Below are 288,358 nucleotides of genomic sequence, written 5' to 3'. Positions count from 1 at the left end.
TAAGTAGTGGTCCAGTTTTCTTTTTTTCCAAGTAGACACACGGTTGTTGGACCACAGTTTGTCAAATGAATAGTCTCCTTATTTCCCACTGATGTGCAGCACTGCTCCCATCACCCGTTTCCATGAGCCCAGGGGCTTGTGAAGTCTGTTCCTTCAGCCTGTTTGTTTCCCCTTTTCTAGCACATTATTTGATATACTCTGGCACTGTGGTAGTTTTGCAGTATCTGGTAAGACTGACTCCCTTCATTGTTTTTCTTTTTTTGTTTTCCTTCTCTCTTAGTCCTTTTTGTTCTTCTTCAGATTCCCTGTTTAGGATTGTGCCTGGGATTGCATTAAGTTTGAACAATGTGATGAGGTCTGGCACGTGTCTTATTAAATTCATCTCTAGATATTTTAAATCTGTGGAATGCTAGTATGATATTTTCAGAAATCTATATCTTCTGCTTGTTTCAAAGAAATTGCTTTTAACATTCATCAGTAAACATGTTTGCTACATTTTTTTTTTTTGGTAGATGCTTTTCTCACATTAACTTGTTTCTATTCAGAGATTTCTAGTGTTTTTCTTTTCTTTTTTTTCTATTTCTATGAAAATGATCCTGTGCTTTTATTATGCTTCAGTTTTTAAGTATGGTAATTGTTCTAGTATTAAACTGACCTTGTACTCCTTGGATAAACCTCACTTGGTTCTGAAGTATTTTTTTAATATATTGCTTCTGTTTGTTTAGGATTCTCGCGTCTAAGTTCAGGCATAGAACTGGCTGTGATTCTCCCTTTCATAGTCTGCCCTTGCCCAGTTTCAGGCTCCGGGCTTCATAGGGTGAGTTGCATGGTGGGAGGGGCTCCCTTTCACCCTCTTCTCTGGAATCATGTGTACATTTTGGCATTATTTGTTCTTGGAAGAGCTGCTGGATTTTGGATCTCTTCTTAGATCACCTCTAAGAAGAGACCTTAGAGGTCAGCCTGTCCAACAGCATTGTTCTCCTGAGGCAGAAAGAATTAAATGCTGAGGCTCCAGTCCAGAAGGCCTGGTCCACTGTCTTAGGACTCAGCAGCCTCATCATTGTAGAAGCCCTAATCCCGACGTAAAGGTAACAGCCATTTTATTACCTGAGAGAGAGGGCACAAAGCCTTCACATCAGAGTCCACACAAATTCATAGGGAGACTTGAGAATCATCCCATCAGTATGACAAACAGGTCCCCTAGGTTTCTAGGGTCATCGGATTAAGTTAAAGAACCGAGAGGGGAAAGGGAGCCTTGGGCAGCACTCTGACAGCTCATGGAAAGCTGTGGGGAGCAGGCAGAGTCTTCCCTGGCTCCACTGTTAGCAGCTCTGTGTAGGAACAACTCAGCAGGCCATTAATGCATGTATTGCCCTTTGTGATGACAGGTGATAATTTTCACCTGGAATATCAAATATTCACTGTATGGTGTTTTTTTTTATTAAAGTCAAAGATTCAGTGTATTTTTTGGAAAATTTCCCAGAAACAGCAAACATAAAATAGTGTCAGCTCCTGTTTCAGGAATATTTCTTCATCCAGCAGACTCTTTTGAGCACCTTCTAACTTTGATAACCTGCTCATTCCAGGATGGATAAGTGTGCTTTCACCCATGTTTGGAAAATAGCAAATTGGGTTCATTTTATGCTTCAGCTCCTCCTGTAGTTCGTTTCTAGCCCCTGTGCATAATGCTGTAGTGAGGCAGAGGATGTGTGCCTTATCTAAAGGACTTCAGCAGGTGTGCAGGCTCAAGGTCTACACAGCTGCTGTCCAGATGCGTTATGCGCTTTATCTTGGTGCCCGGTCACATAGCATGATGGTAATTAAATTGATTCAGGCCACATTTGCCTTAGCTGTGGAGTCCCTTCCTTCCTTCCCCGCACCCCCCCACCTCTTCTGTCTCTTACCTTTCCCTCTATTTCTCTTTCTTCGATGAGCAGGAGAGAACCACCCTCCTGCAGCCTTGTTTGAAGTCGTGCTCCGTGTTGGGAACGTCTGCCTTGGCCAGGGGAACAAGGACATGCCTACCTTGGCAGCCCAGTTAGCCTTTGACCTCGCAGTTCTGCAGGGGACAGATGATGCTTGATGGCTCTCAGTGAGGTGACCTGACTCTTCTCCTGCCCTCGATCTTCAGCTGTGAGACCCTGGCCTGATCCCCCAAGTTCTTGTTGGGGGAATAGATGTCAGGCCTGGGAATAGATGGTGTGTAAGGGTGTCTTATAGTTCTAAAATTGTTAGTTTTTTGAGATTGCAAACACTTTGGGAACAAGTGAAAAAAAAATTGCATTGAGAGGCAGAATGCCACATGGTATTAAAAATGGGTTAAAAATGAAAGTAAAGTTATACAGTTGCTTTTTATTTATTTATTTTTTGCATGCAGTCTGTTTTATACTAGAGATCATATTATTTCATATAAAAATATGCCTTTCAAAAAGAATAGAAAAAAAAAATAAAAAAAATATGCCTTTCAGTTCTGGATTCTTACAGATCATATTTTTGAGACGGGGCTTTGATGATGCTTTTTGAAGAATCCAGATCTTAAAACATAAATGCAGCTGCTCTTGCTTTACTGATTAAAGGGGGGAAAAATGAGCATTTTAAGAGTCAGCTGGAACCTTATTGTGAATTGAAAATATAACTTTCACTGTAATATAGCTCTTAATCTATCTAACAGCAGATATGGTCTAAAGCCTTGTAATAGTCTTCTGTGTGGGCCACCTGTCCTTCTGGAAAAGGAAGACATACTGGAAAACCAGTGTGTAATTAAAAATAATTAGGTCGCACGTGCTTCAGATTTGGTTGGATACTTCTTGGCAGTACTCTTTTCCCTGTTCCTCTGTCTAGCTGAACTACTAGTATCCTCTAAATATCCCCAGAGAGGGACTCCCTAAATTCTTAGCAGAAGTTACTCAAACCTGATTTAATATATTTAAAGGAGCTGACTGTGTGTTTATCTGGCTTAGATAATACAATGTAATTTTAAAGATTTAACTAGTTTTCAGAACAACCTTTATGGATGTTGTTTTCAAGCACATGTTCTTGACTTTCTAGAAAGTTATTTTTTCCATTTACACCTCTGTAGAAATGGGCTTGCTAAGATGAACATCATTAAAAAACATTCTAAAGCATATGCATTGCATTGTTCAGGGAACAGAAGTGAATAGATGAAAATGAAATTAAAATGATTTAGGGTTTGGATAAAGAAAGATATTTTTGTCTATTAAAAAATAGAATCAAAGATTATAAGATTTTTTAAAAAATTTCCCATTGACTAAGTAATAACTGTTAACACTCATCTGGGGCCTACTGTTTATAAATGATGAGACTGTTTTCATGTACTTAGTCCTTTCAATAATTTTAAGTTAGGTATTGCTACCCCTATTTTATAAATAAGGAATCTGGGATTCAGAATAAGTGCTTTTCTTCTTTTCCATTATGATTTATTGCAGGATATTGACTGTAGTTCTCTGCTGTGCAGTATCATATTGTTATTTCTCCACTCCAGGTATGCTGGTTCGCATCTGCTAATCCCAGAGTCCCAGGCTGTCCCTCCCCAGCCCTTTCTCCCCACTGGCAACCTCCAGTCTGCTCTCTGTCTGTGAGTCTGTTTCTGTTCTGTAGACAAGTTCACTTGTGTCATATTTTAGATTCCACATGTAAGTATTTGTCTTTCTCTTTCTGATGTACTTCACTTAGTATGATAATTTCTAGGTCCATCCAAGTTTTGCAGATGGTATTATTTCATTCTTTCTCATGGCTGAGTAGTAGTCTGTTGTATGTGTGTGTTGGAGAAGACTCTTGATTCTCTTCCCATCCCTCTCTTCCCAACTCACCCATTCCCTCAACTCACCCTCCTGTACACATACTTTAAAATCCTTTTTTCAACAATGTCTGAAATTTTCCAGTGATATATGCCCTTTTATGTGTCTGTTTCAATCCTAAGTTTTACATGTTGGTACTTTTGTACTAATCCTTTAGTTTTTCATTTATTCTCTCTTATTTTTCATCTTTATTATTTCTGAAGTTCCTGGATGACTTAGTCAGCTTTATCCTTTGGTCCATTAAGGTTTTAAATTTCATTTATCATAGTTTTAGTTGCTTTCCAGAAGCTCCTTTTTATTTATTTATTTATGTTTTAATTTATTTTTTTATTGAAAGATAATTGCTTTACAGAATTTCGTTGTTTTCTGTCAAACCTCATGAATCAGACATAGGTATACATATATCCCCTCTCTTTTGAACCTCCCTCCCATCTCCCTCCCCATCCCACCCCTCTAGGTTGATTCAGAGCCCCTGTTTGAGTTTTCTGAGCCATACAGCAAATTCCTGTTGGCTATCTATTTTACATATGGTATTGTAAGTTTCCATGTTACTCCTTCCATACATCTCACCCTCTCCTCCCCTCTCCCCATGTTGAGAAGTCTGTTCTCTATGTCTGTTTCTCCATTGCTGCCCTGTAAATAAATTCTTCAGTACCATTTTTCTAGATTCTGTTTATATGCATTAGAATATGATGTTTATCCTTCTCAGAAGCTCCTTTAAAAAATATTTATTGATGTAATATCTTCTATCCTGCTGATATCAGTGAAAGTGTCTTTCTCCTTGAATAGTCTGGATTTCAGCCAAGTAGTTTTTTTTCTGTTTTACTTTCTTTCATAATAGAGTTTTTCCTTACATGATAGATGATTTGTCTTTGTTTATGTGTGTGTATTTGGGAGTGGGACACTAGGAGATGGAAGTTAGTTCTGCACACAGATGTGGGGTTTGTGGGTGCGGCCTTCACTTTAGAACCATCTGTCTTGGTTCCTTGGGGAACCCCTGATGTCAGTACTTTTAGATCCAGTTCCCTGAAAGAGGAGGTTTCAGTCTTCTATTTGGAGACTAAGGCAGGATAGAAGGGTGTGTTAGTCAAGCTTCTCCAGAATGAATAGAAGATATAAATGCACACACACGTATGTATATATACATGTGTTTATTAAAGGAGTTGCCTCATGAAATTTTGGAGGCTGAAAAGTCCTACGATACACTGTATGTAAGCTAGGGACCCAGAAAAACCAGTGGTGTGATTCAGTCCAAGTCCAAAGGCTCAAGAATCAGGAGTGCTAATGTCCAAGGGTGGGAGAAGATGGATATCCCAAATTAGATCTTGAATTCATTTTTTCCTCTATCTTTTTGTTCTATTTTGACCCTCAGTGGATTGAATGATGCCCACCCACATGGGGGAGGGTCATCTGCTTTACTCAGTTCATAAATTCAAATGGTGATCTCTTCCAGAAGCACTCTCACAGACATAATGTCTGACAGTCTGTTAGTTATCTGGGCATCCCTTAGCCCAAACAAGTTGACAGTTAACTATCACAAGGGGCATGTGAACTGCCCATGAATTTCTCTTTTTTTCAGTAGGATCAGATCAGATCAGATCAGTCGCTCAGTCATGTCCGACTCTTTGCGACCCCATGAATTGCAGCACGCCAGGCCTCCCTGTCCATCACCAACTCCCAGAGTTCACTCAGACTTATGTCCATCGAGTCAGTGATGCCATCCAGCCATCTCATCCTCTGTCGTCCCCTTCTCCTCTTGCCCCCAATCCCTCCCAGCATCAAGAGTCTTTTCCAAGGAGTCAACTCTTCGCATGAGGTGGCCAAAGTACTGGAGTTTCAGCTTTAGCATCATTCCTTCCAAAGAAATCCCAGGGCTGATCTCCTTCAGAATGGACTGGTTGGATCTCCTTGCAGTCCAAGGGATTCTCAAGAGTCTTCTCCAACACCACAGTTCAAAAGCATCAATTCTTCGGCGCTCAGCCTTCTTCACAGTCCAACTCTCGCATCCATACATGACCACAGGAAAAACCATAGCCTTGACTAGACGAACCTTTGTTGGCAAAGTAATGTCTCTGCTTTTCAATATGCTGTCTAGGTTGGTCATAACTTTTCTTCCAAGGAGTAAGCGTCTTTTAATTTCATGGCTGCAGTCACCATCTGCAGTGATTTTGGAGCCCAGAAAAATAAAGTCTGACACTGTTTCCACTATATGCTGGACCTGGTATTTTCCAGACCAGAGATCCTCTGTCTTACTTTCTCCAGAAAATAATTCTCTAGGCTTCTAGGCAGGGTGAAAAGAGCAGTTGCCTGGCTGTAAAAGGTATAAGAATTTGATTCCTTTTTATAGCCAAATAATATTCCATTGTATGTATATATCATATTTTGTTAAGCATATAGCGATGTAAGCTTACCTCAGAAAACAAGAAAGATCTCAGTTATTCCATTATGTTTACCCATTCATAATTTGATGGGCATTTGGGTTCTTTCCACCTTTTTGGTTATTATGAATAATGCTGCTATGAACATTCCTGTATAAATGTTTGTGTGGACATATGTTTTTATTTTCCTAGGTACATATATAGGAGTGGAAGTGCTGAATCATATGACAACTCCATGTTTACCTTTTGGAAGAATTTCCAAATTGCCAAATTATTTTCCAAAGTGGCTGTAACATCTTACATTTCTCACCAACTATGTATGAGAGTTCTAATCAATCCATATCTTTGTCAACACTGTTGTCTGTTTTTTGTATTTTAGCCATCTTAGTGGGTGAAAAGTGGTGTATCATTGTGGTTTTGATTTGTATTTCCTCAATAGCTAGTAATTTTGAACTTATTATTTGTGCTTATAAGGCCATTTGAATATCATCTTTGGAGAAATGTCTGTTCAAATATTTGGTCCATTTAAAAATCAGGTTATTCATCTTTTTTTTGTTGTTCTAAGTGTTCTTCATGTTTTCTGGACATGGGTCCCTTACTTGAGATGGGACTTGCAGATATTCTCTCCCATTCTGTGAATTGTCTTTTCAAGTTCTTGATAGTGTCCTTTAAAGCACTCAAGTTTTAAATTTTCATGAAATCTGATTTAACGTTTTTTTTTTTTTTCTTTCTTTCATGACTTGTGCCTTTGGTATGTATCTAAAAAATTATTGCCTTATGCAAGATCAGTGATACACTGGTAAAGAGCCCACCTGGCAATGGAGGAGATGCAGGAGACAAGGGTTTAATCCTGGGTTGGGAAAGCCCCAGGGAGGAGGAAATGGCAGCTCACTCCAGTATTCTTTCCTATGAAATTCCATGGACAGAGGGGCCTGGCAGGCTATAGTCCATAGAGTCGCAAAGAGTTGGATGCGACTGAGCATGCACATATGTAAGGTCATAAAAACTTATGCCTATGTTTTTTTCTAAGAGTTTATAGTTTTAACTCTTAGGTTTAGCTCTTTCATCCCTTTAGAGTTCATTTTTTATATAGTAGAACATAGGGGTCCAACCTTATTCTTTGGCATGTGGATACTCAGTTGTGACAGAACCATTTGTAGTAAGGACTGTTTCCCCATTAAATTGTCATGGTATATAGGTTAAAAATCAACTGATGATAAATGTAAGGATCTGTTTTTGAATGTTCAGTTTTAGTCCATTGATTTATGTAAGTTTTATGACAGTATGGTACCACCCTATTTGGATTACTTTGTAGTAAGTTTTCAAATGGGGAAGTATAAATTCTTCAGTTTTGTTCTTTTTAAAGATTATTTTGCCTACTACAGAGGTCTTATATTTTTATACGAATTTTAGGATGAGATTATCAGTTTCTATAAAGGTCAGCTGAGATTTTGATGGAAATTATGTTATAGATTGATTTGGGGTATATGGCCATGTTAACAAAATTATTAAATGTTCCAATCTATGTATATAGGATATCTGTCCATTTACTTAAGTTTTAAATTTCTTTCAATAATATTTTATGGGTTTTGTTGTATAAATTTTATTGGGGTTTTTTTGTTAAATTTTTTGTAAGTATGCTGTCTGACATTATTTTAAACATACTTCTTTTCTTAATTTCCTTTCAGAATTATTCATTGCCAGAATATAGAAATGTAGTTAATTGTTTAATATATTTACATCTTATAACCTTAGTTCATATGCTTTGTAATCTAGTAGTTTTTTTAAAAAAAATATTTAGGATTTTCTACATATAAGAACATGTTATTTGTGAACAGAGATAGTTTTATATCTTCCTTCCCAGTCTGGATGTCTTTTATTTCTTTTTCTTGCCTAATTGCCCTAGCTGCTGCTGCTGCTGCTAAGTCACGTCAGTTGTGTCCAACTCTGTGTGACCCCATAGACGGCAGCCCACCAGGCTCCCCTGTCCCTGGGGTTCTCCAGGCAAGAACACTGGAGTGGGTTGCCATTCCTTCTCCAATGCATGAAAGTGAAAAGTGAAAGTGAAGTCACTCAGTCATGTCCGACCCTTAGCGACCCCATGGACTGCAGCCCACCAGGATCCTCCATCCATGGAATTTTCCAGGCGAGAGTACTGGAGTGGGGTGCCATTGCCTTCTCCAATTGCCCTGGCTAGTACCTCTGATAGAATGCTTTGTGGAAGTAGCAAGAGCAGACATCACTGTTTCTCCTCCTTAAGGAGAAAGCATTCAGTTGTTCATGATTTAGTATGGTTTTAATAGTGGGTTTTTAGTAATGGATTTTCTTTTTTTCTCTTTTGGATGCACTGCATGGCTTGCAGGATTGGAGCTCCTTGACCAGTGATTGAATCTCAGCCCTCGGCAGTGAAAGCAGAGTGTTCTAACTACTGGGCCTTTAGGGAATTCCCTAGGTGTGAGTTTTCTATAGATGTTCTTTACAGGTTGATAATACTTCTTTCTATATTCCTAGTGTGTTGGATTTTTTGACTAAAAACTGTTGGGTTTTGTTATTTATTTGAGATAATAGTGTGCTTCTTCTTTTATTCTGTTAATATAGCAAAGGTTGCATGCTCTTCCTTCAGATTTATATATAGTAAAGAATGTAACCATTTGGGGTTCCTGGGTGGCACAGTGGTAAAGAATCCACCTGCAATGCAAGGTGCGGGTTCCATCCCTGGGTTGGGGAGATCCCCTGGAGTAGGAAATGGCAACCCACTCCGGTATTCCTGCCTGCAAAATTCCATGGACAGAAGAGCCTGGTGGGCTATAGTCCATAGGGTCACAAAGAGTTGGACACGACTTCCCACCTTGATGATGATAGTATGTTATACAGGTTAGTTTTCAGATGTTAGACCAATCTTATATTCCTGAGATAAATGTATTGTGGTCATGATATATAATCCTTTTTATATGTTGCTGGCTTTGGTTTGTAGTATTTTGTTGAATACTGGTGTGTAGTTTTCCTTTCTTCTGATATTCTTTTTGGTATTGGTGCATGTGTGCATGCCAAGTTGCTCAGTCGTGTCTGACTCTTTGCAACCCCATGGACTGTAGCCCTCCAGGCTCCTCTGTCCATGGGATTCTCCAGGCAAGAATACTGGAGTGGGTTGCCATGCCTTCCTCCAGGGAATCTTCCTGACCCAGGGATTGAACCCACATCTCCTGCATTGGCAGATGGATTCTTTACCACTGAGCCACCTGGGAAGCCCCTTGGTATTGGTATTAGGATGTAACTGGCCTCTTAGAATGATTTGAGAATTTTTTTTATGTTTCTTTTAAAGGATCTGTGAAGGACTGATATTAATTCTTTAAACATTTGGTACAATACATCTGGGCCTCTGCCTTTCTTTGTCAGCAGATTTTAAATTGCTAATTCAATATAATATTTTTGTTAAGACCAGTTATAAGTGGGCATTCATCTTATAAAAATACATATTGATATTTGATTCTTTAGCCAACCTTTCTCTGATATAATATCCAAATAGAAAGAAATTTTAATATACCTACTTATAACTTTCTTTTTTCTTTTGTTAAAGGTCTGTAATTATTCCGGAACCAGTAAACCATGGCATCAAAGAAGTTTGCTGTTAAAGTAAGTGTTGCTTAATAGCTTTCTTTAAAATGATTAATCACTTTCTAAAATAACCAAGCCCTGTATTAATTGAAAATAGAAGCCCTGAACTTTCCTTTTGCTTTTTAAATTTGGGAGACCACTGAAAACTTGAAGTTGGTGATTGAAAATGAGAAAATGAATAGTTCATACGGTCATGGCAGTTTCTTGATTAAAGTCTTTTATAAATGCCTTTGGGGCTAACTTGGTCCTTAATGTTAAAAATTACAATTCACATTGCATGCCCATGACATGATTTTTGATTATGACAGAGCAGGCAAAAGAAAAGAGGCAGGCAGCCCGTGCCGCACCCGAGTGAATAGCAGGAGCTAGTTCTCCTGCCTCATGGCCCTCCTTTGTTTTCCTCTCATAAGCTTCTCTTCTTTATCTGTTGATGACTGGGTCTGACCTTTGCCTGTGAGGGAAGGGTCACCTGAGAGGGAAAAGAGAGGAGAAGAATTGATAAATAGTGACTATGATTGACCCTCCAGGTTGTACAGCCAGGGGTCCTGCCTCCCAGCAACTACAGATTCAGTCTCCCTGGAGGGACCACTGCATGAAGGATGCTTTCACATATGCGTGCTCTTTAGGGCATGTTCTCTATGCTAGTGTTTCATTAAGCAGAAATTGAAAACATCAAATCACACGAATTCTAGTGGTTGTTAACCAGATCAGATACTATATAATATTGTAGTCATGTCTTACCTTTATGAAGTCATTGCTCATTAGATTTACAACCTATTTATAAATTTCATCACTTACAATTATTTCTAGTATTTGTATATTCTGTATGTAGTGTTTCTTTCTGTGAGAGATTATAAGGTGAACTTTCACTATTTGTCTGTCTAGAAATGCATTTGGTTTTCCTCTAGAGAGTAAAGTTTGTTTAGAATTTCAAGTTGCACATCATTTCTCCTCAGCACTTTAAGGTATTTTCCCTTGTCTTCAGAAATCTCTTACTGCAAGTGAGAAATGTTTTATTATCAATTGATACTAAAAAACCACCTGAAAATATAGTGACTTGAAACACAAGCCATTTTACTCTCAGGATTCTGGAGGTCACCAGAAAAAAACCGGGTTGGTTTTTCCGTTTGCGGTTGACTGGGGCTGCAGTCATCTGGGGCCTCAGGGCAGCTGGTGCATCGAAGCTGACGACTCTAATGGCTGACTGTGCTGCAGTCTCACCCAGGCTGTTAGTGCTGCCCTTCAGTTCCCATTCAAGTGGCTGCTCAGTATGGCTTGGGCTTCTCCTAGCTTGGTGGCTGAGTTTTGAGGGATGGGCTCCCAGGGCAAGAGTTGCCGGAAGAAGGAAGTGTGTAATTCGTCCAACCCTTGAAGACCTGGGCTCAGAAGTCTCAGATGCATTTCCTCCACATTCAGTTGGTCAGGGCACTCAGAGGTCAACTCCAGGGAAGATGCAGCTCTTGATGTGAAAAGCAGCTTGTGCTCATAAGGAGGGGAGCCTCTGAGGGTGCATCTGTGGAGACCAGTCAGCTCAGAAATCTACTTGTGATTCCTTTCTCTGTTACCTTACTTATCAGGCTATCTTGGTTCTCTGTAGTTACTTTTAAGGTTTTATCTTTGTCTTTGATAATCTACAGTTTCCCTGTGAAATCTTGAGATATAGACTTATTTTTATTTATCTGGCTCAGGATGCAATGTACATCTTCCTTTGGAGGAGTCAAGTCTTTTGTCAATTTTGGGAAATGTTGGCTTTTTCCTCTTCAAGTACTGCTCGTCTCTGTTCTCTCTGTTTTGTTCTCAAAAAACCAAGATTGTGGCATCTGGTCCCATCACTTCATGGCAAATAGATGGGGGAAACAATGCAAATAGTGACAGACTTTATTTATACAAAATCACTGTGAACGGTGACTGCAGCTCTTGGACATTTGCTCCTTGGAAGAAAAGCTATGACATACCTAGACAGTGTATTAAAAAGCAGAGACATTTCTTTTCCGATAAAGGTCTGTCTAGTCAAAGCTATGGTTTTTCCAGTAGTAATGTATGGATGTGAGAGCTAGGCCGTCAAGAAGGCTGAGTGCCATAGAATTAATCGTTCTGAACTGTGGTGCTGGAGAAGACTCTTGAGAGTCCCTTGGACAGCAAGGAGATCAGGAAATCAACTGTGAATATTCATTGGAAGAACTGATGCTGAAGCTGAAGCTCCAATACTTTGGCCAACTGATATGAAGAGCTGACTCATTAGAAAAGACCCCGATGCTAGGAAACATTGAAGGCAGGAGAAGGGGATGACAGAGGATGAGATGGTTGGATGGCATCATCAACTCAATGCACATGAGTTTGAGCAGAATCCTGGAGATGGTGAACGACAGGGAATCCTGGCGTGCTGCAGTCCTTGCAAAGAATCAGACATGACTGAATCTCTGAAAGACAGCGATTCTTCTGGAACTCTTAAAACTTGTGGATAGTCCTGTGTAATTGTTTCTTATGTGCTGGAGGGTGATATTAACTCATCCAAGTCTGAGCCCTTGCAGGCTGTCTAATCAGAAAAAGACTAGGCCTCTTGCAAAGCTTTACCCAAACTGACTGATCCATTTGGGCAGACAGTACTCATCAGGTGCAAAGCTTGGGCCCCAGGCACCTGATTATGTCAGAGTTGGTCTGTTGATTTCCAAAGATACACACTGCTGTGACAAGTTCTGCTACCAGATTGCTCCATCTCACAGCTGCACCAGGTGGCGCTAGTGGTAAAGAACTGGCCTGCTTGGTCTCTGGGTTTGGGAGGGTCCTCTGCAGGAGGAAATGGTTCTCCACTCCAGTATTCTTGCCTTGAAAATCCCATGGCCAGAGGAGCCTGGCGGGCTGCAGTTCGTGGGGTCGCAGAGAGTCACAACTTAGAGACTGAACAACAGTAACAACAAAGTATTTTCAGAATCTTTAAAAAAAAAAAGATACAAATGAGCATACTTACAAAACTTAAGCATACAGACATAGACATATTTCCACTGTTACTTAATGTTTGAAATACGTGGTGGGAAGACCTACAAGCCTGGCCCTGCAGAGCCGTGGAGTGGTTTCAGGTTTACTTCTGCTGGACCCATTGGCACTTTGGTGGTTTTGGACCAGGTTTATGTTCATTTCAGGGCTTGGAATTCCACCACCTGTGGGCAGTCTGACTTTGTAGCCGACAACCAAGTGTGGCACAAGCTTCGTGCTTTCAGTCTTTTCCACTCTTGTTCTCACTCTTCTCCTTCCCCCTTCCCTTTCTCAGAACCCTGGGTCGGGGGCAGGCTTCCATGCTGCCTCCCTTGGTCAGGGAGCAGAGAGGTTTTTGCATTTTCATGAAGGGCACAGTTTCTCAAGAGAAAGAAGGAAAAGCTCTCTTGAATAGCTTTTATTCCAAGAAATTGTGGACAAACTTATCCACATGAACCAGAGTGTATTATATGAGATATCTCCAAATTGAGTATTTATTTCTATAATATTTCTGTTTCAAGCTTTGTATTATGTCTTGAGCTGTTATGAAGAGCTGAAAGTTTTCTCCACAACTCCTGACTTAACTGGAATCAGTTTATTCCCAACTCCTCTCTCTCCTTTTCCTACCCTCTTTGGGCATTAGGATGCCAGCTCTCAGCTATCCTGGCTTCCAGATACTCTGACAACCAGGCTTGAACCTTTCAAAGGCATGATTATTTTTTTTTTCCAGCTTGATTGAATTATTGACATAAAAGCCTGTGTAAGTTTAAGGTGTACAGTGTGTTGGTTTGAGAAACATATACATTGCAAAATGTTTATTTACCATAATGTTTAGTTAGCAAACATAATCTTCACTTAATTACTGTTTTCTTGTTACGGTGACAACATTAGAGCTTTACTCTCAAGTATACGGTACAGTGTTGCTAACTATAGTCACCAGGTTGTATATTAGCTCCCTGGAACTTTGTTGTTTTTTAGTCAGTAAGTCATGTCCTAGTCTATTGCGACCCCATGTACTGTAGGCTGCCAGGCTTCTCTGCATGGGATTTCCCAGGCAAGCTTATCTTATAACTGAAAGTTTCTACCCTTAAACCAGTATCCTTTCATTTACCTACCCCCTCAACCCCGTACATCCACCACTCTACTCTGTCTCTGTGAATTCAAAGGTTAAAGATTCCACATGTAAGTGAAATCGTACAGTGTTTGTCTCTCTGTAAGGTACTGCACTTAGCATAGTGTCCTCAGAGTCTATGTTGTTGCAAATGGCAGAATTTTCTTCTTTGCTATGGCCGAATAATATTCCACTGTATGCATATACATTTTCTTTATTCATTCGTACGTGAATGGACATTTAGGTTGTTTCCATGTCTTCACTGTTGTGAATAATGCTGCAGTGAACACAGGAGTGCAAATATCTCTTCAAGATAGTGATTTCATCAACATTGTTAATAGGCTATCCCCCAATACAAAATAAAAAGTTAAAAGTAGTAGTGATAAAAAAAGATAGCAATTTCATATTTCATATCCTTCAGATATAATCCTGGGAGTGGGATTGCTGGATCATATGGGAGTTGTATTTTAAAATTTTTGAGGAACCTCTATTTTCCGTAGTTGTGTCACCAATTTACATTCCCACCACCCGTGTACCAGGGCTCCCTTTTCTCGACATTCTCACCAGCATCTGTCTTTTTTCATAATAGCTACAATAGCTTGTGTGGTTATAGCTCATTGTGGTTTTTAGTTGCCTTTCCAAAGGAAGGATATTGACTAATACTGTTAGGGATTTATTAATTTTATTATTCTTTTCAGAGAACCAACTTTTGGCTTTGAATTTTTTTTTTTCCCTGTAGGGTACTTGTTTTCTGTTTTATTGATTACTTTATTATTTCCTTCCTTCTATTTTATTTGAGTAAATTTGTCCTTTTTCTAGCTTATTAAGGTAGAAGTTTAAACCATTGATTTTGAACATTTTTTTTTCTAATATATACACTTAAAGCTATAAATTCCAAGCACCTACTTCAGTTCGCTTGTTCAGTCATGTCCAGCTCTTTGCGACAAATGGACTACAGCATGCCAGGCCTCCCTGTCTATCACCCAACTCCCAGAGGTTACTTAAACTTATGTCCATCGAGTCAATGATGCCATCCAACCATCTCATCCTCTGTTGTCCCCTTCTCCCACCTTCAATCTTTCCCAGCATCAAGGTCTTTTCCAATGAGTTAGTTCTTTGCATCAGGTGGCCAAAATATTGGCGTTTCAGCTTCAGCATCCATCTTTCCAATGAATATTCAGGACTGATTTCCTTGAGGGTGGACTGGTTGGATCTCCTTGCAGTCCAAAGGATTCTCAAGAGTCTTCTCCAACACCACAGTTCAAAAGCATCGATTCTTTGGCGCTCACCTTTCTTTATAGTCCAACTCTCACATCCATACCTGACTACTGGAAAAACCATAGCTTTAACTAGATGGACCTATGTCAGCAAAGTAGTGTCTCTGCTTTTTAATATGCTGTGTAGGTTGGTCATAGCTTTTCTTCCAAGGAGCAAGTGTCTTTTAATTTCACAGCTACAGTCACCATCTGCAGTGATTTAGGGGCCCTCCAAAATAAAGTCTGTCACTGTTTCCATTCTTTCCCCATCTATTTGCCATTAAGTGATGGGATCAGATGCCATGATCTTCATTTTTTGATATTGAATTTTAAGCCAACTCTTGCACTCTCCTCTTTCACTTTCATCAACAGGTTCTTTAGCTCTTAAACTTCACTTTCTGCCATAAGGGTGGTGTCATCTGCCTATCTGAGGTTAATGATATTTCTCCCGGCAATCTTGATTCCAGCTTGTGCTTCATCCAGCCCAGCATTTGGCATGATGTACTCTGCATGTAAGTTGAATAAGCAGGGTTACAATATACAGCCTTGACGTACTCCTTTCCTGATTTGGAACCAGCCTGTTGTTCCTGTCCAGTTTATTAACTGTTGCTTCTTGACTTGTGTACAGATTTCTCAGAGGGCAGGTCAGGTGGTTCGGTATTCCCATCTTTTTCAGAATTTTCTGTAGATCACAGTTTATTGTGATCTACACAGTCAAAGGCTTTGGCATAGCCAATAAAGTAGAAATAGATGTTTTTCTGGAAGTCTCTTGGTTTTTCGATGATCTAGCGGATGTTGGCCATCTGATCTCTGATTCTTCTGCTTTTTCTAAATCCAGCTTGCACATCTGGAAGTTCATGGTTCATGTACTGTTGAAGCCTGGCTTGGAGAATTTTGAGCATTACTTTATTAGCATGTGAGATGAGTGCAGTTGTGTGGTATTTAGAACATTCTTTGGTACTGCCTTTTTGGAATGAAAACTGACTTTTTCCAGTCCTGTGGCCACTGCTGAGTTTTACAGATTTGCTGGCATATTGAGTGCAGCATTTTCACAGCATCATCTTTCAGGATTTGAAATAGCTCAACTGGAATTCCATTACCTCCACTAGCTTTGTTCTTAGTGATGGTTCCTAACGCCCGCTTGACTTCACACTTCAGCATGTCTGGCTCAAGGTGAGTGATCACACCTTCATGGTCTGGGTCATGAAGATCTTTTTTGTACAGTTCTTCTGTAGATTCTTACCACCTCTTTTTAATATCTTTTGCTTCTGTTAGTTCCATACCATTTCTGTTCTTTATTGTGCTCATCTTTGCATGAAATGTTCCCTTGGTATTTGTAATTTTCTTGAAGAGATCTCTAGTCTTTCCCATTCTATTGTTTTCCTCTATTTCTTTGCATTGATCACTGAGGAAGGGTTTCTTATCTCTCCTTGCTAGTCTTTGGAACTCTGCATTCAAATGGGTATATCTTTCCTTTTCTCCTTTGCCTTTCGCTTCTCTTCTTTCCTCAGCTATTTGTAAGGCCTCCTCAGACAACTGTTTTGCCTTTTTGCATTTCTTTTTCTTGGGGTGGTCTTCATCCCTGACTCCTATACAATGGCATGAACCTCTGTCATAGTTCTTCAGGGACTCGGTCTGTCAGGTCTCACCCCTTAAATCTATTTGTCACTTCCATTTGTTAAGCACTTGCTTCCATCTGTTTGTCAAGCACATACTTATTTGTACCCTTTTGCTTTCATAAAGATGCATTTCAAGTAGTAATTTTGCTTTGATTCATATCAAAATATTTTCTAATTTTCATATTGTTTCATTTTTGATTAATGGATTAGTCACGTGTGTAGCTTCTAAGTATTTGGAAATTTTTCAAAAATCATATTGTTATAGGTGTTTTGTATAATTCCTCTATTTTGGTTAATATTTTATAAACACTTGAATAATCTGATGGTTGTTGTGTACATTAAACTATGTATCTGACTCATGTCAAGTTTGTTACATGTGTTGTATAAATTTGCTATGTGTTTACTATATTTTGTTACTTGTTTAATCAGTTGAGAGTGCTGTGTTAAAATTTCCATCTATGATTTTAGATTTGTATATTTGTCCTTTTGTTGATATTTGCTTTGTATATCTTGAGGGCTTCCCTGGTGACTCAGTGGTAAAAAATCTACCTGCCAGTGCAGGAGATATGGGTTTGATACCTGGGTGAGGAAGATCCCCTGGAGAAGGGAATGGCAACCCACTCCAGTATTGTTGCCTGCAGAATCCCATGGACAGAGGAGCCTGGCGGGCTACAGTCCATGGGGCCACAAAGACTCAGACACAACTTAGCAACTAAACAACAGTATTATCTTGAGGCTCTACTAATAGATATATACAAATTTATCATTGCTTTTTCTGTTGAATAGAATCTTTAATCAATATGAAATATCTCTTTTTATTTCCAGTCATAGTTACCCGAAAGTCTACTTGTCTGATATTAGTAGGGCCTACATTTGACATTCTCCAACCAAATAGCTGGGACCCCACTGGATTCCTGAAGCCCAGTAGTCATTCAGTGCCACCCATGTAAGGAAAGTTTTTAATTAGCATTTCCTTGTCTGTTCTTAATTATGAATGGACAAAAGATACCACCATAGATGTAAGGATGACTTGAGAAACAGAGTTCCAAAGAATAGCAAGGAGAGATAAGAAAGCCTTCCTCAGCGATCAATACAAAGAAATAGAGGAAAACAATAGAACGGGAAAGACTAGAGATCTCGTCAGGAAAATTACAGATACCAAGGGAACATTTCATGCAAAGATGGGCTCAATAAAGGACTGAAATGGTATGGGCCTAACAGAAGGAGAAGATATTAAGAAGAAGTGGCAAGAATACACAGAAGAACTGTACAAAAAAGATCTTCATGACCCAGATAATCACGAAGGTGTGATCACTCACACTCACCTAGAGCCAGATATCCTGGAATTGAAGTCAGGTGGGCCTTAGGAAGTATCACCACGAACAAAGCTAGTGGAGGTGATGGAATTCCAGTTGAGCTATTTCAAATCCTAAAAGATGATCCTGTGAAAGTGGTGCACTCAATATGTCAGCAAATTTGGAAAACTCAGCAGTGGCCACAGGATGGGAAAAGGTCAGTTTTCATTTCAATCCCAAAGAAAGGCAATGCCAAAGAATGCTCAAACTACCGCACAATTGCACTCATCTCACACATTAACAAAGTAATGCTCAAAATTCTCCAAGCCAGGCTTCAGTAATACGTGAATCGTGAACTTCCAGATGTTCAAGCTGGTTTTAGAAAAGGCAGAGGAACCAGAGATCAAATTGCCAACATCTGCTGGATCATCAAAAAAGCAAGAGGCTTCCAGAAAAACATCTATTTCTGCTTTATTGGCTATGCCAAAGCCTTTGACTGTGTGGATCCAATAAACTGGAAAATTCTGAAAGAGATGGACATACCAGACCACCTGACCTGCCTCTTGGGAAACCTGTATGCAGGTCAGGAAGCAATAGTTGGAACTGGACATGGAACAACAGACGGGTTCCAAATAGGAAAAGGAGTATGTCAAGGCTGTATATTGTCATCCTGTGTATTAATTTATATGCAGAGTACATCATGTAAAATTCTGGGCTGGATGAAGCACAATCTGGAATCAAGATTGCTGGGAGAACTATCAATAACCTGAGATAGCAGATGACACCACCCTTATGGCAGAAAGTAAAGAGGAACTAAAGAGCCTCTTGATGAAAGTGAAAGAGGAGAGTGAAAAAGTTGGCTTAAAGCTCAACATTCAGAAAACTAACATCATGGCATCCGATCCCATCACTTCATGGCAAATAGATGGGGAAACAGTAGAAACAGTGGCTGACTATTTTTCTGGGCTCCAAAATGAATGCAGATAGTGATTGCAGTCATGAAATTAAGACACTTGCTCCTTGGAAGGAAAGTTATGAACAACCTAGACAGCATATTGAAAAGCAGAGACATTACTTTGCCAACAAAGGTCCGTCTAGTCAAGGCTATGGTTTTTCCAGTAGTCATCTATGGATGTGAGAGCTGGACCATAAAGACAGCTGAGTGCCGAAGAATTGATGCTTTTGAACTGTGGGTGTTGGAGAAGACTCTTGAGAGTCCCTTGGATAGTAAGGAGATCAAACTAGTCCATCCTAAAGGAGATCAGTCCTGGGTGTTCATTGGAGGGACTGATGTTGAAGCTGAAACTCCAATACTTTGGCCACCTGATGCGAAGAGCTGAGTCATTGAAAAGACCCTGATGCTGGGAAGGATTGAGGGCAGGAGGAGAAGGGGATGACAGAGGATAAGATGGTTGGATGGCATCACCGACTCAATGGACATGAGTTTGGGTAGACTCCAGGAGTCGTTGATGGACAGGGAGGCCTGGTGTGCTGCGGTTCATGGGGTCGCAAAGATGACTGAGTGACTGAACTGAACTGAACTGAGAAAGAAAACTGAGAAAGAGAGGGGAAGAAAGCAAATGAACCAACTAGGGTGGGGTAGGGTGATTCTAGTGAGTAAGAAAAGACTTTGAAAAAATTTGAAATTATATCTTCCTAGCAAAAAAGGAGACTGTTAAAACTATCTAACAAGTTCTAACAATAAGCATGTTATGAATAAGGGAAATTCCCCAGAAAATGTAAGTGTTCTTGTAAATTGAAAATACAATAGAAATAAAAATTTAGTAGTGTACTGGACAATAGATAAATATCTGCCCAAATATAGAGCAGAAAGATAATAGATAAAAAAAATAGGAGTATACCATGGGGACTTTTTTTGGTGGTCCAGTGATTAAAACTCTGAGCTTTCACAGCATCGAGCATGGTTCAATCCCTGATCAGGGAACTAAGATCCCACATGCCATGTGGCAAAAAAAAAAAAAAGGCCGGGGGGGGGGGGGGGCGGTGGAGGATAGCGGAAAAACATTAGAAATTAGAGAGAGGTATAGTCTTAGAATGAAAAATTAGCATTCTGGAAAGGAAAACAAAAAAATGATGGAGAAGAAAATTATGAAGAAATAATAAAATTACTAGAAATGATAGCACAAAGTTACTATTTGAAAATTTCTGTGAGTGGACACCTAAAAAAGGCAGTGAGAACAATTTAGGCATGTACTTAGGCATATTGTGCTAAAATTTCCTAACAGTGGGAACTCAGAGAAGATCCTGAAAGGAAAATAGGTCACATGCCGAAGATGAGATTCAGAGCAGCCTCCTCAGCAGCCGGAGCTGGCCAGTGGAGCAGGGGCTTCGGTATTCTGAAGATGATGGATTCCAACCCTGAATTCTTCCCTCAGCCCTGTTTTAGATCACATGGTCAGCTGGAATAGAAGTGTTTTCAGACTTGCAAAGACTAAAAAAAGAGTCCTTCTAATGTACTCAATTTTAGGAAGGATGTGATTTCTCCCAAATGCAAATGTGAACAGAGAAAGGATTGGAAATAGGGAATCTAACAGGTGAGGGTCTCAGCAAATCCCATAATGATCAGCTATGTCTTATGCTTGGAAAGTAATGTTTGGAACAGGACAGATGGTTCCATGGACAATCTCCCCAACAAAAAATGAAATAAATAAAATAGCACATGTATTTAAATGTATCGAGAGGAGTTTTGTAGGCCTGTCAGAGAGTGTGGGAATGATTTAGTGCTAGAAATAAGGGAACCTAAACAAAAGGAAAGTGACGTAGCCCTTCATTCTAAGCAAGCAAAAGACTATGCAAGATAGAAAAGTAAGCATAGTATACTACACTCCTCAGCTTTGAACATTTCCTATGTTGTGGTCTCCAAATTTTGGAAGGCTGGCAAAAGGGATGTGTGAGAGAGTGGGTTGTAAGCATTGTGTTTTCATTTTCCACAGATAGTGCTTACATTTGAAATAATAAGAGGTTAGAGTATAAACAAAATATCTAGAACTATTTAGTAAATACGAGGTGAAATGTCTAAAAGTTTTCAGTGTGATTGCTCCTAGTGAGTGAGAGTTGGGGTGGGGGTGGAGGCAGGATGGGGCAGAAGAGGCCTGTTTTTTATATTTCATTTTAATCTGTGTACATAAATTGCTATGACAAAAAATCAAATGAATAAATGTAAGTTAAAAAGAATTAACCTATGCACATTTTCATACTGATGCATTTACTTTTGACGCTTAGGGTTGAAAAATACCTGGATAGAACATGATTTCCAAAGTAACAGAAAACCAGATGAACACCAGTTTGCCACTTGCACCTCAGGTGTTTATTCTTACTCCAAATAGTATTAATTATCCATGCAGACAGATTATTCTTACTCAAATGAAGAAAGGTTTTCTGACCTTACTTTGAGGAAGAGGGCTTTTTTTTTTTTTTTTAACTGCTGTGACCCTGGCCTTGATCTTTCTTATGACTGCTACCTAGGCTAGAATTCCAGGAAATGGCAGCAGTGTATGAGATGAAAAAGTCCTTGGAACCCCAGCTTTCAGGGTCTCAGGGCAGGAAGACATGTCCTGAACTGCAGTGAAGGCTTTCTTAGCTGAGAGTAGTAGTGGCAGCAGACACATGTCTTCCTGGGGCTCTTGAGTGATCCTAATTCTAGCTCTGCAGCCTCCCCATTATTTCAGAACTTCCATAATTATTAGTTCTTTAGAGAACCGGGGGCAGCAAATTACATCTGACACAGAGGAGCTGCCTGTTTTTGTAAATAAAGTTTTATTGAAACACAGACACTCCCATTAAAGCACCCTTGCTGATTTTATGCTATAATGGCAGAATTGAATAGTTGCAACAAGAGCCTTATTGGTGCAGAGTCTGAAACATTTATGTATTATATAAGCTGATTTAAGTGTATAAGTGTATCTCTCAAGGCACGTCTCAGTTCCTGCCAGCCAGCTTTCAGAAGCTCAGTATTCACACGTGGGTAGTGGTAGCAGCTGGATTGGACCACTCGGATCTGAATCAGTGCTTCCTTCTGTACTCCTGCTTCCTTGTATCTTGTCAGAGTAGGCTTTCAACGAAGATACCTTGGGTTAAACTGGCTGCAAGGGCTGGGTAAGTTAGGAAGGTCGGGGCAACGCCATTTCCTTTGCAAGTGGAAGCAGAAAATAGACATGGACATATAATGTATTCAAAGTTTATTAAGAAAATAAATCTAAATAATAAACTGCTGTTGAAAGTGTCAAATCAGTATTCATGGCATCTACCTCTGAAAAGTTTAGGGATTGATTCCACTACAGGACTGCATGCAGTGTCATCAAGTCTCATTCCCATGCAGTTATAATTACAATCTTATTTAAAGTGTTCAGCTTTGGTTCCAGCAGAGCAGTACTGTGAAAGGTTCCTACTTCATTGTCTGTCTCTGTTTGTAGATCATTTCCTCTGCTTCCTGCATCTGTTTTCTTGGATTAGTTAGGTATTACACCAAAGTCTAGAATTCTTTGGCTACAAAGCTTGCTCTGCTGTTCCCCTCCCCGCAGCCCACTTTATTGTGGGTGGGAAAATTTTTGTTGGGAGGGTTTGATTAATTAGAAGGGATTCCTGGCTTCCCTAGCATTGGCAGCCTGGGAAGATTAGAGCCTGGCTTAGTGACAGGCCAATCTGTATTTAAGGAAAAACTCGGACCAGCCAGATTTCCCTGGAATGTGGATCTGGCTTTGTCTTCTTCCACAGGGAGTGTGTAATGACCACCGCCTCCTCCTTCCCACCCACTCCAGGAGACCTGATGCTTTTACTTTTGTTGATAGTTCTCTACTTTTTATTTGGCGGAGGGGGGTGGGGAGAGCAGGGGTGTGGTGTGTTAGACTACAGTTTAGGAAGGCTGAGTTATTTTCTAATTCTAAAAGTAACAGATTTAAGATTTTATTAATGTTAGCACAGAGAGGAGAGATTTTTACGTTTAAGAAAGTCTCCTTGCATCTTTACTACCAATGTTTTTCTTTCCACTCCTTTGTAGCAATTATAGTTTTATGTGTTTATGTCCCCTCTAAATTTCAATTAACCTTAATCTCTGCATTCCTAAGAAAAACTGCAAAAAGAGAAATATGTCCAAGAATTGACAGTAGTTCTCCCTTTATAGTAAAAGTGAAGAGCAACTCTTTGAACTTCCAGAGAGAGAAAGTTTATGAATAGCAAGTAGCAAATGGGCTTTTGTCTTGTTGGTTTGCCTCAATGAATAACTTAAGTTCTGTGTCCTAGGTTTTTCAGTTACCTAAAGGGGAGTGCAGTACTTTGTCATCAGTACTCAATGCAGAAAAAGTTATACTGATGTTATGTATTGAAAAAAGATTTATGCAAATATTTTCATACTGTTTGAGTTCTAGTTAATGATGTTAAGTTTTAAGAAAGAATAAAACTGATGTGTTGTAACAAAATAAATCACACAAGTTTTCAGGTTACTTTTTCCCCCCAGTATTTATTTATTTATTTGGCTGCACTAGATCTTAGTTGTATCGTGTGGGACCTAATTCCCTGACCAGGGATTGAACCTGGGCCCCCTGCAATGACAGCTGAATCTTAGCCCCTGGACCGTTAAATGGTGTCGTCAGTCACTCAGTCATATCCAACTCTTTGTGGACCCATGGACTGTAGTCTACCAGGCTCCTCTGTCCATGTAATTTTCCAGGCAAGAATACTGGAGTGATTTCGAGTTGCCATTTCCTATTCCACAGGATCTTCCCTACCCAGGGATCCAACCCACATCTTGCATTGCAGGCGGATTCTTTACTACTGTGCCACTTGGGAAGCCCAAATGGTTACATTCTTTACTAGAAATAAATCTAAAGGAAGAGCATGCAACCTTTATCCTTGAGAATGTTTTTCCAAAGGAATTTGTCTTTGTGAAACTTTTCAAGGTGAAAGAAGTACCTCTGTCCTTCTCCCAGTACTTAAAGTCTTCATCTTCCAGTTCCTTCTTAATTCTGCCTATTCTTTGGGCAAACTTGAAGTTTTAAAGACATACAGGATCCCTATGAGTTTGCCTGGTGGAGGATGACACACACCAAGTTGGCTGCTCTTCCTTCCCCACTGCACAGTAGCTTGTTCTGTTTCATTGCTCCTGGTGGGAACTCAATGTGTGCTGAGTACTTGATCTGGAATAAAATTCATAGACGTTCACCAGCTATCACCCAATTAAATTCTGCCTCAGGCTTAAAGCTTTCAGGGACCTTCACATTCCAGTGAGAGCATTTGTTCTGCGTGTTGATGACTTTGAAACCAAGTTCTTGTTGGGTCTGAAATGAAACTTCCAAGTGTTACCTCTGCCTCTCTGGCCAGACACCCAGTTTTCTGGGCTTTATTTCCCCCATTCCTTCCCACATGTGTCAGCGCATCTTTTCTTTTGGTTGGGGGGGTGGGGGTGTGATTAGAAAATGTTTATATACAATCCTGGCTTCTCAAACCCTCTTTTCAGTTTCAACTTTCCACCTGCCTGCTGAAGTCTATGCCTAAACTGATCCCTGAAACTGCACACTAAAAATTCAGTTTATCCTATTTTCTTCTAAATTGGCTTTTGCCTTGGATGTCCCTGGACCAGCAGCCTACGCTGTCTCCTGGTTCTTCCCTCACCGTCGTGTGTAATGCATCCATCCTTAACAAAGTGTCCTGGACTTGCTTCTTCTCTCTCCTTTTCTTATAATTCAGCCTTTATTATCCCTGTTGTTTATATTTCTGCACTGATCTCAGCATGATCTCTATGCCTTTCTTGTGTTGCCATTCCAGTGCCTCTAGAGAAGTGCCAGGATAATGTTTTCTTAACACCATTTTCACCATGTTATTTCCTTGCTTAAGCGATCAGAAGTAATTCTTTCTGTTAAATGAGATCTAATCTAAACTTGCCAGCTGACTTCAAGCCACTCTGATAACTCTTTTCCCTTTCCTCTTTAACTTTGACCTATATTTTCATCTTGAAACTTGGGAACGTGTCCACCTGTTTCTATGAAACTGATGAATTTGCATTTCCTGCAGTGGTCTGGCCTGTGGTTTTCTGTCTTCCTGTGCCCTCTCACCTTTTCTTGCATAGTCTGTGGCATCAACTTTTCCCAGGCTTGACCAAAGGCTTGCTTTTATTTTCACACAAGATCTAAACCTTTCCTGCGTTGATTACCCTCTCATGTTGTTCCTCTGACTACGCACAGTTACACCATCATGTGTTATATACACACACACACTCTCTCACAGCATATTGCTCTTAGCTACATTTCCCAAGACAAAGGACCTGTGCTCTGCTTCTTGGGTATCTGCCTTGAGTAATTCGGAACTTTTCTGAGGCGCCCAGTATCCCTCATTTTCCTTATTACAAAGATGAGAAATTTCTTTCTTCATGTCTTACAGAGAACAGGGAAGTCACTCCAGCTTAGAGTTATTTCATACTGGTCTTTTTTCAGTCCCAAAAAGGAAATGTTATAATCTCCAATTTTATTTCTTTTCTTTTAAAAAAATTTCATCTCAACCTGTTTCTCCTTTTAGGAGTTCCTCTTTGAAAATATTTTAAGTTATTCTTTTGAAAGTAATCTTTGTTAATAGCTAAAATGACGTTGTGTAGAATTTGCTTCTATGAGGCCTTTAGGAAAGTAAATTGTTTCAGTACAGTGATGTTAATTCTTTGGACATCTTTTTATTTTATTTTAATTAGGACCTTACTGTTAGACTATGTAGACTATGGTACTTAAATTTTTTTCCAACATGCATACAAAACACATGTATATTATTAACTTATGCTAGTGTAAAAAAAAAATCTTAGTAGAAAAGCAGATTCAGGATGTCTCACAGATATAAGAGCTCATTCTGTCTCTTGAATTCTCTCTGAGGGCTGTAGAGGGCATCATTGTTCCACGAGTAACTCAGTAGACATGGCGATCCAAGAAAGGACAGCAGCCCAAGTGCTTTTAAAATTGCTGGCTCGTTCCTACATGATCGTGACATCCTAAATGCCGATGTTTGTTAGCCTGGGAGTTGTGTGTTCACCCCCACCGATAGCCTGCTAGCCCGTGGATGTGTAGATCGCTGTCTCATGGACCTCCGGACCAGGAAACACAACCGTTAACCACAGCAGTAGGAAGCAGTCAATCCAAACTATCCACAGAGGCCTCGGAGAAAGCCTTCTCAGTGACACAAGACTGCCTCTGGCGTGCCTCCCTTCCAGATTCTGGAAGCAGAAGCAAGGGGCTGAGGGTAAGGGTCCTTTTGGTCCTGGGAAGGCTTTGGGACCCCAGCCCAACCCTGGTCCTAGCAGTAAAGACCGGAAGGATTCGGCTGGGACAAAGTCCTTGAAGTCACAGTGTTATTATAGTACTGTACTTCCTACTCACCTTTCCTTATTTTTATTGTTACGTGAACTTTGGAGATGTGAGGCTGAAGAAGTGAGCTGTGGGGTGGGGACTCACAGAGGGTCGTTGCGTTCCAGAGCCCCTGGGAATGGAGATGATACTTCACTGAATGGCCCACATGTGCAGCAGTCCAGTCATGAGCCCAGTGATCTAAAGATGCACAGTGTCCATGTACTCTTATTGTCCTCTTCAGGGCTTCTCTGGTTGTAACCTCTTGGAATACCCATGATTAAGTAATATAGGAAACTAGGCCACTGCATATGTCACTTTTTTGCACGTGAGTAGCATATGACAATAACATTCTGATTTTCAGACTACTAGAAACACCAAAGAAGGAATGAGTTTGTAATAGTTACTCTACACAGCAATAGGCACATGCTATGTTTTGTGAGTGTGGTCTGAGATAAGGGAGAGTGTTACGCCATTTGTTTCACAGAGATTTGGTGTCATATAGGTTCTGCCAAGGCCTGTGCCAAGTCTGACATCCTAGTTCTCATGACCTGAAAAATGCACTGTCTCTTAGGGGTCAGTATTGAGATCATGTCTTATAAATTTCTGTGATTCTTTGTATCCTTTTCATGTGACTCTAGGTTCTTTTACAGTACATTTTGAAATTTAGATCCTCAGATTTTTGAGGAAGATATCCTAGAAGATGAAATTAGCCTCAGACTTTCAATCAGGTTTCCTGATATCATGTCATGGCCTCACTTGTGAAACGTGGATGACTGGGTGAATTGTGTTTACCCCTCTGAGCATCCATTTCTTCAACTATGTGGAAGTGCTGTTATTCCTGTCTGTTTAACAGAGTTTCTTATGGGTATCAAAGTAATAATTAAAGACAGTGCTGTCAGAGTGTTTGGGAAAAGAGCACTTTATGCGGTAGTTATTTTACAGTGACGTTCTGTACAGTGTTAGAGGGACTTGGCCTGGATGTCTTACTTGTTCTTGTTCTCATAATTCTTTGGAGTGAGGACTAGTCTAATTCTTTTCATATGTGAGGTGTCAGTTAGCAGGTCTTCATTTATCCCTAGTGTGCAAGGCCCTGGGTTAGGCACTAGAGACACAGACAAGGGTGATGATTGCCTGTCCGCCTCCTCAAGGTGGTTTGTAATGAGAAAACGTGTCCCAGTTTAAACAACAGTAGTTAGGTGACACAGACACTGCCTTGCAGAGCTGAGTTGTGAACGAATGAGTACGGTGATTTTGTTCAGGTCTCTCTCTTAATGCGACATTGTGACAAAACCATAGGTCACTCAGGTTTTGGGGTGCATCATTTGTGTGTCAGTTTCCCTGGTGGTGGGTAGCCAGGACCAGAAACCAGAGGGCTTAGATTTCAATCCTTGTTGTTGGTTCTTGACTATGGGCAAGTCAGTTAACCTTCTGTTTCAGTTAGCCACAGCTGTGTAACCAAGCAGCCCCAAACTTTTCATAATTCCGTGGGTCAGAAAGTCTAGGTGGACAGTCTCTCTGCTTTACATGGCATTGACTAGGTCACTCATTTGGAATGCATTCAGATACCCACTGGGCTGGAAAGCTCAAGAGGACTTCACCCCCATGTTGGTTCCTTCTCCCCAGTGCCTTTCTCTTCCCAAGGTGTCTTGTCATTCAGTTGTTTAGCTTGAGCTCCCTTACAGCATGGTGCTGGCCCTCCAGAAGCCATGACGCTGGAAGCTTCTCGGCTTCCTAAGGGCTGTGTCTAGAGCTGGCAGACTGTTCCTTCTACCATACTCTAGCCATATGCATGTGTGCTCAGTCAGATCCAACTTTTTGCAACTCCATGGACTGTATAAATAGCGATGGTCATGGAATTTTCTAGGCAAGAATACTGAGGTGGGTTGTCTTGCCCTCCTCCAGAGGATCTTGCCAACCCAGGGCTCAAACCTGTGTTTCTTGCATCTCCTGCATTGGCAGGCATATTCTTTACCGCTGGCACCACCATATTCTGTTGGTTAGCAAATCACAGGGTCTGGAGAGAGAAAATAACCTCGTCCTCTTGGTGGGATGAGCAGCATGCTTGTGCAAAGCGGGGAGGATTGTTGGTGGCCATCTTTGGAGACTGTAAAGCATTTCTTTGTATCTCTTAGATCTTATCTGTTCAGTGAGGTATTGAATTACTGAGTCTCCAAGGCCCTGTCTGGCCCTATATTTTTATAATACCATAAATTCTTACTGGAGGAATTTTTTGTGTATGATGCAGTGGAAAGAATTTGGGCTTTGGCTGCAGAAAGGCCTGGGTTTGAACCTAGTCCTCACCACTGACCTGCTCTTTGGAAAGTGATATAAGTCTTTGTTCCCATCTGTTAAAAAGGGTTAATTAATTAGTGTTAATATAAACTCCCTTCTGGGTTAATTGTCCATCTCAGCACAGAGTCATCACTTAGAAATAGTTAGCATTGTTTCCCCTTTCACTTCCTCCTTACCTGATAGGGGCCTTTTCAAAGCCAATATTAGTTGAAGACTTTAATTGCCATTCATTTTGCTTAATCTTGATATAAAGATGATTAAGTATTTAATCTTGTTTTGCTAGTACAAGGGAATTTTTCTAGTTCAAGTAAGACTGTTCAGTTTATCTGTTGCGGTTTTATATATTATTCCTATAACACTGTTGCTCCTTAGAAAGCATATTTAAAAATAAGTATTTTGAAAATACATTTTAGGTCTGTGAACAGCTGACTTATTTGGCACCTGTATGTAGTATCTTTTGTCTGGAAGAAACAAAAGGCCATGTGCAGTGGCCAGCATTCAGTCTGCCTGTTTGCACTGTTGCGGTGCCTGGCCTGTGGACCGGCACTGGTGTGTGAGGATGGGACATGCAATTCTGTCATCCTAACTGGATCTGAAGTGAAGCTCAGAGACAAAGGACAAGAAGAGAAAAGACAGAGTCTGGTTTTCAAAATATGTTCCCTGGGCCCAGCATAAGCATTTCTAGTGCTAATTGGACTATTTTTATATCAGTGGTATTGTGAGGGCTAAATGAAATGATGGACTTCGCGGTGGCTCAGACGGTAAAACGTCTGTCTACAGTGTAGGAGACCCAGGTTCTATCCCTGGGTTGGGAAGATCCCCTGGAGAAGGAAATGGCAATCCACTCCAGGACTATTGCCTGGAAAATCCCATGGACAGAGGAGCCTGGTAGGCTACAGTCCATGGGGTCGGACACAACTGAGCAACTTCACTTTCACTTTCACTTTTCACAAGTGCTTAGCAGAAGTAACCATATTAATAAAAGTTAGCCACTATTTCAGTAGTAATCATCATCATAACAAAAAATATGTATTACTGAGATTAACTTTTTTCTTCCAGTGTTTCATGAAGCAGCTTGCTGGGTTTTCTTTTGTTTTTTTTTTAAAAGCTACCAGAGTTCTTATTTATCCTTTAAAAAAATTTTTTTATATAAATTTTTTAATTTTAATTGGAGGCTAATTACTTTACAGTATTGTATTGGTTTTTTGCAACTGATCTCAGTCTAAGAACATTTCATGTTGTCAAGTAAGTAAAGTCTTGTTTAAGCAGTGTCTGAAGGTACTTAATAATTCTGAAGATAATCCTCCATTTAAAGTGATGTTGAGAGATCATATAACATAGCTATGCAAATATATTCAAAGCCTTAATGTTTGTGGGAGTAATTAATGCTATTGAATGAGTCCTCAGGCAGTGTCTGAACTCTGGTTGTTGTTTGCTGTTAAAAAAAAACCTCTTCTTTCTCTAGACCTCCTTTCTTCATTTAGATAATCTGTATCCTTAAAAGTCCACGTGGAGTCATTTTCCTTTCCTTTCCTTCCTTTTCTCTTCCTTTCTCTCTGTCTCTTGTTTCTTTCCTTGATTTGTGGTCAAGTAAGGATCATGGTTAACCCCAGAAGGAAGGCCAATAGGGCCGCGGGGGGCCAGGACCCAGCAGGACCTGGGCCTGGGGGCCCGGAGCCTGTGTGCCCGTCAGCCTGCTGCCTCCGCTGCTTCCTCTTTCTCTCGCCTGTAACCACTGTGTGTAAGCCAGATCCCCAGATGAAAGCTGTGCGTTGGTCTTTGCGGCCTGCTGATTCAGAGGCATGGGTGCTTCTGGGTGTCAGTGTCTGACCGCGGAGCTGTCGCTGTCACTTTCCTTGGCCCCGTCTGGCGCCTCCGTCCAGCGGGTGCCCTCACCGAGGGAGCCTTGGGCTCAGGGTGGCCACGGCAGCTGTCCTGCCTGCGCTTCCTTGTCTCGGCTTGAGGCTGGTCTCATCGTCTCGTTTGTCTCCTTTGGGCCAGCATGTGGAGAGGCTAATGTAAAGCTGCTCTGCCCTTGGCGGGTGGGATTCTGGGCAGAGCCAAGGGCCCCCAAGAGCGCTGTGCTCTGGGGTTTGTACAGCACCCTCCGGGAGTGCGGCCTTCCAGGGGAGTGAGCTGGGCCCTGGTCCCAGCCCCATCCAGGTGGCTCAGCTGCCGTGGCTTTGGTCATTGGGCCTGGCACAGAATTTAACTGGGAGCGGGGCCAGGGAGGGAGAGATGGCGTAGAACACACTGAAAAGCATGATGTAGTCCAGTTCCTTCACAGACAAGGTGAGCATCCTCGTGGAACAGAAGGTGAGGCTCTGAAAACTTGCTCAGGAGAACTTCAGTTCAATTCAGTCGTGTCTGACTCCTTGCGACCCCATGAATAGCAGCACGCCAGGCCTCCCTGTCCATCACCAATTCCTGGAGTTCACTCAAACTCATGTCCATCAAGTCGGTGATGCCATCCAGCCATCTTATCCTCTGTCATCCCCTTCTCCTCCTGCCTTCAATCTTGCCCAGCATCAGAGTCTTTTCCAGTGAGTCAACTCTTCGCATGAGGTGGCCAAAGTATTGGAGTTTCAGGTTTATCATCAGTCCTTCCAAAGAACACCCAGGACTGATTTCCTTTAGGATGAACTGGTTGGATCTCCTTGCAGTCCAAGGGACTCGCAAGAGTCTTCTCCAACACCACAGTTCAAAAGCATCAATTCTTCGGCACTCAGCTGTCTTCACAGTCCAACTCTCACATCCATACATGACCACTGGAAAAACCATAGCCTTGACTAGACGGACCTTTGTTGGCAAAGTAATGTCTCTGCTTTTCAATATGCTATCTAGATTGGTCATAACTTTCCTTCCAAGGAGTAAGCGTCTTTTAATTTCATGGCTGCAATCACCATCTGCAGTGATTTTGGAGCCCCCAAAAATAAAGTCTGACACTGTTTCCACTGTTTCCCCATCTATTTCCCATGAAGTGGTGGGACCGGATGCCATGGTCTTCATTTTCTGAATGTGGAGCTTTAAGCCAACTTTTTCACTCTCCTCTTTCACTTTCATCAAGAGGCTTTTTAGTTCCTCTTCACTTTCTGCCATAAGGGTGGTGTCATCTGCATATCTGAGGTTATTGATATTTCTCCCGGCAGTCTTGATTCCAGCTTGTGCTTCTTCCAGCCCAGCATTTCTCATGATGTCCTCTGCATATAAGTTAAATAAGCAGGGTGACAATGTACAGCCTTGACATACTCCTTTTCCTGTTTGGAACCAGTCTGTTGTTCCATGTCCAGTTCTAACTGTTGCTTTCTGACCTGCATATAGGTTTCTCAAGAGGCAGGTCAGGTGGTCTGGTAATCCCATCTCTTTCAGAATTTTCCACAGTTTATTGTGATCCACACAGTCAAAGGCTTTGGCATAGTTAATAAAGCAGAAATAGATGTTTTTCTGGAACTCTCTTGCTTTTTCCATGATCCAGCAGATGTTGACAATTTGATCTCTGATTCCTCTGCCTTTTTTAAAACGAGCTTAAACATCTGGAAGTTCATGGTTCACGTATTGCTGAAGCCTGGCTTGGAGAATTTTTTTTTTATATAATTCAAGATATTTATTTTTTTAATTTAATTTTATTTTTTAACTTTACATTATTGTATTGGTTTTGCCATATATCAACATGAATCTGCCACAGGTATACACGTGTTCCCCATCCTGAACCCTCCTCCCTCCTCCATCCCTGTACCATCCCTCTGGGTCGTCGGAGTGCACCAACCCCAAGCATCTACTAGCGTGTGAGATGAATGCAATTGTGTGCCTTATTTAAAGAGTAAGGACTGTATATGTTAGTCACTCAGTTGTGTCTCACTCTGTGACCCTATGGACTGCAGCCCGCCAGGCTCCTTTGTCCTTGGGATTCTCCAGGCAAGAATACTAGAGTGGGTTTCCGTGCCCTCCTCCAGGGGATCTTTCCAACCCAGGGATTGAACCCGCATCTCTTACATCTCCTGCATCGGCAGGTAGATTCTTCACTACTAGTGCCACCTGGTGAGCCCCTAAGGACCATATAGGGCTGGTGCTAATCAAGGCTTTTGGAGGAAGAAACAAGCATGTGCAAACTACCGGAACTGGAAAGGGTGCTTTATGATAGGGAGGTGGAGTGTCTCAGAACCCCGGCCCAGGCTCTCTGGTTGAGCCCGGGAGGGTCTGAAGACAGCCTCAGGCTGCCCGTGGCAGCTCCCTGTGGGCCTGTCTTTGAGGAGTGGAGCCCTGTTCACTGTCTCTGCTTGTTACCCATGCTTTGCTCTCCTGTGCATGATGTGCACCATCGTGATGGTGCCTCACCTCCCCAGTGATGTCTTTTATAAGCCTGCAGTGCATTCCACCCCAGTGCAACCTTCTGGAGGGAAATTTGGGTAGGCGTCCATCATTACTCCAATGACTGTGGCACAGGGGCAGGGTCACCTAGTGCGTCATGACTGTCCATGCCCCTGCTACTCTTGGGCCTGGCAGTTGTCAGGATTAAAGGCACAGATGGCTCTAAAAGTTACACAGCAATATTTTAAAGTTTAGAGACTTCACTATAAAGTTTCTCTTGGCAGTTCCATAGAAGGCCTTTTTATAGAACATAACAAGTACTTCAAGTATGTAGTGAGGCCTCTGGGGCATCCAAGAGGTAACTGGAATAATCTGACCCTTGAGAAATTTCTCTTGGTTACTGAGGATGAGGACAATCATAATTACTGCATTGGCTCAGACAGTAAAGAATTCGTCAGCAATACCAGGGACCTGGGTTTGATCCTTGAGTCAAGAAGATCCCCTGGAGAAGAAATGGTTACCCACTCCAGTATACCTGCCTGGAGAATTCCATGGACAGAGGAGCCTGGCTGGCTGCTGTTCATAGGGTTGCAGAGAGTCAGTCACGACTGAGTGACTAACGATATTTACACTTTGCAACTTGCTTCATTGTTGATGTGCCTGTTGAAGCATTTTAGGGTCTTCACATCCTCAGTGTGTATATGTGTTATAACAGTTAAAATACTGCAATAATCAAGTCAAGTACCAAAGAGGGTGTCATTCTACCAAAATTTTTGAGTATCTACTCTATGGTTGGCATTCTGAATCAGGACCCTCAGTAGGATGCATCTGGCCTTAAATCTTGAGTTCTGAAGCACTGAGTGCATTCCAACAAACCCCTAGTTAGCCATGAGTCTCATATTTGTCTCTGACTCAGCATTCCATTGTACTTCCCCCTGAGTGCAAAACTATAGAAAGTGCATTGTAGCTTCATTTTTAATTGTCATCAAGCAGTGCTGCATGCCTCTGTGCAGTCTCCCAACAGCTGATGAAATGCTTACTCTTTTAAAGATGGCCTGATGGAATCAGATGGTGCCGCATCATTTCCGACGCTGCTGGGGTCTGTTTCACTTCCTACAATGACTGATCCTCCATCTGCCATGACAGTGCATTCCTGGGCTGCTGCCCCTCACTGGGTTGGTGGCTGGACTGTTTATTTTTAGGAAAAGTTAAAATTATCCAGAGAAGGATGTCTTCTGTAAAATTTACATGAATCAGCCTCTCCCTGCAGGGATCTTGGGAGGGGTGTGTATGTGTATAGACTAAAAAAAAACATTTTCTGGAAAAATTTAAATCTATTAAAGGGGAAGGAGTATAATGAACATAGAACCCATCTTCAAAATTGTGGACAGTTTTAAGTAATATTCAAGCTAAAGGCTGGTTTAAGAATAGCAAGTGGTACCATGTGACTCCAACACTCGTGTGTTTAAGCTGACTTTTCCAAATTTCAGCACTGTTTGTAATTCTTCTCTACAAAACCAGAAAAGCCTTAGTTCTACTGTCAGTCTTTGGTTTAAATAGTATGAGAAATATGAGATCTTACTGGGGCATTAGTGTGAGTTTTCTCATGACAAAAGCAGCCACCCAAACATTTTGGTGACCTTGGTTCTGAAGATGCTAATATTCCTTAGATTTCTGAGTTTACTGTGAAGGGAATTCTTGTTGAGATATCAGTGCATAGTGGTTAGATGGGCCCACCTCTTTTCCTACCTATGGGATCCTGATTCCTCCTCTCCAGGGTTGGGATGGCTTCCCCCATGGCTCAGCAGGTAAAGAATCTGCATGCAGTGCAGGAGACACTGGAGACAAATGTTTGATCCCTGGGTTGGGAAGATCCCTGGAGGAGAAAATGGCAACCCACTCCAGTATTCTTGCTTGAAAAATCCCATGGGTAGAGGAGCCTGGCAGGCTACAGTCCGTGGGGTTACACAGAGTCAGACATGACTGAGCGACTAAGCACGCAGGGTGGGGATAATAAGTGCCAACCTTCACATTGTTGTTACGTAGAAAGTATCTAATCCAGTGCCTGGCAATTGTTAACATTCACTAAATTGAGCTCTTAGCAATCAAGTTAAAGATACCAGCTGGGAGAGATTCTTACATTGTCTCGTATCTTGGGATCCATTGCCTATTCCAGTTCTTAAGTTATCTTCCTTAAGGATGTGTCTTCCTATTAAGTAATTTTTATTTGCTTTCCTTGTTTATTAGGTTTTCTCTAATTGTTTTAATCTCCTTGTTTCTTATATTTTTCATTCTGAAAAATGAGTATAGAAACCATACCACAGTAAACATGGTCCTAATGTATAGCACAGGGAACTATATTCAATATCTTGTAATAAACTATAATGGAAAAGAATATGAAAAGAATATACACACACATACATTTAACTGAACACTTTGCTGTACACTAACACAACATTGTAAATTAACTATACTTTTAAAAAAATCACACCATGACTATTGAAACCTTTTTACTGTCAGTTCATCGATATTCAGGTTCGTCAATTTCTTGACTTAATTTCACTTATTTATTAATTCTGTAATAATACTGATTTTGATTCTCAATTTGTTTCCTTATTTTCCCCCTTGATAGTAATCTACTATTCTTTACCAGATTACCCCAAAATTTAGACATTAAGACAACAAACCTTGCTGACCTAGCTAGGTAACTTTTCTTCAGTATCTCTCACAAGAATTCAGTCAAGATGTCAGCTGGGCAGCGGTTATTATCAAGGCTTGATTGGTGGAGCCTTATCAATACTTCCAGGCTCCTTCAGTGATCCTGACAGGAGATCTCAGGTACTTACTTGCTGTTGACTGGAGACATCTACACATGGGCGTCTCCACAATGCAGCTCACAACATGACAGCTGACTTTGCTCAGAGAGAGCAAGAGAGAGTGCCCAAAGGGAAGCCACGGTCATTTTGTGAGCTTCCGTCAGAGTGACATCACACCATCACCCCTGCCGTATTGTTTGCTAGAAGCAGATTGTTGAGCCTGGCCCACACTGAAGAGAAGGGGACCAAGAGATGAGGACGACTGGAGGCCTTAGATGCTGCCTGCCACACCCTCTTTCTCATGTTGTTGCGTTGCGTCTGTCTTTGGGCTCTTGAGTTAGTGAGTTTAGCTCCTAACTGCTATTTCTCACATTGGGTTTTATTTTATTTTTTAAATTTTTATTGGTGTGTAATTGATTTACAATGTTGTGTTAGCTTCAGGTGTGTAGCAAAGTGATTCAGTTATACATATCCAATATCCGATTATACATATACACTCTTTTTTAGATTCTGTTCCCACATAGATCATTACATAGTATTGAAGGGAGTTTCCCGTGCTATACCATAGACCCTTATTATCTATTTTGTGTGTAGCAATTTGTGTATGTCAATCTCAATCTCCCAGTTTCTCTCTCCCTCCATTTTCCCCCTGGTAACCGTAAGATTGTTTTCTACATCTGTGACTCTATTTCTGTTTTGTAGATAAGTTCATTTGAACCATTTTTTTAGATTACTTATAAGTGATATCATATGAGATTTATCATTCTCTAGGGACAAATAAGTGACAAGTGAGTGACTTACTTCACTTAGTATGACAACTTCTAGGTTCACCCATGTTGCTGAAATCACATTGTGTTGCCTTTTAGGTTGGCCTTGTACCTTTTGTTCTCCTCTCGTATTATGTTTTTGATAGAAACGCACTTAAAACCGTGCCATTTATTTCAGTCTTGATCTCTTGGTGGTTCTACTCAGACATTCTCTTTGCTTTGGTGTAGTATGAGTGACTTTTTAATATTCTTCCCTCTGTATCTAAAGCCAGTTTGATTTCCTTTCAAGCTGTAGTTTGAGAACTAGGTATTTTGGCCAGCCTACTTTTATGTAGCTCTTAAGGATGGCCTCTGGAGGGAGGAAACAGTTGAGGTGAGGAGGTTAAACACCAGAATACCTGGATTCCTCCTCTCTTCTGAGGCCTTGTTAGCCACCCTGTGTTAGAGTTCACCTCTAGTCGGGGAGGGCTTGGGCAGCTCTGGATCCTCTTCCGTTGGGACATCCTGTTGTTAACTCTGCCCCCCAAATGCTCATTTACCATATTTCATAGCAGGAAGTTCAGTTCAGTGCAGTCACTTAGTCGTGTCTGACTCTTCGTGACCCCATGGACTGCACCATGCCAGGCTTCCCTGTCCATCACCAACTCCTGGAGCTTGCTCAAACTCATGTCCATCGAGTCGGTGATGCTATCCAACCATCTCATCCTCTGTCATCCCCTTCTCCTCCTGCCTTCAGTCTTTCCCAGCATCAGGGTCTTTCTAATGAGTCAGTTCTTTATATCAGTTGGCCAAAGTATTGGAGTTTCAGCTTCAGCATCAGTCCTTCCAATGAATATTCAGGACTGATTTCCTTTAGGATGGACTGGTTGGATCTCCTTGCAGTCCAAGGGACTCACAAGAGTCTTCTCCAACACCACCTCAAAAGCCTCAGTACTTTGGTGCTCAGCTTTCTTTATAGTCCAACTTTCACATCCATACATGACTACTGGAAAAACCATAGCTTTGACTGGATGGAACTTGGCTGGCAAAGTAATGTCTCTGCTTTTTAATATGCTGTGTAGGTTGGTCATAGCTTTTCTTTCAAGGAGCAAGTGTCTTTTAATTTCATGGCTGTAGTCACCATCTGCAGTGATTTTGGAGCCCCCGGAAATAAAGTCTTGTCACTGCTTCCATTGTTTCCTCATCTATTTGCCATGAAGTGATGGAACTGGATGCCATGATCTTCGTTTTCTGAATGTAGACAAGCATATTTCCTGGAGTGGGTAAGTGGGCTGAGGAACTTTGGGGGTAATGATAGAATCACTCTAAAATTGAATTATGATGACGGTAGAACAAGTCTACAAATTTACTGAAACTCATCAAAGGGGGAACTTAAAACAGGTAAATTTTATGATATGCAGATGGTTTGCTACTACTGATTGGAAGATATGTAAATGAGAGTCCTACCTAAAAATGCAAATTTGATTTTAATTACTTTCTAACTGTAAAAGAAACCAGTAGGAAAAAGGTGGAGAAAATGAAAGTAATGCCTTCCTAAAAGTATTCTGTGATGAGATAGCCTTTTATTTATTTTATCCTAATAGTAAAACATGGAGTCTAGTAGAGTCAAATCTTGATGGGCTTTAGATAACAAAGATAGAAATAATGTGGCTGCTGCTGCTGCTGGTGCTACTGCTGCATCACTTCAGTCGTGTCCGACTCTGTGTGACCCCATAGACAGCAGCCCACCAGGCTCCCCCGTCCCTGGGATTCTCCAGGCAAGAACACTGGAGTGGGTTGCTATTTCCTTCTCCAATGCATGAAAGTGAAAAGTGAAAGTGAAATCGCTCAGTCGTGTCTGACCCTCAGCGACCCCATGGACTGCAGCCTTCTAGGCTCCTCCGTCCATGGGATTTTCCAGGCAAGAGTACTGGAGTGGGATGCCATTGCCTTCTCCGAATAATGTGGCTGAAGGAATTAAAAAATAACCCCCACTTTTTTTAGCAGCAGCGTCATTAATATAGCTAAGGAATATTTATTAGGGGCTTGTTACTCTGGTGATCAATTAGAAAGACACACAAAGAAATATGGCAAGCTTCCCATCAGTCAGCCTTCGAGTAAACAGATGGGCAAAGACTTCTGTGTGCTTGTCGCTGTGTGAGGCACCACGGGATGTACAGAAATTGGGAGGTCCTTAGGGGGAGGGCTGTGTCTTATGAATTCCTTCTTCCTGCTGCGCCCCATGGCATGTGGGATATGAATTCATTTATATGTCTGTGATTCTTCATATATAATAGGTGCTCCGTGGATAATTAGCACATAAATAAATGAAAGAATAAGTAAGATAGAGTCCTTATCCTCTGGAAAAGTGTGTTCTGCTTAGCAGGCTAACCCATGTAAGGGGGAATGGTCCCATGTCAACCCCAAGTGCTCATGTTGTCCATGTCGGGCCTGAGGAGGAGGAGCTGGCAGCCAGGACTGCTCAGCAGAGCCTGTGCAGTGAGTGGTACCCAAGTGGGTCCACCTGAATCCTTGACAGAGAATACATTTGAATGCTGTGCATACACAGGCTACAGGGTAGAAAAGAAGTTGGTTTGCGGGAGACCTCAAAGAGCAAGTGCTGACTCTGTTTGTAGAGGGAAGAACTGGAAGTTGAGTTGAGTGTCGAGAGTGGCTGCAGACTGCCTAGTGCCCAGGATTTGAAACCCAAAATGAGATTGGGTTTGTTTCATGGGGCATAAGGGAATTGGTGGTTCTTGAGCCAAAAGTGATTAGATTAAAATTTAGAAACTTGCTGTTAGAGTTATTGATGGACCAAGTGGGCAGTTTGGCTATTTTCACATCTCTTTTACCCAAGATGCTTATGTATTTAGGAAAGTTTGTATATTTGTTGTGATGTGTTCTTTTCTTTTTTTTTTTTCCTGGCAGCTTAAGCAAAATAATCATCAATTCTTCACTTTTTTTTTTTTATTTTGCTAGATAGGAATTCTAACACTGTCTTGTAAGAACAAAAATGTTTTATCTGAAACATTCAAGCAGAAATTCTTTTAGGGCATGTCATATATAGGACACCAAGTGCTGCCTGGAGGGTTCAAGTGGAGCTATGTCCACACACAGGCAGAGCAGACAGTTAGAAAAGTAGCTATGTGGTGTCACTAGGGTTGAAAGGAAGGAGGAGCCAGGAAGGAGAGGTTTGGCCCATGCATGTGCGAGACACTTTCCCATGTCTTCTTTTAATCCTCATAACATCTCAGTAACGTTTTTAATCCCTACATAACAGAGAAGAAATGAGACCCAGGGCCAGTGTTTATGGACATGAGCATTTCAGGTATCAGGTATATGCTTGGGTGAATTTTCTGATAGAATTATTTTTTGTCTGTTTTAAAATTGATTTTTATTGGGTATAGCTGCTTTGGGCTTCCCAGGTGGCACAGTGGTATAGAATCCACCTGCCAAGCAGGAGACATGGGTTCAATCCGTAGGTTAGGAAGATCCCCTGGAGAAGGAAATAGCATCCCACTCTAGTATTCTTACCTGGGAAATCCCATGGACAGAGGAGCCTGGCGGTCTACAGGCCATGGGGTCGCACAGAGTGGAACATAACTTAGTGACCAAATGGCGGCAGCAGTCGCTTTCCAATGCTGTACAGCAAAGTGAATCAGCTATGCATATATATACACACATACACATATACATACGTATACATCCCCTGTGTTTTGGGTTTCCTTCCCGGTTAGGTCACCACAGAGCACTGGGTAGAGTCCCCTATCTTACACAGTAGTTGCTCATTCGTTATCTGTCTTACATGCATATCAATAGGGTGTGTGCATCAGTCCCAGCCTCCCAGTCCCTTCCACCTCGCCCTTTCCTTTGGTACACATACATTTGTTCTCTACATCTGTCTCTCTACTTCTGCTTTGCAAATAAAATCATCTATACCGTTTTTCTAGATTCCACATACATGTGTTAATATACGACTGATAGACTTGGGTAGGAAAGGCAGTCAGGTCTTTGAGTCTTGTAAGTCAGCACTGTTACATCTTTGCTGGGATGGATGATCAGGCAGACTACGTATAACCAGGGCAGCTCTGTCTATGTCCCTGTTTACAAAATGTTAGACTCTCAGATAATAGTCCTTCAAATATTGCTTAGAATCGAATTCGTTACACTAAACATTCAACCCTAACATTTCTTGGAAGGTTTAAAGATTGAGCCCTTTGGAAAGATTGTAATCTGAAAAAAATTTCTCCTGTTGGAACAAACTAATGCTTGAATTTCAGCATTCAAACTTGGTTTCTTTTGAATCATCAAATGAAGGGTGCAATTAAGTGTTAATTTAGTTTGCTTGATCACTGACTTTGATCCACTTAGCGTGGGCCTTAGTTCCTACTCAGTAAACAGAGTTTTTGGATTAGAGCAGCCCTAACACCCTTGCAGCTCTGAACTTTCTGTCCTGTACTGTAGAAAACTATTTATTCCTTAAGACAGTAGCTCTTTGAGGGTTAAAAATGAAAACAACAACAAGAAGGAAAGCCACATCCAGTCTAATCCTGCTCTGCTCTTATTTACTCAGACATTTTTGGGAACTGTAATAGCTTGTTAGATCTTGTGCAGTAAAACATGATTCCAAATTTTCCAAGCCCAGCTGTAGATCAGGATTCTAAAGGCCTAAATGGAAAAGGGTGGGTGTGTGTTTGTCAAGAGGCCACTTAGGGAAATCAGTTCCGTGTAATTTTTAATACAGTTCTTTGGATAGACTTTTTTATGACTCAGTGTTACAGATGTCATTAATTTATAATGGAAAATAGTGAGACAATATGAAAATTTTCTTCAGCCTCAAGAACACTTAGGCAACAGGGTGAGTGATGGTTGAACAGTTTGAACAGAGGCTGCTATGAAATACCACTGCTAGGCACCAGGCTGAAGGGTCAGTCTGGCCTCTGGCCTCTGACCCTGCTGGGTTGGCAGCCAGTCCCTGGGTTACTAGGGCAGCAGAAAGAACCAGTCCTGTTGGAAATGCAAGGCTCTCAAGGTTTCTCACCAGAGGAGATTCTACATGCATTTCTGCTCTGGGCAAGCTAAGAAAGGTAGTATCGGATAAAATAGGAGAGTGGGTTTAATTTGTCTTCCTTCAAAGGCTTGTTTCCACACACTCACCTCCTCTGAGCAGTAGACACTTTAGAGATGAGTACTGAAGAAATATTTTATGCATCTTTGTGAGGGAGGAAGTTAAAATATCTTGGTGAACGTCGATCAAAGGGTAAGATGTTTTCCTTTCGCTGGTTTTGAAGGTTTCATTGGCTTTTTCAAAATATCAACATATTGTGGGTGACTTCGTAAGTAGGGACTCCATAGCCTAAGCTAGAAACAGAGAGAATCTTGTGAACAAGAAAGGCTGCTGTATGAAATTGTGAGACTTGGGTGCAGCTCATATCATAATCAGAGTTCCTCCTGCTTAGTCCTTGTTCTGGGTTGAATTGTGTCCACTCCCCACCCACCAGAAGATTTGTTGAAGTTCTAAGCCCTGGTGCCCTAGAAGGTGACCTTATTTAGAAACAGTGTCAGTAAAGAGGTAATCAAGTTTTAGTGATGTCATTAGGGTGAGCCCTAATCCCCTTATAAAAAGGGGAAATTTGGATGCAGTCACAGGCAGAAAGAAGGCCATGTGAAGATACTGGGAGAAGGCCATCTTGCAAGCCCAGGAAAGACTGAGGCCACCAGAAACCGGGTGAAGCCTGGAACAGCTTCTCATCACAGCCCTTGGGAAGAATCCACCCTGGGACAACCTTCTTTGCAGACTCCCAGGCCAGAAACTGTGAGACAATACATTCCTATTGTTTTAAGCCACCCAGTTTTTGGTACTTTGCTACAGCAGCCCCAGGAAATGAATATAGTTCTGATCCCTAAAAGGCACAGAACTGTGAGCAAGAATCTCAGTGTCCTGGGCTTCAGCTTCCCTATTTGTAAAGTAGCGGTCTGAGAGTGGATGACGTCAGGACCTTTGTGCTCTGACACTTGGTGATTAATTCTTCAAAAAGTGCACTTGATTTCCAGCAAAGTCACTGCTGTTGTATTTCCTAATGTAGCTTTAAATATGCAACAAATACATTTTTTTTTTTTTTTTCAGTTCCCACTTTTCTTCTATTCACTCAGGAGTCATTGATGATACTTCCCTTAAACTAGATATTGGGCAAGGCTGTCCTTCCAAGTTAACCCACTAGACAAATGACAGCATGTCTAGTCTGTATAGAATGTGTAACCAAAAGCATTTAACTATCATCTACTGCCTGGAGGTTAGAGTATTTTGAATGTCAGTTCTTTAACTTTTCATCCCTAGATTTGTGGCTTGATTTCTTTCAGACATCCACAAACATAGTCTAGTTTTCCCAGAGGCGCCTGCCACATAGATACAGGACACTGCTCAGCTCCATCATCAGTAGTGTAGGCAGCGAAAAGGTAGTAAAATAAAGGGAAAATGGTGTTACCTTTGAACCTTGTTTTTTCCTTTTCTTTTCCTTAATCCCTATATTACTGTGGATAATTTTTTTAAATGTGCCTTAAACTTTTTAAGGAGAGATAAGTAATATAAAATTTTCTTCTCATTCTAAAAGAAATCATTGTGTGTTAGGGTCAGAGTACAGAAAGGACAGGTCATGCAATGACTGATACCACTTGCCCTCCTGAGGTTCTCTCATGGTCTTCCTGTTTCCCTCAGAACCCTTTTAGAGCTTCTTCCTCTAGAATATTCGCTGTCCTCAGTCTGCCAGCACTGAGAGACCGAGGGGCCAGGTGAGGCCTAGGGAGAGAATTTTAAAAGGGGATAGGAGGAGCCCTGGTGGGCTGTGGCTGGATGGGCCTTCATGGCCCTGTTTTCTCTGCACTCCTTAGTGAGAGGGGTAGGAAATGGCTAATGAGGACAGTTTCACTGTATTCAGCCAAATTAAAGGTAATGATTTTATTCCCATGTTTAATGTCACTTGTCTGGTTCTTCAAGAATTGCTATGCCATCTTCTGAAGTATTTTAACACATGCCTTGCTTTCATGCCTTATGTCTTCCTCCAGTCTGACTTAAATTTTCTTTTTCTTCTTCATATAATTCTACTCCACCCCAAAGATAAATAATCTGTCATAGATTAAAACACTGGGAAGGGCCTAACATTAAGGTCCTTAGTGTTGGTGTCTATTCTAGCGAGGCTCCAGTGAATCACCGGTATGGGTTATAAAGAATGACACACCTTAGGAAAACATTGTCACCATGAGAGGCCTCAAGAACAGCTCTGCCATCTGAACCTAAGACTTGTGTTTTAAAAGGAGATATTTTTAATATTTAAACTAATGAAACTCTGTTTTTTAAAAGATTACAACAATCTTTGTTAAAGTTCTATGCACAAATTATTTATGACTGTTTGTAATTTCATTTTGTGCCTGAACAAATTATAATAATTAAAATATTTCCCTTCCGGCTGTCTCTTCATGTGGTTCTAAGCCTCTGCCCTGGGCTGGGTTTAGCAGATCAGTGGAAACAAAGGAGTTGTTCAGCTAAATTGTGCATGTGGTTTCCTGCAACATTTTTTCTTCTTATGGTGTTAAGTGTAGATTAAAGATAAATAAATCTCCCCTTTTTATATTAAGATTCATGGTGTCATAGATTCCTCTGACATCACATTGTTGGGTCTAGTCATTCATTAAAATTTTGTGAATTTTACCAGCTCTTTGATTCCAGTGCCTTTTTTTTTTTTCTGGAGAATAGTGTTTTGGCATTTTATTTCTTCCTCTGTGCCTTTTCTGAAAGACTCAGTGAAATAAAGGAAGGATTTGAGACTCAACCAATCTTTGTTGCTACTAGTTAATAGAAGTTGAAAAGATGTAATGGGTTTTCTGCAGCTTAACATTACTAACCAAAAAAGTGACTTAGATTTTTTTTTTCCATTGCTGTTTGATCATTTATCTTAGTGTGTCTGTCGATTTCCCTTCTCCCTCTGAACATAGCTTCTCCTGGTAAGAGTCCAGTTTGCATTCATTATTTGATTTGAATGCTCTGATTCAGTGGTTCCCAACTTGTTGCTTTCTGCTGCCACACAGATGGCTTTCACATGCCTCACATGCTCACAGGGGTGTATCCAGGGTTGTGCAGAATGCCAAGCAAGCTCCTTGTAATTCCGCCCCTCTCTTTCCCATTCAGCATGGTACAGAAGGAAGCAAGTGAAAAAGAACTGTTTTGTCACATGGCCGTCAGTTGTTCCACTTTTTAATAAAGCAAATTGTTATAAATTCTGGTGCTTGAGATTACTGTCTTGCCTTATTCATTTATAGGTTCAATGGCTTCTTAAAAATAGTTCTATTTGAAATACTAAATAAAATGAATAATAACAGAAGGGAGCACCTCTGTACTCTTTCTCCAGATTGAACATTTCATGACATTTTCCCAAACATAGTATCTGCCACTTTGTTTTCTAGATAAGAAAGGAATTAATACTTTTTCATTCCCCCTCCTTCTCCCTTGGGTTCCCTATTTTTACATTATTTTTTTTTCTTTTTAATTTATTTTTTTATTGAAGAGTAATTGCTTTACAGAATTTTGTTGTTTTCTGTCAAACCTCAACATGAATCAGCCATATGTCCCCTCCCTTTTGAACTTCCCTCCTATCTTCCTTCCTATCCTTCCCATCTAGGTTGATTCAGAGCCCCTGTCAAGTTTCCTGAGGCATACAGCAAATTCCTGTTGGCTATCTGTTTTACATATGGTAATATAAGTTTCCGTGTTACTTTTTCCATACATCTCACCCTCTCCTCCCCTTTCCCCTTGTCCATAAGTCTGTTCTCTATGTCTGTTTCTCCATTGCTGCCCTGTAGATAAATTCTTCAGTACCATTTTTCTAGATTCCGTATATATGCATTAGAATACAATATTAATCTTTTTCTTTCTGACTCACTTCACTCTGTATAATAGGTTCTAGGTTCATCCATCTCATCAGAACTGACTCAAATGCTTTCCTTTTTATGGCTGACTAATATTCCATTGTGTATATGTACCACAACTTCTTTATCCATCTGTCAGTGGAAATCTAGGTTGCTTCCATGTTCTAGCTACTGTAAATAGTGCTGCAGTGAACAATGGGATACATGTGTCTTTTTCAATTTTGGTTTCCTCAGGGTCTATGCCTAGGGGTGGGATTACTAGGTCATATTGTGGTTTTATTCTTAGTTTTTTAAGGAATCTCCATACTGTCTTCCATAGTGGCTATATCAATTTACATTCCCACCAACAGGGCAAGAGCATTCCCTTTTCTCCACACCTTCAGCATTTATTGTTTGTGGACTTTTTGATGATTGCCATTCTAACTGGTGTGAGATGATATCTCATTGTGGTTTTGATTTGCATTTCTCTGAGAATGAGCGATGTTGAGCATCTTTTCATGTGTCTGTATGTCATCTTTGGAGAAATGTCTGTTTAGGTCTTTTTCCCACTTTTTGATTGGGTTGTTTGTTTTTTGGGCATTAAGTTGTATAAGTTGCTTTTGGAAATTAATCCTTTGTCAGTTGTTTCATTTGCTATTATTTTCTCCCATTTTGAGGGTTGTCTTTTCACCTTGTTTATAGTTTCCTTTGCTGTGCAAAAGCTTTTAAGTTTAATCAGGTCCCACTTGTTTACTTTTGTTTTTATTTCTATTACTCTAGGTGGTGGGTCATAGTGGATCTTGCTTTGATTTATGTCATGGGGCATTCTGCCTATGTTTTCCTCTAAGAGTTTTATAGTTTCTGATCTTACATTTAGGTCTTTAATCCATTTTGAGTTTATTTTTAAAGTGTATGGTGTTAAGAAGTGTTCTAATTTCATGCTTTTACATGTAGCTGTCCAGTTTTCCCAGCACCATTTATTGAAGAGGCTGTCTTTGCCCCATTGTATATTCTTGCCTCCTTTGTCAAAAATAAGGTACCTATAGGTGCGTGGGTTTTTCTCTGGGCTTTCTATCTTGTTCCATTGGTCTGTATTTCTGTTTTTGTGCCAGTACCATACTGTCTTGATGACTGTAGCTTTGTAGTATAATCTGAAGTCAGGAAGGTTGATTCCTCCAGCTCCATTCTTCTTTCTCAAGACTGATTTGGCTATTCGGGGTCTTTTGTGTTTCCATATGAATTGTGAAATTTTTTGTTCTAATTCTGTGAAAAATGCCATTGGTAATTTAATAGGGATCACATTGAATCTGTAGATTGCATTTGGTAGTATAGTCATTTTCACAATATTGATTCTTCCTACCCAGGAACATGAAATATCTCTCCATCTGTTCATGTCATCTTTGATTTCTTTCATTGTTGTCTTATAATTTTTTTTGTGTACAGTTCTTTTATCTCCTTAGGTAAGTTTATTCCTAGATATTTAATTCTTTTTGTTGCAGAGGTGAATGTGATTGATTCCTTGATTTCTCTTTCTGATCTTTCATTCTTAGTATATAGAAATGCACGTGATTTCTGTGTATTGATTTTGTATCTTGCAACTTTGCTAAATTCACTAATTAGCTCTAATAGTTTTCTGATACTATCTTTTGGGTACAGTATCATGTCATCTGCAAACTTTACTTCTTTTCCAATCTGGATTCCATTTGTTTCTTTTTCTCCTGTGATTGTCATAGCTAGGACTTCCAGAACTGTGTTGAAAAATAGTGGCAAAAGTGGACATCCTTGTCTTTTTCCTGAGCTTAGGGGTTATGCTTTCAGTTTTTCACCATGTGAGAATGATGTTTGCTGTAGGTTTATCATACATGACTTTTACTATGTTGAGGTAGGTTTCTTCTGTGCCCATTTTTTGAAGAGTTTTAATCATAAATGGGTACTGAATTTTGTCAAAGTCTTTTTCTGCATCTATAGATATTATCATATGGTTTTTATCTTTCAATTTGTTAATATGGTGTATCACATTGGTTGATTTGCATATATTGAAGAATCCTTGCATTCCAAACCCAACTTGATCACTATGTATGAGCTTTTTGATGTGTTGCTGAATTCTGCTTGCTAAAATTTTGTTGAGGATTTTTGCATCTATGTTCATCAGTGATATTGGCCTGTAGTTTTCTTTTTTCGTGTTGTCTGTCTGGTTTTGGTATTAGGGTGATGGTGGCCTCGTAGAATGAATTTGGAAGCGTTCTTTCCTCTGCAGTTTTTTGAAAGAGTTTTAGAAGGATAGGCATTAGCTCTTCTCTAAATGTTTGATAGAATTTTCCTGTGAAGCCATCTGGTCCTGGGCTTTTGTTTTTTGGGGGAGATGTTTGATCACAGCTTCAATTTCAGTGCTTGTAATTGGGTTGTTCATAATTTCTATTTCTTCCTGGTTCAGTCTTGGAAGATTGAACTTTTCTAACAACCTGTCCATTTCTTCCAGGTTATCCATTGTATTCCCGTATAGTTGTTCATAATAGTCTTTTACGATCCTTTGTATTTCTGCATTGTCTGTTTTAACTTTTTCATTTCTAATTTTGTTGATTTGATTCTTCTCTCTTTTTTTTTTTCTTGATGAGTCTGGCTAAAGGTTTGTCAATTTTGTTTATCTTCCAAAGAACCAGCTTTTAGTTCTATTTTTCTCTACTATTGTTTCTTTCATTTCTTTTTCATTTATTTCTGCTCAGATCTTTATGATTTCTTTTCTTGTACTAATTTTGGGAGATTTTTTTGTTCTTCTTTTTCCAGTTGTTTTAGGTGTAAAGTTAGGTCGTCTATTTGATTTTTTTTTTTCTTGTTTCTTGAGGTAGGATTGTATTGCTATAAATTTCCCTTAGAACTGCTTTTGCTGCATCCCATAGGCTTTGAGTTGTCGGGTTTTCATTGTCATTTGTTTCTAGAAATTTTTTGATTTCCCTTTTGATTTCTTTAGCAATTTGTTGGTTATTTAGAAACATGTTGTTTAATCTCCATGTGTTTGTGTTTCTTACAGTCTTTTTCTTGTAATTGATATGTAGTCTCATAGCATTGTGGTCAGAAAAGATGCTTGATATGATTTCAATTTTCTTAAATTTACTGAGGTTTGTTTTGTGACCCAAGATGTGGTCTAACCTGGAGAATGTTCCATATGCACTTGAGAAGAAGGTGTATTCTTCTGCATTTTGATGGAATGTCCTGAAGATATCAATGAAATCCATCTCATCTAATGTATCATTTAAGACTTGTGTTTCATTATTAATTTTCTGTTTTGATGATCTGTCCATTGGTGTGAGTGGGGTGTTAAAATCTCCTACTATTATTGTGTTACTGTCAGTTTCTCCTTTTATGATTGTTAGTGTTTGTCTTATGTATTGAGGTCTTCTATGTTGGGTGCATGGATATTTACAATTGTTATGTCTTCCTCTTAGATTGATCCCTTGATTATTATGCACTGTCCTTCCTTATCTCTTGTAATATATTTTATTTTAAGGTCTATTTTGTCTGATATGAGGATTGCTACTCCAGCTTTCTTTTGCTTCCCCTTTGCATGGAATATATTTTCCCATCCTCTCAGGTTTCAGTTTTTATGTGTCTTGAGGTCTGAAGTGGGCTTCTTGTAGACAGCATATATATATGGGTCTTGTTTTTGTATCCATTCAGCCAGTCTCCGCCTTTTGGTTGAAGCATTTAATCTGTTTACATTTAAAGTAATTATTGATATATATGTTCCTATTGCCATTTTCTTGTTTGGGGTTGATTTTGTAGATCTTTATTCTTCTCTTGTATTTCTTCACTATATAAGTCCCTTTAGCATTTGTTATAAAGCTGGTTTGGTGGTACTGAATTCTCTTAACTTTTGCTTGTCTGGACAGATCATCAAAACAGAAAATTAATAATGAAACACAAGTCTTAGCTTTTGCTTGTCTTTTATTTCTCCATCAATTTTGAATGAGATCCTTGCCGGGTACAATGATCTTGGTTGTAGATTTTTCCCTTCCAGTGCCTTTAATATTTCCTGCCATTCCCTTCTGGCCTGCAGAGTTTCGGCTGAAAGGTCAGCTGTTAATCGTATGGGGTTTCCCTTGTATGTTACTTGTTGCTTCTCCCTTGCTGCTTTTAATGTTCTTTCTTTGTGTTTAGTCTTTATTCATTTCATTAGTATGTGTCTTGGCGTGTTTCTCCTTGGGTTTATCCTGTATGGGACTCTTTGTGCCTCTTGGACTTGATTGACTATTCCCTTTTCCATGTTGGGGGAATTTTCAAGTATAATCTCTTCAAAAGTTTTCTCATACCCTTTCTTTTTCTCTTCTTCTCAGACCCCTATAATTTGAATGGTGGTGTGTTCGATATTGTCCCAGAGGTCTCTGACACTATCCTCAGTTCTTCTCATTCTTTTTACTTTATTCTGCTATTAGAAGTTATTTCTGCCATTTTATCTTCCAGCTCACTTATTCATTCTTCTGCTTCAGATATTCTGCTATTGATTCCTTCTAGAGTATTTTTAATTTCAGTAATTGTATTGTCTGTCTCTGTATGTTTATTCTTTAATTCTTCTAGGTCTTTTTAAATTGATTCTTGCATTTACTCCCTTTTGTTTTCAGGGTTTTTGATAATCTTTACTATCATTATTCTGAATTCTTTTTCAGGTACTTTGCCTATTTCCTCTTCATTTATTTGGACTTCTGTGTTTCTAGTTTGTTCCTTCATTTGTGCAATATTTCTCTGCCTTTTCATTATTATTATTATTATTTTTTAACCTAACTGTGTTTGAGGTCTCCTTTTCCCAGGCTTCAAGGTTGAATTCTTTCTTTTGGTTTCTGCCCTCCTAAGATTGGTCCAGTGGTTTGTGTAAGCTTTGTATAGTGTGAGATGAGCTTTTGTTTGTTTGTTTGTTTGTTTTTCCTCTGATGGGCAAGGCTGAGTGAGGTGGTCTGCTGTTTGCTGATGATTGGGTTTGTATTTTTGTTTTGTTTGTTGTTTAGATGAGGCGTCCTGCACAGGGTGCTACCGGTGGTTGGGTGATGCCGGGTCTTGTATTCAAGTGGTTTCCTTTGTGTGAGTTCTCACTATTTGATACTCTGTAGGGTTAGTTCTCTGGTAGTCTAGGGTCTTGGAGTCAGTGCTCCCACTTCAAAAGCTCAGGGCTTGATCTCTGGTCAGGAAGGAAGGTTCCACAAGTGGTTTTTTATGGCATTAAGTGAGATTAAAGCAAATATCCTACAACGAGAAACCAAAGATGAACCGCAGACAAATGGCAGTTACAGAATCAGGCAAATAGCAATTAAAATAATGGAATGTACACATACACTCATGAGCAAAGTCAAAACAGTCCAACAAAGATAAAGTAGAATAGATTGACTCGGCAAAAAAGGAAATCATAAATTGTATTTACCAGTTGAGAACAAAACTAACTTAAGCACAAACTGGAAAACAAAACTAAAGCAAGGTGCCAAGTGGAGAATAAAGTAATGAAAACAAAACTAACAAATATATTGAGAGGACAGGAAAGAAAGAAAACAAATAAAGAATAGATATGCAAAGTTAAATAGAGGTAGATGAAGAAGATTTACATACATTAAAGATTAACTGCAAGGGGAAAAGACCAGTAGGAAAGGCAAACAAAGGTATAAATGTATAACAAATATAATAGAATTTTAAAAATTAAAATTACAAAAAAGAGAAGAGAGAAAAAAAAGGAAGACGAAAGAAAAAAGGAAAACTCCACAGAACTGCAAAAGCCCAATGTAGAGGCAGAGGTTTATAACAACAATAAAAAGTGTGACTGAATATACTCATATACACCCATAAGCAAAATTGAACAGTCCAACAAAAATAAAGTACAATAGATTGACCCAGCGAACAAAGGAAACCAATAATTATGTCACCAGAACAAAACTAACTAAAGCATGAACTGGAAAACAAAACTGAAGCAAAGTGCTAACTGGGGAATAAAGCAATGAAAATAACAAATATGTTGAGGGGAAACAAAGAAAGAATAGATATGCAAAGTTAAATAGAGGTAGATAAAGAAGATTTATATACATTAAAGATTAACTGTAAGGGGAAAAGAACGGTAGGAAAAGCAGACAAAGGAATAAATGTAGAAAAAATAATAATAAGTTTTAAGAATTAAAATTAAAAAAAGAGAAAAGGAAAAAAAAAAAAAAGGAAAACTCCCCAGAACTGCAAAAGCCCAGTGTAGAGGCAGAGGTTTATAACAACAATAAAAAAATGTGACTGAGAAATATAAGAAGAAAAAAAAAGCTCAAAAGCTTAATTAGATTTCATCAGTTCAGTTCAGTTTAGTCACTCAGTCGTGTCTGACTCTTTGCAACCCCATGAATTGCAGCACGCCAGGCCTCCCTGTCCATCACCAACTCCCGGAGTTCACTCAAACTCAGTTCCATCGAGTCGGTGATGCCATCCAGCCATCTCATCCTCTCTCGTCCCCTTCTCAATCCTGCCCCCAATCCCTCCCAGCATCAGAGTCTTTTCCAATGAGTCAATTCTTCGCATTAGGTGGCCAAAGTATTGGAGTTTCAGCTTTAGCATCAGCCCTTCCAAAGAACACTGAGGACTGATCTCCTTTAGAATGGACTGGTTGGATCTCCTTGCAGTCCAAGGGACTCTCAAGAGTCTTCTCCAACACCACAGTTCAAAAGCATCAATTCTTTGGTGCTCAGCTTTCTTCGCAGTCCAATTCTCACATCCATACATAACCACAGGAAAAACCATAGCCTTGACTAGATGGACCTTTGTTGGCAAAGTAATGTCTCTGCTTTTTAATATGCTGTCTAGGTTGGTCATAACTTTCCTTCCAAGGAGTAAGCATCTTTTAATTTCATGGCTGCAATCACCATCTGCAGTGATTTTGGAGTCCCCCAAAATAAAGTCTGATACTGTTTCCATTGTTTCCCATCTATTTCCCATGAAGTGGCGGGACCAAATGCCATGATCTTTGTTTTCTGAATGTTGAACTTTAAGCCAACCTTTTCACTCTCCTCTTTCACTTTCATCAAGAGGCTTTTTAGTTCCTCTTGACTTTCTGCCGTAAGGGTGGTGTCATCTGCATATCTGAGGCTATTGGTATTTCTCCCGGCAGTCTTGATTCCAACTTGTGCTTCTTCCAGCCCATCGTTTTTCATGATGTATTCTGCATATAAGTTAAATAAGCAGGGTGACAATATACAGCCTTGATGTACTCCTTTTCCTATTTGGAACCAGCCGGTTGTTCCATGTCCAGTTGTAACTGTTGCTTCCTGACCTGCATACAGGTTTCTCAAGAGGCAGGTCAGGTGGTCAGGTATTCCCATTAGATTTCATAGTGCCTATAAAATTGACAACTACAACTGAGCGGGTGGGGGGAAGAAAAAACATCAAAAGCAATCTACAGAACAAGTCAAAACATAAGAATAATAAATGTTTTTCTTGAGTCACTGCTGTCAGAGTCCTTTCCCTTGCTGGGGGTCAGGCTACCTCACCTCCCTAGGATGCCCTCCAACACTGCTGATCTCGGACCTGCTCTGGGAGCAGCTCAGATTCTAATCTGGTCCTACTCCTCTGTGTTCTTGCCTTCAATGTCCACAGCTATCAGAACTAGTGAGTTTTCTTTTGTGGGAGCTCTCAGTGGCCTTTTATATATTCCATAGACACAGAGTCTGCCTAGTTGATCGTGTGGATTTAATCTGCAGCTTGTACAGCTGGTGGGAAGGTTTTGGGTGTTCTTCCTTAGCCACACTGCCCCTGGGTTACAGTTGCGGTTTTATTTCCACCTCTGCATGTGGGTTGTCCACTGGGGTTTGCTCTTGAGGCTTCCCTGGAGGACTTGGATTTGCCCCTGTGAGGGCCAGGTGTGGAGGGGGTGCAGCTGCTCGGGTCACAGGGGTTCTGGCAGCACCAGGTACTCAGGGGAGTTGGCAGTGAGGGCAGCAAGAAGTACAGCGCTCTAGAAGGGTATGGCAACCAGTATTGGCCAATATGCTCCAGTATTCTTGCCTGGAGAACTCCCCTCCCTGACAGAGAAGCCTGGCAGGCCACAGTCTACAGTGTTGCAAAGAGTCAGACACGACTGAAGTGACCCTGTACACATAGATGCAAGAGTTTTTTTGCCTGTGGCAACTCTGCCCCAGTGAGGGTTGAGTTTGAGGGTGGTGCAGCTGCTTGGCTTGTGGGGACCCTGGTGGCACCAAGTGTGCAGGGACATGGACTGCCTCAACCCCAGGAGTTGTGGCCCTATCAGAGTCTTTTTTGGAGCCTCTTGTAGCTGGTGATCAGAAGGCCTCTTTGGCCAGTCTCTCCATAGCTCTGCCACTTAGCTCTCCATAGCTCAGGCACTTAGAGGCCTCCCTTGCCTGGAGTCCATCTCTGTTGTTCAGTGCATCAGGCATATAGAGGCCTGCCCCCTGGCTGGGGTCCTACTCTGTAGATTGGCACGTCAGGCACTTAAAGGGGCACCCTGGGTGGGGTCCTACTCTGCAGATCGGCACATCAGTCACTTAAAGGGGCACCCTGGGTGGGGTCCTGCTCTGTAGTTCAGTGGGTCAGGCATTTGATGGGCCAGCCTCTCTACTGTTCAGTTGCCGATGCTGGCGTGTTGGGGGAGAGAGGCTATGGAGATGGCTCCACCCCCTATGCATGACTCAGCAGTATCGCCTTGCTTCCATGGCTGCCTGGCTTTCTTCCACAGGCACTTCCCACCACAATCTCCTCCCTCACATTCCCTCGATCCATCTCTCCACAGTCAACAGCAGCCCTCACCCTGGGATTGCTCCACAATCCCCAAACTCCAGCTCCCAGCCGTTGTGCCTTTTAGGGGACCAGCGTCCTATCTGGGGTCTGTAGGGCTGCAGCAAGGTCTGTCTGATTCTCATTCTGTTTAGGTTGCCACTGATCAGTTGTTTCACTCCCAGCCTTAAATGTTTCTCCTCAGACTCAGACAGTTGCCCTGATGTGGGGATTGGACCCCTGCTTCAGTTCCCCCGCCCACTGAGGTCCAGTCCTACTAACACTCCTGTTTCCCCCCTAGTTCCTTTGTCCTACCGAGTTTTGTGTGGTTCTATATATTCTTTTCCGCTGGTCAGGTCCTCCTGCCTGCTCTCAGCTGGTGTTCTGCATGCACTTCTGTGTCTGAAGGTGTATTCCTCGTGTGTCCGTGGAGATGTATACTCCATGTCCTCCTTCTCCTCCACCATCTTGTTCCTACATTATTATTTTATCCAACTAGATTTTTTATGTTTATTCTCTGTAATCCTTTTTATGACACATTTTGTTCTTGGTTCTTTGTGTAAATGGGTTTCATGTTTATCGCTAGGCCCTTCTCCCTCTCTGCTTACCTCTCAGTGGGCTGGGGTTCTTCGAATTAGAGAATCTTCAAGAAGGGCTCCTGGATATTATCTTCTCTGAGGTTTTTGGTTTTTATTCCTACTTGACATATGCCTTCTTGTCAGGTATGTTGGGACCAGTGACTTGGATGGATGGATGTTCTTGGGTTTAACTTTCTTTCCTTCAGAGCACTTAGACTTTGTACCATAGTCTTTTCCATTAAATGATGTGGAGAAACCCTTATGACTGAATTTTCTGCGTGTACAGCTGACAAATTCCTGAGGTCTGATATAAACAGCTTTTTAGTGATTATGCTCTACCAGTTTTCCCCAAAACTTGATGTATCTTTTAGATAACAATAATTTTTTTCCCCTTAACTTCATATATAGGTGGTTTATTCTGTTACATCTTTAAACTTTTGTATTATGTGATAATGTGATCAGATCAGATCAGTCGCTCAGTCGTGTCCGACTCTTTGCGACCCCATGAGTCGCAGCACACCAGGACTCCCTGTCCATCACCAACTCCCGGAGTTCACTGAGACTCACGTCCATCGAGTCAGTGATGCCATCCAGCCATCTCATCCTCTGTCGTCCCCTTCTCCTCCTGCCCCCAATCCCTCCCAGCATCAGAGTCTTTTCCAATGAGTCAACTCTTCTCATGAGGTGGCCAAAGTACTGGAGTTTCAGCTTTAGCATCATTCCTTCCAAAGAAATCCCAGGGCTGATCTCCTTCAGAATGGACTGGTTGGATCACCTTGCAGTCCAAGGGACTCTCAAGAGTCTTCTCCAACACCACAGTTCAAAAGCATCAATTCTTCAGCGCTCAGCCTTCTTCACAGTCCAACTCTCACATCCATACATGACCACAGGAAAAACCATAGCCTTGACTAGACGAACCTTTGTTGGCAAAGTAATGTCTCTGTTTTTGAATATGCTATCTAGGTTGGTCATAACTTTCCTTCCAAGGAGTAAGTGTCTTTTAATTTCCTGGCTGCAGTCACCATCTGTAGTGATTTTGGAGCCCAGAAAAATAAAGTCTGACACTGTTTCCACTGTTTCCCCATCTGTTTCCCATGAAGTGGTGGGACTGGATGCCATGATCTTCATTTTCTGAATGTTGAGCTTTAAGCCAACTTTTTCACTCTCCACTTTCACTCTCACCAAGAGGCTTTTTAGTTCCTCTTCACTTTCTGCCATAAGGGTGGTGTCATCTGTATATCTGAAGTGATTGATATTTCTCCCGGCAATCTTGATTCCAGCTTGTGTTTCTTCCAGTCCAGCATTTCTTATGATGTACTCTGCATCTAAGTTAAATAAGCAGGGTGACAATATACAGCCTTGATGAACTCCTTTTCCTATTTGGAACCAGTCTGTTGTTCCATGTCCAGTTCTAACTGTTGCTTCCTGACCTGCATACAAATTTCTCAAGAGGCAGATCAGGTGTTCTGGTACTCCCATCTCTTTCAGAATTTTCCAGTTTATTGTGATCCACACAGTCAAAGGCTTTGGCATAGTCAATAAAGCAGAAATAAATGTTTTTCTGGAACTCTTGCTTTTTCCAAGATCCAGCGGATGTTGGCAATTTGATCTCTGGTTCCTCTGCCTTTTCTAAAACCAGCTTGAATATCAGGAAGTTCACGGTTCACATATTGCTGAAGCCTGGCTTGGAGAATTTTGAGCACTACTTTACTAGCGTGTGAGATGAGTGCAGTTGTGTGGTAGTTTGAGCATTCTTTGGCATTGCCTTTCTTTGAGATTGGATAATGTGATACAAACAAAAAAAAGAATATGGGCATACCTTGTTTTATTACAGTTTGCAGATACTGCTTTTTTTTTTTTTTTTTTAACAAATTGAAGGTTTGTGGCAATCCTGTGTTGAACAAGTCCATAGGTGCCATTTTTCCAACAGCATTTGGTTGCTTTGTATCTCTGTTTCACATTTTGGTAATTCTTAGAGTATTTCAAATTTTTCATTATTATTATTTTTCTTATGGTGATCTGCTATCTCTGATGCTACTGTTGCAAAAAATTACAACTCACTGAAGAGTCATGATGGTTAGTATTTTTAGCAATAGAATATTTTTAAATTAAGGAATGTACATTGTTTTCTATACACAATGCTATTGCACACTTAATAGACTACAGTATAGTCTAAACATACCTTTTACATACTCTGAGAAACCAGAAAATTCATGTGACACCTCTTATTGCAGTGGTCTAGGACCAAAGCCCCAGTGTCTTGGAGGCCTGACTGTGTATGTAAATGACATCTGACAGAAGAGATCCTTCTACCTTTTTCATTTTCAAAGCTCTCTTGGCTGCTTTGGGTCTTTTGATCTTTAAAATTTTGAAATTTTCATTCAAGTGAGATTGAGTTTATACATCAGTTGGAGAACGTTGTTATCTTTATGATTCTGAGTCTTCGAAGGCCTTAAGCAGGATTTTTTGTTAAGTTTATTTGTAGACATTTTGTTTTTCTTGCTTCTGTATGCTATGCTAAGTATGTTAAGTCACTTTAGTCGTGTCTGACTCTGTGCGACCCCGTAGACGGCAGCCCACCAGGCTCCCCCGTCCCTGGGATTCTCCAGGCAAGAACACTGGAGTGGGTTGCCATTTCCTTCTCCAATGCATGAAAGTGAAAAGTGAAAGTGAAGTCGCTCAGTCGTGTCTGACTCCTAGCGACCCCATGGACTGCAGCCTACCAGGCTCCTCCGTCCATGGGATTTTCCAGGCAAGAGTACTGGACTGGGGTGCCATTGGCTTCTCCGGCTTCTGTAAATAGGATCTTTTATTCTATTATGTTTTGAAAAAGATTATCACAGGGTTTAGGAGAAACCACCAATCTTACTAAACTCTCTTATTTTAATAGTTTATTTTAAATAGTTTTACATTTAATAGTTTCTGTAAGAGTCTCTTGATTTTTCTAAATGTATTCAGTCATTATCCACAAATAACATCAATTTTGTCTCTTGTATTCACTTCTTACATATCCCCTTTCTATTTCTTGAGTCATTGCATTGGGTAGGGCCCCTAAATCAGCAGGAATGTAGTGAATGCTTGTCTTATGCCTAATTTTAATGGAAAGAATATTTTTTTTTAAAATTTTATTTTATTTTTAAACTTTACATAACTGTTTAATGGAAAGAATATTTAAGTCTCACTGTTAAGAACAGTTCCTGCTTTAGGCTTTGATAGGTACCACTTTTCAGATAAAAAATGTTCCCTACTGATCTGGGTTTTGACCACATTGTGTCATGAATCAATGTTAAATTTTATTGAAGATTTTTTAAAAAATTTATTGAACTGATTATATTTTTCTTTTAATCTCTTGTTATGGTACATTACATTAGTGTATGTATATAGGTATATAGTGTATGTATATAGTGTAATATGTGTTCTGCTTTTGTCAATATTATTATTCTTGGGATAAACTCTGCTTTGATTTGCCAGTATTACACTTTAGGATCATTGAAACTATTTTCAGTTAGTTTGAAATTATTTCAAACTAATAAATGAGCTTTATCTTTAATTTTCTTTCTTTCTTTTTTTGGACTGTCTTTTTTACTGATCTTAGTAAGTGAATTGAGTAGCTCACTTTTTAAAAAAAATTATTGTAGTTTAAATAAGATTGAGGTTATCTATTTCTTGAAGACTTGGTAAAACTCTTCTGAAACTGCCTGGGTCTGAGTTTTTGGGGTGGAGGATATTGACTTTTTATTATTGGTTCATTTTCTTTAACACTTATTGATTTGTACATATTTTAGTATTTATTTTAGGTTTGCTTTAGTGATTAATATTTGTTAGAGAAGCAGGCATTTCATCCATGTTTTCAAAAATATTGGTACATTGAATTGAGTTATAGTTTTCTCTTGTTATTTTGTTTTAAAAACATTACTCTTAAGATTATGTCATCCTTTTCATACAGGATTATTTATTTGTGCAAGAGGTTTACCTGCTTAATTTGTTTTTCTAGTAAACCAGAATTAGGTTTTGTTAATGTTTGCTATTTTTTAATTTTCTGTTTAATTTCTACTTTATCTCTTTCTCACTTTCTCTCTCTACTGCTCTCCCACCACCATCACACCAGTTCATTCTGTATGTCTCTTTCTTTGATTTATTTTGTTTTAAATTGAATTTATTTTAATTCCTTCTTGTGTTTTAGAAAATTCAAAAAATGCTATAAAATTGCTTCCAAGTATCACCTTTACTTTAACTGCATTTTATACATTTAGATGTTAATTTCTAAATATTTTGTGATTTTCATGGTTATTTTTTAATTGCTTTTTATTTAGGATTATATCTTAGATTTTGCAAATAAGTACTTAAAAGAACATTTTCTGTAGTCTGAATGATAGCAACTGTTGAAAATTTGAGACTTCCTTTTAGACCTCAGTGAGCTTTTGTAAATGTTCCATGTATAATTGAAAAAGAATTGGCATTCTACATTTATTAAATACAGGATTCTATTTAAATAGCAGATCAGGCTTACTAATTTTATTTCTCAAATATTCTACCTGATTTCTCAGTTTCTGATGCTATCTCTCACTGTTGTTAATAGATTTATTATTTTCTCCTTATAATTTTGTTAATTTTTGTTTCATATATTTTGAAACTGGTGCTACTAAGCACAAACAAATGTATTATTTTCTATTATCCGTACATATTTTTCTATTTTTATTATCAAATATTAATCTTTAGTCATATTAATGGTTTTTTGCTGAAATAATATTTTGTTTGGTATCAGTATTTTTTTAACCAGTTTATATTTTGGTTGAACATGAGACCTTTGTTTTTCCAGCTCTTTGCAGCTTCTTTTTTGTAAGCATCAAATAGCTGACTTTTGTTTGGTTTGTTTGCCCAGTATTATAATCTATACTTCTGTGTCAGTTACATTTATTGCAAATATTGTGATATATTTGGATGTATTTCAACTGCACTATATTTTGCTTACCATTTATTTTCTTTGGATCTTCCCCTTTCCTGCCTTCTGCCAAATTAATCAAAACCTTTTCTCATTCCTGCCCATGTGAAGTCACTCTTGTGGTTTGAAATACATATATAGTCATTCTTTTCTTATAGAACTTTAGGTAAAATAATGTCCAACTACAAGTAGCAGAAACCAAATAGAGAGGCACAGACAAGTAGATGTTATTCTTCTTGCACAACACAAAAGCTGGAGGTGGACCTGCCATCAGGGACCTGGCTCTGGTCCAGCATCCATAACTCTGGTCCATCATCATCAGCCTATCCCCTGTAAGGGCTTTTCCTTGGTTTTGCTGCTTCATGGCTGTGAGCTGGTTGGTGCACTTCGGGCATCAGTTTCCTGCGTGCCATGAGCCTCCCATAACCGGAAGGAGGCTGAAGAGAAATTGAGAACGGGGTTTGAGGTCAGACCATCTGCAGTGTCTCCCACACATATTTCATTCTAAAATTTTCTAACGAATTCTGTGGTTGTTCAATATTTCTATCCTTTTTGCATATTTCACTATAATTTAGTATATTTTATTAAAACAAGCAACTTCCACAGTGTTTTCTTAATACAAAATAAATTGGTTATTGACTTTTTTTTCCAGTCATAAGTTTATGTGTAAATGTATGTGTGTGTCTCTTTTTAAAAATTAGTATCTAGACTGATTATTGCTTCCTTAATACCTTGCTTTTCCTTCAAGACTCCTTAAGTGAGAGATTGTGGGGGTCTTTGGGGGATAGACTGTATTAGTTGTTTGATATTAGATATGTTTCTGCAGAATCTTGGATGGTAGTTTACATGGATATAAATTTTTAGGTCAACAGTGATTTTCCCTGAGCATTTTAAAGGTATTACTGTTCCACTGCCTGCTAATTAGAAATATTCTATAAGATTTTATGATAACTTTTAAGCTTCACAACTTTCTTTTAATCTGTAGTATTTGTGGTTTCACTCTAGTGTATCTAGGTGTGGATTTGTTTTATGCTTTGTACCCCAAATCGTTTTCATCTGAGGAATCATTTCCTCAATTTTAGAACATTCTTTACTATACTCTCTTGAAATATTGTTTTCCACCATTATGTCCAATTTCCTTTCCTGAACCCTTATTCTAACCTTATTGCAGCCTTTCAACTTGTCTTCTGTGATATATGTGTTCTCTCATACGGATGTATTCCTGTTTGTTTTTCTCTCTGTTCTGTTTGGGGAAGTTCCCCAGTAGTATCTGCTAGCTTACTAAAATTTTGTTCTCAGTCAACTTACTTTAGTCTAGACCTTATGCTGTTTAAATTTTTTTCAAAATATGTTCTAAGATTTCTTATTTTTTCGTTTTGTATTTTTCTTATCAGTTTATTTTTTGTCTCTCTATTATAATTTCTTTATATTTTAAATGAAAAGTGTTTTCATGTATCTCTTTAAAGTTCTCAAATATATTTATTTATAAGTACTAGAATTTTCCAGAAAATTAATTTTTTTTTTTTTTTTTGTGGATGTGCCTTGCAACATGCAGGATCTTAGTTCCTTGACCAGCAGTGTTTGAACCACATGCTCTCTGCAGTAGAAGTGTGGAGTCTTATAACCACTGGGCTGCCACGGAAGTCCCTAATTATTTTTGTAATTGGTTTTATTGCCTACCTTTCTATCCATTAGAATTCTGTATATATTTTGGAATTTGGTGTTTATAGGCTCATTTTGAGTAGGTGGTGGTGATGGCTGTTGCTACTGCTGTTTCTTCTCTTCTTCTTCCTCCCCCTCCTCTTTCTTTATTGTTTTATTTTCCTCTATTGCTCTCTGTATGAAACCCTTAGCTCTAATTTGCATTTTCTATAAAGTTGTCTCTTCTCACTGAGAACCAGTTCTCTGTTCTCTTGGCTTCTCCAGCATGAGATCTAGAACCACGTCTTAGAGTATATTTAATTAGTTCCCAGGTTCACGTTGTTCTCATGTTTTAAGGTCTTTTAGATTGGGACACATCTGTAATTCATGGTCAGTCATGGCTTAGTTGATGGTTTTTGTTCCTTAGTTATATGTAAAATGATATTATGCCTTACAATTGATGACATTATAGATTTGATGAAATATCAATAGCTAGTGTAGTTTCAGATCATCTGTCCTGCAGTCTAATGGGTACTGTCCGGCTGAACCAGTGAGCAGCTCTGTTTAGCTGTCAAGGCTGTGTTTGTATTCTCCTGCCTCCCTGTGACCGCAGCATTCTTTCATCTTACTGTCTTAGGTCATCTGTTAACAGTTTTCTTCTGGGTAGTCCTTCCTCAGGCTTCAGTCCAGCCTCAGGGTTCTCTTTCCAGTTGTTCTGCAGGAGACTCCCTTGCTCCTGCCTCAGGTCCTGGCTTCTACCCTGCCCCTAGCTTATCTCACAGTCATTTCTTTGAATTAATGTTTTAAATTGAAGTGTAATTGATTTACAATGTTGTGTTAGTTTCAGGGGTTCATCATGTATATATGTATAGATTCTTTTTCAGATTCTTTTCCCGTATAGGTTATTACAAAATATTGAGTGTAGTTCCATGTGCCACCAAATAGGTCCTTGTTTATCTATTTTATATACAGTGATCTGTTCATGTTAATCCCAAATTCCTAATTTATTTCTCCCTGTCTTCCCCTGTGATAACCATAAGTTTATCGTCTATTTTGTGAGTCTGTTCTGTTTTGTGAATATGTTCATTTGTATTTTTTTTTTAAGATTACAAATATCTGTTGTTATTGTTATTTAGTTGCTAAATTGGGCCTGACTCTTTGAGAGCCTATGGACTATAGCCCACCAGGCTCCTCTATACATGGATTTCCCAGGCAAGAATACTGGAGTTGGTTGGCCATTCCCTTCCCCAGCTGATCTTCCCAACCCAGGGATCAAGCTTTGCATCTCCTGTGTTAGCAGGTGATGCACTGAGCCACCAGAGAAGCCCAGATTCCATATATAGATGATATCATATGGAATTTTGTCTTTGTCTGTCTGACTTACTTCACTTTGCATGACCATTCTAGGTCTATCTGTGTCTCTGGCATTATTTCATTCTTTTTTTAATGCAGAAATATATATGTATCAATTTATCAGTATATCACATCATCTTTATCCGTTCATCTTCATGGTCATTTCTCACCCATATCTGAGTTTTGAACTTTGCTTTATCAATCATTTTGATAGTTTATGGATGGTTTAAAAAATTTATCCTTGCCACAGGGATGCTACAAGATGAGAACTTAATAGATTATAATGATGACTATTCTTGTTGACCTCTTTTCCTCTAAGTAGAGAAAATAACTTAAAGGAATTGGACTGTGTGTTCTTTGTTGAGGGTTTAACTGAGTCTCACAGTAAATAGAGCTAATTGTGATGATGACTGCTGTCCAAGATGCAAATGAGCTCAATAATTGAATCCAAGGAAATGGCACATGTTAAAGATGAAAAAAAGAAAAGCTGTAGTTATTGTCCAATTCTTAGGTGATTAATTTAAGAAGCATGCACCCCTTGTTCAGGAGACCAGAAGATTCTTTTTAAATCCTGTTCCTTTATTAGATATTGCTGTCTGAGTTCTGGGGATAGGAGAGGGCTTTGCATTTATGATATTTTGTGTCAAGATTCTGCATGTTTGTTTTTTTTCCACATGAGGGAAAGATGGACTTTCCTAAGAGTCTGTTAGTATATTCTCTGCCCCTACCTGTGCACTGGGTACTCATTTTGGGATTCTGTTTTGTAGCTGACTTTGTTTTATGTGGTCATGTTCTCAAAACAGATGCTTTCAAACTGCATTAGAAGCAGCATATGTGGTGTGAGCACGTTAAAGCCATGTCTGCAGGGGGACCGTGCATCAGCACACTCTACAACAGTCTTTTCCTGAGTTTATTTGGCCTGGTCATCCTTCTCCACTGGCCTGATGAAGTTTGATTAGATCAGTTTGTTGTTTTCTTTACATGAATTATGTCTTTGTAAATCTGGAATGTTCCTATAGAAAGCACTAATTTAGCCATATGTATCAATACTTACCTTGATTGTGGTTAACATAGGTGGAGCTATTGCAGTTACTGTTTAGCAGAAACCCTAGTGCCTTGGTGGCAGGGATAACAGTGATGGTAACTAGTGTGTATGTATGTATGTTTGAGCCCCTTCAGTCAGCACCCTGCAGTGCGCTGATCAGCGCTTTGCATGGAGCACCTCATGTGAGAGCCACAGCGCCAGCTGTCTTGTGACCGTTCACTTTCTTTTCAAATGAGAATCTGAGTGTGATAGCTCACTCTTTGTGTCATCTTGGCTAGGCCATAGTACCCAGTTTCTGGTCAAACACCCATCTAGATGTTGCTATGAAGGTATTTTTTAGATGAGGTGTACATGTCAATCTATAGACTGTGAGTAATGCATGTTATCCTCCATAATGTGGCTTCACTGCATCCAGTCAGTTGAAGGCTTTAGAGAAAGAACTGAACCTCCAGACTGCCTTGTAGACATAAGCTTGCCACACTAACTCCTCCTTGGGTGTCCAGGCTGCCAGGCCCACCAGTCACTAGCTAGTTTGTAAAAATACATCTATCTGTCCCTCCATCTCTGTCTTTCTTCCTCTCCCACCATCTCTACAGTTCTGTTTACATGTACACACACACATACCCCTACACTGAGACATCCCAAGCTGTCTAGCTCCAGAAGCTGTGTCCTAAGGCAGTACCGAAAAATTTCTGCCACACAGATAATTCAGTTTACATTTGAATTTTATTTATTCTCCCTCCCCTCTCATTTATCCACTCAAAAAGAGATGCTAATAAGTAGGAATTCAAGCTTAAAAGGAGAAGGGTCTTCATCTTTAGAGTCACCGCCTTCACTGAAGAGTTAGAGTGGCTGTTTGGAGTTGCCAGAGAGCTGTGGGCCCTCCCTGGGGTCCTGGAGATGCAGGGCTCGTGTAGCACAGCAGATGCTCTTCCTTCAGGGTGTCACTGTTCATGAAAGATACTTCCGTCTCCACAGCAGGCGCTTCGCTTTATCACCTCTTCACTATCACCACTCCGCTCGGCATTGGAGTCTGGTCGCCAAAGGCCCTCCCCTGTCAGAGAGCTCTTAACTTACTGAATGGCTGCAGAGATGATGGTCATGCTAGACGGCAGGTTATGCTTGCTTCTGCTTAACCAGGCAAGCAGACTCTTAAAGGTCTAATGGTAAAATGAGAATTTTGGTCACCATCAAGAAAGGTCAATGTCTCAATGTATTCATTTCTTCACATTTTCTTCTGACACACAGACTAAGAAACTTAAATGCTTCATTATTTTTGAAAATGTGTTCATACTTTGTAATGTTCTAACTACCCATATAAAAATGTAATGGGTATAAGTGTTTTTAGAGTCATGATGTCTAGGTAGATAATTTCTCCTTAAGTAAATGTAGACGTGATCTCTGATTTGTGTGCAGTTTCACTTAGCAAAGAATGAACAGATTTTTCATTGGGTGGAGCTGAGAGGGCAGTTTATTATTTTTTCTTTAGGATAAGTACTCAGAAGGGTGTCCCCACACATCCCCCCTGCTTCCACTGATGAACGCCTTTATTCTCTGAAGGCTCCAGCCTCCGTCTCATGCTCACGCCCTTTGCTGTCTACCCCTCTGCCTACAGTGCTCTTCCCCCAGATAACACCTTCTTTTTGAGGTCTTTCTTCATCAGCCTATTAGAGGAGAGTGTAAAAGCTGGCTTAAAACTCAGCATTCAAAAAATTAAGATCATGGCATTAAATCCCATCACTTCATGGCAAATAGATGCGGAAAAAGTGGAAACAGTGACAGATCTTATTTTCTTGGGCTCCAGATTCACTGAGGACAGTGACTGCAGCCATGAAGTTAAAAGATGCTTGCTCCTTGGAAGAAAAGCAAGGACAAACCTAAACAGCATATTAAAATGTAGACATCACTTTACCAACAAAGGTCCACATAGCCAAAGCTATGCTTTTTCCATTCGTCATGTATAAATATGAGAGTTGGGCCATAAAGAAGGCCGAGTGCCGAAGAATTGATGCTTTCAAATTGTGGTGTTGGAGAAGACTCTTAAGAGTCCCTTGGACTGCAAGGAAATCCAGCCAGTCCCTCCTGAAGGAAATCAGTCCTGAATATTCATCTGAAGGACTGATGCTGAAGCTGAAGGTCCGATACTTTGGCCACCTGATATGAAGAGTCAAGTCATTGGGAAAGACCCTGATGCTGGGAAAGATTGAGGGCAGGAGGAGAAGGGGTGACAGAGGATGAGATGGTTAGATAGCATCAGTGACTCAATGGACCTGAGTTTGAACAAACTCCAAGTGATATGGAAGGACAGGGAAGCCAGGCATGCTACAATTTGTGGGGTCGCAAAGAGCATGACATGACTTAGCCACTGAACAACAACAGTCTGCTAACTACCCATACCCCTACTTTTTCTGTTGCTTCATCCTTCTCTGCTACTCAAATACTTCACTTTTTTTGTGGGGGTGGGGTTGTCTGTCTTCATTATAGGGATTTTTACCTGATGTATTCTCTGCTATGTTCTTAACACTTGAAATAATTTTGGGTCTACAGTAGGTACTCAGTAGATATTCAGTGAATTTGTAGTCCTGAAATAGCCTTTCAGAATGTGTCTCTAGATCTTTAGACTTGATGGTTAGTACTGCCTTTCCTGCTCTTTGACCTTGGCATTAGTGGCCACAAGCCTGGTTCCCCCTCAAGTTATAGTGCCTTGGGTGGCCGTAGGCACCCCTCCAGCCTTGGTACAACTGTGGCCCACCAGTGTTAGAGCCTTCTGTGCTTGCTGTCTTTTCCCCATATTCCCTTAACTCATTCATTCAGTCCACATGCACTTAATCCATTCCTTCTGGGTGTGAATGCAGGCCTCTTTGGAGCTCCTAGTTCTGCAGGGCCCACTGTCCTCAGAGCTCCTGTGAGTGAAGTAGCTACTGCATGTCCTGAACAGCTGCCCAGTGACTGGTGGGCGGATTTAAGTACAGGTGGCCTAGAGGCACAGCTGGGTTGGATGGACCATGGAGACAACCAAGGAAGTATGGCGGTGCTGAGCTGCCCCCTGATGAGTAGCCATGTGGGCCGTTTGTGTGACACTGCTCTTTAGGCCACCTTGCTGCCAGCGTGCATGCAGGAGGGCTGGTGTGTGCGCCCTGGGCTTGCACATGCCGCAGTGCTTGCATCTGAAGGACGCTTGCATTCACAAATGCCAGATTTCTTTTCTGAGCTCAAGACAGAAATCGCCTCTGTGTATTAGTTTCCTGGGCTGCTGTAACAAAGGACCACAAACTGGATGGCTTAAGAACAAAAACTGAGGAACTTCCCTGGTGGTCCAGTGGCTAAGGCCCCACTATTCTAGTGCAGGGGGCTGGGTTTGATTCCTGGCCAGGGGCTTCCCCGGTAACAAGTGCTAGTGGTAAAGAACCCTCCTGCCAACGCAGGGGACACAGGAGATAGAGGTTTGATTCCTGGGTTGGGAAGATCCCCTGAAGAAGGAAACGGCAACCCACTCCAGTATTCTTGCCTGGAGAATCTCATGGACAGAGGAGCCTGGCAAGCTGTAATATATAGGGTCACAAAGAGTTGGACACGACTGAAGTGACTTAGCATGCTCACACGCAGGGAATTTGATCCCACATGCCGCAACTAAGAGTTGGCATGCTGCAAATAGGTCCTGCGTGCTGCAGCTCAAAGCTCGTTGTCCGCAGTGAAGATCGAAGATCTGAGTGCTGCAACTGAGACCTGCCACAGCCAAATACAAATTAAATACTTAAAAAAACAATATTTTTTGTCTCATAGTTCTGGAGGCTGGAGGCCAAAAATCAAGGTGTTGGCAGGGCCTGCTTTCTCTCTGAAGACTCTGGGGAGGATCCTCTCACCTCTTCTAGTCTCTGCTGTTTCAGTCTCCCCCCGCCCCCATCATCATCACACTGCGGCCTTCCCTCTCTCTGTTTCTGTCTTTTCTTCTTCTTATAAGGACCTCCTAACCTCAACTTGGTTATATCTGCACAGTCCCTATTTCCAAATAAGGTCACATTCATAAGTTCAGGGAATTAGGACTTTAATATCAGTATATCTTTTTTTAGTGGGAAGTGGGGTGGGAATACAGTTCAGCCAGCAGCACTCTTTTTGAGGCAGAAGCAGTAACCAAGGAGAAAGTGGAGACATTTTCTAAGGATAGAGAGCCGAGTTGCGTCTTTTGGACAGTTTCAAGTTTCCCTCAATACTTTTGTCTTTATTGAGTGGCTTGTCCTAGGACGGAAATCTTTCCTCTCCAGACCCTGGAGTGCAGTTTACTTGGTTAAGTAATCCTGTGTACCTTCTCTCTCTGGGGTCTGGGAGCCCTGGTAGAACAGACAGATGAGCTGTGAATGGAGAGTTCCCTAAAAATGCAGGAAGAAGCATCCTGCTGCAGGTGGAGGCCAGTCCCGTGGCGGGGGTGGGGCTTCAGCCCTCCATTGGGGCAGTCGTGGACGGCTGCAGCAGGATGGGGTGGTAGAAAGGTGGTTGGAGACTTTGATGTCAAGGGCTCCCCTCCAAAGGTGTCCTTAGGGCTTTGCTGCTCGTTGCTCTGTGGCAGTGTGTGGCAGGTGGGCGGCACTGCAGATGCTTGGTGGACTGAGGAGGCATCCATCACCTGTTCTCCTCATGGAGAGACAGAACCCTGGCCCCCTATTCACCCCCTTGTAGTGCAGGAGCCCAGTTACCGGGTCTGTGCAGGAGCCCCAGCAGCTAGAGAGAGGCCTCCGAGAGGCTGGAGGGATTTTCCTGTCTGGAAAGATGGTGGCCACCATGGAGGAAGGCCAGCTTCATGGCCATGACCCACTGTCTGCAAGGAAGAGTGTGCAGCACACACCCAGCAGTGCTTAGGTAGCCAGAAACGTGGCAACTCCATTCCCCCAAAGTGATCTTTAAAGTGGACTTATTTACACTGTTGTCATAGCAACAGGAAAACTCTTCTGACCTATAAGCAGTGGAAGACTCTGTAAAAGAAACTGTAGACGGAAAAAAAAAATAATGCCAGGAAAAAAAAAACAAAACCTGTAACAACGTACCATTCTTTCACTTATTCAGTCAATTGAGAATAACAGTTCGTGCATTTGGCAGTCAAATGGGAAATGGCCTTGCGTGTTACAACATGAACCTGATTACATGAAGTGATTTATTTTCTTGTTTAGACACAGTATATCAAGAACCTTCTTCAAGTGGAAAGCTGTTAAAAACGTGAGAACCAGCAGTGCTCACTAACTTACAGGGATGATAAATGCAAACAGCCCAGAATCCAGAAACTGTCTTGAGAATAACAGTTTATACTGTCTTTTCTTTGAGCATCTAAACCCTAGACTCTGGGAGTAAGTATGCATCTTTAGTCCATGAGATGTAGGTCATTTTTCTTTCTGTGAGGTCTATTTCACTTATATCTTGTCTGGACAGGGTGGAGCCCCTGCTTAGGTTCTATTTCTAGCTTGCAGAAAGACTGAATTATCGTAGACCAAAGCCAGTGCTACTTGGAAAATGGGAAAGGCGAAGGAGACAGGACGTGTCTTCCTGTCTGGCCCAACCGTGAACTTGGCTGGGACCCTGTCTCTGGTGGGCGCTCCTGGGAGGTTGCACAGGCCTGGGTCAAGCTTCTGGGCCGGGCCTGTTAATGCGTCTCATCTCGTGTGAAGCCCGGTCCTTGGGGACTCTTTCCTGGCTCTTTCTGCCACTTGACTCTGTGGTCAGCATATTTGTATGTGACCTTGACTAGAAATCTTTAGCCCAGAGACCTGGTATGCTGCTCCTGTCTTCTTTCTCAACCGTTTTCTGTCTATTATATATATATAATAGACAGAAAATTATATATATATAATTCTGTACTGTATATATGCACATATAACTCAGTTATATCAAATTATAGTTTTTCTTCAAAAACATACTGCAGTGAGATTTCCTGAAGCTCTCCCGCCCCTCCCTGCCACCTTTAACCCGCCCCTCTGTCCCTTAGCCCCCGCGTGTCACATCTCAGTTCCCGCCCTGGCTGGGGAGCTGCATCCACTGGGCCCGTTGTATGTGGCTCCTCTCTGTATTCATGGCTATGATACTGAAATATGATTCAGGACCACACACAGATAGCAAAGTCTCTGGCCACTTAAGCATGTAAACAGTCTAGCTTTTTATAAAGTGGAAAAATATTTCTTGTGCACTATTTTAACATAATCAGCATGTTGAAACTTGGTGAGCAACTGTGTCAACATGTCTTTGGCTGGAAAGAGCCAACCTGGAGAGCCTCGTAGTAACATATAAAAAGCAAAGCTGCTTTGTTTACTACTGGGATTTGGGCAGCAATTACAGCCTGCAGTTAACTTGCAGACTTGAGACATAAGTGAATAAGTGAAATCATTATTTTTTGCATCATGATTAGGCTAGTTGAAATAATGATTCCTTGTCAGATAGCTAAGATTCCTTCAGAGAATCAGAGGAAAATGGATAGCTGAGTTCCCATGATGTCCTTTTATAGAAAAACTCACATCTACCTGGTCTGCCAGTGTCTTCTTTTGTTTCAAATATTTACTGAACACCTCAAACATGTCAGATTCTTTTTTACATGCTGGGCGTGCGGATTAAGTGGGATAGACGGGCTATTGGCTCATGGTGCTTGCTGCGGCTGTCTCGGGAAACAGTAAATAAGAAATCAGGTACACAAAAAAGACAATATTTGTGATTGCTCTAAGATGGGTTTGCTCAACGTCAGATATTTATGGAGGGCACTTCTGAGTCTGTTAGGGTAGCTCAGAGTCTCCAAACTAACGCATTTCTTCTCCCATGCTAGCACAGGAGGCAGACAGTAAGCAGTAACCAAAATAAGTACATACATTAGGGCTTTCCTGGTGGCTCAGTAGTAAAGAATCCACCTGCCGGTGCAGGAGACACGGGTTCAATCCCTGGTCTGGGAAGATCCCACAAGCAGCCAAGCAACTAAGCCTGTGTGCCACAGCTATTGAGCCTGTGCTTTAGAGCCTGAGAACTGCAAACTCTGAAGCCTGCGCACTCTGGAGCCCATTCCCCATTGGAGAGGCCACCACAATGAGAAACCCAAGAACCCCAGCTAGCGAGTAGCCCCCACTCGCCACAGCTAGAGAAGAGCCCACAGGGCAATAGCTGAAAAGAAGACCCAGCATGGCCAAGCGTAGATAAATAACATTAAAGATAGAAAACAACATGCATTAGATAGTGTGTTCGTCGGTGGTAAGGACTATCCAGCAGCAGAAAGTAGAACAAGGTGAAAGGTTACCAGCAGTGAGACCGGAAGTGGACAGGCTGCAGTTTTAAAGTGATAATCCTCGGAAAGCCTGCCCAAGAAGGCTGAGCGAGCTTGACAGGTCAGCTCAGAGGTGTCTGGGGAAAGAAGGTCCTAGGCCTGTGGAGATGCCTGTGTTTGAGGACAGCCAAGGGGTAAGCGTGGCTGGAGCGGGAGGAGTAGGGAAGGGCAAACAGGACACCCACGTAACCGAGGGTGTCGGTGTGGGAGGAGCGCCACAGCTGACAGAGCCATGAGGTTGCTGTTTGGTTTTTTAAATTTTAATATCACTTACTGATTTCTTTCTGACTGTGCTGGCTCTCCTTGCTGAGTGCAGCCTCTCTGGTGGTGGCGAGCCGGGGCTGCTCCCTAGTTGTGTGTACAGGCTTCTCTCTGAGGGGGATTCTCTCGTTGCGGAGAATGGGCTCCAGGGCGTGTGCGCTCAGTCGCTGTGGCACACGGGCTCAGTTACCCTGTGCGTGTGGGCTTTTCTCTGACCAGGGATCAAACCTGTGTCCCTTGCATTGGCAGCCGGATTCTTAACCACTGGACCACCAGGCAAGTCCTATTGCTTTATTAATTTTTAAAACACGTATTTATTTGGCTGTGCCAGGTCTGAGTTGAGGTACGCAGGATCTAGTTCCCAGACAGGAATGAACCTGGGCACCCTGCACTGGGAGCATGAAGTCTAAGTCGCTGGCCCACCAGGGAAGTCCAGGGGCCGATCTTTGGGGCACAGGATGTCAGGGAAGGCTCTGGATGAGGTTGTGAGGCTTGAACTGAGACCTGAAGGGTTTGACGAGCCTTTCGCGTGTGGAAGAGTTAGGCAAGCCTGGTTCAGGCCTGGGAAACGAAGGAACAGCAGGGACCAAAGGCTCAGGATAGGAAAGAGCACCTCCCTGTCCTCTATGCTGCCGTGTGAAAGCGGGGCGGGGAGAGCTGGGGAGGGGGGACAGCTCAGTACGCACTGTGTGGTTGGGGCGAGGTGTGCAGGTTTCCCTCGGAGTGAACGAGAGAGGTAGAGGAATGTGGCGATGCATGCCTTTCTACTGTCTTCTAAGGTTTGATAGCGGGAGGAGAAGGCAGCCTAAGCCACATCTGGAGGGAAAGCTGCATGCGGGCTGGGGCTTGATGCCCTGGCCCCTGAAACTCAGCCCAAGTCTGCTGATGAAGAAGGCACACAGGCAGGAAGCATTCGCGTGGACGGACTCGTGGACCAGTGAGTCACTGACATACCTCCCAGGCGGACAGAAGCCTGTTATCTTTTATTCTTTGAGTTATTTGGAAAACACAGGCACAAGATTCCAAGAATAATATACCAGCCATCCAGAATTTATAGTGCTTAATATTTTGGCGTATTTGCTTCCAGCCTTTGTAAAATTGACTTCTCTGAGACCTGGGTTTGATCCCTGGGTTGGGAAGATCCTCTGGAGAAGGGACTGGCTACCCACTCCAGTATTCTTGCCTGGAGAATTCTGCCGGGGACCAGCCCCGGCTGATCCAGGGTATTCGAAGGAGAGACGGCTAGGCGAGGGTCAGGGAATAACTGCTTAATTACACTTTAATTAAGGATACAAAGAGTAATAGAATAAGGATAGCTCAGTGAGGAAATTCAGTGGAGAAAAGAAGCTGAGTGGCTTGGTTTACGCGGAAAATCAATATAACCCGTGACACCAGGTTAGCTCTGACCACGGAGGCCGCAGGCGCCCTCTCGAATAGCGGAAGGTGCCCCACCTTAGACACCTTCTCGAGTGGGTCTTAGAAGCCCAGGCAAATAAATGGTCGCAGAGGACATCCGCGCTCCAGATGGACGCTCAGCTGGAATTTGGGAGAGAGAGTGACATGGGGAGACCAAGTTTCAGTGAACAAGGCCCGCACTTTATTTTCCAAAGTAGTTTTTATACCTTAAGGTATGCATAGAGGATAATGGGGGAAGGGGTAGAGTCATGCAGCAAGCCAGGCTTTCTTCCTGCAAACTTATCATATGCAAAAGTTCAGGTGATTGACATCATCTTCTGGCCCGGAGGCCTGTTAACATTTTAAGAAACTTATCTTTCTCTAAAGGTGATTATTCCAAAGTCAGGCGCCAGCCTTCCAAAAAGCATTGAACAAAGCTGCATTTTACATTTCTATACACCCATTATATCAATCAATACACTGCCAAGGACACAGTAGGAGTATGGAGACTTAGCAGCAAACATTGGCCCAACAAGTGAAAAACCCTTCACCAATACATTTTCTAATCAATCTTTTAACTACTCAAAGGAATCTGTGTTTAGGCAGTTTAGAACATCTCCTGCCTCTCACAGTTGGGAGGCTCTGAGCAATCACATGTGGCCGGAAAAACCCATTCAGGCAGGCTAGAGGATTTCCAAAGGAGTTTGTAGGTTAAACACTGTCACACCCAGGAATTATTAACTGGAGCTGTGAGCTAACTCTTTTTTCAGAGAGAGGTAGTGGGGGACAGCCCCCCGTAAAGTCAGAGGTGTAGGTGAAAGCACAAAGCAGAAAGTAGGCAGACTCTGGTTTTGGGGGTAGATGCTCGAGAATTTCCAGGGGGACTCCTGAGGCTCGATCCCGCCTTTGCGTATGCCGAGCCTCCTTCCTCATGACCTTTGTCATGGGCGGAGTGCCTCAAGCTGGCTCCCGGCAGTGATAGAATTCCAGTTGAGCTATTCCAGATCCTCACTCAATATGCAATGTGCCGGCTCCCAGCATCTCCCCCTTTTTTATTTCTTAAAACAGCCAGATGCAGCTCAGTCGCGAGCTTCTGAATGTTCTGCCGAAGAATCCTGACAATACAAGGAAGAATGAATATGAGAAGCAAAATTAAAGCACCAGCAGCGATGTATCCAAGGATATTAGACAGAATGTTTTTTCTGAAATGAAGTCAGAGAAAGTGTGAAAAAAGTCATTAGCTGCCCCAGCGGCAGTAAAATCCAGTCGAGAGTGTTCCAGGGTCTGTATTTGATTATGAAGTTTCCCTAAGTCCAGGCCAATGTCAGAGCTGTTCCAAACACCTGAGATATGATTTTTTATTTTTTTCCATTCATAATCTGTCTCATTTACCTTTAAAGATGTCACGCATATCCACCGGTAATCAGCGTGGCAAGACAAAGCCATTTTCACTTTTAAAGCCTGTAAATCAGTCCCAATATGCATTATTGCCTCTTCTAAGGCGTCTACTCTCATCTCTAATTTCCTATCTATAGCTTCCTGTGTTGTTAGAGTTAGTGAAACATTTTTAGACATGGTATCAACATATTGGGCAGTATGCACTTGTTGAGTCAATGATATTGCTGCCACAGTAACAGAAGTAATTGCGGTTATTAAAGCTGATATTCCTAAAATAAGTAAGCTCACAAATCGTCGCAATCGCATTAAATCCTGAAGTTGTTGTAATACAGCAAGACTATAGTTATATCAATAAGTGGTTACATTATAAGATAAGGTGGACGTTGTAACAATACAAAGGAGCAAACATTATATTGAGGGTTTAAACAAGATGAGAGCATACATTATTCACAGGTCACTACATTGGGTCCACCAGTTTAAAGTCACATGTACATTAAGTTTTCCAGAATCGTTGGTGAAGAGAAAAACATAAGGAGAGGGTAGACAAGCCAAATCAGAATAAGTAGAATTATTTTCTGGTTGGAGTTCGCGCTGCAGCAGCCCCGTCGGTCCCGCCGGGATCTCGATGTTTATCTTGCCTCCCCTTCTGGCGGGCTCCTCTTTTGTGATCGAAGCAATGGGTGAACTGGATGTCTGGGGGTCTGCAACATGGTGAATCAGCCTGTCTAAATTGGAGAATCTGCATCCTGTGGAAAAATATAAGCACATCCTCGACCGATAGTTAATAATGGGTCAGGACCCTTCCATTGTCCTGAGAGGGCCTTCCATTTGACTAATGGTTTTGCATTTAATTGCTCCAGGCACCAATGACGAAGCATTGCAATAGTTCTGGCTGAAATCAGTATTTAAAATATTTATTACGAAAAGAGCATGTTGCAAGATTTGATGGGGAGAACTATACTTAAACTCCCCTTCTTTTAGTTTTTGAATTTGGATTTTTAATGTTTGATGTGCTCTTTCAACAATGGCTTGTCCCTGTGGGTAATAAGGGATGTCTGTATTATGTTTAATTTGAAACTTTATACAAAATTTTTGAAAAGACTTAGAAGTGTAAGCAGGAGCATTGTCAGTTTTCAGAGCTTTTGGCAGGCCCAAATATGAAAAACAAGTAAAGAGATGTTGTATCACATCTTTACCTGCCTCTCTGGTACGAGCAGTTGCAATAATAACGTGAGAAAAGGTATCTACAGTTACATGAACAAAGGACAGTTTTCCAAATGAAGAAACATGCGTTACATCTGTCTGCCAGAGTACGTTAGGTTTGAGACCATGAGGATTAACTCCCATAGGTAGATTATTATAAACAGTGGGGCAGTGTAAGCAAGAACGCACAATCTCTCGAGCAGTCTCTCTGGGAATTTGGAATTGATGTCTTAAAGCAGTAGCGTATTGATGATGAAGTGAGTGAGAGGCTCTGGCCTCCTCAATCACAGTAGCCACTGTATTTCTGGTTAACAAGTCAGCCAAATCATTAAAGGCATTTAAAGGGCCAGGCAATCTGGAATGAGCCCGAATGTGTCCAATGAAAAATATTTTTTTTTCCAAATTTGTTGCTGTAACTTAGTTAACAAATGAAATATGGTAGTTTTATTTTCAGGCAAAACCGCAGTTTCAATGTGTGGAATCAGCCTGACCACATACTGAGAATCAGAGTAAAGATTAAATTCCTCATCTGTAAACATAGCAAAAGCCTCTATGACTGCTGTTAGTTCAGCTCTTTGAGCTGAAGTTTCCTGTGTTTCTAAAACCTTTTGGTGATTTTTAGTAACTATGGAGGCTTTACCATTTGCTGACCTGTCAGTAAAGGCTATCTGAGCATTTGGAATAGGAGACTGTTTACATCTGACAGGAAAAATAACTGGATGTCTGGATATAAAATTCAGCAAAACATGTGAAGGAAAATGATGCAAAAATTTTGACCAAAATAGTTTCTTATAGTAATCTGCCAATTTTCAAACATTAGAAGCACATCAAGTTGTTTTTTATTATATGGAATTACAATTTCTGATGGCTCTTTACCAAATAATTTAATGTTCCGCTTTTTTCTTTTAATATCAAAGTAGCTATTAATCTTAGATAAGAAGCCACTACTTTTTTAGTTTGAGCGGGAAGATGGACCCACTCTAAGGAGCCGTTTTGCCATAAAACCAATTTTTTGCCTGGCTTCCCCAATTACACCTATGGGGGTTTTATGGCAAAGGAATTGTCAAGCAGTTGTCAATTTAATTTTTTAATTTTTAAAATTTACATTTTAACAACATGAATTTAAAGATATGTTAATTTAGGTCTAATGTTTAGTTTAGGTCTTTGTATAAATTTAAAAAATAAATGTATAACCTCCTTATCTCATTTTAGTATACAGATATACCTAAATGTAAAATGTATTTATATAGTTTATACTTGTTACCATATAATATATATAAATCGATATACTTGAATTAATCTTTATAATTAATATATTAATATATATATTACAGCAATACAACACGTACACAGCTAATACCAACCAACACAAACCAATGCACTGCAATAATACATGTCACACATATATAATAATACAGTATATAGAACATATATCACAGTACATCAATCCATACCAATTAATATCAGCCACTCACACATTATATTACTGCAATATATATTTAATTATACAGTATATATATAATATGCATATATAGTATACATATTTATATACAAATTAATCAAGTATAGATCTATAAATAGAATTAGGTATACCTTTATTATATTTTATTTATACCCATACCTAATTAGGCAAACTGTAATTATGTAAATATATTTATATTATGTATTTATAACAACATATAAAGTATTGTTAATTGTATCGCCTGTTGATGACTAAGAAATTGAGAAAACCCTTCTCTGAGTATCTCCTATTTGAGACAGCACGTCCCTCCCCCATAGGGTAAAGGGGAGCATAGGAACTACATAGGGTTGGAAAGTTTTACAGGTATCCTCAAACTTCCAATCTAACATTTTTGAACTTTTAACTACTGTGGGGGCTCGAGGGCAAATGAAACAAAATTTGACCCCTGAAATCTATCAGGGCAACTTGCCAATCATCACTATTTTGTAAAAGACTTGTAGTTGATCCTTATTGAATGGAATTACTATATTTGCTACTTCTTTTCTAAAAAGTTCCACACTTTTTTCCTCTTTTTATAATTAATTGTGTCACCAAGCTGGGAAAAGATAAAACTATTTTTCTTGGGGTCACTGGTAGATGGAACCAATGGGCCTTTTTGTCACAAGCACCTTGTAGGTGTATGTTTTGTGGCAAGAATAATTTAATCTCATCTTTTGGTAATATTAATCCTAATTAACTGATCATTTAAAGTCTCATCAACTTAAGAGCCGTCTGTCTCATTAGTCAACTTTTTCTTAGAACTGAAATTAGGATCGCTTTTTAAGTAATCAAAGGCTTTAAATCTGCAGTAGTCAGTTTTAAATGTGGGCGTATCCAATTACTGTCCCCTAATAACCCCTAATAATTTTTGGAAATCATTTAAAGTTAGTAAACAATCTTCAAATGGGCATTATCAATTTTTAAAACTTTTGGCACCTAAATATGAGAAGCAAGTAAAGAGGTGTTGCACAACATCTTTATAAGCTTCTCCAATTATCGTTTTGTAAACTAAATCTGGTCTATAGCTTTTTATATGACAAGTAACCATCTAACTTTGTTTGAATATTTCCAGCAATGGGGAACTCACTACTCTTCAAGGTTTTAAACTCTCTCTCACCTTTTTTTTTACAGCATTCTCACTCCGCTTTCTCTAATCCCACCAACTCATTTTCAGTAGTATGTGTTGGCCAGGAGCTGGGTCAGTCTTTCCCAGAAATGTTAAGAGACGTCTGTTCTTGTGTCTAATAGCCCTGACATTTTATTTTCTTGAATTAAAAGATCTTTTAAAGGCCTTGGAGCTGTAATTTCCTGGCACCCAAAAGGCTAGATCACTAGATCTAAATGCTCTGTGGCTCTTAGCTTGAGAAGTCAAATTTTTTCTTGTCTGATAAGGTAAAAGCAAAAACTGTGTTATTTTTTGACTTTTATTAATTTGCAGTTTTGGTAGGCTGCGAGATCAAAACTAATTTCTCCAATATAATCAGAATCTACTACACCATGTACCACCGAATTTTTTTTTTTTTTTTTTTTTTTTTTTTTTTTTTTTTTTTTTTTTTTTTTTTTTTTTTTTTTTTTTTTAAGAAAGCGAGCTTCGCCCTAGCACAAGTCCTACAATGCCCTCAGGCAGGGGGCCAGCCACTCCCATTGGAATTGGAGTAACCAGCTAGTCAAGGGTTAATATTGTTGTTAAATCCCCTTACGGTTTTTCTCTTAGCCTGGGTGAGACCCCCCTGAGGGGGTTTTCTCCAAGGAGCACGCTCTGCATATCGTGCAGGCAGTCTGTTTTAAAAGCTCCACTGTTTAAAAAACTTTTTTTTTTTTTTTTTTTTTTTTTCAGGCTTAGGTAACACTTTGAGAGGCTTTGGGGGCAAAGTGGGGAACTCTTGAGCCCTGAAAGGCGCAAACGGAGGCGGCGGCGATGGCCTTAAATCAGAAAGTGGTGGATAAGTTTTTTGTTTTTTAAAGGTTTGCGCAGAGCGGGAGGGAGCTCGCCAGGGCACCTGGTCACAGCGTCTCTTACTTTCTTTCTCTCTCTTCTGCCTTTCTCACTTTTTTCTCACCCTTTTTTTTTTTCTACCCTTCTTTTCTTCGTTTCTTTCTCTTTACCCTCTTCTCTTCCTTAATTTTTTTTTTTTTATCTTTTTCTCTGTATCTCCTTTTTTAACTTCCTTTCTCTATCTTGATGTGTTCCCTGATTCCTTTTTTTTCCGTTCCTCTCCTTTTCAGTCTTTAGCTCTTTTTCTGTCTTTACATCTTTTTTTATTTTCTTTACTTTTTTTTTTTTTTTTTTTTTTTTCCGCTTGGGTGAGGCCCCCCTGAGGGGGTTTTCTGCAATGAGCAGGCTCTGTATATTGTGTATTCTTTAAAAGTTCCTTTGTTTAAAAGAATTTTTTTTTTTTTTTTAAATCTTTTTCAGCCTTAGGCAATGGTCTGGGAGGCTTGGATGTAAACTGGGGAATTCCTAGGCCCTGGGAGGTACAAGCGGAGGTGGGGTAGTCTCCTTAAATCAGAAATTGTTGGATAAATTTTTAAAGGTTTGTGTAGAGGGGGAGGGGGCTCGCCAGGGCGCCCGGCCGCAGCGTCCTGTAAGTCCTCTCCTTCCTCGGGAGGTAGAGCACAGTCTCTCTCCTTTCTTTTGTCAAGGGCAGAAAATATGATCTGCGCAGAAGGTGGAGACCCACTACCATCCACCGCTATAGCTTCTCCCATAGGCTATCCCACAGCCTCATGAGGAGGGTCCAGAACATTTTTAATCATATTTATAGGATAAGTTTTTAGTTGTTTTTTACCTTCACCCAAGTATCTAAATTAACAGTAGCCTCTTTATCAGTTTGAAGATTATTTGTATAAAGAGTTGCCATTCTTAGTTTCAGTGTTACCCATGTCAGAAAATTAAGTATAATAGAAGATAAAGCTTTTAGCTTTTAAAAGATCAGGCTTTTCTTTGGCCTTTTAACTTCAGAAACCGTTTTCTCTAAGTCTTCAACACTTTCAACACTTCCCACTCCTCAGCCCTGTCTATCCTACAGGGGGGTCCGCGGCACCCTTGAGTGGGGTCTTAGCCGTCCCGAACATTGGAAGGACAATAGGGCTGGTGACCCAGATTGTCCCGGGGGGGAAACAGAAGGCTGATGACCCAAACTGTTTCGAGGGGGGAGCAGTAGAGCTGATGACCCAAACTGCTCCGTGGGGGAACAAGAGAGCTGATGACCCAGTTGTTCCGAGAACGGGGAGCAAAAAGGGCTGATGACCCTAATTGCAGGGAGCTTACCTTCGAAGTCCCTGTCTCGGGCGCCACCTGCCGGGGACCAGCCCCGGCTGATCCAGGGTATTCGAAGGAGAGACGGCTAGGCGAGGGTCAGGGAATAACTGCTTAATTACACTTTAATTAAGGATACAAAGAGTAATAGAATAAGGATAGCTCAGTGAGGAAATTCAGTGGAGAAAAGAAGCTGAGTGGCTTGGTTTACGCGGAAAATCAATATAACCCGTGACACCAGGTTAGCTCTGACCACGGAGGCCGCAGGCGCCCTCTCGAATAGCGGAAGGTGCCCCACCTTAGACACCTTCTCGAGTGGGTCTTAGAAGCCCAGGCAAATAAATGGTCGCAGAGGACATCCGCGCTCCAGATGGACGCTCAGCTGGAATTTGGGAGAGAGAGTGACATGGGGAGACCAAGTTTCAGTGAACAAGGCCCGCACTTTATTTTCCAAAGTAGTTTTTATACCTTAAGGTATGCATAGAGGATAATGGGGGAAGGGGTAGAGTCATGCAGCAAGCCAGGCTTTCTTCCTGCAAACTTATCATATGCAAAAGTTCAGGTGATTGACATCATCTTCTGGCCCGGAGGCCTGTTAACATTTTAAGAAACTTATCTTTCTCTAAAGGTGATTATTCCAAAGTCAGGCGCCAGCCTTCCAAAAAGCATTGAACAAAGCTGCATTTTACATTTCTATACACCCATTATATCAATCAATACACTGCCAAGGACACAGTAGGAGTATGGAGACTTAGCAGCAAACATTGGCCCAACAAGTGAAAAACCCTTCACCAATACATTTTCTAATCAATCTTTTAACTACTCAAAGGAATCTGTGTTTAGGCAGTTTAGAACATCTCCTGCCTCTCACAGTTGGGAGGCTCTGAGCAATCACATGTGGCCGGAAAAACCCATTCAGGCAGGCTAGAGGATTTCCAAAGGAGTTTGTAGGTTAAACACTGTCACACCCAGGAATTATTAACTGGAGCTGTGAGCTAACTCTTTTTTCAGAGAGAGGTAGTGGGGGACAGCCCCCCGTAAAGTCAGAGGTGTAGGTGAAAGCACAAAGCAGAAAGTAGGCAGACTCTGGTTTTGGGGGTAGATGCTCGAGAATTTCCAGGGGGACTCCTGAGGCTCGATCCCGCCTTTGCGTATGCCGAGCCTCCTTCCTCATGACCTTTGTCATGGGCGGAGTGCCTCAAGCTGGCTCCCGGCAGTGATAGAATTCCAGTTGAGCTATTCCAGATCCTCACTCAATATGCAATGTGCCGGCTCCCAGCAGAATTCCATGGACAGAGGAGTCTGGTGGGCTATATAGTCCACGGGGTTGCAAAGTGTCAGACACGACTGAGCAACTAACACTAAGACTTCGTAAAATTAGCACGTGCTAATTGTGTGTGTGTGTGTATTCTTTTCAATTCCGTCCTCAGTTGCTTTCCCAGCTCTAGAGGCAGCCATGTTGAGTTGACCAAATTGGCTTTTAGCAGATCTTTTGTTTCTGGTTTGCATCTGGGGATAAGGAAGGCAGAGAGGAGAGCTGGCATTTCCCAAGGCTGGTGGCAGGCGTGGGGACCCAGCTCTGCCCTGTCTGGAGTCAGGCAGTATCTGTGCATGGACCTCGCCCTGGAACGTCAGGCCTGCTCCTCGAGCCTCCCACAGCGCTGGGCCCCGGGCCCATGTGGACAGAGCCTGTGACAGCCCCACCCTGAGAGCCCCTCCTGTGTCTCTCACTAGCATCTCTTTAGCATAATTTGTTCTGGATCAGCTTGTCCTGGCTCCTGACATCATCAGGATGCGGGACAACTCTTCCAGATAACCAAAGCGTATCCCTTTTTTATTTGAAACACTTTTGGTGGAAATTATCCTCAGATGTCTTGCAGATTTAGATTTTCTGAGTCTTAGATAAGATCTGTTAATCTTCTGTGGAAGATTAAGATCTGTGGATTGACCAGGGTTATTCCTTTGCGCATCAGCGGCTGTGTCCATTGATGTTCCGGGGACCGCGCACAGCTTCCTCCAGCACACAACTTAAGGCTGCTTTGCTGAAGCTTTGCTACCAGCGTTCGCTGACTTGCAGCCCTCTCTCTCCATCAGCCAGCAGCTCTTCCCTCTCACTGTTGTCGGTAGACTTGCCTCTGACTCTCCCTCAGTTCCACTTCTCACTCCTTACCTAGGAGTCCCCCTCTGCTTTGGCCTGGGAAACAGATAATCAAATGAAGAACATGCTGGGTAAAGTCACAGAAGGCTCCAAGTGGGTGCTCTCCACTGAGGGCTCTCTAAGTGAGGATGTCTGTTGGACTGGCCGGCAGACATGGTTGGACACGTGGTCTCTTCCAGATGGCTGGTGCTGAGAGTAGCACCATCCTCTGAGGCCCAGTGGCCTGCATTTCTCCCTTCCTCACTCACTCCTCCTTCCTTGAGATTCTTCCCACCTTCCCTGAACAAGAGCTCGGGACACAGGGCCTCTTAGGAGGTGCTGTGGTGGCTGCCCTCAAGTTATAATTCAGCGTTAGAGAAATATGACTGTAAAATTGTTGAGGAAAGTCATTACTGGGTCTGTAAAGCTTCTTTTTTCTAGAACCAGCTGTTCGGTTTTAAAGGCAGGAGGGAACATTGAGAGGATCTCATTCTAGCACCTACTTTTACAGCTGAAGAAAGCAAAGACCCAAATGAAAACTGACGGAGTTCGCCAAGTCCGTAGTTGCTGACTGAACAGCGCTTCCATCGTGGAGCTGTCTGGCCTTTGTGGTCAGAGGCGCCGGCTGTTCACTGTCATGACCTGAGCACACAGGCTGGTAAGGGTCGTGGAAGCGGGGAAAGTAGATGCTCTCTCTTCTGTGCCTCGTTTCCTGAGCTTGGTGGGATGCCACCTCAGTGTAGACTAGACTTTTTACTGGTTAATAAAAGTGATTGAGAACGTATTCACTGTATCAGCAAAGGTTTATCCAGAAAGATGTTCATTGCAGCATTATTTACAGTAGTGAAAAATTGGAGATAGGTGGTCTACCATTGGGCTGATGAATAAATTTTGAAATAGCTCTGAAATTGAATATTACACTGTCATTAAAGCTGCATGTACAGAGTTATTAATAATAAAGGTATGACAAAGTCACTGGTTATCTTTGAGTGCACTATTATTAAGTAGGCAAAATTAGGAAGTAAGGAAAATAATATTGAAATTATGTACCATATCACCTTAACTATATAAAAACTTTAAAGAGAGGAAAGCCTGGCAAAGGAATATCCAAAATGAGAGTTTTTTTGGTGAAAGACTTTTTTTTTTAAATTATTTTTTCCTGTACTTTACAGAGTTTCTAGAATGTCTGTCTACTATTTTTATAAGCTAAAAAGTATTCTTTGATGATGCAGTGTGGGGAGGGGAGTGCAGAAACAGCACTGAACAGGGAGACAAGCTGAGAAACCGTATTCAAACCTGCACAGAAGGAAGGCCCATCCTAGCAGCCCTGCCGAGTGTGGTGCCACCAGCCAGACACGCAGGCCAGGCTTACCCTGCAGTTGCTGCTGTTCACTCAGTCGTGTCTGCCTCTGAGACCCTGTGGACGGCAGCTTCCCTGTGCTTCACCCAGAGTTTGCTCACACTCATGTCTGTTTCCTTATCCCTAAATGTAATTGTCTGGTTCTTAACCAGAGGAACAGTGATTTGCTCCAGCACTGGAAAGGAAAAATTGGCCACATTGGATTGATTTATACACAGACAGTCCCACACAGTGTTTTATTTCTTTTTACATTTAAAATGTTTTCAGGAGTAACTTTTAATACAGGCGTCTCTTGGTGTGTTTAGAGCCCAGTTGTCATGTGAGCTCTGAGTCTGCTGTCTGTGCCCAGTGACAGAGGTCCTTGTTGGTGGCGCTCCTGTGAGCCTGTGTGTGAGGCCCTGCCCTGGGCCTTGGCCCTTGCGGGTTTTGTTGATCAGCTTCTTAAACAGAGCCTAAGAGGGAAAGAGGACAGGCGGGACAGGGCGCAGAGGCAGGGAGGAGAGGAGCCCACTGCCCAGCGCTCTCTGAACACGGGGGGAAGAGAGCTCATGCTTGCTCACTTGCTGCTCTGTGATAGACGGCAGGCGGGAAGGGCCAGATTCTAGCAGATGCAATCTTACTGAATCTTCACTGCAATCTTCTGAGATAAGAATCATCACCCCCTTGTTTCAGATAAGGTAACTGAGACTCAGCTAGCACTTGGTAGAGTTGGAGTACCTAGCCAGGTCTGCAGAGCTCCAAGCTCAGGTGCCTCCTACAGCGAGGGCAGCTTACACTCCAGGAAGTCAGGAGAGAGGCCCTGGCCGAGGATCGCAGTGGGCTGGCCTGTGTCGCCACGACAGACGTCACTGGGGTGGTAGGGGAGCCGCAGGGTTCACTGTGCTCCCAGCACGCTGGCCGTGCTGCCCATGTGGTCTGCCCGGGAAGGCCAACGTGGAGCTGGGCTCCAACAAGTTCCAACAGAAGTACAAACCCTGATCTTGTCCTCCTGCCAGTTTTATGGGAATTTCTGCAAGGCACAAGGCAAAGGGTCTCTGAGGGCTCAGGCCCACTCTCCTAGGTGGCAGGTGGGGGTGGGTGGGCACAGACGTGGAGAGGACATAGCTGCTGCTTCAGCAGCTTTGTTAGGGTTGAAGTTCCTCCTCTTTCCGCCAAGTCAGAGACTGAACCGCAAATCGCTGTCTCCTCTGAGGCAGCGGTGGCTGAGCCTGCGCCTGAGTCATCCGCATGAGCCCTGATGCCGGGTCCTCCTGGACCTCCCCCCACCCCATCCCCTTTCCTTCTGCTGATACTTGTCGGCCCCAGGCCATTCTCACCGTATCTCCTGCTATTCCTCCTGCGTGGGCTCTGGCACCGCATCCTGAAACTGGTGAGGGGCTCCTCCTGGTCCAGACGTGTCTCTCCTGCCCTGAGGCCTCCACACCTGCTCTCAGGCCACCTGGAGGTGGGGGTAGTACCAGGCACTGGTCCTCATGTAATCTTACGCTTCACCTCTCTGGGTTCAGTTGCCACGTTGAGGAAAATCATACACACCCAACAGGGTGGGCGTGGGGACAGCGGGAGGACAGGTGATGGGTGAGAAGGGGTCTCGCCGCCTCCTTCCCTCTGTCCCCACTTCCTCCTCCTCCACTCAGCCTGAGCATCCTTGCTCCAAAAACCTGTCTCATTGATAAAAAGCTTTGGATTGGTGGACTGGACTCTTCTTAGCTGTGGGATTTTGGCCGAGTTACTTACCTCCTTTGAGCCTGTTTCTTCATCTGCAAGGATGAACATAGAACCACCTACTATACTATTTTCTGTATGTAATTTTTTTTATAAACTGTAAAGTACCACATGCAGGAGGAGCATTTATTATGCATCCTGTGTCCATCTGGCCTGAGAGAACTTGAGGTGAAGGTGCAAAGATGCAGCAGGCTTATGAAAAGGCATTTCATGCTAATAACTCATGAAGCAGACAGTCGGTGTGGGTTCTAGTAGTATGCTGACCTTCATCCATTTATCCAGTGCCCTTATTCTCAGTGTTTCAACTGTGTAGCACACCCGTGCTTTCTCCTTCTGCTCTTTAAAAGCCCTTGATTTGGGTTCGGCTTATCAGTGAATGACGCTTTGTCCCTTGGGCACTGAGGAGCGCCTGAGTCGTGCTCGGTGGCCACACTTGGGTGCTGTGCACCTGCAGCAGGAGCCACGGGCCTCTGACGCCATCGGCTGGCCTCGCCCTGCCACGGTGAGAGGGTCAGGGCCACTCCACTGCAGACCAGGCCACCGCAGCAAGAAGGGGCCTGAGCTTAGCCCCTGGCAGATGATCAGTGGGTCTTGGTTGAATGGACCCAGCATGAATTGGGCACAGTGTGACTTTGCAGAATCCTGCCAGGCAGAACCACTGGGTCTGTTGTTTGGGACCAGCCACTTCCTGGATTAATCCATCAGCCACGTTGGTCTGTTGGCACCCCTCCGTTCACCTTTTTGGCAAAACAGAGTTTCTGGCGAAACAGTTGTTTTCTTACTGTTTTGAGTTGCTAGTGGTCCTATAAAACTTAAAGTTTGTGAGACACTGTTCTCATGATCTGGCGACATCTATTTAACCTTTGGTGTGTCATACTTCCCTATCAAGAAGATGATATGCACTCGTTTTTCAGGGACACATAAAACTTTCTTTATCATAATCACAGAGGGATAAAAGAAAAACTCCCGAAGTCATTTAGTACAAATTGTCACCCTTCGGCAGTTCCCTCTGCACCAGCCCTGGTTCATGCTGCCTCCTGGGGCAGCGTGTCGGGCGTGTTGAACCCTGAGAATGTCTGTTTATCCACCTGTCCACAGGCAGTAAGTGAGCTGAAATCTGCCTACCTAAAACCCACCCCTGGTGGTTTTAATTTCGTCAACAGAGTATGTTTGCCAGTCCTTCAACAATAATAACAATAATATACATGATTAATTTAATAAAAGCGGCAACAGCAGTGGCTCTTCGGGTCTGATTTGCTGCTCGCCATCTGCTGTGAGGAAGGACTGTTACCATGCGAGCTCACCGATGAGGCTCAGAGAAGGCAAGGACTCCAGGTAGGGCCTCACTCAGGCCCAAGGTGCTGACTGCCTCCATCCCTGGGCGCCAAGACTGGCACCTGTCCTTCCCACCCCAAATCTTTTTTTCTTCCATATTATGTAGTTCATGCTATTGGGCCTCCCACATAGAATGATGTTCTCAGTCCTGACTCCCGGATAGTCCTACTTCTTTGTATCCTTTCTAGTTTGACAGAATGCTCTGAAAATTTGGTGCCCATCAGGAAGCTCTGTTTTGATAAATTTTAGTTTCGTTTGAAATATAGAATTGCTACATAGTAGAAATCCATGTTTAAAAGAAGTGATTTGCTCTTATATTCTTGTCAAAGAATAGCACACAGATGTGACTGTGGGCTCAGAAGACAGAGTCCATGAGTTCTGATAAGCCTAGAACAACGGTTGTCAGATTTTTTTGGTAAAAAGCCAGATGCTGGATATTATGGACTTGGTGGACCATACAGTCTCTGTGGCATGAGCTGAACTCTACCAACACTGATGAAAGCAGAGGTAGTGTGTAAACAAAGCAGCATGGCTGCGTTCTAGTAGAACTTGATTTACAGAAACGGGCAACAGCTGGGTTTGGACCTTGGCTCAGTTTGCATTAACGGGATTGTCCTTGATGGTGAGAAAAGGTTTACAAGTGGATGTTAAGTAGGAAAGTCCTAGTTATTTTGCAATAAATATTAATAACACACCCTTTTAGTTTCAAAAGTGTCTTGGTCAAAAAATTAATATGTCGTCACCCTACGCGTTCCATCATTTAAGGTTTTATTTTTAAAAGCACATTATTTGGCTGCCCTCAGCCCTCGTCATGGTGTACAGGGCCTTCTGGCTGTGGCATGTGGGCTCTGGGCTTCCCAGGTGGGGCAGGGGCAAAGAAGTCGCTGCAGTGCAGGAGATGGCAGGCTCCATCCCTGGGTCAGGAAGATCTCCTAGAGGAGGGCATGGCAACCCACTCCAGTACTCTTGCCTGGGAAATCTCATGTACAGAGGAGCCTGTTGGGCTGCAGTCCATGGGGTCGTGAAGAGTCGGACACGCCTGAGCACAAACACATAAACACACGTGTGGGATCTAGTTCCCAACCAGGGATTAGGGCCCCCTGCATTGGGTGTGCAGAGTCTTAGCCACTGGACCACCAGGGAAGTCCCACCTTAAGATCATTAAATGAGACCACGATGAAATAGGAACTGTTCTTCTGTTTTGTGACCTTTCCATAGATTTCTATGCTTTTCTAGTCTGAGAGGAGGGCCTGGCGTGGAGGGGAGCACTTGGAGGTAGGGATGCAGAGACTTTCCAGGGGGAGTGGTTACAGCTCAGCTTTGTGCAGAGCTTCCTTTGTGCAGGGTGTGATATAAAGGGCTTCACACAAACCATCTCCAGAAATATACACTAATCCCATGCATGAAATAGGGTTATTATTCCCGTTTTACTGATGAAGAAACTGAAGCACAGAGGATTAGGAAATTTGCTCAGGGTTGCCGAGCTTGTGGTTGGATTTGGATTTGAACTGGATGATCTGACCTCAAATCTTCATGACCTAGATAATCACGATGGTGTGTGATCAATCAGCTAGATAGAGCCAGACATCCTGGAATGTGAAGTCAAGTGGGCCTTAGGAAGCATCACTACAAACAAAGCTGGTAGAGGTGATGAAATTCCAGTTGAGCTATTTCAAATCCTAAAAGATGAAGCTGTGAAAGTGCTACACTCAGTATGCCAGCGAATTTGTAACACTCAGCAGTGACCACAGGCCTGGAAAAGGTCAATTTTCATTCCAATCCCAAAGAAAGGCAATGCCAAAGAATGCTCAAACTACCACACAATTGCACTCATCTCACACACTAGTAAAGTGGTGCTCAAAATTCTCCCAAGCCAGGCTTCAACAGTATGTGAACCATGAAATTCCAGATGTTCAAGCTGGTTTTAGAAAAGGCAGAGGAACCAGAGATCAAATTGCCAACATCCGCTGGATCATCAAGAAACCAAGAGAGTTCCAGAAAAACATCTATTTCTGCTTTATTGACTATGCCAAAGCCTTTGACTGTGTGGATCACAATAAACTGTGGAAAATTCTGAAAGAGATGGGAATACCAGACCACCTGACCTGCCTCCTGAGAAATCTGTATGCAGTCAAGAAGCAACAGTTAGAACTGGACATGGAACAACAGACTGGTTCCAAATAGGAAAAGGAGTTCGTCAAGGCTGTATATTTTCACCCTGCTTATTTAACTTATATGCAGAGTATATCATGAGAAACTCTGGGCTGGAAGAAGCACAAGCTGGAATCAAGATTGCCGGGAGAAATATCCATAACCTCAGACGTGCAGATGACACCACCCTTATAGCAGAAAGTGAAGAAGAACTAAAAAGCCTCTTGATGAAAGTGAAAGAGGAGAGTGAAAAAGTTGGCTTAAAGTTCAGTGTTCAGAAAACCAAGATCATGGCATCTGATCCCATCACTTGATGGGAAATAGATGGGGAAACAGTGGAAACAGTGTCAGACTCTATTTTCTTGGGCTCCAAAATCACTGCAGATGGTGATCGCAGCCATGAAATTAAAAGACGCTTGCTCCTTGGAAGAAAAGTTATGACCAACTTAGACAGCATATTAAAAAGCAGAGACATTACTTTTCAAACAAAGGTCTGTCTAGTCAAGGCTATAGTTTTTCCAGTGGGTGTGTATGGATGTGAGAGTTGGATCATAAAGACAGCTGAGTACCAAAGAATTGATGCTTTTGAACTGCCGTGTTGGAGAATACTCTTGAGAGTCCCTTGGACTGCAAGGAAATCCAACCAGTCCATCCTGGAGGAAATCAGTCCTGAATATTCATTGGAAGGACTGATGCTGAAGCTGAAACTCCAATACTTTGGCTACCTGATGAGAAGAGCTGACTCATTGGAAAAGACCCTGATGCTGGGAAGGATTGAGGGCAGGAGGAGAAGGGGACTACAGAGGATGAGATGGTTGGATGGGATCACCGATTCAATGGACATGAGTTTGAGCAAGCTCTGGGAGTTGGTGATGGACAGGGAAGCCTGGCGTCCTGTAGTCCGTTAGAATGCAGAGTCCGACACAACTGAGGGACTGAACTGAACTGAACTGATCTAACCTCAGAACCCGAACTCCAAGGCTGATCAAGTGTGGTATAATTAAATAAACTGATCGAGCCAAATGGAAACAGGGCAGGAGTGGGATGAGGCAGGACCCTGCTCTTTCTCCAGGTAGAAGAGCTGGCCAACATCACCTCCACCTTTCCACCTTAGGTATAAATATCAGAGGTCGACGAGTATTAGGTGGGACCTTTCAAGGGGAGTAAAGGATGTACAGAATCTTTAGGCTTTCTGGTTGGAAGATGCCTCAGGGCACTGGGGGATCTGCGGCCAGAAGCTGCCTGATGGGCCCCGAGCATCCCTGGGCTTCGAGTGATGCAGGGCTTGAGGAGCCCTAAGGGGTGCTTTTTATATCAGAGCCACCTCTGGCCTGCTCAGGGCTCTTGTCTGGCTGGGCCAAATGGTGAGAGGAAAGGGGGGTCCTGACCACGCTTCCTGCTGTCCCCGTCCTCTGAACAGAGTGGAACGTACACGTCCAGCAGCAGCATCTGTCTGGGACACGTGTGACTTCTAGTGGGACAGGGGAGTGAGAGTGGCTCCTCTCATTTCTGGACTCTTAGAGGCTAGTTCCATGTTTCTAGCTCAGTGACTTAAAGAGAACACCAAGTTGCATATAATTTTCAAAGGGAGTTGCCTTCTTTCGATAAACTAGAGCCAAAAGGAAATCTTTAAAACTAATTCCATCAATTTGTATTATTCTGGGTGGTATTTTTTTGTACAATTTCCAAAGCAGTGACCCTAAGGCCACAGTGAGGACAGTCCTTTGGAGTTTTTGCAACCCACTCAGTCAGAGGAAAGCACAAAGGAAGGGGCCTGTAGGTTTGGTTAGAAGCCTCCTTTGGGGGCTGGGAGGTGAGAGGAGAACCAGGGCTCTGGCCCCTGGCCCCGCCTTTCAGCATGTGTTCATCGAGGTGTAGTACAAGCGGTGTGCTTTCCCAGACTTTCGGTGTTGCCCCAGGACAGCTGTGTAAGTTCATTTTGGCATTAGGACAAATGAGAGTATGTTTCCCGTTTGCCGGACTCTTGCCGCAGCTTCTTTCTCTGTTCTGTTAAACTCCTGGCTGAGTTCTTTCCTTTTATCCACATTTTAACTGGTGCTAAGGCACCAAGCACAAAACTCTGCAAACAGCTTTCATCTTCGGGCATTCTGGTCGGAGCACACCGCAGTTAGACTTCACACAGCACGGAAAGCTCCCCCTCTGCATGATACACTAAACATTTAATAACTATACAGTAATCCTGGATAGTTTCAGTGGGCCACACGGGAGCCTTAATGTGCTAAAAATGTACTTCTTCACTGTCAAGTTAACTTGTGGCAAATTGAGAGAAATTCTTCGAAGCAACTTTGAGGGGTTGGACGTTTATTAGCCTAGAAACAAATAGCGTATTCTGAAAGTAGTGTTTATGTAAAAAGAGATAATTGAAATAGAGTATTAACCCGGAGCTTGGTGCGTTTCTTTGCAGAGCAGTCCTTTTTAGGTTGGAGAGCCGTGTCCCTCCATGACAATGCAGAGAGGTTGTGAGTAGGGCCTGTGGCCAGACTAGCAATGGAACACAGGTCCGACTGGCCGCAAGATCATGCTCTTTGATTCAGAATGTGGAGTGTTTGACCTCTCTTGATGTAAAATCCTGCACTTTTGGAAAAAAACAATCAAAGGTCAGTGTGTATTATTAATTGAATTCATATTTATTTCTAAGTGGAAGCATTTCTTAAGAAATTGTTCTCTGTGAGACAGGTGTGCATCTGTACCAATGCAGTTGTTTCCAAAAGCTCAGAAAGGACTGATTGAAACAAGGACCAAGTCCAGTATTGTAATTTTCCTTTGTTTTGGAGTATTTAAAATAGTCTTACTCCAAAGGAAATCCAGTCAAAACACTTACAGTTATAATGTGCATAAATTAAGGATTTAGGAAACTGATATTTCTCAAGTATTTGGGGAGGAAATGATGTGTGTGTATATATATATATTTATTTATTTGAAACGCTTGTTGTTGTATTTTAGGTCTGTTTACATGGTTGGTATCAGAATATCAAGTAATTTGTTTTTTAAAGCCAAGATTATTATAAGAGCAATAATGTCTTTAGCCCTGACTTTGTTGTGTGGTCACTTGCAAGCTCTCACTTGCTTTTTGAGGCTGTTTTTATCTATACCACAGTACCTGGCCTACTGCCTTCTTGTCCATGGTTAGTACACACACAGACACACACACACAATCTAGATCCTGGCAAGCCCTTACTGTATGAAGTGAGACTTTGCTTTTCGATTCAGAGAAAAGGACAGTCACCCTACAGACTGTGTAGACCGTGACTCTGACTGTGGTGGTTACTGAGGGACACTGAGCTATGGCTCTGCGGGCTGTTTCGGGAGAAAATTTCCCCACGTTGGCAGCACTCAGAAATGAAGGCTGTGCTTCTCAGACGTGTGTTTGTTTGCACGTCAATTCTGGGATGTTTTACAATAAGTCAGATTCTTGCTTAATGGCCCTTCACCATCAAGATGGGTCTGACAAGGAGACGCTCCCAAGCTCACCCCACTGAAGGCATTCATGAAGTGAACATCAAGTAATAAGTGGGCTGCCGTGTTTTTAGGCAAGAATTTGCTGGCATTAGCAAAGAAAACCCCAGTATGGCTCAGGTTGTCTCCATTGACTTCTAATCGTCTTTCCCTTTAACAGAGTGAAAAATGTCTGGGCAGTTACAGCTTTGTTCTAAAGTGGCCCATAATTTTGTCTATGTTTTACATCCCAGTGGATTCCCAAGACCAAATATGGTATCGTTTCTCAGAGAGGTCTCCTTTTCTTTCCCTTCAATCTATACAGTATTTAATAGATTTATTTTGAGGTCATGATTATCTTTTAGGTCAGCCTGCAACTTAAAACCTGGTAGACTGATGTGGTGAGCAGGATAGTAGCTTAGAGGGACTGTGGGATGAACTGTGCATGTCTGTTCTGATCACTTTAAATTAAAAGCCATCACGTTTGAGAAAGCATTTGTAAGAACACATGAAATTGTTTATACCAGTCTTTTCTCTCAACTCCATGCCATCATTTCTTACTGGTTCCATGTTTCCATATATACCACATGCAAAAAGACTGCTTCTGTTTTATCCACCCTCACGTGGTTGATACCCTGGCTGGGTGTTGTTGCGCTGCTGAAGATCAGGGGTACTGCCATTCCCCTGAGTCTGGCTTGATGAGGGGCACATCAGCGAGAAGAGAGGGGTGGAGGGGCTGGATTTGAGACAAAAGACAGACTTCGGCCGGAGCTCCCTATGAGGTACGGTTAAACACAGGTTTCTAACAGAAATGAGGTCAGTGAGCATCTCCTCACATATAGGAAATGTACACTGCTGACGTTTATCAAAAGAAATGAACACGTAGAATGTGCGCTCTTAGGGTAGTGGGCGTCTCTTACTTAGAAGTTCAGTTTCTGGAGACGTGGCAGCCAGCGTGAGGTGCCAGCTCTGTTACTTCAGCTCATGGACTGTGGGCTGTGGACTCAGGACTTCGTGACTAATTTCTGGGGAATGGGTGTGGGTCCCCACTTCACTGGGTCAGTCTGAGGAGTGAGTGGAGAGCACTCCCTGTGCTGGGGGGGGGGCCTGGTGCTCGCACCCCGCCCGCTGTGTGTGCTGACATGGGACAGCTGTCCCTGGGGCGCGGGGCTGGGACCATGCTGGACCCATTCACGAAGGTGCCTGGTGCAGCGTGTCAGCTCCCATCCCTGCAATCCTGAGCAAGGCTGTTAGCTTCTCTAGGCCTCAGTCCATGGACAGGTCTGTCAAATAAGAGCTTTGCTCTCCAAGATCCTTCCAGAATGAAAAAAAAAATTTTTTTTAATTGAGAATAAATAGTACTTTAATATTTCAGAGTGCTGTTCAGGAAAATGAAGAGTTCTGCTAGGAAGGCACTTGCTAACTTCGGGAAAATGTTGATTAAACCGACATTGTTGCTTTCCTGTTGGAAATTGAGTCTTGTCACTCTGACAGATGGCTGCTCTCCGACCAGCATGTTAGCCCTTTCTAAGGAAGGCAGAGGATGTCTGCCTAGCACCGATGATTAATGCTGTCCACAGAAAGGTGGTAATGAGTTTGGTATTTTTTTTTCCTGCTTTGTGTTCTGAAAGTAATATTTCTATAAATTCACTGTAATAAAACTCTTGCATTTGATACATTTAAAAAATTTTTTATTTGTCTCTGCCAGGTTTTAGCTGTGGCATGCAGAATCTTTAGTTGAGGGATGCAAACTCTTTAGTTGCTGAATGTGGGATCTAGTTCCCTGACCACGGATCAAAAAATAAATCCAGGCCCCCTGTATTGGGAGTGCAGAGGCTTAGTCATTGGACCACTAGGGAAGTCCCTGGATACATTTTTAAAAGTCCACTTTATTGAGTATGACTTACATGCAATAACATGTACCCATTTGTGTGTAGAGTTGAGCGAGTTGTGACCAGTGTCTGCACACCTGTGTAGTAACCACTGCCTTGCTGCTGTTTGGTTGCTCAGTCGTGTTCCACTCTTTGCCACCCCAGGGACTATAGCCTGCTGGGCTCCTCTGTCCATGGGATTCTCAAGGCAAGAATACTGGACCGGGTTATCCTTTCCTTCTCCAGGGGATCTTCCCAACCCAGGGGTAGAACCTGGGTCTTTTGGTTGGCAGGCAGATTCTTTATTACTGAGCCACCTGGGAAACCCAACCACTGCCTTAGAGATGTTTAAAAACAACTTTATTGAGATATAACTCACATACCATAAAATTCCCTCATGAAAATGATATTTAAATCCAGTGAGTTTTAGCATATTTGCAGCGTTGTGCAACCTTATCACATAGTAAGTTTAGAGCATTGTCTTCACCCTGAAAAGAAACCCCAGGCCCATTAGCAGTCACTCCCCATTCCTCCTCCATTCTACCCTCCAACTCCTAGTCCTAGGCAGCCATTATTCTACTTTCTGTCTTTATAAATTTGCCTATTTTGGACATTTCATATAAGTAGAACTATACATACAGTATGTGGTGTTTTGTGACTGGCTTTTTCCACTTTGCAATTTGTTTTCAGGGTTCATCGATATTGTGGCATATATCAGCACTCCATTCCTTTTCATGTTTGAATAATACTCCATTGTATGGATATACTATCTTTTGTATATCAGTTAATGAACATATTGGTTGTTTCCACTTTGGGGGTATTATGGATAATGCTGTTATAAACATTTGTGTAAAAGTTTTTGTGTATGCTTGCTAGGAGTAGAATTGCTAAATTGTATGGTAAGTGTATGTTTAACTTTTTGAGAAACTGTTTTCCAAAGTGGTTCTATCATTTTACATTTTTACTAGCAATGCATTGGAGAAGGAAATGGCAACCCACTCCAGTGTTCTTGCCTGGAGAATCCCAGGGACGAGGAGCCTGGTGGGCTGCTGTCTATGGGGTCGCACAGAGTCGGACACGACTGACGTGACTTAGCAGCAACAGCAATGTAGGAGGATCCAACTTCCTCCACAATCCTCATCAACACTTATTGTTGTCTGTCTTCATGATTATAGCCATCCTAGTGGTGTGAAGTGGCTTCTCATTGTGATTTTAATTTGCATTTTCTTGATGGCTAAAGATGTTGAGCATCTTTTCACATGCTTGCTGGCCGTTTGTTTATCTTTTTTACTGAAATGTCTATTGAGATCCTATGCATTTTTAAATTTGGTCACTGTCTTTTTTCTATTGTTGTAAGAATTCTGTGTATATTCTAATCAGATACATGATTTGCAAATATTATCTCCCATTTTGTGAATCATCTCTGCTTTCTTGATGATGTAATTTGAAGCTCAAAAGTTTTAATTTTGGTTAAGACTACCTTATTTTTTTCTTTTGTCACTGTGTTTTTGGTATCATATCTAAGAAATCTTTGCCTAACCAAGGTCGTAGAGGTTTACATCTATGTTTTCTTCTAAGAGTTTCACATTCGGGTCTGTAATCCATTTAGAGTTAATTTCTGTATATGGTTTGATGAACAGATCCAACTTCATTCTTTTGCATGTGGTATCCAATTGTCTCAGCAGCATCTGTGTTACATGTGTGAACATGTATTTTTTTTGCTTTTATTTTTTAATTCTTTCCCCCATCTAAATTGTCTTGGCATCACATTATAGACTTTGAAAGAAAAGCGGTAGTTCCCCTATTCAAGCCTCTCCCTCCCCAGAACTGATGACTCTAAACCTACTGAGCTGTTTTTTCTGATTTTTACCTCTATATTTCTAAATACCATGCTTATATAGCAATTCTTGAGTATTATGATGAAACTCTCAATATATTTGAATTTGAACCATTTTAATGTACATCCATATTGTGTTTCATTATTACAACAATGTTTTATTATGACATTGTTTACTGCTGAGCTGAGTATTAGTATATGCTGAGTACATTTCTTTTTCTTCCTTTGTCATTTTTGTTTTCCTTTGCATTGACCCGTTCCTCCCCCAATCTTGTTTCCGTTGCTTGCTGTCTTCCACGGTCTGGCCGGTCTGGCCCCACCCCGCCCCCCCACAGCAGGTCTTTAAAGTTCCTGCCAGCGCAGTTCTCCACATGGCCAGACCCCACAGGTAATCTTTCTATGCCATTTGTCCCCTGTGTCTTTCCGAGTTCTTTGCTCGGGGGGGGTCATCCTTCCTGCAGCTGTCTTGCTTTATTCATTCCAGGCTGGGTGCTCTGTGGGTTGCTGTCTTCCAGAGGTGCCTCCTGCTCTTCTTTTTGCTTCTCCTCTCTACTCTTCCTGAGATCTCCTCTTCCCAGATTAGCCAGAGATCCTTACATACACCTGAAGAACCTGATGCCCAGATTAATGAAGCTCGTTATTAATATCCTTGATTCTTGATTCTTTTAATATTCATTAGTATCTGAGCCACCAGGGAAGCCCTTTAATAGATATTAACTATTAATAGATATTAATATCTATTAGGATAGTCTACCCTATCCTTCTCATAGCTACCAAAAATGATTTGAAAGCAGTTAAGAATCCTGAGTCAAGAACACCTTCCTTTCCCAGAACGAAAGTCTCAGCCATCAGAACCACAATTCTAGGAACCAGGAAGTTCTCTGGAGCCCACAAGTGGTTCTGTGTCCCCAGTCATGGCTGCCGAAGTCAAACACTTTCCTCCCCATAGGCCTGTCTTCACTGAATCTGCATCTCTTTTGCATACAGTCCTGGGTTGCTTGACTTCGGGGGCACATCAGAGAAGAAGTTGGAAACACTTTCAGTTAGGAGCAGAGGGAATGCTAGAAACAGGCACCCAGTGAACTGGAAGAAGTGCCAGTTAGCCAAGGGACAGAAGGCAGGATGATTGTTAAAGTCAGCTTATAGTTGATAGACCTGAATTACACAGCATTTAGTATCTCGTTTAATGTCACCACAGAAAGTTCTGCACGAGCTAGGCTCACAGAGGCGTCGCTTCATCGTGGTGCTTCTGGTGGCTGCCCGCCTCCTCTCCCCCTGCCCGCCTCCAGCTGTCTATCACAGAAGCTCTGTGTGAGGTGTTGTGCAAGGTGTTCCTCATAGACACCAGACTGTTTAAAGGAGTAAGTAAGTTTGAATTTTCTGGAAAGTAATTTTATGTAGGACAACCCTTTTGTCACAGTTACAAATAAAAGAAATATTACCTTACATCCTTATGAGAATAGAGTACCTGGAGGCCTGACTTAACCCCCTTTCTCTGCTTTTGAAAGAGGAGCTTCCCTGGGGACTTCCCTAGTGGTCCAGCGGTTTCGAATCTGCCTCCCAATGCGGGGGACACGGGTTTGATCCCGGTCTGGGAACTAAGGTGCCACGTGCCACGGGGCATCTAGGCCTGTGTGCCACCAACCACTGAAGCCCATGCACCTGAGAGCCTGTGCTCTGCAACAGAGTGCCCGAGTGCCTCTGCAACAGAGAGCCCCATCGAAAACCCAGCACAGCCAAACATCAATTAATCAATTTAAAAATAGCTTTTAAAAGAAGTGTGATTGGTTTTTCTAAAAATTAAAAGAATGAAAGCACAGCCTAATGACTGTCCTTATAAATGGCGTTTCTGTCATTGAAACTGTTTAATAAGTTAAAAAAAGTATGTATGTTCATATGTATGTATATTTCAGTGGTAATTTTAAAAATCTCCTGATCTTTCTCTTCGTCCTGTCTCCTTTTCTCCTTGTGTCTTATTGTTGTAACATCATCTTACTTAACTAGGAAATCTATTATTAGAACATGTCAAGGTTCTAGAAAGGCCAGTTTTGCACAACATGTTGAAATAAAAACATACTGAATGTGTTCTTTGGGATGCTATCTTTAAATCTGGCCACTTCTTAGAACAAAAAATCTGGAAGTGGTTTTAGCCAGTATCAGTCCTGGCCCCTTCAGATTGTCCAAAGGAGATTGAGGTTAAGATTTTTCTAGCGAATGCAGGACGGAAGTGGAACCAGAGCATCTCCAGCTGGGCCGCCTCTCACTTTGACATCAGGAGGGAGCAGCCTTCGGTTCTGGGGCCTGAGCGAGTCCTTGCACCATCAATGGAACTAATCAGCGCTTGCATTCAGCACGTTCTCCAAGCCAGAGCAGCCACTGTGACAAGTGACAGAGGAGGTGGAGTGAGCAGCAGGCTGGGGGCAGGCGGCTCAGAGAAGGAGGGTAGGCATCTGATTGAGCGTGTGGTGATTCGCAAGCCTTAGAAATGATTACTAGTCAGAAAAAACGGGACAATGTCTATTTTGATCTTTCACTGTCAATAGAAAATGCAGGTTGTGTTACAGTTAATGGGAAGGGATTATTAATTTCTCCCTAGTGTTGCCTTTTTCTTGGGATCTTAGATCTTTTTGTAAAAAAAAAATAAAGCTCCCCCCCCCCCCCCACCAAAGCTCAGTGCTCCAAACTGGTGTTTTTCGTGTTGCTCCTTTATGCCTCACCGCCCCCCCCCCCCCCCCCCCCCGCCCCAGGAGAGTGGAGATGCCCTGTGGTGGGAGCTTGTCCCCTCTTTGCCCCATTGCCCCAGGCAGCTCCACAGGGAGCAGAGGGGAGTGTGAGGGGGGAGGCGCCCGGAGCCTGTGGGAGGAACTAAAACCTGGGTTTTGCCGATCTGTTGGTCCTAACCTGGTGCCTCCCCGCAGTAAGGTGTCCTCCCCTTCCTGCCCGCCCACTGGGTGTTCCAGAGAAGGCAGGTCGTTTCCTTTGTGCTGTCAGCCCAGGCGCTGTTACTGCCTTCCCCACAGAGCACCTTCGTTCACAGCCCCTGATGCCGTTAATCCACGCATGCCCCTTGACCTAGGTGCACAGTGAAGATGGGGGTCTCTCCCTCCTGGTGCAGCCTGCCGGTGGGGAGCAGGCCACACTGCCTGGGTCCTTTCTGAACACAGAGTTTGGTAGGATGGCAGGTCGTCACTATCAGACTGAGCACAGAACCTGCCTCCCTTCATTTTGTGGCTGCGCTGGGTCTTTGCTGGTTTGTTTCCTCTGGTTGTGAGTTGTAGGGCGCAGGCTTCTCATTGTGGTGGCTTCTCTTGTTGTGGAGCATGGACTCTGGGGTGTGCGGGCTTCAGTGGTTGCAGCACTTGGCTCAGTAGTTGTGGCTCCTGGACTCTAGGAAAGTCAGGGACCACGACTGCTTATTCCCTCATTCTCCCCAGCACCTGGCAGAATGCCTGGCATCAAGGACCCAGTACTGCCTGAGTGAATGAGTGAACAGTGTGTTGCAGGAGATGCTGCATGGGAGCTAGAGGACATATTTTGTGAGAAGCTCATGTGAAGCTTTAAAATCATGAGCAGATTAAGGAGGTGAAGTACTTTTTAAAACGTGAATGAGCAGAGGTGGGTGTGATGTTGAGCAGTTTGCCTCTGTTCCTGCCTAACACAGGCCCAGGAGGGTGGGCGGGCTGATCTCACACAGAGCCCACAGCAGCTCCCGGGCTTGGGAGGCAGGGCCCCGCGAGGGCAGAGAGCTGCAAACTTCGTGGGGTAGTAAAGTGGACAGGCCGTGTCCCCTTGGCACTGACTGCGCAGTTACAGGCCTACTTCACGGAGCTCCGGGCGGGTGCCGGGGGCCTTCTGCAGTGTCACCTTGGTTCTTCCCAGACTCTGGTGCGGCCTCAGCGGTTTCTGAGTTTACATATTACATGTTACAGGCGTGGCCGTGGTGGGAGACACTCTGGACCACGTGCCTTGCCCGAGTCCCACATTGCTGAGCGATATGAAGTGATCGTTCTGTCCTTTAGGGCCAGGCCAGCGGATGAAGTCAGGCGCACACAGGGCTCCCAGGGGCCACTCAGTGGTGACCAGTCGAGAGTCATAGGGAAGAGATTTAACTGGGAACGCAGCTCACTGTACACATACGAATGTCTTTGACATCTAAAATACTAAATAATTTTTCAGATTGCTTTCAAGTTTTCCTTTGACCATGAGGGTGCCGGATGGTAGTGGAGCTATAAAAGTATTAGGCATGTATGTACATTTGTACATTGAGAAGACAATGAAACACGGTGTCAAGAAGGAGAAGTGGGATCCAGTTACTCACTATTTGATCTTATCTTCTCAAAGCCTTAGTTTATAGCTCTCAAAAATGGGAATTGTGATTTGTGGTTATCTGTATTGTAAGATTTTCTGTTGATGGGTGGGGCTGTGTTCTCTCCCTGTTATTTACCTGAGGAAATCAGTCCCGAATATTCATTGGAAGGACTGATGCTGAAGCTGAAACTCCAATACTTTGGCTACCTGATGCCAAGAACTGACTCATTTGAAAAGACCCTGATGCTGGGAAAGATTGAAGGCAGGAGGAGAAGGGGACGACAGAGGATGAGATGGTTGGATGGCATCACCGACTCAACAGACATGAGTTTGGGTGGACTCCAGGAGTTGGTGTTGGACAGGGAGGCCTGGTATGCTGCAGTCCATGGGGTCGCAAAGAGTCGGACACAACCGAGCGACTAAACTGAACTGATGACCTCAAGTGCATCAAGCCTAAATTTCAGTGAAGCCTCTCCATCAGACATCTGAAGCTCAATGTGTCCAGAAATCTCATCTCTTACCCTGTTACACTTGCTTGTTTCTTGGACATTTTCCCCTTCCTCTCTCTCTATTTCTGCTGCTGTCATCTTGGTTCAGGCCACTGTCTTCTGTTGCCTGACTCTTGTAGCCACTTACCTAGTTGCATGCCTTTGGTTTCTCCCTTTGGCACTGATCCTTTCGTCCAGAGCCAGGGTGATCTTTTTTATTTATCTGTGTGTGTATGTTTCTTGTGTATAAGATACATGTTTATCATGTATGATATAAAGTCCACAGTACATCATCTAAAAGGAAAGAAAGAGAACAAGAGAGTCTTATCCACTCTGCTTTGTTTTTTTGTGTTTTTGTTTTGTCTTTTCTGGGGGGAGGGATGGGGAGGGCTGCACTGTATGGCCCTGGGACTCTCAGTTTCCTGACCAGGGGTCTAACCTGGGCCCGTGGCACTGAGACTGTGAAGTCCTAGTGACTGGACTGCCAGGGAATTCCCATCTCCCTTGTTCTTTTGTTTTAGATGTGGTTTTCTTTATAGCTTATGTAGTTTCAAATATCAAATAGCAGTACTCCAGGATTTTAATGAAAAGTAGCAGACCCTGCTCCTCCACTTTTCCTTATCCCTAAATCTTGTGCCTCAGAAGATACTTCTTTTTGGCTGTTTATATTGTACAATTGCTTGCTTTTCCAGACTTTGACATTATCTCTTCGCTTCTGTAGATGGGAATTAGCACTGCTGTGCCTCTTGCTTCTCACTTGCCCACAAGGAAACGTCCCCTCTTGGTGTCCTCCATAGTTACATCACAGTGTTTAGTTAAGACTGTCTTTAATGTTTATATTATTATAACTCTACAAGTATTTTCATTGCTGTGCCAGACTGTGTTCCATGAATATTTCCTTATTTTTATGTTTTGTTTTCCCTGAAGTTTTGAGTTGCCTGTTTGTTGTTATAGTTTTCTTTGTTGCTGTCACTGTTTATCTCCGCAGTCGTGCAAATGAGCTATAAAGTCCTTCCAAAGACTGTTTCCGCACAGCCCACGCCATCAGGTGATGCATCAGTGCACTGCTTTGTCTGGCCCTGCAGCTGCCACCCCGCTGCTTCTCTGGACCGGTGGCTCGTAAGGCTCAGCATGCGGGCATCGCCCTCAATGCATTGTCACCCCCGTCCTGTGTTAGGTCCTCTTCCTTACATTACTCTTCCCACTCTCTTGATTTACTGTCTGCTTGGTGCCTCACGTCTTAAGAAACCCCTGAGGAGGGGCTGTGGACGCGGGGTGAGGGCTCGGGGACCCTGTGGCACATGTTCTGCTGCCTGCACTCCTGGAGCTGAGCATCTGAAGGACCACACCGTTTACAAACGCCCCTCTCCTCACCTCCTTGCCAGGCCTGCTGACTGGTCCTGTTTGTCCTTGCCTACATTAGAGGCAAGAGCATCACCTTTCCCACCACACCTTCCTGTGTGATTTGACATCACTGCATACTTTCACACCTTTGCATTAGTTGGTGCTATTCCCTTAGTCTGGAGGACTCTTCTCCAATTTTCTACCTGGTAAAAAAGTCTAGACATCAACCCAGATGTCTGTTCAGGTAATAAAATTGTAGCTGAGAAGGAACATTTCTACTTTTGTTTAGCAAAGCGTGAAATAACAGTTTTTTTAGCAGGAGTATGGCAGTTGTTAGATTTAGGTTTGTCAACTGCCTTGATCCGTTTTGGAAGAACTAGGGTGTAATTCACTAACAAATCTGGTTAATACTATTTCCTCAGTTTCAGCATAGCAGACTTCAGAGATGGTAAGCAAGCTAACCGATGCTGACTGTTGGTCAGAGATAGATCTTCAAGATTGTCATTCAGCGGTTGTTTCCATCAAGTTATTTTTGACTTTCTGAGATATTTTTAGTAGACCTCTGTTCTCTCTCAGTGGTGAAAGCTGAAGTCTGAAATCAAGTCTGAAGTTGCTGGGGTCTTGCTCCCACTGGAGCTTTGGGGGAGAACCCATCCTTGGCCTCCAGCAGCTTCCGGTGCAGGTGCCTGGCTCCCTTGTCTTGTGGCCACGTCCTTCTCTTTGTCTGCAGGTCATCTTCTCACCTGTGTGTCCTTGTTCTGTGTTTCTTTTATGATTGGATTATGGCCCATTTGATAAACCAGGATGATCTTGTCATTTCATAATCCTCAAAAACATGTGCAAAGACCTTTTCTCTAAATAAGGTAACATTCACATGTTCTGACAATTAGTCACCATGAGGGCTGCCATTCAACCCATGAAAGCCTCCAAGGTAAGGTGCCCTTTGAGATATGTGGTCTCTGCTGATAAACATACATTGTTTTTTGGTCATAATGACCACATCAGTCAATATGTTGCAGGTTCATTCAATCATTTTAACAGATAAACCTGCCACAAACCAGGCCCCGTGGCAGGTCCTGGCTTTATAAACACTAACACAGACACAATTCTGCTCTTCAGACTCCCACAGTGCTGCAGGAGGGATCAGCTTTCCCCAAGCATCCTCATCTATTATTTGAATACATAATTTTATTTTGAATAACAGGAGAGATACGGAGTTAGAAATACAAAAAGAAACTCTGGCAAGTATTTTAGATATGTGGAGAAGGTACAGAGGGGACTAGTCAAAGGACTGTTAATATTTAATAACTTACCAACCAGCAGTGTCTTGAGCAGACTTTTAATGTGCGAAGTGACTTGATGGTAGAAACCCAAACTCTTCGGTAAACCCAGACAATGAACTCTACAGAATCCTCTCAGTTTATTTCACATGAGACCCTTGACTTCTTGCCCTAAAAGTTTACTCCATTCTATTCCCAAGGAAGGTGTTTTCATAAGGTGCAAATCAAATGGAGGTTAGTCTTCAACCTTTGGAAATGCTTTATTGCTTTCTTTTGTTTTAGGGCTTTATTGTACTGAAAACGATTTTTTTTTTCAATTATTCTTATAAAGTTCTCTTGGACTTAGGTAATAAGGAAGAATAACTTACAATCCAAATTATAACCTCTAGTAGATGTTCTAATCCAAATTTTCTTCACAGTGCAGTGTGTTCTAGACAAGCTGTTATCATGAATCAAGGACCTAAGTTTGTCAGTGATTTCTTTACTGGGGGAAACAAAGATTGACACACATGTAAGATTATCCATTAATATAAATACTCCTTTTCATTTGCATTCCGTCCTGCATTTTCATCTGGGAAAGACAAGGGTGCAGGGACAGCTGGTGCCTCTGTAATTGCACACAACCCCCAGCCTGCCTGTCTGTGCACTCCCGGGAGTGTGGGTCACAAGTGCCACCCTCTGTCGTGCATGTTCCAATAAAATGAAAAGGCTGACACACCTGGTTTTTCTTCCACACCTTTCCCAAGTAATTGATCATTATGGGTGCTGTGTAGCCATTTATCAGGTAAGAATAGAATTGATTTTATGTTTACTTTTTGAAGCTAGAAAATAGTTTTACGCTCTTAGATAATTTAGGAAATTTTCCAACTTTGTACTATTTTCCCAACTTTTCTAAAGTTTGAAATGATATCAAAACAAAACAGCATTAAAGCAACTTGTAAAATCCTTGCAAACATGACAAGAACTGGAAGCTTCCTGAGAACATGACGTTAGTTTCAAGCATCACCACTGTTGAAATGTAGTTAGTTCTCAGGGCGAGAGTGACTCGTTCAGTGGGGTTTGTGCCTCCCGTTGTCACTTGTCTTTGCACCCTTCCTCTTCCCTCTGCTTCATCTGACGCTCACAAGTGATAATGAAAACACCAACTGACATTGACAAAAGTGAAAGAAAGTGAAGTCACTCAGTCGTGTCCGACTCTTTGCGATTCCATGGACTGTAGTCTACCAGGCTTCTCTGTCCATGGGATTTTCCAGGCAAGAGTACTGGAGTGGGTTGCCATTTCCTTCTCCAGGGGATCTTCCTGACCCAGGGGTCGAACCCAGGTCTCCTGCATTGCAGGCAGACGCTTTACCCTCTGAGCCACAGCAGCTTCCCATCAACATCAACAAAGCGGAACATAACTTTACTAGGTCACCTGGGAGGGTTGAGAGGGCTAAGCTTCATTGGCTGGTGCTCTGTTTGTGGATTTTTTTTCCTTTCTCTCTTCTTTTTTAAACCCCTGGGAACTTGCATTATTATGCCAGACTAGGTCTTCAGAATAAGCCCTGGACTTGCTTCCCTGCATCTTGGGACAAGCAAGGAGGGCCTTGACTCCTCAACCTCAGTCTGAAGGCCCAGAAGAGAGAACGCTTGAATCCAGGTGAAGACCCACCCTGACTGTAGTGCTGGCCGGGATTTGCCCCTCCAGTACTGTTGCCCTGGCCTGGACAAGTTTGCCTGGTCATGTTAGATGTTCTTGCAATTTGGGATTTTCCTTCTAGGCATAGATGTAAACATCTCACCACCCTTAAACTCTGTGTCCAAATGCAACCCGGGTCAAAGTTGAAGCTATTGAAGATGTCTGGAGTTTTCCATCATATCACATGCCTCATCAACATGGGAGCTATTTATTATTTCACTTTGAGCTGTGCATGGAAAATACCTGGTGATATATTCATGATTGCTTGGATGAATTTCTGAGTCTCTTTGCTTTGAAGTAGTAAGTTTAGTGTGGTGTCTGACCAAAAGTAGATTCAGATTTTGCTCATAGCTTTAACTTTATTAAAGGTCCAGCTTGAGGAGGAGTAGGTTAATGTAATTTCTCTGTCATGCTAATAAGATATGTGTGATTTTTATGTTTAGATAGTATGTGTTTTGCTTTTGCAGCTTGTGAAAGAAGAAGATAAAATAAATGCCTTGTTGGTGAAAAGTGATCCTGACCACTCACATTCTTTTTTTTTTTAAATCCTAAATTTGTTAAAATTCCATATCACTATGAAAGGAGGATCTGAAGTCTTTGAAGATCCTAAGTCTTTGAAAATCCGAAGACCCTTTCCCACAATTGTTGTCATGTAAAATGTTCTTTTCAATTCTAGCCCACTGGGATATAAATTAGCTTAAGCCAAAATTAACAATACTCTTGATGCCAGGACAGTTTCATGAGTTCAGGAAGCTTTTTGAGCCTCTGCCCTCAGAAAAGACTCATTTTGGCAGTTGTTTTATTTCTCCACTAATGGAACGTCCAAGGCTACGTGAAGTCCCAGAGCTTTCACTTAGGGCTGGGCCTCGGGAGTCCACCAGCAGGGCTGGGGAGGGGAGGTTCTGGTTCTTGCTGTCGGGGTGTGGCGGCCTAGGCAGGGTTGAGCCCATAGAGCATGGTGCTTCTTGGAATTTTTGGGAATTTGTACTGGGGAGCCAGCTCTGAACAGCCTGGAACTCTGTCACTTAATATTGAAGTGAAGCTGCTTTGTAAAGACACACACAAAAAAAGTCAAAAAGTATTTCAGGGGAAATAAAGACTGTTTTTGGAAACAATAATAGCATAGAAAGACTTTCCTCTGTTACCTGCCTCAGAGTAAGGCAGTGAATACAGTCGTGGAGGTTCAGCTTTGGAGATCTGAAGCACAGTACTACTCTGGTTTGTACTTCCCTTTATCATGTCTGTTTGTTTCTGGTGTAAGTCTGTGTATTTAGATGGTTCTGTGAATCTTTGAGCTTTTTTCTTTGTGAGGTCTGTTTATACATTTGGAAACATTGGTGAGCATGGTACCCCTGGTGTTTTGTGGCTTTGAGCTTTTGATTCTTTTCTGAGGCTCCCGCCATGACGTTAAGCTTCGATGGAGTCAGGAGCATCAGAGGGGAGAAGAAAATGATCACCAGTGGTTAATAGTGTCCCGGAGCTTTAGGAGTTTGGGAAGAGTGCCATTTCCATGAAGGAGTCTGAGAGCTCACATGGTGAGAAGCTCCCTGACCACATGTAAATTGAAAAACAGATTTCAAAATCAGTTTTGATTAAAATGGGAATTTGAGCCTGCCACTGAAAACCAACTCTCTTGCTATAAATTATTTATGGCATGAGCACAAGGGTTTGGTATAGAGGCTGTAAGCCTTTTTTTAATCTCACTTCAGATACTGGTTTGATTATAAAAAGAAAATAATTAATTTTGGTATTGAAACATTTTTTAAAGGGAGGTTCTGTTCCTACAGTGACTCTAAGGTAGAAAAAGAACAACCACTGATGCTTTTCAAAAGAGCCAGTGTTGCACCTGGGTTCAATGTAAAAGTATAAGTGGCAGGTCTCAACTAACACAGTTCATCATGTTAGACGCTTGACGAGATACTCCTTAAAGTGGGTGCATCAGTGGCCTACGGAGCAAACATTTGTGGAGTCTTGAGCTTTAAACACATAGTTAGGTTGATTTCTGGCTAACTAGGTTGTGGCATGTCTGTCTCATGGAAAGACTGCTGAGCGAGAGGACACTAGTGTGGGGTGCCTAGTAGACGGTATCGGGCAGCAGCCCAGCCTGTGGCATTGCCTCCCTTTCTGGGATCAGAACCCCCACCTCTGGCTGCTGTGGAATCAGACCCTCACCCTCACCTCCTGCCTGCAGGGAAGTTCAGATAGTGAGGGGAAACTGGATTTTTAGACACAGATACAGAGACTGGTGAATGTTCCCAAAGATGGTGTAGTCTCTCTTTTCATTGTATAGGGTTTATGAAAGATATGTATATATCTCAGATGTATCTATCTATATTTCAGATCAGCATTATGTTTATATGTCCTTTTGGTCTTATTTATGTTTGCCTCCTTGTTCTAACATAGACTGAAAGAAGTGGATTCAGTCTCCTGAAACTCTGGTGTTTCTCTTGTTCTTAAACATTTTATTTATTCATTGAATATTTATTGCTTGCCTCCCATGTACCAGGAATGGTTCTCGGCCTTGGGAACACAATTTTGAGTGAGATTGACAAGGTCCCTGGTCTCACAGAGGTAACACTGTGCTGGGGGAAGACAGATGCTGCCAAGGGAAAAAACAAGATGATTTCAGATGCCAACGAGAGGAAGAAAGGGAGCGAAAGACAGGAGATAGATAAAAAGGGACTAGAGGTGGCTTCAGTTGAAATAGGCTGGTCAGAGAGCCTCTCCCAGGGGAAGGAAGGTAGCGTTCGTAGAAGTCCAAGTAGAGAGAGGGAGGCACTCCCCGGGATCTGGTGGAAGCAAGCTGTGGCAGAGGAAACAGAGGGGCTGAGGCAGAAGTGACCATGGCATTTTGGAAGAGCAGGTGCAAGGGGTTTCTGTCTGCATCTGTCAGTGATGTTGGGTTCTCGGGAGAGCTCCCATTTCCGTGTAGCTTTCGTCCTCTGTCACTGTGAGTGTCCTCCCCCAGCTCATTTCCTCCTCCTGCTGCGACTGATCGGTTGTGTGTCAGCGGTGTTGGTGGCTTTGCCTCTGCTGGCGGGGCGGTGCCTGTACTGAGTCCTGGGCTCCTCTGAGTCACCCAGAAGTTTCTCCGGTTGACCAGAGTGGTCTCCAGAGTTATGTGTGCACATGCCCCGGTGGGACTCGGAGGGAGGGAGATCGTCCACCTTGCTCTGGGGAGAACATTAGAACTCGTATCTGACTTTAGCATAATAAAAGATTAATCAGAAGTCTGCCCCCAGCACTCTCGGATGGGGCTTCTCTTTCTGGACAGGTGATCCACGGGAGGAAGGGGGCCTCTGTGGAGGGCGCACCCGTGGGGCTCTCACCTGCTGTCACTCTCCGGGCTGAACATAGTGTGGAACAGGCTTTGCAGGTTGTCAGGGTGATTGTTTCATAAAGCACAACCAGTCTCCAGTCCCCACCTCACCCCAGCTCCCTTAGTGGGAAATTGTGGTGAAAACTGCCAGAGTCTTGAATAGAGTTTCACCCTCTAAGTGACACCCCAACCCCAAGGTAGGTGGGTGTGCCCCCGCTGAAGTTTGGACTTGGTGATGGCTTGCACGTGGTTGCTGAGAAAAGAGTAGTGTCAGGATCTTGGAAATGAGCAGGTGTTGGTGCCTCTGGCTGAGCCAGAGCAGGGAGGAGAAGCAGCCTGGGGAGAAGGTGTCTGTCTGGACAGGTGGGGAAGTCACGGTATGAATTTGAGGCTTCATCCTTAGACTCATGAATTCCCAAATGGTGAGAGAATAACCTAACTCCACACATGTTGCTGGACTCATGCCCTAGCCCCCCACCCATCCACCACTCACTGTTGCATAACTTTTTATTAACCAAAAGCAAATTATTTGCTTCATGAAACGCAGACAATGAATAAGCCTGCACGACAAAGTGAATGGTTTGTCAGATGAGGTCGGAGAGTGCTCTGTTCAGAAAAGATCAAAGATGCTGAGCTGGAGAAGCACCGTTTGGCAAGATCAACTTGGAAACATAGGGAGCTGAGTCTTGCAAAGGGGTCTGAGAAGTCAGGGACCCAAGTGAACTGGTGATCTGCCTGCCGGTGCAGAAGATGCTGGAGACATGTGTTCTATCCCTGGGTCGGGAAGATCCCCTGGAGGAAGAAATGGCGACCTACCCCAGTATTCTTGCCTAGAGAATCCCATGGACAGAGGAGCCTGGTGGGCTACGGTCCATTGGGTCTTGGGGTCAGACACAACGACTGAGCAACTGAGCACACACACACAAACCCACACAGACACACACACGGTCGCTCCAATTTGCAGCCTTCTAATTTACTATTTACATAAATTCTTCTCCATTCAGAGATCTTTAAAGCAACATCTTGTTTTTGGAATGTGAAGTTTTATGGCTAGTAGGACCAGGGAGAGATGGTAACTTTGAAATGTGTTGGTTGGGTTGCAATGAGCTGTACTTCTGCATCATTCAGTGGAAATATTGGAAAGGTAAGTATTTCAGCTGCCTGTTAATTCATCCCAGGAAAGGTAAGGAAGGCAGCAAGCCCGGGTCTTTGCAGGCGTGCTCCTTAGGAGCCTGCCTGTGTGTTTCCTGAGGTCTGAGTGCTTTGGCAGGTTGTTACCCTGACTGCAGGTAAGGCCTGGCCTCCGCTGCCTGCCAGCCAGGCCGCCGTTGCCCTCTTCTGGTAAGGGGCTCACGCTGCAAATGTCCCAAGTTTTACAGGGAGGGAAAACTCCAGCTCATCTTTCACTGTTGGTCAACTACACTGCCAGCTGGCAGAAAGTCCTATAGTGAAGTGAATGTTTGGTTTAAGATGTTGTAAGATATACTCAGACCATGGAACCATGTGAGGGTCTAACCTTACTTACAGTTTTGGCTCTTGGGAGCTACCTTCAATATCCATATCGTTTTCCACAGTCAGGCAACTTTCTCTTTGGCGAAAAAGAGTTCCTTCAACCTTTTCTCTGCCTAGCAAACCCTGTCTGACTGCTTCATTAGCTCACACATGTGTGAGTTTGCATCCCTGATAATGGCAGCAAATGCAGGGAATATGGTTTTAATAAAATTTTCGTATCTAATATCTCTGAAGCATTAGGGCCCAGAACACTATAGGCCTGGGGTAAACAATTTATATCCAATAGGAGCATTTTAGCCTTGCTTGATGACATACTTACACAGTTTTTAATTTAGAGATGAGTTTATGTTACATGGGAAAACTTAAGAATATATTAAAATAACTAACTGTTGGAAAGGGGACGTGAGGATATGGGGTTACCATGTATGGTGGTGAAGCTGTAGCCAAAAGCCAGTTTCTGTTCTGCTGCTGCTTGTTCTTTCCTGATGCGTCTCTGACTGGCAGCCTGTCTTTCCCTCCCCACCTGGGAGGGAGGTAAACCGTGTGGGCTTTGCTGTTTCAAGGACCATTGTCGTGAATACCTGGAGTGGAAACACTATTTTGTGAGGCATTTAAGCACTTCCTTAGTACAACACCATTTAATAGATTTTTAAATGACCCATTAAGTAGCTATTTGGCACTTAAAACCTTGAGAGTGTCCCCAGTCCAAGCTAGCTACCCTACTTGTTTTGGTTACTAAGGATCTAAACACATAATGTTGATCTTTTTAAGCTGGATCAGTTTGATGTTTGCAGTTCGTTGATCAGTATAATTTTTCTAGGAAGTTAATAATGACAAGACATACATCAAATAGTCATGATCTCAGTATAATATTAATGATGCATGAGATGACTCTTCAGGGTTACCCCATCCACCCTGTGCTGAGACCCCCCACAGACTGCCCTGAATAAAAATGGTCAGACAACTGTCTCTCCCACGAATGGGCAGTTACCATTTAGATTTTTACAAAAGTAGTGATACAGTCGATTCTAAAAATGTTATCTGTTCAGAATTCCTGCATTTATTTTTTCATTCATTCATTCCTTGGTTTAGGCCTTTTTTGAGGTTAGTAGTAACACACGAATGCTTTATAGAGTGGAGGTAACCTGTCAGTTGGCCTTGTGATGAATCATGGGACAGAATTGTTTGTTAGCAGATTATATCTTCAGACTCATGGGAAAAACCCTCATTGATAACATCCATCAGGATCATGGCTGAGAGGACCCTTTCCGTGTTTTCTGGGCAGTAGGGCAGGAGGAGCAGTAGCCCCGGCGCTCTCCTCCAGCTGGGCATTTGGTGGGGCATCTTTCGCTCTGGATTCTCTGCCCTTCTCTGTCTTCCACCCTCTCTGGGCTGGCCCTGGATCCCAACCGGTCCTCCAATGCCTGAGAAGCCCTCTGACTTCACATGGGAGTTTCTGGAGCAGGACCTCTTTCCTTAGGTACTAATGACAGCATGAACCAGATGATCCTTTGTTGTGGGCCGTCCTGTGTATTGTGAAACATTTAGCAGCCATTCTGGACTCCACCCTCCGGATGCCATTCAAGACAACCCTAAATGCTTCCAGACATTGCACGCTGGGGAGTGCAGGGGGAGATGGGGGTGATTTTTGCCTCAGAACAGCAGTTCTAGACTATGAATGGTGTATTCCTTCTGCTTTAGCCGCATTACTTGGAGGTAAATTGCACTGTCACACTTTTCTCAGGAGGTGCTGATATATGGCACATGATGTATTTTAGCCTGAAGATTGATTAATTTGAGGAATTCAGGGTAAGGAATAGATTTTCTGTTGAAGGCTAATGCTCAAGGGAGAGTTAATCAGGGGGTGCATACCAAAAACAATTCAATTTAGCTTCTTTTTTCTCACCAAGAAAAATATTTAGTTCCCTACTTTGTTTAAATTAGGAACAGGCATAATAAAACTTTATTTCATAGGAATAACTAACTGTAAACTTCATCCTTGCCATGTTGAGGCAGAGATGAGGAGGGGAGGATCGAAGCAGGCAAATGATGTGTAGAGATAAGGAAGAGTAAAATCTAAAATGGAAAGAAGGGACAGGAATTTGAGGGGAACAGAAAGCAGATTGGAGGAAGAAAGACTTGACATGATAGTGACTGTCTTGAAAATTGCTCCTGCTGCTCATCTAGCAGCAGAGTTCTCTTTTCAAAAATTATTACTTGTTACCTACTAATGATTAGTAAATTGATCAGATCAGATCAGTCGCTCAGTCGTGTCCGACTCTTTGCGACCCCATGAATCACAGCACGCCAGGCCTCCCTGTCCATCGTCAACTCCCAGAGTTCACTCAGACTCATGTCCATCGACTCAGTGATGCCATCCAGCCATCTCATCCTCTGTCGTCCCCTTCTCCTCTTGCCCCCAATCCCTCCCAGCATCAGAGTCTTTTCCAATGAGTCAACTCTTCGCATGAGGTGGCCAAAGTACTGGAGTTTCAGCTTTAGCATCATTCCTTCCAAAGAAATCCCAGGGCTGATCTCCTTCAGAATGCACTGGTTGGATCTCCTTGCAGTCCAAGGGACTCTCAAGAGTCTTCTCTAACACCACAGTTCAAAAGCATCAATTCTTCTGCACTCAGCCTTCTTCACAGTCCAACTCTCACATTCATACATGACCACAGGAAAAACCATAGCCTTGACTAGACGAACCTTTGTTGGCAAAGTAATGTCTCTGCTTTTGAATATGCTATCTAGGTTGGTCATAGCTTTCCTTCCAAGGAGTAAGCATCTTTTAATTTCATGGCTGCAGTCACCATCTGCAGTGATTTTGGAGCCCAGAAAAATAAAGTCTGACACTGTTTCCACTGTTTCCCATCTATTTCCCATGAAGTGATGGGACCAGATGCCATGATCTTCGTTTTCTGAATGTTGAGCTTTAAGCCAACTTTTTCACTCTCCACTTTCACTTTCATCAAGAGGCTTTTGAGTTCCTCTTCACTTTCTGCCATAAGGGTGGTGTCATCTGCATATCTGAGGTTATTGATATTTCTCCCGGCAATCTTGATTCCAGTTGTGTTTCTTCCAGTCCAGCGTTTCTCATGATGTACTCTGCGTAAATTTATCAGTGTGCATAAATCTTCAGTTGCTCTCATTAGTAAATCTTCAGAGAATTCTTGGAAAGACTGGGAGGGAGGGGAGAGAGGGAGTGTGTGCAGGGGACAGGGGTTTGCTGGTACAAAGGATCATTATATTTTGGTTTGTAGGGGAAAAAATGACCAATGAAATATATCACCTCCAAGGGTAGGAAGAATCAAGCAGATACCAGGGTCTGCTTCCCTGTCTCTAGTTTGTAAGGGCACATGCAGACTTCAGATTGAAATCGTTTGAAGATGACCTTTTCCACAGTGGTTCTCAACCCAGCAAGCAGGCTACAATCAGGTAGGGCGATATTAAACAATACTGATGTCCAGGCCCAATTCTGCTGTCTCCCAGTCTGATTACGTTGGTCTGGGGCAGGATTTGGACACAGGCTTTCAGTATTACCCAGGGTATCCTGATGAGCTGTCAGGGGTGCACAGCCCTCTTCTTAGGCCGATGGGCCTCAAAGTGTGGTCTCCAGCAGGAGCAGCATCACCTGGCAGTGTTAGAAATGCATGTTCTCTGTCCCACCTCCAGCTGTGAAATAAGAAACCCTGGGCGTGAGCCTTGGCAATCCATGTCTGTAACCTGCTCTCCTGATGAATCTGATAAATGGTCAAGTTTGAGAAACACTAGTTCAGGCAGTGGGTAGCGGTGCTTGGAAGACGTTGAATCCCGAGTCAAGAAAACGGAGTAGCAGCTGGTAGAAATATCACCTGCAGCCGCTGAGACCGTCTTCAGAGTTCAGTCGCCTCAGGAGACTCCTCACTTATGCAAGGAGAGCGCCTGGAAGCTGTAACTTTCCACCGAGAGCCTTCATGAGGCTTAATTGCTAACGTGTAGGTAGCAGCTGATACCAAGTTGTCTCTCCCACTGGTTTCTGTGAAGCTTTCAACCTTGCTCTCAATATTCTTAATTAATGATCTTCAGCTTCTGAAGCCATTTCATCAGTGGTCTCCTGTCCCAGCACGTTTCCCTTTGAGCTGTCCTTGAAAGCGGTGTTATTCCCAGCAGTCAATTAGAAAAGGAAAATGGAAGCGGCTCTATGCAAGTCCTGTGACCAATTAACTGCCTCTCTTCTCTCCCCTTTGCCATTCTGTAAAGAGGGCTCGGGGAAGAAAGCCTCCGACTCCCCCAGCAGGCCCCGCCCGTGTTCGTCTAAAGTCTTCTGTCATCCCATTTGCTATTTCAATTTCCTGCCTTAGCCACAAACTAGTTGAAAATTCCCTTTGAACTCGTGCGCATTTTGTAGAAACCTGATGAAGCAGCGATGAAAGTCCTTAAGAGTCCTGAGATGCAGGGCAGGGCTAGAAGGGAAATTCAAGCACCAAATTTTAAGGTTCATTCTCAGGGAAAGCCAAGGGATTAGGAGCGATTATGGTGGCTGCAATAATAATTTTAAGAATTCTCCTTGAATTTTGTTTTCTAATTTGATAAGGCAGGGTCAAATTGAAAGGGGTGAGAGGTGAAGGGAAACTTAAACTGCTTAATCCTCTAATTGTCAGTAACAGCTTTTATGGCTTCACTTTCTCTTTACAAGGAAAACACCTTGAACTAAAACAGTTCTGTTGGATCAGCACCGACTGTGGTAAAGTTCAGAGAAATTTCCCAGGTTAGTCCCTATCATTCCCTCACATGCCATCCTGAGGAGCCTTCTGGAATTCCCTGCAGGATGGGAATCCCCTTGCATCACCAGGCACTTCCTATTACAGGGTTCCCGATGTTGTTTTCTCTTTTGGTTTTAGTCTCTCATTCAAATAACGGGACCAGGGTTTCTGAACCAGGAGTCACTTTAGGGAAGTATCTGTGCTGTTCAGGACAGTAACTACCAAGTAGAGTAGCCATAAGTTCATTAATAAATCAATTGCTAATAAATATGCCAGCAAATTTGGAAAACTCAGCAGTGGCCACAGGACTGGAAAAGATCAGTTTTCATCCCAATCCCAAAGAAAGGCAATGCCAAAGAATGCTCAAACTACCACACAATTGCACTCATCTCACACGCTAGTAAAGTAATGCTCAAAATTCTCCAAGCCAGGCTTCAGCAATATGTGAAGCATGAACTTCTAGATGTTCAAGCTGGTTTGAGAAAAGGCAGAGGAACCAGAGATCAAATTGCCAACATCCGCTGGATCATCAAGAAACCAAGAGAGTTCCAGAAAAACATCTATTTCTGCTTTATTGACTATGCCAAAGCCTTTGACTGTGTGGATCACAATAAACTGGAAAATTCTGAAAGATGGAAATACCAGACCACCTGACCTGCCTCTTGAGAAACCTATATGCAGGTCAGGAAGCAACAGTTAGAACTGGACATGGAACAACAGACTGGTTCCAAATAGGAAAAGGAGTACATCAGGGCTGTATATTGTCACCCTGCTTATTTAACTTATATGCTGAGTACATCATGAGAAACACTGGGCTGGATGAAGCACAAGCTGGAACTAAGATAGCTGGGAGAAATATCAATAGCCTCAGATATGCAGATGACACCACCCTTATGGCAGAAAGTGAAGAGGAACTAAAAAGCCTCCTGATGAAAGTGAAAGTGGAGAGTGAAAAAGTTGGCTTAAAGCTCAACATTCAGAAAACGAAGATCATGGCATCCGGTCCCATCACTTCATGGGAAATAGATGGGGAAACAGTGGAAACAGTGTCAGACTTTATTTTTTGGGGCTCCAAAATCACTGCAGATGGTGATTGCACCCATGAAATTAAAAGATGCTTACTCCTTGGAAGGAAAGTTATGACCAACCTAGACAGCATTTTAAAAAGCAGAGACATTACTTTGCCAACAAAGATCCGTCTAGTCAAGGCTATGGTTTTTCCAGTGGTCATGTGTGGATGTGAGAGTTGGACTGTGAAGAAAGCTGAGCACCGAAGAATTGATGCCTTTGAACTGTGGTGTTGGAGAAGACTCTTGTGAGTCCCTTGGACTGCAAGGAGATCCAACCAGTCCATTCTAAAGGAGATCAGTCCTGGGTGTTCTTTGGAAGGACTGATGTTGAAGCTGAAACTCTAATACTTTGGCCACCTCATGCAAAGAGTTGACTCATTGGAAATGACCCTGATGCTGGGAGGGATTGAGGGCAGGAGGAGAAGGGGATGACAGAGGATGAAATGGCTGGATGGCATCACCGACTCGATGAACATGAGTTTGGGTGAATTCCGGGAGTTGGTGAAGCACAGGGAGGCCTGGTGTGCTGCAATTCATGAGGTCGCAAAGAGTCAGACGCCACTTGAGCGACTGAACTGAACTGAAAATTATAAACTAAAAACTTAAATGAACTAGAATTAAACTCCTAAGTTATATAAGCCTCAATGCAGGTGCTCCGTAGCCACATGTGGCTTGTGGCCAAGGTGTTGGACAGAGAGACACAGAACATTTCTGTCATCACAGGAAGTTATCGGATTGCGCTTTGTTGATTTTGTCACCCCCATTAGTTGGAATACAGCAACTGCAAATGATACCATTATTTGTTAACTATTCCCAGTTTTGGCTGGATGGCATCACCGACTCTATGGACCTGTGTTTGAGCAAGCTACAGGAGTTGGTGAGACAGGGAAGCCTGGCGTACTACAGTCCATGGGGGCAAAGAGCCTGACACGACTGAGCGGCTGAACTGAACTGATTCCCAATTTATTAGTTAGCTACTCTTTTTAACTGCTACTCTGTTTTTTTCTCTTTGAATTTAATCCTAAGGATATCTGTGTGAGAGCTATCCCCTTTTATAGACAAGAGGATGAGGTTCAGAGAGCCTGAGAAACTTGCTCCAGGCTTTATAGCCAGTAAAAGCTACAGCCGGTGGTGGGATACATGCCTGCTTGAATCTAAAAGCCAATGCTTTGTATGTGAAATTGTTTCCAAAGGTAGCATCTCAGATTCTTGAGGTTGGTAAGCCCACATCCTTAGGGGTACGCGAAGAAAAAACAAAACACTAACCAGTGTTGTGCTGGATGATTGCAGTGGCCAGTCAGTCAAATGCAGCAGATCAGTAGCATACCTTTCCCTGTGTCGTTTTCCTGACTGCTCCCGACTAGCCCAGTGCCCCGTAATAACAAGGCAGTGTTTATACAGTTGTCTGTTTTCATGTGTTCTATGTCAACACAGTGTAGTCTCCCAGCTTGGCTGCTGAGCATACCCCATCCCATGGCACATCGTTTCCTGGTTGGAAAGCCTGCTGGCCAGAAAGTCTTCCTTATGTGAAGCTGATACTTGTCTCCTTGGGATTTCTCTGCTCTTAACTGGTTTTGTATCCCTGAGGCCCTAAAGCCCTGAAAAGGATCATTCTTCCACCTTTAAAAGTCCTGGTAATATTATTTTATCCTGATTGTTTTCTTTTTTAGGTTAATCATTTCACTTGGTTCAACTGATCCTCATAACGTGATTTTCAGTGTTGCTCTTATCCTGGTCTCTCTTATGGTTTGTCTCTATTTGAATGTTGATACTAATTGAGTGTTAAATGTGTAAAACATAGCCATTGTAATGCTTATCCTGGCCAATACTGTGAAGGCAAACTAAAAGGACATTTCCATCATCAACCACAGCATTATGCTGTCCACTCACAGAGCTTCCCCTAGACTAAGATGACCTCTGTGCTCGGGCTGTTAGTTTTTTTGAATCAAATGTTGACCTTTGTGCTTGCTTAGTTGCTCAGTTGTGTCCGACTCTGTCCGACTCCATTGACTGTAGCCCACCAGGCTCCTCTGTCCATGGGGATTCTCCAGGCAAGAATACTGGAAGGGGTAGCCATGCCCTTCTCCAGGGGATCTTCCCAATCCAGGGATCAAACCCAGGTTTCCTGCACTGCAGGCTGATTCTTTACCGTCTGAGCCACCTACATATATTCTTGTTAAATCCCATCTAGTTAAGTTGAGGGCTTCCCAGGCAGCACTAGTGGTAAAGAACACGCCTGCTGATGCCGGGAACATAAGAGACTGCAGGTTTGATCCCTGAGTTGGGAAGATCCCCTGGAGAAGGGCATGGCTACCCCTTCCAGTATTCTTGGTGGGGAAATCCTATGGACAGAGGAGCCTGGTTGATCTCATCTTTCTGAGTTACAGAGATCTAGGTTTTTTTGTTTGTTTCTTGTTTTTGTGCCAGATTCAGTTTTTGCTGTGCAGCCTCATCCATTGACTTTGTGGCATGTTCACCACGTCTTCATGTCACTGCTGAGAATGTGGACCAAGACCAGGGTCAAGGGAAAAGCTCTTCACCATCTCCCTCCATTTTGTGATTTAGCCATTAATGACTTCTGTGGCTATCGTTGTTGAACTAGTTATAGATCCATCTAAGTGTCATTTCATCCATGATGAAATTTTTCTGTTTTTTCTTTACCAAGATTCATTTGTTCATTCACAGATTCATTCAGTCAATATTTGCTGGCACCAGGCAGGCCCTCTTGCAGGGAGAACTGTTCAGGTTTGTTAACAGATGGGTTGCAGAATATGAGAGACAGAGGCATCCGGGATGACTCTACGGTTTTGACCTGAATGGCTAGCAGAGTGGAGTTGTCATTTCCCAAGTCAAATCAGGTAAACCTAGTGGGAGCAGATTTGAGGGTAACATGTTAGTAGTTTGGTTTTGAACTTGTGAAGTTGTAAATTTCTATTTGGAGATGGAGACTGTCTGACTGGATATGTGCATCTCCAGCTGGAGAAAGGTCTGGGTTGGAACAGAAACATTGGACATGACTGATATGTGAAGCCTTGAGACTAATGGGCGTGTAGGTGGAGACAAAGAGATCAAAGGACTGAGCTCTGTTTAGATGTTGGTGCAGTGGGGACAAGCGTGCAAAGGAGGCTGAGGAGCAGCCAGTGAGGAGGGAGAACCAGGAAAAGCAAGGTGGCCTGGAAGTGAGGGTTTCAAGGATCAAGTGAAGGAACCACTTTGTTACGATGGCACCGAGGGCTTCCCTGTGACTCAGTGGTAAAGAACCTGCCTGCCTGTGCAGGAGACACGGGTTCGATCCCTGATCCAGGATGATCCCACATGCCACAGTACAACTGAGCCCCTATGCCACAACTTTTTGAGTCTGTGCTTTAGAGCCTGGGAGATGCAACTCCTGAAGCCCATGTATCCTAGAGCCCATGTTCAGCACAAGAAAAGTCACCTCAGTGAGACGCCTGCACACCACACTAGAGAAAGTCTGAGCAGCAGTGAAGATCCGGTACAGCGAAAAATAAATAAATAAAATTATTTTTTAAAAAGGTGATGCCGAGAGTCACTTACTGTGAGGACTGAGAACTGTTTACTGGATTGGCTGCGTGAAATGTCATAGGTAACCTTGACAAAAGCTGCTTTGGTTCTGTTGTTCAGGCAAAACGATGTTACGGGAAACTGCCTGATTCCCGGCTGAGGTTCGTGTCTGCTTTGTCAGTCAGATTTCGCCAGTTGTCACAGACTAGGCGCCGTGGCAGAGGGTACTGAGGTTAGTTGTCTTAACTTGGCTTCTTCTGGATCCTCTCTAATAGTCTCTTAGGGCTTAGGTTTATGGCCACAAAGCCTGCCTTCCTCCCCCTTCTGCAAAACGCAGTGCCGTCTGCCCCTCTCCAGGATCTCGTGGCGACTCCAGCGCTTCTCATTACCCCAGGGGCCAAGCTGTGTGCAGTGCTCACCCTCTTTGTGCTTCAAGGTAGGTTTCCCTGAACCCAGTGGTCTGGACTCATTTAAAGGACTTAAGTGCAGTGTGTGACCTCCCTGTCTGTTTTGGGCTTACAGCTTCCTTCCTTTCCATTTCTGGGCTTTACTTTCCATTTCTTCCTAAGACCCTACCTTGGTCCATCTGGTAGGTTTCCTTTTCCCTTTGGATTTCTGTCACCATCATCCTCATCCAGAGGGCAGTTTTTAAGATGCTCAGGGAAGCCTTATTGTATCTGTGGTTCTCAACCCTGGCTGTACATCACATTTATCTTTGAAGTGTTTCTGGTTTTTCTTTTTAAGGAAAATAATAATTTGAGTTTCTTAGAATTCTAAGACAATTATCGTCTTATCATTATGATAAAATCGTGGTGTACTTTTCTCTTGGGTTTTAGAATTATATTCTGATGACCTGTTGCCATCTGTTGTATTACATTGTGAAACCCAGTTAGATTTTTTTCCCCTTCCTTTCTAATGTAACCTCCAGAAAACTTCCTGTATTGTATAAAGCACGCCAGAGTAGTCCTCAATGAGGTATAGTAGCCAACAGCAGAAGTGCGTAGACTAGAACCTGCACCAGAATCATCTAGAGGCCTTGTTAAAACACAGGCTACTGGACTCCACATCTGTAACTTTTGGTGGAGCAGGTCTGAATTTGCATATCAGACAAGCCCCGGAAGATACTGATGCTACTGATGCTGTGAGCGCTAGACCTCCAGACTCTAGTGGACAAATATCCTTAAGGCTGTATGCACAGAGAGCTTTCCTGAACCTGCAGAACCAGGGTGGCCAGGCACAGAGGGGGCTGGCGCTTGACGGGGCTGGGCCTCTGAGACGTCAGTTGCCCTGCTGCCCTGCAGCAGTGGAGACTCCTCGTGTGCCGGAGGCCTCGGGTCCTCCCTCTGAGGTGGGCTTTGGCTGCACCGTGTGCCTGGCTCCCCGTGACTTCTGTGATGGTTACAGTAGCCTTGTCTTGAGCCTGTCAGAGTCGGCTTGGAAAAGCCTTAGCCCTACCCAGGTTAGAAGAGTAAAAGGAGCCCCTTTTATCACCAGAACCTACACAAAATAATACTCCAGAGACAATTAGATGACAGCTGGATTGAACAGAGGTGCCTGTCACAGCTCTACTGGACAAGTCCTTTGTTATATTTGAAAATAGAGCAGATTCCAGAGGAAAAGTACTAATGTGAAGAGCTCCTTAAGATATTTTACATTAACCAGATAAACAGAATTCCTCCAAGGTATCCAGAGCCGCCTGAGTGCTCCTCAGAGATGCTCTGGTTCCCCCACGCCCACCCCAAGAGGCAGGAAACCTGTGCCACCATCCTGGATCTCCCTTCCTCTTTCAAGAAACCTCCCTCCAGGACTGACCACCCTGTAGAACAGTCCACACATTCTGACCATTGATTACTAGGGGAATATTTACAGGATTTTTGTTTTCATTTTTGATTCATTTATATTCTGTGATAAATTTCTGTAACTGATAGGCTGCACTGCTTTCCATTTGTTCTTGACATTGAAGAATGCCATAATTCTTTGGGAATATAAAAGAAAAGTTTTTAACATGTTAATTTTTAAGGCTTACATTGAAATTCACATTCCAAATCTTCTTTTTTTTAATTTATTTATTTTTTAATTGAAGGATAATTGCTTTACAGAATTTTGCTGTTTTCTGTCAAACCGCAACATGATCCAAAGCTTCTTGATGACACAGACTGGGTAAAGCGGTGAGCAGAATTTGAGGCACCAGCACCCCTGGTGTTCACCACTTTTCATTTTCAGCTTACTAGGTGGTTGGCCATTAGTAGTCCTGAGCAGGCTTCTGACCAGCCGAAATGCTGCTAAACTGAATGGGGCTTGTTTTTCTAGCCACTTAAGACCCTCTCAAGATAAGTTCCCTATAGACAAGTACAGAATAATTTCTGTCACAGCATCTTTTCATTTCATGCTCTCCGTTGCAGAAATACATGAGAAGAGGGTTCAGTGTAACCTGGTGTGATTACAAGCAATCTGTTCTTCTGAGAAGCAGCGTGTGGTTAGAGTAAAGGGATTATGAGGCATTTATTAGCTTTTAATAGGAATAGGTGGAAGCCTGTGCCCAGGCTGTTTGTAACTCTTTTGGAACTGACAATTAAGACTTCATTTAAAATACTCTGGAGTTGGAAGCAGATTCTACCTTTGGAGACAAACAAAACAAAATAACCTGTCTTTCTTTCTTGAGCTCTTTGGATGGCTAGCACTGTGCTCCAGTCTTGTTCCTGGATTCTCTCACTTAGTCCTCAGAACAGCCCTGTAAAGCATCTTTCATTATTGTCCTGTTGTGCCCTAAGGGCCTTAACCCGGGGCCTGTGGTCTGAGGTGCAGGCAGGGGGCTGTGCCAGGCCCATGCTGCCCCTCACCACCCTGTTGCTCGCTGCTCACAGGCTCTGTATGTGGCGCAGACTGGTCTCCTAGGAATGGTGGCCTGGGGGTTCCACTGAAAAGGAGAAGTTTTGGAAAATCATTGAGGTTAGTGTTTAAAGAAATGAAGTCAGTTCTTACCTTTCCAAGGGAGTGACTGAGGGTGTGTTTCTAGCTGCACTCTTCATACAGTGATGGATTGTAGAAGCTGTGATTCGGCCTCAAATGCTCCGTAAAGGTTCCAGAGCATCTGTGAAACTTAAGCCAGCCTTCATCACACCACTTTGTTGTCTGCTTTCTTCTGAGCGGCACTTTGCTCCCCTTCTCAGATCTTGTCCATGGAGACTGTGAAGCACTGTGTGAGCACTTTAGGTAAGACCCCCCAAACCCTTTCTCTGCAGGAGACCAGAGACAACCTACCGAAGGACACCAGCCCCTGGCTCTGTTTTGTCCTCCTTTTTGAAGCTGTCATCGCAGATGTTAGCTCTGCTCTTCTGCCATCTTCTTTCCTCACTCCTGTGTGATTTGCTCCCTGCCCATGTACAACCTTTTCCCAACCATGGCAATAAATCTGTTAAGAAAAACAAACATGTGACTGGGAAGGCCTATAATCCCTGACCTGTAGTCAGACGCCTGCAGCAGAAACCAAACAAGAGAGACACTCTCACTCCTCCTGATCCCTCAGACAAGTGGCACCCTGCCCTGCATCCCTCTCCACCCGGAAAAACTTGACTTCAAGGGACCAGCCATCCATTCACAACCAAGGAAGCCCTGAGTGCGTTCCCTCTAATGGGTCTGAATTCATGTAGGCGATCCGGGGTTTCATCAGAAGGTGCGACCCTGATCTTCTGGCGTGGGGTGGTGGACATGTCTTCCTGTTTTCTAGGGTGACAGCATTCTGTTCACGTAGGAGGCACCCTGAGTTGTAAACACTGAACTTGATGCTGTTCTCAGGACGGGATATAGGTGCTGCTGCTGCTGCTAAGTCGCTTCAGTCGTGTCTGGCTCTGTGCGACCCCATAGACGGCAGCCCACCAGGTTTCCCCGTCCCTGGGATTCTCCAGGCAAGAACACTGGAGTGGGTTGCCATTTCCTTCTCCAATGCATGAAAGTGAAAAAATAAAGTGAAGTCGCTCAGTCGTGTCCGACTCCTAGCGACTCCATGGACTGCAGCCCACCAGGCCCCTCCATCCATGGGATTTTCCAGACAAGAGTACTGGAGTGGGTTGCCATTGCCTTCTCTGGGGATATAGGTGAGAGGGTGGTAATTCCTCCTAGTGAGAGAGCAAGCCAGACACTTAAGTACTTTTCATCACTGATGTAGTTTTTAAATTTATTGAGCAAACACTCTTCCCTGCCATCTAGGTGCTAGACTTGGTACTAGCCATTGACAACCCAAAGGTAACGGGAGGGCGCTCCTCCCCAGAGTCAGCCCCGGGAGCGGGGAGGCAAGTGGTCCTGCGTGGACAGCCTGTGACGAGTCCCATGACAGAAGCACAAATAAAATACTGTGGCGGCAGAGAAGAGCCCATTCTCGCCTAAATCTGGCCAGACAGCGCTCTGGGGGCAAGAGCTCATCGGTTGCTGCTGTTTTTGTCTCAGCTGACTCCACTGAGCTTCTCCGTGTCCTGCGGTTTTTACCATGATGTCTAGCCTCGAGACTGGTTGCCAAGACGAAGTGGAGCCCACGCTCTCCTGTTGTCTGTTCCAGAGCCGTGGGGGGTTTGCCTGCTGTGCTTGGGGGACCCGCGTGAACCAGCAGAGACCGCATCAGGTGCCAGACCTAGAGTGGCTCTTTGGGAAGCCTTTACAGGAACAGGCACATTGTGGGCCAGTGGAGTCCAAGCACAAGGTTGTAAACCCAAAGCAGCAGGAGATGGGACCTGAGAGTATACGGCATCTTGAAGGAGACCCAGTTATGTCCTTTTATAAAGGGGGAAACTGATACCCAGGGAGAGGGGAGCTGGGGCAGCCCTCCTAAGCCAGGCTGTGGTCAGAGGAGCTGGTGGTCTTGGAGTCCCGGTGCCGGCCATCCTCCTGTTTGTCAGCAGAGGCCTCTCTCCAGGCCGTCTCTGTGTGCTGGGCCCCTGACTTCACCCTGTCTAATTCTGTGCCTAAGATTCTAGAATGTTCCTTGCGCCTCGCCTGGCAAGTACTGTTGGCCAGGCCCCACACCAAACAAAACCCAGCCCTGATCACCAGGTATCTTTGGAAAGAGAGAGAGCTCTCAGGCTCCTTGGTGTCTCCAGAATGCTGAGTTGGGATGTCTGTGCCTCTCCTGGGTGTCAAGAGTTAATGCAGGGCTGCGCCGCAGGGCTGGACCCGGGACCTGGCACCCGCAGGTGCTCAGCGAATCGGGGCTGCTGTGGTCACCGGCTTGTTTCCCCCCAGGAAGTGTCTGCTCCGGGAGACGGTCTCCTCCACCGCCCCCTAACCTGCCTCGCCGCGACCATTGGTATACGCTCTCCTAAAGGGGTGCTGGTTTCTCCTCTCAAACATAAACTCCAAACTGGGGTTTCCAGAGTGAGTGAGTGAATAAGGAGCAGGCCCAGGGTGTTAAATGGCCAAAATACTTGCCTTGGCTTTTCTTCACACTGAGCTCTCTGGCGGGGCTGTCAGCGTCCTGCCTGCCACCCCACCCATCTTGGGCTCAAGGTGTCATGGTGCCCTCTCCACCCCCTTCTCCCTGGCCCCGCCTGCTCGCTCCAGGCCCTCCATGGGCGGGGCTGTAGCCTCCAAGCTGCCCCTTCGTCCAACAGGATGCCTGCTCCCCAGTAGCAGCCGCAGGAGCCAAACTCTGGGCCTGCCTCCAGCCCAGGAAAGGGAGCTGCGTGGTCCCATTCAGAGCCTTCGGGTACCCTGCCATGTGCGGCCTGGCTGGGTGTTATGGGTCAGCTCGGCACTCATCTGGAGAAAAAGGGGGCCAGTGTAATGGAGGAGGTTCCAGTCCAGGTGGCCCTAAAGGGGCCCCCACGAGGGGTCAAGAAGTGAGTCCCAAGGGGCCTTCACCAGCGGGGGATTCCTTCAAAGCAATGCATGTGGGTGGACTCCGGAATCCGGCACCTCTGGACCTGACTCCTGGGTCTGTCACTTCCCGCCTGTGTGATCTTAAGACTTCACCTTTGCCTTCCCTGACTCCACTTCCTTACCTCAACAAGTGTGAGCGACAGTCCTGTTCTTTCATTGCTCAGGGGCGAGCTTTACATCAAATACTGTGAATTAAAGGGAGAGTTTTAGACTGTGCCTTTTCTTGAGAAGTCATGGGACTTTTCAATTTTGTGCTCTATTGGTTCGTCTTGATATGAATGTATGTAATATTTTGTTGAAGTCTTTAGTAAAGTTGATGCTCTGGGAAGACAATTCCCATGTGCTTTTATGAAGACCTTTAGGAGAAACGTCTTTCTGGATTGCGTATCAGGATGGATTGGGTTATCCTCAGCCCTGATTTGTTCTATCTTACGGCTTCTAATGGGCCTCTTATTTCTCACGTTGGTAACTGGCACAAAGAGAGCAGAGTGCTACAGAGACTTAGGACGCGGTGGGGCTTTTGTTCAGACCTATCACACCTGTCGCTGGCTTCATTTTATGTCTTGACTCTTGTTTTCCTTATTTATTTTCCCATTTAAATCTTTGCCTTGTTAAGCCAAGCTGCCTTAAATCCTTCATTCCAGGTGGGTGTATGATGCCAGTGACATGTGACAGAGCTCATGTAGTTGCCCCCGGGGAATGGCTGGACCTGCCCATACGCCCACCCTTGCCCTTCCTCCCCGTACCCAGCTGCAGCTCCTGACTGTCTTCCGAATGTCCTCACGCCCACCCCACCTCTCCCAGAGCTGCCTTCTGCTGACGTTCATTAGGGGGTTTTATATATATATATAGTATGTGTGTGTGTGTGTGTGTGTGTGTGTGTGTGTGTATATATATGTATGTGTGTGTGTGGACTGTTTGGGTTTATTTTTTTCCTTTTTTATGAATTTTTAACTAATTGGAGAATAATTGTGTTACAGTACTGTGTTAATCTCTGCCATATAGAAACATGAATCCACTATGGGTACACGCACATCCCCTGCCTCTCGAGCCTCCCCACCAGCTCCCACCTCCCACTCATTAGGGTTTTGTGGTGGCTTTGAACCTGGAAGCCTGGCCCTGGGCATTTCTGCCCCCAGCCTTGAGTCTCCTTGCCCCTCGGGGCACGTTTGCGGCTCCTCCCTGTGCTGAGCCCTCCTGCCCTGTGGCCTCAACTGCTGCCCTGTGTCCACATAATGAGACTCAAGTGTCCCCAGAGCACCCCAGGCTCTCTGGGCTCTTTCTCCACACTCGGCTGTGATGCCTCCCCTCCGCCCTGGCCTCCCTCGGGCAGAGTTGGGAACTCCCTCTGGTCCAGGGGTGTGCGCTGTGGTCACACCTCCTGCAGGGCTTACCCTGAACCCCCCCGCCCCAGACGGGAATGAATAACTGAATGAATGAATGAGAGAATGTGGGGAACCTTCCACGCGTCTCAGAGTTCTGAACCTGTGTCTGAGATGCCAGCATGAATGAGAAGTGTTAACATCCTCACTTTACACTTCATTGTAAAATTAGAGGGCAAGATTTCTCTGATCCGGAGGAGGAAGCCTTGGTACTCATTAAGTTTTGGCTCTGGAATTTTTAGGCAAGAGATAGGAGAAATCACCAACATACTTGGTTGGCAGTGAGTTTGGGGTGAGGTAATCTGAGGATCCTTGAATTCCCTTTTTCTAAAAGATGGAACATGAGCGGTGTCACTGGTGAGGACATAGTTGTCACCACTCCAGAATAAGGAGGGAGAAAGTGATTCCCTGACACATCAGTGTGTGGAGCTGTCTGAATGACCCTGGCCCTGGAGCGGGGAGTCCCCAGTTTGCAGATGAGGCTGTGCTTTGCCCTAAACTCAGAGCTCAGGTGCCCTTCTCCCTCCATCTCCCTCTCCCTCCCTCCCTCCCTCCCTCCCTTCTTCCCTTTCTTCTTCTCTGCCTCTGCATAGTAAGCATTCACTCTGAGCCAGCACTGTGCTGATCCCAGGGGTTGCAGAGGGACAGAGGTGTGGTCACTGTCTCCACCCAGGAGCTGCCAGTCTGGCACGGGTGGCCCCTTCATGGAGCAGCCACTTCATGCAGAAGCAAGCACAGGAAACATCACTGATTTGGAGGAGGAAGGGGTGAACCCTTCAGAAAAGTTCCAAAGGGGTGGCCACACTCCTTCAGGGACGTGCAGGGGCCCACTGAGCACGGGAGCACTGATGCTTTGGAAGCAAAGAGCACGTGCCCAGGAGCCACGGGAGACGGTGAGGATGGGGCCTTAGCAGAGCTTGGGCCTCTGCATGGCGGGCGTGGCTCTGCTGGATGCTGAGGCTCTGAGAAGTGGTCCTAATGCTCCAAGTGGGAGATGACGTGAGCGAGGAGCCAGAGGGGAGGGGAAGGAGGAGGGAAGTATTTTAACTCTTGAAGAAGCAGAACTGGCCAGGCGTGGTGACCGATGGTGCAGGCTAAGGGGAAGGGAGGAGTGAGGGTGACTCCCAGGGTTTTGGCCGAAACCTCTGGGCGGAGGAGAGAGGAAGCTGGACCGGCCCTGGGCTGGCTGACTCCCAGCCCAAGCCGGGATGCAGCGCTTCCTCTCTCCGCAGCCACTGGGCTGAGAGAGAGCATGGCCTGTGTGGAGGACTCTGAGAGCCACTGGTGCTCCGTGCGGAAGAGCTGGCGAGAGGAGAAGCAGGCTCTAAGTGCGGAGGGGAGGGCTGGAGGCCTCGCTGCTGGCTGCCGTCAGAGCTGGCTTTCCTGCTTTTTTCCCCTTTTCACTGCTGTTTACTCATGGGAGAAAAGAAGCAAAGCTTTGAGAGTAGGGACTTCAGAAAGGCAGAATACCTGTGATTAGTGGGGGAACTGCAGAGTTCTTGTTGAAGAACTCAGAAGGCTGGCTGCACCCCTCTGCGGGAGCAGGGATGTGGGGTCTGGCAGAAAGCTCAGGAAGGTTTGAGTACCAGACTGAGAGTCAGTGATTTTTATTTTTTTAAAGACATTCTGGTCAGGCTGCTTATAAGCAAACAGACTAGCTTATTTTTTATTTTTGTTTTATATTGGAGTGTAGTTAGCACTCCAACATTAACAATGTTTTGTTAGTTTCAGATGTACAGCAAAGTGATCCAGTTATACAAATATGTATCTATTCATTTTCAAATTCTTTCCCCATTTAGGTTATTACAGGATATTGAGCGGAGTTCCCTGTGCTCTGCAGTAGGTCCTTTTTGGTTATCTGTTTTAAATACAGCAGTGTGTATGTCTGTATAGCAATGTATATGTATACATAGCTTATTTGTGATCAGAGCTACAAATGATGAAACGAAAAGTGAAAGTGAAAGTCACTCAGTCGTATCCAACTGTTTGCAGCCCCATGGACTGTATAATCCTTGGAATTCTCCAGGCCAGAATACTGAAGTGGGTAGCCTTTCCCTTCTCCAGGGGATCTTCCTAAGCCAGGGATCGAACTGGGATCTCCTGTGTTGCAGACAGATTCTTTACCAACTGAGCTATCAGGGAAGCCTGCACAAATGATGAAAAAAATACCAAATTGGACCTTAATATTCAGTTCTTTTTAGAAAGATACTACACAGTATCAGTTCAGGTTGTTGAAACATCACTATTTTTTTTTAATGTTTTATTTTGTATTGGAGTATGCTCAAAATTCTCCAAGCTAGGCTTCAGCAATACGTGAACCGTGACCTTCCAGATGTTCAAGCTGGTTTGAGAAAAGGCAGAGGAACCAGAGATCAAATTGCCAACATACACTGAGTCATCAAAAAAGCAAGAGAGTTCCAGAAAAACATATATTTCTGCTTTATTGACTATGCCAAAGCCTTTGACTGTGTGGATCACAATAAACTGGAAAATTCTGAAAGAGATGGGAATACCAGACCACCTGACCTGCCTCTTGAGAAACCTATATGCAGGCCAGGAAGCAACAGTTAGAACTGGACATGGAACAACAGACTGGTTCCAAATAGGAAAAGGAGTATGTCAAGGCTGTATATTGTCACCCTGCTTATTTAACTTCTATGCAGAGTACATCACGAGAAACACTGGGCTGGAAGAAGCACAACCTGGAATCAAGATTGCCGGGAGAAATATCAATAACCTCAGATATGCAGATGACACCACCCCTATGGCAGAAAGTGAAGAGGAACTAAAAAGCCTCTTGATGAAAGTGAAAGAGGAGAGTGAAAAAGTTGGCTTAAAGCTCAACATTCAGAAAACGAAAATCATGGCATCTGGTCCTATCACTTCATGGCAAATAGATGGGGAAACAGTGGAAACAGTGTCAGACTTTGTATTTTGGGCCTCCAAAATCACTGCAGATGGTGATTGTACCCATGAAATTAAAAGATGCTTACTCTTTGGAAGAAAAGTTATGACCAACCTATATAGCATATTCAAAAGCAGAGAAATTACTTTGCCAACAAAGGTCTGTCTAGTCAAGGCTATGGTTTTCCCAATGGTCATGTATGGATGTGAGAGTTGGACTGTGAAGAAGGATGAGCGCCAAAGAATTGATGCTTTTGAACTGTGGTGTTAGAGAAGACTCTTGAGAGTCCCTTGGACTGCAAGGAGATCCAACCAGTCCATTCTGAAGGAGATCAGCCCTGGGATTTCTTTGGAAGGAATGATGCTGAAGCTGAAACTCCAATACTTTGGCCACCTCATGCGAAGAGTTGACTCATTGGAAAAGACTCTGATGCTGGGAGGGATTGGGAGCAGGAGGAGAAGGGGACGACAGAGGATGAGATGACTGGATGGTGTCACCAACTCGATGGACGTGAGTCTGAGTGAACTCTGGGAGTTGATGATGGACAGGGAGGCCTGGCGTGCTGTGATTCATGGGGTCGCAGAGAGTTGGACATGACTGAGCGACTGAACTGATACTCAATTAAGTGTGTTGTGATAGTTTCAGGTGAGCAGCAAAGAGACTCAACCAGACATACATATCTGCATTCTCCCCCAAAGTCCTCTCCATCCAGGCTGCCACGTAACATTAAGCAAAGTTCCGTGTGCTATGCAGTGGGTCCTTGTTGGTTAGCCATTCTAAATATCACAGTGTGCACATGTCCATCCCCAACTCCCTGACTATCCCTCACCCCCGTCCTCCCTGCCCCACCCTGGCAACCTTAAGTTCCTTCTTTAAGACTGTGTATCTCTGTTTTGTGAGCTCATTTGTTTCATTTCTTTTTAGATTCCACATATAAAGTATCTCATACTATATTTCTCCTCTGTCTGGCTTACTTCACTCAGTATGGCAATCTCTAGGTCCATCTATGTTGCTGCAAATGGCATTATTTTATTCTTTTTAATGGCTGTGTAATATTCCATTGTGTATAAAACCATCACTATTTTTTTTTTTTTAATTTGGAAAATCATCCTGGCTAATGACAAAGAGATAGCAGAGAACTTAGTTTGACTGAACAGTCGGGCGGAACACCCACAGGAGACCAGGTGGAATGTGTGTGAGGCATGTCTTCCCTCTTTGGAGGGGCTATTGTTCTGGGATCTCTGGAGCCCCGACAGCCCATGGGCACTGAGCTTCCATGGAAGAAAAGTTACATCCTTATTTTGACCGAGTTCTAATAAATTTTGTTTTTATTGTGAATGAAGTGTTCAGAAGACAATATTATTAGCGGTATTTGTTACCATTAGAAATCACAGCTCTTTCCATATTGTATTATAATTGTGGCAGATATCTGAAAACATCATGTGTTCATCATTGATTTGGATCACTAGGTTGTGTCCGACTCTTTGCGCCCCATGGACTGCAGCACGCCAGGCCTCCCTGTCCTTCACCAACTCCCAGAGCTTACTCAAACCCAAGTCTATTGAGTTGGTGATGCCATCCAACTGTCTCATCCTGTGTTGTCCCCTTTTTCCTCCTGCCCTCAATCTCTGCCAGCATCAGGGTGTTTTTCCAATGAGTCGGCTCTTTGTGTCAGGTGACCAAAGTATAGTAATAGCCAGTGCTTTATTGAGCAAGTACATCCATTGCTGTATCACAAATTTTAAAACATAAATAACTGTATTTCAGTGTAATTGGTTTTCTGTTCAGTTATATGCATTGTGTCCCCATGCATTTAAAACATTATTATGAGCAGGTTTCATCAGCTTCACCACTGACCCAAGAGGTCTGTGTCGCACGAAGCTTAATAAGCCCGGCTAAGACTCTGTAGTTGTGCGTGCTGCCTCCACCTGGTGGCAGCATATTCCTTAAAGGTTGAATTGGTAACAGAAGAAACTTTTAAAATAACATATTTGGATACGGTTTTCAAACCTTTTTGACCACAGCCCACAGTAAAAATTAGGCTTTATATCCTAACTCAGTATACTCATACTTAAGTTTCACAAAACAAGACTTAACTTTACCATGTGACACACTGATAGCGTTTATCCCATTTCTGTTTCCTTAAAATGCTGATTGCAACTCATTAAACTGTAATTCTGGGGTAACACTGTGCTGTTTGACATCATGGGAGACCATCTTTTATCATACTTCACGATTTATTACCCAGACCAAAGTTCACTTATTCCCACACATTTTCAGGGACATAATATTTACATTTAAAGTAACTGTCAACAAATATGAGTGTATCTTTACACAGTATTTTTAAAAATGTGTAATATTGATGTGTGCAGTGGAATGAACTGATTTTACTTGTATCACAAGACAGAACAATCCCATCATCACCACATGTCAGTCTCTGCCTAGGCAGTCAGATCAGAGCAGATCAGTCGCTCAGTCGTGTCAGACTCTTTGCGACTCCATGAATCGCAGCATGCCAGGCCTCCCTGTCCATCACCAACTCCCAGAGTTCACTGAAACTCAGCATCCACCGAGTCGGTGATGCCATCTAGCCATCTCATCCTCTGTCATCCCCTTCTTCTCCTGCCCCCAATCCCTCCCAGCATCAGAGTCTTTTCCAATGAGTCAACTCTTCGCATGAGGTGGCCAAAGTACTGGAGTTTCAGCTTTAGCATCATTCCTTCCAAAGAAATCCCAGGGCTGATCTCCTTCAGAATGGACTGGTTGGATCTCCTTGCAGTCCAAGGGACTCTCAAGAGTCTTCTCCAACACCACAGTTCAAAAGCATCAATTCTTCGGTGCTCATCCTTCTTCACAGTCCAACTCTCACATCCATACATGACCACAGGAAAAACCATAGCCTTGACTAGACGAACCTTTGTTGGCAAAGTAATGTCTCTGCTTTTGAATATGCTATCTAGGTTGGTCATAACTTTCCTTCCAAGGAGTAAGCATCTTTTAATTTCATAACTGCAGTCACCATCTGCAGTGATTTTGGAGCCCAGAAAAATAAAATATGACACTGTTTCCACTGTTTCCCTATCTATTTCCCATGAAGTGATGGGACCGGATGCCATGATCTTCTTTTTCTGAATGTTGAGCTTTAAGCCAACTTTTTCACTCTCCACTTTCACTTTCATCAAGAGGCTTTTGAGTTCCTCTTCACTTTCTGCCATAAGGGTGGTGTCATCTGCATATCTGAGGTTATTGATATTTCTCCCGGCAACCTTGATTCCAGCTTGTGTTTCTTCCAGTCCAGCGTTTCTCATGATGTACTCTGCATATAAGTTAAATAAGCAGGGTGACAATATACAGCCTTGACGAACTTCTTTTCCTATTTGGAACCAGTCTGCGTACAAATTTCTCAAGAGGCAGATCAGGTGGTCTGGTATTCCCATCTCTTTCAGAATTTTCCACAGTTTATTGTGATCCACACAGTCAAAGGCTTTGACATAGTCAATAAAGCAGAAATAGATGTTTTTCTGGAACTCTCTTGCTTTTTCCAAGATCCAGTGTATGTTGGCAATTTGATCTCTGGTTCCTCTGCCTTTTCTAAAACCAGCTGGAACATCAGGAAGTTCCCGGTTCACATATTGCTGAAGCCTGGCTTGGAGAATTTTGAGTATTACTTTACTAGCGTGTGAGATGAGGGCAATTGTGTGGTAGTTTGAGCATTCTTTGGCATTGCCTTTCTTTGGGATTGGAATTAAAACTGACCTTTTCCAGTCCTGTGGCCACTGCTGAGTTTTCCAAATTTACTGGCATATTGAGTGCAGCACTTTCACAGCATCATCTTTCAGGATTTGGAATAGCTCAACTGGAATTCCATCACCTCCACTAGCTTTGTTCGTAGTGATGCTTTCTAAGGCCCACTTGACTTCACATTCCAGGATGTCTGGCTCTAGGTCAGTGATCACACCATCATGATTATCTGGGTCATGAAGATCTTTTTTGTACAGTTCTTCTGTGTATTCTTGCCATCTCTTCTTAATATCTTCTGCTTCTGTTAGGTCCATACCATTTCTGTCCTTTATCGAGCTCATCTTTGCATGAAATATTCCTTTGGTATCTCTGATTTTCTTGAAGAGATCCCTAGTCTTTCCCATTCTGTTGTTTTTCCTCTATTTCTTTGCATTGATCACTGAAGAAGGCTTTCTTATTTCTCCTTGCTATTCTTTGGAACTCTGCATTCAGATGTTTATATCTTTCCTTTTCTCCTTTGCTTTTCACTTCTCTTCTTTTCACAGCTATTTGTACGGCCTCCCCAGACAGCCATTTTGCTTTTTTGCATTTCTTTTCCATGGGGATGGTCTTGATCCCTGTCTCCTGTACAATGTCACGAACCTCATTCCATAGTTCATCAGGCACTCTATCTATCAGATCTGTGCCCTTAAATCTATTTCTCACTTCCACTGTATAATCATAAGGGATTTGATTTGGGTCATACCTGAATGGTCTAGTGGTTTTCCCTACTTTCTGCAATTTAAGTCTGAATTTGGCAATAAGGAGTTCATGGTTTGAGCCACAGTCAGCTCCTGGTCTTGTTTTTGCTGACTGTATAGAGCTTCTCCATCTTTGGCTGCAAAGAATATAGGCAGTTACTGTGCTGATTATTTTGACCATGGATTTAATCTTGTTTTTCTAGAACTTTATATAAATGGAGCCATACAGTTCTCATTTTAGCCTCACTTTGCTCAGTGCAGTGTTACTGAGATCATTCCATGTTGAACAGGTCAGTGGTTTGAAATATAGTACAGTTTGTATTAATATATTCTCCTGGTGAGAGACTTCTGGGTTGTCTTCCATTCGACTCTCAAAATTAAAACTTTCATGCACGTTTGTATGCATGCCTCTGTGTGCACATGTTTCATCTCTCGCAGGTAAATACCTGAGGTAAAATTGCTGGCTCAGATGATAAATAAATGTGTTTAACTATAGGGAGCAGACAAACATTTGCCAGGGTGGTTGACCCATTTCCGTTTCCACTAGCAGTGTGTGAGTGCGGGTCGCTCCCCATCCGTAACCTTCGTGTGACGTGCGTCAGTCTTTATCCCTGCTGGCACTGCCTTAGGTATGTAGTTGTGTCACTTAGTAGTGAGTGTTAATTTGCATTTACTTGATGAATGATAATGTTGAACACTTTTCCACGTGCTTATTCACCAGTTGTTTATCTTTGTCATGGAGTGTCTGTTCAAACTTGAGTTGTTTTTTTAACATCAATTTGTAAGAGTAGTTTTTACATATTTGGGGCACCAGCCCTTTATCTCATTCATATGCATTTATGAATATTTTCTCCTAGTCTGTGACATACATATCTATTTTATTAATGATGTCATTTGATGAGCCAAAGTTTTTTAATTTTGATCAAGTCTAAGGTAGTGATTTTTTCTTTTATATTTAATACTTTCTAGGTCTTGTCTAAGAAATCTTTTCCTACCCCAAGGTTGGGAAGATAGATGGTATTTTTTTTTTAATGTTTAGGTCTGTGATTCATCTCAAATCAGTTTCTATTTATGGTGTGAGGTAGGTGTCAAGTTGCATTTTTTTTTCCCCATATTTTGTCTCGTATTCTCACTATTTGCTGAAAATATTTTTTTCACCATTGAATTATAGCACAGAATTAAAAAAACAAAAAAAACTGTTTTGCCAAAGGGCTACAAAATTGAATTTCCCTGCTGGCCATAAACCAACCAATAATACTTTTTTAAGTTAGTTTAGTTCATCCATTTATCTTGTGATTCTCAAGTTACTTTATTCATATAGTGTGAGGTTTTATGAAGCTACATCTTTTTATAGGGTCTGTAGCCATGCCACAGAGCTACTGGTTCTGTGGCTTTTTAAATTAGATTGAAATTAGGTAAAATTAAAAATTCAGCTTCTCAGTCAACAAAAGCCACATTTTAAATGCTCAGTAACACATGAGGCTATTTTCTTCCCTATTTACCAGTGCAGATAGAGATGTTTTCATTTCTTCCACAGTACTAGATAGCACTAGCCTATAGAAAAAGAAAGACTGGTTTTATATAGTTTTGAGGCATATTTTAATGAAACTTACTTAGTTTTGATACTGTCATTCAGCATCTTCCTTGCCTGTTTTCATCTGTCTGTACTTCTATTTCTATTCCAAGATGTATAGTCCCAGCCAGTGCTTTTGTTGGTCTGAAAATGCAGTTACTTCTGTCTGCTGTCTCCCGCCTGGAAGAAAGAATTTCCCTGTGTGTGTCTACCGGACTCCTTTTCTGGAGCCTACCTGGCACTGACCTTTTTAACTCTTCTCAGTGTTAACTGCTGAATTTCTGGGCTTACTCCGACAACTTATAGTGTAGAGATAGGTATTTTCTCTTTCCTGTCCTGATTAAAATTAAATTTCTCCCTGGCATTTCTATAATAAATATTGAAATTGCAAAAAGCAACAAGTTATGAGTTTTATCATACCCCATATTAACATTTCTGTCCAGCAGTGAACTTTGTTGCCATTTCATCATGAGCAACCATGTAGGAATTTGCAAGCTTTTCTCTCATTGTTCACTGGGTGTGAGCTAAGTCTTTCATTAATGTCTTTCAGTGTGGGAACTTTGCTGTCCTGGTGGATCTTCATGTATTGCCGCAAGGCTCAAGCAAAGACACTAGCTGGTTTTCTGAACAGAAGAAAGAGGTACCAGGAAACTTTTCACTATTTTTTTAAATTGAAATGTCGTTGATTTACCATGTTTCAGGTATACAACAAGTGATTCAGTTATACACACGCACACACACACGTATATTCTTTTCGGATTCTTTTCCATTATAGATTATTACTTGATATTGAATATAGTTAGTTCTCTGTGCTATACAGTAGTTGCTTAAAACTTTTCACTATTTTAAATGCACGAAGCTGCTCTTAAAAGGAACATTAGCTTTTTTTCCAGCTCTCATTTTCATTAATGGACAGTAAATCTTGAGTGCTTGAAGAAGAGTTGTCTTTGCCACAACAGACATACTCCTGCTTTTTCTGTTGTTGTTTCTTCAGAAACTGACACATCCATCTATTTCATATATTTCTTTTGCCACTCTAGTATTTAAACCAGAAATTCCCTACCTCTTTGTTTGAGGGAAAGGGTTCTTCGTATTAAAAAAAAAAAAAAAAGATGACGAAGAATAAGAAGTTAAAGTGACTTTTCCAGGTAAGTAGGGATTGTAATCCTCACTGGTCATAACGGATGGACCGAGCCCCTGGAGCAGGTGTGGGGTTGACACAGGCTGGTTTTTGTCACCTGTCTGAAATCCTCTCCTGTACCACATGATCCTTTGGCAAAAGTATGGGGATGGGTGACAGCAGCCCTCCTCTTACAGTGGCCAGTTGCAAAGCAGGTGGCCAGTCAGTAAAACAATTGATTGTATGACAGGATTGTGGTGTTGGACCTCCTCGAACCTCAGCTGCCTCCTCTGTGGATGAAGGGTTCCCCCAGACCCTGGCTGAGTCCCTCCCAGCTCTCATTTCTGAGGTCCCACCAAGTGCTGCTGTGGCAAAGGCAGAAGGTGCCTCCAGCTCTCATCACGTGCTTGGCTTCCTTCTCGAGACCCCTCCTTATTAGCGAGCAGGATAGTGAGCCTGTGGCTTTCACGTAACTTTCCAAATGTAACAACCCTTGGTATCTTCCATGATATTCGTTGGTCACAGTAGCTTTTTAGAGCTAGAAATAAATCTTATTACAAGGTGGTATATGCAGAAAAAACTAGTGATGGTGGTACTTTTTGGTACCACTTTTTTACCCCTTTACTGTGATGACTGTTTTCAGTCAGCTTTTGGAGATAACTAGAAATCTCCTAAAAGAAAATTTATAAGTAATACATTTTCAGTCAAAGGATAATATTATTAGGACTTTGTTGATCTCTGTTAATTTCCAAGGCAAACCATTCAATATCACAGTAATCCAAGTCTATGGCCCAACCAGTAACACTGAAGAAGCTGAAGTTTAATGGTTCTATGAAGCCCTAGAAGACCTTCTAGAACTAACACCCAAAAAAGATGTCCTTTTCATTATAGGGGACTGGAATGCAAAAGTACAAAGTCCAGAAACACCTGGAGTAACAGGCAGATTTGGCATTGCAATACAGAATGAAGCAGGGCAAAGGCTAATAGAGTTTTGCCAAGAGAACACACTGGTCATAGCAAACACCCTCTTCCAACAACACAAGAGAAGACTCTATACATGGACATCACCAGATGGTCAACACAGAAATCAGATTGATTATATTCTTTGCAGCCAAAGATGGGAAAGCTCTATACAGTCAGCAAAAACAAGACCGGGAGCGGACTGTAGCTCAGATCATGAACTCCTAATTGCCAAATTAAATTGAAGAAAGTAGGGAAAACCACTAGACCATTCAGGTATGACCTAAATCAAATCCCTTATGACTATACACTGGAAATGAAAAATAGATTTAAGGGACCAGATCTGATAGACAGAGTGCCTGATGAACTATGGACAGAGGTTCATGACATTGTACAGGAGATAGGGATCAAGATCATCCCCATGGAAAAGAAATGCAAAAAAGCAAAATGGCTCTCTAAGGAGACCTTACAAATAGCTGTGAAAAGGAGAGAAGCAAAAAGCAAAGGAGAAAAGGAAAGATATACCCATTTGAATGCAGAGTTCCAAAGAATAGCAAGGAGAAATAAGAAAGCCTTCCTCAGCAGTCAATGCAAAGAAATAGAGGAAAACAATAGAATGGGGAAGACTAGAGATCTCTTCAAGAAATTAGAGATACCAAGGGAACATTTCATGCAAAGATGGGCTCAATAAAGGACAGAAATGGTATGGACTTAACAGAAGCGGAAGATATTCAGAAGAGGTGGCAAGAATACACAGAAGAACTGTACAAAAAAGATCTTCATGACCCAGATAATCACGAAGGTGTGATCACTCACACTCACCTAGAGCCATATGTCCTGGAATGTGAAGTCAGGTGGTCTTTAGGATGCATCACTACAAACAAAGTCAGTGGAAGTGATGGAATTCCAGTTGAGCTATTTCAAATCCTAAAAGATGATGCTTTGAAAGTGCTGTACTCTATGTCAGCAAATTTGGAAAACTCAGCAGTGGCCACAGGACTGGAAAAGGTCAGTTTTCATCCCAATCCCAAGAAAGGTAATGCCAAAGAATGCTCAAACTACCACACAACTGGACTCATCTCACACGCTCGTAAAGTAATAATCAAAATTCTCCAAGCCAGGCTTCAGCAATATGTGAACCGGGAACTTCCAGATATCAAGCTGGTTTTAGAAAAGGCAGAGGAACCAGAGATCAAATTGCCAACATCCACTGGATCATGGAAAAAGCAAGGGAGTTCCAGAAAAACATCTATTTCTGCTTTATTGACTGCCAAAGCCTTTGACTGTGTGGATCACAATAAACTGTGGAAAAGTCTGAAAGAGATGGGAATACCAGACCACCTGACTTGCCTCTTGAGAAATCTGTATGCAGGTCAGGAAGCAACAGTTAGAACTGGACACAGAACAACAGACTGGTTCAAAATAGGAAAAGGAGTACAGCAAGGCTGTATATTGTCACCCTGCTTATTTAACTTATATGCAGAGGACATCATGAGAAACACTGAGCTGGAGGAAGTACAAGCTGGAATCAAGATTGCCGGGAGAAATATCAATAACCTCAGATATGCAGATGATACCACCCTTATGGCAGAAAGTGAAGAAGAACTAAAGAGCCTCTTGATGAAGGTGAAAGAGGAGAATGAAAAAGTTGGCTTAAAGCTCAACATTCAGAAAACAAGATCATAGCATCCGGTCCCATCACTTCATGGGAAATAGATGGGGAAACAGTGGCTGACTTTATTTTTCTGGGCTCCATAATCACTGCAGGTGGTGATTGCAGCCATGAAATTAAAAGACGCTTACTCCTTGGAAGGAAAGTTATGAACATCCTAGATAGCATATTAAAGAGCAGAGACATTACTTTGCCCACAAAGATCCGACTAGTCAAGGCTATGGTTTTTCCAGTAGTCATCTATGAATGTGAGAGTTGGACTATATAGAAAGCTGAGCACCGAAGAATTGATGCTTTTAAACTGTGGTGTTGGAGAACACTCTTGAGAGTCCCTTGGACTGCAGGGAGATCCAACCAGTCCATCCTAAAGGAGATCAGTCCTGGGTGCTCATTGGAAGGACTGATGTTGAAGGTGAAACTCCAATACTTTGGGCACCCGATGTGAAGAGCTGACTCATTTGAAAAGACCATGATGCTGGGAAAGATTGAGGGCAGGAGGAGAAGGGGACGACAGAGGATGGGATGGTTGGACGGCATCACGAACTCAATGGACATGGGTTTGGGTGTACTCCGGGAGTTGGTGACGGACAGGGAGGCCTGGTGTGCCGCAGTTCATGGGGTCGCAAAGAGTTGGACATGACTGAGCGACTGAACTGTTGTCCTAACTTTGCTAAGGATACCCAGCGACCTCAAACTGGGAGCAGAAAGGCATAGGGTTCTGTGTAATGGCATTTATCATGCTAGTGGCATGAGATGTTGACATTATCATTCAGGTAAATAGCCCTGGACTGTGCTCTGCAAGACTTTGTGTTTGATAGGCCATTGCCTGCTCCTCCAGTCCACCTTCATGTCATTCCAACCTTTGGCTTCTCAACATATGTCTCCGTGATTCAAAACATTTAATTCATACCCCCAAAGTGACCAATATGCACCCAAGGGGACCTCACCCAAGAAGTTTGACTTACATTAGCAGCATCCTCGGAGAAGGCAATGGCACCCCACTCCAGTACTCTTGCCTGGAAAATCCCATGGACGGAGGAGCCTGGTAGGCTACAGTCCATGGGGTTGCTAAGACTCGAACACGACTAAGCGACTTCACTTTCACTTTTCACTTTCATGCAACAGAGAAGGAAATGGCAACCCACTCCAGTGTTCTTGCCTGGAGAATCCCAGGGACGGGGGAGCTGATGGGCTGCCATCTATGGGGTCGCACAGAGTCAGACACGACTGAAGTGACTTAGCAGCAACAGCAGCAGCATCCTAGAATCCACCATTCCAGGCCCAGATTTTCCTCCATTCTCTCCCAACTCTGCTGCCTCGGCTTTAGACCTTTTGTGTTGATATGCTGTCATTTTTGCCAAGAGTCAGTTGATTTGGAAGGCTTTACAATAAATCTGTGAGTACGTGACTCACTTCCCAGCCAAAGCGTGAAGCCAGAATTTTCCAGGGTGCCACACGCAGCTGCACTGCCCTGCCTGTGCTGCTGTTGGGGCCACAGGGCGCGCCTTAGCGACGGGACTCAGGGCGCGATGGGGCCTGCAGGGCTCCGCTGTGGGCCGTAAGCGGGCTCTCCACTCAAAGCCAAGGATACGCTCTGTGGCTTCTACCTCACGCTGTTTCTTCAAAATATGTTCACTGACATTAAAATGGATCTGGGATAATGTGTGTGTGTTTAAGAGAGAAGAGAAGAGCTAGTCGAGGATATGACTTTAGCCTATGTTTAGTGTGCCAGGACTTTTATGTTTTTTATATCATTAGATCATCTCAAGATTGGGATATCATGAGCAATCAGTTTGATTGCATTTTAACAGCCACTTTGAGTAATGAAAGTCTTAAGAATATCCTGTTCCTTTTCAGAAAAGGAACTCATCACATGTATTAAACACGTGTTTATTTTGAGTCCAGCCTGAGTAGTCTTTGTACCCAAGCAGTTGAACTTAGGCTGTTCCCCTTGTAAACCTAGGAAGCATAAATGAACCCCTGGTAGCCTGTACATGTTGGGTACAACTCTTTCTTGCTCATTGATTGGTCTTCCTGCTGCCCCTCGAGTTTAGATGGGACTTTGTCTTTCCTTGTCTTGCCCTGGTTCTGAAGAGAACAGTGCTTCGCCAAGTGTGCTGTGGTCAGTTACTAGGGGACCTCGACATAGCACGCAGGATCCACCTTCCATTTGTCAAACCTGCTCATGGAAGGAAAGCCCCATAACTACAGGGAGAGAGTTTGTGTATATGGGCCTTGGCTTTATTTTTGTCCTCCTATTTTTAGTTCTGGCCTTATAGGGCATTTATGGCCAAATTTTAACAATCCTTGTTTCCATGTATGTCTTTCACATATTTTCTAGCTCAGTCATCGTTGAACCCTGCATGTGAAGCAAAATTCTTTAATTGTTAAAACAACAGTATGAGCAAGGCTGCCTTTCTGTTGCACGAACAATGCCAAAACCTTCAACTGTAAATGAATACCTCTGTATTCCACAAGGCACCGCATCTTTGGGCTGCAAAATGAGATCAGGAAGGAGGAGACCAGAGTTTGTATTTTATCGAGAAACTCATGTTTGTAAATTAAGTCAGGTGTTTTCTATACTCTTTGAGGAGTATGTGTATTTGCAACAAAAGAAAAGCTTGGCTCTCGTTGCCCTTCAAAGCAGCTTACAGCTCTGTCCTTGTTTTAATTTATGAAGATTCTAAGAGATCAACCTGAGATGGCATCGCGAGAAACCAGTGAAACAGGTTTGAGGTGACCTGGAAACTCTGAACCTTCTGCAGAGTCCTTGGGAACTGAACCAGAATTATCCGTCCTTACACACCAGTTTTTAATCTGGGTTAAGAAATTTAGATTTGGGAGCAATTTTATTTTCCCTTTCCCTACATCAGATTACATTTTTCTGATAGTATAGCTAACGTGAGCAGTGTCATCCCATTGTACAGTTAGGCTTTAAGTTTTATTTTTCTTTTTTATAAATAACACTGATATGTTAAAAACAGTAGCTCCAGAAATTTGGGATGTTGACATTCAATTAAAACCATGTTTTTCTGTTGCCTAATGAATATTAATTTACTTTTGAGCAATATAAGAAGTTAAATTATTTTTTACTGTGAATAGGTGAATAGAGAGCAGTTTTCACAGAAGCTTATACGATGTCATCAACAAGCCTATGGAAGAAAATCAGACTCTTGATTTCCAGTTCTCTGTTCAACTTACCATGAGTGCTGTCGCTTTTCAGTAGATTTGTAAACCCCAGAAACTAATGAATTATAGTGGTTAGATATTAAAGTTTTTTGAACCAAGTTTTAAAAGTAGGAAATTTCTGTGTAAAAATCACTGTCTCTAGTTCCTCTTAAATCAGAAAATCTGGTGGCACTGTGCAGTGGGTCCCAGCGTGAAGTCTCAGGGCACTGCCCCTCCTGAGTGGCTGGGGCTCCCTCTGACTTGCCCTGACTCTTTGGCTCCTCCCAGTCTGCAGTCCCTGCCCAGAAGGCCCATCTCTGGGGCTCCCGGTTGTAGCCAGAGTTGGCTCTGTTCTGTCTTCTACTTGTCATAGTCCCATTGGTTGATATTTACATGAAAACAGCCTTTCCCTCTGATTTTCTCACCTCCTTGCCCTGATTTTTACATTGGTGTTTTTAATCTTCCTTTTAGAAATATGAAACTGAGGCAGAGAGAAATGAAGAGAGGCAAAATATATTTCTTAGATCACAGAGTAAGCCAGCATCATGGTTTCAAGCAAAGCTTAGTGGCAGATTTAAATCTGCAGCATTACCCATGAACACATGTAAATGCCTTTATTCATAGCTAAACTAAAAAGCAAACAAAATGAAATGTTCAATTTTGGCTTTTTCATATGCATGATACTGACTTTTTTTGCACTGTGTTAAATTAGAAAGTTATGTGTAATTTTTTTTTATTTACTTTAGGAAGTCTGTTTACTGTTAAAAGAAACCATTGATTCAAGAGTGAAGGAGTACTTACAAGTTCGTAAACAGCACAGGCCATCAGATACAGAATTCACAAGATCCAATCCCTTGTCCTTAAAAGGTAGGCATGAACTACTTTGATTTCGGATAAAATTTCTGCTTTGTAGAGATGGCAATTATGTTTGACTCTGACTGTCAGAGTCAGAGTTGTGTTGTTGTGTAGTGATACATTTTAAAAATATAGCCTAATGAATATGCTTTGTTTGGGTAAAGAAAATTAATCAAAAAGCCCTAAAGGGCTTTTAATGGTAGGCAAAATATATAAAAATAGAAAATACAACATTCCTAAGGAAACTATAAATTCTTTAAAGGATTTTTTTTTGAGAAGTAGTCTTGCAAATAGATTTGCAATAATACTTGATTTGGGGCTCTATGCTTTTCTAAATGCTTTCATATATGTCACTATCTCAGAGGTTCTCAGCTGGGGGTGGTTCTGCCCCAGGGGACATTTGGTAGTGCCTTTGACAGTCTGGGTTGTCATAACTGGGGTGGGAGCCATGGTAGAGAGCTGTTGGCCCCTGGTGAGTAGGGGCCAGGAATGCCACTAAACATCCTACAGTGCACAGGGCAGCCCCCCTCCCGCCAACCAGGCAGTGTCCCCCAGATGTCCAGGGCACTGAAGTTGGAACATCCCAACCTCTTACCCTCACACCCTGTTACCCTGAGAATGGTAATATCTTTGAGTTATGGGTGAAGAAGCAGAGGATTGTGAGATTAAGGGGGTTGCTTGAATAAAATGTCATCTTCTTGAGGACCAAGATCATCTCCTGTATCTGGCATCTTCCCCTCCCTTCTCCCCACTCCTGACACTTAGGCTATGCCTGATGCAGAGATTTGGGGATATGAATGAAGGACTTCCCTGGTGGCTCAGACGGTGAAGCGTCTGCCTACAGTGCGGGAGACCCAGGTTCAGTCCCTGGGTTGGGAAGATCTCCTGGAGAAGGAAATGGCAACCCACTCCAGTATTCTTGCCTGGGAAATCCCATGGACGGAGGAGCCTGGCAGGCTACAGTCCATGGGGTCGCAAAAAGTTGGACAGACTGAGCGACTTCACTTTCTTTCACCTTTTCACTTTCAATGGAGGAGGGCTTGGGTGACAAGTGGCAGAGCCTGACCCCTCAGCCCAGTGTTCTCTTCACTCTGTCATCGCTGTGTTTTCTAAACTTTTTAAGTTAGCGTTTCATGGCACTCTGTTGCACAAATACAGTCAACCCCTGTTAATCCTCAGAGGTCAGTACTGCATTGCTGTGAACAAGATTATGCTAATACAATAGTTCTTTAGGGAAACAACGGTTAACGTCCTCCCCTTTAAAGGCAGACTCAGTCTGCACCATGTACTTGGGCACAACTGGTAAGGAGGCAGAAGGTTTTCTTAACAGAAAGCCTCAAACAAACAGAATTTTCAATCCAAACAATACTGTATTAGATGACACTTTGTGGCATTTTGCTTAGGAATAGTTGAAGTCTTGAGAAAAGCTGTAGCAGACGTGGTGAGTGGCCCTTTGTAACTGAGACAGAAGGAAAAGGAGCAGAGAGAGTTCTGAGACCCCAGCTCCACTGTGGTCATGGCTTGCTCAGCACTGATTCTCAGGTGGCCCCTGCCCTGGTCTCCTCTCCTCAGTTCAGTTCAGTTGCTCAGTCATGTCCAACTCTTTGCAACCCCATGAATCACAGCATGCCAGGCCTCCCTGTCCATCACCATCTCCCGGAGTTCACCCAGACTTAACGTCCATCGAGTCAGTGATGCCATCCAGCCATCTCATCCTCTGTCGTCCCCTTCTCTTCCTGCCCCCAATCCCTCCCAGCATCAGAGTCTTTTCCAATGAGTCAACTCTTCGCATGAGGTGGCCAAAGTACTGGAGTTTCAGCTTTAGCATCATTCCTTCCAAAGAACACCCAGGGCTGATCTCCTTTAGAATGGACTGGTTGGATCTCCTGGCAGTCCAAGGGACTCTCAAGAGTCTTCTCCAACACCACAGTTCAAAAGCATCAATTCTTCAGCACTCAGCTTTCTTCACAGTCCAACTGTCACATCCATACATGACCACAGGAAAAACCATAGCCTTGACTAGACAGACCTTTGTTGGCAAAGTAATGTCTCTGCTTTTGAATATGCTATCTAGGTTGGTCATAACTTTTCTTCCAAGGAGTAAGTGTCTTTTTATTTCATGGCTGCAGTCACCATCTGCAGTGATTTTGGAGCCCCCCAAAATAAAGTCTGACACTGTTTCCACTGTTTCCCCATCTATTTCCCATGAAGTGATGGGACCAGATGCCATGATCTTCGTTTTCTGAATGTTGAGCTTTAGCCAACTTTTTCACTCTCCACTTTCACTTTCATCAAGAGGCTTTTGAGTTCCTCTTCACTCTCTGCCGTAGGGGTGGTGTCATCTGCATATCTGAGGTTATTGATATTTCTCCCAGCAATCTTGATTCCAGCTTGTGCTTCCAGCCCAGTGTTTCTCAAGATGTACTCTGCATGTAAGTTAAATAAGAAGGGTGACAATATACAGCCTTGACATACTCCTCTCCTCAGGGCAGCGCTAACTGCTCACTCTCCCAGCCTCTCTCCCAGGTAGGGAACTCACGGTGTTCTAACCTCAGGATGAAACTCAGAGCCTTTCTTGGACTCATGTAGGCAAGAAGTTTGCTTTAAAACAGAAAAGTAATCTTACTCTACACACAACTTTGTAATTTGTTTTTCCCACCTAACATAATGTAAACGTCCTTGATTCATTTTTGGCTGGGCTGAGCCCCGGGTGTTGCGTGGGCTTTTCTCTGGTGGCCAGTGGGCTTCCCTCTGGAGCACTGCACAGGCCTCACTGCGGAGGCTCTCCTGCTGTGGAGCCTGGGTTCCGGGCACGTGGGTTCAGTAGCTGCGGTCCCCAGGCTCCAGCACACACACAGGCTCAGTAGTTGTGGCGTACTGGGCATGGTTCCCCAGTGACACATGGGATCCTCCTGGACCAGGGGTTGAACCTGTGTCTCTTGCATTGGTGGGCGGATGCTTTACCACTGAGCCACCAGGGAAGCCCCTATAGAAGTCCTTTAAAACATATGTGTCACCATTTTTTAAATTTAATAGATAAGATGTGGTGTCACATTCTGGTTTTGGTTTGCATTTCTTTAATAATTAGTGATACTGACCATCTTTACATGTGTTTATTAACTATTTGTGTATCTTTGGAGAATTGTCTGTTGGCCCATTATTTAATTAGGTTGTAGGAGTTCTTTATATGTTCTGGATATTAATCTCTTATCAGATATGATTTGCAAATATTTTCTCCCATTCTGAGAGAAATGGACGAAACAAAGCCTTTTCATCATCTTTATAATGTCCTTTGACACAAAAGCATTTTTAATTTTAATGTAACCAGTTGATGTCACATCCATGAAATCATTTCTAGATTCAATGTCATGGAGATTTTCCCTGTTTTTTTCTTCTAAGAGTTTTATGGACTGCTCTTAAATTAGGCCTTTGATTCATTTTGAGTTAACCTTTTATATGGTTTAAGTTCAGGGTCTCACTTCGTTCTTTTACTATCCAGTTTTCCCAGTGCCATTTGTTGAAAAGCCTGCCCTTTGCCCCACTGGGTAGCCTCTGCATCATTATTGACAGTCATTTGACCACAGTTGTAAGAGTTTATTTCCGGGCTCTCTCTTCTGTTCCATTGGTGTGTATGTCTGTCTTTATGCCAGTACCACACTGCTTTGATGACCATAGCTTTGTAGTAAGTTTTGAAATTAAAAAATGTGACTCTTCCAACTTTGTTACCATTTTTCAAGGTTTATTTTGGCCACTTGAGGTCCACATTACTGTTTTTAATAACTACATAGAAGTCTATCAAGTGTCTGCCATCTGATTTATCATTGGGACATTTAGGTTGAATCTCGTACTTTCACTGTTGTAAACAGTGGTACAGTGGACATCCTGATGATCTAGATGTTTGCACACTTCAGTTTCTTTATAACATTTCTGTCTGTCTGTTTATTTGACTGTGTCAGGGCTCAGCTGCAGCGTGAAGGGTCGCCGTTGCATCACGTGCAGTTTTCCCTCATGCACAGACTCTTTAGCTGTGGTGTGTGGGCTCAGTAGTTGGACTCAGTTGCTCCTTGGCATGTGGGATCTTAGTTCCCCAACCAGGGCTCGAGCCCACGTCCCCTGCATCACCAGGGAAATCCTAATATTTCTGTTTCATGTTCATACTTTTATTGGTTTGTAAGAGCTCATTAATTAAGGATATTCATACTTTGTGTGATATATATATTGCAAGTAATTTGCCTCTAGCTTGGTTTATTTAACACACAACTACAAACGCGAAGCCTCTTTTTGCCTTCGGGAGCCTCTGAGGTGCACTTGTGGGATGAATGCCAGGCTTCCCTGTCGGGGATTAGTCGTGTGGTTGATGGCTGGATGGAGGCAGGGGCTGCTGATGCAACAGTGTGTTGCTCACTCTTGGGTGGAAAGGCTGTGCGAAGTATCCCTCTTGGAAAGTCACCTCAGCGTGACAGCCCATCTTCTTTCTGCTTCTGGGGACAGATGGCCTCCGAGCACACCTTCTGCAGCCCACACCCTATCTGGCCCCCTTTCTGCTGCCTCTGGCCAGTCCTCGGCCCCACCTCGCTGGACACTGGATGCTGCCAGCAGCCCCCTAACTGGTGCCCCTGCATCTGCTCTGGCTGGTGCGCCCCCTGCAGTCAGCACCCGAGTTAGGGTAAGGCCTTCACGTCACAGCCTCATCTTGTGTACAAAGCCCTTCAGGCTTTCCCCTGGGCTCCAGGGTGAAGGCTGGTACTCTGAGGTGACCGCCTCTGCAGCCTCATCTTGTGCTGCCCATTCTTTCTTTCATGCTGCAGCACAGCGACCTCGATCCCTCTCTGGCACTCACCCAGGGGCCTGTGCTGGCATGGGCCGTCCCCGTCTCCTTCCGCTCTCCACTCCAAGTCCTCCCGTAGGGAAGCGTATCCTTGTCCACAGTCCCCAGGTTCCAGGCCCGCCAGCACCCTGTGCTTTGGTTCACACCATTTGATTCATGTTCATCTCTGCAAATGGGTAAGTCGCCTGAAAACAGGTTCTGCCTCTTTTATGATCCATAGCACATTTTCCAGTTCTTAAGAACTGTTTGTCCAGGTGATGAGTTACATGCATGAATGTAGCTCTCCTCTTCTCAGGAAGGCCAAGCCTGCTGCAACTCACCTCTCCTGCCCTGTCTCCTCCCATGGCTTCCCTTTTCTATTTCCTGCAAACCTGCATTTTTGACACCTCTGTGCCTTTATACTTTCGGGTTTCTCTTTTGTCTGGAAAGCTCCTGTTATTCAGTTTTTAAGACCTAGCTCAAATACTTCTTCTCCAAAGTCTCCCTCAGTTTGCTGTCTTCCTTGGTCACAGCACTTTATAACATTGGCCACTGTATTATGACTGTAATGTAATCATTTACCTGTGATTTCATTTCTCCCTCTCTTTGGTGGTAAAGATTGAGGGATTGTCACCCCATGGCTGCTTCTTTTTTTTTTTTTTCCCTTCAAATTTCCATGCTGCTTAACTCGAGAGCAGAAACAGACAACTCTGCTTCACCTCATTGCAAACTGTTCATTTCTAAAGGTCAGAGCGCTGTCCACCCATCTCCCCAAGGCTGCCTTCCACAGGGGGCCAAGGCTCATCATCTCCTGAGCCAGGTACGCCTGCCAGGATGAAGTGGGCACACACGGTGATGCGCCCATCCAGACTGTTTGTTATCAGCATCACTTGGCTTCTCCCTAGTCTTTAAATGACTTTTTCCAAAAGCACTTTCAAAGCCCCAAGCCGTAAGGAAAGCCTTGCCTGTTTCCTCCTCAGTGTTCCGTTCGGTGTCTCGTGTGCCCTGAAAACAGAGTTGTTCTTACCATCTTGGTGGCTTGGGTGAAAGTTGTGTGGTTTTCGCTTTTGTGTAAATTGGCTGTCTTCTCTCATGTGCACGAGTTTCTTACCTTTCTTATTTCCAGATCTGAGTAATGATATTGTGCTTCATCCTGGGGTAGACACTGATGCTGGGTGAACTGAAGTCAGTAGGCTGGTAACTTTGCTGATTACTCTAAAAAAATTAATATGTTTCATGCTCTGAGTTTCATGCTCTAAGTTATCCTTATTAAAACTAACATAAATTACTTTGAGGCCATTTCCTTAATCATAAAATACTGAGGAATACGGAGACTGCTGACAAAAACTCAGTCAGCAAACAGCATAGCGTAGACATTTGCCAACAGCGCCATCCTTCTTAAGTCACCTGGAATAATTTCAATTGATTTAGTAAAATTAACGTTGGAAGAAAGTTTTTTTTTAAGACTTAACTGTCAATTTCTGTCAACTCTACCTCATTAATATTTTTCCTCTTGGCCTTGCCAATATTGGGTGTTACCAGTATTTTTTAATTTTTGCCAGTCTGACAGGCCAAAAATAAAATTAAAAAAAAAAATGTCTTGTCCTTTGATTTTTATCTTTCTTTTTTTATGTGTTCGTTGACTGAGCTGTGTGTTTGCAGCCAATGCTTACCTTTGTACTGGGGCATTCTTCTTTTTCAAGTTTTTCACTTTTTCTCAGTGTCACTTCCGGGTCAAGGCCGTACTTAATCAGCTCTTGAATCACTACCACAACCTTCTGATTTCACTTATAGTTCATCCACATCTCACTTCCCAAGTGCTTCTAAAATGACCTTTTGAAAACACAAATGTGATAACCTTCACTGTAAAGACTTTTGTGGTCAGGAACCTTAGTTGCCTTATGAAAAGAAAAGTGAAAGTGAAGTTGCTCAGTAATGTCTGACTCTTTGCAACCCCATGGACTGTGGCCTGCCAGGCTCTTCTGTCCATGAGATTCTCCAGGCAAGAGTACTGGAGTGTGTTGCCATTCCCAACCCAGGGATCTCCCACACTGCAGGCAGGTGCTTTACCTTCTGAGCCACCAGGGATAGGCTTTGTTTAATTTCATTTCTCCTTGAGACTAGCTGGCATCAGTCGGGCTCTTCAGTGGAGAAGCTGTTGATTAAAGATATTATAGATAGTTCACAGGATCTACCTGTGGGAAAGCCAGGCAGCCTGATTCTGAAGCTGCACAAGACACACAGCCTCAGCCTCAAGATGAGGGGTGGAACTTCCCTGGTGGTTTCAGTGGTTAAGAATCTGCCTTTCAATGCAGGGCCACAGGTTCGATCCCCTGTCGGGTAACTAAGATCCCACATCCCACAGGGCAACTAAAGCCCGCAAGTCACAACTAGAGAGAATCCTGCAGGCTGCAGTGAGAGACCCCGAGTGCTGAAACTAAGACCCAAGCAACACAGCCAAATTTAAAAAATAAAGAAAGAAAGAATCTTATTTTTAAAAAAAAGATGGGGGAGGATGGCTTTGGTACATGAGCCCTTTCAGCTGCCATCTGTGAAGCTCAGGACTGAGCCTGCAGGAGCGTGGCAGCCTGGCCCATGGCCACAGCACTGTCCTTCTCTGAGCTCACCACAGATCCCATGGCCACATCCCGGTTACCGGTGAGCCAGGGAGCCTGAAATGCTTCACTGTTTTTACCTTGGAAAAGTGGGACTTAACAAAGTTTGGGAAGTTACCAAAGCACAGGGAAGATGGTCAGAAGTTTTGGGAAGGTGGAAACGAGTTAGCGAGGTCCCCTGAAGGTTTCGTGTTGGCTTCCTTCTTCATAAACTTCTGAGCAATGATGAGCTTTTGCAAGAACACAGCTTTCCCATCTACAGGTGAAATATGCTCAGTACCCCCTCCAAGAAAGAGAAGCCAAGTCTCACATCCGAGCTCCACACCCGAGATTTCTGTGTGATATTTATTCCTCTTTCCCATCATTCAGAACCCATATTGGTTTATTTATTGGCTAAATGATGAAGCTAACTATTGCCAACATACCTTGAATAAAAAGCCAAAAAACTTGCTTAATATGTAAATATATACGTAGTGCAGCAAGGAAGACAGTTTAGGAAGATGCTACCGTTCTAACTTCTATGGTCAGTTACATGAAATAAATGGTTGGTGTTTATATCTTCCTTCTTGTAATTTTATTTCATATTCCCTTTGTCTTTAGGCAGTAATTCAGCTGATCAGGACTCTTGACTTGGCAAGGTGACTGACATCTTCCTTCCTAAGGGGTTTGAGCCCTCAGTGGTCCTGCCTTTCTGAGGCTGCCATTTGTTATTTTTCAGTCACTCAGTCGTGTCTGACTCTTTGCGACCCTATGGATTGCAGCACACCAGGCTTCCTTGTCCTTCACCATCTCCCAAAGCTTGCTAAAACTCACATCCATTGAGTCGGTGATGCCATCCAACCATCTCATCCTCTGTTGTCCCCTTCTCCTCCTGCCTTCAATCTTTCCCAGCATCAGGGTCTATACTAATGAGGCATCTCTTTGCATCAGGTGGCCAAAGTACTGGAGCTTCAGCATCTGTCCTTCCAATGAATATTCAGGACTGATTTCCTTTAGGCTTGATTGGTTTGATCTCCTTGCAGTCCAAGGGACTCTGAAGAGTCTTCTCCAACACCACAGGTCAAAAGCAGCAATTCTTTGGCCCTTAGCCTTCTTTATGGTCCAACTCTCACATCCATACATGACTACTGGAAAAACCATAGCTTTGATTAGATGGACCTTTGTTGGCAAAATATTGTCTCTGCTTTTTAATATGCGGTCTAGGTTGGTCATAGCTTTTCTTTGAGGAGCAAGCATCTTTTCATTTCATGGCTGCAGTCACCATTTACAGTGATTTTGGAGCCCAAGAAAATAAAGTCTGTCACTGTTTCCATTGTTTCCCCATCTATTTGCCATGAAGTGATGGGACCAGATGCCATGATCTTAGTTTTTTAAATGTTGAGTTTTAAGCCAACTTTTTCATTCTCCTCTTTCACTTTCATCAAGAGGCTCTTTAGTTCCTCTTCACTTTCTGCCCTAAGGGTGGTGTCATCTGCATATCTGAGGTTATTGATGTTTCTCCTTGCAGTCTTGATTCCAGCTTGTGCTTCATCCAGCCCAGCATTTCACATGATGTACTCTGCATATAAGTTAAATAACCAAAGTCACAATACACAGCCTTGACGTACTCCTTTCCCAACCTGGAAGCAGTCCATTGTTCCATGTCCAGTTCTAACTGTTGCTTCTTGACCCGCATACAGGTTTCTCAGGAGGCAGGTAAGGTGGTCTGGTATTTCTATCTCTTGAATAATTTTCCACAGTTTATTGTGATCCACACAGTCAAAGGCTTTAGCGTAGTCAATGAAGCAGAAGAAGATGTTTAGTTTTTGTTAACTTTTAGCACTGGATGCACTCTGCTTGGTCAAACCCATTGTATTCCTTGTATGTTACCTGTATACCTGGTTGCTTCTTTTGTACACCATGGACCAGCATTTCAACCCAACTTTGGTCTGTTTGTCTAACGTGATGAAAGAGGTCTAATGTAATTCACCCTCCATGGCTGGCCATGTGAGAGTTTGTGGTGAGTCTCAGATTAATTGCATTTGGCAGGGCTCAGCCTCAGCGCAGTTTAGTCTGTGTTGTTGAGCCCAAGTGTAATATTCATCCTTGCCATTGTGGCCACCTCCCTTATGAATCCTTGAGCAGCTACTTTGGCCCCTGTGAGAAGAGGCTGGCCAGTGCCCTTGGGGCAGGCTATCTGGTCCAGCTTATTATGAGATCCTCTTGCTGGAGCCTTTGCAAGAACGTTCACATCAGATCCAGATATTCTCACACGCTGGCTAACTTTTCCCCAGGTGTCCCTCTCCCAGCGTTTCTGTCCGTTGCAGAGTAAATCTTTTCCAATCTTATACTCAACAGCTGAGAAGACATTTTCACAGAGCTGCCCGGCCCTTTGTGAGATGACTTGAAGCCAGTTTCTGTTATCCCCTTCTGATGGATTACAGTGGCAATCAGAAACTCCAAGACTTAGCACTGTCTCAGAGCCAGTGTCTAGTCATCCTCAAAAGCTCTGGTATTTCCCTTTTATCACTGTTGTTCGTGTTTAGTTGCTCAGTCATGTCCGAGCGGACCATAGCCTGCCAGGCTTCTCTGTCCATGGGATTTCCCAGGGAAGACTACTGGAGTGGGGTGCCATTTCCTTCTACAGGGGATCTTCCTGACCCACAGATCGAACCTGTGTCTCCTGCATTGGCAGGTAGATTCTTTACCACTAAACCACCCAGGAAGGTTTTCTCACTGTGCAAATTCCCTTATAAACAGTTGCAGACCCGAAAGGGAACATTACAGAACAGACTTGCAATATTTTTGAGGATCTCCTATCAGCTTGGCACTGTAGCCTGACTGACAGGCCCCAGAACGTCGCACCATCTCCCCCTGGCCTTGGCGTGTGCTGTCTCCTCCCCTGACACCCTTCTCCTCACCCACCCCTGGGCCCGCTGTGCATCACCCCGCAGGCTTGTTCTCCCACGTTTCCCTCCAGGAGCCTTGTCTGGCTCCGGGTGTCTTCTCTCTCACGGAGCTTTTTCCCCTTCTTTTGGCAGCCTGGCCAGTGGCATGCTCATCACTCCCTTCTCCTGGGGCGGGGGTTCTCCCAACAGTCACTCGGCAGGAGGACACATGGTAGAGGCAGTGAAGGAATGAGCAGAGGCTGCACTCAGTGGTGTTTGGTGGCCCTGGCTTCGTGCTCTGCTTCATCACGGCATCTGTTGCCCCTTCATCAGAAGGCAGGTGAAAGCAGCCTGGGGGTTACAAACTGTTAGTGTTCCGCAGTTGGTCTTAAGAAAGGCAAAACCACATCCTATGCCATCCTAAGAGGAGCCGCGGTATTTTCTGTCCTTTCTGAGGATAGCTGCCCTCCGGCCCCGCCCATCCCAGGTGACCTCCAGCATCTCCGCTCGTCCTAGTTACTGTTTCTTCATGTCAGCCTGCTGGGCGCCAGCGCTGCGCTGGGACTCCCGTGTACCCACGGTGGATGCTCAGGGCTCCCCTTTCTAGCAGCATCCTTCCCCTCGGTTCTGAGGATGAGAACCACTCAGTGTTCAAGCAACTTGGCCCAGCTCCGATGACTGGCAAGTGTCAGGGGCATCTGACAACATGGCTGTCAGGGTGCCAGCTTCTGTTCACTACTCTGGCGTCTCTGTTGCAGTGGCGGGACTGTGTGTGTCTGTTTTCTCTTTTAGTACATTTTCCCTCTAATCATGAAAACAAAGCTGTGTTGAACCATGTGGAAGCCAGGAATAGCGTTCTACTTGACCTACTATGTGGGAATCTTTGTTTTAGATTTTTTCCCCCTCCTCTCTTGTTCACAAGGTAGAAGAGGAGAAAGCAACTCCAAAAGAGGGCTCATCTTCTAGCTCCAAGCACTTACCTCAATGCATTGTCTAACTGTTCAGTACACTTTTGTGTTTGTAGGGCAGTTTTTTTTGTTTTTTTTTTTTTTACTGCCATTGTTCCATTCTGTGTAGCCTTTTTCTTGCAGTTAACAACTAAGAAACCCAGTCCTTTGGAAAATGCCATAAAATAAATTAAATTTTCCTGGGCACTGTGGTTTCTGTCTGCCTTGGCTTTTGATTTGGCTTTTCTTCTAAGCTGAATGCTCCTCTAAAAATCTTAGCTTGAATCTCAAGCCAGAGTGTGTAGCTTGCTCTCCTGTGGCATCCGAGGCATCTTCCTCGAATGTTCAGGGCTGGGTGGCCAGGCCCCCTCCCTTCGTCTGCACCCACGCAGCATCCCTGGGGGTGCTTGGAGGAGGGCACTTTACCACCATGTTAGGAAATCAGCGGGTGTTCATACTACAGGAGGAGCACAAGAACAAGAGGAGAATTGCCAAAACAAGCAAGTTCTTCCTATTCTTCCCTCCGCCTGAAAAACGCTCCCCTCCTTTCCCCAACGACCGAGGTACCGTCCTCGCCAAAGAAAGCTTTCCCCCTGCTCCCCCGAAACAGGGCTCATTGTGAGCCATGCTCCCCATGTCCCCAGGAGCACACATTCATCTTTGTGCTGTTTGTTTGGGTTTGTATTTATTTTCCCAGCCCATTGAAAAACAGCACCTTTCCCTATTTAAAAGAAATTTTGGAAGCAAAACCCTTTTCCCTTTGAGCCCAGCCCTTCCTCCGTATAAACCATCAGACATTTTTAGTGTTAGTTGCTCAGTCATGTTCTACTCTTTGAGACCCCGTGGACTGTAGCCTGCCAGGCTCCTCTGTCCATGGGATTCTCCAGGCAAAATACTGGGGTGGGCTGCCATTCTGTCTCCAGGGGGTCTTCCCAGCCCAGGGATTGAACCTGGAACTCCTCCTACACTGCAGGCAGATTCTTTACCGTCTGAGCCACCAGGGAAGGCCTTCAGCGAGGACAGTGAAGCCTTGCTCTCTGAAACACCATCCTCACACACACGTTGCTATCCTTTCCTTACACATTAGGGACAGTCAACATGACTGTCTCTCTGATAGCTCTTAGCCCTGGTGAAGCACAGACCCTGGGCGGAAAGCCCACCTTAGACGTCACCTCGGCCTGTGTTACCACCCGCCCCTGCCCGTCAGCCACGGCCTGGGGCTGTGGGCGCCGTTAGCACTGCACTGGAAGGGTGCCTCTGACTTGGAGGGAGGAACCGGGCACCCGTGTGGTTTTACAGACAGTAAAACCGCACCACAGAGTTTCAAAGATCTGTCATTCTGCTAAATATCCTTAATATTGAGACATTTTTTTTTTTTTTTTTCCTATTCACAGATCTTTACAATAGAAATGAATTTCCCTAGATGTGTCCTAGGGCACCGTGGCAACATGTGTTTTCTCTTTACACATGTGTTTAAATAGCTTTGGTTATTATTTACATTTCTTCCCATAATGTACTCCATCAAAACATTTGCTCGGCTTTCATCCACATGTGAGAAGCTCACCAGGGCAATAATGGAAGCCAGTGCCCGTAAGGCCTCTGGGGAATGTGCCACAATTCCAGCAGAAATGACTTTTTCCTGGAACTGGAAATTTGTAAAACTTGGTTTTACACTTTTTACCAAAAGTGTGCTAAAGCCGCCCTGACAGCACGAGAGGCTCTGCATCCTCAAAAGCTGGGGAGACTGGGCCAACCATTTTTGCAATAAATGGAAAGAAAGGCAAAATCTGTGAACTTTTACACATTATGTTTCCACTTGTTATAGTTACCTGTTGTGGACATGGCTTAAGTTGTAGTAACTTTTATTTTTTAATTTTATAAGAAATTAAAACACACAGAAAAACTAATATGCAAAGCTTCGAAAAGCTTAGGATTCTTTTCACCACATCAGGAGGTTGTCGAGTACCAATTTGAACTACCTAGAAGACCTTTCCGTTAGTATAAACTTGATTAAATGGACCCTGCTGGCTGGGTCAGCTGCTTCCCCCGTGCACCCTGGCCTTCTTTCAGAAGCCCTGCCGGCACATAGGAGATGCAGTGATTTCTCCCTCATACAGCAAAGTCTGAGTTGCCATTAGAATATGTGCTCAGTCACTCAGTTGTGTCTGACTCTCTGTGACGCCATGGACTGAAGCCCATCAGTCTCCTCTGTCCATGGGATTCTCCAAGCAAGAATACTGGAGTGGGTTGCCATTACCTCCATGGGATCTTCCCTACCCAGGGACTGAACCCATGTCTCCTGTGTCTCCTGCCTTTGCAAGCAGATTCTTTACCACTGAGCCACCTGAGTTGCCGTTGCTGAGGTTCAAATTACTATGCTGGTTCCGTTGGGGCTTTTCTGGTGATGCAACCCCTGGCTCAGTGGTAAATAATCTGCCTGCCAAGGCAAGAGACTCAGGTTCAATCCCTGGGTTGGGAAGATCCCCTGGAGAAGGGAATGGCAACCCACTGCAGTATTCTTGCCTAGAAATCCCGTGGACAGAGGATCCTGGCGGACCGCAGTGCATGGAGTTGCAAAAGAGTCAGAAATGACTTAGCCACTTAACAGCAACAGCAAACCCCATTTTTACTTTTGAGTTTGCTTGGGCTGGGTTCACTTTCTGCTTCCAAATTTCTTCATATTCAGAAACTGGGAAGTGCAAAACAACTTTACCAAATCCCCTGGGACTCTTATGATTCTAGAAAGATCTTTGTCATCAGATGGTGGTTGCAAGACTTTTTTAAGGAGTTCTCAATTGGCTGAGAGCCCAGCCCGTTTATCAGCTTTATGAAGACGGACCATGTATTACTAGAGCTTCCAAAGATGCATCCTCCTTGGTGGCAGGTGGGACTGGCTGGCTTCCTGCCCTGTTGGGAGAGCCACCTGCCACTGATGAGAGGAGTGGGATTGCACCATTCTGTGAGTGAGCTGTCTGTTCTGCCGCAGTATTTCTAATGGTGACAACTGGATTGGGGGGCCTGAAGTACTCATGGTTTACCCAGGGAAAACTATGGTTTTTCCCTTGCATGTTGCAAATATGGCCCTTGGGACACTTGCCTTGTATTATTCAAATGGTTTGGCTGTCACATTGTGTGTGTATGTGTGTGTGTGTGTGTGTGTGTTCAGGTGACGGTTGGGGGTCAGAGGAGATAGTGAGACGCACCCCTACTAAAAAAGCTGAATTTTCCTTTGGCAAATCCCAGATAAAATCTTAAAGAGTGACAGCCTCTCCTGAGTTTGACAGATACTAATGAGGTAAGTTCTCCTCCCCTACCCCCGCACCCCTCTCCACCCCCCGCTCCTCAGAAGGCAGTGGCCGTTTCTCACAGAGGTTGCATATAATTTGTTAATGTGTGGGATGACAAGGTATAGTGGAAACTGTTTACCTTGGCATGGACTGTGCATTTCTTGCGAGTTTTATGTCCATTGCCCTGTAGCAATAGCCTTCCTATGTCTGGGAAGCACTTATGGCATTTACCAGCTTGTCTGTTCCCTTCAAATTCTTTTCCTTTGGCCAGGACTTCTGATCACAATGCCAAGATTTTACAACTTGTCGCAATTGAGTTTCACATCACTAATATTAATAGCCACTGGGAAGCTCCAGAGAGAAAGCAGATAGTAGTTATCTAACTGACTAAATGTCTGTAAGAATCCTTTGGCTTTGAAGGACACAGAGGGCGCGTGAAGAGGCTCTGTCTAGTGGAGGGGAGCACGCGGGGGGTTTGTGTTTGGGACTGGGAGCTGATAATTAGTTATCTTGGGAATTTGGGGGACAGTAACCCAAGTGATGATTAAAAGCTGGAGTGCTTTCGTTCTCAAATTCCCTAACACGACACCCTTTTATTCAGAATAAAGATGGAGAATCTAAAATGATGGCTGTTGCAGTGGTTGTGTTCAGCTTACTACTGCAGTTGTTTGCAATGAAGACAATTTTATATTCACTGAAATGTATAATATTTGTATAATATATAAACTGGGCAGAGTGTACCCACTCCCTTTGGTACAGGAGACATTTATATCACCTCTAAATGAATCCACCGCAGGTTTCTGAAGGAGGTGGATGTTCATGAAGCATTGCAAACCCCTGGGCTATTCCCAGGGAGTTGAGGAGAGGCACATTTAATACCTGCTCAGCCACAGTTAATTGTGGAGCTGGTTTATATTTGTTGTTGCAGTGCAGTGCTGTTATTACTTAGAGCCTAAATTCCAATCGGCTTCAAATGGATCTCAGCTATTTGATCATAAACTATTTCACTAATGGGAAACTTGGCTTAACCTATTGTGTGGAATGTCTTGAGAAAGTCATCCATGTCTACATTAAGCAAAACCCAGACTAGCTCCACACGACCTCATACCTAAAAAATGAATCCCTGGGAAGAAATGCTGGTTTTAACTTTGAGGCCAAGTTCTGGGGTCATAGGTTGGTGTGTATGTGCTCATAACTGTGTATGTTTGTGTGTTTCCGTGTGTCTTTAATGCATAATACAGATACGTATAAACCCACAAATATAAGCTGCTGCTCTAGAAAATAAAAAGTTACAAGGCCTGAAAGGAGACACCAAAAATATGATTTCCGTCCAAATATTTGCAGGAATTTTACTTAATTGCAACCAGAAGTCTGACCTGGAAGTGTAGTGTTTTGACCTCCTAGCTGTCTGGTTTCCTATTTGCAGTGTTTCGCTCTCCCCCAGCTGTGAGAAAATATATTTTACATGGTTTTAACCCTGTGTATTCTTAGAAACACTGAAGTAGGAATTATTCTCCTGGGGGAAGAGAAATTCTCATTATTTACAAGAATGACTCGTAAAGGTTTCTTTTAAATAGAAAACATTTTTGAAACACTTAGCAAATCTTTCTCTGTAAGATATGTTTGAAAATAAAACAGCTTCTGGATTTCCTTTCAAGGTAATGTGAACTTCTGGGAGACTATAAGATTATTGTGATGTGTCGGTTTATCCTCATTTTAGTAAAATACTGTTTAATAACAAAAGTGTACACTTTAGAAATAGTTCTCTCGTGAAGAGGCTTTTTTCCAGTTCTAGCTTATTAAATCTTTTGTTCCTAGCCTTTTAGAAAAGTAAAAATTGGGCTGAATAAACTTTGGGAGGCTGTAGTGGTGTTTGGTATTCTAATGGGCCAAAAGGCAACACTGCCTTGTAGTTAGGGTGACTTAGGTCTAGGAGGCCTACTGTTGAAAAACTGTAGAATTGACACATCCAATGCTCATAGAGGCATTTGCTGAATATAGCAAGATGATGGAGAATCTTGTTTCTGTGTAGCCTTATAGAGTTTGCCTCAGACATTGCCAGAGGAAAGCATCATCGTTCCTATCCAATTCATGGATTTAAGAGTGAGAAACACTGACAGTTCCCATCCATTTAGCTCAAGAACATTTCATCCCATGCTCCTTTTTTGTTTTTTTTTAATAATAGCTTTCTTGAAATATAATTCATATACCAGGTGATTCACTCATTGGATATAAATGATCCAGTGGTTTTTGTATATTCAAAAAGCTGTGCAACCATAACCAGAAAACATTTGAGAACATTTTCATCACCCAGTGAAGCCATTACCCCCTGTCTCACCCAACACGCATCTTGCCATCAGCAATTGCTGTTTCTATCGCTTTGCTTGGTCTGGACCTTTCGTATGAGCTGAATCATACAATATGTTGTTTTTGTTAACTGGCTTTTTAAATGTATCATGATGTTTTCCAGGTTCTTCCATGTTGTAGCATTTATCAGTATTTCTTTTTACTGTCAAAATAGTCTATGGTATGGCTATATCACATTCATTTATTTGTTCATTGGTTGATGGACATTTCAGTTGTTTCAACTATTTGACTATTAGGAATAATGCTGGTATGAACATTTGTATAGGTTTTTGAGTGGATATTTATTTTAAATTCTTGTGAGTATATACCTAAGAATGGAGTTTCTGGGTTATTTTATACCTCTGTATTTAGTGCACTGAACTTTCAGCCTGTTTTTCAAAGTGGCTGTACCATTTTATATTCCCACCAGAAGTGTAAGAGAGTTCCATTTTCTCCACATCCTGTCAGCACTTGTTATTATCTGTCATTCTGATTATAGCCATCCAAGTAGATGTGAATGGAATAGCAAATGGCAACCCACTCCAGTACTCTTGCCTGGGAAATCCTGTGGACAGAGAAGCCTGGCGGGCTACAGTCCATGGGGTCCCAAAGGGTTGGACACGACTGAGTGACTAGACAACAACAAACGGATGTGAAGTAGTATCTCGTGGTTTTGATTTCCATTTTCCTGATGGTTAATGATGTTTTCCATCTGTTCAGATACTTGTTGGCCATGTGAATATTTTCTTGACGAGATATCTTTTCAAATCCTTTGCCTATTTTTTAAAACGAGTTGCCTTTTTCTTAGTGAGGTTTTATAAGAGTCCTTTACATATTTGAGATACAAATCCATTTTCCAGATATATGATTTGCAAAATTTTTCTCATCGTCTAAGGATTGTCCATTCACTTTCTTGATGGTATCCTTTGAAACACTTAAAGTTTTAAATTTTGATGATGTCCAATTTATCTGTTTTTTTTTTTTCTTTTCATTGCTTGTCCCTTTGATATCATATCCAAGAAGCAATTACATGAAGTCTGTGAACATTTACAAGTATCTATTTTTTAAGACTTAATAGTTTTGCCTCTTACATTTAGCTGATTAACCCATTTTGAATTAAATTTGTATACAACATGATGTATGGGTTCAACTTCATTTCTTTTACATGTGGATATCTAGTTGTCCCAGTACCATTTATTGAAAAGAGTGTCTTGGCAGCCTTGTCGAAAATCAGCTGACAGTAAATAAGAGGGTTCATTTCTGGACTCTCGATTCTATTTGTATTCATTTGTCTTTATGCCAGTGTTGCACTATTTTAATTACGATAGCTTTGTACTAAATTTTAAATCATCCTCCCATTCTTTTAAAGAACTATTTTCTTGTCTTCCCAGCAAGGTTAGAGCTGAAATTTACTGATCAGGATCAAGACTGTTTTAACCTAGTCAGTGTAAGCACCATTTTAAATTACTGTAAGCAATTGTTTTGACAATTGCTATAAAACAATTGTTTTAACAATCATTATAAAACAATTGTTTTAAGAATCATTATAAAACCTGACTTTAAATGAATTAATTAAATATTATTGATTCTGCCAGGGTTTTAAATTAAACTCTTTCACAAATGTATCAACTCCAGTTACTCCATTTTAATCAAATCAATGAAGAGAAAAGTGATTCTTGTTATAGTCAAGGTCTTCGTATTAATGCGAAAGCCTCGGGGTTATCAGTATTCGTAACGTATGACTGGGGACACGCATGAGTCTCAGTCATTCTCATTAAAATCCTTTACTTTAGGTTGTAAAGTTGACTGTGACTTAAAGTCTGGTCTCCTTTGCTTATCTGTCCAGCCTCATCCTTCATCCCTTTCCTTCTGTGCATTTTGAACCCTGCCCACCAGTATCCCCAGGAGCCACCAGGAGTGGCCTGTGGTTTTACACAGACGTGGGTGCAATGCCCCCCACCCATCCTCAGTCCTCCTAGCGGAATCCACCTGACGCTTCCACACTCTGCCTGGATGTCCTTGGGGGAGGTTCCTTGGGGATCTCCCTCCTCCCAGATGAATCTGTTTGTTCTACCCCTTGTTTCATTAGACACACCCTTTCTTGGCACCCGCAGTTCCTGCAGCATCTGTTGTTGCCCTTCATGGTCCTTCTCCTCTGTCTCTTCTCTGGGGTAGATGCAGGAGCAGCAGGGCTTGGATGCCTCTGGTTTGAGTATTACTGTTAGAGGAACAGCTTTTGACAGAACAGTATATATATATATACACACACACACACACACACACACACACACATTTCCTATTCATGTTGGTCCCTATAACTCCTCTTCCGCAGTCATTTTCAGTAGAATGCCTTGAGACTAAGGGGAAACTCCAGTGTGCTGCCAGCCTGCACCTGCATGACAGCTCATCAGTGTGATGTGTACAGTCATGTTCAACTTCTGTTACATGACTAACAGAATTTCTGGGCAAAGATGAGCATTCCAAGCTTGTTTAACCCCGATGGCCTTACTGCCATTTCCAAGGAATCTCTGATTTTTACTAAGTTCAGTAAAGTTTTTGTTGGTTGGTTTGTTAGAAAAATGTATTTTGAGAACGGAGCTGAGAAAAAGTTGACCCTTGCTCCACTGCCTTGAGAAGGGATTTTAATGGCGGGAATGAGCAGAGTGGAAGGGCAGACACAGGTGGATGGGAAAGAAGTGGGCCTCAGAGCTTGGGACCTCAGGGCGAGTCCAGGGCCCAGGGCTGGGGGTGATGACAGCAAGTGTGGGCAGGGCTGGCATGCTGGGGGACTCTGAGAAGTACTAGAGCTTCCTGTAGAACCTGGGCACAGTAGGCTTGGCAGGAGGCAAGTGCCCCTGAGAAAGGGTGAAGGCAAATGCAGTAACCCAGTAAGTAGCGCAAGGCCAGGGAGGAGCACGGGAGGGACCGGGCAGGGCTGGAGGCTGGAGGAAACCCACGTGCTCCTGCCCTTGTGTGGGTGGCCTCAGCTTTGAGGCTCTTAGTGGCTCCAGGAGCCCACTGAGAGCCCCGGGAGTCCCCGTGGGCCACTTCAGGTCCTGCAGAGGGCCAAGCATCTTCAGATAGCAAGCGGAGAGGCTCGCATCACATGGCCCTTCTCATAAAAGCAACTAAGGGAAGAGAGAAAGTTCCTGTGAAAAGAGCTGTGTCTCAGATCTCAGTTAAGTGAGTTTAAGCGTAATCTTGAAAACGTGAAGGGAGAGAGAAAGAACAGGGGAAGGAAAGTGGTTCTGTGGGAGGCACCGCCAGGAAGCTGGGAGGTTTGGGATAATGAAACGTTCTGGGAGGCTTTGTGGAGCCTCAGGGGATGGTGAGTTCTCAGCATTCAGCAAAAGAAAAATACGCAAGTCAAGTGGGAATGGGGTTTTCATGGAAGGATGGAGCAGCGCCTCCTCCCACGGCTGGGCGGCTGCACGGGGTACGGCCAGGGGACAGCTCAGTCCTCACCCGGGTGCATCTGACCCTCTCCACGGGCCTGAGAGGGTCTGTTCACTGCGGCTCTACTCTGGCCCTCTCCATTGCTCGTATTTCCTGGACACCTCCCTTTCTTTCGGTCTTAGCCGTGTATTTAAACCTGTTTTTTCTTTTACCTGGATTCTGTGTTTTTAGTGGGAGGGTCTCCGTGAGCTCAGCCTGTCAGATTCCTCAGATTCAGTTTTTAGCAGTATGCTCATTTTACTACAAGGCTGTATTTTTTAAAGAATGGTGGACTTTTTAATTCCATACTTAATTTTGATGTTGTGGCTTGAGTCTGCAAAATATATATCTGTATCTATACCTATCCATATAACTATATCTGTAATCTAGTTATATTTTCAGCTTGGGCTGCTAATAGTTAACGAATCTGAGAGTGAGGTTACGATTCCTGTTGTAAGTACAGTAGTGTGTTTACTAGGCTTCATAAAGATAGAGCTTTACAGTTACCTGTTGGGCTATTTCTGCTTTAGTTGCCTTTTAATCTCCTTAGAAAAGATGATTCTAAAGATTACTGCTGAATTTCATAACATATAAAGAATACTTTTGCATTCTTTATAAAATATTATTTCCAAAATGAGCAAATTACCTCAAAAAGCAAGCTTTAATCAAGATTTATGTTCTGAGACTTTGAAAGAAGGCTGTTGTTAACACAAAATATTTAAAAGAAAAATATGCATCTTTTTTAAGTTTCTTGAATATTTTCATCCAGTGATGGTGTTTCTTTTTTAAAAAAATAAGCTTCTTCAAAAGAATCTTCACTCTCATTTTGTAACTTAGAAATTTCAAATACATACAACAACAGAATCATGCAGCAAACCCCCACTTCCATTGTCCAGCATCACATTTTTAACATATGGCCAGTGTTATTTCATTTGTGCTTTTTCCTGTCCCTCCCCCCAATTATTTTAAAGTAAATGCTGGATATCACATTATTTTACACAAAAATGATTCAATATGTATTGCTCTAAACGATGAGTTTGTTTTTTTTTTAATGATCAGAGTGCCACCCAGGAAAAGAAATATATTGATGTCATCAGATATATAGTCTGTTTTCAGAGTTCTCTGAATATCTCTTCAATTCCTTTATAATTGGTTTGTTCAAATCAGGGTCCAAACAAAGTTGATCTACGCATTGATTGCATTCCGCTGATTCTCTTTACCTAAGATAAATATCTCTTTGAACCATGAGAACACTCCTCCCAGCTTTTTTTCCATGTTATTTACTTGTTGAAGAAACTGGGTCAAGTGTCCTCTGGAATTTCCCACATTTGGGGTTTGGCTGCATCTGCATGGTGGTGTTCACATGCTCTTCCAGCCCTGTGTTTCCCGTAGCCTGGCAGTGAGTACTTTGATGAAATCAGGTCCCCTGTGGTTGTTCCTCGTGCAGGAGCCCTCTGTGGTAGTTGGGCTGTACTTACCACAGCCTCTCATTGGGCAGCACATGATGCTTGGTTGTATCTCTTTTACTCTCATATTAACAATGTATATGTGGCAATAATGGAGTTTCTGTTTTATGATCTTTTTATCAGTCAGTATTTTCCATTGGTTCTTTTGATATTTCTACTATAGTACATCAAGGCTGTATATCGTCACCATGCTTATTTAACGTATATGCAGAATACATCATGAGAAACTCCGGGCTGGAGGAAGCACAAGCTGGAATCAAGATTGCTGGGAGAAATATCAATAACCTCAGATATGCAGATGACACCACCCTTATGGCAGAAAGTGAAGAGGAACTCAAAAGCCTCTTGATGAAACTGAAAGTGGAGAGTGAAAAAGTTGGCTTAAAGCTGAACATTCAGAAAACGAAGATCATGGCATCCGGTCCCATCACTTCATGGCAAATAGATGGGGAAACAGTGGCTGACTTTATTTTTCTGGGCTCCAAAATCACTGCACATGGTGATTGCAACCATGAAATCAAAAGACGCTTACTCCTTGGAAGGAAAGTTATGACCAACCTACACAGCATATTGAAAAGCAGAGACATTTCTTTGCCAACAAAGGTCCATTTAGTGAAGGCTGTGGTTTTTCCACTAGTCATGTATGGTTGTGAGAGTTGGACTATAAAGAAAGGTGAGCGCAGAAGAATTGATGCTTTTGAACTGTGGTGTTGGAGAAGACTCTTAAGAGTCCCTTGGACTGCAAGGACATCCAACCAATCCATCCTAAAGGAGATCGGTCCTTGGGTGTTCATTGGTAGGACTGATGTTGAAGTTGAAGCTCCAATACTTTGGCCACCTGATGTGAAGAGCTGACTCATTAGAAAAGACCCTGATGCTGGGAAAGATTGAGGGCAGGAGGAGAAGGGGACAACAGAGGATGAGATGATTGAATGGCATCATCGACTCGATGGACGTGGGTTTGGGTGGACTCCGGGAGTTGGTGATAGACAGGGAGGCCTGGTGTGCTGCGGTTCATGGGGTCGCAAAGAGTCGGACATGACTGAGTGACTGAACTGAACTATAGTAAACATAAGCAAAACAAAGTTTAAAAGACCACATTATGTATTCTTCTAAACTTTGCCTGTAGCATCTATAGTTGGTTCCTTTTTTAACCAGAGCCTCTATGAGATCTGATTTAGCATCTTAATTAAGATCATAAGTCATTGTATACCTATCGCTTTAAGTTTTACATATCAAAATGATGTACATTTTGTGTGAACTCTAAGGACTTATGGAAGATAAAAAAAAAGGAAAAGCAGGTGGTGAGGTTTTTGGTTTCTTTTCCATATGAAAAACTTGATCAGCAGGCAGTTAAGAAAGAGAAAAGAAAACAAAGAAGGCATGAGAGGTGTTCTTTGAAATCTTCCAGAGGTGCGATAATAATTGAGCTGATATGCATTGGCTTCTCATAAATTGTCTTGGTAGTCTGGGCATTGAGTACCTTAGAAATTAGCTTTCTCTCCATGCCTCTTCACTGTTGCTATAATATTCTTGCTAAAGGCCTATTTGTTTGTGTTTAAGGAACCAGGGTAGTTTCTCTCTTATATTCACTTACAGAACTTGCGTTTTGTTTTTGTGTTCCAAGAACTTTGTAAAGTACCACCATTACTCTACCAAGCCTCTTGCTACTAATTTCATTATAACAGACCAGTAAATCAGCAAAATAAGATTTAGAGCAGTGACTTCCAAACCTAAACTGTGCATCAGAATCCCCTGGAGCTTTCTAAAAACAATCTAGTTCTCTGGCACCTCCCCAGCTCTACATAGATTATCAGATATGAGGGTTGCAGGAATCCTATGCATGTGTCAAAGACCCTAGCTTTGGAGATTCAGATTCCCCAAGTGATTTAGATATGAGCAGGGAGCTCATGCTTGGGAGTTGGAAAAACTCGAGACCCATAGATGGTTGCTTGAACTTCACAGTGGTTTATTTAATAACTAGAAGAGACAGTGGGATTGATGATAAATGTTGGACATATTTGGTGTTTTCATCCGTGGCTGGATGAGTGCATCAAAAATGGCAAAAAGACCTAGCGCCTTGTAAAGGGGATACAAATCCCAAATGACTGACAGTCCTGAGAGGAATGCTCGTTGCAGACATAGGCTGAGTAGCGGATAGAGAACAGAAAACAGCCTACCTCCACCTGGAGGAGAAAGCAGTGACCGCCTGTGTGAAGGCCAGAACCACAGTAAGGGCCTTACTGACTGAGAGGCGGGGCCTGCTGAGAAAGCCGGCAGAGCCTGGGCTCGAAACGGGGATGCGTGATGCGCTCCCTTCACTTCTTTTTTTTTTTTTTTTTTTTTTTTTATTCCCTTCACTTCTGCAGTTTCCCCCGGAGCGCCTCATCCTTGCAGAGTGCCTGGAATAGACACTTGTCCTTCTGTGCCCTCTTTATCACCCTCATTCATCCTTCTGCTGTGGAGTTACTCAGAAGTGCTCTCAGCCACCTCTTGTTGGTCAGCTCCTAGTGTTTCGTTGTATTTCTGCCTTTGCTAATGCGTTTGATCTTGAAACTCTTTTCCATTAACTTCTAAGACCTCTCTCCCCTGGTTGCCCCTCTTCCTGTCCGGCCACATCTCCTTGTCCTCTTCACGTCTCTTTTGACATGCTCCGTGGTGGACGTTTTTGCCCTTTGCCTAGAGTTGACTCAGCATTTTCTCCGGTCTTCACGTCCCTCTGAAGTCCACGCCTCATTTCTGTGTGCTTCCCAGACAGCTGTGCTCACTGTCTGAAGCTTGGGTCGTGGTCTTACTGATTCCCACCACCACCCACCCCCCGCCCCGTTCCCGCCTCCATTCACGCCACCAACAAAGCCGGGACCCCCCTCTGCCCTCGTTGGTTATCGACCACCAAACCTGTCTCTGCTTCTGTCCCTGAAGCATCCCTTGAACATGTCCCTTTCTCATTAGTCCTGTGACGACCCGCGACCCTCATCTTGCCCCACTTGGCTTGCAGGAACTTCTACCAGTTTCCGCCGCTCTGTGCCATCATGGAAATGCAGGCCCATGTGCTACATATTCTGACATTTCAAGCAGAGCTGGAAGTCCATATTTTCATGTAAACTTTCTGAATCCTTAAAATGCTTGTAACTAATTTAGAAACTTTGATAACACCATGTGCACCTTCATAGGCCACTAGTTTGTAATGTTTTACTTAAACATAAGGTAAAAATATCAAAGAAAATGATAATGTAAGTGATTTTGTTGTCTTTTGGCATGAGAAAAAGCTTTATATCAGAATTTCAAAACAAGACATGTATTTAACTAAATAAAATTGGAAAACACTTTGGCAAAATAAAAATACTATGAACAGTTAAAATATAAGTGATACTATGGGAAGAAAAAATTTTCAGTTAAAGGTCAATGTAGTTCTTATAAAATTATGCTTATAAATCAGTGTAAAACATAAGTTCAGAAAAGCTCTGTTCCCTAATAGAAATAAACAGAGGATGTGTAGAAATACAAATGAATCTAAAATAAAGCTTGTCCTTACTTGCAGTCAAAGAAATAGAGATTAAAAAGCCGTGAGCAGTGGTGAAGCCATGTGCACCAGTTCTGTATTTGAAGGTCCAGTATTGATGCAAATGTTGGGAAATGGACATGATCGTATACTCCTGGTAGGAATTTGAATTGGGCTTCCCTGGTGGCTTAGATAGTGAAGAATCCACTTGCCATGTGGGAGACCTGGATTTGATCCCTGGGTCTGAAAGATCCCTGGAGAAGGAAATGGCAACCCATTGTAGTATTCTTGCCTGGAAAATAGCATAGACAGAGAAGCATGGTGGGCTACAGTCCAAGGGGTCACAAAAAGTAGGACATGACTGAATGACTAACACTTTCACACTTTAACTTTCACACTTTTCTGGAATGGAATGTGGCAATTTCACATTGGTCAAAGTTTTAGCAGAATTCTGGAAATTAGGAAAAGAGAAAACAAATTTATCATTAAAAAAAAAAATCAAAGTTCCAGGAAACAGTCAGTAAAAAAGACACTAGGAGGCAAGAATTGAAGTGGAAAAGACTAACAACTTTCTAAAGCAGTGAAGGATGTGTTCATATGTTCTCTGGTTTAAGAAATCTCAGCATCCCAGCAGGATAAATTTTTCAAAAGATCCTAGATATATTGTAGTAAATTCCAAAACACCAAAGACTTAAAGTGTTAGTCAGTGTTAGACAGGCTTCTCTGTCCCTGGAATTCTCCAGACAAAAATACTGGAGTGGGTAGGGGAATCTTCTCAACCCAGGGATTGAACCCAGGTCTCCCACATTGCAGGCAGATTCTTCACTGTCTGAGCCACCAGGGAAACCCTTGATGCCCCAACATGGGGCCAAAAAAAGAATAAATAGAAAACCTTAATAACCCCTGTTAAAGCATTTAGACCACTATTTCAGAAGTACCAGATCTGAACATTTTACCAGGGAATTCCCTCAAAATTTAAGAAATAGGTAATTCCAATTTTGTATAATAGAATAATAGCTAACATTTCCAACTCATTTTAGTATAACTTGACACTAAAACCAGATAAGGAAAATACAAGAGAGGAAAATTACAAGTCAGTCTCACTCAAACAATAAAAATAGAAATCTTAAACTAAATGTTAGCAACCCAAATTTGACAATATGGAAGAATCATAACAGATGCCAAGTTGGTTCATAATTAGAAAGCGTATTAGTATTTACCATAATTAGAAAGCCTATTAGTATTTACAACATTAATATGTTATAGGAGAACAATGCATATGGTAACTAGATTGAAAAAAAGTAGCTATCATTCATGATAAAAAATTCTTGGAAAGATTAGGATCATGTCTACAAAAGTCTATAGCAAATATTGTTCTCAGTAGTAAAACATTAAAAGCGTTCCTTTTATAACTGTGAGGACCACAAAAGTGGTTACTACAATATTCAACAATTACTGGAGGTTCCAGCCCAAACAACAAGACGGGGAAAATAAAACAGGTGAAATATTGGAAATAAAGAATAAAATTTTAGGGGATAAATGTATACATAGAAAAGTCTAGAGGAAATATGCAGACTAATTATTAGAATTAATAAGATTTAATATGTTTTTCAGCTGTAGGTCAGCATATAGAAATCATCTTATTATAGCAGACAGTTGGAAAATGTAATTTTTAGGAGCTGATATGTATAGCGGTAGCAATAAAAAAAATGGGAAGTTCCTCATAGTAAACTTAATGAAGTATGCAATAAATTTATGTAGAAAATTTTTAAACTTTATAGAAAGACATTTTAAAAGTCCTTAAAAATGACTGGGAGACTTACCATGTTAAATGCATATGAAATCTCATTATCATAAAGATCTTATTTTCCCCAACTTAATCTATAGATTGAAGGCCTTTCTAACCACAGCTCCCAACAAAGTTTTTTCCATGAAGTTTGACAAGCTAATACTAAAAGCTGTATGACAGTATGAAGGACCAAGAATAACTCCAAGTAATTTTATGAAGAGTGGAAACTGTGTTGAGGATCAGGAGAGGAACTTGCACTACTGGATATTGTGATTTACAAATGATACTCAGGTAATTAACACAGTGTGCATTGACTCTTAGTCAATGGAATAAAATAACTCAGAGAGACCAGTTTATATATGACACAGCTGGCATTTCAGATCATTGGGGACCTTCTGTTTGACTGTTCAATAGAGAATTGGGGAAATAGAGACTGTTCAATAGAGAACTGGGGAAAGAATAAAACTGGATTCCTAATGGATACCATACACAAAGTCAATGTACATAACATTGAGACTTGTTAAAAAATCAGATCATAAAGCAGCATTTCTAACCTGTCTCCATTTGTGTAAAAAGAGACAAGAATATGTATGTGATTATATATCCTGAGAAAAGATCTGGAGTATATTGAAGTTAAGGTGACAAGTGACTGTCTCTGGGTGGTTGGATTTTTGCTGATTTATCCATCTCTTTATGCCTCTTTTTTGTTTCTGTTTAGTTTTTTTTTTTTAATACATTAAGTGTATATTACTTTTAATTAGAATTTTTTTTTTCATTTTTAATTTTCCGCCTATTTGGTATCTATTTTATTTTTAGTCTTCTTTGAGATTATCTTTTCAAATTCTTCTTGACAACTTCCAAACTGCCTCCTCCTTTCACACACAGAAATAACATTTTCATTGTGATTTTGATTGAAATTGTCTGGCACATAATAGTCACTCAGTACATGTTTGTTAAATAGATAAATACAGGGACAATTCACATCTTAACACTGGTTAAGCCTTCCAACCAAGAACATGATATGTTACTCAAATCTTTTCAAGTCTTTTTTTTCCTAAATGTGAGCTTTTCTGTTTTCTAAAAATACAGATCTCACACCTTCATGCAATTATTGTTTTCTAAAATGGTATAATCTTTTCGTTTTCCCCCACATTGAGTCAGACCGTTAACTGTGTAGCTTTGCCATCAGGACTTAGAAGTGTCAGAAAGATGATTAAATGTACATAAGCATATCCTGTGTAGTGAGGTCAAGGACCGGGGTTTATTTAGCTTAGAGTAAATGACTGAATTGAAACTGAATACCTGTCTCCAAGCACGTGATAGCGGCCAGCTTTCCTTCAACTCTGCTGAAGACAAGACACAGGAAAATGAACTTCAGCTAGAATGTGAGTGACTCAGATTAAATATTGCAAACTGACAGTGTGACGCCAAAGTGGCCCTTGGGAACATTTTCTTTGGACTGTAGAGTATATTATAAAACTTTGAATTCATTGCTAATTTGAAACTTGGGAGGTCTCACATGAAAATTTACATTTCCAGCTTTTCTGGCAAGGCTTAAAATCTAGTATCCTGTGCCGGAGTTTCAGTGGCAGCTGATGGCTGGAATTCCGAAGCGACTGGCCCCTCTTTAAAACAGCTGTGTGCTTTCTCCAGTTCTCCATGTCAGAACCCAGCCCTTCCTGTTATCTGCCTTGCCCTTTAAGCATTTTAGTCTGCAACCTCAGCTCCAGTGATAAAGGAAGAACTGAGTTGCCCATACACAGGCATGGCATTTTTCATTTTCAGGGTTGTTTTTAAAATGTGGTTTAAATATGGTCTGACTACTAAGCAAGAAGTGGACCAGGTGATTTCTCAAAGGTCTTTCCTGTCCTGTGAGTCTGTGATCCTGTTGGAATAGTGCCATGGTTCAAGAACTCAATGCATATGGTTGTCGAAGCTGCAGTGCGCCCATTGCAAGGCACAGAGCCCACAGAGCTCATCGTTCATCTGGTATTTCCTCATGTTGGGCATAGGAAGTTTGACAGATTTTGCAGAGGACCTGTTTCAAGAGCCTAGAGTTCAAACAACTAGCTACTTAGTTTAGAAGATTTGTTAAAAGTCTGTTGCTTTTGTACATAGTTATATAAATATGAGTGAAAGACTTTGTGGGTAACTTTGAGTTTTATAAGTATCCAGTATCACATCACTCCCATCATTACTGTGGGGCACCATTGTTTTGAATATCATTTCATCTGTGCTTGAATATCATCTAAGCACAGTTTTCATATTTAATGTTAAGGGTATATATATTCTTATAAACAAAAAAGTAGGAAAGCAGTGGGGGAAAAAAATCTGAAGTGATAATGTCTCAGTCTGTGGAAAATTCTTAAAGAGATGGCAATACCAGACCACCTGACCTGCCTCTTGAGAAATCTGTATGCAGGTCAGGAAACAACAGATAGAACTGAACATGGAACAACAAACGGGTTCCAAATAGGAAAAGGAGTATGTCAAAGCTGTTTATTGTCACCCTGCTTATTTAACTTATATGCAGAGTACATCATGAGAAATGCTGGGCTGGAGGAAACACAAGCTGTAATCAAGATTGCCGGGAGAAATATCAATAACCTCAGATACGCAAATGACACCACCCTCATGGCAGAAAACGAAGAACCAAAGAGCCTCTTGATGAAAGTGAAAGAGGAGAGTGAAAAAGTTGGCTTAAAACTCAACATTCGGAAAACTAAGATCATGGCATCTGGTCCCATCACTTCATGGCAAATAGATGGGGAAACAATGGAAACAGTGAAAGACTTAATTTTGGGGGGCTCCAAAATCACTGCAGATGGTGACTGCAGCCATGAAATTAAAAGATGCTTGCTCCTTGGAAGAAAAGCTGTGACAAACCTGGACAGCATATTAAAAAGCAGAGACATTACTTTACCAACAAAGGTCCATCTAGTCAAAGCTATGGTTTCTCCAGAAGTCATGTACGGATGCGAGAGTTGGACCATAAAGAAAGCTGAATGCAGAAGAATCAATGCTTTTGAACTGTGGTACTGGAGAAGACTCTTGAGTCCCTTGGACTGCAGGGAGATCCAACCGGTCCACCCTAAAGGAAATCAGTCCTGGGTGTTTATTGGAAGGACTGATACTGAAACTGAAACTCTAATACTTTGGCCACCTGAGGGGAAGAACCAACTCATTTGAAAAACCCTGATGCTGGGAAAGACTGAAGGCAGTAGGAGAAGGGGACGACAGAAGATGAAATGGTTGGATGGCATCACTGACTCAATGGACATGAGTTTGAGCAAGCTTGGGGAGGTGGTGTTGGACAGGGAAGCCTGGCGTGCTGCAGTCCATGGGGTTGCGAAGAGTCGGACTGAACTGAACAGCACTGAACTGATGGATCTTGTAAATAATAATAGCATGTGGCCAGTGGTATTACATACAGAGTCTGTCATGTTATGGGTAGTGAGGCTACAGGTAGAAAATTTGTTTTGTTTTTTTCCTGACTAAATTTCAGTTCAGTCACTCAGTCGTGTCCGACTCTTTGCAACCCCATGAATCGCAGCACACCAGGCCTCCCTGTCCATCACCAACTCCCGGAGTTCACTCAAACTCATGTCCATCGAGTCGGTGATGCCATCCAGCCATCTCATCCTCTGTCGTCCCCCTTCTCCACCTGCCCTCAATCCCTCCCAGCATCAGAGTCTTTTCCAATGGGTCAACTCTTCTATGTGGTGCCCAAAGTATTGGAGTTTCAGCTTGAACATCAGTCCTTCCAAAGAACACCCAGGACTTATCTCCTCTAGAATGGACTGGTTGGATCTCCTTGCAGTCCAAAGGACTCTCAAAAGTCTTCTCCAACACCACAGTTCAAAAGCATCAATTCTTTGGCGCTCAGCTTTCTTCACAGTCCAACTTTCACATCCATACATGACTACTGGAAAAACCATAGCCTTGACTAGACAGAACTTTGTTGGCAAAGTAATGTCTCTGCTTTTGAATATGCTGTGTAGGTTGATCATAACTTTCCTTCCAAGGAGTAAGCGTCTTTTAATTTCCTGGCTGCAGTCACCATCTGCAGTGATTTTGGAGCCCCCCAAAATAAAGTCTGACACCGTTTCCACTGTTCCCCATCTATTTCCCATGAAGTGATGGGACCAGATGCCATGACCTTCGTTTTCTGAATGTTGAGTTTTAAGCCAACTTTTTCACTCTCCACTTTCACTTTCATCAAGAGGCTTTTGAGTTCCTCTTCATTTTCTGCCATAAGGGTGGTGTCATCCGCATATATGAGGTTATTGATATTTCTCCCGGCAATCTTGATTCCAGCTTGTGCTTCTTCCAGCCCAGCGTTTCTCATGATGTACTCTGCATATAAGTTAAATAAGCAGGGTGACAATATACAGCCTTGACGTACTCCTTTTCCTATTTGGAACCAGTTTGTTGTTCCATGTCCAGTTCTAACTGTTGCTTCCTGACCTGCATATAGGTTTCTCAAGAGGCAGGTCAGGTGGTCTGGTATTCCCATCTCTTTCAGAATTTCCACAGTTTATTGTGATCCACACAGTCAAAGGCTTTGGTATACTCAGTAAAGCAGAAATAGATGTTTTTCTGGAACTCTCTTGCTTTTTCCATGATCCAGCAGATGTTGGCAATTTGATCTCTGGTTCCTCTGCCTTTTTTCAAACCAGAGAAGTTCATGGTTCACGTATTGCTGAAGCCTGGTTTGGAGAATTTTGTGCATCACTTTACTAGCGTGTGAGATGAGTGCAGTTGTACAGTAGTTTGAGCACTCTTTGGCATTGCCTTTCTTTGGGATTGGAATGAAAACTGACCTTTTCCAGTCTTGTGGCCACTGCTGAGTTTTCCAAATTTGCTGGCCTATTGAGTGCAACACTTTCACAGCATCATCTTTCAGGATTTGGAATAGCTCAACTGGAATTCCATCACCTCCACTAGCTTTGTTCGTAGTGATGCTTTGTAAAGCCCACTTGACTTCACATTCCAGGATGTCTGGCTCTAGGTGAGTGATCACACCATTGTGATTATCTGTGTCGTGAAGATCTTTTTTGTACAGTTCTTCTGTGTATTCTTGCCATCTCTTCTTAATATCTTCTGCTTCTGTTAGGTCCATACCATTTCTGTCCTTTATCGAGCCCATCTTCTCCTGAAATGTTCCCTTGGTATCTCTAATTTTCTTGAAGAGATCTCTAGTCTTTCCCATTCTGTTGTTTTCCTCTATTTCTTTGCATTGATCGCTGAAGAAGGCTTTCTTATCTCTTCTTGCTATTCTTTGGAACTCTGCATTCAGATGTTTATATCTTTCCTTTTCTCCTTTGCTTTTTGCTTCTCTTCTTTTCACAGGTATTTGTAAGGCCTCCCAAGACAGCCATTTTGCTTTTTTGCCTTTCTTTTCCATGGGGATGGTCTTGATCCCTGTCTCCTGTACAATGTCACAAACCTCCATCCATAGTTCATCAGGCACTCTGTCTATCAGATCTGTCCCTTAAATCTATTTCTCTCTTCCACTATATAATCATAAGGGATTTGATTTAGGTCATACCTGAATGGTCTAGTGGTTTTCCCTACTTTCTTCAATTTCAGTCTGATTTTGGCAATAAGGAGTTCATGATCTGAGCCACAGTCAGTTCCCAGTCTTGTTTTTGCTGACTGTATAGAGCTTCTCCATCTTTGGCTGCAGTATTTGGCCACAAGTAATTATTTTGTTCACAGGTTTTTTTTTTTTTTTAAATGGATCTAACCAGTTTGCCCATTTGTTTTGGCATCAAATAGACATAGCTTTATTGTGACTCAGAGTCCAGCACTGTCCTTATTTAAAGACATGAAATGTTATCTCAAGGGAAATGTTTTGGAGTCTCTAAATGTCTTGGGTAATAAGTGAAATTTTTAACCCAGGACCAAATATTCCATTTACCCACCCAAATTGTTTCCCAGTTGTGGTCTTAGACTAGGCTCCTGTGTGTATTCTTAAACTTATGAAGGACTCTTGTTTTTGGTTCCCACAGAACAATTTCTTTCTGCATCCACACCCACATCAGCAGTGATGAAGGTCAGACTGAGACCCACAAAATGTTTCAGAGGGCTCCATAAAGTCTTTTCCCAAGGCCCCATGTCATACTTGGTTTGTCCTTTAAGTTCTAACAGATGGTATCAAACTCATGACTTTTCTAGCCTTGACCATCTGATAAGGACAGGTATCACTTTCCGAATAGGCACAGTTCCCGAAGTCATGACTTATGACATCATCTCTCCTGAATGAAATAGCTTTAAAATAGATGCAAGTCTCCATCTTTTAAGTATGTTCTGTGTTCCTGGAGTAATCCAGCACCAAGATAGTGTCCGTACTTGATAGGTATCAGCCCCTTTCTTCATGCTGTCTTATTAAATCTCACTCAAGTCTTCACCTGGTGAATGAGCCCTGACTCACGACCTCAGCCTGGGAACAGTCACAAGTCTGAGCCGGCTCACAGGAGGGAGCTGCTGCTAGTTCAGCCAGGAGGCATCTGGTTGCCACCAAGTGCCCTTTCTTACAGCAAAGGTAGACCAATATGAGACCACTCTCCCACATGCTTAAGTAAGCTTACCTTAGCTGAGAGTTGAAGTATTTATACATTTAAGGTTTGGTTTCTTTGAAATCAACTTTAGGACTAAATCTTCAAATCGTCTCTGTTCTAGACTTCAAATTGTGATCACAGCTTTAGTTTAAACTTAAAATTTCCTGCAACAGCTAAAGAAGCCATCAATATTAATAAGTGGCTGGCATTCTAAAATAGTGGATAAAAGGGAGAGAGAGAGATTATTCTAGGTAAAAGAGACAAAACCAGATGCAGTGTGTGACCTTTGGTTGGATTCTAATTCAGAAGTATCAGTAATTTGGGGGACAGTTTGAGAATTTCGATGTGGACCATTTAAGCAATAATGTCATGTCAGTTACGATTATGGGATTTTGTGATGTAGGAGAATGCCATTGTCTAGGAGTCTGTATTACATATTGTGGAGTTATCCATAAGGATATCTATTCTGAAATGGTATATAGCAAGTGTGTATGTGAAATATGATACAATATTAACCATTATTGAGTCTAGATGGTGGGCTTTGGGTGTTCATGGCACTGTTTTTCCACTTTTCTGGGTGTTTGAAATTTTTCATGCTTGTGAGTAATGATACAAACGAAGCAGTTGTCCCAGGGAGAGAAGTGCTGTGGGCCACAGTAGGTCTTGCTGAGGGCTTCCTGTGGTTTCAGAGAAGGCTTTGCTGGAGGGGATTCCGAGTGGTGGGTGGAGCGCACTGTGAGTGGTACTTTCCTGCCCAGGCCCCAGGCTAGCCGTCCAGGGGCTCAGCAGGTGACCCCAAGGCGGTTTCCCAGGCTCCTGTGAATTGCTTTCCTAATCACAGTGGGAGAGGGCTTCCCACCACAAGCTGGACCGCAGCTTCCCCTTGGCAGTCTTGCGGAAGCTCAGGTCACATTGGCCAGGAATCCCTGGAAAACAAGCAAAGCTGGATGGCTTTACAGTAAAAACTCCATGTTGTAGATTTGCTCTTAGCATCTTGGGATTGTGAAATATCGATATAACGGCCCAAATAAACGACCACTTCCTTCAAAAGTACTATTACTCATTGGAGCACAGTACTACTTAAGACTAATCTGCTGCCTCCCTAAGTCAGGGTGGAACTTGTTCAACTCATATTTGATTTTTTTGTTTGTTTGTTTTTCCTTTCTATTTCATAAAGTCTCTAAATTTCTAATAAAGCCATTTGGAGCAGTTTATTTTAGACAGAATGCAAAATGAAATAGTAGCAGAACTCTGTCCTTAAAGCAGAGACCACCCTTTCTTTATCTCACAAATATGACCCCATCTCCTTTTTTTCTCAGGTTCTTGATGTTCTTTGGAGCAGAGTAGAGGAAGTGCATGTGGCAATAGGTCGGCATCTAGAACGTCACTGGGGCATTGGGAGGTTGTCTGTTGGAAGGTGGTGGGCAGTACAGCAGCTCCTTATAAAGCATGGAGCTTGGGAGGCGCAGGGATAGGAGACTTTGGGGGCTGCTGGGGAGACGCTGGTCTCTGGCTGGGACTGGACGTCTCGTACATTAAGCAGTGCAGTGTGTGTCTGTTAGTCTGTCAGTCGTGTCTGGCTCTTTGTGACCCCATAGACTGAGGCCTGCCAGGCTTCTCTGTCCTTGGAGTTCTCCAGGCAAGAATACTAAATTGGATTGCCATTCCCTTCTCCAGGGTATCTTCCCAGCCCAGGGATTGAACCTGGGTCTCCTGAATTGCAGGCAGATTCTTTACTGTCTGAGCTACCATGGTAACCCAATTATTTTTTGAAATAGACCTACCTGAAGACTACCGGTGGTAAGATGCTTCCATGATAAAGCAGTTCTCTCTCTAATCCCAGTCTCTATTTGTGACTAAAGATAGATTTTTCAGGCTAAGGAGGACCACAGTAGCTCTCAAGAAAATAGGCATCCTTAATTGTGATTTACAAGTGCCTCTAGATTTTGGAATACCATTGCCATGTAATTTTCAGATGAAAAGGTTTATGATTTATGAAAAGGTAAAGATGAAATCACTTTATGATTTCTATTTTGCTTCTTCCTCCCAGCCCTGACCCCAGTTCTGGGCTTTTAGAGCATCAATATTGCAAGCCTGGAGCTGGTGCCCAAGAAGGGGGAAGCAGAGGGTCCCCTGGATTCTTTGCCAAGCTGCCATTTAGCTTTCAAGCATAGTGGAGCTTTGCTTGAGCCCTGGATTAGTACACAGTCTCAGAGGCCTGCTCAACTCTGTGAAATCAATGTCATTAAAGAGCAAAGATAATGCAGTCTTTATCACTGCCTTTATCTGTGGATAAATGAAATACAGCTCCCTAAGTATGTCAATTCAGTGTATTTCAACAGCTGTGAGTTTCTTTACTTACGTATCAGAGTTAGGTTGCTGTAAGAACAGACACAAACACTTTTTGTGTTTTCTCTCTCTTCTGCTTTCTCTTTAAACAGTAAGCAACACAGCCAGTATAATTTGGACTAAGCAAGTGCAAATCTCTTTTACATGGTAAACTTACCATTTCTCTTATAGGTGTGTTCAGCAGGGTTTTCCGCTAAAACCATAAGAAGACACCGGGTTAGGAAGGATTCCCTTTAAGACAATCCTGTCCTGGGGGCGGTGAGGGGAGTGGGACAGAGGAGGAAAGATTTCAGTAAACTCCACTCTCCTAGTAATGTCAGTAGTAAAACAGTCCGAGTTTGACTTATGTTGCTTTATTTTCCTAGAGGGGAAGGCGGTGTATTGAGACAGCTGACCAAGCAGGATTTTGTTATCACTCAAGTGGTATCTCCAGATACCAGGCTTCCTGAACTCATACTGGAACTTTCCTAGTCAACTTCAGATTTAGCCCCTTCCTACCAATAACACTTTATTCCTGGAGAATTTGTACAGCAAAAAGAGTTTTGAGAATTGGAGCATGTTCTCTGACCCCTAATCATGTGGAACTATAAGCATTAAAGTGTGATCCGCAGCAAAGGTAGAGTGACTTTGATAATGCATTTTTGTTGTTCAGTCCTTTGCAAAACTCACATAATAAATCATTACTTTGAAAATCACTTCTCTCTGTGTGTTTCTATGTCCCCCCTCCCCCAGCTGCAAGACAAATAAACAGATGTGGATGTCACTTCCACTCTCGCGGTGACCTAAGGGCCGAAGTATTTGTTTTAAAGCACTCAGGATAATGCCAGTGGTGTGCATATTTCATTTGACATTTTAAGCAGAAGAAAGCCACATGACCAAAATGCAATCCACTTCAAGTGTGTTAGGAAAAAACATATTTCATCTCTGTAAACCTGGAGATTACCCTGCCGTAGATGTCACTGTTGCGAAACCCCCACGGCTGAAGCAGCGGCGCTGTCACAGCTTGTGCAGACAGGACATCAGGCCTTTGGTCACTGATGTTCTGGATCTTTCTGTGAGGGTGACAGAAGGATATTTGAGTGTAGAACTGGAAACTTCTTTAATTGTATTCTTTATATATAAATTATTTCAAAACAAGCATCATATTGGTCTTTGGAGAGTCCAGTGGACCTGGAGACCACCTCTTTTAACTCCTGGACCTTCCAGTTTTATGACTAAAATCCTGACTCTGAGGATAAGTGATTTGCTGAAGTTGTTTGGGAACCTGGGAACCCTCACCCTTCTTCGGTGGGCCTTTCACTTCTGATTCTCCCACCAGGTACCCGACTGTGTTTACCAGACATTTTTACTTGATCATTTCGGGAGGCTCGTTGACAGACCGCTTTATACTTGGAGCAGGGCTGTAAGGGAGGAAAGAAGGGAGGGATGTAGAGAGGAGGCAACTATGTTGGTACTTCCCGTGACTACGGAAGTTTTGTTGCTGCAGATTTTGATGATGGTAAGAGGAATGGTGACGTCTCCATCGTTACAGATGGTGGAGTGCACTCCTTCAGACCAGGTTTCTTTTGCTTAACTTTATGCTTGTGAGATTTAGTCCTGATATGGCCTCTAGCTGAAGTTCATTTACTTTTAGGGGCAGAGTAGGATTTGCACTGTGTGACTGTTACCTCCCCCACACCCCACTTTGTTTTCAATGAAAAATTCTACTTTTGATGGATATTTACATCAGTTCCGGTTTGGGACTTCTGTGAAAAGTGCTATTCATGCACCCTGTGTTTATGCTTGAGTTCAGCTTTAGGTCCTGAAAGCAGCTGTCAGTGCATGAGAATTCCTGTTAGCCCACATTCTTGCCAACAGTTGGTGTTCATGGCCTTTTCCAGTTTGGCCATTCTGGTGGTTGGAGAGTTTTTTCTGCCTCTTTTTTGGGGGGAGGGAGGGCGACTTACGTCATATTTCGTTTCATCACATCCTATATAAAGACTTTACTTGAACTAGAATAACTTATAGGCAAAACACACTCCTCTTCAAATACTTTAAACTCTTCATTATGTGAGCTGATAAGCTGTGAGCATCAAAGAGTGGCCAATGGTACAACCGCTCAGCCTGAATTAAGCATCCTACCTGAGGGCCTGATTGTTAGGCCTGTTTGGTCCGACCTCCTCAGTTAGGCCATTTTCCACATAGAGTAACTGAGCCGTTTCAGTGATTGGAGGCCGTTCCAGGTGCCGTGGCCAGGCCTCCTAGGAGTTACTCAGGCATGTGCACCTCTTCCTCTGGAAGAGGCCTCTACAGATCCTCCTACTCTGACTCACTAGGCAATCACTGAGTGCTCACTGGGCGGCAGGCGCTGGGCTGGGCCTGTGGGGTTCCTTCTCAGACAAGCGTTTAGTCTGATGCTGGCCTCTTTCACTTTACAGGCGTTTTCATTTTACTTTATTGCAGTATAGTTGATTTACACTGTAGTGTTGGTTTCAGGTGTACAGCAGAGTCATTCAATTATACGTATATATATACATTCTTCTTCATATTCTTTTCCATTATGGTTTATTACAGGATATTGAACATAGTTCTCTGTGCTATACAGTAGGTCCTTGTTGCTTATCTTTTTATATATAGTAGTGTATATATGTTAATCCCAAGCTCCTAATGGATCCCCCTTCACATTTCCCCTTTGGTAACCATAGGTTTGTTTTCAAAATCTGTGAATCTGTTTCTGTTCATAAGTAAGTTCATTTGTATCATTTTTAAAATTCAATTTCACACATGAGTGATGTATGATACTCACTTTTCAGGTTACGGCTTTCACATCACAGCCTATTTCCTAAAAAGAGGAATACGTCTCCGCTGCCTGAGGGGCTCACCAAGGACAGGTAAGAAGCCAATTTCTTGGGTCATTCTGCACAGTAAGTGTGTCCTTAGAGAAGGAATGAAAATTAAGGAATGACGATTCCTAGTGGCCACATAGCCTTCATGAAACTGAAGTACTAATTAAGAGTGTTTGCAAGCACTTGAGATTATTTTTTTCCATCTTGCTCTGTTCACTGCCTGCCTCAGCCCAGTGAGCGGGGCCACGCTCCGCCTTCCTTTCCTGCTGCCTCTTGGCACTTGAGCATCCAGAGTCACTTCAGGCAGTTAGACCGCTGTCTGTGAACACTGGGGCCTTGGAGTACAGAGCGAGCGTGTGTGTGAAAAAGTGTATTCCCGGCCCTGAGCCGCCAGGGCCTCTCCGTAGGTGTGTGATGGGGCCCCCTACCCCCACGGCTCTACGAGTCAAGATGTCCACTGAGGAGATGAGGTCAAATGTGTCCAGCCAACAACAACAGAGTCAGATGCTAACAACTGCTCTCCAAGTCCATCTGAGCTTTGGAAAGAAAATTTAACTCAGCTTCCTTTGCTGATTTTAGTAAATAAGATATGAAACAGGGACATTAAAAATGAACTGTGCGGCAACTATACTCCAATAAAAACTTAGGAAAAAATAAAAGCAGTAGTACTTCTGGCACCCCACTCCAGTACTCTTGCCTAGAAAATCCCATGGACGGAGGAGCCTGGTAGGCTTCAGTCCATGGGGTCGGGAAGAGTCGGACACGACTGAGGGACTTCACTTTCACTTTTCACTTTCATGCATTGGAGAAGGAAATGGCAACCCACTCCAGTGTTCTTGCCTGGAGAATCTCAGGGACAGGGGACCTGGTGGGCTGCCATCCATGGGGTCGCACAAAGTCGGACACAACTGAAGCGACGTAGCAGCAGCAGCAGTACTTCCAAGTAAAATACAGTATTCTAACCAAAGCAACAACAACAAAAAATGAACTGTGTAAAGGTTTGGTCTTGGGATCTTTGCAATTATCTGCACTTTCTTAACTTTAAGTGTCACTTGACTGTATTACTCTCACGGTGGGGCCTTCCACTCTGTTCAATCCTCTTAGTAAAATAAATCAGTTAACTTTGTATCCGTTAAAATACAGGCTAGCTACCCTTCATGGAAGGGATTGCCATTGCCTAAATTTTTATTTAAATGTTCATGCAAATCTCAGTTACAACCTAAGCAGAATGAAGGGCTTTCTGTTGATAAATACCTGGCACCACGTTGTTTAAAATCTGCTGTTCTAGCATTCTTATTTTTCAGAGGAATCATTTGATCAGATCAGTCGCTCAGTCATGTCCGACTCTTTGCAACCCCATGAATTCCAGCACACCAGGCCTCCCTGTCTATCACCAACTCCCGGAGTTGACTCAGACTCATGTCCATCGAGTCAGTGATGCCATCCAGCCATCTCATCCTCTGTCATCCCCTTCTCCTCCTGCCCCCAATCCCTCCCAGCATCAGAGCCTTTTCCAATGAGTCAACTCTTCGCATGAGGTGGCCAAAGTACTGGAGTTTCAGCTTTAGCATCATTCCTTCCAAAGAAATCCCAGGGCTGATGTCCTTCAGAATGCACTGGTTGGATCTCCTTGCAGTCCAAGGGACTCTCAAGAGTCCTCTCCAACACCACAGTTCAAAAGCATCAATTCTTCGGCGCTCAGCCTTCTTCACAGTCCAACTCTCACATCCATACATGACCACAGCAAAAACCATAGCCTTGACTAGACGAACCTTTGTTGGCAAAGTAATGTCTCTGCTTTTGAATATGCTATCTAGGTTGGTCATAAATTTCCTTCCAAGGAGTAAGCGTCTTTTAATTTCTTGGCTGCAGTCACCATCTGCAGTGATTTTGGAGCCCCCCAAAATAAAGTCTGATCCTGGTTCCACTGTTTCCCCATCTATTTCCCATGAAGTAATAGGACCGGATGCCATGATCTTCGTTTTCTGAATGTTGAACTTTAAGCCAACTTTTTCACTCTCCACTTTCACTTTCATCAAGAGGCTTTTGAGTTCCTCTTCACTTTCTGCCATAAGGGTGGTGTCATCTGCATATCTGAGGTTATTGATATTTCTCCTGGCAATCTTGATTCCAGCTTGTGTTTCTTCCAGTCCAGCGTTTCTCATGATGTACTCTGCATATAAGTTAAATAAACAAGGTGACAATATACAGCCTTGACGAACTCCTTTTCCTCTTTGGAACCAGTCTGTTGTTCCATGTCCAGTTCTAACTGTTGCTTCCTGACCTGCATACAAATTTATCAAGAGGCAGATCAGGTGGTCTGGTATTCCCATCTCTTTCAGAATTTTCCACAGTTTATTGTGATCCACACAGTCAAAGGCTTTGGCATAGTCAATAAAGCAGAAATAGATGTTTTTCTGGAACTCTTGCTTTTTCCATGATCCAGCGGATATTGGCAATTTGATCTCAGGTTCCTCTGCCTTTTCTAAAAGCAGCTTGAACATCAGGAAGTTCACGGTTCACATATTGCTGAAGCCTGGCTTGGAGAATTTTGAGCATTACTTTACTAGTGTGTGAGATGAGTGCAATTGTGCGGTAGTTTGAGCATTCTTTGGCATTGCCTTTCTTTGGGATTGGAATGAAAACTGACCTTTTCCAGTCCTGTGGCCACTGCTGAGTTTTCCAAATTTGCTGGCATATTGAGTGCAGCACTTTCACAGCATCATCTTTCAGGATTTGGAATAGCTCAACTGGAATTCCATCACCTCCACTAGCTTTGTTCGTAGGGATGCTTTCTAAGGCCCACTTGACTTCACATTCCAGGATGTCTGGCTCTAGGTCAGTGATCATACCATCGTGATTATCTGGGTCATGAAGATCTTTTTTGTACAGTTCTTCTGTGTATTCTTGCCACCTCTTCTTAATATCTTCTGCTTCTGTTAGATCCATACCATTTCTGTCATTTTTCGAGCCCATCTTTGCATGAAATGTTCCTTTGGTATCTCTGATTTTCTTGAAGAGATCCCTAGTCTTTCCCATTCTGTTGTTTTCCTCTATTTCTTTGCACTGATTGCTGAAGAAGACTTTCTTATCTCTCCTTGCTCTTCTTTGGAACTCTGCATTCAGATGTTTATATCTTTCCTTTTCTCCTTTGCTTTTCGCTTCTCTTCTTTTCACAGGTATTTGTAAGGCCTCCCCAGACAGCCATTTTGCTTTTTTGCATTTCTTTTCCATGGGGATGGTCTTGATCCCTGTCTCCTGCACAATGTCACAAACCTCATTCCATAGTTCATCAGGCACTCTATCTATCAGATCTAGGCCCTTAAATCTATTTCTCACTTCCACTGTATAATCATAAGGGATTTGATTTAGGTCATACCTGAATGGTCTAGTGGTTTTCCCTACTTTCTTCAATTTAAGTCTGAATTTGGCAATAAGGATTTCATGGTCTGAGCCACAGTCAGCTCCTGGTCTTGTTTTTGCTGACTGTATACAGCTTCTCCATCTTTGGCTGCAGAGAATATAATCAATCTGATTTCGGTGTTGACCATCTGGTGATGTCCATGTAAAGGGTCTTCTCTTGTGTTGTTGGAAGAGGGTGTTTATTATGACCAGTGCATTTTCTTGGCAAAACTCTATCAGTCTTTGCCCTGCTTCTTTCTGTATTCCAAGGCCAAATTTGCCTGTTACTCCAGGTGTTTTTTGACTTCTACTTTTGCATTCCAGTCCCCTATAATGAAAAGGACATCTTTTTTGGGTGTTAGTTCTAAAAGGTCTTGTAGGTCTTCATAGAACCATTCAACTTCAGCTTCTTCAGCATTACTGGTTGGGGCATAGACTTGGATTACTGTGATATTGAATGGTTTGCCTTGGAAACGAACAGAGATCATTCTGTCGTTTTTGAGATTGCATCCAAGTACTACATTTCAGACTCTTTAGTTGACCATGATGGCTACTCCATTTCTTCTGAGGGATTCCTGCCCGCAGTAGTAGATACAGTGGTCATCTGAGTTAAATTCACCCATTCCAGTCCATTTCAGTTCACTGATTCCTAGAATGTCAACTTTCACTCTTGGCATCTCTTGTTTGACCACTTCCAATTTGCCTTGATTCATGGACCTGACATTCCAGGTTCCTATGCAATATTGCTCTTTACAGCATCAGACCTTGCTTCTATCACCAGTCACATCCACAGCTGTGTATTGTTTTTGCTTTGGCTGCATCCCTTCATTCTTTCTGGAGTTATTTCTCCACTGATCTCCAGTAGCATATTGGGCACCCACTGACTTGGAGAGTTTCTCTTTCAGTATCCTACCATTTTGCCTTTTCATACTGTTCATGAGGTTCTCAAGGCAAGAACACTGAAGTGGTTTGCCATTCCCTTCTCCAGTGGACCACATTCTGTCAGATCTCTCCACCATGACCCACCCGTATTGGGTTGCCCACGGGCATGGCTTAGTTTCATTGAGTTAGACAAGGCTGTGATCCTAGTGTGTTAGATTGACTAATTTTCTGTGAGTATGATTTCAGTGTGTTTGCCCTCTGATGCCCTCTTGCAACACCTACCGCCTTACTTGGGTTTCTCTTACCTTAGGCGTGGGGTATCTCTTCACGACTGCTCCAGCAAAGCGCAGCCATTGCTCCTTACCTTGGACGAGGGGTATCTCCTCACTGCTGCCCTTCCTGACCTTCAACGTGGGGTAGCTCCTCTAGGCCCTCCTGCACCCCCGAAGCCGCGGCTCCTTGGACGTGTGGCTGGTCCTCCCGGCCACCGCCCCTGGCCTCGGGCGTGGGGTTGCTCCTCCTGGCCGTCGCCCCTGGCCTCGAGCGTGGGGGCATGGGGTAGCTCCCCCCCCCCCCACCGCCCCTGGCCTCAGGCTTGGGGCGTGGGGTATCTCCTCTCGGCTGCCGCCCCTGACCTCCGACGTGGGGTAACTTCTCTCGCCGCCGCCCCTGGCCTCGGACGCTGGGTATCTCCTCTTGGCCGCCCCCCCCGACCTTGGACACGAGGTAGCTCCTCTCGGCCGTTCCTGCGCCATCGCAGTCTGGTACTCTCGGCCGCTGCCCCTGACCTCGGACGTGGGGTTAACTCCTCTGGTCTCCACCCTTCAGGTATGGGGTACTCACTTGATAGAACTGGAAATTTTGAATTCTAGTTCTTTTTTTAAAAAAATATTTTATTTATTTATTTAGCTGTGCTGGGCTTTAGTTGTGGTATGTGGGAGCTAGTTTCCTGACCAGGGATTGAACCTGGGCCCCCTGCTTTGGGAGGATTAGGGAAGTCTCTTGAATTCTGGTTCTGATTCACTGATGAGTTACTGTATTTCAAGATTGTCATGTTGGGAGAGGGAGTACAAATAATGAATTCTGTGGCTCCATTTCCCTTTCCAGAAAGCCAGAAACAGACTGGTTATCACTTATCTCAATAAGATGTTCTAAGCATTAGTGAATAAATATTAACTGCTTTGTTAACTTTGTTTTTGTGCCTTTTCAGTGTCCCATCTATAGTTACCTAGCCAGATAAAGCATCCATGTAGTGAAAGTGAAAGTCACTCAGTCATGTCCAACTCTTTGCGACCCCATGGACTATACAGTCCATGGAATTCTCCAGGCCAGAATACTGGAGTGGGTAACCTTTCCCTTCTCCAGGGGATCTTCCCAACCCATGGATGGAATCCAGGTCTCCAGTATTTCAGGTGGATTCTTTGCCAGCTGAGCCCCAAGGGAAGCCCAAAGCATCCATGTGGGGTCAGAGGTTAAACACACACAAGCCCCCTGCAATGGGGGTTTCTGCCTGAGGACCAAAAGGGAGAAACAGAACAGCATGTCAGGCCCCGGTTGCAGAGACTGAGCAGCTGCACGTCTTATGGTGAGCAGTGAAGCACCAGGGCGGGGTTCTGAGCAGGATAAGCGGAGCTGTTGTTGAAACTGCTAACCCACTTGCCCCAAGTAGAATGAGTTGGAGGAGAGAAGGCAACCCCCAAGGAGACAGCAGGTGAGGAGAGAGTGGATCCCAGAACATCATTTTGATGTAACTTAGCCTCTCCAAGTGGTTGAGGCACTGACTGTGCAGGAGTCATGTGTCTGCATAACTGACACTTTCACGCCTGTTCTCTGTCACTGTCTCAGGGCCCTCCCACTGACATTTCTTGTGGGCAGTGTGCATTGTATGTAAAAGGCTTCACTTTCATGACTCAGAATAATAAAAATTGGTCACATCTAAAAGGAAGGCTTTCCCTTTTAGAAAAAATTAGCTTTATTTCCGTTGTAAATATGATACATGTGTATTATACAAATACTGAGGCAGTTGTTTAGTCGCTGAGTCATGTCTGACTCTTCTGCGACCCCATGGACTATAGTCTTCCAGTCTCCTCTGTCCATGGGATTTCCCAGGCAAGAATACTGGAGTGGGTTGCCATTTCCTTCTCCAGTTCAGCCAGAGAAGTGAAGTGAAGTCGCTCAGTCATGTCCGACTCTTTGCAACCCCATGGACTGTAGCCTATCAGGCTCCTCCGTCCATGGGATTTTCCAGGCAAGAGTGCTGGAGTGGGTTGCCATTTCCTTATCCAGGGGATCTTCCTGACCCAGGAATCGAACCCGGGTCTCCCATATTGCAGGTAGACACTGTACCGTCTGAGCCACCAGGAAGATCCAAGTAAGAAAAGGGGGAAGAGAAGAGCCTCCCACTCCCCATCCCCCACCCCAGAATATTCACTGTTAACATGGGCTAAACGTCACTCCAGATATCACCCCAGAGGTCCATGGGGGCTGCGTGGATGAATAGAGAGATGGACAGACAGACGGAGAAGCAGGCACATTTACTATTCAATCATCCTTTCATTGAATGTTGAGGAGTCTGGTTCTGTGATTCGTTTAACCTTCCCCACCCGGAAGTCAGTGGTTTTGCTTTAAGAAATTGTAATCATAGGTCATTGCAACTGTGGTATAGTTGGACCAGCTTTCCTCTTGCACATCTTTTAAAATTTATTTTATTGTTTCTGGCTGCGCTGGGTCTTTGCTGTGCGCAGTCTTTCTCTAGTTGTGGCGAGGGGGAGCTACTCTCTAGTTGCAGTGTACCAGGCTTCTCATTGCAGTGGCTTCTTGCAGAGCACAGGCTCAGAGCAGGCTTCAGGAGTTCAGGCTTATGGACTCGAGAGCACAGGCTCAGTAGTTGTAGTGCACACGCTTAGTTGCCGCACCACATGTGCAATCTTCCTGGACCAGGCATTGAACCCACATCTCCTGCATTGGCAGGCAGATTCTTAACCACTAGACCCCCAGGGAAGTCCTTCTATTGCACATTTAACCGTTTCCTCAAGAATGATCGTTAATTCCTAATCTCCAGCACTGCTATTTTCATAGCCTGGTTCAGACTGGGAATTTGCCCTGCAGCCTAGGGAACCTCTCCAAGGCCAGGTGACTGAAGAGGGGAGAGGGAAACTAGCAAGAACACTGACAAGGTGTGTTTTCAGATTTCCTCTCTCTTCCTGTGTATGTTTGAACACTCAGCAGTAAATGTTGATCCTGTCTCCCAAATGTGAGTCTGAACAGAAAACAGCAAACTGACCCAGGAGGAAAGCTGTGATGGCCCTGGGTGCCTGGGGCTTTCTAGGGATACCATGGTCCAGGGGCTCAGGTGGATCCATCTGCAGCCTCCTCTCTGCCCCTGGAGCTTTGTGCTTGTCCTGTGCTGTTGATGGCAAACCCTGGAAGGAGGAGAGGGGAAAAGACACATGTTTGATACGTACATGCTTATCATTGTAAGGCAGAATTCTTGGAGCAAGCATTTCTGTGTTCAGAGTCTTTTGATACCTCGAGTGATGTGATTTCTTTCCTTTTGTACAGAACTCCAAGTGTTTCCCGACAGGTTTGTGGTCTGTGTAAGTCAGCTTGCTTCCAGTCGTGATCTTTCGGCAAGTCAGAGTGAAGATTTGGTATGTATTAAAAACTCTATAAGCAAATCTGCTTGAATGAAAAGTTACTGTAATAAATAGAACTGTTGAGCCCTCAATGCATGTTTTAAGGAACCAAAAATATCCTATCTATTTTGCATGATAATATTGATTCATTGATATGCTCTTTTTTTCCTGAAGACTTCTTGAGAATTTAGCGTGATCAGTAGTATAGCAACATGAAATGAGAAAGCACATACTACAAAAACCGTGAAAATGCTTCTGATAGTATTTAAATGAAATATAAAGCATTCTTTAAATGAAGTGAGCAAAATCCACATGTTTCCACTGGAAGCGTTCATTGGGGTCAGTGGCTTTTGAATTCTATTCCATGGTGAATCACTGACATTTTCATGAAAACCAGTACTTTTCCCCAATGTGCTGTTTCTTAGCTGATAGGATTTGTTTTCTCTCTCTTTTCTTGTGCTCAATTTTGAGCTCCGTCAGTCTTATTTCTGTTTCAGCAGAGCTCTTTATGCAGACAAGTAGATTCTGAAAATTCAGTCCTAATGTTATAGCTTACAGCCTTGTCTTTTAAGCTTAGCACACACATTTGAGAGTCTCTGTAGGGGGTGTGTGTGTGTGTCTTGCTGCAGTCACAGCCCAATCTGTCTGAGCTTACCTCTGTACCAATTTTTGTTTTTCATATTTTTGGACTTGTGACTTGAAACTTTAACAAAAAGGAAAAAGCGTCTAGCAGACCTTGAACCTGGACATGATATATGTCATGATTATTATGCTTCTAAAATAATTTGTGGGGATATTAGATTACCCCTTATGTTTGTTATCTTTTAATCCATTTGAAATTTGGCCCTCATGGTCCAAAACCAGCTTCTTATCTCATCTTAAATAAATACATAAGAAAAGTGTTTTAGAGACTAGAAGGCTGAACAGAGACCCAAGAAGAGTCTTCTGAGGATTCATATTTAAATTTAGATACCTTTGTCCAGAACAGGTGAGCCCTTCAGAAAATGCAATGAGACACTTATTCCATCTAGCAACTAAACTCTTAAGTATACACATTAAGTGCAATAAATGAAGCACATCTAGTGACAAGTGTTAAAAGTTTATTTCAGAAGCATTTCTAGAATGCTGAGTTACCTTAGTAAATTAACAAATACTAAAATAATAATGTTGCTGGCAAACAACTGTAATGTAATATAGCTTAACTGATTCTCAGACCATTGAAAACGTTGATTTGTGGTTCGAGAAGACAATTGTACCACAAAGTATTACTGTTTTCAGATAGAATACAGAAAAAATTAGATCTTGTATGACATGTAATATTAATACTTAATATTTTAAATTATTAAGGATGAGTTACAACATCTCCATACAAATGAAATATCATCCTCCTTAGGGGCACTGGTATTTGTACAGATGTAAGCTTTCTATAGCTGCTGTCATATAAATCTTATAATCTGGAGGACTTCCTAAATGTAAAGAATTTTCATTATGAAAAGTTGACTGGTCTGAGCCTTTTGCGCAAGCCAGTTCCGTTTTCTTATCTTCGAAATGTTCTGATATCCAGGGATAACACTGGGAGCTCACCAAGTCAGCTTATGAGAAAAGTGCCATTTCCATCTTGAGGCTCTTTCACTGTTTTGCATGCTTCCCTTTAGCTGTGGTCAGCCTTCAGCTTCCCTTGTCCCCACCTCTGACCATCCTTCACATGCACACTTCCCTCGGTCAGCTAATGCCGGGCACTGATGGGGCAGCTTCAATCCCTGGCACCTCCGAGCCCCTCTCTGTGTGTCCAGCCCACCTGTGTAGCCCCTCCTCATGGTCCTGTCCCCCATTTCCTTGAGCGCCTGCTCCAGGAATAATAGCACACCCAAGTCAAGCAGGGGGCCCTGTCACCCACAAATGCCCCGTCCAGCCAAGACCCTAGTCCTTCCGTCCCAGGTGCCTCCGAGTCAGTCCTCCCTGACGCTTGGCCTCTGCAGAGCCCTCCCGTCCCGGCTACGTGAAGATCAACGCACACCTTTCCCTGCCAGGATGGCCTCCTGCCGGTAGACGCCCGTGGGGTCTGGCCCTCCTCTGACTAGCCCTTGAACTTCCTTATGTCCCTTAAAGCTTCGGATCATTTTATCCGTTCACAGGGACACTCGCCCCGGGGCCGGATCCATCTCGTTTCTCTCAGTAGTTACTTTCCAGGAACTAGGGGAGGCCTGGGAGCAGGCTTCCTGACCGGCATATTGGAGCCGTCTTTGGGAAGAACATCAATCATTTGTCCGGTAACTGTTGACTTCGCTCCCTCTTCCCCAGCTGCAGAAGTGGCGGGGGAGAGTGGGCACCGGGCAGAGCCTGGCCGCCTTACTCGTGCTGTGGCCCCAAGTAGAGGTTGCTTCCTCCTACCCCTTTCCTCTTTTACTATCGGATCTTCAGTGTTGAAGTGATGACTGGCTGGAAAACCTGGGAGCGTCTATTCAGAGCTGCTCCGCCTGGATGCAGGGCAGCCCAAGACAGCAGCCGTGCCAGACCAAGGAGCGCCCAGGGAGTGCCCCGTCTTTGGGGGCAGAGTGAGTGCAGCCACGCCGCTGCCCGGCACTGGGAAGGTCTGTCTCCCGCCCTGCACGAGGGCCCCATGCGGGGAGGCGCTCTGTGTTGCAATAGCTCTGTCCCGAGTGCCCACGTGCCAGGGATGTGGGAATTGTGCTGTGTACTTTGGGAAGAAAGGGCATGATTACGGGATGAGTCACTGTATTTTTCTTACTACAGTTTCTCATAAGAAATCTCAAAGCCCTTATAGTCTCAGTTTTGGAACTATTGCTAGAAGTGGGTCCTTTTGCAGTTTTTACCTTTAGTTTCAAAGTTTTGTTTTTCCCCCACCTTCTTTTTCTTAAAAATATGAACAGCAGGAAGCTCAGCGTGTCCCATTCCAGCAATGTTGTCTTGCATATTTACAAACCCAAGTCCCTATGTCAAGACTGCTTTCTCTGATGTAAAGCCTGAAAACCTTTGGGAAAGTCAAAATTATTTCTCATTTTTATTATTCCTTTATTAAGGGAAATAACCAATAATAACTGAAGCCATAACTTTACTTTCTAAAGTAATAAGTTTATTGTGTAAATAATCACAGACCCATCTGGATCTGGGACATTTCAGAGTCAGCACAAAGCTGCTGTCTCACAGTGTTGGTTACAGCCACTCCTAGTCTCTGGTGGCCCTTCCCATCTGTTCTTACCATCACATTCTAACATAATTTGCTGAGTGCTGACTCTGTGCCAGGAACTCTGGCAGGCACTGGGGAAACAAAGAAAAAGAAAAAAATCATTCTTGCCCTCAAGGAGCTTACAGTCTTGCAGATCAAGGGCTGTGAAGGTGACCTGGCAACCCAAAAATTTTAATTTAGGTAGAGCCTCCCTTTTTTTTAAGGCGTATCCATTCTGTGCCTTAATGGTTCATTTGGCCCCTCTCTACAATTCAGAAGGAAAGTTCAAAAGTCTTATTTTCTTTTAAACCTAAGCTGTAAAAACCTGTGATTCTTTGGGAAATTTAAAAATGGTGTTTAGTACTAGTGCTGCAGAAAAGTAGATGTGGGCACTAAGATGTTTGGGCTGTCTTCCTCACCTTCCTTTGACCTGTGACCAAGCTGTGAAAGCATCTGCCAAGAGTCTTCAGAAAGCACTACCCCTCGCCAGAGCGTCCTCTCAGTGGAAGGGTTGCTAGCATGCCCAACAAGAGACAATAGTTAAGCACTAAACCGAGTATTTCTCTTTAAGTTGAACTATCGTTCAATCTTAAAGAACACTCCTTCTAGTTTATGAGTATAAAATTGAAGTGAAAATGAGTCTAAAGAAGCAATAAACTGCCCTTGCCTGGGTTATTTTTAGCCTGGCTGTCCTATTTCTCAGTTGTGAGTAACTGAACCTCGGTGGGCCTTAGCCTCCTGTCAGTCAAGGGAGAGAGTATCAGAGTATATCAAAAATCCTTTCTCACACTGTTTCTACCAGAAAAAGTGGATGAAAATACAGCTAAATAAAAATCACAAAATAATTTTACACAAAAGAGCACTTGACTTGTAGCTTTAAAAATTGAGATTGGAAAAAAAATTCAGGGGAGGATTATATTTTAATCTTAGGAAAGATAAATAGAAATTGAAACATTTTAGTCCTGAATTTTTTGTTGTTGATGTTCAATCACTAAGTCATGTCCAACTCTTTGTGACCCCGTAGACTGCAGCATGCCAGGCTTCCCTGTCCTTCACTATCTCCTGGAATTTGCTCAAACTCATGTCCATCGAGTCAGTGATGCCATCAACAGTCTCATCCTCTGTCGTCCTCTTCTTCTGCCTTCAATCTTTCCCAGCATCAGGGTCTTTTCCAATGAATCAACTCTTCACATCAGGTGGCCAAAGTATTGGAGCTTCAGCTTCAGCATCAGTCCTTCCAAATGAATATTCAGGATTGATTTCCTTTAGGATTGACTGGTTTGATCTCCTTATAGAAGAAATAAAAGAATTTGTGTACTAACTTTGTAACCAAACAACAGAATTATTTAACTTTCATGAGCAAACTTCCATATAAGTTTAAAACAGATCATTCAAGAAAGGAACTCTTTTTTAATACCAAAAAAAGTAAGTAGTGGATGATTTTTCTAGGTTTTTCTTACTGTATCATAGACTTTAAGAATCCATTCTTCTTATTGTATTTCCTAAACAGTGCTAGTGGTAAATTATATGGAAGCCATTAACAAGAGATTCATGTAGCACTAGGAAAATTTCCTTGAGTGGGAAGAGGTAATTTCCATATTTCACATTTCCCACAGTGTTTTGAAGTTGGTTTTTTACTTAATAACAGCTTACCAAAATTGTGCATGTTCACTGTACAAAAAATTTCAGAATCAAAACATATACAAAGAAAGTAAAAATTACCCATAACTCCCAACCCAAAGATAGCTTCTGTTAATGACCTAGTCTGCACTCCTCTATACTTCATACTTGATAACTGAGGTTGGTCTGTATTTAGTTAACAGGACCCATTCATTTGTGAATTGTGTGTTTATGTCCATTTTTCTATTGGTATTTTTGTATTTCACAAACTTCTTACTATATAAAAACTTCTTACATAATAAGGAAAATAACTTTCAGTGAGTTTATCATTTTCTTTTCAATCACATGTCATTTTTGCTGCTTGGCAGATGTCTGTGTCCTCGACAGGGCCTGTGGATGGACCGGATAAGGATGGGAACTATAGCAGCATCCATCACACACCTGTCCTGCCCTTCTGTGGATTGGCAGGGGAATGATCCTAATGGAAATACTGTGTGTTGGGAGATGAAGATGCTCTTGGTTGGTCTGGTCTGTCTACAATAGTTTTTTTAGACAATGACAGAGACCATAAGAAAGCTTTTTCTCATGGAATATCATTTTTTTTTTAAAGATGAGCTATCCTTTGTTGGTATGGGACTTCCCTGGTGGTTCAGACAGTAAAGCATCTGTCTACAATGCGGGAGACCCGGGTTCGATCCCTGGGTTGGGAAGATCCCCTGGAGAAGGAAATGGCAATCCCCTCCAGTACTATTGCCTGCAAAATCCCATGGACAGAGGAGCCTAGTTTCGCAAAGAGTCAGACACGACTTAGCGACAGGGCAGGGCTACCCTGTGCTTGTATGTTCCAGTAGTCCGATCTTTTGTTCTCCCTTCTTAATAATAAAATTCTCCCAAACAGTTAGCCAGCAGTGTTTGTTAATGAGTTGTCTCCTGTCCCCTATCTCCAGCCCTCCAAAGGAACCTGCCCTTGGCCAAGTTAGAACAGGAAGGATAGATAATTTAGCATAGAAATTGGCTTGGTTAGAATAGTTAGAGCGGGTAGACAGAATGGGGAAGATCAAAAGGGTAGTTAGAATAGGCTGTGTCTATGCCCCCTGATCCTTTGTGCCTTTGCCCCATCATGTACCTTTCCTTATGAGAAACCTATTGTCTCCCTTTGATGACCACTTAGATGATTGATTGACTTAGGAAAAACATGACAGGGAATAAAACAAGTGAAATGGGGATCAAACGTGAAATTACAGGACCTGACTTTGACCACCACCTCTCCCCTCACTCACTTGATGACCTTGGACAAAGCATTTGGCTTCTTGGGATTTGTTAAGCAGAAGTAAAAGTGATGCCCGGGACTTCCCTGGTCCAGGGTTAGAATCCTCCTTCCAGTGCAGGGGACTCAGGTTCAATCCCTGGTCAGGGAACTGAGATCCCATACGCCTTACGGCAACTAAGACTGTGCCCTGCAACTACTGAGCCCTGGTGGCACAACTGAAGAAGCCTGCGTGCTGCAACAAAGACCCAGTGCAGTCAAAAACAAAAAGAAGTAAAAGTGATGCCTGCCATGCAAGTGAAATGATGAATATAAAAGTGTCTTGTAAATTCTAAAGTGCTGATGCAGTATTAATTATCATCACCATCATCATTCTCATCATTCCCGTCCACCATTCTTCCTATTCTTAACCTGAAGAAGAGCTCATTTAAATGCCATTAATGCTAGATGAAATTAAAAGACGCTTACTCCTTGAAGAAAAGCTATGACAAACCTAGACAGTGTATTAAAAGGCAGAGACATTACTTTACCAACAAAAGTCCATATTGTCAAAGCTATGGTTTTTCTAGTAGTCATGTATGGATGTGATAGTTGGGCCATAAAGAAGGCTGAGCACCCAAAGGTTGATGGTCTCAAACTATGGTGTTGGAAAGGATTGTTGAGAGTCCCTTAGACACCAAGGAGATCAAATCAGTTAATCCTAAAGGAAATCAACCCTGAATATCCATTGGAAGGACTGATGATGAAACTGAAGCTCCAGTACTTTGGCCATCTGATGCAAAGAGCTGATTCAGTGGGAAAGACCCTGATGCTGGGAAAGATTGAGCACAGGAGGAGAAGGGAATGACAGGATGAGACTGTTGGATGGCATCATCAACTCGATGGACATGAGTTTGTGCAAGTTCTGGGAGATAGTGAAGGACTGGGAAGCCTAGCATGCTGTAGTCAGTCCATGGGGTCACAAAGAATCAGACATGACTTAGCGACTGAACAACAACAATACCAGATTAGCAAAGAGCTAAACACCTTACCCTCTGTGCTAGTGAGCTCTGAAGAAGCTCAGTTCTTATTTTTCATCTCATTTGCCAACCCAGCATCATTTTGCAGCTATAAAAACTGACGTACCAGAGAGTTAAGTGACACATCCTCATTTAGCCAGCAAGTCGGTGATGGACAGAGGGACACAGCAAAAGCAGAAACTTGTGACCTCCTGTGGGAGCTCTGCTCACCACCATCCACAGGGGGAGGAGGGAGAGAAGAGACCACCCAGTTAAAATGCCTTTCTTTCCAGTAGCTGCCAGTAGACTCCCAGTGAGACGCTGCTTTGGAGGAAGGACCCGGCCACTGCTCTTAAGGTGCAGAGGAGTTGGGAAACAGCAGATTTTTCAGGCTGGGTTCCTAAAAGTGCACACAGCCCCTAGAACACCCACTGTGAGAGAGCGCAGACTGAGACGATGTGCAAGGGGATCCTGTCGGGAACGTTCATTAGTAAACAGATGATTTAGAATTTGGTGCTTCCTTTCCCAAGCAAGCAAGGCCGTATGTGGGGCGAGGTTCCCAGACTTGTCCACAGAAGCCGTTGCTATCATGAGATTGGAGACTTGGAAAGGGGGTCTCACTGTCTGTTTGAGGGAGATGGGAAGAGCTGTTCCTTCTGTATCCCTGGGCAGAGGGCCAGCTCTGAGCAGAATTGTGAAATGAGACAGTCATCTAACGGCTTTGCTCAGGCTCTCACGCCTCTTTCCCACCGACAGCCAGGCTTGTAGTGGGCCTCGCTGGCCAGGCTTGCCACCCCCCAGCTGTCCTCAGCGTTTCCTCACCTCTTTCCTCTCCCATCCTGTCCAGACCCACCTGCTCGGCCACAGGAGACGCTAGGATAAAGATAACCACCACCAGCGAAGGACTGGCGACCTTCCTGCGGGTGCTGGCAGTTTCCAGCCCCAGGCTTCTGTGCGGGAAGGTATTTTTGAATAAGGGGTAGGGTAGTTCTGCCGGGGTGATTGCCATTAAGTTTCTGTTTTTCACAGCTGTTTCCCTTCAGCTTTTAAACTGGGCATTATTAACCTCTGATTCATGAATCATCTGAATTTTTTTTTACAGGGGGATATGAATTTTTATGACCAGTGCATTTTCTTGGCAAAACTCCATTAGTCTTTGCCCTGCTTCATTCCATATTCCAAGGCCAAATTTGCCTGTTACTCCAGGTGTTTCTTGACTTCCTACTTTTGCATTCCAGTCCCCTATAATGAAAAGGACATCTTTTTTGGGTGTTAGTTCTAAAAGGTCTTGTAAGGTCTTCATAGAACCGTTCAACTTCAGCTTCTTCAGCGTTACTGATTGGGACATAGACTTGGATTACTGTGATATTGAATGGTTTGCCTTGGAAACGAACAGAGATCATTCTGTCGTTTTTGAGATTGCATCCAAGTACTGCATTTCGGACTCTTTAGTTGACCATGATGGCTACTCCATTTCTTCTGAGGGATTCCTGCCCGCAGTAGTAGATACAGTGGTCATCTGAGTTAAATTCACCCATTCCAGTCCATTTCAGTTCGCTGATTCCTAGAATGTCGACATTCACTCTTGCCATCTCTTGTTTGACCACTTCCAATTTGCCTTGATTCATGGACCTGACATTCCAGGTTCCTATGCAATATTGCTCTTTACAGCATCGGACCTTGCTTCTATCACCAGTCACATCCACAGCTGTGTATTGTTTTTGCTTTGGCTGCATCCCTTCATTCTTTCTGGAGTTATTTCTCCACTGATCTCCAGTAGCATATTGGGCACCTACTGACCTGGGGAGTTTCTCTTTCAGTATCCTACCATTTTGCCTTTTCATACTGTTCATGGGGTTCTCAAGGCAAGAATACTGAAGTGGTTTGCCATTCCCTTCTCCAGTAGACCACATTCTGTCAGATCTCTCCACCATGACCCGCCCGTATTGGGTTGCCCACGGGCATGGCTTAGTTTCATTGAGTTAGACAAGGCTGTGGTCCTAGTGTGATTAGATTGACTAGTTTTCTGTGAGTATGGTTTCAGTGTGTCTGCCCTCTGATGCCCTCTTGCAACACCTACCATCTTACTTGGGTTTCTCTTACCTTGGGCGTGGGGTATCGCTTCACGGATGCTCCAGCAAAGCACAGCCAATGCTCCTTACCTTGGACGAGGCGTATCTCCTCACCACTGCCCTTCCTGACCTTCAACGTAGGATAGCTCCTATAGGCCCTCCTGTGCCCACGCAGCCACGGCATGGGGTTGGTCCTCCCGGTCACTGCCCCTGGCCTCTGGCATGGGGTTGCTCCTCCCAGCCGCCACCCCTGGCCTCAGGCTTAGGGGCGTGGGGTAGCTCCTCCCGCCCGCTGCCCCTGGCCTTGGGCTTAAGGGTGTGGGGTATCTCCTCCCAGCCGCTGCCCCTGACCTCGGACGCGGGGTAACTCCTCTTGTCACCGCCCCTGACCTCAGACGCTGGGTATCTCCTCTCGGGCACCCCCCCTGACCTCTGACGTGGGATAGCTCCTCTCGGCCGTTCCTACGCTGTCGCAGTCTGGCACTCTCAGCCGCTGCCCCTGACCTTGGACATGGGGTAACTCCTCTTGGCCGCCGCCCTTCAGGCATGGGGTCCTCCCAGTTTCTGCCCCTGACCCCGGACATGGGGTAGCTCCTCTCGGCCACGCTTTAGTGTGCCCGTCGCAGCCGCCTGCGCTTCAGCGCGCCCGTCGCAGCCACACGCTAGTAAAGTAATGCTTAAAATTCTCCAAACCAGGCTTCAGCAATATGTGAACCGTGAACTTCCTGATGTTCAAGCTGGTTTTAGAAAAGGCAGAGGAACCAGAGATCAAATCCACTGGGTCATGGAAAAAGCAAGAGAGTTCCAGAAAAACATCTATTTCTGCTTTATTGACTATGCCAAAGCCTTTGACTATGTGGATCACAATAAACTGTGGAAAATTCTGAAAGAGATGGGAATACCAGACCACCTGATCTGCCTTTTGAGAAATTTGTATGCAGGTCAGGAAGCAACAGTTAGAACTGGACATCGAACAACAGACTGGTTCCAAATAGGAAAAGGAGTACGTCAAGGTTGTATATTGTCACCCTGTTTATTTAATTTATATGCAGAGTACATCATGAGAAACGCTGGACTGGAAGAAACACAAGCTGGAATCAAGATTGCCAGGAGAAATATCAATAACCTCAGATATGCAGATGACACCACCCTTATTGCAGAAAGTGAAGAGGAACTAAAAAGCCTCTTGATGAAAGTGAAAGAGGAGAGTGAAAAAGTAGGCTTAAAGCTCAACATTCAGAAAACGAAGATCATGGCATCTGGTCCCATCACTTCATGGCAAATAGGTAGGGAAACAGTGGAAATAGTGTCAGACTTTATTTTGGGGGGGCTCCAAAATCACTGCAGATGGTGACTGCAGCCAGGAAATTAAAAGAAGCTTACTCCTTGGAAGGAAAGTTATGACCAACCTAGATAGCATATTGAAAAGCAGAGACATTACTTTGCCAACAAAGGTTCATCTAGTCAAGGCTATGGTTTTTCCTGTGGTCATGTATGGATGTGAGAGTTGGACTGTGAAGAAGGCTGAGCACCAAAGAATTGATGCTTTTGAACTGTGGTGTTGGAGAAGACTCTTGAGAGTCCCTTGGACTGCAAGGAGATCCAACCAGTGCATTCTGAAGGACATCAGCCCTGGGATTTCTTTGGAAGGAATGATGCTGAAGCTGAAACTCCAGTACTTTGGCCACCTCATGTGAAGAGTTGACTCATTGGAAAAGACTCATGCTGGGAGGGATTGGGGGCAAGAGGAGAAGGGGATGACAGAGGATGATATTGCTGGATGGCATCGCTGACTCGAAGGACGTGAGTCTGAGTGAACTCCGCAAGTTGGTGATAGACAGGGAGGCCTGGCATGCTGCGATTCATGGGGTCGCAAAGAGTCGGACACGACTGAGCGACTGATCTGATCTGATCTGATCTGATGAATTTTTATGTTTTTCTGGCGAAACTATAACAGCTCTCCTTTAGTTTTCAGAGTGCTTGATGAGCACCCTCCTTTCTTTAGAAGCACTGGTTGCAAACCTATATATTCTCTCAAGCGTCCAAATTTTGTCACATTTATGTGGCACCAGAGACTCAACTCTAAGGCCCCAGGTTATTTAGGATTTATCGTTAGGCTCTCAAGGGTTAGATAAGTATAAACTGGAAAATCCCTGTGAAATGTGTACTGCCTGCAAGATCACTTTCTTGATTTTTTTTCACTAATTTCATTTTCAGGTTAGCCTTCTTTGCAGCTATTTTATTGGTACTCCCAAAGGTCTGTACAAGATAGCTTCATAGTCATTAATTCAGAAGACATGAAAACTTTTAAAAAGTATTTAAAATTTTTTAAAAAAACATGCTAGGGGGTCTGCTGTTAACCCAGGCGGCAGCATCATCAGCAAACGTGTGCTCCTCTTCCCCTTAGAGACGTGTCCTTTTGTGTGAGGGTAGAGAAGCAGAGGGACCAGGGGCCAGAGGAGCCTGCTAAAGCAGAAAGGCTTCCCGCTCACAGTGGGAACTGGGCTGATGACAAGGCCTCATGGTCGTCAGTGTCCTCATCTCTGAGATGGAGGAGGGCGTGTCTGCCAGGGGGGCATCCCAAGAGGAGTGGTCCCTCTCCAAGTGCTTCTCTCTATAGCATCTCGGGACAGCTGTCCTCCACCATTATCACATGTAAAGAAAGCATCTGCTGGCTGCAGTGGGATCCAGAAGATAACACTTTCCTCTTCATTTCCCTCTGTTTGCTGTGGTTCCAGTGAGTCAGTGCACCCATGTCTATTCCTATATTTCTTTTCATTGTTGATGACTGCTCCATCCTACCTGATTTTTCCTTTTCACTGCCTTCACTTATTAAATATCAAATAATGTAAGAAAATCTTAGAAGTGAAATTTGGGAGAGACAGACCTCTTCCTCGTTTTAGGACTGTGGCTTCTACATGGCCACGTTGCATCGTAGTCCAAGGCTGTAGTCATTGTCATAGTTCACGCTCTACCTGGGCTACTTGGAATTCGTCAGTCATCACATGAGAATAACTTTTCTTTGTGCTTTTATTATTGTAAAGTCATGAAAAACTGAAAGTAGTTTGTTTATTACTTTAATATTAGTATTTGCCCCCCCCAAATAAGCTAATAAGATATAACTTTTGCTTTGCTTTTTATTTTTTATTTTTTTTTTTACAGTTTCATAGCAATTGTCAGATTTTAATATTCAAGAAAAATTAAGTCCATCATACACATTAAAAATATAGGAAATTTCATGCAGACATGAAGCTTCCAATTCAGCCTTTGTGGCAACTTTTAGAATGAGTTACATATAAATACAGTACATTTTACAATTCCCAAACTTAATTTTATACTGTGATTTATACAGCTTCTCTTTATATTTTACATATCTCATCTTGCTCACTTGATTAACATACCCTAGCCTGTACTGCTTCTGATTATGGAAATAAAAAAAGAAACAAAAGCAAGCACAATGACCTATCTCCTCCCACTTTATGAAAAAAATGAAAAATCTGTGTATAGTTATTTAAGAAAAATGTTTTAAACTTTAAGGCTTACACACTTTAGTAGCTATTTCTACACATAATACAAAATTAAATCCTCCAGTGACACCTCTATTATTGATTGATACCACAGTTTTCAAGTTTAGAATATATTAACTACAAAAGCTATAAGAGAAAAAAGGGATGCAAATTTATGTAGTATATTTTAAAAACAGCATTCATAATATGGAGGAGAAATCAAGAAACAAATGAAATAACTGATTTCATAATTAACTAAAAGCTGTAATTTAGAAGTACAAATAACATTATTAAAGGATAAAACCTGATAGCAAAAATTTTAAGAAATTCCAGAAATTTTTAAAATTTATTTTTGGCTGTACTGGTTCTTAATGGCTACACACAGGCTTTCTCGTGTTGCAGTGAGTGGGGGGCTCACCTCTCGTTGCAGTCCGTGAGCTTCTCATTGCAGTGTCTACTCTTGTTGCAGAGCATGGGCTCTAGGCATGCACGCTAAGTAACTGTAGCATACGGGCTTCATTACCCCTTCGCATGTGGAATCTTCCTGGACCAGGGATCCAGCCCCTGTCCCCTGCATTGGCAGGTGGATTCTTGACCTCTGGACCAACAGGGAAGTCCCTGCTCTGCTTTTAATTGTTTGCAAAAGACTTTTATTGTTTGTGAAGGGCTGTTGCATACAATAGCTTGTTCTGTGCAGCAAACCCAAGAAGAGATGATATCAGCCTTAAACCTTTTAGTTTTCAAAGAACAGGAAGGCTAACTAAATGGCTTAGGAAAAAAAGGAAGGTTTTTGGCTCATGTGCCTCAAAAGCCCACACTGTGGGTATGTTGATCAGAGGCACAGACTTTCATCAGAACTGTTTCTCACAATCCACTGGGTCTGCCTTCCACACTGTTTGACTTCATGCTCAGCCTGTGTGTGGTAGTGGTCCTTGTGGCTCCAGGTTCATGGCAGAAGAGAGCAGGCCCCAGCAGTCCATGTGTCTCTGTGAGGCTCACAAATTCTGGACTCGACTGGCCTGGCCTGGGTCACAGACCCACTTCTGGAGTCAGGCTTGGACACGAGGCCTCCTGAAATGCCTGGACATTAGAAGGACCTTGGGGACATGATTCCCTAAGAGAGAAATCCATTTCCAGGAGATGGTGAGTGCCCACTGTGTAACTATCATTATCCCCCCACTTAAAAAAAAAAAAGTAAAGGAGGAAACTGATGCTCAGAGAAGACAAAGGGCCCATCTAGACACCACAGTGACATAGTGACCAGGATAGCAGATGACCCCGGGCACAATGGGGAGGGTGCTATAGGGGACCAGGCCTTCTTCCTCAGTCCTGGCCAGCTAGGTGTGTGGCTCGAGACACTTAACCGCTTGGGTCTCGTGCCATCAAATAGGGACACAACCTGTCTGTCAATCTCAGTGAGGCCCCAGTGAGGGGTGGGAAAAGGACTTTAATCACCTAAGCTTCCTACAGATACAAAGCATCCTTCACCTTCTTATAAACCCATGTGGTCTGTGCAGGCATCAGATTTTCTTTCACAACAACGTCAAGAAAACATGTTCAGTCCTTTACAGTTTCCAAAGTGTGCTTCATACACTCGCTGCGGTTAAATTCCCTACACAATCGTGAACCAACTCTAAGGGGCTTCAGGAAGTGGCTCTGGGACCAGCCATCAAGGGGTCCGTTCCTTGGCCTCTGTCCCCTTTGCCTCTGTGCTCCACCCCTCATCCCGGTAACATAGAGCCTGTCTGATCGGTTCTGGGTGTTCCATTCTCAGCAGATGTGATTATGAGGAATTCAGAGACAGCCACATTATAACTGTAACTTAGGCTGCATATTCTACTAGTCCATGAATTACCTACTTCTAAAATATCCTGGTTGAGTTGTTAATTATTTTCATTTGGGAGTAAATAAAACAGAATCCGAAGAAACTCATGTATAAAACCATGAGAAAATGGATCCAACTCTGAGAAGATAAAGACTGCGAGTACCATACTGCTACATAAAGTGTTACTGTGAGAAAAATTCTTAACAACATTGAGGGTCTTTTCTTCCCCTTCTCCCATTATTGCCTTCATACCCAGCAGGATGTTTTACAGTCCTGGACACAAGCATTTGGCGGCTCTGTCATACCATCTAGCTGGGGCTGAGGGGGGGCCTGTGCTCCAGGCAGCAGGTGGGCGGTGTGGCTGGTGTGAGCTGTGACACGCGTGCCCACACAGTGCCTGACCTCATGGCCTTCAGGCTCTGTGCCCCTCGGTGGGCACTGATATCCTGGGGGCCTGCAGCATGACATTCCCAGCAGAAGCCACACTCTCAGGTGAGCAGCGCTTGGCCATGCTGCTCGTCCGCCAGTGGGACATGATAGTGACAAAACTCCTTGTCTCCCCAAACGGTTTTGAAGGTGGCATTGGTGAATACACATAAAGCTTCTGTGAATACACAGAAGCAGTGCCTGGCACTCAGTTTCAGGTTCGCATGTAGTGGCTGGTCACTTCTGGCCAGATATGCCTGCTCCAGAGTCATCCCTAACTCCATTACCCACCTGGCCCACAGCTACCACCCTGTGTCTCTGCTTCCCCTATACTGCAGAACTCCTCAAAGGTGTCATCCACACCTGTGCTGGCCAGTGCTATGGCCACCAGCCACATCTGGCTGTTAAGAGAGTGAGAAAGTACTGGAAGTGTCTAATACACCCCAGATTTCAAAAGCAGTCCACAAAGGTAAACTCTGTCAGTAATCGTATATTGATCACTTGTTATGAAGATAACATATGGATTCCTTGGTGGCTCAAGGGTACAGAACCCACCTGCCAATGCTGGAGACATGGGTTCAATCCCTGGATTGGGAAGATTCCTTGGAGAAGGAAATGGCAATCAACTGCAGTATTCTTGCCTGGAGAATCCCATGGACCAGAGGAGCCTGGCAGGCTACAGTCTGCAGGGTGACAAAAGAGTCAAACATGACTCAGTGACAACAACAGTGTGTTATTGAAAACTGGTGTCATCGATTTCCTGTTTTTCATGGGTCTCTGCAAGATTTAGTTACCTGCACGGCTCAGGTTATATTTCTACTTGAGAGTCCTTGTCTCCACTGTACCTCCGCTTCACTCTTGAACCCCTTCCAGGTACACTTAGGTCCCAGCACTTCACCAAAAATAACTTTTGTCAAATCACCTTCTACTAATGACTTTTCAGTCCTAAATGTTCAGCAGGCTTAGACGTGGTTTTCACCGTTGATGAAGCCCTTTCTCCTATTGCCTCCAGAGACACCAGGTTACCTTGCCTCTTCCCTCTCCTTACTGAAAATTCCTTCCTAGTCTCCTTTCTGAATCCTCCATGTCTTCTCAACCTCTGTTTTCTCACCCAAGGGCACTCGCCCTGGAGCTCATCCACACAAAGCCTTTAAGTGCCTACCACCTCTGTGGACTTTCGAGCTTGGTGTCTGCAGACAGAACTCTCTGGAAGCTGTAGCTTAACCACCTGCTCAGCATCTCCATTTAGACATCCAGGACAGCTCTTAAAGCCTACATACCTAAAACGGGCTTCTTGGTTTCATTTCCCCAAGCCTGCCTCGCCCCCAGTACTTCCTATATTGGTAAAGGGTAACTTCCCTCATCCAGCTGTTTAAACCAGTACTTCTTGTATTGTTAAAGGGTAACTTCCTTCATCCACAGATCATGGAGTTATCCTCAACTTTTTTTTCTTCTTCTCACTTTTTGTATATAGTCCATCAGCTCATTCTGTTGGGTCTCCTTGATTTCCAATCAAACTACTTCTCACCACCACCTGCCTCCTTCAAGACCTGTCATCCTCAGATGGACCATTACAGTAGCCTCATCACTGGCCTCCCTGCCTCCACCCTCATCCCTCCATTATACCAAAGGTGATCCTTTGAAAATACCAAGTCACTTTTCTTGGGATCTTCTAGTGGCCTTACCATCATCATCAACACATACACACCTACACACAATATGTGTGCACCTCACCCCTGTTCCCTGATCCCTGCCCCTCTTCTTCATAAGTGGCCCATCCTCCATGCAGATCTCTGGGAAAAGCTGTCCTTCGTACCTACCACAGCCTACTCTGACCACCCAGTGACCCCTGCTAGGTACGTTTCTCCTCGTGACACCGTCATCGCCTGACACTGTCTGTTTGCTTGCTGTCCTCCCCACTGGAATGGGGACCCCGTGAGAGGAAGAGCATGTTCTGTGGGTCCATGTACTTTCCAGGTCTAGGTCCTCAAGGACCTCCCGCAGCGGCTGGCCCCGAGTCCAGTGGTGCCGACTGGATGACTCTGCTCAGTTTTCAGTTTCACGCCCTTGTAGGACAAGAGTTTGGTAACTGCTGGGCATCAGGATCACTGGGAAACTTACCTAAAATTCACATGCCGTCACCCCACCCCACTTTGGAGACCCAAAATGCAGTAGATTCTGGGGTAGACTCCTGCACGTTTTTGAACAAGCTCCTCAGGTTATTTTGAGGCCTGATACACCTGGGCCACCCTCTGCCAGATGCTGCCGTGGTGAGCAACTCTACACTGTGTACCTGTCACTCTGCTCTGAGGATCGTACTTCCATGTTTTATCAGCAGTCCTTGAGTCACCTGGGAACCTAAATATAGCTCTCGTAGCCCCACCCCAGATCTTGTGAGTCAGAACTTCCAGGGATGGGTCTCAGGAATCTTTTTTTTGTTTGTTTTTGAAGTCTCTGAGAGCCTTTGGGAGGCCCAGCTGTGCTGTGTGCCCTCCTGGAGGAGGATGTAAATTAAGAGTGAGTATTTTTAATGTCTTTTTAGGCCAGCTTCACTCCCCATCCCTCATTAATCCAACAGTATCCTATTCAAAAGTAGTCGTACTCAAGTAAGTAAATCCTTGATTTGTCCACGATTTAAACTTGCTCTGTAATTTGAACATCCACCAGTGTTTCTAACTATTGGGTTGGCCCAAAAGTTCATTCAGGGAAAACCTGAATGAACTTTTGGGCCAACCCGATACATTGCAACACAGCCTCATTCTGGTGGCTACTTTCTTTGTCATCTTTTGTATTTAAGAATTTAAAATATGTCTCCCAGGTTGGACTGGACAGCACTGGAGGTAATGCCCACCCCACCATACTCAGATTCACCTGCTCAGCCTTCGCATTGAACCCGTGGTGGAGCATGTGGCTTTGGCTGTCCTCAACTTCATATGCATACACTCTCTGGTCTCCAGAGCATCCCCAAGGATGGAGGCAGGCCTGACCACTTGTTCTAGGCACCCACATGGGCTGCTCAAGCTGCTGAGGAGGGTGTCTCCCTAATTAGACTTCTGGGTCCAGTAGCCTTGCCCTACTGCTGTTTGTTTTTTTTCCTGAAACTGTATGTGGACAGCTTTACAAGCCAACCCAAATTCCATGGACAGATGAGCCTGGTGGGCTACAGTTCATGGGTCACAAAGAGTCAGACATGACTGAGTGACTAACACTTTCACAGGTGAAAATTTTTAAAACCACAATCCTCAACATACTACCAAAGATAAATAATTGAGAGAGGGGGCTGGCCATAGTTGCAGCATTGTATTCCTTAGCTGGACTCTGAGCTAGCATCCAAGTGGTGAGGGATCATGGTGATTGATGATGGCCCAAAGCAATCCTCTTGGTTTACCTGTTTCTTAAATCCTGAGTCCCTGTGGGGTGCTCTCTCTGGGCTTTGGACAGCCTGTGCTGTGCTGTGCTTGGTCGCTCAGTCGTGTCTGACTCTTTCGACCCCATGAACTGAAGCCCGCCAGGCTCCTCTGTCCAAGGGATTCTCCAAGCAAGAACACTGGAGTGGGTTGTCATGCCTTCCTCCAGGTGATCTTCCCAACCCAGGGATTGAACCCAGGTCTCCTGTATTACAGATAGATTCTGAGCCACCAGGGACAGCCTACCAGTAGCCTTTTGGAGTATGTTGTGTTTGTCTGTCTTCTTTGCAGATAGTGTCAGGGTCGTTAGTCACATAGAATCTGGAAAGAAGCAGGGTCACCCGGGTAAGCCCTGGAGGCACTTGCCACCTTCACAGCCTTAAGATTCTTGCCTCTGGATAAGCTACAGTTGCATTTTGATGCCAGATGTGAGACACAATTAGTAATCAGGATGAGTCCCATGGGATATCCTGTTCCCAGGTGAGAGCTGCTTCCTCTAGAGTACTTGTTCAGGGCACCGGAGGCTGCAGTGTGGTGACAAAGGGGTGTGAATAACCCTGGAGATGTGAGAATGAGAGATTTCTAATGAGCTCTGACAGTTCAAGGGCTGAAGGAGTCTAACCTCTTTTTTCCCCGCCCACCCAGTCTTCATACAAATGTAAATATGCCTCCTTCGACAAATTGACAAATTGCCAAATGTGGTTTTAATTTGTAAGCAGGAGACCTGCCTTGCCTTTTTCTTTCTTCTTTTTATTTATTTATTTATTTTTCTTTCTTTTTTTGAAAATATGAAGTCACAGGCTTTGCACTTTTTGAGCTGGACATTTCCTTCTGTCACTCTTGCTGTTGTTGTTTTTGTTGTTTTTTCTCTTTCAAGGACATTTTCCTCCATTGTTGTCAGAAGAATTCGGGATGAGAGTTCATTGTCCTGTTTTTTAGAGGTGTTTTTGAAGTTCCCATAGGAAATGCAGAGTGCTCTTTAAGCTTAAAAAATAAATAAATAGAGGCAGCGATTAAATCCAGTGTGAGATGCGAAAAGTGTCTGTATCACGGCCTTATGTTTTGTGGTCTGTGCAGTATCCATTGTTGTTATTTATGACCCTGTCTCCCTCCATTGTGGACTTCTTCCAGCCTTGGGGAATTTACATCATTCCTAATAGCAAAAGGCTTTCTGGTTCCCACAGAGTTGTTCAAAGCCTGACTCATGCTCCTTATGTTAATTGTGCAGCTCTGAAAATACAGCACTTTACAGGGTGTGGTTGTAAGGGGAAAATCTACTGTACTTACAGGGCATGTTTAGAAGCGTTTCACACATAAATCTCAATCTCTCTCTCTGTCTCTTCCTCTCTCTCTCTCTCTCATTTAACTTTTAAACTAACACTTTTGGGTCAACAAACCTAGACAGTGTATTAAAAAGCAGAGACATCACGCTGCCCATAAAGGTCCATATAGTCAAAACTATGATTTTTTTAATATTCTTGTACGAATGTGAGGGTTGGACCATAAAGAAGGCTGAGTGCCAAAGAATTGATGCCTTTGAATTGTGCTGGAGAAGACTCTTGAGAGTCCCTTGGACAGCAAGGATATCAACCAGTCAGTCCTAAAGGAAATCAATCCTGAATATTCATTGGAAGGACTGATGCTGAAGCTGAAACTCCAGTGCTGTGGTCACCTGATACGAAGAACTCATTGAGAATATCCTGATCCTGGGAAAGATTGAAGGCAGGAGGAGAAGGGGACAACAGAAGATGAGAAGGTTGGATGGCATCACTGACTCAATGGACGTGAGTTTGAGCAAACTCCAGGAGATAGTGAAGGACAAGGAAGCCTGGCATACTGCAGTCCTTGGGGTTGCAAAGAATGGAACAGGACTTAGCGACTGAACAACAGGAAGTCTTAAGGGAAAGAAAAGGGACTAGCATTAAAATGCAGTGAAAGTGAAAGTCTCTCAGTTGTAAGTCTGACTCTTTGTGACCCCATGGACTATACAGTCTGTGGAATTCTCCAGGCCAGAATACTAGAGTGGGTAGCCTTTCCCTTCTCCAAGGGATCTTTCTAACCCAGGGATCAAACCCAAGTGTCCCACATTGCAGTTGGATTCTTTACCAGCTGAGCCATAAGGGAAGCCCCAAAATGCAGTATAATCCAATAAAACCAATTCTATTCTATTCACTAACTCTTAAAACCGACTTAGGTTATAACTAGACCCTGAGTGACATTGGTCCAGGTCTAAACCTCAGGAGAGTTCATGAGAGCAAAAGGTTGGTGCTCAGTGGTGCAGGGCAGTGATTGGACGAAGTTCGTAGCATCGCTCTGTGGGACATGCAGGCATCATTCCAATGGCTGCAGCCTACTAGGCTCTCTGGTGTGTCGGTCTTACTTCCAGTGTAGATCTGCTGGTACCTTACCAATACCATTCCTTGTGGCAGCAACATTTTAATATGAAATTTCATGGAGAAGGGTACTGAGAAACATACTAGAAATTGAAAGAATTTAACACCTTGTCTGAATTATCTATGTGCTAACCAAAAGGAAACAACTTTCCAAAAGAAAGAAATTGGTCAATATTGATGATGGTTGGGAGATTTGTACTTTTTATAGCTACTTATTTATGAAGCTTCTGTGTGTAAGGATAGATAGATAACCTAAGAATTATCTAAAACCATGTTAGTGCTGTTAGTTTAAGCGGGAAATAACTCGGGAGTGTTTTAGTAACTAGGAATATCAAACTCTGGTTTTCAAAGTACCAGTATTGAAAGGCTGAACTCTTGACATGTTTTGCAAAGGCCATACTCTATTTTTATAGATGGAGCAGATGTAAGAATTCTGAAGTTCATCAGGGTACAGACCACTGTGCCCCCAGTTCTCTCTGAAAGGCCAGGCCCACAGCCACGTGGTCACCTGGCTCGGGCATCGTCACATCCGGGGCCTCAGAGCTCTTGGTTCTGGCCGAGAGTTCCCGGATGGCTTGGAGTCACCATCTTGCATGTTTGTGGCACACATTCATGAATGAAACGTGTACTGGGAATCCAAGAGAAGTGGTGGTGTTCAGTCGACAATTGGGTCCGCCTCTGTGACCCCATGCACTGCAGCGTGACAGGTATCCCTGTCCTTCACCATCTCTCGAAGCTTGCTCAAATTCATGCCCATTGCATCGGTGATGCTATCTAAACACCTCATCCTCTGTTGTTCCCTTCTCCTTCTGCCTTCCATCTTTCCCAGCATCAGGGTCTTTTCTAATGAGTTGGCTCTTCACGTCAGGTGGCCAAAGCATTGGAGCTTCAGCTTCGGAATCCGTCCTTCTAATGAATATTCAGTATTGATTTCCTTTAAGACTGACTAGTTTGATCTCCTTGTAGTCCAAGAGACTCATAAGAGTCTTCTCCAGCTTTACAGTTTGAAAGCATCACTTCTTCAACGCTCAGCCTTCTTTATAATCCAACTCTCAGATCCATACATGACTACTAGAATAACCATAGCTTTGACTATACGGACCTTTTTCAGCAAAGTGATGTCTTTTTTAATACACTGTCTAGGTTTGTCATAAGACATTCTAGACTGAAAAAAATTAAAATAACCTAACACTATGTAGTTTCATCCTATCCTCACCAAACTAAATCTGTTCACTGGAGCATTTGGAATGGAAATGTTTTTCTCCTGTGCAGTTAACAGATTACTGGTTGACTTTGTTGTCTTTTGCAGCAGCCGGGAAGAGCTCTCCATGGAGCATCAGGGGATCGTACTGGGTGTGTGGAACAACTACTTCCTTCCGGGGCAGAGCCCAGGAGAAACGTTCTGCAAGAAATGTAGGTCCTGTGGGTTTCATCTTGTTCTCTCCAAACTGTCTGTATAGATGGGGACACAACACGAGGGCTAGAATTCAGCAAGAGTGCATGGACCCTAATCACAGAAGCCCCTCTGGCACTGATCGTGTCCAAAGTCACAGAGTTGGGACTTTTTCTACCTTCCAGACTTTTTCTCTTGCTTTCTGGACAGTGGGAAACAAGGCCTGGCTTCACAGGTATGTTGCAAGGAGTAATTAGTGACAAACACTTTGAAGATGAAAAGCACCTGTTGATGGTGTTTTGTACAACTTTCCAAGCAACCCCAGACAAATCGGGAAACATACACTGCTTTCCTCAGGGGCCTCTTCTGACCCTCATGTCATTATGATAATCTTTGGGAGAATGATAGCTGTAGTAAGAATATGAATACATGTATTGGTTTCCAGATGAAAGCTTAACCTAAAGAAATATTTCAGCCTCAATATTTTGAGTTTGGTGGTTCAAGAAACTTCTTTCCATTCACAAGTCTACAAATATATGCCAAAATCTCTGGTCTGTAAAATCTCCCTGGCCAGCTTCTATCCTGCTCCTCCAAGTGAATGTCACACAGTACAATCTGCATTGTCTGTTGTATGTGTGTTATAGACAAGGGAAAGTTTAGAAAGTTTCTGTGTGTTATAGAAAAGTTTGTGTGTGCATAAAAGAACATGCTTGTATGTACACACACACACAGAGAGACTTTGCTCTGTGTATTTGCTTCTGGGGAAAAAATCAATATATCAAATATAGGTAATGTTGATATTTAACATCTGAAATGAATGCCTCTCTGCCTTTAAAATATGAACTCCATTATAATGCCATTGTTACCCAGTGATCAATAAGTAAAGTGTGTCCCAGTGTGTTAGAAACTGTGAAAGCTCTTGCTTGATCCAGTCTGCATATCAACAGACACTTGGGATTTTTTGTGAGATTGGCCAGTGGGGTGAGGAGAAGGGAAGTTAACACATGCCTCCTGCTTCAAGTGTAAGAAATATGACATGGGGACTCCGAAGGAAACCTGGCCATCACAGGTTTACAAATCAAAAAATTCTTTGTTTGTTTTAGTGTGAACAGAACTGAGACAAAAAGCAGCGCCATGAGCGGCTCTCGGAGCAACAGGACCAGTGTGGGAGCATCCAGTGACTTGGTGTCTGCAAAGGGAGCATGGAGGAGGAGAAGGCGGCCAGCCTCATCCAGCCCCCCAGCCATGGGACAGGCGGAGGATGACAGGAAGGCATCTGAGACCCACCAGGGGCTTCCTGCTCTGAAGCTGGAGAAAGGTCATCAGGCCTGGCCAGGAGCAGCAGAAACCTCATCCCAGGGTGCGGTTGCAGACCGGGCTTCTAAGCAGGAGCCTTGTCTGTGGCTGTGAGTCAGCATTCCCTGGTCCAAAGCAGAGTCCTCGAGGGGCTGGAGCACCGCAGAAATGCAGGAAGCGCAACCCTGCGGGAGACTCCGACCACCACAAGAGAGTTTCTCTTAGAAGTGATTGATTAGCCCTGAGGGAAATAATAGTGGGAAAAGCAAAGTTGCCAGGGTCCTGCCAACTTGAGAACTGTCAGATCCAGGGTTACTTTTGAAACAAGATTTGGCAGAAACTGCATCTAATGAAGAGTTGCATGTTTTGGAAAACTCTCTCTTCCAGACATCTTACGAAAAATAAGCCAGGGCAGGCACAACTCAGCCACAAACACTGAAAGCTTAGCTCTGACTCAGGGCAGCCCAACCAAGAAAAGAAAAGGGTGGAAGCAGCTACTTGCTCACAGAAGAGGATTGCAACCCCGTGGTGGAGGATGTCGTGACCAGACCTGGGACAACTGAGCAGTGTGCCTAGAAGCCATGACTTATAGGAATTCAAATGATTATTTTCAGTAGAAGATATGTACCTGCATTGGGCTTAACTTTCAAATCAGTAGCCTCCAGGAGCTTGTCTGACAGCACTGCTCCTTTCTGGTTCACACTTGAACGTCAGAAACTTACTTGAGTGCTAAAGAGCCATTGGCTTTGTCGGCGGTGACAGCATCCATAGAGGAAGCACATGAAGAAACCAGTGGTGTGCCTCGTCACATCCTTGCATGAAGCACACAGTGACCATGATGCTGTCTTTGCTGGCCAGTCCTCCTGCCCTGCAGCCTGAGTCGGGCAGCAGTGGAGGAACAGGCTTATGGGTCACCCCATCTGCTTGTGGCCCCAGCGTCATACCTGAAAGTGTGTGAGAAAGGCAGAGCCTGGGCCCCACCCAGACCTACAGAATGAGAAACTGGATGATTCTGAAACCTGCTCAAGTTTGGCAACCCCCGGGCTAATTGCAGACCCCTTGGGATTGATTTCCTGCAGCCTGACTGTCCTGGCCCCCAGCACATCAGCAGGGCCCGTGTGTGGACATGCAGCCGTCATGCCCCCTCAGACTTAAGAAGCATCTGGCTCAGAGTGTGAAGCACTGTTCCCAGGTCCTTAAGCATGGTGGCCACAGCACCCTGGGAGCTGTGACTGCGCTGAGTTGCAGGACATTTACATGTAGTTTGGCCTGACATTAGGGGTAGACGTCAGAAAGGCTTGTTCTTTCTTGTAGTTCAGGCATGTCCCTACCCTTTGCCCCTGCCCCCACCTTTAAGACTCTGGTGAAGTTCAGAACAGATCCAAGCCCAAAAGGAATTCAGTGGGCAGAGTTTGCAGTTCCCCACTTGGAAGGCTGCACGGGCAGCTTAGATTTCACACCAGGAGCATTCCATTTGCAGGATCACCCACTGTTGACTCCAGTGGACTTGCTGAAATGTCATGTAGTGAATCATAGCAATGACTTATTTTGGATGGACAACTACAGTAGATTTTCTTAACCAAGTTTTATTCTGAAATAAGGAAGGAAACTATATTCAAAGGCCACCCATCAAATGTGTCTTTTTTTCCTGCTCAACATTGGGTGGTCCTTTGAAGTAATACCTCCTCCCTAGTAACACGGAAAATCAAGATATTCCCCAAAGTGTAGGAGTTAGCAAAAAAAAAAAAGGAAAAGCCCAACAAAATAAAAGAATATGGAAATGGACACAGTGTAAGTTCATTCTTAAGATTAGTGGTTTCTCCCAGCTCATTCTGTCCATCCCCAACTTGCCTTTCCTTAGATTGTAGGGCAGGACTCATGAAGAGGCAGCCGAATTTCATGGCGCTATTTTGGGTCCTGAAGCTAAGTCTTCCTTGCCATGCCTGGCTACGGATGCAGGCCCTCTTCTTTGATGCTCCAGACTCTTCTAGAGACTTCTTCCCTTCCTGGGACCCCAGCCTCACCATCCCCACCAGGAACTTAGCCCTGCCTACTGACGTCTCTTCCTCTTCCTCCTAGCTCTTAATCTTCCCCCAGGTGCCTCCATTCACTGGGCTCCACAGTAGAAGAGGTAGCCCAGCAGAATACCAACCACAGTGGAGCGGAGTCCACTCCTCCAGGAAGTGCAGACTGTCCAGGGTGGAACCCTCCTGAGGAGGTGATAGAACATGGTCTGTCCTGAGCCCTCTCTCAGAGTCACCCGTTTTCTGGGTGTGCTTGTCACTGAAGATGGGCTCACAGTGTGTTGTTGAGTCTTAAACAGAAACAGTTGTTGCAGTAGTTTAAGCAGAGAGGGCACAAAATTACAACCCAGGTGATAGGCCAAGAAACAGTGAGCTCCCTGGAAGAGTCTGGAATGAGGAAGAGCCATCCCAATAGCTGCTGCCTGCCCCAGAACTAGGGGGAGCTGATTGAACTAGAGGCACCAGAGAAAGTTTTTATCAGGTTTTTATTTCATTAGTTAATCTGGGCCTGATGGTTAAAGCCAGTACTTGTATGTTTAATGATTATCTTTCAAGAAAATTCTTGGCTTTAGAGTTTGATGTATTTGTGGATATAATGATGACTGAGTTTCGGACTTCCCATCTCCCAATGCAGAGCACATGGGTTCAGTCCCTGGTCGGGGAACTAAGATCCCACATGCTGAGGGGCAACTAGAGAAGGCAGTGTGCCGCAGCTAGAGAAAAGCCTGTGCAATGCAGTGAAAAGCCAGTGCGGCCGAAATTTAAAAACAGAAAAGTTGTTTAAAAGCTGTGTCATTGCACAGCTGAGATCAGTAGGGTCTTTCTCACAGCCTTCATGTACATGGGTTTTAACAGTATTAGCAAAGGGACCAACTTTCTGCTTCTGCACAGGGGCATGTGTTTGAGGAATTTCGCCTTTAAGCATTTTCCTTCCACATGTCTGAAACACCCCTGGCTCTCTTGTTTCTTGAGTGGTTGTTTGATTCTTTGGATATTTGGAAGTTCAGAGGGGAAAATGGCTGCCAGGTTTTTTTGTTGCTTATTAGGTGGGAAATGAAGACTTGGTTCTCTACTGCTGGAAGTGGGTGTGTTTTGATATTCTTGATAATCTTAGTAATTCATCTACAAATCTGAGACTCTGTCAGTATTCTTGGTTAAAAAGAATAAGTTCTTCAGCCACTCACTTAATAACCCAAATTAAATGTATATTCAAGTTCCTGTAACTCTGATGCTTGGAAGAAATATGGATCCTATTGATTAATGTTATAACTTTGAACTCCCTAACTTTCTCAATGTCATGGCTTCTAATTCACCTCCATGTGCTTCCAAATGACTTTTTAATAGATTGGTTTGTTTTTGTTTTTTTTTTAATATCCATAAATGTCTGAGAACAGTCAGTGTGACTTTTCTTCCACATTTTTCTTTTCTTTGCCTCTGGAGGTTACCTGTCATCCAGCCGTGCATGTAAATTGTGAAATGCAAAGGAGCAAACATTTGGGCAGAGAGGAATAAATGTTGTAGCTTTTGTTCACTCATTTTAAATGAAGAAAGTAGGAAAATGTATTTCATTTAATAAAAAGCACGAGTCCCAAAAGCCCTATGTAGTTTTATTTATGGAGAACATAGCTTCTCTCTAAAAAATGTTTCTCAAGATATATCTTGAAAACATCAATGGGATCACAGTTTGTTTGCTTTCAGTGTCTTATTTGGACTTTAACCTGAATTGTGCATGTTGGTGGCCTTTGACTTCAGGCCGAGCTGGGAGAGGGCAGCGCACAGGAGGGAAGGGAACCATCACAGGAGAGTGCTGGGGTCACGGTGCTGCCATCCCATGGCCTCGAATTCATTCTGGGCAGGCCCCACTGCAGTCTGACACACAGTTCTGGTGACTGGTCCTCCCTTGGCTTTCCTGAGAGCCAGCACCACTCTCCAGCATGCTGTGCTGTGGCTTGCATATAGAAATCCTTTTCATTTCTTCTTTTCTTTCATGAGGAAATCTCCATGCATGGTTTGTCAGGACAGGAGAGTTCAAACCTTGTTATTGACATACAAATCAATTGAAACATGTTGGAACAAGTAGGAAAACAAAGTTAAGCTGATTTCTGTTAAACAGTTTAAAGTCTTCTTCGGTACCAAATAAATTAAGCGTTGTAAAGTGAAGTTAATTCAGATAATCACTCAGGGCAGAGGTCTAACCATATAGATCACGGGTATTACAATTTATGGTATAATTAGATCCTCAGAAATCTGCAGAACTCCCTCTCAATTGGTTTCTGTGTTTACTTAACAAGACACGGAACAAATACATGTCAATGTATTTGTAGCTGAACTGAAGGGACTTGAGTGGATGAAGTTACTGCCTTTAACTGTCAAGAACTGCTCAGTTTCAGGGTTGGATTTAATCATGTAAGTTGTGTTATGCAGCATGATTGCCATTACAGTTACTTATTAAAAATCTTGTTAATTAAATCAGTAAAATGAGGAAAACCATACATTTGATCCCAGAGCACCTGACCAGGCAACTAAGGGTGTGGCTTTTTGTTGTTTTTTTTTTTTTTTTTCAATTGTGGCTGCTCTGGGCCTTCACTTCATGGCAGCATGCAGGCTCTTCATTGCGGGGTACAAGCTTTTCCGGTTGTGGCACACGGCCTTCCCTAGATGTGGCACTCAGGCTTAGTTGCCCTACAGCATGTGGGATCTTAGTTCCCCAACCAGGGGTCGAACCCACATGTGCTACATCAGAAGGCAGAGTCTGAACCACTGGACCAGCAGGGAAGTCCCCTAAAGATGTGGATTTGGCAGAGCCCCAGAGTAGATGTTCTTCAGTCAAGGCAGAAAGCCAGTCGCTGCCTTCATCACCAGGCGAGGTGTCTTCTCCCACTGACCTTACTCTCTTGTTTGGTTTCAGCTACTAAAATAGTTTCCCTGGTGGCTCAGGTGGTAAAGAGTCTGCCTGCAAAGCAGGAGACCTGGGTTCAATCCCTGGGTCTGGAAGAGCCCCTGGAGAAGGGAATGGCTACTCACGCTGGTATTCTTGCCTGGAGAATCCCATGGGCAGAGGAGTCTGGTGGGCTACCATCCATGGGGTTGCAAGAGTTGGACACAACTGAGCGATTAACACACACTAAAATAGTTTCAATGGTTGTGCATTCCTAGGGGATGAAATTAGTGTGTAGTTGTAAATGAACCTATTTCATGAATAAAAAATAAAATTGTTTTAGTGTGTATCACTTTTCTTTAAAGCAAGTGAATTAATTAATCCTAAGGAATATGCATTCAAAATGCCCTTTTCTGAACACACAATTTAAAATCATCTTTTATCGGTTGGAGACTTCTTCCTCCTTGGAGCAGTTCTGATGGTTTGAAGACTGTTAAAATAATCAAAGGAGCTCCTCATTTGAACCATTGGCCCTAAAAATTTAGGCCTGGAACACCCTGTGCAGATGTTGTGATTAAATGTAAGACTAGGGGTGGTCTTTACAATGTAGCTATATTCCCACTTCTCCCATTTGTGAGCTGAGATAGACTCCTCTAGTGAGGGGTTAAAGTATGTGACCTTGACTTCTTTCCAGAGAATCTTGACATTTCCCAAAGGGATTCCTTTCCATTTCCTAAGTGCAGCACTGAGTGAAGTCCTGGGCCACCTCCTCCTCTGCGCTGCCTCTTATGACAGGTTTCGAGGCCTCTCTGGTTGCTTGCAAATATATTTCCCTTTGGATCCTATGCATAATTTTTTAGAAGCATTTCAATATCAGATTGGGATAATACACCTGACTAGTTATGCATGAAACACTGAGAGCCACTGCACCCAAGCCATTTCTTGGTGTTTCAGTCACAGGCCCCAAGTGCCAGCCCAGGAAAGCCACTCTTCCCTGTCTGCTGCTGCTGCCAACCCTGGTACTTTGCCACCAATTGGTTCCTGTGGTTTGGAGACAAGTCACATAACCTCCCAGGCCTCGGTTTCTTCATCTGTCCAATAACCTTTGACAGTAAGTGCCACACCTGGCTCCGTAGAACCCCGAGGTAAGTGTACCACTCTATGCGTTAAAACTTGTCTGGTTAAAAATGGGTTCAGTGTATGGACACTGGCCACACATTGGAAGGACCTTGTGGGTCATTGGTAGCTTCTAGTTAAATCAGAATCCTTGAGATTTGGCCTAGGCATTGGCGGTTTTAAAAGCTCCTCAAATTCCCATGAGATGCCATAGTTCAGAACTGTTGTTTAAAAGTAGGGGTGGCAGTTTTTGTGTGTCTAAATACTGGGTGCTAGAAGAGGCAGGGTCTACAAAGAGCTGAGTATCCTTGAGAAGGGCTTTGTGCAGGTCAGAAGTGTGCCTGACAGACAGCTGTGGGAGCTCAGCTCGGGCTCTGTGGCAACCTGGGCGTGGGGTGGGGGTGGGAACGCCCGAGAGAAAGGGGGTACGTGTGTACGTGCCGCTGATGCACTTTGCTGTACCGCAGAAACTACCACAACGTTGTGAAGCAGATACACTCCAAAAACCAAACGAAACGTTTCTACTGGAAACTGGAAACGGCTTAGGTGACAAGGTACCAGTAGGTGTACGTTTTACTCCTACAGAGAGACCCGTTCTCTCTTCTGCAAGTCCCCCTGTGTTAGCTCTGCTGCTTTACACTTGACACATCAGAGCCCAGCTTCCTCTTTGTAGGCACTGAGGCATTGTTACCCTCCTACAGAAGATGAGTTTTTAAAGCACCTAAGTAATTGTGTGGGCTTTGCCTTTGATCCACTATCATTAATATCATTAATAAGCTCTCAAAAGTGCGTGTGAATCTCAAGTTCACACTTAGCAGGGCAGTGGAAGAAAGAACGCTTTTAAAATAATTTGGCTCAGAAAGCACATCTGAAATAACCCTGTGGGAAAAAGAGGAGAATTTCTCATCCTCGGAAGGATTACCTACGACAGAGATGCTGACCTTGTGTTTTAAGTTCACTTACATTTCGTAAAACCTCATTCATCCCCCAGCCTGATTTATTTTAGGAGGTGAAGCAGGCTGTGGGAGGGGAGTCGTGCTATGCAGTTTTCGTGTTTGCTTTCTGTTTTGTTTTGTTTTTTTTTTTTTTTCCCACAGTTACCCAAAGATCATAACATGCATATATTTCTTTAAAAAAAAAAAAAAAAAAAGGCTGCTTCATGAGCTTTATTACAGCTTTTCTCTCAGAAATCAGCGCTGAAGAATTCTGTGCTCCGCAGGCTTCCGCAGCGATCCAGTCCCAGAAGGCGGGTGCCCAGGGCGAGCAGAGCAGTGACCTCTGTGAGGGAGAGGTCAGCTGAGCAGCGAGGCTCAAAAGGGAGGAAGAAAAAGCAGCTCCTCAGCAGGGAGTTTGACTTGCTTCAGGGCAGAAGAGCTTTTATAAATAAGGTCCCAGGCTCCCACGCCCTCTCCTCTCGCCGGTCTTCTGTTACCAGTCCTGTCTCTGCACTTAGACACATGCGCACACACTCATGGACACACACAGACATACAGACACATTCATGGACACACAGTAGTGGATGCACACACACTGACACGCATTCAGACAGACAGACACATGGACACAAACATTCATGGATATACATACACAGTCATGAACACAGATGCACACACTCATGAACACAGACATACACACATTGACTCATACACACAGATACACATTCATGGACACACTTAGACACAAACATTTATGGACACATACAGACATGATCATGAACATACAGACACACACTAGTGGACACACAGGCACACAGTAGTGGATGCACACATAAAGACATTACACATGGGCGTACATACACACTACACAGTCACACTCATGACACACGATACACTGGTGGACACAGACACTGATAGACACACATGGACACATGCACACACACTCATGGACACAGACACATTCATGAACTCACACAAACATGGACACATCTACACAGTCACACTCATGGACACACTCAGACACACGGACACAATCCTGGACACACATTTGTGGACACATACTCATTGCTACACAAACTAGTGGACATGTACACACAGACGTGCTCACGGACACACCCTGGTGGACATGGCCCCGGCTCTCACTTGCCATGCCTGCCTCTCCCCACCTGCCTCTGGATCTTCGGTTGGACAGACAGATCCTTCTCCAGAGGAGCAGGTGATGGATTGGCTGGGGATTTTTCTAGGCCCAGTGGCTCCTACGGCCCTTTCAGTTCCTTCACAGGCTCAGCTGGTGAGAAGAATGTGGAGTGCTCGTTCCCAAACCCACCGTGGGTGCCTGGGAGGACTGAGACCAACCCATCCGTCTGTGCCTGCTGTCAGAGGGAGGAGGGGAATGGTCAATCAGGACGACCTCCAATCTCCATGGGACACACAGGGCCAGAGCTGGGAATGTGTTCTCGCAGGAGGGGCCTGGAAGACCTTCCCCAAATGATGCCGGTGTGGACAGGGCTTGTGAAACAGCAGCTTTGCTTTGCTGTGTATATTCTCCTTCCGCATGCTTTCCTGTGAGCCTCTTGCAGTGCCCTCTGCTCCATGAGCCTGCAGAGCAGGGTGGAGCCTGCCTGGGCGGAGCCTGGGGCATCTAGCAAAGCGTCCTCGGGTGGCTCCGCCATGGGAGGAATGACTCTCCGAGTCAGAGACACAGGTACTAGGTCTGCTGGTGGCTGGCCGGGGGCAGCGCTCAGCATCTTCTGGCTCTTCTCAGGACCTAATGCAGAAACCCCTTGTGCTGAATCCCTTTCCTATTTTGAATCTCTCTGACTTCTTCTGTAACCAGCCAGAGAAAACTCCCTGCTTTTAAATCTCCACTTGGATAATCATTGCATTTTAAGGTGAACTGATTTGGTAACTTTAATTATGTAAAAAAAAAAAAAATCCCTTCACAGTAGGACCTGGATTAGTGTTTGGTCAAATAACCAGGGGCTAGGAGTCTCTAGGGACCATCCACCACCAGCTCCAGCAGCCCTTGGCTCTTCTCTAATACAGGTGCAGTTCAAAGGAGAGAATGGGGGGCTTCCTCAGTGGTCCAGTGCCACCAAGTGAGAAGAAGGCCATGCTGCCAAGGCAGGGGGCAAGGGTTTTGATCCCTGCTCTGGGAACTAAGATCCCACGCATTGTGCAGTATGGCCAAAAGATTTTTTAAAAAGTGAGAATGGAGACAGTCATTGAAATCTAGCTGGACTTCATGTTTTAATGGACTCTGGTCTCACGTGACTTAGAGAAATACAGAGAGTGCGTTCTTTCTTGCTGCCCTCCCTTTCTGTGAATACTGACCAAGTGACACACATTTCTTATCACCATTTTGCAGATGGGGAAACTGAGGCACAGAGCATTTTGGAAACTTTCACGAGTTAGTAAGTGGCAGAACTGAGAATCCAGGCCTGTCTAAACCCCAAAGCCCAGTGACTTCTGTTGAGCCACAGTGGTGTGAGCCTAACACCGCCCAGGCAGAAGATACTGGTGCCAGGACTCAAGAAAGAGAGTGCTGCAGGGAAATCAAGGCGGTGTGGCTCCGGAGTGCAGGCCCTGACTACTCGGGGCTCGGTAGCTGAGAAGGCGAAGGTGACAGGCGGCCAGCCAGGCAGAGGCAGAGGCCTGTCTGTTTGAATTTAACTACAGTTGACTTGGTATTGTGTTAGTTTCAGGTGTACAGCTTCAGATGCTTTGCTTTACAGATAAGTACAAGATACTGAATATAGTTCCCTTTGCTATACAGTAAACACTTATTGTTTATTCTATATATAGTGGTATGTATCTTTTAATCCCATACTTCTATAATAATTTATCCCTCCCTCTCCCCTTTTGCCTTTAGTAACCACAAGATTTTTTTCCTCTGGCTATGAGTCTGTTTCTGTTTTGCAAATAAGTTGATTTGTATTATTGTTTTTTAGACTCCGCATATAAGTGATCTCGTACGACCTAAATCAAATCCCTTATGATTATACAGTGGAAGTGAGAAATAGATTTAAGGGCCTAGATCTGATAGATAGAGTGCCTGATGAACTATGGAATGAGGTTCGTGACATTGTACAGGAGACAGGGATCAAGACCATCCCCAAGGAAAAGAAATGCAAAAAAGCAAAATGGCTGTCTGGGGAGGCCTTACAAATAGCTGTGAAAAGAAAAGAAGCGAAAAGCAAAGGAGAAAAGGAAAGATATAAACATCTGAATGCAGAGTTCCAAAGAATAGCAAGAAGAGATAAGAAAGCCTTCCTCAGTGATCAATGCAAAGAAATAGAGGAAAACAACAGAATGGGAAAGACTAGGGATCTCTTCAAGAAAATCAGAGATACCAAAGGAACATTTCATGCAAAGATGGGCTCGATAAAGGACAGAAATGGTATGGACCTAACAGAAGCAGAAGATATTAAGAAGAGATGGCAAGAATACACAGAAGAACTGTACAAAAAAGATTTTCACGACCCAGATAATCACGATGGTGTGATCACTGACCTAGAGCCAGACATCCTAGAATGTGAAGTCAAGTGGGCCTTAGAAAGCATCCCTACGAACAAAGCTAGTGGAGGTGATGGAATTCCAGTTGAGCTATTCCAAATCCTGAAAGATGATGCTGTGAAAGTGCTGCACTCAATATGCCAGCAAATTTGGAAAACTCAGCAGTGGCCACAGGACTGGAAAAGGTCAGTTTTCACTCAATCCCAAAGAAAGGCAATGCTAAAGAATGCTCAAACTACCGCACAATTGCACTCATCTCACACACTAGTAAAGTAATGCTCAAAATTCTCCAAGCCAGGCTTCAGCAATATGTGAACCGAGAACTTCCTGATGTTCAAGCTGGTTTTAGAAAAGGCAGAGGAACCAGAGATCAAATTGCTAACATCTGCTGGATCATGGAAAAAGCAAGAGAGTTCCAGAAAAACATCTATTTCTGCTTTACTGAGTATACCAAAGCCTTTGACTGTGTGGATCACAATAAACTGTGGAAAATTCTGAAAGAGATGGGAATACCAGACCACCTGATCTGCCCCTTGAGAAATTTGTATGCTGGTCAGGAAGCAACAGTTAGAACTGGACATGGAACAACAGACTGGTTCCAAAGAGGAAAAGGAGTTCGTCAAGGCTGTATATTGTCACCCTGTTTATTTAACTTCTATGCAGAGTACATCATGAGAAACGCTGGACTGGAAGAAACACAAACTGGAATCAAGATTGCCGGGAGAAATATCAATAACCTCAGATATGCAGATGACACCACCCTCATGGCAGAAAGTGAAGAGGAACTCAAAAGCCTCTTGATGAAAGTGAAAGTGGAGAGTGAAAAAGTTGGCTTAAAGCTCAACATTCAGAAAACAAAGATCATGGCATCCGGTCCCACTACTTCATGGGAAATAGATGGGGAAACAGTGGAAACGGTGTCAGACTTTATTTTTCTGGGCTCCAAAATCACTGCAGATGATGACTGCAGCCATGAAATTAAAAGACGCTTACTCCTTGGAAGGAAAGTTATGACCAACCTAGATAGCATATTCAAAAGCAGAGACATTACTTTGCCAACAAAGGTTCGTCTAGTCAAGGCTATGGTTTTTCCTGTGGTCATATATGGATGTGAGAGTTGGACTGTGAAGAAGGCTGAGCGCCGAAGAATTGATGCTTTTGAACTGTGGTGTTGGAGAAGACTCTTGAGAGTCCCTTGGACCGCAAGGAGATCCAACCAGTCCATTCTGAAGGAGATCAGCCCTGGGATTTCTTTGGAAGGAATGATGCTGAAGCTGAAACTCCAGTACTTTGGCCACCTCATGCGAGGAGTTGACTCATTGGAAAGGACTCTGATGCTGGGAGGGATTGGGGGCAGGAGGAGAAGGGGATGACAGAGGATGAGATGGCTGGATGGCATCACTGAGTCGATGGATGTGAGTCTCAGTGAACTCCGGGAGTTGGTGATGGACAGGGAGGCCTGGCATGCTTCGATTCATGGGGTCGCAAAGAGTCGGACACAACTGAGCGACTGATCTGATCTGATCTGATTTGATGATATTTATCTTTGTCTGTCTTCACTTTGGTATGATAATCTCTAGACCCATCCATGTTGGTGCAAATGGCAATATTTCATTCTTTTTGTGGCTGAATAATATTCCATATCACATCTGCTTCATCCATTCATCTGTTGATGGACAGATGTCTTGGCTGTTCTAAATGGTGCTGCGATGAACATTGAATGTGAAAGTGTTAGTCGCTCAGTCATGTGGGACTCTGCGACCCCATGGACTGTAGCCCGCCAGGCTCCTCTGTGCATGGAATTCTCCAGGCAAGAATACTGGAGTGGATTGCCATGCTCTTCTCCAGGGGATCTTTCCCACCCAGAGATCAAACCCAGGTCTCCCACATTGCAGGCAGATTCTTTATTTACCATCTGCGCCACCAGGGAAGCCCCTCTATGAACGCTGAGGTGCATGTATCTTTGTCAGTTCAAGTTTTCATCTTTTCCAGATATATGCTCAAGAGTAGGATTGCTGGATCATATGGTTAGCTCTATTTTCAGTTGTTTAACAGTTCAGTCTCCGTACTGTTTTCCATAGTAACTGCATCAGTTTACCTTCTGTAAAGGCCTTTTTACCCATGTTGGATCAAGAACTCACAGTTCGCAAACGTAAAGATGCCAGCCATGGACGCAGCTGAGCGAGGTGGGAGGCCTCGCTCAGCGCCCCACCCCCACACTCCTTTTCTTTTATGTCTTGGCCACTTCGTCCTTAGTTTTGTGCAAACCTGTTGCTGTTTCACATTTGTGCTCTTCCTTTCTGATTGGTGCCTTGGACTCTTTCAAAAACACTTCCAGAAACCGTCCTGCGGAGCCAGAGAACCCCCGAGGATATCTGACTGTCATCATCCTGAACTTGGGGGGGCGGTGTACATTTCTGTCTCCAGGACAGCGTTTTCCTAAATGGGTCCTCGAGGGTGCCTTGGCGCATAGGAAACTTTAGCATAAAGCGCGTAATTCTGGGCTTCCCAGCATGAGCAACAGGTTGAAGACGTGGGATCCACTCCGGCCCCTCCTCGGCAGGTGGGCACACGTGGAGGAATCCAGTGGCCCACGGGTGGTTCCGGGAATCCCCGGATGTGTCTATGCTGGCCCTGACCACGGATGGCATCACGTTCAGCTGCCTGGGAGTTTAGTCCTTTAACTAGTCGGGTGCTATTTGCTCTGTAGCCTGCCCTGGAGCCAAGCATGGTGGAGGGGCTGTGAGAGCAGGCCTGTTCAGTGGCAGTCACCTGATCCTGCCCGCCCCTCCCGGCTGCTGCCGAAAGGACCCTCTTGAAAACCCGGTGAGGTGCGCCTGTGCGTGCAACGCAGAGGGAGGGGCAGGATGTAGGCTGCTGTCGCTTGCTTTCCTTTCTCACCCTCTTTTCCTGCGATTCATTTTCTAATTCCGTGAAGCAGAAACTCAAAAGGAAATCCGAAGCTGGCCAAGAACAAGGGACTCGCCTCCAAAGGAGCGGGGCCATGTCTGCCTTTGCTTTGGGTAATGTGCATTGTTCGTGGGGTCGTAAAGCTGTCAATTTCTAGGCAGAGTCTGGAGGAGGCAAGCTCGGATGGTCACACTGACTTTGTGGTGGCATCCTGTGCCTTCACTTTGGTCCCTTGCTCACTTCCCAAGTTTGCATCTTTGACAATCACATCAAGGGCAGAATCTGGAGATAAACCTGACAAATCCCCAGAAGATGCTGAAAACACGGCAACCCAGCTGGCAGCCCCAGATTCTAGCCCTAATTCTTGCTTACTCGGTCTGACCTGTAATGGGTCTCTGATCCTCTCTAGATCCCAGTTTTCCCACCTGGGAAAGGAAGGGCGGATCCTTTGCTTGGGAAGGTCTTCGATTGCGTTAATATCCACTGAGTCTCCCATGAAGTCTTTTCAGCTGCACTTTTCTGAGAAAGGCTGAAGTAAAGCAGCTTTTCCCGCTTCAGGTGGAAAACAGAGCCGGGGCCAACCAGTCTGGGTGCGGACCTGTCATTAGGAAGCCAGCTGCCAGCTCGCGTTCCCTTGGGATGGAGGAGGAGCCCCGCTGTCCCAGCCAGGAGAGGGTCCCTTTAACAAAAAGCTGTTGCCGCCATCTGCTTTCGCCCTCTGGGTAATTCAGCTCCTGGGTGCCCTGATGTGGAGAGTGGCGGGGGAAGCGTTGGGGGGGGGGGGGGCAGGTAAGTCAGTGGGCAGGCCTCGATTCAAGGTTCTTATTGGACTTTAGAGTCTTTATTCACCGAGTTAATTTCCCCAACTTGCCTATCACAGGTTAATACTGGACCCATGCATAATGATACATAATTTAAGACTTGTAAAAGCTGCCCAGGACTTGAAAGAAACGCAGTCTAAGCCAGGAGCCTGTGCCTGGCATGCAAGAGCAAGTAACACAGGTAGAATTTATGTCCAAAGCGGGGGAGCCGCACCCTCGTGACACAATCTCAGAGGGTGCCACGCTGTGTGCAGCCCTTCTGTGCCAGGCGGCAGCACCCGAGCCCTGCAACCATCACCCCCACTTGCCCTTAACCATCACTGGAAAGCAGTTAGTTGTTCACAAGGGGAAGTTCTTTATTCTAAGACCCAGGAATATCGCATAGACGTAAAGTGACACAACATGAATGCCCTAATGGTTTCTGAACTCTGTTTTTAAGACTTCTGGGGCCAGAACCCCACAGAACTGCCCTGGGCACCCTTCTACTTCTGATAGCCAAGCTGTCTGTTGGCATAGTTGGAGCCTGACATAGCCTGAGTCGGGATGTTTAGCTGCTTGTGGGATGGAAAAAAAATGTTAAGAAAAATAATTGTTGTTTTTGCAAACTATCTATTTAAAAACAGAACCTCAGGAAGCAGATTTCTGTTTCAAGGCTCGGATGAATCAGAGCTTACAAAGTATAAATACACATTAGCAGGAGGAGGCTTCCCATAACCCAGCGCTGGTGTGTCTTCCCAGCTCCGGAACCTCTGACTCCTGCTTCTCATTCCCAGCAGAGGCAAGAAAGCAAGCCTCCATGGAAGCGGAAGTGCTGGAACCTCGCTCAGCCCGAGTTGCAAACCTCTGCAGGCCAGTGGAAGTTTGTATTTTTCTTTAAAAGCAACTGGTTGTTCACCACACACTCGCTCACTTTGGGGTCAACAGGTGTATGCTGTTCGGAAATGTGGCAAACCCACAGGCTGATTCCTTGGGCTCTTTGCTACCTAAGAAAGATTACCAAATAAGTTAACTTTGACTCACTGACCCCTCAGATCAGCCAATAAAATGAAGCGCTTACACCACAACTTGCTCAAGGGGTAGTGTAATTGATTTACTTAAAAATGATGTCAGGTGGCAATTGAGCAACAAACTGGCTTCCAGACTGCTTAATTCAGTTTAACAAGGAGGAAAAACCTTGTAATTAACGGAAGAGCTTGAATACTTTGGAAGCTGTTTTCAAAGTCTGCCATACCTAAGCTGCGGAGGGTGGGGGTAGGAGGGGACAGCTTGTTGAACTATAAGTTCCCAGGCCCTGCTTGCAAGTCAGGGGCCAGGCCTGGGATTCTGCATTTAAGAGAAACCCCTTTGCAAGTTCTGCTTCTCTGCTCATCACCCAGTCTCACTTGACTTTTAGTCAAGCTATACTCCCTTTTCTGTTCTAAGTCTACATTGTATATGTACGTCTAGAATCCTAGGACAGTTTCCCATCCTAAAGCAACCAGCTTTGAGCTGCTGTTTTCCTGGAGTTTCATGGTATATATGTACTAATGTTGGAATTCTAGTTCATCATGTTTCTGATTGGAAAATTCTTCATCTTCCAGAGCCTGATTATAGAGGGCACAGAGCTTTCCGGGGGCGGGGTTGGGGGGGGGGGAGGTTCTGGGGCTTTTCTCTTGCAGTTTCCTGCCCCCAGGACAACCAGGACTCCAGTGCAGGATGCCTGCTATCTGAAGAAAGGTGACACCCGCCCTTAACAACCAAGGTCCTGGCTTCGAACTGTGTCCAGATGAGCCTGTCTCCTCCTTTCCACCACCCAGTGTGTCCTGCGTAGACGGCTCCTTGAAATAACAAGATCACTCCTGTCTTAGAACAAAGAACTGCAGAGGTCATCAAACGTTTTTCTTGGCACACAAGCATCTGACAACTACCCAGGGAATTTGGGGGTCCTGCAGAATCCAAGTTTACAAACCACTAGAGCAAGGTAGTGTTGTAATTCAGATTTAGTCCTGCTGGTCTGTCTGCTCCTCCCTCTGACCCCACCCTGCAAAGAGCCGCACCCAGAAGGGGAGCCGTCATGGGGACCACCCAACTCTGCAGAGAGCCGCGCCCAGACGGGGAGCCGTTGGGGACCAGGCTCGTCTCGGTGCTTGTCCTTGGTGCCGCCTCCCAGGTGAGCCAGAACTCCGTCCCCACCCCTGACCATGCACAAGGAACAGGGACCTGCCATCCGTTCTTAACCACGACACCCGCTGGGACACAGCTCCTAACCTGGTAGAAAGAGAAGGGTCCCAAGAATGAAGCAAGATCAATATCCGCATGGCTTTTCCTGCGCTCAGCCTGGTGCTCCAGTTGGACGTGCACCATGAAGACTGGATGGGGTGTACAGCTGGAGAGCAGAGGCTGGGAGGAGGGCAAGCTGGGGCTTCCTGCACAGAGGAGGGCACTCCTGGCAGCTCCCTGAAGCTGCTGGAAGCTGTCCACGAGCCCGTCACTGGCGGCTCAGCCTCCACGCAGAAGGTGCCAGAAGCAAGGCCCCCCCACACACACCCCTGGCACCATGCGGGCACACCTGTTGCCCACAGCTCTCCTGCCTGTCACCGGTGGGACAGCCCAGTGCCGGCTCCCAGGGCTGACCAAGAGGGAGGCTGGTGGCAGCTCACCCCTGGGAGCAAGGTGATGAGTGGTGAGATGGGCCCTCACCCCCAGAGCCTGGCATCACCACCTCCTGGATGCCAGCCTGGAGGCAGGAGCATGCACAGAAGCCTCGAGGGTGTGGTCCGCAGTGACGCCAGGACAGTCCTATTCATCCAAGTAGCCAGAGAGGAAGAGAAGGCATCCTGCCTCCCTCCTAATCCCTCAGCACCGATTCCAAGCTATTTAAAACCCTCTAAGGTGGGTATCGCCCCAAAGTTGCTCAAAACAATTCACATCCACACTGCAGGCCATTAATCCAGTGGTGTTTATTCAAGCAGTATTCACACTCGCTGTCAAATAACAAGGGCATCAAGACCCCGAAGATGGGGCTCTCACAGCTCCAGCTTCACAGCAGCCTCTCTGGGAGGGGTTTCAAGAACTTAAGATGAAGGTGATGGCTGAAAAGGCTTGCCATTCTTGCTCTGGGTCCCCGAAGAGTACAGCCTGCTTCTCTCATCCCGGTCACCAGACAGACCCAGGCCAGCGGCAGAGGCACAGCTGGGCAAAACTACGTAAGCTCAGAAGAGGCCACACTGGTCCATGTTTTCGTACAAAAAATTTAATAAATATGACTTTTCAAAATGTATTGCCAGGAACAACACAAAGATGCATGTTTATGTTCGTATAACACTAAGAGGACAATACAAAGGATCTTCACGGTCTCAATGGTGAACTAACAAAATCAGTTTTGAATAAGCCTTTTTGAACTTAAACTTCATCATAGCGTTTTGATTTCCTCACTTAAGGCAGGCAGTGGACTCTATGGCAAATCTAAACAGTGATCTTACTGGACATTTTATGATTCAAGTATTCAACTAGCTTATTAGAATACTCCCTAAATGCAGTAGATAAAAAAATCAAATCAGTCTTATATAACGAATGGTGAAAAGAAATCAGAATTTACAAAATAAGATTGGTGTGCTTCCAACTTCACACAATTAATTTGATATTTTTATTGATCTTCAACCACTCACGTTTTGGCTATGTTTAGTCATAGCTCACCTTGTTCCCTTAAACTGCTAGGCAGCAGATCATCTGCCTGTCTCTCTTCAAGTCTTAAAAAAAAAAAAAAAAACACCTGTTCTAGACTAATTCTCAAACTGCCTCTCAGTCGGGGTTTTAAATATCTGACGTCGTACGGAAAAAAAAAAAAAATTCCACCAGTATTCCAGGCACAAAAGGCCACTCTATTGTCTTAAACTATTTTCAAACACCTTAATTTTGGCTTATAGGCAACACGTAATAAGAAAATAGGTTCAAAAAAATAAAGCCATACGCTTATAACGCTATCAAAAACCTTCAATTCTAAACACGTACATATAAATAAAAAGGAATGATGTCTTAAGGCTCTTGATTATTAAGTTAATAAATCAAATATACACAGTGATTAATAAAAAAAAGAATTATTTACATAACTATACAAAATTCTACTTTTGACACATTTTTCCTCTTTAAATTCTTCATTTTACCAGCAACTGCTGACATCAAAGTCCCCCCTCCCCCAACAACAACAAAATACAATAAAAAAAATAAATAATAAACTCATTTGTGATAGTTGCTGTGGTTCTGAGCTGCAAAGGCACTTTTCAAATACAGAACTACTTGGACGTCATCATAAAACCAATATACAAACACAACTCAAGAGTCAATAAATATAAATAAAAACTATGATCCTAAGACTGCATCACCATCGGGACATCTGGCAGAAATGGAAGCTGGGCGTACTCCTGGGAGCCTGATCCGGAGGTGCGGGCAGGCAGGGGCGGGGGGCCCGGTGTTTGCATAGCTGCGCGGTGTGGTGCCACCCAGCCAACCACAGAAACTACCATTGCCAGTGTAAGCCAGCTTGTCAGAACTTAAATTAACACGGGACTCTACATCCAGGACAGCGTGGGGCCGGAACACGACAGACAGGGCGGCTGCGGGAGCGGAAGCCCCGGGAGCCCCTGGACAGCGCCCGCCCGTCTGCTATACGATGTACTCCATGCGGTTCAGGCTCTGCGCGCTCTCCAGGTCTCTGTTATCCTGTTTGTTTGTCCAGTTGGGGTGTTTGGCCGGCGTGCCATGGGCGGGCTTCTCCTCTCGGTCGACCAGCGTGTACGTGGCCTGCTTGGCGAAGCGCGCCTTCTGCTGGTGCTTGTCCATGTCGTCCTCCTCCACCTCCGAGTTGTGTGTCCTTATTTTGGACATTTTGGAGTTCTTGCTCTCGTAGTCCTTGACGGGGACCGTGTTGGCCCCGTGCTTCTCGATGGGGTTCTTAATCTGGTTCAGCTGCTCGCGCACGTTGTTGGTGGTGTTATCCTCGGAAGCCGCGCGTGCGTGGCTGCTCGGCTTCCGGCGCTTGCGCACGCACCAGTAGAAGGCGGTCACCAGGCAGCAGACCCAGGCCACGGTCAGCACCGAGCTCAGCAGCGGCACCAGGAAATCTGCACGGCAGGGCGGCGGCGGGGAGCCCGGTGAACCACACAACAGCCCCAGCCTTTTCCCCACCCGCACCATCCCTCCTGGCGTCCTCAGAGACCCTGCCGGCCTCCCCAGAGTGACCAGGCCAAACGGCAGCCCATACGGGTGCCCACCTCCGTGTGGGGAGGGGCGTCTGGGCCAGGGGTGGGGAGTCCGGCTACTGAGACAGCTCATGAGATGAGTGGTTCTCAGAATCTTCAGAAAGAGGGCCCTGGGACGCATGGCTCCAACGCCCCCGGGAGTCCCTTGCCAGCTATAGCACAGTGATGCTCCAGGGATCCCCGGGGGACTCCAGCTGCCCTGCAGGGCCACTGAGCCATTCATCAAAGCTGTGCTTAGGATGGACTGTTCCCCAACCCCAGAGCACAAGCAGGCTCCACGAAGATGCATACTCAGGGTACGGCAACACTCTGCCAGGGCGGTGCCTGGCAGCCAGAGACAGCCCGCAGGCAGGGGACAAGTCAGGCCACCTCTGCCCACAGTCATGGGATCCAGTCATGTCAGCCGGCCTCTGTCTTCTTGCTAATTAAAAATGGGGGTCCTTGAACAGGGAACCGGCAGGTAACTTCCCGCCTGGGGGTTTCCCTGGATGTAGGCTGTGCTGGTCTTATTGATGAGCTGGACAGGACGGTCCCCACAGAAAGGGACCCTGACCCCACCACCTACCTGTTCTGCTCTTCAGAGGACGCCTCTGAACTCTCACTTCTGCAACGGCAGCAATCAGCGAGCTGTTCCCGTCACGTTTACTGACGAGATTTATGATTTTGTCCGTGATCTCCTTGATAGGGTTTCCATCATCCCGGATGTCTTCAGCAGACTGGAAAAGGAAGCATCAGACCCAGGGGGTCAGGGACACTCACCAGTCACTTTTACTCAAAATTATTTGACCATACATGTATGCCATTCCCTGGCGGCTCAGACGGGAAAGAATCTGTCTACAGTGCTGGAGGACCCAGCTGGGGATTTCTGGGCTGGGAAGATCTCCTGGAGAAGGGAATGGCAACCCACTCCATTATTCCTGCCTAGGAAATCCTATGGACAGAGGAGCCTGGTGTGCTATGGTCCATGGGGTTGCAAAGAGTTGGATACGACTGAGCTCCTAACACACATGTACGTCAAGCTCTCCTTCCATGTATCTGTTCATCTGGATACCAGCCAAGTGAGCTTTCTGTGCTACTTCCAGTGAAAGGACTAGGTGTGAATGGGTCTCATACTCACAATGGCCACGTGTATTTCATTGTTTGCAGAAGGGGAAGGCTCGCAAGCTATGTAAATCGAATATTCGGCAGAAACATTCTTCAAAATATTCAAATTCCGCAGTTCGCTGCAAATATGCTCCGTGGTGAGACCCTAGAATGATATTTTAAAATCCACACGTGTGTAAGGGAGAGGAATGAAAAAAGACTGCTGTTTACTTGAAAGGGAGGCTGCATGCAAGCCGAGCTTTGGTGAAGGACAAGAATCCAGGCTAAGGAAGAGATCCGAGCTCATGATGTCTCTGCTTTAGGGCAAGCGGACACACCCCACCTCTCCAGAGCCAGCCAGAAATGTTCCGTACCGGCGACATCATCTCCTTGTTGAAGGTGAACGTGATGTTGGCACAGTTGTCCTGGTAGTAGGGGTCGGACGCGCACTTGGTCTTCACGGGCTGGAGGCTTGATGACCGGCACTCGCCCACCCCGGTGCAGGGGCGCACGAAGCACTGGGTGTCCAGGATGGGCACGCAGTTCTGCCCGCTGGGGCACTCGCTGTGCCCTCTGTGCAGTGAGCAAGGGCGGGGGCCACACCACACCTGCAGAGACAGACGGAGCACGGCTCAGGAGGTGCCCAGTGGCAGTCCACGCAGCCTCGGGATGAGGGCGGCCAGGCCGCACCTACCTTGGAGCAGGCGACCCTCCCGTCCAGGCACTGGCAGGCATTGCAGTCGGCATCCCACTTGGCCCCGTCGGGTATCACGCTCCCCATGGTGACGCACGACCTCCCTGAAACTGAGGCAGAGACCCATGAGTGGCAGGAGCTGCCCTTTCTGGGTTCCGTCCTCCTGATTCTTCACTCCCCGCCCAGCAGGAGATGCTGACGCCTGTCGCCCTCTGCCCTGTGACAACGCAGCTGCTCCCAGCGGGCAAGCGTTCTTGGCCACCCCCCAGCGGGCCCTGCACCTGGCCACGCGACCAGCTATGGTCAGTGCAGCGTCCAGGGACAGGAGCGAGCAGAGTCTCCCCCTGGGAGTGAGCTCGGCCCCTCGAGAGCCTGCCATGTGCCAGGAAAAGGACACACCCTGGGTAGTGCCAGTCCAAAAAGGGTGGGGTGGCACACAGGACAGAACTGGGTGCCCAGCGCAAGGCATCCATCACTCTGCTTGCCCTGTGTGCCCACGAGCATCACAACTGCCTGCTGTAGGCACAGAGGATGGGGAAGGTTGTCACAGAGCATAATGGTGACAAAAGCTGGCTAAAACTAAGTGACTCTACTTTCAAAGGACCCTCAGGTTTCCCGGTCCTGGGGGTCTCCAGTGGATGTGCCCTCTGTATTCTCTCCCTGAGCACAATGTCATCACACTAACAGTCGAAAAGGTGGCTGCAATGCCTGCTCGGCCCAGGGGACCCACGGCAGCGGGACCTGGCCCACATACCTTCCTGGCATTTGGCACCACTGTGCCCTGGGGGGCAGACACAGCGGTAACCATTGATCTCATCCACGCAGGTCGCCCCGAAAGCACAAGGTGAAGACTGGCACTCGTTGATGTCTAGGAGAAATGGTCAAGTTTAGGCTCCAATGGGAGGCACCAATGCTTTTCTGATAAAATACACAGACAGGATCTGTAGGCCTAAGTATAGGCTGAGTGCATTTTCATCATGTGACCAGCACCCAAATGAAGAAATGATCATCAGTACTGCCCAAGTCTCCGGTCACCGCTACCCAAGGGTTACCACTAGCCTGACTTCTAACAGCTTAGAACTTCTCATTCGGGGAAACAGCAATTTTTAATTAAATGCTCCTTTTCTCTGATAGTGTAATTTAGAGAACAATGGCCAGCAAAGATCTTGAAAAGGGTCAGCTAGCAAGTATCTTAGGCTTTGTGGGCCATGTGGTCTCTTGTCCCAGCTGCTCAACTCTTGCAGCATGAAAGCAACCCTTGACAGTACATAAACAAGAGTGTGGCTGGGGGTCAATAAAACTGTATTTACAAAAACAGGCAGTGGGCCAGATTCGGCCCCCAGACCATAACCTGCCAATCCTTGATTCAGAAACATGAAATAGACACAAAGTCCCCCACCCAGTGGAGCCCCTGGTGGCTCAGTCGGTCGAGTCTCCCAGAAGTGCAGGATACCCAGGTTCAATTCCTGGGTCAGGAAGACCCGGGAAGATCCTGAGTTGGGAAGACCCCCTGGAGAAGGCAATGGCAACCCACTCCAGTATTCCTGCCTGGAGAATCCCATGGATGGAGGGGCCTGGTGAGCTACAGTCCATGGGGTCACAAAGAGTTGGTCACGAGTGAGTGACTTCACTTTCACTGTTCTTTTCCCCCACCCAGTAGTTCTTGAAGATCCAGATTTGGGGACCTCAAGGAGGACCAGTTTAAAAGTTTAAACAATTATTGAGGGATAAGAACACACACAAAGAAGCACAACTGATCTATAATTTTTTTTGGCAAAAGAAAGGGCATGTAAAAAAGTAGGGAAAAGGCTCAGAATAAACTGTAAACTTCCTAAAAAACTGGATTTCCTGACCTCATTTTGTTTGAATCATTTCAGTGGGGCCTGATCAAGCCTTAGAAACCACAGCCTCAGCCCTTCCTGTGGCTGAGGTCTGAGGCTATGCATCCTTGCCCATGCTTCATGCTACCACAGGAGAAGCACACTTTTCTTATAGCCTCAGAGTAGATTAACCATCAGATGCTGTGGCCGAGGCTCTTCCCTCAGGAGTGAGGAGGGCTGTGCGCCCCAGGGAGAGTCCAGCCAGGGGCATCTTACTCCCAGCTGGAAGCAGGAGACTAATTGTCAAGGCTACTCAGAACCATGGCCATAACTGTTTTAGAGATGAAAACTCTTCGACTAAGCGGTGGGGAGATAGCAGTCAGAGGTGGTCCTTACTTATTCTGCAGTCGGGCCCAGCGAAGCCGGGGGCGCATTCACAGCGGTACCAGTTCTCACCATCCACGCATGTGCCACTGTTGTAACTACAAGAGCAAAGGCCACTTGGTTACCACCTCCCTGTCTGCCACTTCCCCCACCAAAGGCAGCCCCACACCGGTTATGATGGGTAGCTCTCAGCCCTGCCCACACGCACCAGTGCCTGGGTCCCACCCCCAGAGCGTGCAATTCACAGTTCCTGGTTGCAGGAGCTCTGGTTGCGTCCCAGGCACTAAACCCTCCCCGGTGATTCCTGTGTACAGCCAAGTCTGAGCATCACTGCTCTAAACGCGGACACCATCTGACTGAAGTGTGGCCCACGAACTGGAGTGATGGGCACTGCCTGGGAGCTTGTTGGAAAGAAGGAATCTGCAGCAACCCCCAGCTCTCCTGAATCAGAAGCTGGATTTTATATAGGAGGCCCACACTTGTCACCGCCAACAAGTGCCTGCATAACAGGGCGTCATGCTTACCAGGGATGAGGACTGCAGTCATTGGTGTCTGCAAAGTAAAAAAAAAAAATTCAAAAACTTAACAGCGACGCCTTCTTAGCCCTAAGTGAAAACACCCGTGATTTCCACGATACCCAAATGATAAGGCTGTCATTAACGCCAGCAGGAGGAGCTTAAGGCCCCTGCTCAGCTGGAACCAGGCCCACATCACACTGCTGCCGTCACCGTGGGACACTCGTACACAGGAAGAGGCCCCGGGAGGGCTGGGCAGGGGGATGTGAGGATGGCTCTTGGTCAGACCAGGGCCGGGAAGCAAGCCGCCATCGAAGCCCACGAGCGAGATGCCGGTGGCCGTGGGTCCCTATGGACAGTCCCAGCCAAGCTGCTTTGACCGCGTGAAGATGGGCTTCGTGATGGGTTGCACCATGGGCACAGCAGCAGGGGCACTCTTCAGCACCTTTTACTGTCTCAGGATGGGAATTCGGGGCCGGGAGCTGATGGGCAGCATCGGAAAAACCATGATGCAGAGTGGCGGCACCTTTGGCACACTCATGGCCATCGGGATGGGCATCCGATGCTAATCAGGGCAGTGGTTGCCCGCAACATCCACCCCTTCCCATCAGTTCCATCCCATGTGTACTGTAATAAAGCAAGTCTTTGAGTATTCGGAAAAAGAAAGAAAGATTAATCATAATGGAAACGATTCTACAGATAAAAAATGTTTCTCTTGTGGCCAAATGGGGCATTTTTGCCGGCGATGTCCTGCCAAGCAGGGACAACAAGCCGTGCCAATCAACCCCAGGTAGCGCAGGACTGGACCTCAGTTCCACCACCGCAACAATATTAACCCCTGACGTGCCGGTTACTCCGATTCCAACGGGAGTGGCTGGCCCCCTACCTGAGGGCATTGTAGGACTTGTGCTGGGGCGTAGCTCGCTTTCCCTTTAAGGAATTTCGGTGGTGCCTGGTGCAGTAGATTCTCATTACACTGGGGAAATTAAAGTTTTGATCTAGCCGCCTACTAAAACTGTGCAAATTAATAAAGGTCAAAGAATAGCACAGCTTTTGCTTTTACCTTATTATCAGACAGGAAAAACCTTGACTTCTCAAGCTAGGGGCCCCAGAGGATTTGGATCCAGCGATCTAGCTTTTTGGGTGCAGGAAATTACAGCTTCTAGGCCTTTAAAAGATCTTTTAATTCAAGGAAATAAAATGTCAGGGCTGTTAGATACTGGAGCAGACGTCTCTAGCATTGCTAGAAAAGATTGGCCCTCATCCTGGCTGACACGCTTGACCAGTGCCAGCTTGGTAAGAATAGGGTCAGTGCCCTCGGTTGCTAAGAGCTCACAAATTTTGACATGGTCAGATGAGAAGGGGGCACAAGGCACTTTTTGTCCATATGTGGTTCCTTCACTACCTTTTTCTTTATGGGGGAGAGATATATTATCTCAGATGGGAATGCTTTTATATAGCCCAGACGAAAAGGTTACTAATCAAATGCTGCAAATGAGGTATAATCTTGATAAGGGGCTTGGTAAAGATCAGCAGAAAATTGTTTCTCCATTAGAGGTGGTCCCTAACAAGAATAGAGAAGGTCTGGGATATTCAAATTTACCCTGGAGGCTCTTGCTCTTGCTGCCGACCCTATTACCTGGAAATCTGATAATCCGGTATGGGTGGAACAATGGCCCTTAACAGCTGAAAAGCTATAGGCAGCTGAAGATTTAGTTATGGAACAACTGACAGCCAGCCATACAGAGCCTTCTAATAGCCCCTGGAATACTCCTATTTTTGTTATTAAGAAAAAATCAGGAAAATGGAGATTGTTACAAGATTTGAGAGCTATAAACGCAACTATGGAAGACATAGGGGCCCTCCAGCCGGGCCTCCCTTCCCCAGTGGCTGTGCCTTTCCAGTATAATGTGATGGTTATAGACCTACAGAATTGTTTCGTTACCAGCCCCCTGGCTGTTCAGGATTGTAAAGGGTTTGCTTTCAGTCTCCCTTCGGCTAAAGGGTATGAAAAAAAGCCTCATCTTGTGTCAGAAATTTGTAGACCAAGCTGTGCAAAATGCTATAGGAAAGTATAAAGATCTATATTTGATACATTATATGGATGATATTTTGGCAGCTCATAAGGACAGAACCTTGTTACAACAAATTTTATCTGAATTGATTGAGGCCTTGGAAAGATGGGGTTTAAAGATAGCTCCAGATAAGATACAAGTAAATCCTCCTTTTTCTTATTTAGGGAGGGTATTAAATACCCATACCATGAGTCATGCCCCTTTGCAGCTGCAGAGAGATCATTTACTAACTTTAAATGATTTCCAAAAATTATTAGGGGACATTAATTGGATATGGCCACATTTAAAACTGACTACTGCAGATTTAAAGCCTTTGTTTGTTTGCTTAAAAAGCGATCCTAATCCCAGTTCTAAGAGAAAGTTGACTAGTGAGGCAGGGTTGGCTCTTGTTAAAGTGGATGAGGCTTTAAATGATCAGTTGATTAGGATTAATATTACCAGAGGATGGGGTTTAATTATTCTCGACACAGAGCATACACCTACAGGATGCTTGTGTCAAGAAGGCCCATTGGAATGGCTCCATCTACCAGTGACCCCAAGAAAAATAGTTTTATCTTATCCTAGCTTGGTGGCACGATTAATTATAAAAGGTAGAAAAAAGAAGTGTGGAACTTTTTGGAAAAGAAGTAGCAAATATAGTGATTTCATTCAATAAGGATCAACTGCAATTTCTTTTACAAAATAGTGATGATTGACAAGTTGCCCTGATAAGATTTCAGGGGTCAAATTTTGTTTCATTTGCCCTCAAGCCCCCTACTGCATTTTTTGAAAGCACATCCAGTGATTTTTCTGAAGAAATTTTCTATTCAACCTTTGGAAGGGGCAATTTTAGTTTTAACAGATGGTTCCTCTAATTGTAAAGCAGTCACAATTATTGATGGAAAATCCCATGTTCAGGTAACTGAAGAGACATTGGCCCAGAGAGCTGAGTTGAGGGCGGTTATTTGGGCTTTTCAACATTTAAGAGACCACACCTTCAATCTTCTGACTGACTCCCGATATATTGTAGGGTTTTTTCCTCATATTGAGACTGCCAATATTCCAGAAAATAAAACTACCATCTTCTCCTTGTTATTTGATTTACAGAAGGAGATTAAGCATAGAGATAAGAAATATTTTGTGGGACATATTAGAGCCCATTCTGGCTTGCCCAGCCCTTTGCATGAAGGAAATGCTTTGGCTGATGCATTAACTAAAGTAATTGCTTTAAACTTACATGAAAAGATTGACAAGGCCAAAAATTCTCACAAAATTCATCATCAAAATGCAGCTGGTTTAAGGTATGAATTTCATATCTCTAGGGAAACAGCTAGAGAAATAGTTATGTCCAAATTGCCCAATATTTAATCCATCTCCACCATTAGGAGTAAATCCCCTAGGCCTTAGGCCTAATGCTCTCTGGCAAATGGACGTAACTCATATCCCGGCCTTTGGAAAACTGTCCTTTGTGCATGTTACCCTGGATACCTTTTCTCATGTTATTACAGCCTCTGGTAGATCAGGTGAAGCAACAAGAGATATAATTCAGCACTTATTTCAATGCTTTTCCCAAATAGGACTCCCCGAACAGATAAAAACAGATAATGCCCCAGTTTATACTTCTGCTGCTTTTAAGAGATTTTGTCAACAATTATCCATAGTACATTCAACAGGAATACCTTATAATCCCCAAGGCCAAGCCATAGTGGAAAGGGCACACCAGACTTTAAAAAGTCAGATAGCTAAATGGAGACAGGGAGAATTTAAATATTCCTCTCCACATCATGCTTTGTAATTAATCATTTAAACGTGGACACACAGGGGCAGACTGCAATGACGAGACACTGGACTCCTGAAGGGGCTACGACTCGGCCTCCGGATAGGTGAAAAGACCTCCTTACAGGAGAGTGGAAAGGGCCGGATATACCGCTAACTTGTGGGAGAAGGTATGCTTGTGTGTGTCCACAGGATTCCGCTTCTCCTGTTTGGACCCCTGAGGTTACTAAAATCCCTGGGGTCCTGGAGTCCGGGACCAAGGAAGGATGGGGAGACCAGAAGCTCGTCGGGTCCAGACCTGAGGGAGCCAAGGAAATGCCAAAGGACCCTTCGCCTGAGGCTTCACCGCTAGTACATCACTTCAGGCACCTGGCGCTTCAGGAGAGACGTGCTGATCGAGCTCAACCCTATTCTGCCCCACCTCGTCACTGTCATCGTACTTAAACAACCACCTCCAGCACGGTACCAACTTGGGGCCAGCTAAAACATCTCGCTCAGTGGGCTGAAGAATTAATAGAAAGGGGGAGATATGAGGCTACTCCTATGATAATGTTTGTGGCTATGCTTGCTGTGTTGGCTTGTCAGCTGAGGCCCTCCAGTGAAGAAAAGGTTCATTGGGCCTATTTGCCTAATCCACCTTCTTTCCAGCCTGCTGATTGGATGAATGAGCCCATTCGTGTTTTTGTTAATGATACTCTTCTTTTTGCCAAGTTTTGCCAAGAAAATGCACTGTTCATAGCAAACACCCTCTTCCAACAACACAAGAGAAGACTCTACACATGGACATCACCAGATGGTCAACACCGAAATCAGATTGATTATATTCTTTGCAGCCAAAGATGGAGAAGCTCTATACAGTCAGCAAAAACAAGACCAGGAGCTGACTGAGGCTCAGATCATGAACTCCTTATTGCCAAATTCAGACTTAAATTGAAGAAAGTACGGAAAGCCACTAGATCATTCAGGTATGACCTAAATCAAATCCCTTATGATTATACAGTGGAAGTGAGAAACAGATTTAAGGGATTAGATCTGATAGATACAGTGCCTGATGAACTATGGACTAAGGTTCGTGACATTGTACAGGAGACAGGGATCAAGACCATCCCCATGGAAAAGAAAGGCAAAAAAGCAAAATGGCTGTCTGGGGAGGCCTTACAAATAGCTGTGAAAAGAAGAGAACTGAAAAGCAAAGGAGAAAAGGAAAGATATAAACATCTGAATGCAGAGTTCCAAAGAATAGCAAGAAGAGATAAGAAAGCCTTCCTCAGTGATCAAAGCAAAGAAATAGAGGAAAACAACAGAATGGCAAAGACTAGAGATCTCTTCAAGAAAATTAGAGATACCAAGGGAACATTTCATGCAAAGATGGGCTCGATAAAGGACAGAAATGGCATGGACCTAACAGAAGCAGAAGACATTAAGAAGAGGTGGCGAGAATACACAGAAGAACTGTACAAAAAAGATCTTCACAACACAGATAATCATGATGGTGTGATCACTGACCTAGAGCCAGACATCCTGGAATGTGAAGTCAAGTGGGCCTTAGAAAGCATCACTATGAACAAAGCTAGTGGAGGTGATGGAATTCCAGTTGAGCTATTCCAAATCCTGAAAGATGATGCTGTGAAAGTGCTGCACTCAATATGCCAGCAAATTTGGAAAACTCAGCAGTGGCCACAGGACTGGAAAAGGTCAGTTTTCATTCCAATCCCAAAGAAAGGCAATGCCAAAGAATGCTCAAACTACTGCACAATTGCACTCATCTCACACGCTAGTAAAGTAATGCTCAAAATTCTCCAAGCCAGGCTTCAGCAATACATGAACCGTGAACCTCCAGTTGTTCAAGCTGGTTTTAGAAAAGGCAGAGGAACCAGAGACCAAATTGCCAACATCTGCTGGATCATGGAAAAAGCAAGAGAGTTCCAGAAAAACATCTATTTCTGCTTTATTGACTATGCCAAAGCCTCTGACTGTGTGGATCACAATAAACTGTGGAAAATTCTGAAAGAGATGGGAATACCAGACCACCTGACCTGCCTCTTGAGAAACCTATATGCAGGTCAAGAAGCAACAGTTAGAACTGGACATGGAACAACAGACTGGTTCCAAATAGGAAAGAGAGTATGTCAAGGCTGTATATTGTCACCCTGCTTGTTATATGCAGAGTACATCATGAGAAATGCTGGGCTGGAAGAAGCACAAGCTGGAATCAAGATTGCCGGAAGAAATATCAATAACCTCAGATATGCAGATAACACCACCCTTATGGCAGAAAGTGAAGAGGAACTAAAAAGCCTCTTGATGAAAGTGAAAGAGGAGAGTGAAAAAGTAGGCTTAAAACTCAACATTCAGAAAACGAAGATCATGGCATCTGGTCCCATCACTTGATGGGAAATAGATGGGGAAACAGTGGAAACAGTGGCAGACTTTATTTTTTTGGGCTCCAAAATCACTACAGATGGTGACTGCAGCCATGAAATTAAAAGATACTTACTCCTTGGAAGAAAAGTTATGACCAACTTAGATAGCATATTCAAAAGCAGAGAAATTACTTTGCCAACAAAGGTCCGTTCAGTCAAGGCTATGGTTTTTCCGTATGGATGTGAGAGTTGGACTGTGAAGAAAGCTGAGCGCTGAAGAATTGATGCTTTTGAACTGTGGTGTTGGAGAAGTCTCTTGAGAGTCCCTTGGACTGCAAGGAGATCCAACCAGTCCATTCTGAAGGAGATCAGCCCTGAGATTTCTTTGGAAGGAATGATGCTAAAGCTGAAACTCCAGTACTTTGGCCACCTCATGCGAAGAGTTGACTCATTGGAAAAGACTCTGATGCTGGGAGGGATTGGGGGCAGGAGGAGAAGGGGACAACAGAGGATGAGATGGCTGGATGGCATCACTGACTCGATGGACATGAGTCTCAGTGAACTCCGGGAGTTGGTGATGGACAGGGAGGCCTGGCGTGCTGTGATTCATGGGGTCGCCAAGAGTCGGACATTGACTGAGCGACTGAACTGAACTCTTCTTTTGGGCGGGGCTTCCATCTATCCTAATAATGTTAAAACAGTGGTCGGCACTCCCTTCAATTTTTCAGGCGTGTCCATAGCTTCCTTTCTACAAGAAGCAGCTCCAGTTTTGAATGGATGCGTTAGCACTTCCTTGAAAGGCATGCTTACTGATTCTCCGAGAAGTGATGGCAAGAGAGACTTTTGGTCTTTACAGCTGCTGATGCCAGGGGGTGCAAGAAAGACTATTTGATGCCTAAAAAAGGCAGCCCCTCATTTAAAGGACTATCCGAGCTGTGCACTCCCCACTTTGGACTCTGATGAACAAGGACTACAGGCTTGGAAAAGCATAAGCAGAATTTCTGGCTTTCCTCATTGGAAAGAATGCATGTACGCCATAAAGGTACCTATTCCCATTGCTGCCACCATTTTCTGACCGAATGGGGGTGCCCCTATCTTTTGAATCAATGATGGGGCTTGATTTATGTAGAACCTTATAGGTCCACATGGAATAATTCATTTCTCCCTATGGCTTTAGTAATTACTAGGTGGCATGCTAATGGATGGGTTCCTCCTAATAGTGAGCTTCAATGGGACGGGTCCCATGCAGCCTGAGTTATGGAAAGCACTGGCTGCTATGGCCCTGTGATTTTACATAGACCTTTAAATGAACAAAGATATATTGTACAGGCCTGTGTACATTCTCCCTATGCCTTTTTGTTGGCCAGAAATCAGAGTGATTTGGAAGTTTCTGAAGGAGAAACTGTTTATAATGTTATATGTGTGAATTGTTTTATATTAAATTGTGTTGATGGGAATGATTATAATTATAAGGCTGTGATGATTGTAAAGCAACCACCATATTTGATGGTCCCTGTAAAATTAGAGGGACAATGGTTTGATGATTATGCATTGAAAGTTTTATATGAACTTAATGGCTTAATTTCTCGACCTAAGAGAGTCATTGCAGCTCTGGTTGTGGGAATAACTGCCTTGATTGCCATAATTGCATCAGTTACGGTTTCTACTGTTGCCCTGTCAAAAGAAGTGCATATGGCCTCGTTTGTTGATCAGCTGTCCAAAAATGTCTCTGTAGCTCTTACTACACAGGAAATTATAGATAAGAAAATAAAAAATAAGGTCAATGCTTTAGAAGAAGCAGTTTTGCTTATGGGGCAAGAAATTACAAATTTAAAAATTAAATTGTCTTTAAGGTGCCATGCTGAATTTAAATGGATGTGTGTTACCCCTCTACAAGTGAATGAGCCCATGCATCTGGAATCATTCAGATTTTAGTATTGATATTTCTAAGTTACATCAGGATATTCAGAATATGAAGCAGGTGGAGTCTGGCTTTTCCTCTCAATGGCTTTCTAATTCCCTCTTTGAAAATCTGGAGGGATATCTTTCCCATGGATCCTTTTCTACAATAATGATTAATGCGGCCATGTGCTTATGCCTGTTAGTTCTGATTTGTGTAATGGCCCCGTGCCTTTTCAGGATACTCAGCCATAGTGTCTCTGCTCTATCTACTGAGTTTCATACCTATGCTCTAAAAAATAGAAAAGGGGGTGATGTCAGGAGCTGCGTCAGGCATTACTGTCAAAATGGAGGCACAGCCCCCAGCCCCCTCTCCTCATTCCGCAGGCAGGGACCTGGGATTAAGGAGTTAGGCCTTGTAATTCTGACTTGTCTTTTCCTCTCCTTGGCTGAGTTGACTGAAAAGGAATATTAAGGTGCTTATTGTTCTTGAGAGGAGCATGAGAAGACACAAAGCCTTCTGCAGCTGTGCTCAGAAAATAATTCATAAACTTAATCACTGACATCTGTTCAAGGACTTTTACAAAAGAGTGTTCCAGGATGAGCACATAGGCCGTAGCTTGAGGCCGTGGGAGGGATTGCTATCTGAAGCCTATTTGTGAGGAGAATGTTTATGGCAAAGAAGTTTACTGAATTTAGGGCCTAGAAATAATTAAAATAGTTAGAAGTTATAGATTTAAGGAATGTTGTAAAGTTAGCATATTTCACTATGGCTTATAGACGTTAGGAATTTTTAGAGACACTATAGCTAGAAGCCTTTTTAAGGATGTTATGGGCAAACAGGATTTAGGAAGATAAGTAGTAAACTGAGGAATGTAGCATGAGTTACAATGTAATCACAAGTTAACTATAGGACAGGTTAGAGGAGTTAGATAATAGATGATAAGGCTGATTCCAAGAGAATCACTGAAGCCAGAACTCTGAAGAGCAACAATGATTTATGGAGATAATAAATCTGCGAGAGGGGGAACTGAAAATGTCAAACCTCTGGCCTAATGTCTTTGTAAAAGTATAAAGGAGAATCTTAAACTTGAAACAAACAGGCAGTCCAAAGAAAACTGAGAGGCTGTCTCATTCACTGACACCATTCACCTCCTCCGGTTGAATCCCTGGCTGCTGGAGTTGGACTCCGGCAGTGGGTGACTTTCTCATGCCCGGGGCCGGGCTGCCTCCCATCAAGGCCCAGGTGATGTGCACGGAGCCATCACACAGCTCCACTTCTGGTTTCCATCGCCAGCCCCCGGGGATCAGGACGGGCTCTCGCAGAGCTCGGGGTTGGGGGGACACTCACTTTGTGTGCAGATGGGCCCCTCCCAGCCTTCCTTGCAGACACACGTGAAGGACTCGCCATTGACCACACAGGTACCCCCGTTGTGGCAGGGGCTGGGCAGGCAACTGCTGTTCCGGGCTGCGAGACAAGAGCAGACAAGACCATGCTCCCTGAGGCTCCAGAGACCTCGCGAGGGACAAAACACAGGCCCCAGAGAGCGGTCCCAGGCACTTGGATGCCCTGCGCCCACCACAGCTGCAGGGGCGGAACATACCTATGTTGCAGGTCGTGCCTTCCCAGCCTCCAGGGCACATGCACTTGAAAGCGTCCCCCTCATCATAGCAGGTGCCACCGTTATTGCACGTGGCCTCGTCACACTGGCTGTCACCTGGACGAGGAGATCGGCGTGAGCCCGGGCCGCCCTCCCTGCCCCCCCCAGACACAGACCAGGGTCCCTGCCAGCCCCCACTTACGTGAATGGCACGTCTTGCCTTTCCACCCGTTTTTACAGTCACAGTAAAAGTCATTGACCAGGTCGCGACAGGAGCCTCCGTTGTGGCAGGGGTTCTGGCTGCAGTCGTTAATGTCTGCAGTGAGAGCAGACACCCAGCTGAAGCCACTCCCAGGCCCTTCAACGCCCCACGACGTGTAAGAGGCACGTCTCTCCACCTTCACCCCATTTTCCACTCCCAGTTCAAAAACCAGCACAGCCAAGCCAGGACTTAAGCAGGGTCAGCCTTTCCCAGGAATAAAGGAGCCCAGGACAAGTCATGGAAGTTCAACTCAGGATGGGCAGAAAAGATGACCCCTTTCTTTGTAAGCTGGGATGTCAAGCATGCTAATTCTCAAAGCATCTCCACAGAAGCTCCCCTCCCATGGGCTGGCCTGAGCACCACCACGGGAGCGCACACAGGCTCTCCTGTCCCAGGGCAGGAGCTGCTGGGGCCTTGCTTCCAGACATTCTCACTAAAAGGAAAGGCCTGCCGGACTGCCTCTGCCCCCCGCCCCAGCGCGGCCGTCCCGGGCTGCCTCTGCCCCCTGCCCCAGCGCGGCCGTGCCCAGGGAGCCTGACGCACTGGTCTCGCAGTGGGCCCCCTCCCAGCCGCCACTGCAGATGCACGCGTAGGAGTTCACGCCGTCGATGCAGGTGCCGCCGTTTCTACAGGGGTTGCTCTCACAGTCGTTGATATCTGGGGAAGGAGGGGACACAGAACCTGGGTGAGTGCAGGACGAGCGATGCCACCGCCAGCGCTCTTCTAGGAGTTGCCAGCTCCTCCCGAGAAGAGCCACCCGACACCGCCACACTGAACTCCATAAGGACTGTCCTGAAACCTGACAGGCAGCTGGGGAAGCAGGGGCCTCCAAAGGGCAACCCGTCCATTCTACTGAACATCCTCACACGAAGCTCCTCAGTGAGGGTCAGGAAGAAACTGCGATGGAAGACAGACCCCCTACCTATGGAGGTTTCACAACCTTCTGAAACAAATGTGCTAGAGACCTCAGAGGCATCAGTGATCTCAGTTAAGCACCACCTCGGTCTTGGATCCTAGATGGCACCACTGGGCTGGTCTTGCCTAAAAGGATCCAGGCCCCACCCCCGCCCCCACGGCTAGGCCAGGCAAGGGGGGCCCTACCGCCACGCGGTCTTACTTTCATGGCAGTATGTTCCGGTGAAGCCTTTGTTACAGTCACAGGTGAACTTGCCTCCCGACTGACTCTTGCACTTCCCGTGCGGGCCGCAGACATTGGAGGAAATGTAGCGCACCCCTTCCGGCGTGTCATTGGAGGCCATGGCCACTGTGCAGCTGTCAATCACTGCAAGACAGACCCGGCTCAGTGCCCCGCCAGGGACCCGGCGTTCCCAAACCCAGGACCCAGGTCGCCTGCTCTCCCAGAGGCAAGTGCCATTGGCTACTGAGGGTAAGAAGCCACAAGGCACCTCGGGGGCCAAGATAGCCATGTGCTGCATGCACTGTAACAGGTAAAGCTGACACTCCATGCAGAGGAGAGTAGTCGTTGCTTTTTTTTTTTTGAGGCATTTTCTCCCTGTGGAGCCGAGCAGCTCATGCATGCAGGCCCTGTCCACCCTTCCTGCTACGTCCACCAATTCTGCTGGAAGCTGGCTGATGAGGAGGAACGGCTTTCCCCTCCACTCAGTGGCAACACATTGGCTGCAGGACGGACTTACAGAACCTAGGGCTGAGCCACCTCACACGGCCACAGGCGCTAGTTACATCTAAGTAAATTAAAGTTAGGTAAATCAGGGTTTCCACTTGCCCCGATCGCTCTCTAAATGCCCTGGACCACACGTGGCCTGAGGCTCTTGTACCTGCTGGTGCAGAGACCACCAAGGCAGAAGGCTCTGCTGAAGTGGGTGCCCCAGGGAAAGTCTGGGCTTGCAGACTAGCCCATCCCAGGACAGGATGCTAAATGAATTTCCTTCTCTCCCCAGGCTACTTGCAGGCATGGCCCCTCCACTGGCGGCCTGGGTAGATTGTTTCCACGTGTTCTGGCTTCCCTCCAAAGGGGCTATCAATCTACACTCCCCTCGAGTGTCCCAGGGCAGTGACAAATGACCAGAGAGGAGGAGGAGCTTCGCAGAGGAGCCAGCGTTGAGCGGGGCAGACGGTACCTTCGCAGGGGGTGGTGCGGCAGTGGTCTTTAAGGTGGGAGCAGTTCTTGCCTTCATAGTCCTCAGGACACTTGCAGAAATAGTCGCTGGCACGGTTGTAGCACTGGGCGCCGTTTTGGCAGGGATTGGGCTCACAATAATCGATATCCAGCTGTGGGACCAGGGACCAGGCAGGAAACAAAGTAAAACAAAGGCGTGATTACGACTCCTCTGGGGCAGTGGCCCCCGGAATGTGACCCTTCCAACTGCTTCCGTCAGGAGGACACGCAGCACGATTCATAGCTATGTCCTAGACACTGCCCAGGTAAGCATTTGAAAAAGCAGGGCAGAGTGGGAGAGCGCTGGTTCTGAGATGAAATGGACAAAAAGAAACTGACAGGCTGGTGGGGGGCGGGAGGGAGGTTCACGAGGGAGAGGATACGTGTGTCCTCATGGCTCATTCACGCTGTTGCATGGCAGACACAACATCGCACAGCAATTATCCTCCAGTGAAAAATAAAGAAATCAACAGACACCCGGAAGACAATCACTCATCAGTCTCCTTTCACGGCTTATCTCGCAGAGATCCCTAGTCAAGAGGAGACTCCAGGCAGTGTTGGGGGATGGAGGGAGAGGAGGAGACATCTGTGAAAACCTGGCCATCTGCGCTCCAGCCTGGCTCACCTGACAGAGGTTTCCAGAGAAACCAGTGGGACACAGACACTGGAATCTGTTGATTTCGTTCTGACAGTGACCCCCGTTGAGACAGGGGTTGCTGGCACACTCATCGATGTCTGTCTCACAGTGATCACCTGCATAGCCAGGTGGACAGATACAGCGATAACCATTAACCAAATCCTGGAGGAGGAGAAGGAGGGGGAGAAACACATGCATTTTTTTCGAGGTGCCGCACAAACATGGGGCTTCGGTTATTCAACGTGACTGTTTTGGTTCAGCTGATTCACTGAAAGAGAGGCCATGCCTCTCCAAACGTGACAGAGGAATTTCTATGTGCATGCCGTCAAGATGATTCCCGGGAGGGAGGCTGGGGTAACATGAGCCCGGGTGAAGCGTCCAGAGCCTCACTTTTCATCTGCAGTTTAAAATCCCCCAGGGACAGAGCTTTCCAGGGGTCCCATCAATCTTTAGGCTTGTTGTCAATCAGTAAGGTTTTGACTGAAGCAAAGATTTACATACCCGACAGGAGGCATCATTCTGACACTGGCCGACGCAGTCATTAATATCTAAAAAATAAACAAGCCATTGCATCAGAGGGGCAATTTACATTGAAATTGGGCTTAATTGAAAAGCCTTCTCCTCTCAGGACAGATTAAAAACCTCCAATCAGATTTCCTGTGTGCTTCCCGTGAGATAAGGTTATTACTAGGTGGGAACACTCCCTAATTCTTCAGACTGAGCTACTGTAACCTCACATCATTGTTTTAACCACCTTATCAGTGTACGGCTGTTTTACCAGCTAATGAGCCTGATAACAAGTATTTTCACCGAACACTCCCTCTCCAAAAACATTCCCTCTATAAGGTTTTCCCTCTACTCCTCAAGTCTTAAACCTGGAGCCTGACTATATATAAGCCGGCCAACACCTTCAACACCCTGGTGTCATGAAAATCAAAGTGCTGAGAACCTCACTCACTTATGTCACAGTTTTGACCCATCCAGCCTGGGAGGCAATTGCAGTAGTAGCTGGCAATCAGATTCTTGCAGGATCTGGCATTTACACAAGGTTTGGCCTCGCATTCATTTGCATCTGAAAGAGAGAAAGGATCAACAGTGGGAAATGGGGTTCTACCCCCACCCCAACCCTCCCACACCCACAAAAGAAACCACCAATAGTTTGTCTGAAGTGAGACATTTCAATAAGCTCGCTAAATAAGAGATACTATCTGGAACATCTGAATCCTCCTAGCCATGATCCAATAAGGCACGCTGACTGATCACTTCCCAGCTGCTGTGAACAGCCAGCCCCCAACCAGAGGGCAGAAAGCACCAGGCACTTCTGTGCAGAACCCAGCGCAGCCTAGTTGCTGGGATTTAAAAGTGGCAGAAAGAATGCAGACAGCTCATTCCTCATGAGATCATCCCCGTTTGGAACCCAGCTGAACACTTCTCGGACAGACGATTGACATGGTTCGAGGAATCCCACGACTTTCCCACAGGGCCTCCAAAAGCCAGGCCATTTGCATACGAGTGATTTCTCCCAGGCTCGCTGGCGCGACCCTCGATAATAAATGACTTCTCAGGAGGGATGGCGCATGAACTGGCACAGCCGGTCACATGCATCTTCCCCAACAGCTCGGAGGACTCACGCTAACCCTGGTGCAGGAGCTCTCTTACCTAACTGGCACGTTTTGCCAGTCCACTGGGGCGGGCACACACACTGAAATCCGTTAACCAAGTCCTGGCAGGTGCCCCCGTGGGCACAGTTATTTGGAGAACAGTCATCAATGTCTGTTCGACAGAGAGAGGAGAGGGTTGGCAACTTAATGTCAGTCCATTTGATAATCAGGTAGTTTAACACCACCCCTCACGAGAGGGACCTTCACTTAAGAGCAAGGCCCCTGAAGTGACAGCCACGATGACGGTAAGGCCCGATTTTAGCTTTAAATCCCCCACTGGCCCAGTTCATCTAATCCCTGACCTAAGCAGGCAGGAGAGCCAGCTGGATTCCTGGGTGTCAGCCCTTGGTAATTTGGGACACCATCTCTGTCCGCCTTTATTTCTAAAGAAAAGTTTCATTGCAGCTCCAAGAGCAGTAAGGTAGCTAAGGAGCAGTAAGGATAAATAACTTACTTCACTGGTGAAAAAGATCACATTCTTATCGGCTCACAGAGTTCTCCCAAAATAACATGCCTGGGGTACCCAACCTCCCACTTCTGCACTGGACTCCAGAGCCTTTGGAGGGGTGGTCTCCTGCACACTCAGGAGGTGGCACACTCTCCCTATGAACCTGCTCACTGAGCCTTCATGCCCCAGGAGACGGGAAGAGAGGACGCCACCTTTCTCTGTTGAAACAGGGCACGGCTGGCAGCAACCCGAGTCCCACAAGCGGTGGGGGCGATCCCAACCCTGGGCCAATCCTTAACTGTGTTGCCTCCTGCCCTCAGGAGTAGATGACAGCGGACCTCAGGCCTGGCGACACCCCAGGAATCCAGGGGCTTTTTAAGGAGTACACACTCCCCACCTCCAAGGGAAACGGTAGGACCCACACATCTCGGTAACTCGGTAGCCCTGGTCCCTCTTGGAAAATGTTTGTCCCCACAATGAACTTCAGTAGTGACAACCTCCCCACAGGTGGTGTCTACAGGGCTTCGAGGAGAATCACCGCCCCCAGGATTCAATCCAGAGGAGCCGGGGCTCCAGGGGGAACGTGCAAAGGGAGCAGCTTTCCCGGGGGAGCCTCTTCCCCTCAGAGCTGCACGTGCTGACTTAGGGGGCTGCCTCAGACAGGGGAGCCCCTCCCACAGAGACAGACCCGGCACTGAGATGACATGGGGCCTCGATAGCCCTGCATCTCGACACAGTGATCCGCGGCCCCCACCACACACCCACCCCCGCACCGAGAAAGGACACGGGTCAAAGCCCGGACTTACTCGTGGAGCACGTAGGGCCAGTCCAGCCCGGAGAACACTCACACTCAAACCCCAGGGAGGTCTCCTTACAGCTGCCTCTGTTGTGGCAGGGATCAGAGAGGCAGGCATGCTCCGCTGTGGACACCAGAGGGCCATCAGCATGGGACGCCCACCAAGAGGCTACCGGACGCGAGCTCCCCGCCCACCCCACCCAAAGCCCACCCCACCCAAAGCCCACCCCCCGGCCACCAGCTCGAGCTTGTTCAAGAAATGATGCATATACACTAACATGTGTAAATAGATAGCCAATGGGAATTTGCTGAATGGCTCAGGGAGATCAAATTGGGGCTCTGAAATAACCTAGAGGGGTGGAAATGGGTGGGAGGGAGATTCAAGAGGCAGAGGACATAGGCGCACCTGTGTTAACATAGGTACAATATATTAATTCATATTGATGTATGATCAACAAATCAAACCAATGTTGTAAACCAATCATCAATTTAAAATAAATAAATATTAAAAAAAAAAAAAAAAAAGAAAGCAAGCAAGCGTGGGACACAAGCCCGCTGTATCTGGGGAAAAAGGAAGTCATCTTTCTTGCTAAGCTCTGGTCACCTTTCTCCCAGCTTCCGACTGGAAGCTGGGCACTGCCCTGAACACGCTGCCCCGATGCAATCAGCCACACCCAAAACACTTGAGCAACTGGAGGGAGGTTTCAGAGAGCCAGGGAGCTGCTGGGAACACAGGTCTTAACACCGGAGGGCAGTTTCACCTTTTCCAAGTCTCTAAGTGTATTTGAGTTGAGCAGACAGAAAGAGTAGAAAAGGGGCTCTCTTTGCACCTAGACCACTTACCGATTTCACAGTTGGGCCCGGAGTATCCTTCGGGGCAGGAACACTGGTATTTGTCAGGCCCTGTGTTGCTACAAGTTCCCCCATTGAGACATGGCTGGTGGGTCCCGCAGTAGTTGAGATCTGCCAAAAAGACCCCAAAGAAGTCTCTCAAAGATCAGAGAGACTGCCCATCTGCTGCGTTCCTAGACCCATTCCTCTTTACAAACTAAAACCAAGAGAAATAAACCCAAACTCACAGCATTAAAGGCAAGTTCAAGCAGATTTGGAATAAAAGCCCCAGCTAACAAACGTAAAGGAAAGTGGAAACCCAGTCCCTGTGTGGACGCACCTTTGTCGCAGAGCTGGCCGCCCCAGTTGGTCTCGCAGAGGCACTGCCAGGGCTCGTTACACGTGCCGTGGACGCAGCCCGGGTGCGGGATGCACTTGTCGCAGTACAGGCCCTGCCAGCCGTACTGGCACCTGGGGACACACAGCACGCCAGCCCTTACCCTCCAGAGCTGGCGGGGAGGGCCGAGCCAGAAAATACACGCCCCTGAAGCCCAGGCTTGCTAGATCTGGCGACCGCCTGGTAGACGCTCAAGGTCCGTCCAGGGGTTCCCTCTGAACAAACATTTTCACAGTGGGACCGAGGGCCCCTCCCAGGCCCAGGTGACTCCCGACAAAAGGCGGGCTGTCTAGGGAGAGGCCCTCGCAGGGCCTTCCTGCACAAAGCCCCTCTCTCTTCTCGGGTTCCCGCAGGAGCCCAGGGTGGGGAATCAATCAAGCCCTAGGGGTGGAGGAGAGGGCTCTCCCTCCAGTGACAGCAGCCATGCACAAGTCCTGCACATGTGGCGAGTTTTACACCGCAGCTCCACTGGGGTCCCTTTCAGAGCAAGGCATGACCCCAGCACACAACAAGGCATCAAGATATCAAGGGTGGCAGGAAACTGCCTCCCACGGAGGCATCCTGAGACGGGACAAGGAGGGAGGAGGCACCCTTCCTCACAGAGATGGGGCTGGATCTCTGGACACATGTCTGCAGGGACAGAGAGGAAAGCGGACCGTTCTCAGAGCCAGCTCTGTGGGTGACCTATGACCCATCATCGTGGCTGCTTATGCTCTTTATTCTATAGCAGTTATTTCTCACTTTGCAAAAACCGAGTCAACTCAGTTTATCCAGTATTGGGGAAGGGAGGTGCGTTTCCTTGATAAATAAGCGCATCACTAATCGGACTCTTTGGAGGCCAGAGAGTGCCTTTGGTCCTCAAACAAAACCAGAAGCACACACCTTCACCTGGGACAGGGCTCAGCTACTCTTCCTTCAGGTTTCAAGCCCTCTGCAACTGTGTCTTCTCAGAAATCCAGCTTCAGCAAACAGGTTGGAGCAGAGGGGAGGGGGCCCCCATGGAGGGGGCCCCCATGGCAGAGTAAAGGGGGGGTGAGCAAGGGAGAGCAATAGGCAAGCATTTCCACGGCAGGCCCACAAAAGCCATGTCAGAACCGTCTCCCCCTTCCCACTCAGCTGAACTTGGGAAAACAAGCACCCCAATATGCCAAAGGCTTTCTGCTTCCAGAGAGCTGAAGGCAAGCTAAAAATCTTCGTCATGGGAAAATTATAGGGATCCAGCTAATGGCTAATCACCCATGGCCGCGAGTCAACTCAGCCCCTGAGAATTCTGACTAACCACTTCCTAACTTCTAAAAGCAAGCCATCCACGCCCCAGTGCAGAGAAGCACCAGGATGTGTGGTTTAAAAATCAGACACAGGATTCCAGTTGATCTGAAATGAAACTTCAGTCTAAATGACAAATGACTATTTAATGGAGTAAAATAAGAACAAAGTCAATGCTTTGGTAGCAATTTCTTTAAAAGTGGACCCTCAAGTTGATGGGAGTTCACGGTGATGCTTTTGATACTCTTAGCCTAGAAGGTAGATATTAAGAGGGAGTTGATTTGGAAATAGCATTCTTGTCATTGTCTTTCCCCTATTCCCTCCCAAATGAGGGCTTGCTACACCTCTTCAATTTGCTTAACAAAATGCAAGAAGAGACAGCTGAGGACCTGCCCTCAGCTCTTAATTAATGAGAGCTGGATCCCCAAGCATAAAAAAGGAACCACAAGAGGCCACGGATGACTTCAAAAGAAAACAAATAAAAATACTGACCCTAAAACAGGCATCCACAAAGTTGTCCCAGTTTAATAATATATGATTAAGGTTCTCATGAGAAATTGAAGCGACTTTCCTCACAGGATGATTCACAATTAAGTTTGATATTATTGGCAGGCTTGCAATGAAGCAAGACCGTGCATCCAGGAAAAGGAACCCAGGTCGACTGGGGAGCAAGAGAGGCAGGCAGGTTCTCTCATGTGGAGGAAACAGAACAAAAACACACCCTTATCGGCCACCATCCAGAGGGCTGCTTACAGGTCGCGGGCCATCCAGCTACATGAGCAGCAGACTGACCAGAACTTCCTTGGGTCGCGAGAGGGTTCTGTTTTCATTTTTCTTTCAAGGGAAGGCGAAGGAGCCGGGTGGGAGGCTATGCAAATGCCGTGTGGGAAAGTCACACCTTCAGTCAGTAAGGGCCTGCATGTCCAGGCAGGAGTGGGAGGGAGACTTTGAGAGAGGAAGGGCTCAGCTCTGGAGACAAAGCCTGTTGTTCTGGCTGGGAGGGCCTCCCCTGGCAGCGGCGTGTTTATTCTGATGACAGGAGCAGAAATCAGCCCCTGGCTGATAGTCATCTGAGCCCAACGCAGGCGGGTGCCTGCGAGCTCGGCTGCTCTGAACCCACGAGCACCCTTCAGGAGCAGGGCCTGCTCCCCCTGACGGCCCCAGCTGCCCCCACTGGTAGGGTCCGCCCCAAACCCCCTGGGCTTCTCGGAGCATAACCGCCTCTCTGGAGTGCAAGGACAGGGACATCTCAGAGCAGCCTCTTCCATTTGACCTCAGTGGCCCTGAGCTCTACTTCAGCCTCGAGCCTCAGAGCTCAGCGCTCCCGGCGGCAAGCAGAGGCGGCAGGGAGCACCCCGAGGTGCAGGCGACCAGGGCAGTCCTCTAGACTTTCTGAGCAGCAAAACCATGTGGCTGAGGTGGGCCGGTCAAAATGCAGATTCCCTGGGCCCAGCCGAGGGAGTGGGATCATCTAGGTGCAGGGTGGTACCCCGGAACCTGCATTTCCACACACACCCGGTTAATTAGGGGAATGACACAGTACCGAGGTTTGTCCCTCCAGGAACAGTGGCATCACTGGAGGCTTGCTGCAACTGCAGAGACTCGATATCCACCTGCCCCTCACCCGCCCCCGACTCAGAATTCGAGACCTCACAAGAGCCCCAGGTAACGTGAGTTTGAGAGGCACTGCTCTAGACTACGGATTCGTAAGCTGCCCTTGGCTCAAACTGGAGTGGCTTTGGGGGCAAAAACAACAGGTCCGAAGGACCCTTGTAGTGTCACATTAAATCTGCTAATCCTTCAGGTCTGGGAGGGGAGTAAAGTGGGTGCTCCTGTCAAAATGCCACAGACAGCCACAGCATTTCCTGAGACAAGCCTTTCCCAGATGGGCATGATGCACATTTCAAGAAGTTCCAAAAGCTGTAAGCGGGAAGTGGCGGGGGGAGGTCTAGGTTTGGCTTCTTGCATTGTCCCGCGCCATAAAAGAACAGACTTCAAAGGTCGGCAGCAAAAGTCTACATTCATCAGGCTCAACTGACAAGATTCCAGCCCAGCCATTAACCTCTCAGCACCGGCCCGGCTCCCGCCTGCGAAGGGGGCCAGGAGCTCGTGCTAATCCCATTCTAAAGAATGCTCCACTTTCCCTACTGATGGGAAAAGTGGGGGAGGGCCGGGAGACCGAACACCGCGGCGGTAGGGGGAGGAGAGAGCCCCCAGCACCAACCCAGTCCTGGACAGTCCATTAGCACTTGAAGGGGAAGATTATAACAACGTGTTATCAATTTACAGAACCGTTAATACATGAAGTCACTCCCTATGCCCAGAAGTTTTTTTTTTTTTTCCCCCAAGAGAGAAGCATGTACATTCCAGTGGACAGCTGGTATAATTTAATAAGCTTCGGATGTGCTTATTTGAATTTTTTTTTGGTCAAGTTTTCTTGTCCTCCAATGAAAGATAGGCATATTCACAGTAGAGTCAGTCCTCTTTTTGCATTAAAGGGATAATTATTAGGGGGAAAAAAAGTCGAGTTGTTTACCTGCAATCGCCTGGGAGTTTGCAAGACCCATGCTTGGGGCTACAGCCCTGTCGGCAAATAGCTGTAAAAAAGATAAAAAAGGGAAACAAAGAAGGGTGCGTCAGTGCTGCCAGTCTCTCGCACGGCCACAGTCACGGGAATGGCCTCATCCGACAAAATCCACTGTTTTAAGAGATCTCATTTCAAGTACACTGTAAGGAGAGGAAGATGGGAGGTGCCCCAAGAACGAATCCAGCTTTAAACTTCAAGCCCACGCGAGCAGATCCTCAAACGCGACGCTATTTGTGGACAAAAAGCAGGCAAGTGGGTAGGGGAAGGGGTGCCTCTGAAGGATACCTGCCCTGCTCCCACCCTCGCCAAAACAAAAAGAAGGTCTAATCCTCCCCTGGTCATCTTCCTTCCTCCATCCTCCAGCCTTCCTAGAACCCTCCGACCAAACACCTGGGTCTCAGAAACCCCATGGGACTCACAAAGCCAACCAGGCCAACCTTGCTTGGCAGGCTAATCCACCAGCCGGATCTAGTGGTACTTTTTTTTTTTTTTTGCAAGTATTCCTACAAAGCAATTCTGCTTCCTTTACAGAAAAAAATTTTTGAACAGACATTAAAAAATAGTGGGCAGATAGTTTTAAGTAACTGTTACTGATTTTTAGGACACCAACTATTTAAAATGTGTTTATCAGTCCTTTCATTTGGATCCCAGAAAGGCTACCTTTTCAAATTCCTGTCTCTAATTATTTAAGAAAGCATTTTTGCCCGAGAGACCAGCAAATTCTTCTTTGCTCTGCCCTTCAGCCACAGTTCAAAAATTCATTTTTTAACTTGAGTTTACCTTAAAGGAATTTACCAAATTATATGAACCAAGCAGAGTGTGTTAATGTTCGTAAGGGCCTATTATATGGTTAACTAGAATTACCCACCAATTTGCTCTGAATGAGAAGCTTTGTAAAGGTGAAGCCCACAGACAATTCTGTGCACATCTGTGAACTGGTGCCAACTCCCTGAATTCTAGCAGTCGGGGCTGACAGTCGACGGGACGTCTGGAGGTGTATCCCACTGTGGGTACATTCGATTCACCACTCTCTCTCTCCCCCACAGCCCTGCCCCCAGAGATGCCCAGTGAAGGCTGCCAGGAGGCCACCTTGAGCCCAGGGTGTTGTTTCTCACAGGCTCTCAGACACTGGCTGGGTAACCCCATCTCAGCCAGGATCTGTGTGAGGTCAGGGGCCTTAAACACAGACCCTGAGAAGCGGGGTCAGGCAGAGAGAAGGCGCTGACGGCAGCAAGCGGAAGAGGAGCGGCTGAGCCGGAACTGGAATGAGCCAGAGCCTGGCCTCGGCCCGATCCCAGGTGCAGCTCTGGAGTGTGGACTGCACCCCTGAATCAAGACCGCTGGGGTGTGGCCCGCACACACCCGTGTCAGCCATTCACAGGCTGAGCCGGAGGCCTCAAGCGGCATCTGTTCAGCCCAGGACAGCGCTCCAGAGATGGAGCCGCTGTGCGGGGTTAGCGGGCAAGGCTCACTGGGGGAGTGGGTACCGACAGCAGCTTTGTGTTTGGGGCCTAGAAAACAGCCCCCATCTCCCAGCCCGAGATGCCCCCTGACCGGAGGCGGGTGAGACCGTGGCCCTCACGGTGACAGCGGTCAAGCACACACACACACCTTTGTTGCACTCGGGGCCCATCCAGCCTTCCATGCACGTTTTGTTCCCATTCTGGTCGCAGGCATAGTGTCCAAAGAAGTCGTCCCTGGGTCGGCAGAACTTATTGCAGCCGAAGCCATAATAATAGTCATCGCAGGTTACTCGGATCTGATACTCAAAGTGGGCAACCCCTGTGTTCTGCTTCAGCGTCTGCCACTGCCGGCCGGGGTTGATCATGCCTGAGTAGGAAGCCTTTTCAATGATGCTGTCAGGTTCTAGAGGGAAAAAAAAAAAAAAGGATTAATCACAGTGACCGTCACATCGGAGATCTCTCCCCCATTCTGATGATTTTTAATAACAAATGCACCTGGTACAAAATTCAAACAGTACAAAAGGGCCGAAAATGAGCCATTCACCTCCCTCTCCAAAGGCAACCACCACACTTTTACCTTACTTCCAGTATTTCTTTGTTTGCAAATAAAGTGAAGTTATTTACCTCGCTTCTGACATCTGCATTGAGGTTGTTTTTGGCCTTTTGTTAATAAGTAAGGCCACAAGGAACGGCCTTGAACATATTTACCTGCACGTTGTTCTAAAAGAAAGAAATATCCCAGAAACAGAAGTACTAGGTCAAAGACACACACATAAACCCACTTCCACCCAGAAAACTCCAACCACCAGAAACGAAGCCCTGTCCTCCTGCTCTCCCACCAGCAGAGCAAACTTTCCCAACAGCAGTGCCAACGCTGCGTGTTATTGGACCTTCTCATTTAATGGGTATTTAACTGATGGTGAGGACCCTTTTGACAAAACCGTGTGTATCTGTTCCTCTGAACTGCAAGCCTGTTTCTCTCCTTCACCAAATCTTCTATTGCTGCTGGTAATACTGGTTTGCAAAAGCTCTTTATATGTAATAGAAAGAGGCCCCTCTCTTATGGAAGGCTACTCTCCAAGAAATTTCCTTATCCCAGGTCAGGGTTAGCAACCTTTCTTTTCTGGTTTTAGAGTTGTGTCTTTTGCTTTAGAAAAGCTGTGTCTACTCCCAAACTCTCCACTGGAAGCCAAAGAGTAATTCTGAGTGTTTTTTAAGTTGAAAACTTTGCTGCCTCTTAAGCTGCTGTTTAAACAGCAATACCACGAACTTGATGTATTTGAACTTTCACCTTTGCCCAGAGTGCAGATGGGAAAATCATTCACCCCAGTTTACCAACAGGTGGACTGAGGGTTTTTTCCAACCAAGTCAGGTTCCTTAAAGACTGCCTAGACTCACCCGGGGCCAAAGCGGCTCCAGAAAGAGGCAGTGGCCCCTGCCCTGAGGTCACGCATCATCTAGTAGGGTAAGAGACAAATACAAAAACAGCTCCAAACTCAGGTGTCCAGAGCTCAGAGCAGGGCTGTGAGAAGGAAGCGAGGCCCCAAGTCAGCACCCAGCCTGATCCCGTGTTTATTTTCTTAAACCTGCCAGCACCAACCCTGGACGCCTTGTCAAATCCATGGCCGCCTTGGAGCGACCGTTAGGGCCTGCGTGCAGTGTCTCTGTGATTCTTACCCACCCACACCCCTGTTTTTCTAGGCCCAGGGCCTGTGCTCATTTGCAAGGCTGGGCAAACGCCACAGGTGACCAGGACACGGGCCTCTTGGGTGGCCTCGGCCACCCTCCACCTCAAACAGCGCCCAGTCCACACCCTCTGGGCGCTTACATTTGGGCAGGACAAGCCTTGGACAAGCCCGCATACCTGCAGACCTACACCCCAGCACGCATGAAGCACTTGCAGAGAACGCTTTCCTAACCTGAGTTTTGCAAATAAACACGGGCCAAAGAATGACAAAAATGTCCCTCTATTAACTGTGTGTTTGCTCTGCTGGTTCAATTAAAAAGTGGAGTGAGCTATTACCATGTGACAATGAGATCTTAATAAAGGAATTACTTAAACACACTGGCCCTGGCTCCAAGGCCTCCCCTCCACTCAGGCAGGTAACAACGAACAGTTCAGACGGGAGTCCAGGGTAATCCGAAAGGCACAGGCTGCCGTGTCAGTGCTCTGGTATGCTTTCTGTTTCCGGAAGATGTTGTGGGACATCATGTTGGAATCCTCAATGGGGCGAACAGGGCTGTACAGCTGCCCTCACACCTGCATGACAGATTCTCCCTAAGGGCTGAGAGGGAGCCTAGTGTGTCTGTGACACACTCCTGGCATCCGGGTTACAGAGAGCATGTCTACTGACTGCTTCTTCTAAGCTCCTGCCACCTGAATCATTCTTCCTATCAGCTCAGGGCACTACCAGTGTTTCTGGGCGAGTTCAGTTGGCAGTCCAGCTTTAAGACTGGAAGGCGGACTTCCCTGGCGGTCCAGTGGTTAAGAATCCACATTCTAATGAAGGGGACGCTGGTTCAATTTCTGGTCTGGGAACTAAGATCCCACAGGCCTTGCAGCAGCCAAAGATAACAATGATAATAAACAGTAATACAGAGAGTAGAAGGGGATGTTAGCAGGCCTTCCTGCAACCGTGAACTGCGTGAAGATGGAAGGCAAAGCACCCGCAACAGTTCTGCAGGCCAAGGAGGAGGGCATGCGAGGCCAGTATGAGCAGAACCCTGGAACCACGCCAACCACAAACCTAGACGGCAACCTTGGCCAAGAAGGCTAAGATATAAGGAAAACCTGGTCTAAGGATGCCAACTCGTGTTTACATACCTATTGATCAGAGTGATAAAAAGAAATCATTTGCTCTGGGACACAGTAAAATCTACACCCTTAGATAGCTCAGTCCTGAGAGGTAACAGCAATGACCTTGAGAGCAGATGACAGCGAGGCCACGCTATACTTCCTAACACATGTGTATCCCCTGGGCTTCGTGTGGGCCAGGCTCTGCTCCTGAGGGTGCACTGCAGAGCTGCTGTGAGAAGGAATTCTCAGTTCCAAAGCTCAGGGCTCTGCCTCTAAATCTGAAGCCTTGTTTGGTCCCTAAAGAGCAGCCAACTCCATTTGGGTTACTACACATCTTCAGGTTCTGCCCTCGTGGAGGACAGTCCCCTTGGGAGGCATAGAGCGTGAAGGGAGTAAAAAGCAAAAGACTCCAGGGAGAGGGAACAGCACGTGCAAAGGCCTTGAGGCAGGAGAGAATGTGATGCATTCTGGTGACTGGTGGGGTACGATTATACAGCTGTGACAGACGAGTGTGGCATGTGAGATGGAGCAGACAGGGAGACAAAGCCGGGCTGTGAGAGGGGCTTTGGGGCCACACAGATACCTGTCCCAAGAACAGGAAGCTGCCAAATGGCTCTTAGAAAGGTGACACTCAAACGTTACACTTTGAAAAGATGAAGATGGCAGGAGAACACAGAAAGCACCAGAAGCGGACCAGGGCAGATAGAGGTCCATTAATTCAGCCGTTACTATAGGAGTTCAGGCATGAGCAGATGGTGGCGCAGACCAGGACTGCAGTGGGATGCCAGTGAGGTGCTGGACACAAGACTTTCAGGACTCGGAGGTGGATTAGACGCCGATGCAGAGAGAGGGCGGTACATAGGGAGTGCCACCCAGACTCCTGGATTATGATCCTGGGCGTCCAAACGCTGCTGCCAGTCACCCATCGAGGGCCCTAGGCAAGCTCCGCTTTGGGAAGGGAAGATGACACACTGGTTTCTGAACGTGCTATAATTCAGGATACCTTAGAAGCACTGCGAAGGGAGGCTGGAAAAGCAAGTGGGTAAGCCACTCCCAGCAAACCCCAGCCCCTCCTCATTGGGTTAACAAGGTGAGCCTCAGTGCCCTGCAGGGGACACCCTGTGACTTGGAGGCAACCCTTCACTGCAGGAGTAAAGGTCTGAAAGGCCTTTATCCCCACCCCAACGTTTTGGTGCACTTCCATGGTTTTACCTCCCAGCAAGGACGAGAGGCTCCAGAATCCCCAAATGGAGCAGACAACCCTGGGCAGCTCTGGGCGGGCCCCCGCTTCTGGGGAAGAGCCCCCTGGCCTGTGGGTTGATGGGAGGCCTCAGAAGGGCCCTGCAGATGCTCGGGGCTCTCTGCACACCCCGGTAGGTATCCTGATCCGGCTCTCACCAGGAGCCAGCGGGAACCTCAAGGATGCTCGCTCCACCAGCCTGTGTCAACATCGAGCCTATCCCTGCCCCACCCCCGTCATCCCAATGGTTAGTGACCACTGCAAGCAGGTCCCTGTGACATAACACTCACCCAGCCCCCAATGCATGGCAGGGGAGGGAGCAGAACCAACAGGTGCCCACAACCCTGACTGGCACCAGCCACAACCCAGGCTGGGCACAGACTCCCCTCCCCCCACCCCCACAGCGGGACAGGGCATCACTCGGGGATAGGACGGACGACAGATCTCGACTCAGATGCTAAAGGGAGGGGGTGACCCAAACAGCCTGCAGCCTCTGGTAACGGGCTCAGCAGCAACCAGGTGGGCCCAGGCAGCCCAGTACAACAGGGCCGGCCCTATGGTGCCCCTTCTGGTGTTCACCGATCCCAGAGTCAGGAAGAAAAAGTAAGGTGAGAAGAGAGGGAAATGTTACCAGCAGCAACACTCCAAGGGTCAGGGTCAGAGGATGAGCCCCGCGGAGGGAGAGGTCAGAGACAGAGGGCTGATGAGCCCCTCCTCTTGTGCAGACTCGGATTTCAGCGTGAACCAAGATTCCCCATGACAACCACCCAGATCCTGCTGGCAAAAGGGGAACTGACAGAATCAGCCAGGGAGGGGAGGCGTAGTTTGAAGGTACAATTCAAGAGCAGAGGCCCTGTTCTAGCCAGAGGGCTGCCATTCCCACTCGCGTCCTCCAGGGCTCCCCCAGCCCCTGTGCCCACCCGCCCGCCCACCCCCAGAGGGCAGCCCGTGCTGAGAATAGGGTCAGCTTTCAGAAGGGGACAAGGCCAGCGTGGGGGCCGCGAGGCATTGGAACCAGCTTCAACGAAAGGACTGTCATGCCCAGTGTGGGAAACAGACCACTCAGGCCTCACCTGCCCACCGAGTGAAATTCAAGGTCCGTCTTTCGAGCCCAGAGCCACCTCTGGGGCTTTATCTTTCTGATGAGAGATTAAACGCTCACTTAAAATTTAAATGGACTTTTTAAAAGTCACCACTTTGATCCTTTCACAGTCTACAAGGTTTTAGAGTTGTAAAACCATTAAGATCTCTATCCTAAAGATAATCTAAGGCCTGTATTCAGGGGCTGAGTTAACTAGAAATCTGTTCTGGCCACTTAATATTCCAAGGGAACATTCTAGGGGAAGGGATGGAAAAAGACTCCATGGAGAGGTTCAGGATGGGGGGTGGGTGGGTACAGAGGAGCTCTGACAGGCCCGGGGACTTGCTGTGTGCTTCCAGACTCACAGCTTGAGCCCGTGGTTTGATACTTACGGACAGTGTCATTGCTGGAATCCCACGCCTCCACAAGCAAAGTGTAGGACCTCTGAAACACAGATAAACAACAGCTCAGTATTCAGAAACCGGGGTCAGCTCACAAAGGTCAGGCTTTCTCGGCCTGCCTGCACGCTCTGCCAAACAAAACCGTGCACCAAGACGGGACCCGTCTTTGCCGTGAAGCGAGGTCCTGGGTGTTCAGACCCAGACCAGCTCCCCACCCACCCCCAGCGCCCACCCCAAGTTGACAGAAGACACAGCGCTCCCTGTCATCCACAGGCAGGTCGCCCCAAGTTCCGAGCAGGAAATGCCCCCTCCCGATTTGTGCACACTCGGCGGGTGGTTTCCCCAGACATCCCAGCCCCTGAGCCTGTGGCCTGAGAAAGCTGCACAAAGAACTGATTCTCAGCTAAGCTACCAGGTATCTGCGCTGGGGAGTGGGGGTGCTCGTCCACTGAGGAGGGCTGTGGACTGCTGTTTCACTCCGGGCCTTGCTGGGGAGGCCCCTGGGGGCCCCCTTTCCTTTTCAGAACCCTTTGAAAGCCCTGTCTATGTGAGACCATCTCGGCTCCCACAAGTATCAGGTGACTCTAGGAAGCAGGAGGGGTGGGTAGGTGCAAAGAGACTCTGAAGACAAAGGCAGCAACCTAACTTAGGGGTGCACAGTGCCGGGGATGGGGGTGCGGTGCTGGTAGAAGATAGGAAAGAAAGTATAAAAGGAAGAAAGAGCTGCACTCCATGGTTATATTTATTGATAAACTTTATCTGTCAATAAGATCTAACATTCCAGGAATAATCAGAGTCCACTAACCAAACAAATTCCCTGGACACTGGCGGGATGCCAGCCATTCTACTGAAGGCACCTTTTATCTTTCAGCTTATCTCAGAATTCCACCTCTCCCCCAAAATCCAAGTCATTAGCAAATTCCCACTTTTACTCAAATCTTCATTTGTAACTTAGGATGAGGTCAGTCTCACAAAACACCAGGCTTTCAAGAAAGCATCTGCTGTCTTCGTGATGGGAAATATGTCCAGGAGTGGGTGGAATGGGAAGGGCGGGCACATGATAGTTTCTCTGCACCCCTGCCTTTCACTGTCCAACACTAGTATGCTGGGAAGAGCAGCGTATATCGATCAAACAACACTGCGCCACAAGAAGGTAACTACAAGGTGAAGGCAAAAACAGAAGGGGGGAGGAGGAAATTTAAAAAAAAGGAGCTTCATTCATAACTCAAGGCAAGCTTACTGCTCACACAGCGACCCAGCAGGTCTTTGAATATAAAAGTATCTTGTGATAGACCCTGCCTTGGAATTCAGCCGAAATATGTTTCATACTCAAAGCAGAGTAGGATTCCATTTCGTTCACTGATAACTGTGGGAAAATGCTCTGAGAAGCAAGCAGAACCAGGCAAGCCGGGGCATATACCCAGCCCTCTCCTGCAACCAGCCAGAGGTCCAAATCCACTGCTGTCATTGTTGATATTTTATTAGCGAAAGTTACACCTTATTTACTGCCTCTGCGTTTCCTACGATTTCCTACAAATTACAGGACCCCTCCCTGAGAACAGCAAGAAGTGAAGTTTCTCTACAGACGTGAGATGAGAGCCAGGTCCAAACAAGGCCACACGTGGGGTTGATGCTGGATAACGAAGCCCTTCACTTACAGGTCACGACGAGACCCACCTCTCCACTTGCACATATTGCTGCAATTTATCCTCTGATTAAGCGCACCAACACGCGGAGTTCTGACAGACTTGCACCAGCACTAAACACGTAATGCCCACAAGCCCCACGCAAGGAAGGGCCTCTGGGATCAGCTGGCGTGACAGCAGCAACTGCTTAACGCTCAAGGGAGGGGGCAGCATCGTTCTCACACAAGGTCCTGGGAGGCCAGACTGCCTTCAGACTCATCCTCCCAGAACTGGGAGACCTCAGAAGCCGCTGGCCGACACGCCCCGCCTCGAGGGGAAGGAGGGCCTGCATCTGGGTCTTCCCACGAACCGCCTTCTAGGAGACAGATGTGGGCTGGGGGCTGCAGCATTGGCGGTCTTGGACCGTCTCACTCCCAGGCTTCAGAGCAGGGACCACAGGTCTAGGACTCACCTCCCAGGGCGGGAGGACTCCTCCCCACCCAACCTTCAGGGCAAAGAATCCTCTCGGAGGCCCCTATTAGGAGGCACTCTCATCCCCCCTCCCTCCGTCCCCACACTATAGATCAGCAATCGAGATCATTTGGCAATGATTATTAGTTGCCAGGGAGCTTTAACTTTTCCCAGGCCCACGCTTGACCTCTGTACATCCCAGAAGGTTAAGTCCAGACTCCAGGGTCCAGACCACGCATGCTCACCTTATGCTGTCAAGGCCAGCTACCAGGTCCCAAATCGGCATTCCACTACAACCACGTCACACCCAAGTGGCCACTGCCAACCTAACCCCAAGGGAGGCCGAGTCCCAGGGCCCTCCTCACAGCGTGGCATGGGGGGGGCAGCTGAGATGACTGGCAGGTGTTCCAACTTACTAATAAGTTCATACAAACACCCCCACCCCCAAAGAAACACAAAAGAAAACTGCACACACCTGGATTTTTCTTGGTTTCAAGCTATGAGAATAGGATTCTTATATAAATCTACCTGGCATTCATCTATTTTTCCTTTTTTTCCCAGAAAAACAGCCAGGGGGCAAAGCAGGAGGGATGGGAGGGATCAGGCCTTCAGTTTGGGCTCACAGAGTGAATGGCTCTGCCCCTCGTCAGCTCCAGGGAACCTGGCAACCCGGGAGGTGGGTCTCCATTCTGTGCAGCAGGAAGGGGTAATGGTCAGCTTTCAGAAGGCCCTTTGGAGAGGATGCCCTGGGCTTCTACTTCGAGGAGGGTCCTGGCCTCAAAGCGCCCCCATGCCTGCCCCCGCCCCTGGCACCTGGGCTTCGGGAGACCTGAGTTCCGCACCCATCCTGCCTGCGGGGGTTACCTTGGCACCGGGCAAAGTGGCAAGCACTTAATTGCCACATTAAGAAGGGGGGATGTGAGAAACAAGGGTGATTGTGCTGATAGCTGGGAGCTTCCTTTTCCTGGCAACAGTGGCAACCAAACCAAGCCCTGAGAAGTGGCGGCTTCCCCTCCTGCAAAGCTGACAGACACAGACAGCCCACCCTGCAAACGGCACGCGTGCAATGTCCAGAGGCCCTGGTGGGTGGCGGGGGCACGCCCTGGGAGCGCCCAGCGTGCCCGGGGGGCCATTGTATGCAGTCATCGCCCCGGTCAGGCTGGGGCCCTGGGCTCTGCTGACTCGACGGTCGCATCCTGTGGCTGGCCCTGTATCTGCACTATTTGTGAGGCGGCCGCATTATTCCCTGTAATCCTCGTTTCAGTCAATCCGGCCACACTATTGTCCTGCCTGTGTCTGGGTGGCCAGAGTAGAATATATTCCAGGCACAAACATATTACATAAAGGCTCCAGAAATGCCATGTGTGGGCACACACGTGCTCACCTCGGCAACTCACGTGTGTGGCAGGGTTTGGGCAAAGTGAGGCACACAGCAGGGACAGCCACCCCATGGCGGCCCAGCTGAAACCTCAGTCATAGAAAGCAATTTAGTCTGCAGGGCTTGACATTTCAATAGAGTCTGATCTGGTTACAAAGGGTGATTTTCTCATGAAACTCCACCTCAAAGACTCACCAAGCGGGGCCCCAAAGCTCGGATCCAGATTGGAGACTCTCAATGAGATGCCCCCACCCCCTTTCCCATCATTACCCCTACCTGTTTGAAAAGCATCCCACTGATAATTAAATGCACCAGTTACAAAAGGGTGGCGAGGTTAATAGATAGAATACCGAGAAGCCAGCCAAGCACAACCGTCCGGTTCACACAGAGCAAGCCTGAACAAGATGCCTTTCTACTCATTTACCAAAAGGGCATAGAGACTGGGCTGAGCTGGTAGGGAACCCTGGACGTTTGACTATTTATGTACCACTTTTAACCACTGGGACCCACGCTGTGGAACTGCCTCCCTGCACACACATTGCACCAGAGACAAATGTCTTTGGTGCCATAAAATCAAGGGCCACAGGGGAGGGATCAGAGACCAGTACGGGAGTCACAACACAGGCACTTACCCCCCCACCAAACCACCCCCCAGCAACTCCCCACCCCCCACCGGAGCCAAGATAGAAGCAGGACATTTCAGAACCCAGAAGCCTACTCCTCCTCCCCTACCATACCCCTCGTCCTCTAGAAAACCCAAGAATCATCACTTTCCATGTGTACTATTAAAAACATCTTCCTAAAGTTGAAAACTAGGTTAGCTGTGTTTGGGTCTAACTTTTTTTTTTTTTAATGTATTTAAAGACTGGAGCAGCTTGGCACCTCACTTCGGCAGAGAGGGTAGAAACATGTCTCTAGAAGTTTACCAAGGGGAATTCTCAGGAATATTTGCCTTTACGGATTACCATGCTAATTGTATGCATGTCCAGAGATTATGCATTCTTACACGGTAACTAATCTTGAACGCTTGGCACTAGAAGCAGGTTCTGGCCCTCCTACAATGGGCTAGCGGCTGCTCCAAATCCAGCCCAGGCCTCTGTATTCCTGTTTTCAGATCAGGACATGAAGACTCTTTGTTGCCTTGGCTTCGTTTTTTCATGAATAACATTTTTCCTCCAAGCTAAACTTTTCACATGCCTTCATCCAAAGGTCCATTACAACCCTTTGCTGTACAGATTTTAGGCAGCGTTCAGATTTTTAGACTGGCTTTCCGGGAGGCTGCGTGCTTTGTAAAGGGCTGCTGCCCCTCCTCCTCACCCATCCAACTTCCCTAAGTGCCTGCATGCCAAAAGCTCTACCAGTCTTGAGAAATGTTTGAAATCCCTGTAGAATGATGGGTGTGGAGTTGGTGGGTTGCAAACTCATGTAAGTACTGGAGATTTGAATAAGTTGCTAAGAAACAAGACAACAAGGAGAAGAACACACCGAGGCTACACCTGGAAGAGGAAAAAACTATGAGAAACCTAGTACCTTGCACAGGGAGTCCACGCGGGGAGCAGCCGTTGTGCAGACCCACAGCACCAAGTGAGCACAGCTCAATTTTCTCCCTGGCCAGGTTTTGCAATGCAGACATATCATTTCATCGCTTTAGTATGAGGGAGGTGTTTTAGGGCAAAGGGTGTTTTCTCCACACACAGAAAGTCCCTTGCTATGAGCATGTACGCACGCTGATCACGTGGGTGGCACATTCTGACTGCAGAAAGGGGCCAGGTCCAATGAGAACTCCATCCCTCCACTGGCTACACAGGGACCAGGGACCTGGAAAGTGAGAGTCACTCGGTCATGTCTGACTCTTTGAGACCCCATGGATGATACAGTCCATGGAATTCTCCAGGCCAGAACACTGGAGTGGGTAGCCTTTCCCTTCGCCAGGGGATCTTCCCATCCCAGGGATCGAACCCAGGTCTCCTGAATTGCAGGCAGATTCTTTACCAGGGAATTTACAAGGGAAGCCCCAGGAACCCGAAGGACAGCATAAAAGGCAAAGGCATGTCAGTTGCAGTCTGTAACTAACCTTATAGCATCTGATTTACCAGTGTCAATGGCATTTAAATAAGAGGCCGAGAGGTGAGGTGCCTGAACTGCTTCTGACCAAGTTTCTCCAGATTCACTTCACTCTAGGGCCAGCAAAACATCAGTAGAGCGAACTGGGGTTCCTAAAAAGCTTTTCAGGCTGGATAGTGGTAATTATACTAATGTATTTTTAATGAGCAGGCACTCCTGGGATTTAGTACTAATTTTGGAAAGTGCAACTTACCCATTTCAGTGATTTCTAAATGGTTATTCCCCAATCTTTTCCCCTCGAGCCCAATTACCTTTGATAATGTATGGTCTTATCACTGGGTTCCCTGATTGGAGGATCATAAATCAGGCTCATTGCTTCAAGTCAAGCCCCTTCCAGCAGCACCACTAGGGTAATCAGAGCCACTGAAGAAAACCACCACCAGGCTGGGGCAGTGGACCCAAGTGGGACATAATCAAGAGGGCAGACCCACACCACAGAGCTTCTCACAAGGGCACTGTGATTATACTTCACATCTGACCGAATCATTTCCTCCTCTCCCATTCCAGACCATGAGCAGTTGTTTGATTTGGGTCATAATTCCAACCAAAAGACGTGAATTACACCACCTTCTAAAGTGACCTTCTTCTCTGCACTCTGAACCACCTCTCTGCCACTTTCAGCAAACCTGGGAGGACCCATGCAGATGGTAACTGTGGCTGCCTAAGGGTTAGAAGCTTTGGGGCCTGGAAGTTCAAGGTGTTTGTTTTAAAAAACCATATTCTCCTTGAATTCTGTACCCAATTCAGCTATCACCTATTCAAGACAGCCCCTTTAAATAGACACACTCATTAATATTTAATTGGCAAGCTGAAATGAAGCTGTGCAATCTACTTTGATACTTATCCAGCTACCTGAGTGCTTTCACTTCAGTTAACACTCACGCTGCAATCATTCTCGCACGTTACAGACGTTAGGGTTTCTCCAGCCACACTGGAGCGAACAACAGGGCACACCCCAAGTCCACACTCCCGTGGGAAGTCAGGCTTACATGGCACAGCAGCCCTTCTGGGGGTGATGGGGTGGGGACGTGTTTATGAGGGACACAGGCATTTGGCGCAGCTTCAAAAGAACCACACTCGCAGTGCAGCCCCAGCTGTCTTCCCCATTCGAGAAAAGCCAAGAGTCTATTTCATGGTTGGTGACCCGTGGGGCCTGGAAACCACAGAAGAGCACCAGCGAATCAATCGGCTCCCTGCCCTCAGACACCACTTCCGCTCGTTCCCATCTAGGGCTCTCTGCCAAATGTCAAAGAAGACAGACACACCTCTGGGTCGGCCTCCCCAGCCAGCCTGGGGAGCAAGACTCCTCGTGCTCATCCCAGCTGGTTCATCTGACCCTGCTCCCCACGAGGAGCCTCAGCCAGCCCTGAAGCTTTCCCACATCACTAATAGGATTCCTTTTATGGTCTTGTGAAAAGCGAGGGGCTCCACACGGATCCTGCCGGCGGTGGAGCCACCTGCGGGCCCCTTCCCCCTAACTCCAAACACACGGTCAAGGGCGAGGGCCGTCAGTCCTCCCAGTAAACTTGGGTCTAGCCAGATTAAAACGTGGCCAACCTCTTTAGCTTCGAGTTCTCCCTAATAGGGGATTAACAAACAAGATAAACACTCTCTGTAAAAATGAAATCCCGCAACAGGCCCAGTCCTCCGTTCTCAGAGAATCCCACAAACCACAGGGGTTTATAAGCCCCTTTTAATGGCACGTTTCTGATAACTGTCTTATCTCAGACAGGCAGAGGGCACTTTGTAGTGCCAGCTCCAGTCAGCGCGGGCCTCGAGATCCGCCGGGGCTTCCCACACACTCCGAGGCCAGCTCCCTTCCCCCTCCCGCAGTCAGGATCCCAGCCCCAGCCCCGCGGTAGGAGGCGGCAGAGCGCGCCCCGTCCGAGCACGTGGCGGAGAGGACCCCGCGGGGCATCGAGCGCCCCCTCTCACCGCCCGCCCGCCCGCCCGGCGCAGGGCCGGCAAGCCCCGGTCTTGGCACCGAGTCACGCCTCCCGGACGGCGGTTGTGGGCCAGAGGGCACCCACACGTCCCCCTCCCCTTCCTGCAGCGACCGCGCTCATCTCCTTCCTCCCATCTTGGGATGCTGCCGGGGCCTCGCGGCAGGGTCTGCCGGCGGGGCCCGGGTCTGGAGCGGCTCTGGAGCCGGGGGTCTGTGTATTTGCTCCCGCAGGGCCTGCCTCAGGCGGGCCGCCAGTTCTAGGCTTCTGCGCGCCCCCCAAGTGCTCACGGGGGCCGCGCGCCTGCCGGACGAGGGCGCACCCCCGCCCTTCCCGGGGAAGTTTGCAAACACAGCTGTTCCAGAGCCCGGGAACCGCTGGAAGTGAGGCCACCAGAGCTACGCCGCGCGGGGGCGAGGGCAGGAAGGGAACTGCAGGGGGCGGAGGCTCCCGGGCCCTCGGCGCGGGCGAGAGCCCGGCCAGCCCGCGGCGCCGCCCCCCCACCCACCCCCCCAGGCCCTAACCCGGTCCGGAGCGCGCCCCCGCACGCACCGAAATCTCCCGGGGAGCAGCGGGAAGCGGGCTCCCCACACCCTCCAGGAAGGACACGCCCGCCCTCCGGGCTGCTCACGGGAAACGGGAGGGTGCCAATTGGACGGCGTTGGGAGGCCAGAATTGTGCCCAGCCGCCTTCCACAGCGCATCAGGTTTAATTGGTTGAGCAAAGATCATCCATAATGACCTCCTGGCTCGGGCGGTTACTCTGGGGCCTCCAAGTTGCAAGTTTCAACCGGCCCTCCCGGGAGCCTTGCCCGACAATACCCTCTCGAGCCCCACTTTCCACCTTTTTTTTTTTTTTTTTTTTTTTTTTTTTTTTTTTTTGCGCCTAGCAAAAAGCATCCGGACTGGGGCTTGCCAAGATCTAGCACAGAGCCCCGGCTCCCTGACCACCACCACCCCCATAGACGTCCCGGGCCTGCGCCGAGTTTCCAGCCAAGGCCCTTTAAATCCCTCTCCTCTCGCAAGAGAAAGCAGAGCTCGGCCCGCGGGTCCGACCCCCGGCCCGGTCCGCCACTCACCGGCCAGGCGAAACTGAAAGGCAGCACGATGCGGTTGCGTTCGTTGCCGCGACTGGCTTTGAGGTCGAAGGTGTTGCCCCCGATGACAGGCGTGGACCCCGAGCCGAAGCTGCACGGCCCCCCGGCCGTGACGCGCGACTGGTACTCCTTGAGGCACACTTTGAAGTACGTGTCACACTCGTCGCGGGAGCACTTGCGGTCCCCCGGGTTCCGGGAGCCGCCGCAGCAGTTCCCGTTCTGAAGCTCCCCGTTCACGTTCTCCATGGACAGGATCTCCAGCTCGAACTGCCCGGAGGCCCCGCACACCTGCCGGCGAGGGAGGGAGAGAGGTCAACGCAGGGGAAAGTTGTTTTCTTCGAGGGTGGAAGCGGCGACTCCCTCCCCGCCCTCCCTGACGAGCCCTTGGCGCCAAGTGAAACTCATTTTGCAAAACTGGGTGCAAGGACTCAACGCGATTCCCGGGCTTAAGAGGCTCGAGTGTGGGAACAATCCGACAACGACGGTTCCCTGGGAACAGGAGCGGCGCGAACCCGCGTTCTGCCTAGACTGGAGGGTACATATGGGAGCCCGGGGGTCCCCCTGGTCCAGGTGCAGCCTACCGGGCGCAGGGGCCCAGGCGGGAGCCGGAGCCCCGGGGCTCCGAAGCCCGCTCCAGACGCTCAACCGCAGGCGTCCAGGAGCGCCGCGAGGGGAAAGAGAGGGCGGGCCGGGGAGGGAGGCCCGGCGGGCTCCTACCTTAGCTCTCAGGGCGCAGAGCAGGGCGAGCAGGAGGCTCAGGGGGCGCCCGGGCCGGCCGCGCGTCCGTGGGGACCGCATCGCTGCGCCGCGCGCCGCAGGCACTCGGGACGCCGCCGCCGCTGCTGCTCGCGCTGGTGCTGCCGCCGGTGCTGCCGTCGCCGCTGCCCCTGCGGCCGCCGCGTCCCGGCTCTAATATACTCCGCCGATTGGAGCATGCACGACTGGAAAACAACACCACTTTTCAAAAGCCCTTTCAAGAGCGGCCCGTTCCAGAAGGCAAAGAGCCTGGCCTCCTTTTATTATTCTGATGGCTTCTTTGAGGCGCTCCCCCTCCTCTTCCACCTCCTGGCTTTCTTTCCTTCTCTCGAGCTCTTTTATTATTATGATTATGCGCAGCCTTTTATTCCCTTTCAGATCAGCTGCTTGAAGAGGAGGGAGGGAGGGGAGGAAGAAAAAAAAAAAAGCCGGAGCCCAGCTCGCGGTCCAGCCGCAGGTAGCACAATGACGCGTGCCCGCCCGCCCGGCTCTCGGAGAGGGACTCAGGGAGCCGGTCTGGGAGCCGCGGCCCGGGCTGGCCACCTCTACCCAGCGCGCGGGGCCGGCGCATGCGCCCGTTCATATTCATGAGGGGCGTGCCCACCCGCGCCACGCCCCCGGCGCTGGGGGGGACGGGGAAGGGCTCGGGGGCTCCGAGGCCCGCGGGGCGGCGCGGGCGCTTCGGGGCCGGTGCAGACCCCCCAGCTGCGGGCGTTCGGTCCCGGCGGGAGCGGGCGGAGCGCGGGGGTACATGAAGGCTCTGTTGCTCGGGTGCGCGCGGGCCCCACGGAGACCGCCCCCTCGGGCGCTCCGGGCAGTGAGCCGCGGGCTGCACGTCGGGGTGTAGGCGCCGCGGCGCTGCGGAGCGGTCGGAGCGGGGCGGCTTCCGCCTTCCGAGCCGCCTGCGTCAGCTGCGGCTTAGCCCCGGGCGCCGGGCCCGCTCCCCGAGAGCGAGCGAGCGAGCTCGTCGCCCGGAGCGCGCGGCTGGCGGCGGCGGGGCTGGCGCGCGGGCCGCCGGCTGCTCGCACCGCGGAGGCGACCTGGGCCGGCGCTGCTGGGAACTTGGGAAAACTTTCCCGTAGCCGGGCTGGCCGCAGAGGCGAGGGGAAGCCTCGGCCGCGCCCCGCTGACGCCCAAATCCGAGTCTGCGGAGCCCGGGAGGGCCCCCGGCTTCCTTCTCCAACAGCGCCGGGGCGGAGGCGGGGAGGTCGGCGGGGTAGGGGGCGAGGGCCCCACGCAGGCTCGGCGAGCGGCCGGCGGCGAGGCCGGAGCCCTGGGACTCGCGCCTACCCTCCCCGCTGCCCGGGACGCAGTGCCGGGATTGCACCTGTAGGCGGCCTCGGAGCCGCTCTGGGTGGCCGGAGCCCAGCCTGGGAGAGACTGTCTCCCCGCCGTCGCCCAGCAGCACAACTGGGCTTCTCTGGGGGTAGCAGTGGAAACTAATGCTATTTTCTGCCTTGAGACGAGCCTCGCAATTAACAGCGACACTCTAGGTCACAACCAAGGTCAAAAGAAACCTGCCCAACGCCTCTACCAGCCCCTTTCTGGGGGGACCTGCTGCTGTGTTGGAGGGGATCTCTTTAGGGAAAAGATCGATTTCCCCTGAAAAGTGCACCAAGTTTGATCCCTATATGGGGTACGTTCTACGGGAAAGCGTGACTATTTAGGAGCCGGATCATGGCTCAAACCCTTAGAAGCTGTTGACCACGATGGGCTGCAAGGGTCAAGGGAAAATATTTTCCAAGCTCCTGTGTCAAAAGAGAATAAAAAGATAGCTAATTGTGGTTATTTGTAGGTGGGTCGATACGGACAGTATTTTCAGTACTTGCTCTCATCAGGCTAGAGAATAAAACAAGGCAGCTAACTAACCTCTTTACACTGGTTCAGGATCACCAAGGGTGGTTTAGGAATATTGGCATTTTAACAGCCTAAGACGGAGAAGGCAATGGCACCCCACTCCAGTACTCCTGCCTGGAAAATCCCATGGACGGAGGAGCCTGGTAGGCTGCAGTCCATGGGGTCGCTGAGGGTCGGACACGACTGACCGACTTCACTTTCACTTTTCACTTTCATGCACTGGAGAAGGAAATGGCAACCCACTCCAGTGTTCTTGCCTGGAGAATCCCAGGGACGGGGGAGCCTGGTGGGCTGCTGTCTATGGGGTCACACAGAGTCGGACACGACTGAAGTGACTTAGCAGCAGTAGCAGCAACAGCCTAAGAGAGACAGCTTTTTAATGGTAATATGTCCCATCTTGATGGTCATTGGTGAGAGAACTAGTCCATATTTTGGAAAGGACATTTCCAAGAGCAGAATCATAAGCAGCAGCACCCGGGGTGTTTTGCAGTAATGTACCCCAGTCCTTGCTCCCCCCAATTATCCTAAATACAAGACATCCATCTTTCATACGTAATCACATCTAGACTTTTCTCACCAACATTTCCATACAAACCAATCTCTCCCACCTCCTATCTGCCCCCTTCTTACCTCTGCCCCCAAATTTTCCATAATTGGGGTGCTAAGTAATGGTTTAAAAACAAAAGGTTGGTATTGGAAAAAATTCACAAAGGCTAGTAAGGTCTTAAAATGCTCACTCCTTGCTGTTCCCCATGTCTGAACCTGTTTTGTTTCTGTGCCCCTGTGACCTCTTCCACACACCCCTCAGGAAGGAGTCAAGCCGTTAGCTGAAGAGTTTAGATCCAGCCACCCAACTTAACTGAGAGGACTGCCTGAGACACCAGATGCCTTCAGGTGGGAATATGATGTGCACATAAACTGAGGTTAGCTCAGGCCACAGGTGAGGTTAGCCCCTTGAATAATAACACTGATTTCTGAGGGATGGAAACTGTTTGATTAACCCTACCCAAAATGAGTGACTGAACTGAACTGAAATGTCAAATCACAAATAAACATGAACTTCTCGGATGAAGAGTATGGTGCCCCTCACCTTCCTGAGCTTGGGAACCCACTTTTAGAGAAGATAGCTGTGGGCTAGAGGGGATTCTTTGGAAAATTTTCAGTTGAGCCTCTTGCAGCTAGTTGGTACTCCCCCAAAAAGCCAGTCACGTTTTCCACAACCAACATCAAGGAGACGCTCTGCCCTCTACTTCCTCCCAGCCGGTTCTCAGCCTCCCTCCCTGGAGAATGGGGAACTACTGCAGAAAAAACTCCAATATGCAAACTCCCCCTTGGCCAGAAGTCCTCAACCTTTTTGACAGCAGGGACTGGTTTTGTAGAAGACAATGTTTCCAGGGACCAGAGATGGGGAGGAGTGGTTTCAGCAATGGTTTTGGGATGATTCAAGCGCATTACACTGGTTGTGTGTTTTACTTCTTTATTACATCAGCTCCACTTCAGATCACCAGGCATTAGATCCCAGGGGATGGAGATCCCTGCCCTTGGCCACTTGCATCCTGACTTTGGGTGTAGCCTCTAGTAAGTGACCATTACGGAAAAATGTTCCCATGAACACCATCATACCTGTAAGAAGGGGAGAGGCTGGTGGCCAGTTCCTGTCAGCTAGTCTTGTGCGCAAATCATAACTGTCTTTGAGTATATTTCTATTTTAATTTTAGAAAGATGATGCATTGTTTTTCTTTTTCTACCAAACTTCCCTACCTTTGCTGAATCATCGACAAACAGTAATACTGAACCCCCTCCCCCAACACACACACAACAAAGGCTTACTTAAAGACATTCAAGCTATAATAACTGTATTTAAATACATTTAGTTGGCTTAAGTCCCTGGTTAATTGACACTGTGATGAAAATCAGCAAGTCAATATTTATTGAGAACTTCATGACATGCAACAACATGGGTGATCTCAGAAATATGAAGCTGAGTGAAAGAAGTCAGACACAAAAGACTGCATCCTGTCTGAATCCATTTCTATGACGTCCTAGAACAGACAAGACTAATCTATGGTCAAAAAAAAATTGAAAGAGTGGGGAGATAGGAAGGTGGAGAGGAGCTGGGAATGGCCCGAGGCCTCTTTTGAGGGATGGAGAGAGGGATAAGGATCTGTCTCCTGATAAGGCTTTGGATTACACAAGTGTATGCACTTGTCAGAATTCTATTAAATAGCACACTTAAGATTGGTGCATTTCATTGCGTGTTCAAAAATGAATTAGTAATACTCAAACTGAGTTAGTTATATGAGTGCTGAAGTATTCAGAGGAAGAGAAATGCTATTTGCAACTTGAAAATGCATAAAAAATTAGAGGGACTGATGGATGAAGAAGGCTGGATCACTTGATATATGCAGGAGCAAAATATTAAAGTGTTAGTGATAGGATCTAGGTGGTGGGCACACTGGTGTTCATGTAAAATTCTTTCAAACTTTTCTGTGTTGAAATTTTTTCACTATAAAATGTTGAGGAAAATAGCTATTGATGTGTCAGGTATTATTTAGGTGCCAATAATACAGTGGATAACACAGAATAATGGACTGAATAAACTAGAGGGCATGCTTCTAAGGGATGATGATAGTTTTTTGTGTTTTTTTTTTTTTGTAGTTCAAATGTTGTTGTTGCTTATCAACCAGATGATGATAGTTTAGATTGTGGTAGTGAACACACGGGGCTTCCCAGGTGGCTGTGGTAAACAATCGGCCTGCCAATGCAGGAGACGTGGCTTCTATCCCTGGGTCGGGAAGATCTCCTGGAGAAGGAAATGGCAACCCACTCCAGTATTCTTGCCTGCAGAATCCCATGGACAGAGAAGCCTGGCAGGGTACAGAGTCGGACACGACTGAGCACACATACAGTGAACACGAGGAAGGCAGTTTAGTTCCCCCGAACTTTTTCTCCTAATCCTTTCTTTCCAATAAGTAAGAGTGAGAGTGAAGTTGCATGGTTGTGTCCGACTCTTTGCGATCACATGGACTATAGCCTACCAGGCTTCTTTGACCATGGAATTTTCCAGGCAAGAGTACCAGAGTGGGTTGCCATTTCCTCCTCCAGGGGATCTTCCTGACCCAGGGATTGAACCCACGTCTCTTGCATCGCAGGCAGATGCTTTACCCTCTGAGCCACCAGGGAAGCCCAATAAGTAAGAGAAGAAAGAAAGAAAGTTGCTCAGTCATGTCCGAGTCTTTGCGACCCCATGAACTGTAACCTACCAGCCTCTTCTGTCCATGGGATTTTCCAGGCAAGAATACTGGAGTGGGTTGCCATTTCCTTCTTCAGGGGATCTTCCTGACCCAGGGATTGAACCTGGGTCTCCCGCATTGTAGGCAGATGCTTTACCATCTGAGCCACCAGGGAAGTCCACCATAAGTAAGAGAGACAGGTCCAAATACAGAGAAAGGGTGTGTGAAATATCTTTCAGTATCTTCCTTTTTCTTTGAGGATGAAGTTCGTGCAAGTTCACGAGCCACCTTCCATGGAAAAGTAGTTGTGATATGTTTATGTCCCTTTATAGCAGGAGCAAAGAACACATCCGGGTACTCCAAGCTCTCTACCATATGACCGTCTCAGAAAATGTAAGCCTTTGTAGCTAGCTCCCCAGAGAAGCACATCGTCTGATTACACAGCCACCTCCGTGGATTATTCTTATTCTTCCACATCACAAGGAGTCCTGGACCAGAAAGAAAGAACCACCTATGGGCAATAAATTAGACATTAACAAATCAGGATAAAGTTATATCTCCCACCACCATCATAACCAGACTGCAATTTATACACCCAAGCACTGAGTAGATCTAACCATTTTTCCCCCCAAAGCTTCATTTTACATACACAAGAGCTCTGAATTCATTTTCTTTGGAAACTAGAATGATGAATTTCTTGAATTGTCAACAGTAATTTTGTGTGAGCTTTGCTTTAAACATTGTTTTGGTTTTGCTTTGAGCTCAGGTATTTATAATTTTACCTGTCTTGCCCCAACCCTGTTTCACATTCATTATCTGGAAATCTATCAGGTCAAATAGTTACGTGTCCATGTCCTCCTTAATAAGCCAGTCACAGAAAGTCGGGAAAATCCCCAAGATAGAGAATTCAGGAACCCTGGGACTAATTTCCTCATTTCACTCCTTGAATTAAAACCAAAAGATTTTTAAATGACCTTTCATAAGTTTATATCTGCCTGCCTGCAATGCAGGAAAGCCAGGTTCAATCCCTGGGTCAGGAAGATCCCCTGGAGAAGGAAATGACAACCCACTCCAGTGTTTTTGCCTGGAGAATCCCATGGACGGAGGAGCCTGGCAGGCTACAGGCCATGTGGTCGCAAAGAGTTGGACACAACTTAGTGACTAAACCACCATAGTTTCATCATTTAATGGGGCAGGGAGAGTACTTATAGAATGTCCTGTTTTTTAATTTTTATTTTTTATTGTGGAGAGTCTTTGAAAGTGAAAATCTTGTGTGTAAATTGCTGTTAAATTGGCATTCTCAAACAACCATAAATGATTCACCCACCTTCCTTTTTCTGGTGATAATGTAGTGAGTTTTCTGTTCTGTGAATGACACCTGAATGACTTGACCCATGGATGTTCTGGGATAATATTTTTGAAACTAAGTTACCATTTGTACAGTTGACTGATCTGAATGAAACTTCCAATTTTCTATAATTTGAAAGTGTGACTGAACTCTTATAAATCTTTTCATCTCCTAAAAGGCTCTGAAAATTACACTTCCAAAAGCAGGTGAAGTGAAGTGAGTGAAAGTCGCGTCTGACTCTTTGTGACCCCATGGATGATACAGTCCATGGAATTCAGCAGGCCAGAACACTGGAGTGGGTAGCCTTTCCCTTCTCCAGGGGATCTTCCCAACCCAGGGATCGAACCCAGATCTCCCTCATTGCAGGTGGATTCTTTACCAGCTGAGCCACAAGGAAAGCCCTAAAGCAGGTAGCATTTGGAAAATGTTAATACCGCAATACAATTCACTTTTCAGCACTTTTTCATCTTGTTTGCACTCAACTTTCTAAACCTGTGCAAACCCAAATCTGCCTCCAGAACTCAAAAAAAAAAAAAAAAAATCAAAGTGGTTGTTGGAACTAGAGAAAAGGAGAGCTAAATATATCCAGTTATCTGAGAAAGTTTCAAAACATGCATAAATGTGAGAGTCAAAGAAAGGTAATTACACCTGCCAATGGCACGAAAGCCACAGGGCTTCGAATCCCAGTATTTCATGTTTGGGTTAATGGTTCTCAATAAATAACAAGATTGTGTCTGTGTTTGACATTTTTGTTCTCAGGCCAGTGATTTCTTTACTGATGGCTTTCTCTCAGAAGTTACTAAGGACATAAAATGTGGATGATTGCAATGCTTAAGGTTATTTTTTCATTTGGAAGGTAAATAACTGTTTTTATTATTGTTTTAATGCCAAGAGCACTCAAGGATGGCTAAAGAAACATTAGCTTGAGCACAGAAATATTGGCACAAGGAGTACCTATAAGTTTCAGATCTGTAGTTACAGGTCATAACAGGTTACTGATACACAGATTTTCACAGACATCATTCAGAAATAATTTAGGAACACATCATAGATTCTTTTTTGTAAATTAAGGCATAGAAAACTTTGAATGATTATAAAGAAAGTTTCAATTCTAAAAGATTTCAGTGAACTGGTAATTTTTTTCCAAAGGCAGGTAAAAACTAGAGAAGCTAATTACATTATTTTAGGATAGTTTGGCAATAATTCATGTGAGGAGGAGGTGGGAGTTTTAATAGACCACACCTGTGACATACCTTAATTGTGTAATCAGGCTGCTAAGAAGTAGGGCCACAGTACAAGGTTGAATTACTAGAAATGCAGGGGGTTAGCAATCATGGAAAAATAGCCCCAGCATACTCCCCACTAGCCTTAACACAACTCTCAGCATTATTTTTTAACAGTTGTGGTAAAATACACATAAGATAAAATTTGCCAACCTAACCATTTTTAAGTGTACAGTTCAAAAGTGTTAATTAAATCCACATTGTTGTGAAAACAACCTTCAGAACATTTTCATCTTCTCAAACTGAAAGTCTGTACTCATTAGACAATTCTCCATTTCTCCCCTCTCTTGACCCCTGTCAATCACCATTCTACTTTTGGCCCGCAAATGTGACTAGGTACCTCACGTAAGTGGAGTTATACAGCATTTGTCTTTCCGTGGCTGTCTTATTTCATTCAGCTAATGTCCCCAAAGTTTATCCATGTTGTTACATATGTCAGAATTTCCTTCCCCGTAAGGCTGAATAATAACCCATTTGTATGCATATGCTACATTTTGTTTATCCATTCTTCCGTTGATGGACACTGGGCTGTTGTGAATAATGCTGCTACGAACATGGGTCTACAAATACCTCTTCAGGATCCTGCTTTCAATTCCGTTGGGTATATGCTGGGCACCGTTTTCAGAGGCATATCGACCGATTGGGTCATGCTCAGAAGGTGGTGAAAGATCAAAAACTGGAGACCTTTAAGGAAAGCATTTGAAGGACTTGGGAGGGTCTTGTTGGGAGAAGAGGGAAGAGGAGGCATAGCAGCTGTCTGCAATATTGGAAAGGCTGCCTTAAGTTGGGGGAGCAGACTTGGGATGCTGTAAGTGGCAGACTCAGCTTAACAGGTGGAGGCTATAAGGAAGTTGATTTTGACTCAGCGGAAAGGCAGACTGTTTCCATAAAAGCTATTCCTCAATGTAACAGGCTGCCTTGGAGGTAGTGAGTCCCTACTCTTGAAGGTAATCAAACAGGCTGCTGGGACCACTTGTCAGCAGCAGGAGAGAGGGAGGTTCCTCATCCTGGGTGGGATGTTGAACTTGGTGGTTTCCTGGGAACCTCATCTCTATGAGGCAATGGCGAAGTAAACGGGTAGGGTGGGAATTCAGATCTCTACCCACAAAGACAATCTAGGAGCCGGTTTTGGACAAACATGATGCTGACCCCGCTGATTGGAGGTCAGCAGAGCCTGGCGTGCACGGGTGAGAATGGCATGGACTTATCCGCTTTCCTGAACTGACTTGTTGAAACTGTCACACTCACGTTCACCTAATGGCTGCAGCAAATAAATCAAGTATAAATGTTGCGGAGTTGGTCACCTTAGCCCTGGCCTATTACCTTCATCTCTCCCTTGCTCCTCTGCAGACCATCTGAGGCCAGCAGCATTGGCTCCCCCTGGAAGCTGGAGAGAAAGGCAAATTCTCTGGCCCTCATCCCAGACCATCCGATCGGAATCTGCAATTACACAAGATCCCCAGGTGATTTATATGCACGCTAAGGTCTCATCCACACTGAAGACAGAAACAGTCTTTGCATTAGGTAAGCAGAAGTTATCAGAGGTTCTTTCCACTGACTGGTGGCCATATTGCATCACTGGGTTGGTTACTCAAATCTACATTTTGGGGGTCCCATCAATCCTGAGCTCCGTGTCATAATGGGAATTTCTTACATTTGTTTTTCCAACTATATATTTATACACCAGCCTAGTCTTTAAAAAAAGATTTCAAGTGACTTTCAGGTAAAATATATGAACAGATAAATATCAGGACCAGGGTAAATGGAGCTTGAAGGTAGATCTTAACCAGGGAGGAAAAATAATAAGTGAAGACAGGTCAAGCACAATTACCTGACTGGAGAACTGGATGATGAGCTTGCCAGCGGAAGAAAACGGTCAGCTGCAAGATTATCTGCAGAGCGCCAACAAGCTGGTCCCTCAGATGGATGAAGCTTTCCCTGGTATTTTGTGATGCAAGATACCCACATTTATGAAGGTGCATGATTATGAAAATATAGAGGGGCTTCGGTCTTATATTTATGTAACTCTGAAAACACAACTGTTTCTCAGAATGAAACACCTGGAGTTGAGGCCTGACACCAAGCACTGCTCTGAGAAAATGGTGCGGGGGTGGTCAGGAGAGGAAGATAACTTGGTCCCAAGGGTACATCTTTCTGAGAGTTATGCTTAATCCAAAAATGATCCCCAACTGTCTAGCGTGGTGGCTTTTTTTGTTTCTTGTGTTTTTTTTTTTTTTTAATACTGCTCAGCAACTATTACTGAATCACTGAATAAATTCTCATGTGTGGGAAATGATTACAGATTAAAATCCTAGCAATTTAATTGTTCTTGTTCAAAAAACATTTCACAAATCGCCCTGCCCAAAGATTGACCCAGTGTAAGTTCTAACAATACAGTCTGAGATCTCTGATCTTCTAGTTTACATGGTTGTAATTACCTAGGTCAGTAACAGAGTGAATTTCTTTCTTTCTTTTTTTTTCAATTGAGTTCTCCTCTTGTGTAAACTTATTGATTTTGATGAACTCAGTAAACTTTTTCTGGGGAGTAAAACTAATGAGATATAAGTACCTTAATTGTGAGAGAGGGTACTTATAAAAAGCTTTTTTAGATAAGTACTGAAATAAGCCATTTAACTTTCTCAAAAACGTGAGTTTTATGAGAAAAAAAATGGTATTTTGGCTAATCTTCAATCAAAAGATACTAGACTTCATTTTTTTTTTTTAATCTTGATTTTTTCCAGACCTCCACTCCACAGATAATAGTAATAAGGTTATAAGCTTAGAGCCAGGGAGTTTAAATTTACTTCTCAAGCTTTCTTCATCTAGCCTTTCCTGCTTTCAAAATTGCATTAATACTTCACCTGGCACAAACCCAACATTATATATTATGTCCAGTTCTGTTTTATTTTAATCCTCTTCATATTGGCTCACAGTTAAAGCAGCTCTCTTGTGGTAGCAACATGAGAATAAACTGGACATCAAAATTACATGAATAACACCTAGCATAAGGTGGTCATATAAACAGTACAGTATATTCTTAAGCAGACATTTGATATATATTCATTAAAATACTCTATGTAGACCCATTTCATAAAGGCATTGCATAAGAAAAGTGCTCAATTAGCTCTAAGATAGTTGTTTTTTTTTTTTAAATTACAAATTAATCTATGACTGGTGAATTGCAGAAAATTGCCCCTTTGCCACCTCCTTCTGCCCCAGCCCCATGTCTGTACTGGCCTCATGACTTGCTGTGGCCACAAATCAGTGCAGAAATGACGGTGCACCAGCTCAGGGCACAGGCCCAGAGAACTTGCTTCCCTTTCGCTTCAAGACTCTGCCATGGGGACTTCCCTGGTGGTCCAGTGGCTGAGACTCTGCACTCCCAATGCAGGGAGCCCGGGTTCGATCCCTGGTCATGGAACTAGATCCCACATGCTGCAACGAAGGATCCTGCGTGCTGCAACCAAGATCAAAGCTCCCACGTGCCACAACTAAGACAAGGTACAGCCAAATAAATAAATATTTTAAAAAAAAACACAAAAACTCGGCTACAGTCATGGGGCAAGCTGCATTAACTGGCAGGAAGGTGAGAGATTATGGGCAAGAGAACTGAGTGATCCCAGACCAGATTTTTCTTGACCAGTCTCATCTTACCCACCAGTTGACTCCAGACAAACCAGGAAGCCCAGCCGACATCAGGAAGCCCAACCTCCCAGGTGACTCACAGACTTGTGAGAAATAACTGCTCCGTTTTAAGTCAATAGGTTTTGGAGCTGGTTTGTTATACAGCACTATTGTAGCTGTAGATAACAGTATGGTTTCCATGGGTGAAATTTTTGAATAGTTTTCATTCAGTTTATTTAAATGAAATTCCCCCAAACAAACCACTCACTTCTTACATCCACCACACCCATCCTCTTGCAACTGCCAATCTGTTCTCTATATCTAACAGCTTTTTTAAGTTTCCCCATATAAGAGAGGTCATATGGTATGTCTTTGACGTATTTTACTTAATACCCTCGACATCCACCCATATTGCTGCACATGGCAAGATTTCTTCTTTTTATGGCTGAATAATATTCCAGTTTACATATATACCACAATTTCTTTAGCCTTTCATCTACCCATGGCATGTAGGTTGTTTTCATATCTTAGTTGTTATTAAGTAATGCTGCAATGATCCTGGGATGGGGGAAGTGCAAATGTCTTTTTAAATTATTGTTTTTGTTTTCTTTGGATAAATACCCAGAAGTGGAATTGTTGGATCACATGGTTTCATCCCAATCCCAAAGAAAGGCAATGCCAAAGAATGATCAAACTGTCACACAATTATGTTCATTTCACATGGTAGCAAGGTAATACTCAGAATCCTTCAAGCCAGGCTTCAACAGTACATGAACTGAGAGCATACAGACATAAAAGCTGGGTTTAGAAAAGGCAGAGGAACCAGAGATCAAATTGCCAATATCCCCTGGATCATAGAAAAAGCGAGGGAATTCCAGAAAAGCATCTACTTCTTCACTGACAATGCTAAACCTTTGACTGTGTAGATCACAACAAGCTGGGAAAATTCTGAAAGAGATGGGAATACCAGACCACCTTACCTGCCTCCTGAGAAATCTGATGCAGGTCAAGAAGCAAGAGTTAGAACCGGACATGGAACAACAGACTGGTCCCATATTGGGAAAGGAGTACATCAAGGCTGTATATTGTCACCCTGGTTATTTAACTTATCTGCAGAGTACATCAAGAGAAACGTCAGGCTGGATGAAACACAAGCTGGAATCAAGATTGCTGGGAGAAATATCAATAACCTCAGATATGCAGATGACACCACCCTTATGGCAGAAAGTAAAGAGGAACTGAAGAGCCTCTTGATGAAAGTGAAAGAAGAGAGTGAAAAAAAACTGGCTTAAAACTCAACATTCAAAATACTAAGATCATGGCATCCTGTCCCATCACTTCATGGCAAATAGATGGGGAAAAGTGGAAGCAGTGACAGACTTTTTTTTGTTGGGCTCCAAAATCACTGTGGATGGTGACTGCAGCCATGAAATTAAAAGATGATTGATCTTTGGAAGAAAAGATATGACAAACCTAGACAGTGTATTAAAAAGCAGAGTCAGCACTTTGCCAACAAAGGTCCATATAGTCAAAGCTATGGTTATCTTCATAGTCAGAAATGGATGTGAGAGCTGGACCATAAAGAAGACTGAGTGCCAAAGAACTGATGCATTCAAATTGTGGTGCTGGAGAAGACTCTTGAGAGTCCCTTGGACTACAAGAAGAACAAACCAGTCAATCCTAAAGGAAATCGTCACCAAATATTCATTGGAAGGATTGATGCTGAAGCTGAAGCTCTGATATTTTGGCCACCTGATGTGAAGAGCTGACTCATTGGAAAAGACCCTGATGCTGGGAAAGATTGAAGGCAGGAGGAGAAGGGGGTGACAGAGGATGAGATAGTTGGCTGGCATCATCAATTCAATGAACATGAGTTGAGCAAACTCTGGGAGATAATGAAGGATAGGAAGCCTGGTGTGCTGCAGTCCATGGGGTCACAAAGAGCTGGACATGAGTTAGCAACTGAACAACAACAATGGTAGTTGCATTTTTAGTTTTTTGAGGAACCTCCATACTGTTCTCCATAGTGGCTGTACCAATTTACATTCCCACCAACATCGCACAATTGTTCCTTTTTCCACATCCTTGCTGACTCTTGTTATTTCTTTTTGATGTCTCTTTGATGAATAGTCATTCTGACAAGTGTGAGTTGATATCTTTGTGGTTTTGATTTGCATTTCCTTGATGATTAGTGATGTTGAGCACCTTTTTGTGTACCTGTTGGCCATCTGTATGTCTTCTATGGAAAAATGTCTATTCAGAGCTTCAGACCATTTTTTAATTGGATTTTTTTTTGGTGATTGGGTTCTTTTGGATATTAGCCTATTATCAAATATGTGATTTGCAATTATTTTCTCCCATTCAGTTGATTGCTCTTTCATTTTGTTGATTGTTTCCTTTGCTGTGCAGAAGCTTTTTAGTTTGATGTAGTCTTACTTGTTTATTTTTGCTTTTGTTGCCATGGGTGAAATTTTAAAGAAAACAGAACCACAAAAATTACTTGTAAGCATGCAATGAGCAGTAATTGCCACTAGTAAACTTCTGTGAGTTAAGAATAGCCTGGGCTAACCAACCTTAACTCAATGGCCTCCACTTCAGAAAGGAAGCTGAAATGTGAGCTCAGGTGGCATTTTTATACAAATAACTTTGCGTCTGCTCAAGTTATCTTAAAAATATGTTATTTGCAGGATCCCCTAAAAAAGT

At 44.7% G+C, this 288,358-nt stretch overlaps 3 protein-coding genes and 1 long non-coding RNA gene across 7 annotated transcripts; 3 read left to right on the top strand and 1 right to left on the bottom strand.

The window, feature by feature from the left end:
- The first annotated feature begins 127,062 nt into the window (after positions 1–127,062).
- LOC102389404 (SLX4 interacting protein) lies at positions 127,063–218,528 on the top strand. 3 transcript variants are annotated; one of them, XM_044928300.2, is made up of 7 exons: positions 127,063–127,339; positions 135,956–136,045; positions 143,072–143,192; positions 181,946–182,023; positions 189,824–189,912; positions 211,908–212,011; positions 213,095–218,528. In XM_044928300.2, the coding sequence occupies exons 1-7, from the start codon at positions 127,151–127,153 to the stop codon at positions 213,399–213,401; spliced, it is 978 nt and encodes a 325-aa protein (XP_044784235.1). In that variant the 5' UTR covers positions 127,063–127,150; the 3' UTR covers positions 213,402–218,528. The 3 variants fall into 3 exon arrangements, with proteins under 3 accessions (XP_044784235.1, XP_045018666.1, XP_045018665.1); XM_045162730.1 differs by lacking the exons at positions 127,063–127,339; positions 143,072–143,192 and adding exons at positions 133,929–134,461; positions 186,573–187,090; XM_045162731.1 differs by lacking the exons at positions 127,063–127,339; positions 143,072–143,192; positions 211,908–212,011; positions 213,095–218,528 and adding exons at positions 133,873–134,461; positions 186,573–187,090; positions 195,073–195,605.
- Positions 218,529–225,724: 7,196 nt separating this feature from the next.
- On the top strand, positions 225,725–230,266 carry LOC123329299. Its single transcript, XR_006544716.2, has 3 exons — positions 225,725–226,779; positions 227,225–227,388; positions 228,226–230,266. It is a non-coding gene; the product is annotated as an uncharacterized LOC123329299 (long non-coding RNA).
- A 140-nt stretch (positions 230,267–230,406) lies between these two features.
- JAG1 (jagged canonical Notch ligand 1) lies at positions 230,407–274,912 on the bottom strand. Of its 2 annotated transcripts, XM_025264573.3 has the most exons (26): positions 274,272–274,912; positions 273,537–273,842; positions 264,909–264,960; positions 259,547–259,801; positions 257,885–257,945; positions 254,026–254,156; positions 253,698–253,817; positions 252,865–252,978; positions 251,609–251,722; positions 250,908–251,021; positions 250,451–250,497; positions 249,938–250,111; positions 249,275–249,425; positions 248,293–248,457; positions 247,719–247,832; positions 247,116–247,229; positions 246,917–247,030; positions 246,664–246,780; positions 237,230–237,257; positions 236,718–236,803; positions 235,256–235,369; positions 234,502–234,611; positions 234,182–234,415; positions 233,842–233,973; positions 233,290–233,440; positions 230,407–232,586 (listed from the first exon to the last, which is right to left on the bottom strand). In XM_025264573.3, exons 1-26 carry the CDS (start codon positions 274,350–274,352, stop codon positions 232,129–232,131), a joined length of 3,657 nt encoding a protein of 1,218 aa, XP_025120358.3. In that variant the 5' UTR covers positions 274,353–274,912; the 3' UTR covers positions 230,407–232,128. The 2 variants fall into 2 exon arrangements, with proteins under 2 accessions (XP_025120358.3, XP_025120359.3); XM_025264574.3 differs by lacking the exon at positions 252,865–252,978.
- LOC123329298 (reactive oxygen species modulator 1) lies at positions 236,020–238,149 on the top strand. The gene has a single exon (XM_044928299.2). It carries the CDS (start codon positions 237,550–237,552, stop codon positions 237,787–237,789), a length of 240 nt encoding a protein of 79 aa, XP_044784234.1. The 5' UTR covers positions 236,020–237,549; the 3' UTR covers positions 237,790–238,149.
- Positions 274,913–288,358: the final 13,446 nt, after the last annotated feature.

This window comes from Bubalus bubalis, chromosome 14 (genome assembly GCF_019923935.1).
Source record: "Bubalus bubalis isolate 160015118507 breed Murrah chromosome 14, NDDB_SH_1, whole genome shotgun sequence".
In the NCBI taxonomy this organism is placed as follows: domain Eukaryota; kingdom Metazoa; phylum Chordata; class Mammalia; order Artiodactyla; family Bovidae; genus Bubalus; species Bubalus bubalis.
The sequence above is the reverse complement of the archived record's forward strand: the minus strand, read 5'-3'. Positions and strand labels throughout refer to the sequence as shown.

What these genes read in the sequence shown, in the direction of transcription:
- LOC102389404 (XM_045162730.1), top strand. Translation starts at nt 134,313, where the DNA reads ATGTGTTTAACTATAGGGAGCAGACAAACATTTGCCAGGGTGGTTGAC. An exon ending in GAGGGGCTCACCAAGGACAG is followed by an intron (nt 182,024 to 186,572) that starts GTAAGAAGCCAA and finishes CTCTTACCTTAG; the next exon opens with GCGTGGGGTATCTCTTCACG. An exon ending in CTCTGGTCTCCACCCTTCAG is followed by an intron (nt 187,091 to 189,823) that starts GTATGGGGTACT and finishes CCTTTTGTACAG; the next exon opens with AACTCCAAGTGTTTCCCGAC.
- LOC123329298 (XM_044928299.2), top strand. Translation starts at nt 237,550, where the DNA reads ATGCCGGTGGCCGTGGGTCCCTATGGACAGTCCCAGCCAAGCTGCTTT.
- JAG1 (XM_025264573.3), bottom strand. Translation starts at nt 274,352, where the DNA reads ATGCGGTCCCCACGGACGCGCGGCCGGCCCGGGCGCCCCCTGAGCCTC. An exon ending in TTCCAGCAATGACACTGTCC is followed by an intron (nt 259,802 to 264,908) that starts GTAAGTATCAAA and finishes TTTTCCCTCTAG; the next exon opens with AACCTGACAGCATCATTGAA. An exon ending in GGGTCAAAACTGTGACATAA is followed by an intron (nt 250,498 to 250,907) that starts GTGAGTGAGGTT and finishes TTTATTTTTTAG; the next exon opens with ATATTAATGACTGCGTCGGC.